At 37.3% G+C, this 240895-nt stretch overlaps 9 protein-coding genes across 43 annotated transcripts; 4 read left to right on the plus strand and 5 right to left on the minus strand.

The window, feature by feature from the left end:
• Positions 1-779: 779 nt before the first annotated feature.
• Positions 780-3373, minus strand: surf2 (surfeit 2). Its single transcript, XM_005803752.3, has 6 exons — positions 3237-3373; positions 2947-3098; positions 2728-2831; positions 2137-2319; positions 1401-1537; positions 780-1151 (listed from the first exon to the last, which is right to left on the minus strand). The coding sequence occupies exons 1-6, from the start codon at positions 3309-3311 to the stop codon at positions 1062-1064; spliced, it is 741 nt and encodes a 246-aa protein (XP_005803809.1). The 5' UTR covers positions 3312-3373; the 3' UTR covers positions 780-1061.
• A 1005-nt stretch (positions 3374-4378) lies between these two features.
• c8h9orf16 (chromosome 8 C9orf16 homolog) lies at positions 4379-5691 on the plus strand. Its single transcript, XM_005803753.3, has 2 exons — positions 4379-4711; positions 5070-5691. Exons 1-2 carry the CDS (start codon positions 4633-4635, stop codon positions 5300-5302), a joined length of 312 nt encoding a protein of 103 aa, XP_005803810.1. The 5' UTR covers positions 4379-4632; the 3' UTR covers positions 5303-5691.
• Positions 5692-6035: 344 nt separating this feature from the next.
• On the minus strand, positions 6036-13778 carry ciz1 (CDKN1A interacting zinc finger protein 1). Of its 3 annotated transcripts, none has more exons than XM_023338557.1 (15): positions 13653-13778; positions 12991-13147; positions 12056-12183; positions 11688-11890; positions 10915-11041; positions 10722-10803; positions 9936-10027; positions 9766-9842; positions 9307-9507; positions 9079-9209; positions 8887-8980; positions 8687-8791; positions 8470-8589; positions 8188-8388; positions 6036-8024 (listed from the first exon to the last, which is right to left on the minus strand). In XM_023338557.1, the coding sequence occupies exons 2-15, from the start codon at positions 13143-13145 to the stop codon at positions 7554-7556; spliced, it is 2187 nt and encodes a 728-aa protein (XP_023194325.1). In that variant the 5' UTR covers positions 13146-13147; positions 13653-13778; the 3' UTR covers positions 6036-7553. The 3 variants fall into 3 exon arrangements, with proteins under 3 accessions (XP_023194325.1, XP_023194326.1, XP_023194324.1); XM_023338558.1 differs by having other exon boundaries at positions 10915-11038; positions 12991-13235; XM_023338556.1 differs by having other exon boundaries at positions 12991-13235.
• Positions 13779-14201: 423 nt separating this feature from the next.
• Positions 14202-72235, plus strand: dnm1 (dynamin 1). 8 transcript variants are annotated; one of them, XM_023337672.1, is made up of 23 exons: positions 14202-14604; positions 22647-22720; positions 22871-23020; positions 23168-23371; positions 23694-23792; positions 24628-24788; positions 24875-25017; positions 25097-25232; positions 37138-37205; positions 39181-39319; positions 44067-44153; positions 46029-46099; positions 46189-46240; positions 48239-48250; positions 50897-50926; positions 51207-51320; positions 64777-64886; positions 65586-65697; positions 65952-65966; positions 66735-66905; positions 67007-67248; positions 67588-67791; positions 69821-72235. In XM_023337672.1, exons 1-23 carry the CDS (start codon positions 14444-14446, stop codon positions 69849-69851), a joined length of 2586 nt encoding a protein of 861 aa, XP_023193440.1. In that variant the 5' UTR covers positions 14202-14443; the 3' UTR covers positions 69852-72235. The 8 variants fall into 8 exon arrangements, with proteins under 8 accessions (XP_023193440.1, XP_023193444.1, XP_023193441.1 ...); XM_023337676.1 differs by lacking the exon at positions 50897-50926 and adding an exon at positions 68503-68540; XM_023337673.1 differs by lacking the exon at positions 39181-39319 and adding an exon at positions 40539-40677.
• On the minus strand, positions 27592-36932 carry LOC111609402. Of its 7 annotated transcripts, XM_023337669.1 has the most exons (6): positions 31944-35406; positions 31599-31715; positions 30696-31515; positions 30424-30579; positions 29682-29774; positions 27592-28993 (listed from the first exon to the last, which is right to left on the minus strand). In XM_023337669.1, exons 2-6 carry the CDS (start codon positions 31634-31636, stop codon positions 28670-28672), a joined length of 1431 nt encoding a protein of 476 aa, XP_023193437.1. In that variant the 5' UTR covers positions 31637-31715; positions 31944-35406; the 3' UTR covers positions 27592-28669. The 7 variants fall into 7 exon arrangements, 5 of the variants coding, with proteins under 5 accessions (XP_023193437.1, XP_023193436.1, XP_023193435.1 ...); XM_023337668.1 differs by lacking the exon at positions 31944-35406 and adding an exon at positions 35424-36932 and having other exon boundaries at positions 30696-31715; XM_023337667.1 differs by having other exon boundaries at positions 30696-31715; positions 31944-35409.
• A 409-nt stretch (positions 72236-72644) lies between the features above and the next one.
• On the minus strand, positions 72645-89687 carry golga2 (golgin A2). Of its 6 annotated transcripts, none has more exons than XM_023338477.1 (28): positions 89612-89687; positions 88053-88175; positions 86877-86945; positions 85974-86126; positions 85664-85710; positions 84961-85024; positions 84312-84365; positions 83868-83948; positions 83283-83321; positions 83099-83161; positions 82598-82691; positions 82375-82481; positions 82127-82185; positions 81814-81955; positions 81573-81662; positions 80626-80733; positions 80452-80539; positions 80198-80340; positions 79845-80063; positions 79508-79621; positions 78914-79138; positions 78089-78188; positions 77274-77362; positions 76934-77159; positions 76598-76756; positions 76405-76511; positions 76010-76199; positions 72645-75546 (listed from the first exon to the last, which is right to left on the minus strand). In XM_023338477.1, exons 1-28 carry the CDS (start codon positions 89657-89659, stop codon positions 75272-75274), a joined length of 3276 nt encoding a protein of 1091 aa, XP_023194245.1. In that variant the 5' UTR covers positions 89660-89687; the 3' UTR covers positions 72645-75271. The 6 variants fall into 6 exon arrangements, with proteins under 6 accessions (XP_023194245.1, XP_023194244.1, XP_023194246.1 ...); XM_023338476.1 differs by having other exon boundaries at positions 76598-76759; XM_023338478.1 differs by lacking the exon at positions 86877-86945 and having other exon boundaries at positions 76598-76759.
• A 2345-nt stretch (positions 89688-92032) lies between these two features.
• On the plus strand, positions 92033-95701 carry hspa5 (heat shock protein family A (Hsp70) member 5). The gene is made up of 9 exons (XM_005803756.3): positions 92033-92170; positions 92639-92793; positions 92907-93138; positions 93242-93379; positions 93469-93581; positions 93669-94059; positions 94152-94389; positions 94475-94642; positions 94741-95701. Exons 2-9 carry the CDS (start codon positions 92678-92680, stop codon positions 95301-95303), a joined length of 1959 nt encoding a protein of 652 aa, XP_005803813.1. The 5' UTR covers positions 92033-92170; positions 92639-92677; the 3' UTR covers positions 95304-95701.
• rabepk (Rab9 effector protein with kelch motifs) lies at positions 95255-99077 on the minus strand. Of its 5 annotated transcripts, none has more exons than XM_005803781.2 (8): positions 98937-99077; positions 98445-98547; positions 98190-98344; positions 97867-98022; positions 97620-97784; positions 96625-96774; positions 96399-96548; positions 95255-96314 (listed from the first exon to the last, which is right to left on the minus strand). In XM_005803781.2, the coding sequence occupies exons 2-8, from the start codon at positions 98495-98497 to the stop codon at positions 96091-96093; spliced, it is 1053 nt and encodes a 350-aa protein (XP_005803838.1). In that variant the 5' UTR covers positions 98498-98547; positions 98937-99077; the 3' UTR covers positions 95255-96090. The 5 variants fall into 5 exon arrangements, with proteins under 5 accessions (XP_005803838.1, XP_023194197.1, XP_023194195.1 ...); XM_023338429.1 differs by having other exon boundaries at positions 98445-98550; XM_023338427.1 differs by having other exon boundaries at positions 98445-98580.
• Positions 99078-103719: 4642 nt separating this feature from the next.
• On the plus strand, positions 103720-237058 carry rgs3 (regulator of G protein signaling 3). Of its 11 annotated transcripts, XM_023338425.1 has the most exons (23): positions 103720-103889; positions 110578-110628; positions 112020-112078; positions 112160-112254; positions 112806-112874; positions 117159-117219; positions 120805-120895; positions 137748-137815; positions 147822-147903; positions 148988-149093; positions 149452-149884; positions 151580-151619; positions 151799-152142; positions 154092-154169; positions 157429-157540; positions 162638-162681; positions 175594-175728; positions 203631-204596; positions 223690-223760; positions 232710-232811; positions 233834-233895; positions 234739-234905; positions 234996-237058. In XM_023338425.1, the coding sequence occupies exons 1-23, from the start codon at positions 103811-103813 to the stop codon at positions 235194-235196; spliced, it is 3516 nt and encodes a 1171-aa protein (XP_023194193.1). In that variant the 5' UTR covers positions 103720-103810; the 3' UTR covers positions 235197-237058. The 11 variants fall into 11 exon arrangements, with proteins under 11 accessions (XP_023194193.1, XP_023194185.1, XP_023194184.1 ...); XM_023338417.1 differs by lacking the exons at positions 103720-103889; positions 110578-110628; positions 112020-112078; ... (2 more) ...; positions 117159-117219; positions 120805-120895 and adding an exon at positions 122668-122888; XM_023338416.1 differs by lacking the exons at positions 103720-103889; positions 110578-110628; positions 112020-112078; ... (3 more) ...; positions 120805-120895; positions 137748-137815 and adding an exon at positions 144321-145031.
• The last annotated feature ends 3837 nt before the right edge of the window (positions 237059-240895 follow it).

A 240895-nucleotide genomic window follows, 5' to 3' on the forward strand; every position in this document is an offset into this window, starting at 1 on the left:
GTAGTTGTGCAGCAGATAATCACACACATTCCTCAAGGAAGAAACTGTCAGTTGATGGATTACTTTATGCGAGTTTGTTAAAAAGTTAAGTGAAAGGAAAAAGTGTAGTAGAAAAAAGGTCAGTAAGTTATACATGTATTAACTGCATATACTGTGCAGTACACTTATGAACATACCTTTCAAAAGACTGACATTTCTGTATTAAAATTATTTTACTGGTCATATGTTATTTTTGAGTGAACCCTGAAGTTTGGTTTTCATCAACTTCAAGGTATAATCATCAAAACAGAAAAAAATGAAATATTGTATGTAATGCATCTTTATATGAATTTCACTTTTAATTTGAATTATTAAATGACATTCACAAATTTGAGATCCATCTGAGGGTAAGAAACATATTGTTATTGAGCTTTACTTTTTAAGTCAGTTGTCTTCATCACCACAGACCAGTAGTAGCTTTAGCATCTCCTATCCTACAATCCCTCATTAAGACAACAATTTACTTAAACTTAGGAATCAAGCTGAACAGTGCTGTGTTAGTGATCCCTTCATTTAAATTAGGAGTGTGACATTAGGGAAACATGGAGGGCAGTTTGTCATGGGGATGAAAGTTTGAAACCACTGCGTTTGCATAATGCAAAGTCAGAAAGAAATCATTATTTCTAGGAAATAAGTCTATAAAAGTGCTTAATTTGAATGTGTTACATTCACAAAGCATGTTGCATGAATTTAGGTAGCCGCAACAACAGGAAAAAACATACAAAACAAATAAAACATGGCACAGTCTAAATGATGCTGTATTTATTTACAAGTGCATTAGATAAGAAATCACAAAGAACTCCAACTGACCCAGAGAAAAATCATTTTATGTCATAAAAACCAGCTTTGCCGACATCATGACTTCAGAAACATAAAGCATTTCCCAAAAGTCACTTGCATCCTTATAAATGGATGTACAGAAGTCAGGCTGGTTTAAATACATATTCTAACTGGATGTCAGTGTTGTCTCCTGACAGTTGCCCAGCTATAAAAAAGATACTGTATGTTGGTGCTTTCACAAGTTACTTTCCATTTTGGGCTTTTTTGTGTTTCTTGTTTCTAGATTTCCACCGGTTATTTCTGAATTTCTTCTGGAAACCACCACCTTGGACCTACAACATGTACAAATGAAAAAATTAACATCTGGTAAGCTGAACAACTAAACCACATTTGGCACTTTAACAGTTTGTTTACTACAATTGTGCTTAAAGTTCTTAAAGCATCTCTCTTGTGATTTTGTGTCTGTCCTTTGGTTTTTACCCTCTCTGACAGACCTTGTGTTACACCTGGATCTATGAAAAGGTTCTTAATAATGAAGCTTGACTTACTGATACAAAATGTCAAGAGATATATTTACAAACCTTTTTGCGCTTCTGCACCACCTGTGTGTCGACTTCCATTTCCTCGTCTTCATCTGTTTGAAAGTCATGCTCCTCTTCCTCATTTTCTCCACCTGCTGTGGTTTCTACCTCTGGATTTTTTAAAGAGAACATGGAAGCTGTAGGAACACAAGAGCAAATTAAACTGTTTGGCAATAAAAAATTTTGAGCTTAAGCAAAACATAATACCAACTTTTATTGCAAATATATATTTAAACAAAATTTGGGTGCAGAAATTATTCTTCTTGATCCATTTTTTTCTGTTACCCAGGGGATTGAACATTACTTTAATCCATGGCCCACTGAGCTGGATGAAGAGGAGGACTTATTTTCCCACTAAGCCCAGTAGGGCGACATCAAGGGAAGTAAAAGAAATTTCCAAAATATATTATTTAAGAACTACAACAAAGAGTGTTGTAGTTCCAAAAAAGGCACAGTTGAATTACCAGGAGATTTAAATGAAACATTTCATGAACTTTACTAAAAGGAAACAAAATGAACTGCAACAGGCCAAGATCAAGAGCTCAAAAAAGAAAGGTATCCAAGGATGCCAATAATTTCTGCCACTACTTTTTTGATCAATTATTTCTCAGCATTAGATTTTTCCATCAATAGATAAATATTCTTAAAGTGTTGATATTCAGGGAGCAATTATGCTGCTGCTGCAACAAAAGACCAGCATGTGCCAATAAATGCAACTGAGACAGTATGCACTGACATGGATAGAGGTCGCTCATGCTGTCTTCTGAGTCGCTGTGTTCTTCCCCGCTGGATGAAGGTTCCCACACGCCGTTAGGTCGTCTTTTTGAGGACTGACTCATTTCTTCTCCTGTGTTTTTGGGCTTCTTCTGTTTCAGTCTGGCTGGAACAAACTCGATTCCTTGCCGCGTACACTCCTCATCTGTAAACAAACGAAAAAAAAATCGTCATTTACCATTCTATTGCTCATTTTCTCATTCGAATGCGAACACATGTGCCAGTCTGTCTTGCTCTGTTTTTGTTTTTATAATTTGCTCACAAGTAGTCTTGGTTTTTTTAGGAGATATAAGGAAGCAACACATACAAATGTCCTAATAAAGGTTTGATTTTCATCCACACCAATGGGCCAAAACATATTTTAGAAAGAGCAGAGTAAGAATGATAGATTTCAGCAAATACCACATCCTCCTCACCATCATCAGATAATTTAACGTTCCTTCCTGAATGATTCAAAATGTAACTTTTTATCTTGCATCCAATGAAGTGCAGACACTCGTTAAACCACCAACTCTTACAAAGCACCAATCATGTAAATAAGTGATGCACTGACATTGAGAAAGGGCTTTCTTGAAACGTTTCCCACTGACGTGTCTTAGGACATGATCTGACTGCCGGTTGAGATGTCTCAGGGTCAGTTTGCAGAAGAGCCGATTGCTAGAAAAAAAAAAAAGACAGATCAGAAAATGTGGATCAAGTGCAGTTTATACCGAATAAGCACTGCGTAAGTGCCACAACATAGTAAAGTAACACAAACAAGAGGAAATCTTACGGTTGCTTCGTGCTTGATACAATGTGTGGCTCATACTGGCTGTAGTTGAACTCTGCTTCTGCATTCAGTTTCTTATATTTCTTTCCTTGGATAAAGGAGCGCAGCTCCGCCAGACTGCAGGGCAACTCGTGTCCATTTAGGGTGCATTTGATCTGCAAACAAATGTTAACTAACATTAGAAATCGATCAAACAGCTGCATTTGACTAAACAGGTAAGTTAGCATGCTGCGACATGACGTTGCACAAGTACACGTGTATTTTGAGTGATATTTAGCGGATTTCTTGTAAACCTTTTTGCCATCTGTGAGCTGGAAAAAGGGGTGATCAGTTAGAAATGTTCTGATATCCGCAGGCAATTCATCCATCTTTGAAAAACACTGTCAAACAAATCCCAGCGTGTTGTGAGGAAGCCACCTCCCAAACAGGAAGCTAACGACACGTGGTTTGATGTTAGTCTGTTTCGTGTCAGCGCCCTCTACTGACCAAAGTCAGAAAGGACAACCTTGTACTCCATTTATTTAATTTAGGAGCACATATTTAAATACATATTCCATTAGATGTTTATTACAGTTTTTAAAAACGTCATTATGTCTTTGTTTCTAAATATTTAATTGTCATAATATCAGCATTATGAATTTATTTGACCAATACTGCTCTAGTTTTTGGTTTTGCTGGTTTGAAGTGTTACACTGGTTAACCAATGAGATGTCAGAGGTCCATTAGTAGCAAAGTTATTTCATAATTATTTCCATGCTCAGATATTTTGAATATTGTAGAAGTTTCGGCTGTTAATGAGAACAAATTACTTTATTTATTTATTTTTGTTTTTACTGAGAACAAAGTATTCCATTTATCAGTTTGCACTTCAGCATCGGAACCTTAAGATAATTCAAAACTGTGAAATAACTAGATTTTTATTTTACTATTTGATTGTATCGAATTTTTATGAATGATTTGTGCATTTCATTAATCTAATTATAGTCTGACGTCTAATAACTTAACAAATTTGAATAATTATAAACTACATGCATTTATATCTATAACATATAATAAATAATTACTCACTAAATCATTTATAACACGTTTGCATGTTTAAAACCTGACATTAAGAGGCTTTTCACAGAGCTTCACGTCAGCTGACCTGACGGCTCAGCTTCAGAGAGAAGTAGAAGTAAGAGTGTTCACTTCGTACATCTTTTCCGAAAATACATGAACGGTATTGTAAAAAAAACAAACAAAAAAACGTGTCTTGGTTTTAACAGAATGAATCACTTCCATAAATGTAAATTAATTCAAGTAATTTTTGAGTTTTCTAAATCTTTTTTGGGAAACTATTAAGTATATGTTTGATTAACTCTAGAGTAGAAAATTCCTACAGAGTGAGCCCTCTTGTTTCGCTCTGAAATGCTTCCCATTATTTTCCCACAATTCATTGGGCAGGTACACACATATTAGACGGCTGGTGGATCGGATACACGGGGCTTGTTTTTACTTTTTTCTTGTAGAACACCGATATAATCCGCAGACAACCTTGGATTACACATCAAAAATCAAATTCCTTGTTAACTCAGATAAATTTAACCCAATCTACTCCGAATAGCAGCGTCTTCACTGATGACAGTTCTTCCAGCTGAAGGTTAGCAGCAATAGTTTTGCTTTAAGCTAACAAGGGAAGGACTTTAAAACATGTCTGGACCAAATGGAGACCCAAACATCTCCAGTGAGGATGGCATCATCAACGACGACGACGACTTTGGCGAAGAAGGTAACGCTCGCTGATTATTACACAATACAGCGGACAATGAGCCTCAATTTAATGTTTTAACACATTACTTTGTCTCTTACTTTGCGCTACTTATGCTACATTCTGCTTTAAAACATTTAGAGAAAAATGTGAAAACTGGAACTTTACAAGAGGTTATGAAACATCCTTAAGGTGGACCGCTAATAGACTAGTGTTCAAGCTATTTGAACATTATCCTGAATATGCCACACTCACACAGTGAAGCTTCATTTATGCTCTACTTTGTTTCGTCTTTCACACAAACTCCCATAAAATGGACTAAAGTTGTGGTTGCATCATAAAGTTGAAGTAAATAGTGTTTGTTCTGTTTTATCTGCAGAATACGCCTCGATCAACAACATGCTAGATCAAATCAACTCCTATCTCGATGACCTGGAGGAGCGCAATGACGCCCTTAATGGAAAACTGCACGAACTGCTGGAGTCAAATCGGCAAGCCCGTCTGGACTTCAGGGCGCAGCTAACTGGCTCTCCAACCCAAGACGAGAATCATGCCGTGGAGCAGGAATCTACTTTACCGAGCGAGCAAAACCAACATGAAGACAATCAGTGACAAGATCAAATAAATGTGAAGGCAAGGACAAAGACGATCAAAGTGGATTACAGTTGCTCTAAATTCTGATTTTCCTTGACAAACTTGGAAAAATCCAATCAAATTTGTTGCTGCTCTAAAAAAAGCTGCATCTATCTTAGTAGCAAACCAAGATTCGTCTAGATATCAGCTCAAGTTAGATCCTGTTGAATATTAATCATGCTTCAGGCTTGTGTGTGCATACATACATATATATGGAAATAATTGTGTGAAATTGTCTATTTTGTTCCAAGATTTAGTCTAGATATTTCATTTCTCTTCAGCACCCTCAATCTATGATAAAGTGTTACTGTCCCTTAACTCATTTAATATGTGTAAGTTTAAGGAATTAAAATTACATACACACATTGTGGGAATTGTCAGACATTTTAATATAAATTAAGATTACTCTGAAACAGAAAACAAACATCCAAAAATACAATAAACTTCCAGCAGTTAAAAAACTTCCCCTGGTTGTTTATCTCAATTTGTCAGTAGCTGAATAAAAATACCATAGGAAACATACAGCTTTATTCAAAACTACTATCTATGCATTTCTCTCTCTCTTCCCTGAACTATTCAGGTTTGACGTGTTAAGAGTAAAGTTCAGCACACATCGTTATTCCTTCAGAAATAAAGAAAAACCCAACATGTGACAATCATCAGACTTGTCGCCATGACTACAAAAGCTGCTACACATGTCAGTTTTTTTTTGTTTTTTTTTTTTGCCTGTGTGGTTTTAGATATCCTAAAGTAGTATGGAAGATGAAATGTTTCCAGAACAGAAAACCAGTTAAAGAGGGAAGTGACATATCCTCTATTTCCACATTTGTAGTTACACACTTGTACACCCAACAGTATGTAACTAGTACTTCAAAAATGGAGAGGACAGTTTGTAGCAACTTCTTGTTACACAAACATTTCATGAAAAAGAAAATTCAAATGCATTTCTATGAAAGGAAAATGGAACGAGGGGAAACTTGAGTCAACTACTGCAAACTATATTGTGCTGCGGATGCTCATAGTTGCCTTCAAGGAACTTCATAAGGAGTAAATGTGACACCAACTGGGATTCTGAATAAAATCCCTCTCTGGGGCTAGGGTAGTTAAAATGTGGATTATTAACATCAATGGAAACATTTCGGTATGAAATGTCAAGATCTAAATTCAGATTCAGACTGGTGTGTGAAGCCTTTGATGTGCTGTTGCTGATCTTTTTTACTGCGTTAAAGTAGCCCTGGTTCGGTCAAGGTTTTTCAGGCGTCCACAACAACACAACTATTTTAAAAAGCAACAGATGTGGCCTACGTTTGTTCCCCAAAATGTTAACAAAAAGGAACACGAATGTGCTGAATCTAACTATGGAGCTGATCCATCTGTCTCAATCCAAAGTGCAACTTTAACACTTTCAAAATGACTTCAACTTGTTGAACTGTTCAGACAGACCACATTCCAGCTTACTAAAACCTACTTTGAGGTGAAAAATGTTTTCACTTCACCATCAGTATGGACTTTGACAATCATGTGACAATCAGGGTGAAGGTATGCACTCCCTGGTCTCCTGACCTGAGGACAGCAGGGAGGACCAGCGTACATCTTCTATTGCAGTTGACATCATACAGTTTTTATGGCCTGAGAAAATTGTTACACTTCACCTGAAATTTAAGTGAATTTTACCTCTGGAATTTGAAGTCAAACTACAAGCCCTACGTCTGCACAACCTCTACTTGCTTTAACTTGCAATGTGTAGTTAATACAGCGAGTACCAATGCTTTTTAAAATTTGACTTCAGAATAATACAATTCAGTTTCACACTGCACAACAATATTGTTTTCCCTACAGGGAGTCTGCATAAAACCCTTGGTGCAATGTGTATGACTAAATGCCCAAAAATGCCTGTTATGATGTACTATAGCTCCATCTACTGGTTAACTACCACGAGGTTCTTCATTGTAGTTCATTTTAGATTGTAGTGACATTAGGGTATGGCTTACAAATAAAATTCAAATTATTACTTTATAGCCAAAATAGCCTAAATCACAACTGATAGCAAAAGCCTCCATTTAGGAACTGTTACTTTCCCACTCTGAGGAGGGATCTTCTACTGTTTTCAGTAGCCAGTCTTCCTGGTTTTTGGTGTGATTCCCTTACACTTCCCAGTTAGGAGGGCTGAGACTACAGTCCCATAGTTACAAAACATTACATGGTTTCATTCCTACATGGTGTATCGGACTCAGCGTCTGTTTGCGGCCCTCCCTGACCGTCGTTTACCTACGCTTCTTCCCTTTCCTCCACAGTTCTTTTTCCCAGGGTCAGCAGGAGCTTCCTCCTCCTCTTCCTCCTCTCCGTTTGAATCCCCAGCAGCTGCAGGCACTGATTCTGCCTCCTTTCTACTGACAGCAGCCAGAGCAACTGGACTCTCCTCGTGGTCAGGACTGAGCTGTTGGTTGAAGTCCAGCGAGATCGAGGCGGCCTCTGATTCTTTCTCTTTCAGACGATCTTCTTCCTGTGTTTTCAGTTTGGTCAGTGAAACCAATTTCGTAGACCAATTTAGGCCATCGGTTTCACTCGTGTCAGTAGTGAGCAAATTTTCTTGTGAACAGTCTGACGCTTCTGTGACGGGTCTGAGGCCGTCTGCTGCTGCGATGGATTTTGTTGAGGCCTGAGCGTCTTCACCTTTTTCTCCAACCATCGCTTTGTAGCTCTGTGAAGCAGAAGAGAGAAGAACATTCATCAATAATCCAAAAATCAAAAAATTCTGCTTGGATTCAGGTCACATCTGGTGCTCAACATTCACAGCTTGTTCATTTCTGATGATGACTGCAACGCATTTCTTAAACATCTGGTAAATAAGGTAATGGGAGCACCTTAAGGTTCTCAAAGTGCTGCAGTGATTTGCAGTGGCTGTGCAGAGCAGAAGATTCGAAGAGGTAAAACTTGTTGCAAAGCCTGCAGAGGAAGCCTGCCACTGGATCTAAGAAACTGGATCCGTAGATGGTGTCGGGGTCATACTGCTCATCGCTGGTCATGTCATTTAGGGTCACCTTTTTGGCGGAGGGCCAGCCATCCTGTCAAAGCGAAAGGTTCATCTTACTAAAGTAAGACTGAGCTAAAATCTCTGCTGATTTTGAAATTATTGTGAATCTCACCTCACTGCTTCCTTGGGCTCCTTCATCCTTTTCCAATTCCTGTGCTTCCAGCTCACATGAAAAACCATCTGTGCCCATGTTGGTGAGCTTAGCCAAAGTCTCACAGCCTTTTTCCTTGATCTGGTAAACATCAACAAAAACAAAAGTGTTTGCAACAATGTAGCATGGCAACAGCTTAGATTTTATTCCTAAAAAACGATTAAACGATTGATCTTACCTTCTGCTTGTGCTCCTGAGAGTGCAGGTGCTCTATAAAGTTCTGCGAGGTTTTGAAGCGCTTCTGACAGACGGCGCAGAAGGACAGGTCGGTTTTACTAGCAAGCTGCGGAGATAAAAAAAAAAAAAGAAGCAGCAGATTCTTGTTAGACCAACAGTTTTCTAACGTCCACGGTGTGAATTTACTTGCCTGAAATTTACCTTGTGTTCCTCTGAGCGCTGGTGGTCCGAGATGCTACTGGTGAAGTGGGTGTGGCAAGTAGCACACCACTGCTTCAGCTCTGCTTTTTTCTCTCTGCCGTGAGCAAAAAAAACATCACATGAAGACAATAGGTAACAATGACATGAAGGAAAAATAAAAGGCTAAAAGGTTTTTCTGTATTCAAAACTGACCCATCTTTGCTGGCGCCCTGTAGAGACTCCTGCACTCGGGGGAGCAGAGTAACCAGGCAGGCGTTGCTCATGTGTTGGATTTCCATCATCCTCTGCTGGTGGGAAATGCTGTTCATGTGACTCCTGAAGTTCTACAGAAAGAACAGATCGGACTTAAAAGACAGCTCCACAGAGTGTTTCTTCCTTGGCAAAAATCTCAATCTAGTGTTGTGTGTGCATTCCACCTACTTGCTGGTTGAAGCAGGTGATGCTGCAGAGGTAGCAGTAGAACTTGTTTGAACCCTCGGATGCTTCTTCTTCATCCTGGCTATCTGGAAAACCTGGTGAGGCGTCTTTGTCCTGCACGGCCTCCTCTGTTGGTTCAATCACCTGCTCAGTATCTTCAGTCGGCCCGGCAGACGGTGACGGGGCTGACAAGCCTCCGCAGGCCTTCGGCAATACAGAGAAAATTATACTAGCTGATAACATTTAGGATGTTTCAGCATAATAAAGCATCACAATATTTTCTGTCTAACAGGAATACGAGTCTTGTGAAGCAAAGTGGAGCTAAAGTTGGTGTTGAAATTATATTGTTTTCCAGCTACATAGCAACTCAGTTCTCCCTGTGTGGGATCAACTGCAATTTCAACACGCTACCATAAATTAATTTCATTACATTGTCTTCATCTTGTGTTGAGCTTTTCTTACATTATCAGCTTTGTTCTCCTCTATTACCACGTCATCCGGCCCCCCGCTGAAGCATTCATCCTCCTGACTGACGCAGTCTAGGAAAAGCCCAGAAGACAGAAATATATAAATACTGAGCTGATAACATTATATCAAGATTGCATTAAGAAACTATTTTTATTTGGTGTTACCTTCTGACTCTCTGTCCACTGTGTTGCTGTTGCTCTCCGATCGAGCTGTTGTGACCGACTCGGCCACATGTTGCTCTTTAGGTTCCTCTGACCTGAGAAAAAAACAAAAACAAAATATGAAACTTTAAATGTTGAGATCTTATGATGAGTCAGATCCTGCACTTTATATTTTACAATAGGTACAATAGGTCCAATTCATTTTTCATCAATGCAGGAGAAAAATGGCTGCATGCAGTACAGCACTCCCTTTGTCATAATTGTTTAAGCTGCAGCAATCAAACTGTTTTAGTGTCTAAAAATTCTTATTTGGTGTGAGCACCAAAGGCCTAAAGATCAAATTAAATCAGTCAAATATATTAATGGGATGCAGGGTGAATGAAGGGTACTTGAACCACAATAGTTCACCAAATATTGTATCCAAGCAGTTATTTATGATTGCAGTATTAAACACATGGGTATCAAGATGATGGTTGTGATTTGGTTCAATGTTAGGCTCATTTAACTGGCAGAGATACTTCTTTTTTGCTACTATAATTTGGGTAGATACTTGATTTTGGACTATAATACACAAACTTCTGTCTAACCCAAAATAGCCATAAAATCGACTGTGAAAAACAAAATCCACAGCAATATTATTCAGTTTTAGGGCCTTCATCCACCTTTTAGCTTGCAGTAACAACTTCACCTGCCTGCTGTATTCAATATTTGCAGAGGTAATGAAATTTTTACATATAGTGTAATGAATAAGTAACATTTCTAGGAGTGAGATAAAAAATGTTTGCATACCCTTCTGTTTTCTGCCGCTTTGTCACTGGTTCTTCAAGCTGCTCCTCAGAGGTCTGGCTATTTTCTCCTCCCACAGCACCATCTGTCAGGGAGAAATTTAAAGACAAATACATCCTTACCACTTAAGCATGGGCTCTGCAACATTTTACTGTACATGCCATATTAAGCTGCCACCATGGCAGCATGAACGTACCTGTTGCAGTCTCCTCAGTAGCTTCATTTGCACTGCTAGCTGCCGTTGTTGGTGGGTTGTCGGTGCTTCCTGCAGACATTTGCTCACTGTCTCTCTTCCTGTCTGCCTGGCGAGCTGCAGCGTCCTGCTCATAGAGACAGGACAACAGTTTGCTATTAAAGCTTTCTTCAACAAATAAAGATATTCTAAAGAGAAATACAAACAAGTGAAATGTCAAGGTAAGGCACACGTAGATTTAAATTCTGATTTATGAACAATATTAATTTATTAACTCAAAAAAGGAGCTACAAATCTGCTTAATATAATTTAAGTTCTGATTCACTTTACAATTTAAAACAAAACATTAATAGTAATTCTGGGTAAGGAATCATTTAATAAATAAAGTGCTTATTTTGTAAAAGTATTAAAGCATCTTTAAAATAACAGACAATAATTAGAGCCTTCCCATTAATCTCAGATGTATTTAAAGATTTTTTTATAGATTGCCAATTTCACAAAAACTATGTTGCTTAAATAAAAACAAAAATATTAAGTTCTGAAATTTTGTAAATTGTTTTTATATATGCACTTGCAGCATAGTTATTTGAAATTATTGAACCGCCATTACATTATGAGGCATTATGCTAAGCTTATTTTGCCTGCACTTTGTCAAAATAAGCTTAGCGTTTTTTATTGTGCAAGATATTAAAATGCCAACCCTGCTGCTCTCTACATTCATAGATCAAGAGTTTCGCCGACACAGAAAAATTCCTAAATGATTCTTTTGTTATTACTGTAGCAGAGATGGAGGAAGAGGAGGAAGCGGTGGCGTTGAAGAAGCGAGTGTGTGGGTGGAAGGCCCGTGCAGCAGGGAAACCCATGATGGGGGATTTGATGGCCATTCCCATGGGGACTGGGCCGAGAAGTGATGACCTGGCCCCCGTGGTAAAGAACTGCCGGAACTGCTGCCCACCCATCCCAAAGCCCCGCATGTTGCCTGGATGAAAGCACAGCATGAGGGCAGACAAATGGATGTACACTGTTAGTAATGTATTGCTTTAAACCTCGACAGAAAAAGCAACCTGTAAATTGTTGTACTTTAAATAGCCGACACTTTCTTTATTTCAAGACACCGAATTACAAAGATTAATCCAAGCTGCACCTTGCATCTGCTGCATCAGGATAGCACTCTGCAGCATTGGATTGGGGGCAATCAGGGTTGTTTGGGTTGTCTGGCACAAGTTGACCATTCTGGGCGGAGGAGCCGTCTGAGCAGGAACAGAAATGGCGCTGCAAAAAAAAAAAAAAAAAGTAGTAAATATTCAACAATATGCATTTCCTCTTCTTGTCAGCTTTCTCAAACTTTTAATTTGACATAAAACATCTTGGTTGGAATCAGCTAAAAACAAAAAATTGAGTGGAAGAAAAAGTTACATTATAACTTAACACATGGAGAATGCAAATGCAAAACCAAGATCCTCCACAACTCATTTCACATCAGAGTTTTTTTGGGCAAAAAATACTTAGGTTTTCTGATTTGAAGACAATTTACAACAATTTTGAGAAACATGACAAAAAAAAAATTCAAGGTAACTCACGTTCAAAAAACAAGATGCTAGACTTCACAATAATAAAAATGTAAAACTAAATTGCAATTGCACTGAGTCCAATACTTTGTAGATCCCCCTTCTTCTTGTCCAGTCTACTTTCCAAATAGCTCAAATTCAGTTAAATTTGATGAAAAGGACTTGCAGCAACTTTTCAATTGAATGTGGGTTTAAACTTTAACTATGCCATTCTTGAACGTAAATGTTTTCATCTAAAACATTCCATTGTATCTCTGACAATAGGTTTGTTGAAAATGCATCAAAATTTGTGGCTTAAGGGGATATGATATAAAAAGCCTGAAAAGATTGGATCACTACTGCAACCAAATGATTTTAATCACTACGGATGAGATTACAAAGCAATGTAAATTGAGGTTTTGGAGGTACTATTGTGGCTATTGTTGGTAGTTATGGCTAAGCCGCCAGCGGTTAGCACATTTCTCACACCGAAGGCCCCGCATAATCCCCGGGGTCGAGTTAACGGTCTTACCGTGAAGTCTGGTGGTGATGACCGACATGGTGAGCGGGAGGCGGCTGCGCTGGAGGAGGAGGCGGAGGCTGCTGCTGGAAAAGTTGCTGCAGCTGTCGCAGGTGTTGGTGAAGCTGCTGCTGCTGCTGCTGCTGATGGATGTGTGGGTTGAACATCACTGCAGAAATAACAATATCCTCCGCTGGCTCACAGTGAAATGTCAGACACAGGAAGAGTGATGGAAACGTCCCTACCGCATGGGAACCCTGATGCAGAGGAAGAAAGACTAGTTTTCATGCGTCCTTGAGTCCGCTGCGTATTGTCAAACACACTTTTTAACTCTGCGCACAGACTCAGATTTCACGCTACTCTCATATTTCAGGGCTACGTGCTAACGCTAGCTTAGATAATTTACGTTAACTTTATACTAATTTACCACCTTAAAACACCCCAGAAAGAAAATATGTTGTGAACTAACATATTTTTCAATAGACTATAGCGTCATTATATAGAAGCAAGGTATTAATAGTTAGTTAATAATAATTGCACCTGTTTTAACGTGAGCGAAGCTAATGTTACGTTAGCCATCACCTACACTGAAAACAACAGGTTAGCTTAGCATAGCTTTCACCTAGCCAGTTATTACAGTGATATGGCCGTCTAAAATAACTTTTGCATTTTACCTCAGGCCTCCTTTAATTCTGACGCAAAGAACAAAATGGGAAGGCTGGTTTAATATCCAGCAAAAGTCATAATGTAGAGTTAACTACTCGCTGCAAACATCCTCTCCTGAAATCCAAACCAGACTCAAAAAATAAAAGAAAGTGGAGGATCATATCGCCCCTTAGCGGTTGACCCAGAAATCAAAACAGAATTGCAAAATTATTATTTGTATTGTTTTTTTTTAAAGGAAAAAAAAATCGAATTAGGGGCGTTGCTCTGAATTTGAATTATTTTATTTACATTTAATAAACTTAATAATTTGTCATTTGTGATTAATAAAGAACACTGATTCTGATTGTTGTTTTGACACCAAATTCTGACTTCAATTTTTTTTATTTTGATACAAATGTTATCAATGTATGCGAGTACAACAATTAAGCACGATTTAATGATGCAAAAATAACACTGAAATGGTATTTATGAAACTCAGCAAAAATGTTTTGATAAAACACGCCACCAGGTGGTTCATTGTATGTACTGCAGGGATCCACCTATGGAAGAGATCATCCTCCTCCTCCTCCTCCCCGCGGTGCTTGTAGAGGAGTATCGTGGAAAGAGTCCTATCTCTCTGAGGTGATCCGACACGCCAAGGAAGACCCATAAATGAGGGAGCAAAGCAAGAAGTAAAATAAAAACAAAAACATAAAGCTCCCTCTGAAAGACAGGGTGGCCTGCGGGCACGAAGAGGATAGATAAATAAACCCGCTCCTGCGCTGACAAGGAGGATAGACTATCCTCTAGCACCGCAAAGATGGGGAACCGGGGAATGGAGGATCTGATTCCTCTGGTGAACCGCATGCAGGATGCCTTCTCGGCCATCGGGCAGAACGCGAACCTGGACCTGCCGCAGATCGCCGTGGTGGGCGGCCAGAGCGCGGGGAAGAGCTCGGTTCTGGAGAACTTCGTCGGGAGGTAAGTAGCTTTATTCAGGGCAGCGAGGGATGTGCACTCCCGCAGGCGGCCCAGTTTACATCTCCATTACGGGACAGGTTGTCAGAGGACACATTGACCAAAGAGTTAGATTGACCAAACTGGCGCATGATCATCTGAGTTATTCGGGTTTTATTCCCACTTTCTGTCACCGGCAGCGCGCTGGCAATCAGATTATTTTTGAGGCCTATAAATCCCCGGTGAAGTTTATCTGTTTACTCCCGCATGATGCATTCACGGACCAGTATTCCCTGTTAGGCAATATAGTAAAAAAAAGAAGCACGTTTCGTATAAAACCGTATTTTATTATTTCAATTAAAATCATAAATCCCCCTGGGATCCTGAGAAAGTCAAATAAGTGCGGCTGCTGACTTTCTGGCAACGGAGACAGTTTCTGTTTGCTTGTGTTGCTTTTAGTGATTCCCTCTCCAGGCTGTTTTAATTCTGCGCAGAACAGTCTGCAGAACTGATGCTGCGAGGCTTTCAGACCGTGTCCAGTTTGTTTTCCTGTCTGTCAGAGCTGCAGTTTCTGCTGAAAGAGACGAAACGAAGCAAAGTGGAGCAAATCTGATCTGTTGTGCGGCAGTCGCTGCATGGTGACCTTGCAGTGAGGGGATATGAGTCCACCTGAGCTTTGAGCCCGTTCAGCTCAGCTCAAACCATCTGTCTCGCAGTGTTTATAATGCTGGAAGTAAAGCTTACTGCACACAGAGTAGCATTGGTGAAACCAAAAAAAAAATCTGCCTGCTTGTTTTTTGATGTTTTCATGGACGATACAGTCGATGTGATTCAGCATTATGTCTTAAAGTGAACAAGATAAAGTCACATTTGGAAAAAAAAAAGAAGTATCATAGCAATAATTGACCTCTCTGGAACAAAACATATGTCCAAACCCGGCTTGTGAGTTAGTCCAAAGATTTGTAACAGATCTGTTATTCTTAGGTTCACTCATAGTTCACCTGGTGGCAGCTCACCTCCATCCTGACTGAGAGTAGGTGAGCCACGTTTTCTGTTTACATGTCTGCATAATCTACACATGATGCTCTCATGTGCCTCAAAGGGGAATTATAATAAACACTTAGATTCCAATGAACAAATTTACTACACAGGTGCAAAACACAGCAGTGAACAAAACTCAAGGAAGAAGTCAAACAACACTGAAATAAATTCAAATAAAATGGCGTTATGGAAATTTCATTTATTAAAGAATGAGAATCTTTTTCAATAATAAGAGAACGATTAATCTTTGTCTTTAAGTTTCTTTATTCAAAGGCAAAGCGTTCAAAGACCCGTCTCGCTGAACACAGTCAGGAGAACTGAACACAGTTACATCACATCGTTAGAGTTACAGCAAGGAAAACACCTTCCCAATGTCTGACCTTATCTCTATTGCCAGATGGACCACAAACACAATCCTTACCACCACCTCATGAACTATCCCTCACCTCTTGGAGGGGATGTTGGCAGGACAGAGAGCAGATAAGGATTTCAGGAGAAACTTCTAATTCTTCTTTGAGATGCAGGGCCAAACAATGGTACAAACTGCATTCCACACATGACAGTCCTTTAAGACAATTGCCAGTTTAAGCATTTTACCCAAGATGTCTTCAGGTTTCTTATACTATCACAGCTGCGGAAACATCTTAACATTATCTGGAAACTTCCCTCATGGAAAAACACATCTTGCAGAAACACAAAAACGCAGCAGATATAATCAGTAAATAAATGGTAAAAAATATCATCAGTTCCATCAAAAATGAAATAAGGCAAAAATGTAAAGTGCAAAGAAAAAAGTCACAAAGCATTTTGTGTAATGGAAGAAAATTACTGTCACCAAAAAAAAAAAAAAATAACAAAAAGAACAAGACAGGGAATATTAGAGTTACACAGTATATTGAAACCCAATCATAACTTAAATGATGATATAAATTATGGTTGGATGCAACTTTTGATAGGATATTATTTTTAAAATCACCCATATTCACACTTTATTTTTCCAGTTGATTGGACCTGTCCCCTAAAATAGCTTTACTTTTTTGGTTTTCTCTTGAGATTTAGATTTTTATAAATTGCAAATAGCATGTTCTCTTCATTCATTCAGTTCTACAATTTCCATGAATATTTTTTTCAGTTTTTTTATGGGTGCTTCTGGTATTTTCCCCTATTTTTTTCACTTCTAAGCACATTTTCTTCATTTATCAGATTTTGTCTGAATGTTTTGCCACAATCACACAGTTTCTTAGATTCCTATTCCTGTTTAATAGTATGAAGTTGTTGTAAAAGCATTTTTTTTTTTGCTTCATGTAATTTTTGCACCTCTTTAGAAAGACCCTGATTCAATAACACTTTGCTTTTTTCAAGTGATTAAAGCTCTCTTCACACTCATTTTGACAAATGCTACTCTGAACTCGCACGGCTGTTGTCATAGTAACAGTTTCTAGCTCATAATGTGTCTCTTTACCTTGGAGACTTGGTAGCAAGTTGAAAACCTCTACCTCTAGAAATTCAAATCTTTCCAGCAGATGTTTTAGTTGCTGGATATGCAGTTCTTTTTCTCTTATTTTTTTTAAAATGTAAAACACAAACAATTTTGTTTTTATCTGTCAAGTTCAGCTGCTCAGATGCTTCTCCACCTCCACCACTTAATTATTCTGCCTCTTTTATCTATTCAAACCAATAAAAACATACAGTTTGTGTTCACACATCTTTGTTTCTCCCATTTCTAACTTCCTCTTTCTGCCATTCTTTGTTCGAAATCCAACCTGCTAGTGTCGTTCATATATATTTAAATAATATACATAAAATAACAATAAGGCAGATATCTGAAATGTCAGTCATTTCCTTACTTAAAAACGTCTTCTCACACATCCCACTAATACCACAGGTTTGGTTGTAAATAATATTGTCTTTCTTTAATAAAGAGATGAGCAAAGGCACTGTCTTCCTTTTATGACTGTCATCCAGTTAGTATTTTAAACTCACCAGAGTCTAATTATCTTAGACAAAGCGGGTCTCTTGTGCCAAACACATGCAGCTGCAACTGAGCAGCAATTAGGACCCAGAGTTGAAAGTCATTTTTGTTTAGTTTGAGAAGTGATTCATTATTCCAAAGTGAAATAAAAAAACTGTTAAAAAGCTAATATTAAAATGTCAATTCTGAAATGAGAGCCTATAGTCATGCAAAAGCTACATTTAGCTTGCATTGTGGGTAAAAATGAAGATATCTTCTGATACTAGGATTCTGAGTGAAACACTGATGCATTTAATAATGGGACATATTTCTCACTTGGCTCCAGAATGGATTAAATTTAGTCAGCTGAACCTTTCATCCATCCCAGTCATTACTCCATACATTTCAAAGTTACTTTCAGAACCACGGACAGCTCTCTCTCTCTCTCTCGCCGTCTTTCTCTCTCTCTCTATTAATTCCTAAACCCAACAAAAATTGCGTACTATTGCAGCTTCCAGTTATTTCGTCATTTTACAGAAATAATGTTAAGTAGTTTTAGTTTCTTTAACTCAATTCAAAATGTTCATTCACAACAACACTTTTTCTAATTCCTATTGGAAGGAATGATGAGCTACAGCAGAAACTGATAGTATGGCAAAAATTGAGGTTTAAAAAAACAACCAGGTTTTACACAGATAAATGTTTTCCTGGGATGCAGACAGTTGAGGAGGATGATGTTGCAGCGTTTTTTACGGCTTATCCAACCTGCTGACTTGCAGAACCTAATACCTCGCTGCAAAACTACAGCCTGTGATTCCTCGCTCCCAGCTGCCATCACCGTTCCCACCCCCACATTAAGCTGATGATATGAAGATGGTGTTGTGTTACATAACGCTGAGGCAGAGGCCTGGAAGTGAGGAGCAGGACAGTGAACTGCAGCTGCATGAAACACTTTATTGTGTCTAATATTAGGAGCAGGGATGCCGTCTTTATTAATGCAGAAAGAAGGACATGGTGTCGGATCCCTGTTTGAAAAGAAAACGGATATTCAGCCTATTCTGTTTTCTAAGAATTGTTGTTCGAGTTAAATGCTGCGTTACTAAATCATTAAATTTGGAAATTTGAAGAAAAAATAAGCTCACTCTTGTAGGAAACCTTTATTTCAATTTTGAAATATAAAATTCTGTTCTGCAAATCATGTCACATTATCCTCCTCAAAGAGTCGTTGTAGATGTTGATGGCTGTGGATAGGAGCAATCTCCTGCAGTGGTTTGTATTACAGCGGTTCTCTTGAAGCCTCTGACTGAAGACACTCTGTTGTTGTGAAGCAGTTTAATGAAGAGGATGCTCAGGGTTGCCAGTAATTTTCTGAGCCTTTTTAAGTCATTGGCTCTGATGCCCCAACAAAGGAAATTTGAAGGGAAGATGTTTTCTAAAATTATTTTGTATAAGTACATTTGTATAGGTAGGATTGTGAAAGTAAAAATCATAAGTTACAAATTTGCATTTTTTCATAGAGACCTCTGAGAAAGTTCATGGATGTTGTAAAATGTGGCTTTAACAGTGGGAAACGGTTGAAACAGAATTGAATATAGATAGGATGAGACAGCATTCACTGAGAGACAGTGGGGGAGAGGACATCATTTATTGAGGCACTGCTACAGGGGATTAGCACTAATCTCTGCTTGCCTTCAATACATTCTCCCATTGGATGTGACCTAAGCCTCAATTCCCACCACAGAGCCGGCAGGAAAGCAGCTGGCTTTACCACCAACCTTTATCCTGTATGTATATGTGCATTATTTATTCATCACTTTAGAAGCATCCTCTAATTTTAGAGCACGTGGGGGAAAACACACACACATTGTTGTGCTGCTTCATTGTCAGGACTTGTAATACTCCATGCATTAAAGGAGGATTAGACGAGGCTCAGTGTCCGACCGTGTCTGGAATCGGAAGTGAGGTGATGTACATAACACAACCAGCAAAGGAGGGCTAGGTTCAGGTCATTAGACGTAAAAATATGTCTCACATAAAACAGTAGAAAGAAGATGTAAAGGACACGCATAAACCCACCAGTTCTTCAACTATATTTGTAAAACTGAGTAAAATAATAATAAAAAAAACAATGCTTTAAAAATCATGTTAAATCATGACAAAAAACTGACCATTCTACATGAAAACACAGTCTGCTGTGCATCACTTTAGTTAATTGATAACTAAAGAAAACAATAAGTTACTGGCTTTTACTAGACATTTGTCCATAGTTACAAATAAAGTGCTACTTTAGACCATTTGCTCCCATATATGCAGGGTATCTTGTTTTTTTTAATCACACTTCAATGTTTCAGAGCTTCAAACTGATTTGAAATAACTCAGAAAAAGATATCAGTTCTAAATTCAACATACAGTTTTGAAATGATTATCTGATTCATAGAATTTGTTCTCCAAACAAACTCCAAAAGAGTCTAGCCCTATGTGAAAAAATACCTGCTTCCTTTGTTAAATCAGGGATTGACTGCAAATAAGTGCATTTTTGGACAGCTGCGTTGAATTTCACTGTTCACATTTCTGCCAGATCTGCAGAAACAAGAAATGTACAAAACAGAACCTGTTTCTGAAACTCCTCATGACCTGCCAACGATTAGGTGCTGATTTTGCACTTCCACCCCAGAGATAAGATACTTTTTTTTTCTAAAGAAAAACTCTACAGACACAGACAAATTTTGGCACCACATGTAAGAATTTCTCAAAAGCCTAGAAGGAAAGTAATTGCAGCAGCATAATCACAAATCTGCAAAACTGAAGGCGATTTGAGTCTCTATAGGAGCGGTTATGGTAAATGGAGACATCAGAGACTCTGTTAGGACTGAAAGAGGACTGAGACAGGTATTGACTAATGGTTGTACAACAGCTAAGTGCTGTCCAAAAAGTAGGTTGATGCAACTATGAAAAAAAAGAAAAAATCTGTCTTATATTATTTAGTTGCTTAGTTTTATAATTTTTAGTCCCCTCGTCTCCTTGATGAAAGGATTGCGTGGGTGTTTCTGTTTCATTTTCCACATCTCTGCGGGAGATTTAACAATAGAGGACATTGATGGGGGCGGAAGCTTTCCTGAAGGAATTAGTGAAATGGTCAGGGATTTATGTAACGCTAGAGAGTGACAAATGTATTATTCTGTGGGCAAACAGATAGATGTAAAAATCCTGTTTGTGGCTTTGCTCATTATTTGGAGGACGGCTGCCAGTTTAAGAGGAATAAATGTGTAAGAGGAAGACCTGCAGTTAAGACCATCTGTCTTCTGTGAAACGTGTCCAACTAGGAGGAAAGGGGGGGAAGCATCACTCAGAAAAATTTGCTGGCAGGTAGACCAGATGGGACACAGAAATGCTACCAGAGAGAAGGATTCCCTTTACTGTGGTAAAGCAGAATAACATACGTATATTCTGCTTTAAGAATTAAACGAATTCTTACATCATATAATTTTCCTTCCTTTTTTATGCCCTTGTTGCATAATGTCTTTAACAAAATGTATAAAAAATAAGGACATTTGAAATAAACAATAGATATTTCGGGAAAGGTTACTTTAATTATATGTCACTTTAATTTGTAAGTAGTTTTACTAATAAAATTACACAGATGGAGCTGTTTTGTTTCTTTTCACATCAGAACATATTGTGGTGTGAAGTCATTTAGCTAAACATTTCTGACCAAATTATGTGTAGAACAATACTTTGTTTGAGTGTATTTCTCATACTAATAAAGTGATGTTTGCAAGAACCTGAATCATGACCTCTATCTATTTAAAAATGTTTTTGTTGCTCCACTGTAATACTCTAATTTTCATCAGAATTAACAGAAATAAAAGCTTGAAAGCAAATGTCTGTGTGACATATAATATATTTCACTTTGTGAATTCAGGTTCTGAAATAAATAAACTTTTCAATACTATACATTTGTTTCTAAATGTGGCTGACTATGAACTGTATTATGTAATATAAAGTAATTTTTTTTTATACAGTACATGTAAAACAGCTTCTTTTCATACACAAGCATGCATATTTTTGTATGCCATTGGATATGTTTATTTCAGAGTTTCCTGTGTTTGGTGGCAGATTGTTTTGCACAGCTTGGCTTTGTGATGTAATAGAGTGTTTAAAACATGTATGTATTTAAATATGCACATACATAGTCAATGTGAAAAGAACACACCAACAATATTCTTAGAAAACTGAAGTAAATGTGTGTTCAGCAGTGCCTTAATTACGCATCAGGGAATGACGAGAGGCTTGCCAGCTGGCTGAAGTGTCTACAGGGCTATAGGCGAGTTGACACAAAGGTTGCATAAATAGCAAAAGAAAACAGTGTACTTCACACAAGACGGCATCTAAATGTCCTGATTGTTATAAGGGTGGAAACAACCTCTTATACTGTCATAATCACATGCTTCTCCCACACTTATGATAATCCAGACCAGGCTCGACTTGAAGTCTGTAAAAAATTATTATTTATATTTTCTATCAGATAACTTCTATATTTCAAGTGACAAGACAAGGAATTTTTTATCTTTATTTTAAGTTTTTTTTATATATATATATTTCATTTTGTAGCATGTCAGTTTCTTTTTAAATTGTTGAAGTCCAGCTGCTGTGATTCAAATGTAATTTTCATAACTTGACAAGGATTTTTTAAAAGCAAAATTTTATTTGTATTAATTTATGTTACAAATTCATTTTATTTTTCATTAGTAAAATAAAATTATTAATAACTTTGTTTTACTTATTTACTTATTTATTTTATTTATTAATATTTTTTATTTTCATTAGTAAAATAAAATTATTAATAATTTTGTAAGTTGATTGTTAGTCAACAATCACAGGTGTTTGATTTTGTAAATATAAATAAATAAAATGGGGAAGAAAAACACATTTTATTCTTCCAAGTCAGGCAATGTTAGCATTGGTAGTTATTTAAAAATAAAATAAATAAAAAAAAGATATTTAATTTTAGTCTTTCTGCCTTTTATGTTACGTTAATCATTAAACATGTTCTTTGTCTGTTTTTGTGTTACAGGGATTTCCTTCCTCGTGGTTCTGGCATCGTGACCCGTCGACCTTTGGTTCTTCAGCTGATGAACTGCCCTACAGGTGAAATACATGAACCTTAGAAACATAATTCAAATGAAAAAGATTTACTCACATAGCCAAAAACAAGATAAGAGGTAACAGAAAGCAGGGAGAGCTTTATCCACTTCCATTACTGACTAATGTGACTTTTTTTTATATATTCCAACTCAGAACATGCAGAGTTCCTCCACTGCAAGGGCAAAAAATTCACAGATTTTGATGAGGTGCGACAAGAGATTGAGGCGGAGACTGACCGCATCACTGGAGCCAATAAGGGCATCTCTCCCGTGCCCATCAACCTGCGCGTTTACTCTCCTCATGGTAAGCCTGATATCTGCATCACACAAAGATTTGATTATGTTTTATGAGGCTCTGTATGATAAATTCTACCTTATCAAGATCTAATTTCTTAGCAGTCCATTTTGTTTTGATTGATCTCAGCTCTTCTGTTCCCTTTCCTTCTCGCAGTGCTGAACCTGACGCTGGTGGACCTGCCGGGAATGACCAAGGTGCCGGTCGGAGACCAGCCTGCAGACATCGAGGCTCAGATCAGAGACATGTTACTGCAGTTTGTGACCAAGGAGAACTGCCTCATGTTGGCCGTTTCCCCGGCCAACTCTGATCTGGCCAACTCTGACGCTTTAAAAATTGCCAAAGAGGTCGACCCTCAGGGTGAGGACATGCATGCCAGCAAACCCAGACATTAACGCAACAGAGAAAAATAAAATGCTTTTACTAAAAGGAAATGCAAATTTCACAAATTTAACCACAAAGTATTTTATTGTTTTTAATAGTCATTATTGTCAGGAATCCTAAACATGTTTACAGTACTGGACATGATTTAAATCTGGAAATATACATATCTTCCACACTTTGTACATAGAAACCCAATATTTTGGTCTAACCCCTTTTTCACACACTTAATTGAGAGCATTCATGTGATCATGTTGCGTTTATTAAATGTATTTCTGATCAATCTGTTTACAAACTGTAGGTATGAGGACCATAGGGGTGATCACCAAGCTGGACTTGATGGACGAAGGGACAGACGCTAAAGACATCCTGGAGAACAAGCTGCTTCCCCTGCGCAGGGGTGAGAGCCCACAAATAAACACTCTTCTTTTCCCCACCTCAGGGCAGCGCAGTAACACATTGTTTCCCTCTTGTGGTAGAAAGGCAGGCATATTCAAAGCCAGGTCAAGAAGAAAAGGGGGAAAAAAACTTAAGACTGCTGGGGTGAGAGAATGAGAGGAGAGACAGAAATAAATCCGATCTGAGTAAAAAAAAAAAAAAAAATCAAGTCATGAAGTTGGAGCAGAGAGAGTTTTTAAAAAATTTTATTTAAGAAAAGGGGAAAATCTCCTTGTGGAAAAGATCTTGTGTCTATCTTGTGGGTTTTTGTTGTTGCTGATTCAGTCTTTTCTTTTCCACTGACACTTGGTCAGACCCCAGGCATGTGTTTTTGAATATTTTCATGTTCCTTGTTTTTCCAGCCTGCTCTCCGTCTAATGTCGCGGATGTTCTGATTTACAAGGCTGCTGGCTCGGATTTGCATTGGTTATAGAGCATGAAACGACTTTTACCAGAGTGAAGGATCAGGAAACTAAATTGGAGATGAAATGGGATCCTTTTCCCCTGAACTCTCCCAGCCATTTTCTTTTTCATTTCTTCTCCTGCTTGTCCTCAAAACATGGCGTAGGACGAATGTAAATCTTTTAGTTTGTAATAACATTTTTGTGTCTCACTCAGGCTTACATCATGAAACACATCTGAATCAGTTTGATCCACTTGTTGGCTAAAGAATAATCCAAAATTCTCCTTCTTATTTTGTCTTGTCTCGAATTTAAGGAAGTCCTAAAATTACCTGGGTCAGTTCCTCCTGTTGTAAATCTCAACCTTTTAGACTCAGGCCGATATTTTGCATCCAGGTTACATCGGTGTGGTTAACAGAAGCCAGAAGGACATCGATGGAAAGAAGGATATTAATGCTGCTATTGCTGCTGAGAGGAAGTTCTTCCTCACCCACCCTGCTTACAGACACCTGGCTGAACGCATGGGCACGCCCTACCTCCAGAAAGTCCTTAATCAGGTGGGGGAAAGTGTGTTGCTCTATGCTCTTTCTCATTTTACCCCACATCCCTAAAATTGATAGTGGTGACCTTTTAACTTGCACAGCAACTGACCAACCACATCCGGGACACCCTGCCGGGTCTGCGGGCAAAGCTGCAGAGTCAGCTCCTCTCCATAGAGAAGGAGGTGGAGGAGTACAAGAACTTCAGACCTGATGATCCGTCCCGCAAAACAAAGGCTCTCCTTCAGTAAGCAGACGAACAGATTTAATGTTGAACTTGAGGTAGGTGGATGCTTGCTGATGCTTGTGTCCATGTCTTCTTGCAGAATGGTGCAGCAGTTTTCAGTGGACTTTGAGAAGTGCATAGAGGGCTCCGGAGACCAGATCGACACGGCCGAGCTGTCGGGTGGCGCGAGGATCAATCGCATCTTTCACGAGCGCTTCCCCTTCGAACTGGTCAAGGTGGGTACTCTACAAAGAGCGTGCATGCAACAATATGGACCAATAATGCTTTCCCTGCTTTCAGAATAAATAACTTCCACTTATTTCTTTTTATTTTAAGATAACAAAAGGAGGTGAATTTATGCCAGGATGTTTGGCGCTCCATTTTTATGATGCAAAAATAAATAAATAAATAAATAAAAAATTATGACATCAAGTTCCAGGATGTAAAATGGAAACTAATCTGCAACATTTGTTTAATATTGTTGTAAAACTACATTGTAAATAATTGTATACAAATCTGTTAAAGCTGGATTTTTATGGTCTCATTTTCCAGACTCATATTTATTCCCATCTGTTTTTTTTCCCCTTTTATTCCAAATCACATAAATACATTTTTTTGTACAACAGATTTTTTTAAAATCACATAATTACAGCCTTATTTTATGGGGTACATTGATGATTAAAATAATATAATGCGTTCAGTTATTGCACTGAATCATTGCAATAACAGATTTGTGTTTCTTTTGTGATGTTTTTATTTCCCTTTTTTAAAAGTTGGGGAGCAAACTCATATCTCAGCTCACACATTTTGTTTTTACCCAAAGAAACAAATCGTCACTCTCTGAAGCCTGACAAAGTCTCTGTTAATTATAATTTTTCAGTTTTTAGCTTGTATGCAAAACGTAAATATTAGAATTCATTTCTAAATTTTAGTTCCATCCTCCTCTACCTCAGAGTTGGTTCAATCTTTCTCAGTTCATAACAGTTTTTTGTTCACTGTGATCTCTTAGTAGATTACAGCAAAATAGTGAAGAAAAGTGAAGCACAAAAGCAAAACAAAATGTAATCTCAACCAACTTTTTAGGTGCTACATTAGTGCTGCATCTCCCTCACACGTCTTAGAGAACTTTTCACACATTTGAGGGTTTTTGATGCTCCTCACAACAGCTTTCCAAGGATTGCTTTCTGAGTAAACTTTGCTATAAACTTTCAAAATGGCTTATTCATCAGCACATGACCAACAAAGCAAAAATGAATGAATAAATAAATGTACGGAGGTTCAAACTTAGGAAGGAATCTGTCAGTCCTGTACATTCTATACCTTGCAAGGGAAATTTTAATATCTTGCCATTGTGATTACATGATTTCTTGAGACCTGTGGTTTATATCAGGGGGTTGTATGAGACAGAATACTTTCTTCCTTTTATATGGCGTGACTTTTTGTCTTTTCGGGTGCTGGAGGGCTAACGAAGGTGGTGGAAGTGTCTTGGGAATGGGAAGTTTGATGCAGTTTAGTTATATGGCAGTTTAAGAGCAGATGCTGCTTTTGTATTTATACATTTCCCAAGAGAGCTGTTTATTATTGTTGTAACTCCCCTGTAACCTGCTTGACTTTTTCATGAGGTGTGCTCATGAAAATAAGCAGTGATAGTTGCAAAGAAACATGCACAGGACACAAAAACCTAAAGTTGGATGTAGCCAGAGACTCAGATACTGAAATTTAAAAATTTGTTATAGAAATTTCGTATTAGATTGAACCAACTTGACAAAATGATACTTGCTCCTATGAATCTTTCTTTCCTAGCTTGTACATGTCTGTTGCCAAAAGGTCAAGACTAGTTTGTCTGTGCTAGGATTTTTAAATACCCTTTTATTGACCTGTCTGGGAATGTTTTTGGACCCGGTGGCCTAAAAAAAATAACCAAAAAACAAAAAAAACATCTGTTACATCAGGTAAACTCTGAATGTTCACAGCAGGAAAAACAAGTGTGGAAATAATAACATCAATGACTGCTCAGTTCCCTTTAGTGTGTCAGTAAATCATGGCAAAGACCACGCAGGCACAAGAGCAGGAGTTTCCCCACCATTTGAGCAATGCCAATCTAAATAAACCTGTGGATTTCCTGCTATGAGACGTTAAATCATCCATCTGACGAATGATGGTACACTCTAAAAAGAAAATAGTTGATCCAACTTAATTGAATTGCTTCAATTGGTAACAAGTAATTCAATTAATTTTATCCAACCTAATTTATTAAGTTTGGTTAACTTGACAAATTTAAGTCAGTCTTAATCAATTCATTTACTTTATTCCAAATAAAAAATTTAAATCCATCTTACTTAATTTTATAGAAAGTCAACTCAAAATTTTAAGTTGTTCCAACTTAAAAAACTAAACTACCCCAAATTAAATTATCACTCACATTTTACTTAAAATATAGCTTGCATTTAAATCATTTTAAAAGTTTTTTTTAGCATGTTATTTTAGTTTTTAAAATAGGAGTAAAATACCTTCATGCTACTCAGAAATTCCACTCAGTTAAAATAATAAATCTACACAAATGGAACATTTTAAATTTTATTGTGAAAACATCACAAACTTACAGGTTTTTCACAAAATATTATGCATTAAACATGCTACACAAATCTTTTGAAACTTCATAAGGGATATTACATTTCAGCGACCTGCTAGATCAGAGGTGCCCAAGTCCAGTTCTGGAGAGCCATCATCTTGCAACTTTCAGATGCATCCCATCTCCAATACATCTGAATCAAATGAACTGCTCATTACAACGCCTCTGCTGAGCTGAATGTCTGCTGGTGTGTAAATTCAGAAATTAGCTTCAGGTGGTATTGAAATAGGGTCCATCTGAAAGTTGCACAATGGTAGCTCTCCTGGACAAGACTTGGACACCCCTGTGTGAGGTTGTAGAATACACAAGTATTCCTCAGGAAAAATTTTTTGCTTTTTTAGATTTAACACAAGTCCTCCTAAAAAAGAAAATCCACACTCTTAAACCGTAACATTTGCTGAGAACATGTTTTTGACATAAAATATGATGACACTAGTGACTATTTTTACACTGAAAACAAGAGCAATACCCAAAAAATATTTAGGCAAGTTTTCAAACAAAGATGTGGTGTAATAGCTGCCTAGTTTAAACCAAGTCCGTTAATTTAACTGACACCAGAAAAGAACAGAATAGTAAACATTATGATCTAGATCCATTCAACCTCCTTCAAAAAACACTGAACAAATCTGTTGATTCAAATTTTAAAAAAAAATGCAAAAAGAAAATTCTGTGAAAATGTCCACAAACTGCAGCAGCCTACTACTTTCCTACTTTAATTTTTCCCCCTTAACTTGTATTTTTTCCCCACACAAAACCAAAGAGATGAACCATGTAACTTTATGAAATGTCAAAAACAAAAAAGACCTACTCCCAAAATGATAATGTTCATCACAACCTCATCAGTAAACATCCTCCAGAAATACCGGTCAATTGTTATCCAGTAAACTCTGTATTACTTGTGGCTTTAATATGAACAATGTCCCAAAAGAAGTTCACAAAGTGCAGTTCCTTGAGGTGTTAAGCTTCCAAAACATGGCGTTCTTCTGTCCAAACAAAGAAGACTGAAGATCTTCTGTCCTGTTGCACAACATGCCAGTGTCTTTACTGTGAGGTCTGAAGTCTTCCAAACAAATTTTGAACTTTGGGAGACATCTTGTGCTGCTCAAGCTGCATGAAGATTTTTTGGAACACTTCAAATGTGAAGCGCAGAGCCTTTGGATAAGCCAAGTTAAGGGAATATATCAAACCCAGAAGCAGGGCACATGCTGAGGCAACTGAAGTCAGGTCCTGCAACACCTCCACTCCCTCAATGACGATGCCAATGTCTTCTGGGGGTTCTTTCAATCCCTCTCCCTCCTTCCGAATCACAAACACTGCCATGGTGAGTTGTTTGAGTTCCATCTGGGCATCATCTCCGCTGCTGCCCTGTAGTGAGTTAAAATTTGAACACTGTAATTAATCTCTCACTACAGAATTTGGAAAATAAAAGCCTTGTAAATGTAAGCACCAAGTATAAGATGTACAGCTTGTGAATTGAAGAGTGGTTTACGGCATTTGAAATATCCTTGATAAATTTTCCAAGTTCAAAGTTGCTTTACAAATTGAATAACTCAAAGGGTGATTTTTAATGTTTTTGAAAAGATAATACATGTATATAGCTTTATATATGTTCCATCATATTACAGGCTTTAGCTTAAAAACCAATTTCTTAGATTTTATATCAAAGCAGAATACTGATCCAGCCAATGGTCATCTTAGGGTGGAACTCAATACAAAATGCATATTTGTGTTGCTTGTCAGATATTTTGGAGCTGGTATCAAAATACCATGACTCTAAAACATATTCTTATTAACTTGTTTGGCATATTGGTAAACAAGAAATGAAGTTGATGTGCTCTGCTGAACAGCAAATTCACCATTTCTGGATTTAAGCAGGATACAGCCATGTTAAATTTACATTTCTGACACCAAATCTGCCCCATTTTTTCAAACAGATGTTCACATTTAGAAAAGCCAGTCCATAAATCATTTAAGAAGGTAAAAACAACTGACATTGAATTTGTCCATTTGCTTGAATGGGATGAGATGCAACTTTAAACCTTTAAAAACTTACACAGTATTCCTTAATAAGGTCTTTTGCATCCTCTCCAAGAAAGGTGACGAGCCCTTTCAGAACACATTCCCTTCGAATCCCAATGTCTTCAACCTGGAGAAAAGTTATCGTTATCAATATTTCATATCTGAAGAGATTCATGACATAACTAATATATTTGGGCTGTTCACAATAGCAAAGACCTATCAGATGCCATAATGTACAGCCCACAAGTCCACTGTGTTTTAATGCTGCACTTCAAAATTATTCATAGTCCACCTCTGCCACATTTTATCCTTCACATCTCAATTTGTGAAACTAGACTGTATTGTTAAGGTTAAGGCTTTTTCTTAGCACAATCTACCAGAGCTAGTGAATATCATTTTCCATTAAAGAGATCTCTTACAGCATAGAATTGATACAAGTTTAACATTTAAAAATGTTAAAATTTAAAAGCAATAGATGCTCAAAAATTTGGCTAAATTGCACCGGTTTCTGGCAAGTTGGATAGAAAGGTGTATTTTATTGAATTCATGAATAAACCAGAATACAAACTTACTATAACAACTAAATGCAGCAGAAATACATGACAGGCAAACTTGCTTTTCTTCAAATGATATCAACTTTGCACAGAAAGTGTATCAAGTATTATAATTAAAACAAAGTCTGAAAGTAACTAATCACTTTAAGTTCTTTGTTTTAAATGGAAAAAGGTAAATGGCCATAGCTTATTTCACTGTGTCCATATTGATGATATGCATACCTCATCATAAGTTCTCATGATGCCAGCCATTTTTGCACGTGTTGCTCCTCCTTTGGCCTGGATGACTTTAATCAGCTGACTTGAGTGCCTGTCCAACTGGGCCAAGAACGTCTGCTCAAGGGGAAGAGCCATGAGCCTCTGGAACTCCGCATTAATCTGTGAAACAAAAAAAAAATTACTATGTTAAAAAAAATTACTTAAAGTAAATACTCAATCATTCCCAAAGTCTAAGTTCAAAAACCTTGACATTTAATTTCAATCTGCATTACTACCTCTTTCTGTTGGAACAGAGCAGGCCATCTGTCCTTGAAATCCTCTATACCAGGTTCTTCATTCACCACCTCCTGACGCCTGTAGGCAAAGGTACGAGCCATTTTCTCCGCAATGACCCTGTCATTGTTCCTCCTTTTGAGTGCTGCCAAGAGTTCAATTCTCTCTTTTTCCATGCTTTCTTGTGTTTCTCCCAATGGAAAGGATGGATAAAAGTTGGCTTCAGCTCGTCTTGGCTTCTTTATTTTTGCAGCAGGAGAAACAGAAATACTAGCTTTGGATTTAAGAGAGTTTACAGACAACTCTGGACATCCTTGTGATTTGAGTAGAGTCCTGTAGTTTCCCATTTTGTACTTCAGCCTTTGCTTCCAACCGTAGCAACCATTGAATGAACCGGGCTCTTTTAAACACGGATGTTTTTTAACCAAGGCCTCTGCAACTACACAGAACTGTGCATCCTCTGGGTAGGCTCTGTATCTGTAGATCTCTTCTACTAATCTATTTAGGATGTCAGTCTTCATTCGGGAGGTGACTGTCAACATTTTGTTGTTTGCTTGATACTCAGAATTCCCCTTCTCTAGCTGACGTTCAGTGTCATATGAAAATATGGGAATGGGAAAGTTGGCTGGCCATTGTTGTGTTCGCGATGACAAGGGTTCAGGGGAGGAGAGGATTATAGTGTCATTTGAGGCTAAAGAACTGCTGTCGTCAGAGTGAACTGTAGAACAAGATGGAGCTGTTTCAATGACATCAACAAAAGTTTGAATGGCTTTTTCTTGAATCACCTTGACTGTTCCCAAGTCCTCCAGGTCAGAAGTTGAGCTGAGGTTGAAGAAGTCATTACCAAAGTCTTTGTCCATATATTGCAATCTGACATTGGTCTTTAAACCAAAGGTATCCTTCACCTTGCTGAGAAGCTCATCCAGAGAGTCTGGTATGCCATCTGGAAGAGTCAGTTTTTCAGTGTTGCTCTCTCCTAGAATCACCTTCAGTCTTGCAGGTTTTGAACTTGCCATGACAATCTGAGAAAAGGGTACATACAGAGTTAAGCAATGCTGGTCGCTATTTAAAGTCATTACAAAATATTTTATATACATTATTAGTCAAATGTTTGGACATTTGCTTGTAGAGGGCCAAAAAAATATTAAGGTAGTTATTAAAATATTACTGTATTTTAAGTTCAGCCATACAAACACAAAAGTCTTTTGTACCACGCATTTAATTTTTTGTACAATCTTGTATTACCTCACCCTTAAACGTGAATATATCTTTTCACAGTAACAAGACGTATTCCTCTAATTCTGTAGTCTTCCAGCGGGTATACATCTGTTAGGTCTTGTAGCTCAACCAGTTTCAGTTCTTTGTCTGATGTTTTCAGCTCATAAGATCTGTAATGCTCAACATACCACCCCTCAAGTTTTCTGACCAGAAAGAATAACTGGTTTGCCAGGATCACCATTTGGATTATTTCAATGAACTCTGGTAATCCTCCTAATGAGCCATGGATCAAGATCATCCCGCATCTGTACTTCAGTCCATTAAATGTTGCACTTTTAGTCATGCACACTGTGGCCAGATTTGAAAACTTCTGTTTTAGAGCATTTACTATTCCCTTGTCGAGAACATCAGTTGTTACTGTGGAAACATTTGTAACTTCCAAAAGAGGTTTAGGAAAACCAGATAAATGCAAATGATGTGCCATCTGATACTGGTGTCTCTCTGCAAGGGAACAGAGGACATTTTTAAAGCACTTGATATTTCGTGCAACTCTTTTAAAAAAGCTATGCTTAGCTTCAAAGCGCATGGACCATAAGGCTACTAAAGGACCAAATTGGCGAATCAAGTGCGGGTAATGTTCCAAGAAATGGTGTTTTGGTTTAAGGTCACAATTAGGAAAAACCTCCTGGAATTGTGTTCTGTGCTCTGAGATCTTAAAGTCAAGGTAAGCAATAGAGTCCTCTGTGTGAATAGGACAGACCACAAGATCAACAATGTCCCTTAAGTCTGTTAAGATCTGCCAAGCTGGCTCTTCATGTTGCACTCTGTGTCCAATCAACAAAGGTAAAAATCTGATCAAACTCCAATTCTCATGTGCATTACCCCCAACACTTTTTTTGGCTTCAAAATTGAGAGCAATTGGATGAGGTCGATTAGTTTTATCAGTCCCCTTAAAATTGAAAGATGCTATTGCGTCATTCAGTGATACCAATGTGAAATATTTTTTCTTAATCAAAACACCCAGACACAAAGCTAATTCAAAAGGAACAACTCCTTCAAAAAGGTCATGCACAATGTCTGGAGGAAGACCTGTGGTAATGTCAAAATACAATAAATGTGATAAAATGGAAGTTGATTTGACACCCTGATAACTTGGAAATTCACGTTCCTGAAGAATTTTTAAGTGATCTGCATGAATGCTTTTCGTTCTCAGGGTAAATGCACCACTTCTAACCTCTGTAGTTTGAATGTCTGTTTTAACTGCCAAACAAAACCTACATATGTATGACCCTGTGAAGTTCTCTACAAAGCCACCAAGACTGTGGGCAGCAAGATTATCTGCAACCACGCACTGAACTGTGCCTTTTACAGCTCTACCCAACTTTGACACAAAGACCCCTTCTTGTTCCAAAATCACAAGCTCATTAAGTAAAGGTTCTAAAACCTTCTCGTAACCATAGCACTTCAAATCATTAGTTTTGATTAAAGCAGCCAGGTAAATGGAAGACAAGTTAGAATTACACCCCTGTGGCAAATTACCAAGAATCCAGTATAAGCCACAAATTTTATGCTTCCGTTTAGATGTACCGAGAGGGTTGCATATTTCAAAATCATCAATATACAATATCAATGAAATGCTCTCCTCCTTACACAAAAGCTCATTTTCACTAAAAAATGACCCGTCATAGAAAGACCTATATGTATGAACACTACTTCTTTGTAGTAGTTTATTCACACAATTTAAATTATCAGTCTGATCCAAGATAACCTCACAGTCAAGAACTTGCTGCAAAGACTTTAGGATTGATACATACTGGAATGACTTATTATTTTTTTTATCAAGAATATATTCTTCAGGTTCTACCACTTTAAAATGTCTTTTATAGAATTGTTTTCGTCTCCAAGCACTAGAAAGGGAGCCTTTATCTCCTATTGCTTTGTTTACAGGGTTTGTTTCACAGAGGGCCCTGGCAAGTTTTTCAATAACTGACTGGTCAAACTGGCAAAGGTGATCATGTAGTATTTGGGTTACAGTTCTGCATGTAACTGGCAGGGACAAAGAACCAATTAAATAGTTTAACTCCTGCAATAGTTCATCAATAGCTGCATTTGACACAAGAAAACTGCTTTCTAACTTTAGAAGAACTGATGCAAGTTTAAGTTCAATATCTCTCTGTAAGTTTTCAGAATCAGTCTCATTAAATGTGTGATCTTGATTAGCTTGTGCAGTACTGTCTTGATCAAAAATATCAGTACCAGAACTAACACACAATTCTTCACCACAGTCTAATTGTTTTTTTTCAGTAATCCCAGTCTTAAATGTATTGCTAATGTCAGAATGTTTTCTGTATTTATGACTTTTGTAGTTCTCGTAAATATTTGTTTGATAAACACAGTCCTGAAACACACACGTGACAGTTTCCTTGTTCTTGAGATGTTGAAATATATGTTGAAAAAAATCTCTCTCAGTGGAAAGTTGATTAAAATCACAAATGGGGCATTTGAATCTGGTTAAGTCTTTGGTAACTGTTTGTTTGACTGGATGATTTCTTGATAAATGGCTCAGTAAAGCATTCCAGGTCTTGAATCTACATGCACAACTTAAATATGAGCATGGATACGAATAACCCCGTCCATAATGCCTGTGGTCTAGTTTGTAGTGCTTGAGCAATTCAGATCTTCTGGAAAACACCCTCTTGCAGTCTTTGCATCTCCACATTAAGTGCAACACTAGAAGGACAAGAGAGGAACTTTGTTACCTATATGTTGCCAAATCTGAAGGCAAGGAAGATGAAACAAATATGGAGGCAAGAGTCAATTTTGAATACTGTGACAACCCTAGCCCCATGCAATACTTTAGATGATTGTTTTACTGCTTGGTAAAATATAGATTCAGAATGGATTTGTTACCATAACTATTTCACTGTTTTTAATACCATACTGAAAACACTCTATATTAATCAATGTCATATTGTTAGTATTGCAAGGAATTTTTTTAATGCACAAATACACATTTCTTAAATTGCCCTTCTCAGTTGCATATTCCTTAGGATGGGAGTAAGCTTTTTTTAATGACTCCACAGTATTTTTAGGTTGTAATTTTAAATTTTTTGTGTGCATATATATCCACAAATATATATGCATGTCTGTTTGTGTGAATAAATTGCCTGTCACTTTCTGCTGTTGCACTGGAAATTTCCCACTGAAGGACAATAAATGTCATTTCTATTCTTATTTTATATCTGTCCACTATTTAGTGTTAAAAATTACAGTAACTTTAGATATTGGTGGGAAAAAATGCTTATTTGACTATAATCAGTTCTCCACTGCAAGGGCAGCTTCCCTCTCCCCAGCCACCTCCCCACTTGTGTGAATCCTGAAGACTTTGCATTTTAGAGCACACATATTTCATATTATCAAAATAGCATATTCATTTTGCATTTAACTTTTTTTTCTAAAATTAGAAGCTTGATGATATTACATGAATCCTTTATGAAGAAAATATGGCTCACCTTATGTGGTTTGATGATTCTTGGTTCTAGGCCTGGAAAGAGAAGTGGGTAAAAGAAGTTAATACAACAGGGTTCTAGCCAGAAATGCTAATGCCTGAAATTTTCATTTGATCTTAATTTTTCTTCTTTCTTTTCCTCGCGTTCATGCCGGTTGTCATTTCGATTTCTGTAGCCGGTGAAATCAAGGGCGCGGACGACCATAGGGAGATCAAACATGCACATTGTGAACTGTCCGTGCGCTGTGGTAGATTGCAAATTGCAGAGAAATAATACAGGGCAAGAAGCGATCTAGCCGGGGCGGAGTCTGTGGGGCAGGCTACTAAATGCAGAGCTCCGAAAGTGAAGCTGTGAAATCCTCAGCCCAGCCCGAGGGCGTCTCAGCCCGGCCCAGTGCCTGGGGATCAACGGCTAGCTAGAACACTGCGCAATGTTCCTACAGACACAATTTGCTTTTTTAAGAGAAATGACACCTGATGGATTCTTAGCGCTGTCAGGATATTATGCGTTTTATATTATGTCGCCAGTAAGCAGCATGAGAAAACTGGAAAAAATGGCTTCACCGGCTGCAGCTAACAGTGATTAGCACAGTGGAGTTGCATCACATTAAATTAGTTTTGCACAGAACACCCCCACCTCTGTAATTTCAAGTTAGGTTTTTTAGCGTAAAAGTACACATACAAAATAAACATTCAGTCTGACTCAGAGTAGTTATGTTAAAACATGTTGAGATTTGAACCGCCGAACAGCGCGGCTAATTACAATTAGCAAATGTGTTAAGAGCAAATAACTGATGACACTTCGACGTTAAACACAGTTCAATGTTTCAAATTTAAGTTAGAAAAAGTTTTAAATATTTTTACACCGTTTATTTAATGTTTGGTTATGGTGGGGCAGCATACTTACTGTTTTATCTGAATCTCGTCGACAGTCAATGCTCAGAAGAAATGGCGGTCGGTACCAGAGATGCAGGATTTGCCCCGGGCGGAGCTTACGTAATGACGTCAGACGTAAAGCTGCATTAAACTTAATTGTTTCACTTCGACTCAAATTAAAAAGTTCGTTTGAGATAAAATGCGTGATTGTTAAGTTAATTGAACTCATGAAAGCAAGTTGTCATAACTAAAGTAAAAGAATTAAGTCAGGTTAATGTAAATAAGTCCATAACATGAACTACAGCCCAAATACACTTTTTAGAGTGTAGTAAGTCAAATATCCCCTCTACGTACCTGTCCCTCACTTCCTTTCTTTTACATAGCCAGATCGTTTCCTCCTCGCCTTTTCCTCCCGGTTTTCCAGCTCTCTCTTGCATCCTCTCTCAACCTCCCTCTGCGCATATAAAACTCACTGTAGTCGACTGAGGCAACATAAAACGTCCCAATGGGTTTCCCACCGAGGACAGAGCAGGTTGCTTCCTAACCAGAGGGTGGACTGAAAATCCAGGAAGCCTCGAATGATTCATCATCATGTTTTATGTGTTTATTGAGAGTGTTTCCGAAGAAAACGTTTAGCTTCAGGAATGCAGGTAATAAATGTGGCGTTGCACTAAATAAAGAAGAAATATTTGGTCAAATATATTAAAAACAGATGCTTGAAGGTTAATAGATGAACTCCCGTGATGTCTGCCCCCTGTTTGCCAGAATCTACTCTGTGTGTGTGTGTGTGTGTGTGTGTGTGTGTGTGTGTATGTTTAATTTCCTCGCCGCCTGTTTTTCAGATGGAGTTTGATGAGAAAGAACTCCGCAAGGAAATCAGCTACGCAATCAAGAACATTCATGGAATCAGGCACGTCCGCCTTTCAACTTATTCCTCTGTCCTTCCTCACTTAACCTCCCTCGATCTCTCTCTGTCAATTAGTACGCCTGTTTTAAAAACTGCTGCACTTTGAGCCAAGACCTCTTAAAACAAATTGCTCTGCCTCCAGCTGATTTCAAAATACACTCAAATATGGGAGTTTGGAAATCGGATAGTGATTAAAAGACACCTTCAAGTTTGGAGATTTCATGTGCTCACAGATTCATGCTGGTGTCTGCCTGGTTGGTAAAACCCAGCAGGATTTGATCAGTATATGTCATGTGCATCATCATGGTAAATATGGAGCCAACCAGCTGCCACATTCTTTAAAAAACTAAATTTAGAAGGTGCCAGTTATTGAAATACACAAAACAGACACACAAAAAAGAGAGGTTTCAAAATGTTTTTCGTCAGTTCAGGAAGGCATGTTTCTCAGATTTTCTCACTGAAAGCCTTCCTGTTGAAGGCACCAGATTACTGAATAAGATCAGAGAACGGGAAATCAATTCTCAGCCCCTTCAACAAAATTAAAAACCATTCAATAGCAAAAAGATGACAATATCCAACATCCTAATTCTAATCAATGTTCAAGTGCCCAGAAACTTTCTCTCAAATTATGTGTATCTAGATGTACAGTATTGTTGACTTTTTATAAGACATAAACATCAGACTAATCTCATGTTGCAATGTGTAGCTGGTCCTTTGGTTCAATTTTTGCTTCTACTTCTGCACTTCAGACTATTAATATTAATTAAATTAATTCAAACATCTACTTTTATGTTTTCTCACTCCTTGAGGTAGTGATTTTCAGCAAATGTTAGCTAATGTTACGTTGATTTAAGTTCAGACTAAGAGAATTTAGTGTGTTGATGAATGTAACATAATAACACAGAGTAATAGAAACCATTAGAGATGTAGTGAGATTTGAGCTTATCTTAAAGAACTATGCATCACAATATCGTATTATGTATTCCTGACTGGAGCATCAATGAATTATTTATGTGAAAGGCAGAGGTGACGTCACACTGCCTGTGTAACAAGAGTCACAGTGAAACAAGATTTTATCAATATTCTTACACAAAAACAAGGATTATGACACTAACATTTTCAGCCTGTTCCATGTGATTTAAAACTCAAATGATGAAAAGGAGCTGTGATTTTGATGTCTTTCCTGTTATCTGTTGAAGTTTCACCCCTTGGTTTAGAAGAAGCAGACTTCGCAGATACTGGTACAAGCTAATTCTTAGCATTCATATTCATATCTTTCAGAAATAACACTGTAAAAAGTGTTGCTGCTGCCACAGTCTGTTAGCATTTAGTTGTGGGGTGTTCACTGACCAGAAAAAAGATTGTATGTTTGAGTTTCTAACCAGCTGGTTTTAGTTTAGGGCAGGTCAGGTGATTTCTCAAGGCTTTTCTTTTTTCTTATAAAACCCCCCCTCAAAGGATAAAAAATTGTTGGTATTGTACAACAGTTTATTTTATCTTGTTTGCCATAACCAGTCACAATCTGGTTTACTAAATATTGGCAATGTGCTGCCAAATGGCTGCAAGAATCTAACTGGATTATATTTAACTTATATTTTCTCACCATTTTTGTTGTGTCTTATATTTTTCATGTTGTACAAAGACCAAAAAGGAAATGTGAAAATTTCCACTTATTGTAATATTCCAACGCTAATATTGTAATAAGTTGCTAAATCTCTAGAAATATCCACTTAGTGAGATTGCACCAATCAATCTTCAATAAGCCAGTACTAGTATAAGAAGTTAAAAGATATTTTTCTTTTGCTTAATTTCTCTTCTTCTCTTCTAAAGTTGTGTGACTGAAACGGAGAGTAAATCTTGAAAATTAACATTATTTTCTCCACCCAACCCTCCTTGTGTCTTCCTTTCTCTCTTATTTTCAACACCTTTCTGTCATTTTTGTGGCTCTCCTGTGGCTTGTTCTCTCCGTGTTGGACAGAACTGGCCTCTTCACCCCGGACATGGCCTTTGAGACCATTGTGAAAAGGCAAATTGGGAAGATTAAAGAGCCTTGCACCAAATGTGTGGACATGGTCATTTCTGAGCTAGTCAATACAGTTAGGCAGTGTACCAAGAAGGTAAAAATACCCAAAACAAACAGTGGTTAGCACATGTTTCAGTCTTGCTTTCAACCCTCATCCCTCAGTCGTTCACTCCCTGTGGCTGTAACCACCTAGCTACCTCCAGCCCTTGTCGTTTGTTGGACAGTGAGGGGGGTGCTTGGAGCAGCAGGGTGGGCTGCTGTTTACCTGCCTGCCTGTTGTACTGCTTCAGACGGGTTTGGCTGGACAGGCTGCCTATGGTTGATGGTTGTGCTGTGAAAAGAAATCCAGTGTGGAAGCTGAAAGTCATCAGAATATGATTGTTGACAAGGCAAAACTACGTAATCTCAAGACGAATTTCTGTCAGGTGTTCCTTTTTGTTAATTTTCAGTTTTATTAATTGGCCTTGCTTACATTTTAACACATTTTGAAGGATGTAAGTTGTCCCGCAACCATCTCGGATGACGTCAGCTTCCAAGCTTTCACGTGTGTGGGACTGCAGCCGTGCACCTGCAGCCATGAAAAGTTATGGCCTAGCGGCTCTTCAGCGTGCCTCGGGGATGCATGTTTCAGAGCTGGGCCAAGAGCAATGAGCAAAAGTCTTTATCCAAATGGATCCACCGTGACCAAATGATTTCAACAGGCCTGCAACCACTTGGAGAACTTTGGAAATATATGTTAGGATTTGGCTCCAGCTGAAAGCTGAAGGACACGGAGGATGGGAAGAGAAAGGGTCAGCGCTTCGGGTGGAAGGGTGGTTGGGTGGGGGGACGTCTTGGCTGAACGTCCAGGTGCACATCTGCAGTCTTGCTGTGTGTTGCTTTGAGTTTTGGCTGGCGGAGTTGTTCAAGCTGGGGGATCTCTCTATTTCTAACTTTTTCTCTGGTCTTTTTCTTTCTGTTTCCTCTTTTATCGTAGAGAGAGACTCCAGCACTGTCCTGTTTTAGAATGGCTTCAGGGAAAACCAAATGTCTCACTTGCAGTTTCTTCCTTCTGTGCTGTTTGTCCTTCCAACACCCCCAACTTCTTTCTTGTCTTTTCCCATCTCCAATCTCTTGTGTCTTCTCTATCTTCATTTTATTGTGTCTCTTTTTTTACGTTCTCCCCTTTCATTTTTTATTTTTCTATCATTCAACCTTTAATTGTCTCCTGTCCCAACCCTTTATTTGATGCCTTCACTTGCTCTTTTCTCTTGGTCTCTTTTGGTTTTCGTCCCGTTTTCTCCCTCTCTCGTGCTGCCTGCTTATCCCAACAGGACGGGGTTATTCACCCCTGACCTGGCCTTTGAGGCCATAGTGAAAAAGCAGATCCAAAAGCTGAAGGAGCCCACACTGAAGTGTATAGATATGGTAGTGAGCGAACTCACCTCCACCATTCGGAAGTGTAGTCACAAGGTAAAATGGCAAAGTCAATAGAAGACACTTTGAGTATCTCTGTTAAGCTAACAGGTATGGGTAGACTGATGGCTGGAGATGTTTTAGCTAATGTTACGTTGATTTAAAATGCATCATTAGAGGCTTTATATTTAGTAAAGCATAAAGTATAAGTTGCCAAATCAAGCATTTCCACAAAACAATTATAATGTAAAAATTTGAATTGTGTCAATGCTTAGTTGTAAGACAAAAATAAATGGATGTTGAATATTTTTAGGAATAGAGCTATAATGGAGCTGGTTTATAATTTGCGTGTTCATAATTCCTTGAGAAAATGTCATTTTAACTTGCACCAAAATTTTCTTATTTACTAAAGTAATAATAATAAAGTATCACATTTGGCGATAAATTACATAATAGCAAAGTGTTTTAAAAACATGAACTTTCCTTAAAGACCATTAATATCACCCATATACTGACGCTAGTGTGAGTCCATAAGAAGACGAAAAGCAATAGGTTTTTTTACTTAATCAATACCTAATCATAGAATCTTTAGGATGGGGAGTTTATAACTCAGTGGATGACATAGGAGTTCACTATGTCTAGGGCTTATGTATTTAAATTAAATCCTTTACATAAATTAGCTTGGTAAAAGTAATGAAAAGAAGAAATAATAAAAATTTGATTGACATTTAAGGGGAAGCAGATTTAAGATTTGCCCAGCAAATATCAGTCTATCCTTACACCGTTTAATTGGGATTTTAAGTATATTTTTGTTGTCATTTGTCTCCAACTCTCTAAGTTATTGACCCTATTTTCTCAGCTTATTAAATGCATGTAATAGATAGTTATATTTATTATTTCATCTATTAATGTCTAGAAACCTTTTAATTTATTTTGGTTATAGTCATTTAACCTTGTTTCCAAAAAAGCTAAAATACTAACCTAAATGTAATTAAATATAACAGTTCAGATGTGGTAGCTGTATTAGCCTAAAGTTTGAAATAAAAATATAGACATTCATTGCATTCCGAAATTAAGCTGCTTAAACACAATATTTAGATATTTTATGACATAGTGAATCTGGTAAGTTGTATAGATGAAAATATGGCAGAAAATGTGTTCTCTCTCAAAAGTGCAAATATTAGTGATGACTTCAAAATAGTTAAGTAGATGGTTTGGAGGCAATGCTGAAGCACAGCAGAGACAGAGTTCAGATTATTCAAATAATTTGAGAGGAACTTCATCAGTGCAAACAGAGTGTCTGCATAGTGTGGCATAACATTAATAATTGTTATTATTGGGTTATTGCTGTAGCATTTAAGTCGCACTTGCATACATTCTAAAGCAGCGGAGGAAAATATGTGTGGCTTACATTGCATCTCTAAGTTGTAATGTTTGGACTGCAGAATTTTAAGTCCAAAAATCAGTGACTGCCTGATTCAGCTAGAGATCAGATTGTTTACACAAATGTGTCAAGTACATTTAAAGATGATGCTCTAACATGATTAAGTTAAATTTGTTTATCTGCATTCACTTTTGAAACAGTTGGATAGAGACTGGCTATAATTCTCCAATAATCTCTTAGGTCAAATGATTTTTGTTCAGATTATGAAGTTATTTTTTAATAACTTTAGCTCAGCTTTGCAGATCTCCTGTGTTTTGGAGATTACAAACTTTAGCTTTTTCTTGTTACCCTGGCAGAGTTTTGGAATAAATATATGTAATATATTTTTGCGTGACAACTTTTTTGGAAACAGGTTTGTGTTTTTCTGTCTTCGTACATTTGGTTAAATACACTGAACCGTTTTTTTTTTTTTGATCACTCGCTGACTAACTGGCACGCTCTGAGCGTCTATTTATTTCTCTTTTCTTTATTCTCCATTTCATCCTCTTTATCCTCCATATTTATAAAACCTGCTGCTTCCTATAAGCGTGACCTCTTTCGGATTTCTCTGCTTTGTCAGATGTTTATCTTGATTGTCTTTTCTGAGACATGGAGTACGTATTGATTCTATGTTTAAATACACAATGTTTAGAGAAATCCGCAAAGGAACCAGTTTAAGAACTTCCTCCCTGTCTCGTCCCTTCTGTCCCTGGACTCCTTGCATTGCATGCCAATCTTACAGTATGCCTATATTTTTACAGAAAAAAATTGCCCAATTTATGTCTGTGATGTGTTTCTGATGCAGTTTTTTAAGACAGCAGACACATTTAGTTTCTAAAATCCTGTATCTGACTTCAAGCTGCAGTGCATCACGTTTCCCTTTAATTTGGGTGAGTCAGAGTCTTCTGCTGGCTTTGCATTTTTAAAGGCTTTAAAGTTTTCTCCTTATGTTGTGATTGTGAAAGCTTCAAAAACCATAAAATCCTTCGCATCAGATACATTTCCATTCGTGATGGAACAATGAGGACATTTTTAACTCACAGCTGCCCTCTGAATAAATTACATCTCGTATCCTTAAGCCTCCAATTTGGACAAGGGAAATCTCCCTCAAATAAAAATGGAGTGATTAGAAATTCAGAAAACCTCAAATATTCATGCAGAGCAAGTTCCAGTTATCTTTCGGTGCTAGACAGAAGAGTAATTTTATTAATGCCAGCCCTAACGTCTTACAGGCAGCTGTAACATGTAGACAGGACATCCGTGACAAACTGGCCTTAAAGAAATGGTCTCTCATCATCTGTTTCAAACTCTTACAAGGTCATAGTTTAACCTTTAATGCCACCATAGTTTGAAAATTTCAAACCCATTTTTTCCCCAACTTGTGGTCTCATCATCCACGATGTAATTGGACACAGGAAGCAGTAATTCAGCCTGTGGACCAAAAAGTGGTCCACTGACACACCCCTTCATCCATCAAAGCATCAGACAGACATTAAAAGACGCATTGCAACTTGAACAGAAACAGTGATCCTTCTTTTCTTTTCTTTTGCACCATGATTACTTTAATTCTTTTTTTTTTTGATTCTTCTTCTTTCCTCACACTTCGGCAAATGTGTTCGTGTCACATTGGAGACCCACCAGCGTCTGTGTTTGTGGGTTTGCAATGAGCTCATGGAAAAAGACCCGCGGTGTGCTGGGAAGAGGAAGCTTTTCTGCCAGGAACATTGTTTATTCTGTCTTTTGTGTGGTAATATCGCAGATTCTGCTCTTATCCGTTTTCCCCATATTGGCGACAAAATAGATATTCAGGAGTTGAAATTCAATCTAGCAAATTTCCACAGAGCATGTTGGGATAAGAGCAGAGTGTGTGGCAAACCCCAGAACCCTCAGAACACACTAGATTTTTAAGGTGTCGTTTCAGTGAAGCTGAATGTGTAATTATGTGTCTTAGTTCGGGCTTGTATGTCGACGTCTGACTGTGTGCGTTTATTTGCTGCCTACCTGTTGGTTTCGTTGCTCACAGCTGGCCCAGTATCCCATGCTGAGAGAAGAGATGGAGAGAATCGTCACTCAGCACATCAGAGACAGAGAAAACCGCACCAAGGGTCAGGTAAGGCTCAAAAAAGCAAACCAAACATAATGCTTTACTGCCTATTTACATGTGTGATAAGAATAATTACTGACATATTCACCTTTTTAATACATTTATATCAAGCTTAATGTGATATTTGATGAGACAAAAGATAATCATGGTCTTCTATGCCCCTATGCGAGGGGCGAAGCACTGATGCAATCAGGCACAGGTTAACGCAGGGGGGGGGGGGGAATTTATTATAGAAACAAACCTGGCTGGACTACAAAAAACAACAAGTTTATAGGCCCATAAAAGAGGGCAAAGTAACCAAACTCTACTCAAAGAACTGGCAACTAAACAACACCAGCTCGAACAAACTGACCTTCCAAATCGAGACAGAGAGAAACTTAAATGTCGACTGATCAAAAGGGGTAAACACATAAAAACCCAACCTGAAATTAATGTAAGCCAATCTCATTTCCCTCCACAAGTTTTTGTTTGAGTTTATTTGCAGGTCTCCATGTTGGCTTGCTCCACTCCTTTTCCACCTCTTAGTTCATCAGCCAAGGGACTGGATCAGCTGCCACTAAGGAAACTCGCAAAGAAAAAATTAAGTTTTAAAGTCATAACAGTGTAAAGTAACACTCGCCCACTTATTTTCAAATAATGGGTAATGTGATTATGGAAATAAATTATTTCTAAACCAAAACCAATTCTTTGTTGCTCTGTGAATTAATGACTACACTTAAAGAAAGCAAAATATAAGCATAGTAGAGTGAATAATCCTGTACTTTACCAGTGTGATGTTTGGTAAATATTACTGTATTTTGTGTGGCTGACACTGCAGCCATCACAGCCTATTTTTCAATGGGAAGTTTAAACTTTTTCTTTTAAAGTTAGGAAAAGCTTAGTAAATTTGAATTAGACTTAATCTAAATTGTGCCTGTACAGACAGATTGTAAATCTAGAGAATGTGCGAGTTTTGTTTTCACAACTGGAAATACTCCAAAGCTGCAACTGGGAAGAATGCAGAGAATGCAAAGTTTTAATCAAAACATATCCTTTGTTAACAGTGAAATTTAATTGTGATTTAATTTTTTTTTTCACTTAAGATATCTAGTTTCCACTTGAATATCGTGCTAATTTTGGTATAGTTTGTGCCTTTGTCCGCTGTGAGTTTGCAATGAAGTTTTTAATCAGCTTATTCATGTAGCACAAATTCACAACAAGTTATCAGCAAATTACATAAAGTTATTTACTTTCCAGCAATTCCATGCTCAGCATGCTGAGAAAGCGTGTAGCAACAGTGGAACGTAGCAACTTCCTCTTAACAGGAATGAAAACCTCCATCACTGTGACATCACTGTACATTTATGCAGAAATGTACTTCAACATGATGATCATTTTTATCAAGGAAAAACATCATTGTCATAAGAATTAAATATACAACTGATATGTTTGCAAACCCAAAAACTGAAAACATGTTAATTTGACTATTTGATTTTTTTTTTTCTTATGTTGGGTTCATACAGTTCTCAATAAGTGCTGCTTTTACAATTTAAACATTACTAAATGCAATGTGTTATGAGCAATAGAATTGAACTCCTTAATGTTCTTGGTGTCTTGAAGGAGCCTATTTGACCTTAAATCTATATTTATTCTTCTCTGATAGAGAAGTGATAGTGATAGATAGCAGTAGCAATGCTTTCTATTTTCATCACAAATGTAACAAAAATATTGTGACAAAGCTTTAATTCATTGTTGTCTGTATGTTAACGTGGAACTTATTTAACTAATACATCAAAATATCATCAGAAATCCGTGTTTCTTATGGTAAACCTGGAAAATGTCTTCACTAGATACCAGAGTAAGCATCATTTGTGACAGTTTCCTGTCCGCCTCTCTATGCAGGTGCTGTTGCTGATTGATATTGAATTGTCCTACATGAATACAAACCATGAAGACTTCATTGGATTTGCAAAGTGAGTTTATTTTTTATTTTGCTGAGACGTCTTGCCTCAAGTCATGGGATTGTTTACTGGGCTTATTCTAGCTTCGCTTTGTTTTGCAGCGCTCAGCAGAGGATCAATCAAATGAACAAGAAGAAGACGGCTGGAAATCAGGTGCCACGATCAGAAATGCCCACTTTTATATCCCCCAATCAATATTCATTGACTGGAAATATTGGTTTCCAAGTAAAAGTTAGACGTTTGAGCTTCATGATAACCATAACATAGGACTGAATTCAATGAAATGTGTTTGATCTGTTGGACGGCAACCAGAGGACTAAATGCAGTTTCCCTTCAGGCTTCCTTCTGTCAGCACTCAGCTCAATGTCTCTTCTCATGTTAAATGTTGCACAGCTAAATAGTATTTTGTTACCATGGGCAACTTTCCGATTCCTCCGCAAAGCAGCAGTCGTCTGTATTTTATATTGGATGGTAATGTACAACAGTTGTAGGAGCGTCAAACTTTCTTGGCTCTTTGGTGAAAGCCAAAGCTGTCAGCACATGAGAACTTTGATGGGAAATATAAGACGCATAATTGTTTCGGGCTGCACAGTGGAGCAGTTGTCAGCTTTGTTGCCCCACGGCAAGAAGGTTGTGGGTTCAAACCCTGGTCAGGGCACCTTGTATTTTTAAGTGCCTTCTTAAAAATAAATTTTTACATCTGTCCTTTGACGTCAGTGATTTAATTTGCTTGCCAATTTTACTTTTGTCTCACTTAAAAGTTATAAATCATCAAACAACATTTTTTTTTACAGACCCCGTTAACCCTGGGTACACACTAAAGGTAGTTTTCAAGTGATTGGTTTAATTTTTATTGGAGAATAAAACCTCCCCCAAAATATTCTGTCCCAATGTGAAAAGTTGCAACCTCCCAGTAAAATTCTGAATTAGCTGTGAGTAATCTCGGTTGGAAAACCAAGCTTAGTCACATTAACCACACCCAGGTCACTGCCAGATCACTACCAGACTTTTACAATCAAGAAACCATTCAAACAAAACCTGCACGACCAGATGAAGTTCACTTAAAGATCTCAAAGAGAAAAAAAAGCATGACTAAAGTAATTCACAAACAGAGAAGAGGCCATTCCTAAGGCTCCAGAGAGACAAAGTGAGATATATTAATAACAGAAAGGTAAAATATGGCACAGTGGAAAATCTCCCCAGAAGTGAAGCACCAAAATGACTTCAAGACTGCATTGCTGATTCATCCAGAAGGTCACAAAAGAAACAAGAACAGCATCTGAAACACTGCAGACATCTTACTTAAATTAAGGTCACTGTTTAAGGTTCAACAATAAATAGAGCTCCATGACGTAAACCAGTGCTAACCAAAAAAGAACATCAAGCCCCTCTCCATTTGCCAAAAAGCATCTTGATGAACCCAAAAACCTACGTGAAAATATTCTGTGGTCTGAGAGAAAAAAATGGTTTTTGAAAGGTGAACATCTGTTTACAACCTTCCAGAAAAGAAATTCACAAAAACAGTCAAACTTGGTGGTATTTTGATGGTCCTGGGTCGAATTTACTGCTAAAAGACCTGGACGACTTGCAGTACTATTCATGAACCTTGAATTCTGCTGTCTGTGTGAAAATCCTGAAGTAAAATATCTGACCAGCGGTTTATAAATCTGAAGCTCAAAGGCATTTGGCTAGTGCTGGCTCAAACACAAGGACAGTATGAATGTTTTAGGGTAGTCTAGTCAATGTCTGAACTTAAAGTCAATTGAGATGTGTTGGCATGATATTAAACAAACCCTTGTTCAGAAACGTGAGGAATCAGTGATGAATTACAACAATTCTGAAAATAAAAGTGGATGAAAATATTAATGGCACGTTTCTCATCAAAAACACTTGATAGGAGTTTTTTCTACAGCATCTTATTAGGTTTTTGGTAACAATAACTTTTCCACATTGGGCCACATTGGTTTGTTTATGTTTATCCCCTTTTCTAAATATATTTTATTTATCTTTGTCCAAATAATAAAATTGTTTGTTGACTTAAAACTTGGACAAAAAACAAAGCAAAAGCGCTTTATGATTCTTCTAATTGTTTTTTTCTTTGTTTGCTCTTTGTTTTCCCCCTTTGTTGTCCTCTCTGGGGTTTTACTGCAGGATGAAATCATGGTGAGTTTTGAGTTTGCACTTTTGCAGTATGCATGTATGTCTGCAAGTAGCCTTCATTATGTTTGAGCTTGAGGTAAATTATTTCTGTATATGTCTAAGCTTTTTCTCTTTAAAAGCACAGATGACAGCAAACCCTGGATGTTGTGTGGGATATATTAGGGTTTTTTTTGTAATTTAAATGCTTGTAGATGGCAGATGCTTAGCTGCTTCCCTCTCCACCCTTTTTTTTTTTTGTCTTTTGTCGAACACAACAGTAGAGTTAGGATATTAAACAGCAAATGTGTCATGCGTGATATTTTACAACAATCTGCTTGCGAAAAACTAATATTGCTTTTGCATCTTTAATATTGATGTGGTGTTACATGTCAAAAAAGAAAAGTTAAATTCTGGAGGGGTTCTCCACATATTCTCACCAGCTGGAGCTTTAACTGGAAAAAAAAAAAGCTGATAATAAAAGAAAATAAAAAACAGTAAACATCCCGAAAGAGGATTTCTCTATCCTTTTTCCATTCACACAAAGTTACAAAAGAACAGACAAGTTACAAGGCCTGCAGTGTGAGACACATATGGCGCCCCTGTTGTTTTCAGTTGTCATAACACGCACCATGATTGGGGTCAGAGGTCAGGGGCACACTGTAAACAAAGCGGTGAACTTCACTTCCTGTTTAGCGCTGGGTGTTCTTTACTGTTTAAGACCCCACAGCTCCTGCTACATTTGCACCTTAACACCGGGGAAGGCAAAGCACAACTCAGGAGTGAGTTTGTAAGGGGAGAAAATGCTCAAAAGTAAATTTTTTGCTTGATTAGTGTGTGTTGTGCACACTAAAGCATTACGCTATTTGCAGTGAAGATCCCCAATTTTCTTATACACTACACTGCAACTTCCAAAATAATCAGCTGTCTTGAAAAGTCTAATGCCTAAAAATTAAACGTAGCTTTTTGTCCAGTAGAATCATATTTCAAATACATAATGTTGTTTAACAATGAGCACAACCGCCCTTATTCTCCAGGAAAACTGGAAGTCTTTTCTCAACATTTTGATATGCAGTTAGATTTTTTTTTTTAGCAGAAGTCAAGGGTGTCAGTAAACATAATACTGCATATTCTTTTCAGAATGTAGTTTGAACCACATGTTCATGAGTATTCACATTCTGCAGGTGAAAATGTGAAACATTCAGTTATTGTGGTGAGAGTAAATGTTGAGAAGCGCGTCAGTTCTGGCATGGAGGAACCACATACCATTTTTTCCATCCCCTAATTAATAAAATGTTGGAAATCAGTTACATTATTGGGCAGCACAAAGTGCAATGGAATCCCACAAAAAGTATGTAACCACAACCAACTCGCTATTGATTGCACCAGCATAAAAAATGAGACGTATCCGTAGCACTAAATTAACAAAAAATATGAAAAAAATTTGATCTTTTGCTAAATAAATTTTATTGACATCTTAAAGAGTGCTATATAGGTTTTGTCTTGCCACATATGGTATGTTGGGGGATTCAATTAAACCACCCCACTGTAATGCATTTAATAGTAGCTGTGAAAAATACTTATAGAAGACACTTAGAAGTTGACTGGGATGTTTTTTTTTCATTCTTTTTAATGTGATATCTTTACTGTATTTATTTTAAGCGAAAAGAAATGTCAAGGAATAGTTTGGCAATAAATCGTTTCTTTGGTTTTTATTTTGTTTTTCTGTTCATATTTGTCAGAAACATGTCTAAGTTTGGTCAAAATAATGTTTTCTGTTTTTTGGCAGAAAACACTGCAAAAACATAAAATCCTTGTGTATAGTTTTATCTAGTTTCTAGTCCAAATATCTGTAAACACTTGAAACAAGCACTTTTTTTGTCAATATTAAGGAGCTATTAAAACAATCTCAATCTCTTGATGGAAAAATTACTTGTTAGTTTTGTCATATTTCAAGTGCACTAAGACATTTGCAAAAGAAACTAAACCAAATATACTTGGTAATATTTTGTTTTGGCAGTGATGTCATTGTAATGGAGCAGCAGTAGACAATTTTAAAACAATGTATTTGTTAATTTTCTTACTGAAAAGAAGTTCCAAAAACTGAAATGTTTTCCTAAAATAAAAAAAAACAACAAATTTTTATTCCCATTAGGTATTATTTCCCACCATATAATAAGGACTGCAGTGAAGTTCCAGTTTGCAGTAATTAATTTGAAATAAGTCAGATTGGAGAAATTGCAAGTATTCGAATGTTGTTCATTACATTTATAGAAGGTTTAAGAGAAATCTGGAATACTGTCATTTCTTATATTTCAAAGAGAGCTAGGTCACTGTAACATTATGGTAAAGTATTTAGAAAGAGTTTTCTACAGATTGAATATGTAACCTAATGCCTGAAACCTTCTCGCTTTAAAAAGCTACTGTGTCAATCTGTATTGCAAATGCCGTAGGCTGTGCAGCAGTAAAGCCTTTGCACCATAGTGCATGACCAATGAAACAATATTTTCCAGTCATTTAGCATCCTTTCTTCCTCCTCCCCACCTTGCTTGCTGCCCCCCAGCTGCAGTAATGGCAGCTACAACCACTCTGTGTATTTGGCCTTCTCGAAATGCCCCCCTCCCCCCTATGTTGGCAATAGCTTTGTAACATTCTCTCCACATTCTCACTCAGCCGGAGAGAGGAGTAAACGATCGGTACAAGGTAAATAATTCATGCAATTTAAGAAAATAAAACATGGATGTTGTCTGTAATGAGGAGAGAACAAGGTCCAGAGAGTGAGGTAGAAAAGGAAGTGTCTAAAAAACAAAAATCAATGTAGGGGAAAGTTTGTGTGAAAGATGTTTTCTATCTTCCTTAGAAGCACTTTCAGAAATTACGTTTCTGAAATTATTTGTCAGTGAAAAGGTCTATGATTTTAAACACGTTCTTCTGAATTTCTAAACATTTCTGTGTTGAGGTGTGACTCTGGTTATTTTTTTAGGTGATCAGGAAGGGCTGGCTGACCATCAACAACATTGGCATCATGAAGGGAGGAGCCAAAGAGTACTGGTTCGTCCTCACCGCAGAGTCCCTGTCCTGGTACAAAGATGATGAGGCGAGTTCTTTCAGACAACCCCTATAAAAACACACAGACACAGGGAAGATCTCACTGCTACTAAGGCTCTGGGCTTGCCCACTTGAGTTGCCAGTGAAAAATTTATGTTGGTATATAAGGCACAGTGCCCCTCCCACACCTATTACTGCACACTATTCCATCAGCTACAAACAAATGTAGCTCTTTGGGCATATACTTGGTTGTGAGAAACACAAACAGCCATGATGTTTAAAACTAAAGCAGAATCACCTTTTACTTATTAATCTTGCAAAATAAAATCACAGTTTGAGAGCTAGAAGGGGCATGTAAAGCGGCCCACAGCATGCCTAACTAATCTCTCTAGTTAGATTCCCTTTGTCACTGTTTTCAGAAGAGCAAAAAGCTCAGTAAGCATGTTTCTTTGAAACTTACTGTTGAATGTAACTGGTATTTATTTAGTGTTCTTGCTTTAGTATATGTATAAACCTTTAAATTACCATAAATAAATTAATTGGATAACATTACAAATATTACAGTGATAAATTTTTTCAATATTCTATGTTTTTTTCCCCCTTTTAGCAATAGGATTAAATTTTGCTTTCTCATTTTTAGGTTATTATTACACTGGGAAAATTGCATACAGGCCCAGATCTATCTTTATGTTATATAATTATTAAAAACACAGTAAGGGTAAAAAATTAGAATACCATATGACAGCTTATGTATAAAATATTTGGCCATTTAGAAGTTCAATAACACTTTGTCCAACACAAAAATTAAATTAATGTTAAACAATAGAACTGGAAAAAAAATCATTTCCATCAAACTTAGTTAAAAATGCAGTTTTCCATGAGGAATTAATAAAAAAACTGTGCAATTACTCCCTCATAAAATAACCAAAAATTTAATGAAGTCTTGAAAAAAATATAATCAGCCAATCTACTGTATAGAAAATAGTCTAGAAGTGGGGGGCATTCAAAACCACTTCTGTGTGTGTGTGTGTTTTAACTTAAACTGATGCAAATTGGCAAATGCAGAACGCCGACATTTTCAACTGTCCAATAAAAAATGCAAGTCATCTCTTTCCCCTTATAACTATCCATCAGGTTTGATGATTGTCTTTAAAAAAGATTTGATCTGCTTTGCTAGATAGCTAGCTGGTGATAGGGGTGTCCAGTGATGCACTGCAGAAGTTCATTACTCTCACCACAGTCTTGCCGTCTCCAGGCCTTAGCCACAGCCACTCCACTCACTGATATCAGAGCTGCGTGTGTGTGGGTGTGTATGGGGTGTATTTGAAGACCCCTGCTTCTAGAGTGCAGACCCCCCAACATGTCAGACACTGAAGCTGGCACACACATGTGCATACCAGAGCCCCCTATACCTTTTACACACACACAAACACGCCCGCACGCACTCGCGCACACACTCGTGCACACACCCCGTCACTCTCAAGCTGCTTCTAATAAACATTTCAAAGAGGGGGCACTGGACTGCAGCAGAGGAGAGGGCTGCAGCCAGGAGTGGCTCTTGTTAGCTGAATGTTAGCAGGAGAAACAAGGACCGCATGGAAGGAGGGAAAGTGTTTCTGGAAAGGAGTTTGCACCGACTGCAGTGGAGGAAAAGAGCTGGTGCTTTAAAATCTTTGGTTTTGTACTCGACATTTCCTGATTTTGTTTTACAACCAGAAACTTTTATGAGTTTGATATTGATTTTGTTTTAGAGACAGAAAGACAGCAGTACATTGTTACGAGATGGTAGGAAAAAAATTGATGTGACATCATTTTGCATTCAGCCTCCCTGAGCCAATACTACGCAGAATCATATTTTATTGCAGCGACAGCTGCATGTCTTTTAGGGATTGTCTGTACAAGAATTGCACAACCAGAGAATATTTTTGCTCATTCGTCTTTGCATTATAGCTCAATCTCAGTAAGATTACATCAAGAAGACCTCCAAATATCAATTTTAAAGTCTTGCTGCAGATTCTCAATCAGGTTTAGATCTAGACTTTGACTGAACCATTCTAACACATATATCTGCTTTGATCTGACTTCAACAACAGGTTTCTTGTTCCCACTCTTCCGCTGAGGCAAGTGACGAGAGGCTAAACTGAGCACAAATGCACGCCACACTTTGCAGATATTTATTTGTAAAAATAAAAGTACATTTAAGTGTGTTTTTGTAATGTGGAAAAATTGAAAAATGCTTGGGTGTGAATGCTTTTTTCATTACTCCTTTGTTTCGTCTACTTTCTCCATCCTGTCCTCGCTTCTTCCTTTTACTGTATATTTATTCAAACATGGCCTCCGAGGGTGCATGGAGACTAAAGACCAACACTCAGCATTTGGTGTTGCAGCTCAGCAGTGAACCTGGAGGGCACTGCAAAGCTGTGCATGTTTTCAATCCAAGCTTAACATTTTACATGCTGGCCTCTCGGTCACACTCACACTAAAGGCTGGACTTGTCCTGAGGGTTCATAGTACAAACCTGGCTGGAGACATTGCCAAAATAAACATGGTTGATGAATTTTTTTAATGTTTCACAGAAAAAGAAAATAAAAATGTATCATTTAAGCAGATTTTTAGCAGGGACATATGTTCTTCGCCGCTGTTTCATTGGCTGCATCTTGACTTGGGGAAAACCCTCACTAAGGGAGAAAGAAAACCATATGCACACACACACACGCAGACACACACATCACTCTTTGACACTAATAATAACTTTGAACCCAACTCACTGATGCCAGGATGTTTTGGTTAGTGCTCGTACACGCGCATGTGTGCGCTTTTAGGAACCTTCTGGTCTGTATTACCGCAGCGAGTGCCAGTTCCTCGAATCATGACGATCTCTTTGGCTGAAAAGTTTTCCAAAGCAGAAACAGAGCAGAGTAGAGTGAACCGAGGCAGATAAAAAAAAATGGTTAATGAGGAAACAATAAGGGCATATAAGCATTTTCCTATTAGATTGTTCACACGATTTGTGGCTGTAGGGTATATTTTCTTTGGGCTAGCCTGGGCTTCCCTTCTCCTGCCGTAAAGCTGCCAGAAGGCCAAAACTCGGATTGGTGGATCCCAGCTGTAAATATCCTTGGGGGTGGGGGAGTAGAGGATTGTTCTTTTATGTGTGTTTGCATGCACTCTCTTTGTGCTGCAACTCATGCATGCTATTAAAAAAAAAACTTGGGCTCACGGTGGCGGGGCTCTAAATGGAAACAGGTTGGTTTGTGGTTCGCATTCTTGCACATGATGCACTGTGATGGGACACCGTGTGAATGTTTCTGCCCTCTTTTGCTTTTGTGCTTTTGAAGATTGTACTGTGTGGGTTTGCTTTATCAAACACAGGCGAGGCTGGAAGGCAAACTTTTGTGGGGCGGGTGTTCGGGGGAGGGGGGGAGGGGGGGCTCCCAGAAAGGAGGCGGAAAAAAACCCCATTGGGATAAAAAGCCAGCACTAAGCTTTTTATTTCGCTTATGACGTTATTTGCAAGCATTAAAGTCGTAAACTCTAATTTTTTTTTATTTTTTATTACTTTTTTTTTAGACTGAACTCTAGAAAGACTTGTAAAAACGTTGACTAGAGAATAACAGAGTGGAGCTTTTTTCCCCCCCCCGCTGTTTCTCCCGGGTGGCTTACCGTGTTGCTTCTCCTCACATGGTCATTTGAGGTAACGGAGCCACAAACTGACAGGGGAAAACAGACGCATAATTGCACATTTCCATCATGGGTGCAGCTTACCGTTGGGGGTTTTACTCTGTGCTTTAGTTATCGTTTCGGGTTAGCATTCTTTTTTCATTTTTTTTCTTTGGGGCTGTAGAAAAATAAACAATATGGTGACATCGTCAGGCAACCCTTACTTAGATCTGTGAGAGTGGGACATTTCTATCAAATCTGGGGAAAGTATTTGAGGAGAAAGCAAAAAAAAAAAAAAAAATAGCAGAGACAATATCATTGAGAAGAATCTTTATTATAACTATTTTAACTAAAACCAGTTCATAGGAGTTGCGTTCATGAATTTCAGGACTTTTTCAACTTAATTAATTAATCCTTGGTGAGCTTTAGGCCTTTCTGATGGCGCCAAGGCTTGGTCAGATGAATTAAATTGGGTGCTCCATGGGTTCCGTAACTTGGATCCTCCTCAAAGCCAATTGCTCTCTTTTCCAACACCGGGGTTATCCGTGTGTGTTTCCCAGGCCAGCCTAACCAATGTGCAGACTACTGTACAACCACTACTTCCTGAACAGGTAGTCTGAACACTGGGCAGGCGGGCTAGGCAGCTCGGCGATGCTCTGGAGAACCTTCAGACGGATACTTACTGCAAATCCAGATGGAGTTTTGTTCCCATTTCTCCGCCTGCAAAGGGGTGAATGAGTCTCATAGGGAGGCAAGAGGAAGAGGAGGAAGAAGGGGTTAAATAGAGGTGATGGCCACTGACGGGCAAATTTAGTGACATTCTCTCCCGTCTCCCGCTGTGAGGAGAAGCATTCCACGTCGGGCTCTCAGGAGGAAAGACAAGCTGCAGAAAGACCGTATAGTATAAACGCATCAGTTGTTCGAAACAAAGCAGAATTAATACAGCCGATGTACATACAGCAAAAAAAAAAAGAAAAAAAGTAGATCATTTATATTTGGATATAATTCCTCAAAATTAGAGTTTTTAAACTAAAAAAAACTATTTTTTCTTAGGAGACATTTAGAAAAATAAGTATTTTTCTTATATTTCCTGGTTGGTGAATAATTCACTGTAGGCCCAAATTTGTGAGCCCTTATCCACTCAGCTCCAGGCCAGGATAAAAAAAAACAAACAAAAAAACACAGTAAGGGATAAGTAAAAAAAAAACAAAAAACACTTAAATGTTTTCAGACTCTCATTCTCGCTTGGATAAGAATTTTTGTGGTCAGCTGAGATCCCGCTCAGCTTCCTCCTGCAGATCCCACTGAAACACTGGAATAACTGCACTCTTGTCTCCTAGCATGCCGAAACTATTGGAAAAAAAGTCTCTTGAAGATGGAATACCTGCAACGTCTTGATCTTCTTCCTCTTCTTTGGGTCTTCATCTTGTTTGTTTTCCCATCTCCTCCGGTTGAGCCACCCTTTGTCAGTCAGCTTCCCTGTCCTCACGTTCAACGCCAGAGCGCTGCCTAAAACGCATCTGTCCAACATGAGAAAAGGGGAGGAAAAAGGAAAAGCGAAGGTTTCTCCTTCGGCGGGGAAGTTGGACCGGCTGGAGGTTCGACGTGGCAGAGGGACTGGCCGCCGAGTTCCTGCTTCCAGAGGCAGAAGGAGAAAAGAAGTGAGGGAGAGAGGAGATATGGAGGAGAAAAGAGGTGGAGCTTCCCGGCCCCCCATTTTTCCCTTTTCCTCCATCGTTCTTTCTGTCTCCCCTCCCGTCTGTAACCCCCTCACCACCTCCTCACCTCTCTCTTTCTCTTTTTTTTATTTTTTTCTTTCTTCGCTGGTTTATGGGGAGAAAGTGGCGGGTCAAAGGTGAACAGGAAGTGAGATGCTTTCATTTGGCGTGCGCGTTGTAAAGTTTGGGAAGGGAGTGCAGGATTTGCGGCAGAAGGGAGGGAACTTTATAGAGTGGGCAGGATGACTCCTCTCTGAGACCTACATATGTGTTTCTTCTCAGTCCCGTGCTTATTGTACATTGAAGCATATACGTGTTTGGTTTTATTTTTGACGTTTGATTGATGGATATGTGTAGAGTCGTGGGGCTGAATGAGAGCGGAGGCTCCGCGGTCTTTGTAGTGAGGGCAGGAATGTCGGCGTTTTCTTGGCAAGCAGGAGGGAGCCTTGTAATAACTCCAGATGTGCAGCCCTGTGGTCTCCATCTCACTCTTGCTCCCTCTGTTTTTACTTCTAAAGCTGATTTCCTCTCCCTGTCCGACTGGAATAAAGAGCCCTTTATGCGGCTCTCCAGCCGGACTGGTGGCGGCGGGAGGGTGGGGTGAGAGGGGTACTGGTTTCAGGGGTTGACATCCTACTAGTAAATCAGAACCAGAGGAAGAGATGCTGAGGAAGAGAGCACCAAAAGTTTGCCTCCTTCACCTTCTTTGTTTCACACACTTTATTCTGCAGTCTTACTTCCACCTTGGACTTTCTGAACTTTTCAGAAGGAGAAGAGGAAATAAAAGAGGAATGCAGACAAAATGATTCCCAGCGAGCACTGGTAGCAATAGAGTGGGTGTGAATGACAGAAATCAGGCCTCGCCGAGTTCAGGGTTTGGGGACTGGAAAGAGTGAATTTACTGGGAAGAAGGGAGGAGTTCTGTGGTCGCAGCAGCATTGTTTCCACTGTTTGGATGACCAGGCAAAGCAGATTCCTTCTCAAAGTCTTTGTCAACATCGGCAAGAAGAAGTTTTAAAAATTAATCAGTGGGTTCTGTGAAAACCTCTCAAGCTTTGAATATCCCATGGAGCCATCATCAGAAAAATGGAAGAACCAAGACATGGCTACAAGCCCAAACTGAGTGGCAGCCATGAGGTCCAGGGCAACTCGCCTTCAACATATCTGGCCCTAACAGGACAGAAATAACAAAAAGTCTCAGAAAGGTCCCCATTTTGGTTTCCTACAAGCCATGTAAGGCATACATGTATACATGTTTTCTACATGTATAAGATGGTGAAATCATGCTGCGCACAGCATCTGTACAGTGAGACATAGTGGTGGCCACATCATGCTGTGGGTATGCTTTTCTTCAGAAGGGACAGAGAAGATGGTCAGAGTTGATGGAAGGATAGATGGAGCTAAATACAGGGCATGAGTCAATTTCTCTAAATAGCATTAGGACTTTAAGAGGACCTGGCACAAAAAATACAATATGGACATGGAAAAAAAAGCACCTCATGTCTAAGTATGATGGGGGACTTGTGATGATCTGTTTGAATTTCAAAAAGACACAGGGAAACTTGCTACAGTAGCGTCATGAGTTATTTTAAGTACAAAAAATATTTAATTTGAAAATCTGGTAGTTTTATGACAACTGAGAAATCATTCATGTTTTTTTTTCTCAGCAGGAGAACAGTCTAAAACATTTGGAAAAATCAACAGACATGTTTCACAGGAAATAAGCCAAGGACATTTCCTGTGAAATATCCATGGCACAAACATGAGTTTTCCCACATTTTTGTAGGTGTGAAGTCATTCTACCACATTAAGGAATGAAATAGATATGGAAAAAATGTTTAAAATATTTTGATAGATGATAAGAAATTTAAGCAATTTGATGGAATAATAGTGCTATTTCTATACGGAATGAATTATAGCATTTCACTAAGCACTTGTTGAAGTGTTTAAAGATTAAACAAAAGAGGCAAAATAAGTGATGATTCCAGCAGGGACTGAGGAAAGGAGCTGATTTAGGGAAAATTTAGTGTTAAATGAAAGAAAGAAAAACAAGAGCGTGGAACAGTTGAATAAAAAGCTTCTTGGGGTGAAAAAAGCCTAGTAACTTGATTATTCTGTTGCTGATTGAGATCTCACTCAAATATTTTTGAATCAAATAAATCTTAAGTTGGAGGTTAGAGAAACTTGATTTTCGTTAGTGTTATGTGAAGCTTCAACATATAACTTTTCTTTCCTTTGCTATTTTTTTTTATTCCATTTATTAATTCAAGCTTACATAATATATGAAATTTTACACCTCGTTTCAGTTACTGACTTTTCCATGATTTTGAGAATGACGTGCTGTTGGATCCTAACAGTTTGACATAAGTGAGACATTTTTCTGCTCATAAACGAAGTTTTACAACCCTGGATTTGCTGTAAATGCATAAGGTCAAGAAGAAGAAAAATTCCCAATCCTCATTTGAAACTGTCGTTAGCTAAACTACAAATGAAATAAGCCAAATCTATAATCCCACTGTCATTTAACTAAAAAAAAATAACGAAACCCTAAAAGGTCTTGCTCTTTGTGACTTCTTTTGCTCCATCTTTTTATACTTTAACCGTTATTCCTGCACATTAGAAAGGCATGCAAGAACTCTAATAAGAAGCAAGTTAAGCAAAAACCTTTTCAAAAATGGTGCACCATGAAAACCATGTGTGCCTTCAAAGTTTGTTTGCATTTTAGGCTCAGGTTAGCTTACACATGTGGATGTTTTACTTCAGTACGTTCTGACTTTTGTTTATTTCAGATCAAAATTGCACTTTTTCGATTTCCACCGCTGCATGCTTTCGTACTTTTCAACCAATTTTGCAAATGTGGTTTTCATGAAGAAACCCTAGGAAATTTAAAAGTCTAAGAAGAAGTAGTTTTTTTTCCCTCTTTTTTTCCGTTTTTAAAAAGAAAGGGGGAAGGGGGAGAATCTGAGACAAACAGCAAAACATTTTTTTTCAAATCACAGTAAAAGTAAACTATTTAACATAAAAATGTGACATTTAACAAATCTAATTATTTAGGAAAAAACTATTATTTTTCAGTATGCTTAAATAAAAAACACATGTGAGAGGGAAATGATAAAAAGATACCAGAACAATAAACAAAAGCAAAGTAAAAGAACAAAAAACACATTGTTGCGAAAGTTGGGTTCTTTTTTTCTGCAGTTTTACATTTTATCACTATTGTTTTGTTTTATACTGTGCAACAGACACTTCACATTTGTTCTTGTGTATAAACCAGGAGACTCTCCACATTTGCCATTCATCATTTTGACAGAGTAATACAAATACAGGAACCTCTGATGCTGTGATTACGTGACTTTCTGAAAGGCGACTATAAATATTTCTCAGATTTCATGCCGTCATAGAACAGCGAACGTCTTAGTGTGAGCTTTAGCCATCAGTGAAACCAGTAAGCCAGAAATACTAATTGAACACTTGGTCTTCATCAAACACACATGTGGCGAGCATCGAGATGGCGGAGGTGTTGCCATGGCAGGGGTTTCAGGTTTTTATTTGTTGCTTAGGGTTTGGATGGTCAGATATGAATAATCACACATGTTGATCGGCCCGGAAAAGTCTGGAATTTGATAAAAGTGTTTTACTGAACTGGAAGAGCAAGGAAAAACAAACATATATTTTTCTATTTTCCTTCCTTCCTTCCTTCTTTCCTTAAAGTCCTTAAATAAAGTCCAAACTGTATAAAGACTAATTAAGTTTTCCTCAGATGTTCCCTCTGCTCTTCCTTCCTTCCTTCCTTCCTTCCTTCCTTCCTTCCTTCCTTCCTTCCTTCCTTCCTTCCTTCCTTCCTTCCTTCCTTCCATCCTTCCTTCCTTCCTTCCTTCCTTCCTCTGTATGTAAATCCTGTACAGTATCTCCTCCAAATTCATGGAGTGAGTCACTAAACAGGAAGAATGACCTGTTGGGTTCTGCCAGCTGTTGCACATCAGGCTTCCTGTCTTAATGTAGGAGTTTGCTCTTTGTTGCGCTCGGTTTCGCAGGAAGAGTAGAGAAACACGGCGAGGAGAGACCGAGACAGTCAGAGCATGCAGCCGAAACTCAATCAATCATGTGTGGGATTTCAATGTTGTTGCTTTCGGGAATCTGGACGCGGCAGCTTGCAGACCAGTGGGGAGGATTCTTGCCGTGTTATCAGGTAACACTTTACTATAATTGATGGACTATTAGAGAGTGTGTGGACACTGGTCTGGTGCCCAAGGTGATTTGTTAGGAGGATTATTGAACAAACCTTGCAGACTGATGAGTCATAAACAGCTGCAAGTTTTTACACTTGAACCTGAAATAGCTCCACTTTAATAGTTTCCCATTGGACTTCTCTCCGCTAAGGTTTTCTGTTCCTGATTTAAATGCTGTAAACATGTGGTCTCACTTTAAATAAAGTCCAAACTGTATAAAGACTAATTAAGTTTTCCTCAGATGTTCCCTCTGCTCTTTCTCACAGGTCTGTTGTCGTTTTTAATTTTTTAGTGTCTAGTCTTTATCACATTTGCAAAGTCTTCTAGAGGTAAAAAATGACTTCTTTTTTTTTTTCCACCAGTTCACCAGCTGAAGCGGGTTCATTATCCTCGCTAACTAACTCTCCTCCTGCATCCACATCATGTCGGAACAACAGAACTACCCTTTGTGTTAAACTTTTTTTTTTTTAAAGACACAACTCAAAGGGGGAATGGCAGAAGAATGGAGGGAAAGAAAAAACGGAGGGAGGTGAGGAGGAGGGTTGTGAAAATTGCCGTTGGCTGCCACCCAGGGCCCGGTCTTTGTGGTAATGAAGGGTTAGAGGCAGCGTTATTGCTCCCAGATGCCGTGCGGCTCCTCCACATCGCTTTGATGAACGGCCCAAGTCACCAGGACTTTTCTATCAAACTCCCATCGACGCGCACGTTACCGCACACACACAAACACACACCGAGCGTGCAGACCCTTAAAACAACGTGAAGGCATTAAACAAGCATCTTCTCGTTTTTTTGTTGTTTTTTTTTACCAACCAATCAACTCCGATTTGTTAATTGGCTCCGGGATGTGTAAGGTCACCGTGTACACATGCGTGTTCTGTGGGGTGTTAAGTTTCCACGTGTGATTATGTGTGATTAACATTCAGAAACGGTGCCTGAGCTGTTCAGATTTTCAGATGTTTTTTGGGGTTTTTTTGTTGGTTTTTCTTGAATGGTGAGCATGAGGGCGAAATGCATGTATGAATGCAGGAGGGAACTTCCTCTGGCTTTAATGAATGAGCTTTTACTCACTCACACAACAGATCCATGCAAAATACACTTTATTCACGCAACAACTACAATATGCGCTGACTGGGGTGTACTTATGGATGAAGGAACACTGAAAAGAAAAATTGAAATAGGAAGAGTCCACTCCAAAAACCAGATTAGTGGTTTAGTCAACACAGACTTCCAAGTCAGTATAGACCCAAAGTTTGGGTATCAGATAACCACGGGGTTGCGTTTCAGTGGTATTTTCTGTGATAGACCAACACAAAGTTGTGCATAACAGTAAATTGAAATAAAATTTAAAGCAGGTTTTAATGGTTCTTGCAAATAAACATGAATTCAGTTATTTTTAATCTTCCTAAATTAAATCCAGTGCAACCACCTTCCCTGAGCACTCTCCTTACTGGTAAGTGGAGTCCATTTGTGCATAATTTATTCTCATTGGAGATACATCTGTTCTTTGAAGCCCTCAGAGGTTGAAATGTTGAAAAGGAAGTCATAAAATGATTCAAACTGCTTGACTTAAAAATTTACCAAGGTTCTCCTTTTCCATGATGCCATCATAGGGCCTTTATGCAAAGATTTTTTGTGTGATAGGAAAAAAACAAAACAAAATGCTGGCCCAACACACCATCACATACATGCAACAGAGTGGTGGCATCATCATGCTGCGAGGGTCAGCATCAGCAGATTTAATGGGAAGATGGGGGAAGACGAATGTAAAGCAGTCCCAGAAGAAAATCTATCAAAATCTGCAAAAACAACACTGAATATAAAGCCTTAGCTGTAATCGAATGGTTTAGATTAAGGCTCAATTGTGTATTAGAATGGCCCAGTCAAAGTTCAGAACTGAATCAGACTGACTTTGAGCTATTTGGTAAGGAAGAAAAGGCAAATATTTAGTCTCTCAATACGCAGAGCTGGTAGAGACGTACCCCAAAAGACCTGCAGCTGCAATTGCATTAACACTATGTTCTGCAAAGTTTTGACTCGGGAGAAATTGAATACAAATGCATGTCACACTTTATTAGAATTTAATAGAAAACCACATATCATTTTTCTTCCATTTTACAAGTAGGCTCCACTTTGTGTCTCATATAATTCCAACAAAATGCAGAAAAGCGTTTGGTTGCGCAGTTATAAAATTTGGAAAAGTTCAAGTAGTCTGAGAACTTTTTCAAGGCCTTAAAGTATTTTATAAGTCAGCCTATAGCGCCCCTTTGCATCTGTCTGCTTGAATCAGTCCCAAAGTGTAGACTACATTCTACAGACTAAGGTCAAATAAAGTGCTTGCGTGCTTTTGTTTGTTTTCCCATGTGTCCATGTGAGTGTGCTTAACGTCTGAAATCTGTATCATTGCCCACTCACGCTGACTTTCAGTTTACGGGAGCATGTGAGAAAGCACTCAGTCTACATCCCTGAACACACGCTAGCAAAAGAAATCCTTAACAATTGACCGGTTGTCAGAAAGAAAGCAATAGTCTGATATGATGCTGCCATGTTGCCACGCCGTTTATACCTGCTGAATCAAACATCAAATCTAGCAAAACATCCCAGCAGTTGTAGTTCTTTATGTCTGCTTTTGTTCATTTTACTTTCCCCTCAACATCTAGACATCCAGTAGTCCTCTGCACTCCTCCTCCATCTTTTCCAGTTCTCCTGACTGGATTTACTGGCCAGAGGAAAGGAAAATGTATGAATCAGTCCAAGGCTGCTCACTCCCCGGGAGTAAAAACCCTAACCCTAGCCAGAGAGTGAGGGGAACAAGGGAACTGAAAAGAAAATAAAAGAACGAGGAAGGCCAAGAAGGAGAAATGCTGAACCAAAAGAAATAAAAGAGAAAAGGGGGGGGTGGAGAGAATGGGAGTGGGATACTCACCAGTGCTATAAATGATGATGTCAGCATTGAGCAGTATAGGCGATTGCTTGATTTTTGCTTTTTTTTTCTTTCTTATATGTGTGTGAGTGTGTGTAGTAGACACCAAGAAGTGCTGGCACTGCCAAACGTGTGTTTATGTGTTTCTTTGTGTGTCTGTGGAGATTTGACATGGATTCAGGGGATATGACCGTTTGGCTGCTCAGGTCATAAATCCTTTGATGAAGGAGTTTGGTCTCACGTGAAATCCCTTGCGTCTATTCCTTCTTAACTCTGACACACACACACACACACATACACACATGGTTGGGCAGGGCACGCCTGCGGTTAGCCTTCCAGATGGTTTTAAGGTTAGTTAGAGACTACTATAAGAAGAGCAGCGTATGTGTGTGCGTTGAATGCATGTTTTTAGAAACTGTCACCCTGGCTTATTTTTAGCATGCAATTTTGTTAATTCTTACTTTACTGTGTGTAGTAAAAAAATACAAACTTTCCAACAATAGATTCTGAGGAGTTCAACCACAACATTTGTGTGAATTAGAGAGAGCCGGCATGTCTCCGACTGAGGTGACTAACTTTGAGGTTCCCTCCCTGATACATCAGCAGTCGGGCGTTTGTATACCTCATAGTTGTGTGCAGATTTACAAGTACAAGACATTTCGAGTCTCTGCTGTGTTTGTATATATGTGTGTGAGTTGAATACGCAAAGTTGTAATCAAAACCAGAGGCTCCTTTGTCTTGGTCCCAGTTCATCAGCCTGGGAACTTAGCACAAAGTCTCTTGAGTTTTTTACTCGATTTTTTTCCCTCTTCTTTATGTTTCAAAAACATTTAAACCGTCCCTAACACTGCAGTCATCACTGGGTTCACATTGCCAAAGCAGCAGCATAGCCTTTAAGCACCATTTGTGCTGCTATACTCCTCTGTACATGTTGCATCCATTGTTGTCATCAAAGTGTTCCTTTTTCGCCCCCTGCAGGAGAAGGAGAAGAAGTACATGCTTCCAGTGGACAACCTGAAGCTGCGGGATGTGGAGAAGGGCTTCATGTCCAGCAAGCACATCTTTGCTCTCTTCAACACCGAGCAGAGGTGCCGTTACCCAAAAACACACTGACTACACACAAATAAAGTGATGTGAGAAAATCCACCAGGCAACATTCAGAGTTCTGACATAAGGAAGCAGCTGGCAGAAGCATCTGTTTAGGATAGAAAAGAAATTCCTTTATTGTCCCACATTGGAGAGATTGAAAAGAGAATATAAAAACTGTACATTAAGTTGCAACATAAGTATTGTGCAGTTATTAAAAATAGCTATTCTGGTCCAAAGGAATGTGCTACGGGGTTCCAAAAGTAGATGTGTATTTGAGAATTAAAATATAGAGTATTTACAATAAAACTGCAGACTTTTGTTACCTGCACAGCAGAATTGTGAAGATATCTGTAGTGATGTTATTTAAAATGAGTAAAAATTGTGCAAATACTTGTGCAAATACCACCAAGTATGTAAATACTTATTGAGCACTTATTAGACAAACTAAGTTGCACCTTAGTTCTATAAGCACAATTCGTTATTGGCTAATAACTCAAAAATAGTAATATTTGTGTCTAGGTTTACAAATCGTAGCATGCGAACAACTGGAAAAATATATCTGATGCAGTAAAAAAAATGCAGCTTTCAAAATAAAAGTGTGCTGTCTACAAGGTAGTCATTATATTAGTTATATTTTCAGTTGAAATGTGTGAAGTTGCTCAGGTTGCATCCTTTGCCCCACGGTTTTGCATCCACAGAAACGTGTACAAGGACTACCGTCAGCTGGAGCTGGCCTGTGAGAGCCAGGAAGATGTTGATGCCTGGAAGGCCTCCTTCCTCAGAGCTGGAGTTTATCCTGAACGCGTCACCGTAAGCCTAATGTCTTTACTGACCACAATGACGTGAATATAATCATGAGTATTAAAAAGAATGTCTGCATTTCCTTTAAAACATGCAACGTTTGTACGAATAGAATCCTTCCAATTTTTTTCACATTTGAAAATTTTCAGACCGCACACGTGGAGAAAATGTTCATCGATTGCATCGTCGGTTTCATTGTTGTCATGCCTGACATGTTGTGTGTCCTTCTTAATGTCTTTGCACTGCTGTTGTGCTCCTCGTAGGAGAAGGAAGGAAAGGTACAGTATCCTTCCCACCTGTTTCTTTTTTTTTTTATCATTCACACACATTTTTATGAGCTTTTTTGAACGTTGTTTTTCATTTAGTTTCATAAACTGACAGTAATCAGTAAAGGTAGTCCACAATTTCAACTACTGTAGGTATTTCAAAAATAATGAGGATATTTAATATGAATAAGAATACATCATAAATTCAGGAAACATAATTATGTTTGCTCAGGGTAGAGAAAAATGTTTTGGTTTTTTTGTCAAAGTAATTAATGCATAATTACTGCGCTTTCAAATGTTCTTTCAAAAATGAAAGATTGTAATCCTGTTGCAGAACTCAAATAAATCTAATAAACACATTTATTGCAGTCTAAAGAAATATATGAACACACTTACAACATTGTTGTTAGAAGTGTGTACCTCCTTCTAAGCTTGTGCTTCTATTTGATTTAGCTTTAGATACTCCTACATGCAGGGATTTTCAGCATGCAAGTAAATTATTTAAGTGCTATTGTTGTCAATTATAGCTATGGTCAAAACACCAGTAAAATTCACTGCAATGCTGGACCAAAACAAACTATTACAGCAGACTCATTTGGAAGCAGAATGACCTTTTGCTCGCATTGTTTGCATTTGAGATTCAGTGTGAAGAAACGATACGTTTTCAAGCTGCAAGTTGATAAAACATCCATAGAAAACCACTGTCCTCCACTCCGCATGCCTGACTTATGGTTTTGGTTGTCCTGCTTCCTGTGAATCATCTCTAATTTATCTCCGCAGAGTGAAGGCAGCGATGAAAACGGCTCAGACAACTTCATGCACAGCATGGACCCTCAGCTGGAGCGGCAGGTGGAGACGATCCGCAACCTGGTTGACTCCTACATGGCGATTGTCAACAAGACCGTGCGCGACCTGATCCCAAAGACGGTGATGCATCTCATGATTAACAACGTGAGTCGTCAGCGAGACTTCTGCGAACGTAACAAAAGCTTTTAAGATTAAAAGTGGAAAAAAAAGGTCATTTTAAATCTTTGCTCTATTTTTTTTTAAAGACAAAAGAGTTCATTAACGCTGAGCTGCTGGCCCAGCTCTACTCATGCGGTGACCAGAACACTCTGATGGAGGAGTCTCAGGAGCAGGCGCAGCATCGCGATGAGATGCTCAGGATGTACCACGCCCTGCGGGAGGCGCTAAGCATCATCGGCGACATCAGCACAACCACAGTAAGCACATCCATGCCGCCTCCAGTGGATGACTCCTGGCTGCAGGTCCAACGCGGTGGATCCGGAGGAAGGTATGTCAGACATAAACGTGAGATAGTTTGAATCTTTTCTTAAATGGCAAATTCTGCCATCTGTGCAAATTAACTTTTTACAGGTGGGTCAACTTCAAAACATAAAGAAAGCGCCAGCTAATCAACTTTTCAGAAAAAACTAAGAAACAAGCATCATATCCAACCTCCAAAGATAGGCCTAGCTCAAATAAATAAACTAGCTAACCTCATCTTAGCATTTTAAGGCTTTTGTGCAGTCAAGATATAATTCGAGCCTCTCTGGAAAATCTGAATCTACAGGTCGGCTTGATCGGTACTTTTCTAAAAACTCTTTATTTCCCGTCTCCATTTCTTCTCCAGGTCTCCAGCAACCAGTCCAACTCCAAATCGCAGGGCTCCACCGGGCCCACCAGCTCGCCCAGGCTCCCGTGGACCCCCTCCGGGGCCTCCTCCTGCTGGGGGCCCCCCTGTACCGTCTCGCCCTGGAGCATCTCCAGATCCTCACGGCGGGCCACCTCCTACCGTGCCCTCCCGGCCTAACCGCGCGCCCCCCAGTGTGCCAAGGTGAGTAGAAAGACGAGAAGCCTTTTAAACCCAGGAGCCCGAAATGGAAACATGTTGCAAAAAGTTGGACATTCAACCCATATTTATGATATTCTATGTCAGGGGAATGTGACGATGCCTGGATGAGGGAATAAATGAGGTAAATGAACCTAGAGAGTACTGGCTTTGTGATAGAGGATAGTAGATGAAGTAGGCAGATGGTTAGAAGTAGATACATTTTAAGTGATACCGACTACATTTTTTCCTTTTATTTTGTCATTAAGTGAACTTTAAACACAATAATGCTTCATCGGCTACAAATTACAAACAACTTATTATTTGCACCCATGCTTACATCACATCAGATAATTGTTTTCACTTGGTGTCCATGGCCTCTATGTTTCCCTTGTGCTTTCCTGTGTTTGTGATTTATTAATGATTTTACAGCTAATTGTCTTAAAGCCGCTTGCCTCTTGTTTCTACTGTAGAATCTAGAGTCTCTGTGCGAAGCTCTGTTTGGGAAAAATAACAAACATAAACTAAAGATTTCTGTATGGGTCTTGAACACGGATTTATTCTTGAAGAGAGCTGCGCACATGCATCGCTGGCCTGCCCCCTTCACTGTAACTCTTTGCACTTTTTCTGTCTCCCTGCTCCTTCCTGTCCTTCTCTCTCACACACACACACACACACACACCTCTGTCACACACGTAACTACGTTTCCTCCTGCAGAATCACTATCACCGACCGATGAAGACTAACGTTTCTCGGTATGTTGGTTGCTGTGTGTCGCCCTAATGCTCATCGTGTTCACAAAACTCCTCGGGTTTCATCTTTTTGCTGCATGGCTTTTTTTTTTTTCTCTCTTTCTCACACTTTTCTTTTCTCAGAGCAATGCATGAATCCTTAGGAGTTATTCATCTGAACCAGGTCACAGGAAACAGAAAAGTGTGGGTTATTTTTAGTGCCCAGGTGCACAGCTTTTGTGTTTCTTCTTGAATTTTGGTTGTAAACACCATGACATCCCACCTGTCCTTTGATGCACCTCTGTTGGTTGGAGAAAATGCACAACAGAGCCACATGCAGGCTAACCCCAGCTGGCTGTGCAGTCACAGCATCTTCATTCGTTCTCCCTCTCAGGCCTATGTTACGCTCTTTGTTTCCCCATCCCAGAGAACTGAGAACTCTGTAATGTTGGTGGTACTTTTGTGAGTTATCCATGCGCGACCCTACAAAGATACAGTTCTGTGCAAAGGAATTCATAACCCTTGAAGCTTTTTTACATTTAGTCAGAAACTTAAACGTGTTTTATGGAGATTTGATGTTATTGAACAGAATCTAATGCGTAGCTACGTAGAAGGAAAATTATACTTGCATTTTAGATTAAAATTTTTAAAGTGTTATGTATTTGTATTTAGCTCTCCCTTTCAGAAATGCTTTGGGTTTTATCTCTACCACATTTGCACAAATGAAGACAAAAATATTTTTCAAATTCTTCTTTGAAAAATACCTTAAACACCGTCAGACTGAATGGACATTTCATGTCAGTCCAGTGACGTTTTCAATTTTTTTAGCAGTTGTCTCTGGATCAACTGTAAACTCATATTAGATTACACAAAGTTGGGCTCTATCTACCACTTACTTGGTTGCTTTACTTAAAATTGGCTTAGTACAAATCCACCACGCAATTTTCAGGTTTTATCTGCGAAGCATTTTGAAAAGTCAATTTTCTCCAACTTGACAATAATGCTCGACTTTGTCTTGGTCTGTCACCTAAAATCCCACCAAAATTTGAAGAAGTTATGGTTCTAACCACACAAAATGTGACCTTCTTCAAGGGTGTGGATACTTTTGCAAAGCACTGCAAATAACTGTGCGGGTCTGTGAAGTCTTTTCGTGCACCTGTATGAATAATCCATGGAGAACCTAACGCCTTATTCCAGGGTGTACGTGAAGAAAGCAAAAGAGCAAGAAAAAGTCCACTTTATGAAGAACAATCTGACTTCTTTTCTTTTCTTTATGTCTTTCCCTCTCTGTTTGTCCGTGCCAGTCGGAGACCCCCACCTTCTCCAACACACTAGACCTCAGAGCTCCTTCCTCCCTCCTTCATTTCCCCTGTCTGGACGAGAGAGAGGCGCTTCGGACAACAGCGCCACCTTCCTCTCATCTACCGCCTGGTCTGACCCTCCTGTTCCCACCTCTCTGCCCCCCATCCCCATTCGCCCCTCTGCTTTCACGCAGAGAAGCAGAATACTTGAAAGCATGACTTACATACAACTTTGTTCCTCACAGTTTAATCGCAGAGACCATGAAATGACTATATTACACAACTGAGTCAACATATTGTATATCCACGCAAGTTCAAAGCAGAATGCTTCCCCGCTTCTTATATCAAGAGGGGTAAACATTTGCAAGTTTAGCATGAATCTATGCCTGAGCTTTTCGAAAGCGTCGTCTCAGTTTTAACATTTGTTTCATTTACTTTTATCAGGATTTGTTTGCTCACCTTTATTTTGAGGAACAGAATGATGTAAACCAGAACCTTTATTCAGGGTGGGCCATTTCATACAACACCCCCAAATACCATTTTTCTTTCTCTCTCTCTCTTTTTTAAGCTAATCCATGCTTTCCCACCGTCCAAATCCATAAAACAGCAGCACCGCTCAGGTGAGGCAGACGTGGATGACATCTGTATTCTTCGATTTGAAAAACCTGAATGGACAAAAGTCTCCTTCGTTTTTCCCTTTTATCCTCTCCATCACCCTCCTCTGCTGTAAAGCAGAAGTCAGAATCACGTAGCGGATCGTCTTATTTTGCCAGTCGCAGACTTTAGAAAGTCTCACTGTTGCTGTTCTTACAAAGCTTTGTCGCATCCTCTTCTTAAACTGCTGCGCTCTCAAACAACCTATGCAAAAGAGAAAAGTGGTTTCTCAGTCTTCTCATGGCGAAAAGATGCATCTAATGTAGTTTATTCCCCCTTTTTGTTCCTCTGCTTATCAAGACGTTATTACTACTTTCAAAAATAATGAGGATATTTAATATGATTAAGAATACATCATAAATTCAGGAAACATAATTATGTTTCATTTGTTGGGGCAATGTTGGGTTTTTTTTTGTCAAAGTAATTAATGCATAATTACTGCGCTTTCAAATGTTCTTTCAAAAATGAAAGATTGTAATCCTGTTACAGAACTCAAATAAATCTAATAAACACATTTATTGCAGTCTAAAGAAATATATGCTTAATTTTGTAGAGGAACTTTTTCAACTTTCTTTTAACACTCTTCCACAAAGGGCAGATTTGCAAAGTTTATTGCAGGGTAAGAAATTTAATTAAGGAGTATAAAACTGAAGTGGGCCACATTCCAATTTTTCAAAACCATTTTTCCTTTCCACTGGTGAATCATGTATTTTTTATTCACTCAAGCAAACTGAAGGTTGGGATTGTATTGCAGCAACATGTGAGAAAGGTTCAAGAGGTCTGAATACTTTTGCAGCAGCACCGCTCCTAAAACTGAACATAATGAAACCAGAGAAGGAGACTTTGTGACCTGAGTTGTTTCTTTAGACTGTTAACTCTTCATGTAGAGTGTAATACAAGATGATGGTCTAGTAACTCAGGTTAGTCAGGTTTGAGCAATGTTAAATTAAGCAGGTAAAAAAAAAATTATATATATATATATACTGTATGTATGTATATATATATATATATAAATTGCATTTTAAGTTGCTGATCTGCCATTTCTTCTTTTTCTCTTTTCTCCTGCTCCATTTTCTCTCAGTGGTCACGGGGGTGAGTGAGAACATGAACAGTCCCAGTCTATGCATAAAGTACCACTGCTTGTGTTCAGTTGTCACATTACTGAGCAGAAACCACCTTTTAATCCCTTTGTTTTTTGCCACTGAGCTCTGCTGTCAGTGTTATGTGTTGTATTTTGACCCCAAACCCAAACAGCCCACTAGCCTTACCTTACACACATCTTTACCCTGTGATCATTACGAGGAAAAATCACCTACTTGTGCATCTCTGATCTCAACATCTGCAAAGCAAACATGAAGTCATATCTGATTTAACAGTAATTAGTTTATTAATGTGTTATGTATTCGTGTGGTGCATTTTACTAGACATGTTCTGTCTTCTGCTTAGATAATTTAGTCCACATTGTATGCAACATCAGAATATTTAAACCATGAGTAAATGAGCATAACAGAATACTTGAAAAATAATAATAAAAAAAACTGTGCTGTAAATGGATGCTGGCAGGTTGTTTGATACTTTTGCTTGCATCAGGGAGGGTGTATTTGTGTTTTCTCTGAATTTATAAAAAGTGAAACAGAAGGACGGTGTGTGTAAACTGGCTGATGACAAGTCCTGCTGCTTGTATCAGCTGATGTAAAAGAAACTGTAAGATTATCCTGGAGGACTGCTGTACTCTCAACTACATATTAAAAGACCTCTATGTGCTTTAGTGTCTGTTTTCATTGTTTTTCTCTAACATTTGGCACTTTTCATGAATACTGATCACAAAGTTTTCCATAGTAAAAGCAGAAAATGGAACTAAAATTGGTAATAGAGTAAAAATAAAGAGGAACTAAAAGATTTACTTTATATAGCATACTGTAGTTTCTATAATTTAGTTTTATTAGAAAACTTGCTGATTGATGAGTCTAACCTATTTTTAATCATTTTCTGTGGACAATACTTGTGTTGGAATTACATTGGTCATATAAACAATATGAACTCTTTGAGAGTTGTTCTTGAAGAGGTATTCAAGTTGTCAAAATAGATGTAAAATTGTTGATGTATTTATTGGAAAAATGTTTATAATAGCAAACAATTTGGTGAATCCCAACAAAAAGCAAGTCCAGACAGCTTGAGTTGCTCAATCAGTTTTATTCAGGAGGAAAGTATTACTCAAGAGAGGAGAAAAAAAAAATTAGCTTGGGTTGAAGCAGCACTCAAAAATCAGGTTGCTCTGTGATCCTTCATCCTAAACTCACTTCAAGTTTATATTAAAACTGATTAGATTAGATACTAACTTACTCCAAATAAATATATTTTTTTCCTTTTGTTGATGTTTGTAATAAACCACAGTCAGTCAGTAACGGCCAACATCCCAACTTTGCACTAACAGACATACACACAACCCATACAGCCAGTTAATGTGGCAAAGCAGCTTCTCCCAGAATCCCCCTCCACACATCAGGCATTATGAATATACAATATATTACACAGTTACAGTATATACAACACCTCTTTTACAATAAAGACAGTTAATGTTTTTCTTGGTGTCAATCACACGTGACATCTTTAAGCAGTGAAGTAGGAAATCATTTCATCCACATTGTTGATTTCACACGACTTGGGGGAAGGGGGGGGAAATGCAGATAGTATCGTGCATTTGTCTGTTGGTCGGACCACCCAAAAAAAAAAAAAAAAAAAAGCGTCCAAATAAAATTATATATATTAAAACTAAATCTGAAGATAGAAAATGTAGGGGTACTTAAAACAGTAATGTTGTGTTTTACTATTGGTGCTTTTTGCAACTCCTGTAACTGTACGCATAATCTTTTTTTTTTTATATAATTTACTGGTTTGCTTTGAGAAGTGAGCAAAAACTACCACATTCTGCACAACTACTTTGATACTTTTACTGATACTGATACTTTTGGCAATAAACATTTTGTGTGCAATTTCAAAGCTTAATAAATGAGAGCCAGTATAAATGGGTTTCAAATTAGAAATGCTCCAATTTTGTTTAGTCAAAGTTATAGGAAGGCGATCTGCTTTGAAAAAAAAAAAAGTATCTATTGCTAGTCTCTGAACACAAGCCAGAGTTGCATTATAATGTTGGGATTCTCTCTAATTCCTCGCTTTTAATGCCCAAAAGAGGTATACTCACAAGTGTTATTTCCCAAGACCTACTGCTGAATGGAGATGACAAATGTAACATTTATTTCATGAGTTTAATACTTTTTCTTTACCCAATTGGTCCCTCAACTATGGAAAAAACTTTTTAAAGTTTAAGTTGTCCTATTTAAATCCCATGCCCATATTCTGAGTGCGACAGAGCGCACACCAGCAATTAAATTCAGGGGAATCCTCAGCATGAAGCTTCATAGGACATCCCGTCCCCTTTCACTGAAACCCATGCTATTCCAAACGGTCAGACAGCACAGGGTGAGCTGTGTGAGAAAGCCATGTACAGATTTAGTGCAATCATATTTGTAAAACCTAACAAATTTTTACAAAAGCAAAGTAGAAGAGATGCACTTTTGGCTAAGAGAAAATCTGGATTCCAAGCAAAAAATTCACTTACAGTCTCACGCATTCCAGTTGTCAAAGATGTGTATTGAATCCTTTGATATGTAAAACTACACATGAGCGTAACAGAACGCAACAAGCTCTGAAGAATAGTGTCACAAACGTAATACCCGATGAAAATAATTTTTTAGCTGAGACGCTCTGTTGAGGAAGAGAGGAAAGTGGCTGGAATGTGAAATATGTCTGTGGTGAAACCAGCAAAATGCCTCATAACACATGTTGTAATATAATATCTACCATAATAAAGATAAATTTAAAGAAATAAGTTGGGAAGAAACCTTTAGCACAGCAACTCAAGCTTTTAGAACAGAGGTGTGTTGTGCCTTCAACATATTTAATCATTGTTAAACTTCAAGGGGTCTTGTAAATTGCATCCATGCCCATATTTCACCTGATCAACCACCAGTTTGTAACGGTGTTGACGTCTCAGTCTAAGCACGTTTAAAACACATCGACACAAAATAGATTTCACAAGTACTAACATTATGTAATGTACAAACATAAGAGTTATTTTCAGTGTTTGAAGTGGGAAACAAAGGAGACGAATGTAGTTTTAGAAATGGTACCAATCAGCAACACCCTTTTCAACTTCCTGAACTTGATAGTGTAACTTAGCAACCCGGTGACTTCAAAACTGAACGGCACAAAGTTTCATGCGCACCTGCTGACTTAACTTTGTCCTACAGCCCTCTGCATTTAATGTTAGTCCAACCAACCTGATGTCTGCTCTCTGCACCCATCTCCTCGGATTTCACATACATTTAAATACTTGGGTTTATTACATTCAAATCTGACGCTTTTGGCATGAGTACAGTGAATTGAAACTGATTTTTGCACAAGAACAGCTCGTTTTTAGCAGCTCTTTGAGTGCTGTACCAGCAAAGGGGGCAGAATATATGGCCCCAATATTGCACATGTATGAGATAAGTGACAAAAGGAGGATAGGGTTTAAAAATTGCAATAAGGAGATTAATCAAGTTTTGATTTAGAATACTAATCATCTCCCATCTGTAAAAAAAGACAAAGCAAAACAAGGGGGAACAAACTGAACAAATAGGGGCCATTTCAGTGTAACTGGGTGAGACGGTTGTTAAAGTGTCAAACTTCTTGAGATGTGTAAATATGTTCATCAAGCTACAAATCATTCAACCACAGAACCTCAGTCACACTCTGGCCTCACACCACCAGGATCTTTACTTCATCCTGTTTGTCGGGCCGGTAAAAGAAGGGGATGCAGGGATTTTCGCCCAGGAATGGCGGTGACCGTGGAGCTCCCTGGGGGTTCTGGATCTCCTGGAGAAGCTGCATGATTTGTTGGGCGGTGCCGTCCTCTCTGGGCACCAGAGGTTTGGACTCAGTCTGAACAGAACTAGATGGTAATGTTTGGGATGAGGCAGCTTCTAGACCTTGTAGTCGGGAGGGCTCCGAGAATGGGCTGACCTCTATGGCTTCTGTAGAGAACACAACAAATGAAGTTTCAGGATGATAAAGTCGATTAGAAAACACATCAAATACACTAGAGATGCACTTAGAGGTTGCCTGGTGACTGGAATATGTTGATTTTAACCTGACCAGTGTTTTTCAACTTAGTAAATGAACCTCATTAAAAAAAAAAAACATGCTACCAAGTTAAATGACAACAATGAGAGTAATTACAACAAACTCAGTTATGCATTAGCGCAAAAAAAATGCTGGGATTTTTTAATTTTATTGAATTTCCACAATTGCAAAACTGTGAAAAACTGGAAGGTCTGATTGATGCAATTTAGGGACTGCAGTCTAGGGAGCCACATAAAAAGTAAAGGTGGGGCGAATTGGCCCATGAGTCTGCTTAGTATTACTGGTCTTTAATCCTGTGACCTCCACTGGATATGAAATTGCAAAGTTTTCTGATTTGGTCCATCTTGCTCTTACCTTCTCCATCGACAGCATTAAGCTCATGCTTATGTGTTTGCTGCTGTAAGTGAGAGTGCTCCTCCCCAACAGGAAGCAGGTCGGGGTTTGCTGTTCCCATGCCGGCTGCAGCTCCAGTGTAACGATTGTACCAGTCGTTCCTCTCGGCCACAAGCCTCAGGACAAGATCCTGCAGCTCTGCCAGTTTGGACTGATGGCAAAATGAAACAAATCATTACTACTAGTGGTGCAAAAATAATTTATACGTGAAACAGAGAAGAGAAACTGATTTTAAAGTGATCTGAAGGACTTTTATGCTGATGAAGAGTTTACAGAGTAATGAGAAAACACAGAAAAATGTCAGTTTCAGAAAACATTTAAATGTGCCTCTCCATCAGAACTCATCAGTACAGAACCTTCATCTCCTCTTTATCCTGGGCCAGCATGTTGATATACTGCTCTTTCTCCTGGTGCTTCTGCTTCATTATGGCCCGCTGATTTTGGTACAGGGCGATGTACTCCCCTTAAAATAACAATGAGTAAAAACAAAAATAAAATTTAATTCATAAACTATAACCGTAACATTTTTAAAAAGCAAGAAGTTCATACCTATAGTGTCAGTCTCTCCACTCAGCTGGATGCAGCGGTGCTCCAGCTCCTCCACCCGCTCCTTCAGGTCGGCTTTCTCCTGCATGAGGGAGGTGAAGCGCTGCTGGAGCTTCTCCATGGCGGCTTTCAGCGCCTGATGAACTTCAACTGGGACTCCTTCTGCTGAGGTAGCATAGCGGATACTGAGAGTTTACATAGTGACCAACCTATCATAGCTATAAACAAAACAGTGTGAGAGCCAGCAGGTGAAACTAATTTACTCTACAGAGCGGTGCAACATGGCACTTTAACATAAAAATATAGACACTGAAAAGCAAATTGTTCCATTTTTCTGACCTGAATGCTCATGGCTGTGCTCAGTGTGACTATGTTCATGACAATCATCATGCTCATGACCATCTTCATGAACAGGTGTGTAGTTGTGGTGTTGCTGCTCCAGTCTAAGGGCCAAAGCCACCTGTTGCCGGGCTGCCATATGGAGCCTGTGCTCCTCCTCCAGCTGCCTTCTGGCTTCGTCCCTCTCCTCTTCCACCTGAGCCAAAGCCCCACGGATAAAATCCTCCTGTTGGAAGAATGAAAAAGTGTGATAAAGGAGACCTAACATGGGAAACAGAAAATTATTATCAAATTATATAAATCAGGTCAGCCACAAAGTGACTTCCATCTCTGTACCTACCATCTCTTTCTGGCTCTCAAAGTCTTCTGGGATAACAATAGAAGACTTTGTAGGACTCTCCTCTGCTGATTGGCTTTCCACTCCATCTCCTAAAATACATGAAAATATTTGATGGATATAAAGTTACCCATTTTGCAAATAAGAATAAGTCAGTATTTGTAGTGAGTCCTGAGTGGTTCCAGCTATCTACTTATTGCTCGGATAAAGTGTCAGTCAGGTAGTCCGTTTCACTAAAATTACACAAGCTACTTCACAATTGGTCAGATGCTTCACATCATGTTTCACATGAAATCATTCAACTTCCACCACAAATTAACTTGCAGCTGTTTGCAACAAATCAACCAAGTACAATTTAAATAGTTCAACACAACTAATAATAAAAGTAGGTAACTACTAGACTCAAAATAGTCTTTTTAGTCCTTGGTGAAGCACCTTTTAGATGTTTTAAAGTGATTCTTAGGCAGACAACAACTTCTGGGAGCGTTCACAAGGGCGGACGACTCCGGTTCAGAAATATAGTTGAAGTTTGAACATTCCAAGATGTTTCAAAAAATTCAAGTCAGACAAGTTCGAGATGAATTAATCAAATGTTCTGAATACCAAATGATGGTGAACTCTGAAACATTCTTGGGATTATTGACCCTTTAAAAGGTCCATTATTTCAACTTAAATAACTTTCATAAAACAATGTTAAAACCGGATATTTCTGCTCATGTAAGGGTTTCAGGACTGTAACAAACACTACTAAAGTAAAGAGGAATACCAGCACAAAAAGAAAAACACTAGCAAGGCACGAATACAGAACAACCCCTTACCCTGGTCTCTGGATGTCGCCACAAGAGCTGAACTGTTGAGCAGCTCTTTTAGCTCAGCCTTCAGCTGCTCGTTGTCTCTGACCAACTGCTCCAAATGCTTCTACAAGAGGAAACCGAGGGTATCTTTTAAAACAATACTAAAAGTACTCATGAATGTTCGAGTATCAGGTAACGATACAACACAAAGGGTCAATAATTAAGCATAAAATAACGAACACCTGACATCAAGTAAATGAGTTTATGTAAATGTTTAAACACTAAATGTGCTAGGAGTAAGCATTTTGAAGTGACAGTTCAGCCTCACAATTTTATGCAATTATTCTGAATCTCATCTGCACAATTTTTGCAACACCTTAAAATGCCTGGCTCAAACAAAATCTTGTGTCATATACAGCGTTGGTACCGTAAAGGTGACCTACTATGCTTCCTTGAAAGAGTTAGTATAGCTCTATGAGTTATACAAAACATGTTCATTACATATTTTGCACATAATCATCATTAGATAAAGAGATTTTTGTCTGGTCATACTTCCTATTCTGAGCTCCTTTCAGAATGGATTAAGGGCTTTTTGTCACTTCAAATCCAAATAAGCTGCTGAAGGTCACACACTCCAACTCAACATTTGCACTCGCATGTGAAAATGGCTGCAAACAGATGCACAATTTTGCAACCATACAACTTTGGAAAGCAGAAGTAGAAGCTTTTAGAAGCAGTTGAATATACAAAAACGTGCAAAAAGTGAATTTTGCAAAATAGGTCCCTTTTAGGCAGCTGAGGTATTTAAAAACCTTGGTCATAATTTTACGATTCAGGGTCCGTACACACCTCTGCTTGTTGGAGCTGATTCTGGCTGACATCCAGCTGTGCACGGCCGTGACTTTCATCATGCTGCAGTCGGTCCATGAGCTGGGCCTGCTGCAGAAACTGTTGGTGGAGCTGTTCCCTGTCTGCAGCCAGGGCCTGGTAGGCAGCGCAGTACTGCTGCAGATGGGCCACCACCTGGTCTCTCTGCTCTAGAACGCCCCGCGTCTCCTGACATTTTAGCTCCAGCTGGAGGCAACAAAAGAAAAAATGTACATTAAAACCAAAAAGCAGCAGATTATTTCTCAGATGCTCAAAAACTTCAGTTAATTAAATTCCAGACGTCATTATCATTTCCAATTATTTAAAAATGGAAAGAAAAAAAACTGTGTAGAGTTGATGTAGGTATTGGTGTCCATACAAAAACTTTACTGTTTTGAAGTATTGAGAGTAAGTTTTAACACTTATTGAGAATAAACTGGAAGGTAATTCTCAGTTTTAATACTTGTATCCTCAATATATATATATATATATATATATATATATATATATATATATATATATATATATATATATAAAAGAAACTGCAAGACTTTACAGCAGATGTGGGTATGTTACCTGCTCCTTGACGTTGTGCAGTTCCTCTTGTAATTCCCCCATCCTGCGTGCCAACTCCTTTTTCACATGTTGCTCTGACTGGATTGCAGTGGTCAGCTCCATATTCTCATTAGTCTGTCATAATGATGGAGTAACAGGAAACTTGGATTTAAAACAAGCTCTCAGTCACTTATATGAAGCACTAAAGTAATGGATGGGCTTCATTAATTTTCAATTTTAGAAAGCAACAGTAGAAAAACACTAGAAATGGAAACACAGGAGCATAAATTCAATGCAAAAGGAGACAAATTAAGAAGATAAGATGATCAGAGTAGCGGGAGTAAATTTTTGGACTCACCAGTTTGACAAAGCCATTTTGTAGCTCGGCCAGCTGGTCTTTCAGTGTGCGGTTCTGGGTAAGAGCTCGGCTAATCGTGGCCTTGTCTGACTGAACGTCCTCCAACATGCGTCTGCGGTCCTCTTCCTCCTGAGACTGGCTCTCCACCTGCCGCTCCAACTCTCCCAGGCGTGTCTCTTGTTCCGCACACAAGCGACTTAGCTGCTCGTTATCTCGGAGCTGGGGGAACACCAAATATATAAATAAGTATATTTGGTCTCATTTTGAAATATCGGGGACAATTGAGCCATGTGATATAGGATATGCTATTATTTATCCATCCACATGTATAAATAAAACAACTGAATGCACACCTGAGCCTGGTATTGTGCAGTAATGGCATCTTTCTCCTGTTGTAAACTACTGAGGGACTCCTGCAGAGCCACCTCTGCCTCTGATGGTCCTGAAGGTTGAGGCTCAGCATTTTCCTGGGCTTCCTTCTCCACAGACAATAATGCTGTAAAGGAAAGAATAACACTTAACAAGCACGCCAATGTTATGGTTTGATTTTATTTAACTGTGGTGTGGAGCTGTTTTTTCCCAATAAAACTGAGAAAACAAGTCTCACCCGCAGTGTTTTTCAGCTCTACAATGCTGGCCTCCAGCTCTTGGACTCGGTTGATGTTTCTGTCTCTCTCCTCTGCTACCAAAGAGACCTTCACACAGAAATTAAAATAAATCATTACAAACAGTTACGTTTTCAGCGGTACTGCCAAACATAGTATATATTTTATCATTATACTTGTGCAAGCAGCTGCTCGGTTTTGTCCTTCCATACACGCCCCTCTTCCTGGATTCGTTCCACATAACGGTCTCGCTCCGTCTTGAGCTGGGCTATAGACTCCAGAAGCTACAACAACAAAGATATACAACAATCTTAGTCGACGTGAATTGAAGTTAACCTTTATGTTTTTAAATAATCAAGTTTGGAATGATACAAATGAGCTGAACATTTCTGATTATTGCATAAGGATTCTTGTGTCACTGATAATATTGTGAGCTGTAACAAGAACTACCTTCAGAACAATTTAAATCTAACAACCTCTAATAAAGGTTAAAATGACCACTTTAGCATAAAGCTACAATTCACAAGTACCAAAACAGTCACCTGTGTTGTAGTTGGTGGAGATCTCCACCAACTTAAAAACAGTAAAATCTAGTTACTTTGCTTAATTGAAGCTGACTTAAACCAAAACTATTCAGTATCCAGAGTGTTGTCCCTGCCTTTTATTGTAGCTGGTGTGCTAATGTCAAATTAGAAATACCAGGTCAAGAAACCAAAATCTTCAGTGGGCCTTTTCAAATTTAACCAAGTTCCATGTCTTTGCATGTTTACACAAACATTGTTGTATTACTTCATTTCCCACTCTACTTTATAAATAAAAGAAATACTTTAAAAATTAAATCTAGGAGCAAACTTTTGTATTTTCTCATGTTAAGTTGAAAATCTGACGGTGAATTTGTAAGCTACCCGGTATTTAGTCATATTCCTCAGAGCACAACAGATGACCTAATTATATTGAGGAGGGGAATTGTGGATGATATTAATGAAGGACAAATTCTGTTGCTGGAGATAAAAGTTTATGCAAAATGAAAACAGGCTGGAGGTCTGCATGTAGGTTTGTAACTCCTATCCTATTTTTACCTTAAGGTTTCATAATGTACATGTAAGAGGGAGATGCCTCAGACCTGGTGATTACGTGACTCCAGCTGCTGCTTTTCTTCCAGCAGCATCTCGACTTTTTGGTTGAAACCGGGGTAATCTGACTGACTGGAGTACTGGAGATAAATAAAAACACATTGTAACACACATGTAAAATCTGAATGAACAATGAAAAAGAAATATCTGTTTGTATTATAAATGATCAATATAATTTAAACAGTAACAATCAGAGCCAGATGTGATGTTCATGAATAATGAAGCATGCACCTGTTGTAGCATGAGGTCCGCCATCTCCAGCCTCTTGTGAAGATCGTTTACCTCCAGCCTCATTGCAGCATTATCTTGTGTAATTTGTCTCAGTTGTTCAGACAGCTCTGAGCTCTGCTGCTTTGACTCCTCACTTAAATTGCTGTCAACACACAAACATAAATTATATTCCACTTGCCTGATACTTTCAGGAATTGCATTGCCTGAACCGCACTTGTTTGCATTAAACAAGACTAAGTTGGTAGTTCCAAATTACAGCAGTATAATATAAAAATGTATTCCTATAATATGCTCACTAATAAAAAAAACTTACTTGAGTCTCAGCACTTCTAGCCTTAAGTTGTCTCTTTCTTTTTCAAGCTCCTTGTTTTGCTGAAGATAAAATGAAAAAAAAACAAACAAACATGCATTGCTTATACTTAACATGACAGCAATATTTCAAATACATTCAACTAAGCTGATTTCTGTTTGACATGCATAAGTCAAATGAAAATTAATTTCATTTTTAGAAGTTACAACCTTATTCATTTGTTTTATAACAAATTCATTAAAATATGTTACCCTCTCAAACTGCTTCTGCTGCGTGGAGACAGTAGAGAGAGTTCGCTCCAGCTCTGAAACTCTCTGCTTCATTGTCTGCAGACGGTTATTGAGATCCTCTGCTTCAGCTACGAACACACATGGAGTCAGAGCACATCATTGCAAGTGTGCAAACACAGTTACTTGACCAACCGATTGTGCAAACCTAAAATCTTCCAAAAGTCATTTTAATTCTCACACACACCTGTTTTTTGTCGTGCAGCCTGTTGTGTGTATTGTAGTGCTGTTTGTAGCTCAGATTTCTCTGATACCAGAATCCCAATGGTTTGGATATGAACCTTACAGGAAACAAATGAAAAAATATTTAAGATTCCAAGTGTGGATTTTACTTGTTTATATCGCAAAATTTATTTTAAAAATAACACAAAAGCATTGCATGAAACAAAAACATGTAAAAATATAATCTTCAATGTATTAAAGAAGCAAATATTTCAAACGCTTCATTATCAAAGGAACCAGCAGTTTCTGCACATTTCAGGTTTTCAGAGTTTGTTCCAGTGCAGAGAAATAAAATACACTGAAACCTTAGCATGTATCACTCTGAGCGCTGAGCAGAGGGAGGGAGAGTTTTGGATCACATTACCATCTATTTATGGAAAAGGGACACCATGCAATTGTAATTTTTTTTTGCTAGTATATTTCCACAGAAATGCTTAAAAAATCTAATTATTTCTAAGGGATTTACCTGCAACTGCTCCCGCATTGCTCCTTGCTCCTTTGAAAATTTCTGTTCAAATTCCTTTCGCTCCTGAAGGCAGAAAATTACAAAATGCATGACTGGCCATGACAAAGCTCAAAGGCATTGATCATAACAGATGGAATTGAGTAAAACATGTTGTAAAGGTAAGAAAATGAGAAAAACTTCCAACCTTCTGCAGCTGATCTGTGAGCTCCTGAGTTTGATGTACCTGCCAAGACAACATGGTATAAAATTAGGATTATGGAAAAAAAAAACAACTAAAAAATAAGTCATCCAATAATTAGTACACTATTCTATCTTAGAAAACATAATAAAAAATTCTGCAGACGAGATCTTTTACATGCCAGCCACACTTTTTGTGCAAAGAACAAAAATAAAAGACATGTTTGGTAAATCCTAATGTGTTATATTATTTAATGTTTGCTTTACTGTTATTGAGGATAGTCCACTAAACTGGCTCAAAAAGCCTTGAACATCATGCAACTACAAGCAAAGTGTTAAGATGCCTGATTAAAATGTGCACCCAACGGGGTGCTTATGCTATATTTAGAGTTCCAGAATGCACCCTAATCCACCTGAGCAACAGATAAAAATGAGAGAGAGATAAAAGATGAGTGTGATGGCCTGGTGGTTATGATAGCATGCAAAATGCATTACAATCCAAAGCGTAATGCAAATAAATAACTGAAAGGGAGGTTAGGGTAACAATGCAAAAAGCAAGGGCACACAGGTATGCATACACACAGCTTCTTACCAGCTGGTCTAGCTTGGTATTGAGCTGAGAGTTTGTTAGCTTGCTAGATTCCAGGGCGGCTGCCAGCTCCTGGTTCCGACTCTATCACGTGCACACATGCATCCGGGAAACAAAAAAAAAAAAAAAGGAAAATAATAAATATAAAGACACGGATAAGGTGAAGGAACAAAAGTCAAACAGAGAACACAGGGGAGTAAGATAAATATTTAAATGTGAAATATTAACATGGAGGCAAATAATATTACTGTTACAAGTGGTGGGTGCTTTCAATGATGGAAAATGCCACATGATTAAAATAAAACAAGGCTAGTTTTAAAATACTTTGAAGGCAATTGGACCAAGCTTGGAGAAAGTAAATCCTATTCTGAATGGTGTAGGAGTAGCCCTGGAGTAAAAATATACTAAACAAATCCAAAGTGGAAAAAAAAAAGTTTTCCGTCTTACCTCCAGTTCTCCAGAAGGTGCAGCTTCCCCATTCACATATGGAGCAGATGTTGACTGGAATGATAATGAAATCATAATTTATGAGCTTTGCAACAGAACTGATGACACACTTTACATATTTGTGATCTAAAGGACAGTGTGAGGACAACATCTCCCCATACAGTCTATCTCTGCAGGCATATTAATGAATAAAATGATTAATACAAAAACTATTACACCCTCAAATGTTGCATAGCAAACAAGGACAATTAATTTAATCACATTTGTTTTCTCATATTTTGGATAGCAACATTATCTTTATAACAGTGAGATGATTACACAATTAATCTTCCTCAGAACTGAGCAAAGTTAACATAAAACACACTGTGATATTAACTGTTGTGTACTGTTTTCCAGTGCCAAACAAAGTTCAGGGAGGATACTGTAAATCTGATAAGAACACCAGGTGACGGAGTCAGTATGAGGACTGGCAGAGCTGAAAATGCTTCCAGTGCATTCTTGCAAACAATAGATGCAACACACACACTGGTTGGAAATGTAGACGGGCAGGGTGTTTTGTTAAAAGCCTAACACAGCATGACAAAGTGTGATGTAGAAAGAGTGAGAGATAGAAAGGCATGGGATGACAGTGATGTCTGTAACGCCCTACCTCAGAGACCAGACCATTTAGTTGTTGTGAGAGTTGCCGCAGGCTCTCTGTGGAAGACAATGGTCTGCAAAATAGACATGCCAGATGAATGCAAATTATAAACCTTCCCGTTTTATGCTGCAAGCAGCAACATGGGTGCACTCAAAATAACAGTGGAAAACAGATAGCATTGCTTTTACAGAGTGTCTGACAAATTCAAATAAGTTATGAATGTTGATAGGCAATTTTGCACAGAGATTATGAAGTATCGCTGCTGGAAAAAGAAAGAACGGCCAATAATTATTGACATGGAGCTAAACTGAGCCCAGGCACAGCAGTGTGTTTGAGTAATAGATCAGCATTCAGTTATTACAAAGGTAAAGTACAACCACTCACATCAAACACAAAAATAAAACAATCTTCACCTCTCTAACTTTACTTTGCAAAAGCATTGAAAGTTGAAACAAGGACCAAATAGTCCAGAAGAAGCCATATTAAAAGTACCAGACATGCTAGTTTTTCACATATTGCAGGAAAAAATAAGCTAAGGTAATGCTCCCAGCAAAAAGACTAAATAAGTCAAAACATAAAAACAAATCCTTAAAAGACATAGATTGCAACAAATATCAAATAAAGGTACACTTACTAAAGTAAAAACAAATAATATGTGTGAGATGACTGAATGAAACAAGTTAAATTACATCACTGAAAAGTAAAAACCCACCTAGTTTCCTCCTTTAAACTACGGTTACTGTTGGTATCTGGGAAATCCTGTACAGAGAGAAAAATTAGAAGCAGAGGAAAGTCAGCAAACACACGGGGGAATTTGTGTGCTACGACAGCACTTTAAAATATCACAAAAAAAAAGACTTTTTGGTATTTTCTATAACCATGCCAAAAATCCTACTTATCCTAACTTCAGACAAGTTCACAAATTCTTAGGCTGAAAGTGTTGTATGTTAACAAGACCTATTAAGGCAGCTTAGGTGCATTTTAAACAATAAAACAAACACGCAGACAGAAAAAAGACACACCTGCAACTCAGTGTTGTGACTGACAAACTCAGAGTTAGTAGCAGCGTTAGCACTAGCAGAGTTAGACATAGGTGAGTCTCTGCCGGACTCGCTGTGCTGCTCCTCCTGCAGCTGAGGAACAGGGGACCCCATGGCCTCCATGTCAGCAAAGGTCTGAGGTAACATACACAAAAATGCCAACTCACTTTTAATGTAAGACGACAAGTGTTTACAAGTAATGGCACACAAAAAAAACCTGTCATGTTAATGCAGTTTACATCTAAATATTAACAAAATAAACATGAGAACAAAAAGTGCAATCCTCAAACATATAGTGTTAAATGGTTTAGTAACCAACTCTTGCCATTATCTGTTACTGTAAACTGCATTGTGAACACACTGCGGTCTTATTAGCATTTTAATGTTAATGTGTAATGTGTTTGAGGTGATGAAAATTAGCATATTTCAAAGCAGGTACACTCGACGTCAAAGAAAAAAGAAACAAGCTGAAAAGTGAGCGGCGTTCTTGTTTACCTAGATATTCATCTGCATTGAACATTTAGCAACAGGAATCATAGCTATGTTTAGCTTAAGAATGTGCAAATGCCAACCAATAACACTAGAAAACATAAGATCAACATTTCTTAAAAAAAAAACAATGTACTGACATGCAATGAACAATGAATGCTGCACACTCCACCTGTTGAAATCCTTTATAAAGTTTCTTGACATGAACTTACAAAAACAAAACAGAGTCAAGACTTGGGCTTTAATTGATTGTGTGTTTTGGTCAATGTGAAAAAACGTGAACAGCAGACAAGGCACAATCTTGTACACCAAAAATGAGGAACACCTATTTACAGAAAGAAGTGCAGAGAGGGGAGAGGACAAGGGTAAAGCAGAAAGAGAGGGACAAAGGCTCACCTGACAGTTGCCATTAGGTGGGACGACTACTCCATTGCTTTGACTAAGAGCTTTCAGAAAACTGTCAAACTACAGTAGAAAGAAACAGCAGCAGACAGAAAGAGAGAAGTGACATGGCAGAAAACAACTCAAAGTCACAGAGAGATAAATGACAGAAGCAGCTACCACAAGGAAGAGCTGCAAAGGTTAGTGTGTGACAAGAAAAAAGTGACCACAAGATATGTTCCCATCATTTGTATAAGCTCTTTTTCCTCTCCATTTACAGTCATAATTAGGTCTAAATTAAACTGGATTTGAACTACCAGTAAGCTTCTTAAACTTTTCAATATGAATTATATGCAAGAAACTGAAATGAAATTTACAATTTACACTTATAAGTTTAGGCTTTCCAATCATACCAACAAAGAGTTGTTAAAATTAATAACTGATATGTTGTGAGAGAGGAGAATTAAAGAAAGAGAAGAAAGGTGAAAAGATCCTGATATTTGAAAGACAATGCAAAGGTAGAGATTCTTACTTTACAAATGGCATTTTTAAGTTAATGGTCATGTTTGTGACTGCTGCAGAATGAAGTCACTGTTATTGTAACAGTGAGAAGAACATCGACAGCTGTCTAAAGAACAGCTGTAAACGCAGGTCAAATGTCATGAGGCAGAGCCAAGTTATGTGCATGTGCTGTCTGAAAGTAGCACCGCACACAAGTCGTCATTAGCCTTCTTAATATGATCACAGACTGTTGGAATTGGAACCAAAGCAAGAGGCAATGCCTGATATCAATATGCTACTTCAATGACACTTTTGTCGAAAAACAAAATGCGTGTTTATAATAACTGGTATAGTAACCAACATTATTATAACTGCTGTTTAAAATCGAATACACATTTCCTTTCTTATGACTGAATGATCCCAGAGCTTTCCTATACCATCTGACATTCTCTATTTCTGAGGATATTTAAGAGAATATCAAACAGAACTGATTTGCTAGCAATCTATGTCAAGAAATTTAAATTGATGAAATTAGTAACATAGTTTTGAAACTAGCAGCATAATTAGTGTACAAAATACAAAGGACTAAATAGAAGGGTAAAATGCACATGTAGCATTAGGAGGCAATCTCATCCAACAACCAAAACAAGAAAAAAGACTAAATTAACAGAAAGTTAAAGAAAAACTCACATTGTCTGGGGAGTCTCTGTCTTCCTTCACCTTTCGCTTCTTCTTGGATCCTGTTCCACTTCCTCCTCCTCCCCTTTCTCCTCCCACAGAAGCAGGAGAGCTCTTCTGTTGAAACTCCTTCAGCTGAGCAACATAACACAAAAAAAACAGGATGCAGAAAGAGCCTTTGACATTCTCTGTTTATGTCTTTCTTTAGACAAGTATTATGTTTTATACAAGATGTAAAATATAAAGAGGGCTAGTAGGACATTAAAAAAGCTCTCACACCTTACAGCAAAATTAACTATGTTAAAGTAAATAATTGCTTTCAAATCCTTACTTTCTAGCTATTGTTCCAAACACTGTTCACCATATGTACATATATATATAACGCTAAACATATTCATTTAAATGATGAATATACATGTGCATAATTTTAGATCTAACATTAGGCCTCTTTGCAGCTGCTCCCCAAAAGTCAACAATTGATATTAAGCAGGTTTCTCAAGTTGAATTTTGTCTGGCATGAAGCAACATCCAAGCAAACTCTACTAATGCACCTATAATCCACTTATTCTAAAAAAAAAAAAAAAAAAAAAAAATATGCCACTCAACAGATGTTGTTTAAAACAAACACAAAAATACAGCTTCAATCTTGGATAAAAAAGGAAACAAACCACAAAAAAACACAGAGAAGATGTTTTAAAATACGTGAGTTGAAAAATAACATTTTTAGCGCAGGGCCTTGAAAAGTAACAGGAGGGATAACAAGGAAATCAAGTGACTAATCAATTTTGAAATGGTGTTTCAAATTTATGATCACCTGTTTACAAAATATATAAGTCAAAGATTAAATATTGAGGAGTACAGTCGTCGAAATGCATTCATCTTTCTACAAAACTCCAAAACAGCTCCTCTTCTGTCCGAGAAGAGGGGTGTCAGCTGTCAAAACAGTCCCCTTGATTCAATCCAGTTCACTGTGCTAGCAAGCTAATTTTCTGGAGTTCAGTTTTATATTTTCTGAAAACGACTGTTTGTAGCCCAATTTCTAATGTTAATATTTTTTTTGCAAACGAGTCAAAAGGTTGTCACGCTTCTGTGTTGTGGTATTTCCACTCATCTGTAGCAATGTATTCGTTAGCTTTTGAGCTTGTTTGCTAATGTTAACTTGCCTTAGCACGTTAAGATTTCGCCAATGACTACATTTGCGGTTGTCTTGAAAGACGGGTAAACCTTTGGCCCACAGTTGAGTTACTCGTTGTGGCGCTAAGATGAATAGGATGTCGTGAGTACAACTTCCAACTAAGAACAGACGAAGGTTAAGGCTATCAGTAGATTAATGCTATCAGTGGAGGCCAGGAGACAGGCACCGGTCTTTCCTGCTCATTGAAGCCGCAAGATGAGTGCGAGAGGAGGGACGTGCGACAGCGCAGAGGTCGGACGACGTGTAATGACAACACCCGTGCTCAGACATGGAGTTTATAATACAAGTAGAAACACGGTTGAATTAAACTTGCAGGCTAAATAAATGATGAGTACATAATGTGAAATTAAGGAAAGTCATTATTAATACACTTTACCTTTTTCTTAGCTGCAGCGAGTTTTGTTTGCCTACTCTGGTCGGCCATCCTGCTGCTCTGGTGGTCAAGCGACCGAACCACGTCATCAGTAAGGTGCTAATAGATCATTCTATCGGTAGGGGGCGCAAAGTCCCCGTTTTCAGGAGGCGCAACCAGTTTTAGATAAACGTCGACTTGTGATATAAAGTCGGGAAAAATGTGACTGTAGATCCCATTATTATTACACTATAAGTTCTTTCTCTTCTGTGTTTATAAGCACTTTAAAAGCAATTTTTAAGACGTTATTTGCAACTAAAATTGTTTATAGAAAAGGGTCAGACCATGGTGTGATGATTACCCTAATACAATGTCAATGTCAATTTTATTTATAAAGCACTTTAAAAACAGATATTAACTGCAACAAAGTGCTGTGCAGTATTCATAAAACACATAAGAATAAAACACACATTAAAACAGACAGGGCAAATAAATCAATGTCAGGCCTTATGTATGATAAAACATACAAAACCTTTTCACGAGGTTTAACAATGAAATAAAGTAATATTAATTAATTTCTACACAATTTTGATAGGTCATATTGGAGCTCAAGTAAAATTAAATAGATAAACCTTAATTGTGTGATATTTTACTTGGATAGATTCGATTTGTCACTTTCACAGCAAAATTAAAGACAATCAAACTGTTCATTTTTGCAACAATCCTAAAGCTTGGGATATGGGACTGGTTTTTAGAACAGAATGCTACACATGTGAAGAGTTCATTGTTTGTGTAATAGATAAAGTAACTTGATGCCCCTTAAACAACTACACCTTTTGGGTTCAAGTAATTAAATACAACAAAAATATTTGTAATTTATTAAATATGATGAATATAGCATTGATTTCCAAAATAAAAGTGTTCTGTTCTTCATAGCTGTAAATTTAAAATATGTAAATGTTTAGAATTAACACAAAGTCTGAAAATGAGAGTGGTCTTTGGTCCAACTACAAGAAACTGAAAAAGCAGAGCAAATCTTACAACCAGTTTCACTTCCTGGTTATATTGTTAGATTTGCATAACATAGCTCTCTCTCGCTCCTTATAGCTGTAGAAGGAAAAGGAGGAAATGAGTGACACTTAAAGAAATAGATTTACCTTCTACTAGAGAGCTAAATATTTGTGCACCAACTCTGGGATCTGGTTTTTATAAAGCATATTAAGCTTTTTGTTTTCTTTTTGCTTACTTTTTTATGTTTGGATTTTTTTATGTATTCCTTTATATGTTGCCCTCTAACATTCATAATGTGTGGAACTCTGATTTAGTTTTAATTAGAAATATTTTACCAGCTGAGGACATCTGCCTACATCTCAAAGTACTTAAGAACACTGGAATTTTGGGTAAATAAAATTGAAATATGGAGAGTTGTTTTTCTTAAATCCAGGGGCTAGATTAACTAAAAACAAACAAACAAACAAAACAAACAATGTCTCGCCTATTAGTTAAAGAGAAACAACAAATCATAGTTTATAATTAATTTCTAGAAATGTCCACCAGGTCAATCCAAAATATCTGATGAAAAATATGTTTATAGATACTTATACAAATACCATAAAATAAATTAAATTCGTTATGTCAAGTTCAATCTAGTTTGATACTGCAGTGACTGACCTTTTGCATAGATTTACAGATTGGTCTTTGTTTTATCAATCTTTTACATTTTCATATTGTTTCTAGAAAATGTTTGAGGTATCCGCTGCTCTTCTATACTCATGAACACTATTTTGTTTATGATGTAGAAATCAGTGTGCTTTAAATCAAGAAGAAAGAGAGCCATCACTTACTGAATATTTTAATTTAATTTCCAAATTGTATATTAGAAATGATGGAATGGCTAAACAGCATTTATGTTGAAGTGAACAATAATATTTGCAGGCCTCATATCAAAACAGACAAAGCTATGAATGAATCATCCGGACAGCCAGCTCATCTAATGAAACATGCTGTTTATTTTAAGTCATAATGGTATATTACTCATCAAGAGAGCGATCATTACAATGCATGATACTAGAGTAGTATCCACAGAATTACTTGCATTCATATTGCAGCTTATTTGTAGGGTACTACAACTCATAAGAATGTTCTAGAAAAGCAAATGCTACCCAAACTTCAAAATGTATGAAATGTGACGATGCAACGCCTTTTCGCCGGTATGTAGAGTGGCGTGTCATTGCACCAACTGCATTCATCGGCGATGCTGACTGACAGCCAATCGGCGTCGGCGGAGTGGTGGACAAGGCGATGACGTTGCCTCAAACTGATGTGTGCAAATCAGCGCCGGACAGCGTGCTGAATGAAACCAATCAGCGCCTTCCAGCGAACAGCTGCTCAGCCAATAGCAGACCTCCACGACAGGAAAGCAACAACGGCTTATATATGGAGAAAGCACACTTCTCTCAGCATCATTCTGAACAGGCAAGATCATAGAGGATACATAAGAAGATACGCAACTCATTCGGAGGGAACTTGACTGGATTGATTCATTGTCGAGGCCTTTAAATCGTTGATAACGCTGTAGTAACGGTATGTACATAAACCTATTATTTTAGAATATTGTGACATTTCGTGTCCCACTTAGCATAAGTGTTTTCCAAATCGTGTCATGTAACCAATGTAAAACGCTAGCAAAGCATTGACAACAATACAGTCTCGTTTTAATACTGCAGTTGCCATTTTAAAAAAAAACGTAGTTTGAATGCAGGGTGACTAGATGTTACATTTTTATTCGGTCTTCGTTCTTCCATGACATTAACTTATACACTACCCAAGAACTGACATTAATACTATTAATACTGTTTGAGATTAATACTATTTATCCTGCTATTCCAGCTTGTAATTTTACTTAATGTTTTTTCCCATGCATTTGGTTGTAATGGTTGTTTCCTGTCTCTAAATGGTGGGCAAAGACCACAAACTTCTATTGATCGGTTAAGGAAGGAGACCTCGTGGTGCATTCTGGATACTTAAAAAGTCTTGTTTTGTCTTTTGTAGGTTTTTCTCATTTCTGCGTCCAGAAAAAGAGAAGCAAAGATGAAGCTGTTGTGGCTTGTAGTGCTTGTGGTCGGCACCGTGCGCGCTGATGACGACGAAAAGAAGGACAGTGTGGGCACTGTCATAGGAATTGACCTGGGAACAACCTACTCATGGTATTAAGGAATTAAGTCACATTCAAAATTTCAGATGCCTTTTGAAATTTTTATTTTTTTTCTTCACTGATACCAAGAAGAGTACTCAAAACTAACCTCTCTTTAATTTTCAGTGTTGGAGTCTTCAAGAATGGACGTGTGGAGATTATTGCCAATGACCAGGGTAACCGCATCACCCCCTCATATGTGGCCTTCACCAGTGAAGGTGAGCGTCTCATTGGTGATGCTGCTAAGAATCAGCTGACCTCTAACCCGGAGAACACAGTCTTTGATGCCAAGAGGCTGATCGGTCGCACATGGGGCGACTCCTCTGTGCAGCAGGACATCAAATACCTGCCTTTCAAGGTGAGCTACAACTCTTAGCTGTTGCAGTAGTGGTCATAATTGAAGGGTTTTTATTTTATGTTCTCCAGATTCTTTTTTTTTTAACATTCATGTCCTATTTTAGGTTATTGAGAAGAAGAGCAAGCCCCACATCCAGGTTGACATTGGTGGTGGCCAGATCAAAACCTTTGCCCCAGAGGAGATCTCTGCTATGGTCCTGACCAAGATGAAGGAGACTGCTGAGGCTTACCTTGGCAAGAAGGTAAGAGATGTTTCCACAAATCACTTGATTTAGTTCTAGTTTCTAATAAATTAGTGAAACTTACAAAAATTGTTTCCTTTTGTGCTCAGGTCACGCATGCTGTGGTCACTGTCCCTGCCTACTTCAATGATGCTCAGCGCCAGGCCACTAAGGATGCTGGCACCATTGCTGGTTTGAATGTCATGAGAATCATCAATGAGCCGTAAGTATTTAAACAAGATACTGAAATTATAGGAATATTTTCATTTCTGCTGTATAATATTAACTTCTGGTTTTTACTTGCATTTAGTACTGCTGCTGCTATTGCTTATGGCCTGGATAAGAGAGATGGCGAGAAGAACATCCTTGTGTTCGATCTGGGCGGTGGTACCTTTGATGTCTCCCTTCTGACCATTGACAACGGTGTGTTTGAAGTGGTAGCCACCAACGGTGACACCCACCTGGGAGGTGAGGACTTTGACCAGCGTGTCATGGAGCACTTCATCAAGCTTTACAAGAAGAAGACTGGCAAGGATGTGCGCAAAGACAACCGCGCTGTGCAGAAGCTCCGTCGTGAGGTTGAGAAGGCAAAGAGGGCTCTGTCTGCCCAGCACCAGGCTCGTATTGAGATCGAGTCCTTTTTTGAGGGAGAAGATTTCTCTGAGACCTTGACCCGTGCCAAGTTTGAAGAGCTGAACATGGTAAGTTCAGTCTTCTTAAAAAGCTGCACAACAGTAATGTAACAAGGTTTCTCTAAAGTGGCTTACAACTTTCACTTCTTTTCACAATCCAGGACCTGTTCCGTGCTACAATGAAACCTGTACAGAAAGTCCTGGAAGACTCAGACCTGAAGAAGCCTGACATTGACGAGATCGTGCTTGTTGGAGGCTCCACTCGTATCCCTAAAATCCAGCAGCTGGTGAAGGAGTTCTTCAATGGCAAAGAGCCATCCAGGGGCATCAATCCTGATGAGGCTGTGGCATATGGAGCTGCTGTCCAGGCTGGAGTGCTCTCTGGAGAAGAAGATACTGGTAAGTCTTCTTTGCTTAGTTGAAATTGTTAAACATGATTAAAATAGCAAGTGTTTGCTTATCAAAAATTTGTCTGTCCTTGCAGGAGAAGTGGTCCTTCTGGATGTGTGCCCCCTCACCCTTGGTATTGAGACTGTTGGAGGAGTCATGACCAAACTGATCCCCAGGAACACTGTGGTGCCAACAAAGAAATCTCAGATCTTCTCTACAGCCTCTGATAACCAGCCTACTGTCACAATTAAAGTTTATGAAGGTAAGAATTGGACAGCACTCCAAATGCTTAATATAAAATTGATCATGATTGTAAAATGTTATAAAAGCCTAATCATTTACTTTTTTTTTTTTTTTTAGGTGAGCGTCCTCTGACAAAAGACAACCATCTGCTGGGCACCTTTGACCTGACTGGCATCCCCCCGGCCCCTCGTGGAGTTCCACAGATTGAAGTCACCTTTGAAATTGATGTCAATGGCATTCTGCGTGTCACCGCGGAAGACAAGGGAACAGGCAACAAGAACAAGATCACCATCACAAATGACCAGAACCGCCTGACCCCTGAAGATATCGAGAGGATGGTGAACGACGCAGAGCGCTTTGCTGACGAAGACAAGAAGCTGAAGGAGAGGATTGACGCCCGCAATGAACTGGAAAGCTACGCCTACTCTCTGAAGAACCAAATTGGCGACAAGGAGAAGCTTGGTGGCAAACTGTCAGATGAGGACAAGGAGGCCATTGAGAAGGCTGTTGAGGAGAAGATTGAGTGGATGGAGTCCCACCAAGATGCTGATCTGGAAGACTTCCAGGCTAAGAAGAAGGAGCTGGAGGAAGTTGTTCAGCCTATTATCAGCAAGCTCTATGGTAGTGCAGGTGGACCTCCACCAGAGGGTGCCGAGGAGCAAGAAAAAGATGAGTTGTAGGCAGGCTTGAAGTCTTTGGTTGCCCTTTTCCCTTTAAGTGGCATTAACATGAATTTGAACTGATGGGACTCAATTGTGAGAGGAGTGGCGGGGAAGGGGTGAAGATAACAAGCAACCATACTGAATTTTCTAAAAGACTTGAAAACAAACTTCAGTGTGAGAAATGTCCTTCGCTGCAAGGCGGAGATTTGTCAGCCCAGATGAGGCTTGTTGCTGCTGTTCTCAGGCAGTCCTAATGGGGGTTTTGTGAAGGGGAGGGGCTTATTTGGGTGGGCAAGTTATTAGTGGGTACACTTAGGATGGTGTCTGTGGGATCAATTTTTCTGTTCACAGGCAATGCTCAAAGTTATTTATTGTATTTCTGGAAAGACACTGAAATAAATGTTTCATACAAACTATTAGCTGGTGGTCTCATTAATTTGATATTTGCTGGATAGGATTTGCTTCAACACAAAACTCAGGGTTGGCACACAGTGTTAATTTATGGCTATAATCTCGTGTGCCCAAATTTTACATAATGGGATCAAAGTGATTAAAACTGACATTTGCAACAGAATACAATTGTACTTGAAACTGTCATCCTGCAGAAAATAAGAATTTTAATAGTGAGAATAGTTTAAAAGGCTTCTATTAACTCTGAAAATTGAACATTGAAATTTGAAACCTACATGTAAAAGTTGTCACTCTGTAATAAGCTGTCAGAGTTAAACATACAGGCAGCTCTAAAAATCAGTCTGACTTCTGGAATTTGCAGAAACTGACATGAACCTTGAATTGCAATAAAGGTTCACTTGACAACAGTCACAATGCAGTCATTATAAATAACGCCATGTGTGTCCATTCCTGCAAATGCAAAAGCCAGATTGATCGTCTCAAAGTCTGGACCATTGTTCTTCGTCCCATCTGCATTCCTCTCCCTACACAGCTGCCATGGCAATAAACACATGGAGTGGTCCAGGCGGTTTGGTGGCAACTCTCCTTCAAATTTCATTAGGGTCCATCTGCTCTTCTCTGCAAACACAGGAAACAGCATGACATGTCTGGTCTTAAGAAACATGGGCTCAAGAAAATGAAAACCAGGAAAAGGCAGCGTACCAGTATTAAATCTGTACATTGAGCTGATGGCACCATCTACAGTCAACCCTCCAAATATATAGATGTTTGCACCCTGTACCACAGCCGAATGGGCTGCAATGCCTGGTGGGATATCTCCTTTTGACTGCACTTTCTCCCACTTCATGATCCCTTTAAATATGGATTCCAATATTAGATTAGCCAGAATTTTCACAGTTAATATGTTTCACCTTAGTAAGAGGCTTACCTGAGTCAAGGGAATACATATCATTGAAGAACTTATCTCCAGCCATGCCTCCATGAATATAAATCTTCGAGCCAACAGCAGCTATGACGTGTCCGTGTCTGGATGCTGGTTGCCTACCTTGTGTTTCTGGCTGAAACCAAGTGGAAGAAACTGGAAAACATTCACACGCAATGCATTAAATTAGCATGAATCTTTTCTTGAATTTGTTACCATTGAAACAATGTTTTTTCAGGAACTGTCTTTGTCTCTCGTACTGTACATTTACACACACTGGTGAGATCAAGTTGTAGAGCTTTTACAGAGAGCTCCACAGTCACTGCAGCAATGTCTGTTGAAACTAAAATTATATCTTAACTCAAAGCGGACTGATTTTATGGTATTCTCTCCCGTCAATCTTAAAACAGTCGATTCCTCAATTGTCATACTAGATAGTTTAGAAGACAGTGCCATATAAATACTTAAACTGGCTTAATGAACAATTAGCCTGTATTTTTAATTTAATTTTTAAAAGTAGCTATTATGAAACCTATCCAATGTCACTTTCTCTTTGTAATGGATAACAGCAATGCTATTTATATGAATGCACCTTCCTCTTTTTTGAAAAGACTAGATGAGGCAAGGTGGTTATTAGAGGGAGTTGAGCAGCATTATGTACCTTGGACACTTACTCAACTTCGTACAAAGTTTAAGGAGGTGTCACTCTCCTTTATAGCCGAAAACTGCATGCCTAACCTTCTTTCATTCCATACTAGTATTATGATAATTAGATCCACTTTATCCACTTATAATCAGAATTTGTCAAAACCTTATTCTTTACATGGACCCTCCCTCAACTCCTCCAAAAGAAGTTAGCAATTATTTATTTATTTATTTTTTTTACAAAGTTTGTGATTTTTATTGGATTCAGTTAGCATTATTTCATATATTCCTCAGCATTCATTGCAAAATACTGTTTATTATGATTATCTTACAAAGCAGGTTCTTTGCTCTCTAACCTGTATCAAACACATGAAGTTTGGTGTCTGAGACGGGTGTAGCGCCTGCTTCCCCACCAGAAAACACATACAGTTTGTCCCCTAAGCAGGCTGAGCTGGTGTGGTATGTCCTGGGACTGGGAAGCTCCCCTTTTGCTTCTACATTTTTCCACTGAGGGTTCTTGTCTGGAAACAAAATAGACTTTACCGTTTTTATAGGAATTATAAACAACTGCTGATTAGAAGAAAATCTTAAGACAAGATTTACCAGAAAGTTGTAGTTTCTGGATACATTTGCGATTCCCCGTTTGCTGTGCCCCACCAAACACCCACAGGCACTGTGGACAGCTTTCGGACACAAAACTGCAGTGTTCATATCGGGCTTCTAAACCTTTCCAGTCAGATGTGATCCATTCATGATTATCTGGTAAAGAAGAACAAACATACAAATCCAGACTCATATATTTTAACTTGAAGGAGTCATTAGTCAAGTACATAACTAATGTTTCACTTACAAAGTCTAAGTGCCTAATGCTTTATCATATGCTTATGCAGAGATACACATTAAAAACTGTTCATGGATATTTTTACCTAGATTTATAGCATATGACTCTGAGAAACTGCCACTGGGATTAGCTCCCCCAACAATAGCGATTCTTCCTTTTCCTCCATCTTCAGAGGGAACAAATGTGCAGGTATTACCCACACTAACCCCTGGAGTGCTTCCACTTGGTATCAATGAATACCTGTTGACAGCAAAAAGGGTTTCAGGAAAAAAACCCAAAACAAGAGATCATTTCTATTCCTACATAAATGGTACAAATGATAAATTTTTACTATACATACCAGATTCCTTCTTTAGGTCTATCAAACGGGTCGAGCACTGGGAGAAACTCCATGGCACCCAATGGTGAAGTTAAGTCAATTTGGCGTTATTTATTCTTCATGTCTGCTTTGATTAGGACAATAATGGCAACATTTCCTTTGTAGAACGTTGGAGGAAACATTCAGTTTGCTCTTACGTAAAAACTTAGCACAAAACAAAAAGCGAAAACAATGACTGGCTTTTAAATGTTTTTTTTTCTTTTTAAAACAAGAATTATACATCAACTTTAAAACACTGTTGAAATTAACTTCGTTTAGCTAGAAAGCTCCAGGTGAAGACAGGAATAACAGCTTTACCAAGCTTAGCATGTGAAGCACTTCCTCCACACCTAGCTGCGGAGTGCGGAATAAAATGAGAACAAACTAGTAATCAAGATCATTTAACAGTTCTCTGACACTGTTCATTACGTGATGCTGTTTACATAGTTCAGTGAAGTTAAGACGTTTACTCACCAGCGTAAATATTCTAATTCAAATCAGGCATGAGCTTTAGGAAACAAATTATGCGTAGGTTTTTGCGTTAGCTACGCTATTTGGTCTGATTCAGACGTATTTGTCATGGTTTCGTGGCGCGCATGCTCTGTTAATTGCTTCGCTCTTTTTCTTCTTCTTCTTCTTCTTATTTTTCCCCTCTTCTTCTTCTTCTTCCTCTTCTTCTTCTTCCTCTTTTATGGCGGTTGGAAAGCAAAGTATTGATGTGCATTACTGCCATCTACTGGAGTGGAGTGTGGACCGGGACGCCACATGTATATTATCCCACACAAAACAAAACAAATTCTCTATATCCTTTCTATTAATTTTGTCGTCTTTTCAGTAGAGAACAAAAATATTCAGAAGTGGAAAGCTTTTTCAATAGATCTTGTATATTTAACTGTAATTTATTGTCTTGTAATTTGCATACTAATTCCCTTCTCTCAGCAGAATATTTGGAACAGAACAACAAAACGTGTTTTATTGTAACTTCTTGAAAACAAAATTATATTTTGTTGGATTTTTTCCTATTTTAAAGTAAAGTACTATTTAACCCTGCATGACCAAACCGTCATCTTTTCTATTTCGTCCTGTTCTCATTACACCAACTTTTCTTTGAATACTGTAAAGCCACCTGCCAGTTCTTTCTTCTTCCCACTGTTTCTGCCATCTTTCCGTAAACTTTTGTTTAATAATTGATTTGATTTCTCTTTAACTGTTTCGCTCTACCCAATGCAACACATTAATCCCGTATACCTCGGGAAATACGTTTTATGCTGCGTAAAACGTCAAAGAAGTAGAGCCGTTTTGCGTTTGCACCTGTCAGCCACCGTAGTTTGCAGATCGTTTCGCATATGATGAATGCGGTTTCGCCCAGTGTCGCTTGCTACGCGTTTGCACCTATTGGTTTTATTACTTTGACTAAACGAGGTAGGAACTTTTTTTTTTTGTCTTTTTTGCTAAGTCACGACTTTCCACAACTTACAATTCCGCTTGATGCTGAACGTAGACTTGTTTTCTTGTATGCACAGTGTTGACAAAGTGTAACATTCCTTCCCTATAAAATTTAATGTAAGTGTTAGAAGTCTATATTCCGGAAGACAGCTTTAAGAAAGTTTAAATATTTGGTTCACGATACTGGAATACAATGCGTTCACTGGGTATTTGTTGGCTTTATTGTTGGCTGTATATGTACGTAATGAAGTCGCTTCTTTAATTGAATATATGTTTCAGCTGTTAAAGTTGCAATCCTTACCTTTTGTGATTTCTAGTGAGTCCAAGTTACATTGAATGTTGAATGATTCACAGTCATCTTACCATGGAAAAACGGCAGTTCACATAAATCAAATGAAATTTAAAAATATGTACATTAAATGCATGAGAAAGAACCTGGTCAGTCAAGTACAATAGCTGTAACACAATGGTGAATTCCTACCGTTTTAGTTTTTTCAGTGTAGTAATTGTTTATTTTTTTCCCACTTGTTTTTGTTCATTGTATCATATTTATTCTGCCAGTTTTGTTAATGATTGAGTCACAGTTTGTGCAAATCAACATTGATGCTGTAACACTAATTGCAATTCACACTGAATCCACGAGGCTGTGCAGTTGTACAGTAAACCAAATTTCAGAAGTACAGATTTCATGAGCAATATTATTAACCCATCTACAGTAGGTGGGACTTTGCTTTACTGGCCAACATATTTACCTGATTTCATTTTAGTGTAATTCTGTTAACTTGCCTTCTGCTCTACTACATCTTAATTGTCACTCTTGCCTTTGTTTTTTTCCTCCTATTTTTTCAGGTACTGTTCTTTCATAATATGTGTACAATGTTAGGATTGTAATTTGCAGCACACATTTTTTTTTTAAAACATAGATTGAGTTTTATACGGCAACTATGGTTTCAGGTGAAGGTCTCTAGCTCTTGTTACTAACGACTCAAGAGCTAAAACATCTGTATGCTTGTCCTTTTTCACTCATTGTCATTTATTTTTGACTCGGAGGTTTGTTAGAAAACAAATAGCATCATGAAGACCAGGAAGCATAAGATAGAGCAGGGATTGAGTTGCAAATCCGTTGGAAGTTGCTACAGGTAATATAACGGCATCCTGAGCTTTGAACATCTTGTAGAGATCCGTTCAATCCATCATCTTAGAGTATGAGTGAATGCAAGCCTACCGAAACATGGCTAGCCACCTAAGCCAACAGGCTGGGAAAGGAGAGAGTTAGACAGAAACACAGACCAGAAGCACATGATAACCAGGGAGTAGCTGCAGAAACCTACAACTTCTGACAACTAATGTTTCCACAAATCTTGGGTTTATGAAAAAATTGGCAAGAAAATTGTTATTGAAGGAAAGTCATAAGAAATTCAATTTGCAGTTTGCTATAAGCCATTATTTTGGAAGAGAGAGTTTTGGTCAGGTGACACCTGGTGATGCCTGAGCTATTTCTAAAAGAAACATGAAGAGGAAATCTTGCCTAAAATTTGGCAGACATATCCCAAGTGACATGCAGCAGTAATTTTATAGGCGATCCTATAAATATTCACAAAGTATTAACAGTACTGAGGGAAGTTTTTTTTTTTCTTGAACACGTAAAATGTTTCAAACCTCCTGAGGTAGTAATAGTTTTGCAAGGTACTACATGTCAGCTGAAATGCAGAACATTTGTTATCAAATAAGTTTGTCTTCGTAAATGACTGACATGTGGAAGTCCTGTTCTGCTTCCCGTTTGGGAAAGCTGTGTAGGAGTTTCAGAGAACTCCTTTGTTTTCTTTTCCTTTGAGCTGATAAAGACCTATTGAATCAGGGATTTTTTTTTCCTGGCAGATCAGAATGAGGGGACAAAGGTGAATGATCAGGACTCCTGAGAAACAGACAAGAGACAGGATAAAGAGATAACTGGACAAAGGATTTTCGTCAGCCTAAAATAGTCTAATTGAGGATGCGTTATCATTGTGAGCATTGTGCTGACATAGACTGTATTGGCCAAGCAGCAGTGTCACTTTCTGCCAGATCTGTGCATCTCTTTTAACTACGGCTTTGATTTTGGTGCTTTCTTGGTAATCTGGTCAACTGGTAATCAGGATTAATATTGAAAGTTCATCCTTGGGTTACTAGTACACTGCTGCTCAGCAACATGTCCACACAGTGTGATGCAGATATTGCTGTTGTGTCACATTTCACCTTGAGGTGTTTTAAATCATGATGTACTATAATCTGGATTATTGCTGCATTAACACGATGCTGTATTGTTTGAGTTTTCTCTGGTATTAAACACATTTACAGATTATTTAACCTGGGTATTAACTGTTGGATTGTTGTCGTTGCAGCTTCCTCTGAAGTCGAGGTCTGTTGATGTTTTTAATCTCTTGCAAATTTGAATTAATATGAATTTGAATTATATTCTTTATCCTTTAAAATAAATACTTCAAAATGTCCTTGAACATAATCCTGAAAGAGTTTCATTGTTTAATTAAAATATGTCTAGCTTTTGAAGAAAACTTGAAAGCTCTTATTTGCCTATGAGAGCCATTAAAGGAAAAATCTGTGAACAAAGTGTGCTTTGGTTTAAACCAACTTTTGCTTTCACGAATAATGGTTTTTAATGACTATTGCAGTTGTTAACACCATAAATGTCTCCTGGAGATGTACTAAATACTTATGTTTTCTTTACAGTATATAGGGTAGTTTTTTACATTATTGGAACAAATTAACAAGTATAGCAAATATGTAAATAGGACTTGGTCTTTTGGTACAGATTAATTGCGTTCATCAGAATTTGCTAAAGCATAACATACTAAGGCAAAGGAGCAGAAAACTGAGATAAGAAATGAGGGGAAATCTAGCCTGCAATTGTAAAAGGTCATTTAATCCATAGAAAATCTGATTTGCGGTATGAAATACTATCCAGTGCTGACCCATACAAGGTCTGATGGGCTCTTGACAATCCTCCTCCCCCTTGCAGCCCCTGAGACTGTGTAACACATTCAGATTCATAAGACACAATCATGGTGACTGTCCATTCTTTCAAATTTGTTGACAGAGCTGATTTCCAGTGTTTTAAAAATAATCCTGGAAGCTGTAACTAAACCAACCATCTTAACAAAAAGTATTCTTTTGGGCACATTTACGATTTGGGATCTGCATAACAAACATATAGCAGGAGTCGGAGAGATTATTGAGCCTTTCTACTACTTTAGCCCAAAACAGATTAACAGATTTGTAGTCCCATAAACAATGTTGTACGGTTCCTAGTTGTGATTTCCATTTCCATCAGATATAATCTTTTTTCAGTTTTATTCTGTGTAATCTCACAGCAGTATAATATCTGTGTATGACTCTCGCCTTGTGCCTTCTACATATTTCCACAATCTTCCAAAATCCTCAGCCACTGTTCTTGTCCTGTGTTTGTTTCCAGATCTTTTTAAAACTTATGCATATATTGCTAATTGAGAGTGTTATTTTTCTCAATTTTTTTTTCTGATTCACAAGTATTGAAAAGTTGCTTTTCCCCCCAAAAATATAATAATTTAAACTAATGCTGACTAAATTTCAAATGCAAACACATCAGCGATCCTACGGATATTAAATTTTAATTATAAACACTAGTAGAAATAATCACAAACATATTTTTACTTTGGTAAAACCAAGTAACATACTTTTACTTTGGCTTCCAAAATAAAAGTATGTTTGTGATTATATTTATTTCCACAACTGTGGCTGCATCTTGTAAGTATATGCTGTATGTTTGCACACTCAGGCATGCACAAACAGGCATCGTGTTTCTTCCCTGTCCTGTTTATTGAGGCTGAAATCAACCCGTCTACACAAGCACACAGGCTCTGTCCAAGATGACTTGTCTTACAGTTTACCTCCGGAAGTCACCTGATAACTCTCCTGAGACATCTTCTTTGGTCATCAACTCATATGGTAAGAATAATTTTCTTTTCTTTGTTTTTTTTTAATGTAAATTATGCTGTCAAAATTGTGTGATTGTTGTGTGAACTTCGCAGCATATTTGTGCGAATCCAAAAAATGCAAGACTCTTCATGCACATTTCAGTAAAATATGTATTTTGTTTCTCCATCATTGAGCGTAAAGCCATGTTCTCAATGTTAAGTAAGCTCTTGTGTCATGAAGATCTGATGCTGACGACACTCAATCCTGCAGTGTCTATTAGGATCAGAATCCTATCCCACACAACAACTAGTAGAGTTGAGTGGAGTAACATCTTCCCTGGTCTGGTAATGAGGCCTCTCCTCTTTATCTGGTGTTGCATTGAATTATTTATTGAGGGTATTATCCAAACCAGGGAAGGGTGCACCTTCACTGTTTACTGACACTGAAGCCTCATTCATAATCTAGTATTTATCAGGAGGGATAAATGAATATAAATAAGGTATTATAGAGGTGTGGCCACATTACAGAGGTTAATTTGGGTATTTTATGCATGGGATGTTTGTGTGAATGTGTGAGGAAGAGGTCATGAGTGTTCTGGTTTACTACTTTATTTACTATGACAATATTACAATGAAACAACTCATATTTTTAAATCAACAAATAGCATTTATTTCTATATCTGTTTATTAAGAAAGATGAATCATAATGCAGATTAGGTCTTTTTCATGTTTTGGCATTTCTTCAGAATGACCCAGTGAAGGAACTCTATGGCTGTCCAAGCTTCAGGGTTTATAGAAATTAGAAATAATTTGTCTTTTATTTCTTGTTTCAACACTACTGATAATGAAAGTCTCTTGAAGAAATCTGTGATTGGAAATCAACCTCAAGATATCGACAGAACCAAAAGCCTTTTACATATTTTGGCCACCATACTACTCATTTTGAACGCAAACACAGGATGCGTACCTGTCATTTTTTAAATTCCCATTTAGAAGATTTAACAAAAGGCTTACTTAAATAGGAACTAGTTCCTACCTTTTATTTGTTTTAGCACATCTGGTACATACTGTGCTATTAAGCTGTTCATGTTCAGTCCGAAAGTCTTCTTGGAAGCTTCCCCTCACCTAAATGTGGGACTTACTGTTATCTTTAATAGTTTGTGCAAATTGGATAAACAAGTGAACACCAGCATTTATCAAAAACAAATCCTAACCATAATAATGTAAATTATTATGTTACAGCTAACATCAATTTTACTGCCTAAAATGTTAAAGCTTGTAAAATTTCTGACGCTGTTACGAAATGCTTGCTCTTTCTACTTCAGTCCTTATTTTAGTCCAATTTGACATGTGGCCTTTAAAAACTGGGTCAAGTTTTTCTATGAGCATTCAGAAAGCTTTTGTTTGGTACAGTGTGCCTGTCGACCCCTAAGAGCATTTCCTTTTGCTGCCAAGGAGTAATTTAGAGCCTTAAACTGAGTGAAGACCTAATGTTCTCTCCTCCTCTGGGGATTTGTGGATTCTCTGTTGTGTATTTTCTCTGATCTAGAGTGAATCCCTAGTCAAAAGTATGTTAAAGTATTTGTTTATCTGACAAACATACCAACCCAGCAGCTGTACAGATAAGAACACAGAAAAGATTATAGTAGTTATTGCATAAGTATTATTTTTTTCTGCTGCACAGTGCTTGCACCATCTGTCAGATTCTCCTTATCTATACAGGGGCATCTCAATCTTTTAGAATATTATTTAAAATTTTATCTATCCCAAGTTGCTTTTGTAGCAGTGTTTAGTTTGTCTGTATTGTTGTGACTTCATTTTGTCCTTCCTTTTTTTTATTTTCCACAGTCTTTCTATTGGATTCAGATCAGGCAAGTTTGCTTGTCAAACAGGCATAAAAGAACCGGCATTGGCTCTTTTGATAGTGTGCACTAGGTCCTGCTGGGAAATTAAATAAGCATCACCATGAAGCTTGTCAGCAAAAGTAAAACACAATGTACTCTAAACTTTTCTGGCAGATGGCTCCAAGGACTAGAATGAACCAACACAGATCGCAGGCTCCCTAAATCATCACTGACTGTGGAGATGTCACACTGGACCTCCAGCGACACGTCCTTCAGACTCTGGGACTTAATTTCTGAAATCTGGTTTGGTCTAAAAAGAAAACCTTAGAGCTCTGAGCAAAAGTGCAGTAGCTCAGGTTGGCCGATTCTGCTATAACTCTGGATCAGAAGCACCTTAACAGAAGAAATCCAATAGTTGTAGCATTTGTCCTGGATATGTCTGTGTGGCAGCTCTTACAGTGCAGCTAAAAGCTCTTAAAGTGCAGCTGCAATCCATATCATTTCATTTTCTTTTGTAACTTACTTCCTCATTGAGGGTTATTTTGACTGTCTACTGAACAACAGTCAAAGTTTGTAGTATTTTTTGTACTGTGTGGGAAACATGACATTTTTAAAAAACTTAAAACAATATTTAACAATTCTTTTTAAAATAAACAGAGGTTTTGGTTTACACTTGCTGTCAGTGGCTGCACTTATGCAAAGTGGTTATCCTGTTGTATCACAGTTTTCCACTAAATTAGTGTTTCTTTTGCCGCCACAATGTCAAGCATTTGTCGTCTTCACCTTTCTTTCTATGAATTGCCTGCAAGTCCTTATGGATAATGGGGCAATGCCTGTGTTGCCATGATTAAAGTGCATAGGTATTGATAAAACCCACGGTATTGTTAAACACGCCAAGTTCATCTATCAAAGGCAGCTGTGCAGCTTGATAGATACAGCTGCTGTAAGGGACACAAATTATCCTCTGCTCTTTCTGTTAAACATACTGGCATCTGACATACAAGTGTCTGGCTTCATGGATTAAATGGAGATAATAAATTTGATCCACTGCCCTGATTAAATAAACCTATAAGAATTGCGTTCCACTGGTTTTGGACACCTGCATGGAAGAGGATGAGTTTTTTTGGACGTTATATGAAAAGCTTGTTAAAAGAAATTCAATGAAGAGAAGCGAGGACACCTTGTGTGCCTCTCATCAAATCTCCTCTTTGTTCCACCCTGGATCAAATGGGATGAATTGGCACTCGCCCCAGATGAGAACTTTTAAATCCTACACACAGCAGTTTCCCAACTTTTCAAACAGCCTCCTGTTCTTGGAGAAAAGGATTCAGAACAGGGATTAACTCTTTTTTTTTTCTTCCTGGGTCCTCTTTGATAATGGCTGGGTAAACTGTCACATAATGACTGTCAGTGTCCCCTGGACTGGCTTTACCGGATCCTTTTGGGGTAAATATTTTTTTCAAATGTAAATGTAGCAAATCAGTATGAAAGACAGAAGACAGAATTAGGGCAATGTGTAAGAGAGACATACTTGCGCAGCATAATTCCCACCATAAGATTTCTCCCGTTCCTAACCATCTGATTGGTGATTATAGTTCTAGTTAAATTATGTTTAATTTATTCAAAATATGTCATTTATTGTATTCTACTTAAGTTATTAAGCAAAAACAAAAAAAAAACACCCAGAGATATCTCTGCTTACTGAAGCATTATAATAACAGTCTACAATGTTCATCTATACATCTTCACTTCTTCCTTGTTGTAGGACCGCATAAAATCTTCAGTCACTGAGTACCATTCTCCTTCCCCTTGGGCATCTGTAATGTGGTTGACTGTGAAGCTTAAACCTGTGTACTGAGAGAAACTCTGTGATAGATATTGTTTTGTGGAATTGTTTAATTTTCTGTTTTAAATGGGAACTTTGGTAAGAATTGGAATAGGAATTCTTATTTTCTTGTTTTCTGCTGTTTTGTGGCCATACAGGGAGCCTAGGTATTGTACCTTTTATTTTTTTAGATACAGATTTTTATTTTCAATCAGAAGGGGGGGGATTTGTGTTTACTGACATGGCCTTAGAGACCCTGAAGTTTATTGCTCTCATTCTTTTTGTCAAGTCATGTGTGAAACCCTGAACTTGTGAAAATCAATCACTTTTATGCTGAGCTGAGTTTTGTTAAAGTTTTTTACATTGTTTGTTGCTAGATTTATTTTATACATTTTGTACTTCAACCATTAAAAGAACCATTAAAAGGTTATTTCATAAGATAAGTTTGACTGCCTTCAAAGACCAAAACAAAAATTGAGATGCACAATGTGTAAGAGTTCTGAAATATAAATGTATTCAACTAAAACGTATGTGTTTCTAATATGAATTGTGCAATCAGAAATTAGCAGAAGTAGGCATTAGTATATCTGTGGAGGAAACAAAGATGCTTAAAGAAGATTAAAAAAAAAAATGAGGACCTTACCAGATTATCAGGTTTCCCATATGAGTAATCAGTGTTGCATGTAAAAGGTAAATGCCCAGCCTAACCACAAGGAACCTGCAGGGGTTGGAACAGCCTGTTTTCATGCACATCATGACTGATGCCGCTGTCTTATCTGATATCGCTCAGATGGTGTATCTCATCCTTCCAAAACATCAGGACCTGCTCTTACAGATCACATTCATTCTAAAACCAAAGCTTATTTTTCTTCTGATGTCTGGTTCTGGTAGGAAATATTCTAGTTAACTCCTCAGATGGCTCATATTTATATGTCAGGAGTAGGATTCATCTGCAGTTGTATGTGCTCAGATTGAGGTCAATCTATGGAGATTGTTGTTTCCTGTCCCATGATATCAAATGATCCTATTGTGGCAGTAGCTCTTGTCTCTATTTCTTACCTTTGAATTCACATCTGAGGGGAAAAAATATTTCAAAGAATTTAAAGGGGAATGAATTGTAAAAGTACTGGCATTCAGTGTTATTACTGATCTTCTTGACATAGTTTTTAAAGAAATGCTAAAGCAACAAAAAAATCTAAATATTTTTGTTGCCCAAAGTAATTAATCTTCAAAGGCTTTGCTCTGTCATATTCAAAACTTCAGTCAATATTTACCACTTGAAGGACTTTAAACATTTTGCCTCCTGCTAGTCTTTTGCCAGTCTCCTTTGGCCATTTTCTGTTGACTATATGACAAACAAGTTAGGTCAGATACATTTGAGACTGCTTCATGACATCATTTGTGCGAGGCATGTCAAGACCAGGAAAATCTTTCCAACAGTGTTTTCTCTTCTCACAAAGTTCCTTCACTACTTTCAAATCCATGCCAAGTTCAGTGTGGGAACGACAAACATCCCTCGTACCCAAGCTCTGAAGTGCCAGCAGCAATATCACACAGCAGGTCTCCTTTATTTTAGCCGTAGACTGTGCTCTGATAATGAACAGGATTCATTTAGAGCAGCACAAAGCCAGTGTTAGCTGTGGCCATGTCAACATGGTTAATAAGTCTCCTACAGTTGTCAGCAGGACGGGGAGGGATAGAGGAAAGACGAGCAGACTTAAGAAAGTGAGATAGAGGTGAAGAAAGAGGCACTTTAACAGACAGTGGACACAGACTGACATGCATGCAGTACTCCTATGTTTCCAAGGATTACGATTAACATTTTAACTTTTACCACAGTCTATTGTTCAATTGTGTTCTCAGAACTGATGATTCAACTGAATCACACAAGATGTAGACCAGAAGATTGCTCAGCAAGGAGGTGATTGCACGTTCCATAAGCCGGTCTTGCATTAGCTGCAACAAAATGGTCAAAGCATTATTGATCTCCATTTTTCTCTGGCCTTATCCAAACAAATTGGTACACCGATAACTCCAGGCATTTTAAGTCTAGTACTCCAAAACACCATTTCAAAAGGCAATAGTCTTTCCAAAATTGTCTAGTAGTGAATCTCTGTGCATACTATCACTGAATGATGAGGCATTTTTAGGGAAAATGCTGCATGAAAGACTCAGTACAATAAAATGGTGGGTATAAATGTAGTAACAGTATTGCTTTGAATAATCACAGTGGCTCAGTTTATCCCATTGGTTTTTCTAAAGTTGCTTGTCAAGAGTTTAGACTAATGTTGCATTGCTCAACAAGACACATCAAGCAATCCACCTTTTTAAAAGGAGCCTGAAAAGCACACTTTGTTCATCTATCACCTGGCATTTATATAGCACCAAACAGGAAATTGTGGTCAGCACAATACTTATTAAATTGATTTACTCCTCCTTATGCAGTAAGTATAAACTTATCTTATTTGGAAAGTTACAGTTTGACTTCCAAAATGGCTGCAATTCATATAAATTGTCAAATTTGAGTGTTTTGTTTAAGCAGGTAACACACAAAGTAGTATGTAAGCTCTACTTCTGTTTGTGGGCATGGATAAAATGAAATATGTTATTGCTAAAAATGTTAAGTTGCATTGCAATGAATAGATATCACCATAAGTACAGTCATTGGTGGAAAATTTGAGAGCATTCTCCTAATGTGAGAAGAGAAATAAATGCCAATTAATGAGACATAAGATATGATAAAGGGTCAGATAGATCTGTTATCCTTTTATGTCTTGTGGTCACCTCCCATTGACCTTTCTGTTGGGTCAGTTGAGATATAAGAGCATAAATTTAATTCAATGCCTCAATGATCTTCAGCAAAAGGTGTTCACTGCTTTATAAGAATGCAGTGTAAAACAAATGAGTTATTTTACTTTTGTCAGTATGTAATTTACAAAATTAAGTACGTTTTAATAAAGCTGAAATTAGACTTGGAGTCTGGTTTAGAAGGAAATGTAATGTATAACACCTGTCAGGCTGTCTTAAAGCTTTTTCTTTTGTTTTTATAGGTGAGCTCAAACTGTCAGTCTTCAAAGAGCGTGAAATACTCGTTGTCAGCGGTGAGTCATCTTAAAGGCTGCCCATATGGAGAGATCCTGCTTTTGTGCATCACTTTAAAAGCTGTGCACTACATGCTCCCTCTTCATACTTTGTTTGTGAACATTTTCAGTATTAAAAATATTGTAGAAAATAGACTACAGTCTGCAAACATAATTTGCTGAATGTAAATATTAAATAACCTACTTCAGATAACTGTTCAAAGCACAACAGGAGGCCATTAATGATAAAAAGCTTGGGTGGTGGTACATTGATTCAACAAAACTGTTTATTTTGGTTTCCCAGCAACCAACCCGGACACCCTTGTCTTTTTGTGTGGGATTCTCTATCTAACCACTCTGCATCCTTTTTCTTTTTCTCCTCCTCTGATTTTTCTGCTTCTATTTCATTTCTCAGTGCTAATCATTTGAGTAAAACAGAGAAACTGTATTACATATCAACTCTTGAAAATAATCAACATATAATATACATGCTACAAAAATATAGGTAAAACTTGTGCGTAACTATTAATGCAAACATTTTCATACGTAAATAATGAAAAAAAAACAGATGTTATTTGTCCTCATTTTTCAGAAATGACCAAAATGCCAAATCATTAGCTAACACAAAATCTAACATTTTGTAGGAATTCTAACTTTCATTGTACAGGTTTTTATGTACAAAAGCTGGAGAAACAAGGAGGAGCTTACCTCGCACAAAACACACCTCTTTGCTACTTTATGCACGTATCCTGTCATAATAAAGCCACAGAGTAGAGTATTAAATCACTTTGCTGGTGTTGGAATACAATTAAAATTATTTACATTATTTATTTTTTTTACATTATTTAATGATGCAAAGAGCATTTGAACTTATATTTTACAAAGCAAAAAAGAAATGTCTTATGTTTTTATTTCTGTCCTACAAAATGAATCTGCCAAATAAACATCCTCCAAGACTACTTATTCCCTCTTTTTATTGAAGGTCACTAATACCAGTATTGAATGTTTAAGGAGAAACATAGCATGGGACAAAATTAATATATATAAACCTTCAGAGCAGCATAAAGACTGTCACAGAGTAGGCTTCTGTCACCTGAAAAACATTTCCAGGATTAAAGGACTAATGTCTCAGCAAGACCTAGAGAAACTCATTCTTGCATTTATCTTTAGTTGTATAGCTTGCTGCCACAGTCTTCATAGGTCTGCCTAAAAGATCAGAAAGCTGCAGCTGATTCAGAACGCCACTGCATTCTCACTAAAACCAAATTGTTGACTGTATGGTGTGTTGTTTTTTTGTATAACTTTGTATTTTTATGATGTAAAGCATTTTTAACTGCCTTGTTTCTGAAAAGTTCTATACAAATAAACTTGATTGATTAATAAATATTTGTAATGTTGTGCTTTTCCTACAGTTTTGGAGGCAAGAGACATGCGGAGTGACTGCCAAGAGTCCTGTAACTCCTATGTTAAGGTATGTTTAGCTTTTCATGATAATACAGAAATCAAGTTTTACATAACCTGTATGATAAATGTTTGTACTTTTGTTTTTCAGGTTGGCAAGTTTCCTGACAGTGATCCAAAGGGAAGGCAGAAGACTCCGATGGTTCCTCAATGTAGGAATCCCATCTTTTTGCAGACTTTTTACTTGTAAGCATTCAATTAGTTTGTTGAGCAATTTCTTTTCCAAACACAACATCATTAAATGATATTTTCGGTGCTGTGCTATGAAAAGATTAGTTGTTTTCACCAACACACACATAGTATTTATTACATTTTACCCACTCAAATTTCTATTTGTCTCCTATGTAAAAACATGATGAATGTCATAAATGGGAAGAGTTTTGCATGAAATTATATATTCATTTTATTTTATTTCTAGTTTAAGACTTTTATAGTCTCATTGTTCCTGACAAATGCATTTGAAAAATTATGTGAACAGCTCATTATTTTAATGACAACATAATTTGAACCAATGGAAAAGTTCCATAAACTTCTATTTTGATTCAAATTCTCAGATAGTGTTTCACCTAATTTTAAGCAATGTTCAATAGCTGCCACCAGAAACTGATACCAACAGGGACATTTTGTCCATTTCTGCTCAAAGTCTGATAATTCACAATTCTTAAATGTAGCTGTCTTGTGCTTCAAACTCACTAAGCAAATTCTTGCATTTTGCATGTGTTATTCTATATTTGCAGTACAGTCAAGGAGGAGGACCTTCACAAGAGACTTCTCTTTACAGTTTGGAGCACCGACTCTACATCAAGGTACCTGCAGGAAAAATTTTAACATCTTGTGAATAACACAATTTAAGCAAGTGATAACAAACGGTGAAAATAACATAGATATATGTTTGGAAATTTATTGGCATAAATCTTTTTACCAGAGCAGTAAAATATACAGTTTTAATGTTTAAATTGCATGCAGGTTGTTTCTCACAGTGTTCATCTGTGACTAGTAATTGTCTTACTTTTGCTTTCCTCACTAAAGAGACTGACATTGACAAAGGTTTATTGGGTCTTTGTTTCAGTGAGTCAGATATTTTCCTGTGTATGTTGTATTAAGGATGCAGGCACAATGCCTTAATGTGTTCTGAAAGCACTGAACAAAACCATTCGGAGCATGTCTCATGTTGTCAAGAAAACTTACATAAAATGTTACGTACAGCTTGTAAATAAAGTGAAGAGACACAAATCTTATAGCAGTGACTTTAAGATTGTGGAATTATTTTAAAGATTAGGATTGGGAGAGTTTCTGGGACACAGATTAAGTGTGATTAGTTTAGTTCAGTCATTTTATCAAGTTGATGAAATTCCAAGATCATGCTCTCCAGGAACTTGATTTACTAAGTCGTGGAGATTTGTATACCCTATAGCATTTTGTGTGCGTTCAGTTTAAATTTTTATGCACAGCCAAAGAGAACTGCTGTTATTACAGAAATATTTTATAGATTAAGCTATTTATCACTTAGAGTATTCTTACACTAAAACATTTTCCTGCTTTGGCTTCTTCAGGCCGTATGTGTCTTGTACAATTAACCAAAGCAGAATCTGTTCAAGGCAATCTTACTTTTTCAGCTACAGAGAAGTCACATGACTGACATTATTCACAGTTGTTTCTGAAAATGAAAATCAAATTGCTTAGTCCACTGATATATGTGCAAGGACTTAATTTATATATAGTTTTCAAAGCTTGCTCCATGTTGTGAGAAATCTATGGACCTTCTGGTAAAAAGAGAATCATGTACTGTATACATTTAGAATTTCATTGTCTGCAATCATGGCTGTAAAGTTAGTCAGCAAACCTACACAATATTTACCAAGAATCATAACTGATTTCTGCAAGACTGACCTTCAACCCTGAAGCACCTGTGCTCATCACGGAAACAATAACAAGATCTAGTTGAAATATGCTTGTTCAACATGATCTGTCTTTATGCTGCTGAAGTCAGAAGTTGTGGGAAGCGATGCCTCCTCAGCAAATCCTCTGAAATACTCCTGAGCGTTTGCCAAAATGCTGCACCAGTCAAACTGAACTAATTCATTTCCTTTCTGTGATTTATTAGCAACATAACATTGAACAGATCTTGGAAATCATTTATTGTTTCAATCCGAGTCTCTGAAATCCATGAGAATCTTATATATGAAGATTTTATTTTTGTCATGGTTTTTCCAAAGACAAACATCATTCTTGTTGACATAGGAAAACTTGAGAAATAAATATCCATACACATGTACTCTTATAATCATAAATAAGTATTGACTAAAGGTAATGTTGCCATGGTTGCCACGGCTTCCCAAACCCCAAACCACGAAGAGACCAGACAACTTAGAGATGGAAATGTATTTACTTTATTTCAAAAAGATTACAAATTTGTCAGCAAATGCAATAAACCTACACTTTAAAGAAATAGTCCCCAACAATACCCTGGCCAGCAGTTTTCTTCACAAGCTATGCAAAGAAAACATTGATCATGTGGAAGAAGGTGCTCTTTTCAGATAACACGCAGATGTAACTTTTTGGCCTAGATGCAAAATGTTAATAAAAACAAACTCTGCAAATTACCCCACTATGAAACGTCATGCTGTGTGGACGCTTGTCCTCAGCACAATAAAGAAACTCGGTCGGTTCCTTTATTGTGCAGAAAACCTGTTAGAGGCTGCAAAATATTTATGACTGGGGTTGAGGGTTACTTTACTACAGAACAAACCTAAGCATGCAGCCAGAGCTTGAATAGAATGGCTTAGGTAATATCTTATTCATGTTAGAAAGTGCAGACCCATTTACAACTAAAAAGAGATTAAAAAACCCATAAACCCCCTTATAAACTAGAGATTTCTGTGTCTAGATATAAATGTTAGTTAGAAATATGTCCACAAAGATTTGTAGTTGCTGGCGAAGATAATTCTGATTCAGGGAGGGTACATGTTTCTGAAGGTTAATTGAACCTTCACACAAATAATGTCAAACTAATAATTCAATTAAAATATAATAGTAAGTATATAGTATTTAATTTTTGTTTGCTAGTGTTGGGTTAAATGAGTTAGAATTAAATAATGCATTAATTCCAGTGTTTATATATTATAGATGTTTTCATGAGAATACGTCAATACAGCTGTCCTCATTTCACAAACTGTCCAGAAAAACTGCTGGTGTAGTGTTAAAGTAACCTCCATACATACATGTATTGATCATAGCTGGGTGAAATGAATCCTGTTTAGTGTAGTAAACAAATATGTTAATGGATAAATATCCCTACTTCTATGTCTCATGACTCAATGCAATTTATGGGAAGAGGCCAGCTCTCAAAAATTAATCCATTTTGAAAGCGACCTTTCAGGCAATAAAAAAGCTATCCTATAACACGTTGCCACAATATTCAGACTATTACGATCTACTACACGATAGTGAAATGCAGTGGTAAGTATACACTCTCCAGGTTATATTATTTCAAAGTAGCATTCTGTATGAGTGAGCTGGTTTGTGTTATTAATGCATATGATAGTATACATTTATTGATGACCCTACAGTTCTTATGTTGCTGGTCAGTTCAGCCCTTAAACTGAGGTATCTCCAAGTAAAGGAATCAATAACCAATATACACTGAAAGAATGTTTGTTAGTCAGACCAAACATTAATTCCCTATAAATTAGGCAAAAGGCTTTCAGTGAAAATAATAGAGTCTCACCATTGTTAATTTCCCAACATTATACTTTTGGCAGCTACTACATCATTTTACTCCTTGCAAATGTAGTGTAGTGTTCATTTATCACAACTAGTTTGCCATCATAACAGCGTCAGCAGCTGCACTACACGCTTCCAGCTGTGAGCTTGTCGAGAACTATTTTTCTCATGTTTTTTCTCCCTATACATACACAGTTGCACAGACCACCCAAACTAAATATAGCAAAATTTGCTCCACACTAGCTTCTGATTCAATTACATTCAAAAATACCTTATTGATCCAAAATGAAGATTAAATGTTGTTGTTCATATTAATTTAAGGTTCTTCAAAAAGTTATAGGTGATGATGGCTGTGGGAAGGAAGAATCTGCTGTAGCAGTCGGTAATGCACTGAATTTGAAATGGGATTTGATCTAACCTAGTTTTTTTCTTAAATCAACAATCATCTACTTTGTTTTGTTTCCATTGAAGATGAGATAATTGTTTACACACTTTCCCACAAAGCAGTAAACCAGATCTTTGTATTCGGCTTCTTTACCATCATACACCCGACGACTGCAGAGTCATCTGAGTATTTCAGTGGATGACAGGAATCAGACTTGTGTTGAAAGTTTGCGATGTACAGACAGAAAAGGAGTTGTGAGAGTACAGTCCCCTGTGGTGCTCCTGTGCTGCTCACCATCTGGTTAAACGCATGACCCTTCAATGCAAAACTGTGATCTATTTGTCAGGTAATCATTAATCCATGTGATACTTGAGGCCTCCATCTGTGCCTTCTGAAGTTTTTGACAAAACAAATTGGGCTGAATTATGTTAAATGTTCTGGAGAAATCGAAGAACGTGTTTCTCGCATTGCTGCCTGGTTTGTCCAGACAGTGGGTTTCTTGAAGCAGGTGTATGATGGCATCTTTAACTCCAACTCAATGGCGATGAGCAAACTGCCGGGGGTCCAGATACAGGCTTGTTTGCTTGCTCAGATGGACCAACAGGAGTTTCATAATTTGGGATGTCAGGACAACATGAATGGTTGTAATTAAATATTTTCAAATTACATTTGTCCTCTACTTTAAATTTTATTTTTGTTTTTCACCAGGCTTTTATTACTCTGACAACATCACAAAAATGTTATGAATGAGTTTAATGCAAAAGATCTGGATAGCAGACATAAAAAAGGACCACTTAAATTATTAAAAATATAAATCTGACAGGTTTGATTTTTTTTTTTGTTTGCTTCATTTCTAGCTCGTGGTGGATTGAAAATGAATTTGAAGCGTCTGACCTGAGTTTGTTGAGCCCCTCAGCTCAGGGGTATTAATTGATTTTCATTCTGCTGATTTATTCTCTCTGATGTCTCTCAACATCAACAGAGTGAGTGTTCTGCTTGGTTGCATGAGTTTTGGCCTGCGCTCCCTTATGGATGCAGACAAGGTAAGTTTGAACAGAGATTTCAGCTCTAAAGCCGTTTTGTGCTGTTTTTCAGCTCTGTCCAAGTGTCTCCATCTGTTGTGTGTCTCATCCATCAGACCATGAATTTAAGAGTTTAATTCAGTGCGAATGAATTCCAGTGACCTCAATAGTTTGGAGGAAACACTTTTGGGTTAACAGTGTCACAGCACTGCACTGTTGCCTCTAGATACTGGAATGGGAACACAGTTTGACTCACTGAGCTTTCCTGCTTCAAGGTCAAAGTTCACACACTTTATATGCACACATTATTTTAATGTTTCAGGGTATATTGTATATAATTACATGAATTGGTGTTCATAACTAGCACCTATTTTTCTTTGGACACCAAAGACACATCAGCGTAAAGAAAACTTTGTGTTTTGCATATTCACAAAATGACACTACGAAATCAAAAATGCAAGTTTTCACATCTTATTTCCATTTGTTTCAGAAAACAATCTCTGCCACATTTTACTTAGTTTTCACAGAAGTTTAATAAACTATTTGTCTTTTCTAGAAGGACTGGTTTTCACCAGAGACATCAAGCGTTTTGGCGATTCATTTGTTAAGTTCAACAGAGCTCTACCACTAACTAAAATAAGTTAAAATTGAAAAGAAATGTTATATTGGTATAAACCACTTAAAATTTACTAACAGAAATTTACTAAATTCTGTCCAAACACTGAAAGTCAAATCACCCAAAAATTATTGCAAGAATTCAAGTAAATGCAATTCAGTTTACTTATGTAGTGACGATTCACAAATTGATTCAACAAATATCATTTTAAAGTACCTAACATGATGAACAGACCTAATTTAAATATGGGAATACATTGTCAGTTCAGTCCAGTCATAAAGACAGCTTCAGAGCTAATTACTTATTTTCCAGTTTGAGCCGATATATTAAGCAATGCAGTCAATTTCAGTTTAGTATTACAGCTAGTAAACCCTTTTCTGTCTAAGGAAACTCAACCATACGTGAGTATAATATACTTATTTTGTTTATTTGGATTTTCTGTTCCCTTACAACAAAAGTGTTTCTGTTTTAAATCTCAATTTTGCAGGGATTATTTAATCACACAATCCAAAAACATTATGATAATTAATGACTTAAATACTTACTTTATATAAGTGTGGGTAATTGTGTGTTTCATTTTTCTTTGTGCTGACTCTGAGATGACCTGAAAACCTCTTCAGGATGCACTCGACCTCTCGCCTGATAACTAAAACTGACTCCAGTCAGTGTGCAAACTAAATGCCCCAAAGCTGCTCATAATAAGGAAATGTTGCCTCCGATCCACTGACTAAACTTCGATTTTTGTCAGACTTGGATAAATCTCTTCTTTTTAAAGATTTGGTAATTTATTTGACCTTTTCATGCTGATTTAAACATTTACAATATGTCTTTGTAACCCTCCTGTCATGATTGTCCATCAGTTATTAGTATTGGAAGCAGAGACGATGCCACACTGAGGGATTGAGAGAACATGCATTGTGATGCACAACACTATTTTTCTTTTAAAACATAAAAAGACTGATTACTGCATGGACATTTGTAAGTTGTATTTACATTTACGGTTAGCACAGTTAGCGTGGTTAACATTATTAATTTAAAACATCCATCCCTCTCTGTATTTCCCAGAGAAAATTACTCTTACCTTTGGGAAAAGGCTGCCCTTTTCACAAAGAATAAAACAGAGCAATCTTTGCTGTAACGCCATCTCTCTTCCTTATATGAAATGGCATCGGATTAATTTGCCATTTTCCAATATAAGAAAATGTTCACAAGAGCATGTCATGTGGCAGACACCTCTGTTTAATGCCTCAAAAAGTAATATAAAAATGACTAAAAGTATGAAATAGTGGAGAAGCAAAATAAGCAACACCAGAATTGTTCTCTTTTACAGCACCTAGAAGGTGTCTGGAAAAACTATATTTTACCTCATTACTTTTGTACTTCCTCTTTATTTTTAAATACTTCACTGATAATTAAAGCAGCTTTAAGCCTTCATCCCATGATAATGGTTTCCTCGTATGAGTGTTGTAGTTGGTGCAATCTAGTAGTAGTAAGGCTTGGTGTGTTCACTGATTGGAAAAAGGTTATTTTGAATTTAAGGCCAATTCTCTTTGCCATTATTTTTGTTCCCATGCTTTGCAAATCCCTAATTAAGTTGTGTCTATATGTATGTATGTATGTATGTATGTATGTATGTGTGTGTGTATATATATATGTATGTATGTATGTATGTATGTATGTATGTATGTATGTATGTATGTATGTATGTATGTATGTATGTATGTGTGTGTATATATATATATATATACATATATATATATATATATATATATATATATATATATATATATATATATATATATATATATATATATTCATTTCAAAGCAATAAAATTAATTGGATATTATCAATGCACATTTTTGTCACAGTTATTTGCCATTACAACACAAAGTTATTTTAGCATTTAGATTTACACAGGAAATCACAGATAAATACATTAAAATCTTGCTAATGCTTACTGCTGGCTCCTCTTAGCATTTATCTCACTGAATATTTTATCAACTTAATATGCAAATCCGTTAGTTTCACCTTTGAGTCATGGGGAGTATTGTCTTCTCATTCTCTCCACTACATTCATTACTCTCCTCTGCTGTTGTGTTTCATTCATTCTTTCAAGCCAGTCCCCTTCTGTCTCCTCCACCTACTTGTTTGATTTTCAGAATCATTTTGGGCTTAAGAGAATGGGCTGATATTTTGGCAATTTCTTATCCTGACTGTCAAATCTTGTGACTTGTTTTCACCCTTCTCATATGTTGTGGTTTTTGGTTCTGTCATCTTCAGCTTTTTCTTTTTGTCCCCCTCCTTTGTGTCCTTCTGGGCCATTTTTTCTGCTATCTTTCATCATGTGTGTAGGATAATATTGAATGATTGAATAAATCCCTCCCAGTTTTTTAAGGCTTATGCCCTCTCCTCCCCTCCCCCTTCTTCTAAATAAGTTCCCTGCCTATCCTCCCCCTTGTCCTACAGCCTGCAGAAATCTGTCCACTCTGAGAAGATGCTTTTAAAATGAAGATTATTGTCGCAGTCTGTGGCACCACATTTATTGAGCACAAAAAAGAAATCAGCTAGTGTAGCAAATGTGTGTTAGATTAAACAGAACAAATGTATGACAGTAAAATGATAACAGAATTGAATCGACTTGTTATGCCATTGTTTGTCAGTCTGTGTCCATCAGGATTACAAATCAGGCCCAATCTGTCAGCGTGAATAGTCTCATTAAATCACAATAGATAGCACAAAATACTCTCTCTCTCCTCTATAATTTCATACACCATCTGGTTTAAAGACTAGAAGTGTACAGATGTAGAAGCATCAGCTGCTGGAAAAAAGCAAAAGTAGCAAACAAACGTCCGAGTGTTTAGGGGTTTCTGTCTGACTTCACATTTTGGCCATGATATGTTGAACTCCTGTCAGCTTTCATGTATTTATGTGCATAATAGATACAATATCCATGTGTGTGCAGTCAGTTATATGTGTGTTTGCCCTCTAGGAAATTCAAGGATGGTACTATCTGCTTGGGGAAGAACTGGGGAAATGGAAGCATCTTAAAGTGCCAGCTAAACTCAATCACCACACCACTGGTAAGTTAATAGAGCAAAAATGAAATATCTTTAAACTAAATAAGTTTTTTGAAAGCAATGACAAATGTGTATTGTATTGGTCATGTAGAATAGGTTAATCATTTGAATATCACACAAACCAATAGAAAACATATTGCTGGGCACATACGGTAGACAAACGTACACCAGACGTTGGAAAAACATCAGAACAAAAGCAAATGAGGGTAAAACCATATTTTAAAAATGACTCCAGAACATACTTCATTTACCACTAAATGTACTTGCATAAGAACTAATATTTGAAAACTGGTCAGAGAACTGGGCATATATAGTGGTGTTTATTAGGGCAGCACAATATACACCTCTAGAAAGAATTAAGAGACCTCTGCACTGAACCCCATACATCAGTATTATTGGTTCTAAATGAATATGAACTCAAATAATGCAAATGAGAATTGGTCATTTTGACCATTTCTCATTTTCTGCAATTAAGTACTAAATTTTTACTTGAAATTTCAGAGACATGTCACCAGAAGTTCATAGAATAAAAGAACAATGTTAATTTTACTCAAAAATATACCTAGAAAAAAGTAAAAGAGAAATTGATCATTTAAATTGATCTAAAAAACTACAACTTTGGTGTTTCAATCATCTTTAAAAACATTATTTTTTTTTATTAAGATCCTGTCGATATGGAAATACTTTTTTGTTGTTCTTACTAGCTGAGTATACTGTTCATTATCTGGGGTCTATATTTGTTATGAAAACAGAAAGAGTGTAACAGTTTTATTATTTGTTTATCACAAGTTATCGGAACATCCGTCAGCATTGCCAAATATGGTAATGTTGTGCAGTGTTTTCCTAATAGAAAGCCATGTTGTTGTCATCTTGTTGCCAATATCTTTCTCACAAGATTTTATTTGCTGTGCTTTTTTGTGGAGCCAGTTCAGAGCTATGTGGTCTTTTAAATCTTCTGCTATTTCTTCATTATATCATTCACAAGAAACTAAATTTAGATCCAAGGTTGATTCTAATTGTTTAGCACCAGGGAAGAATATCAAGATGAGTGAAACTAATTGTAGTTGCTTGTGCTTACATGCAAAAATAGTCTGAATAGTGTGGTTTATTTTAAGGGTGAGATAAGTGGAAATAAAATGTACCATCTCTCTCTATGAAATGAAGAAATCAGTCTAATCCCTCCTTGAGTTAAGAAAAAAAAATTAAATCAGTTTTTCCCCTTAATTATATTTTCATAATGTTTAGAGCTATTAGACATCTCTGTTAGCTTTACATAAAATTTTAATCCGTCATTTCAGCAGCGTACATCTGTTTATATTAATAAAACATATTCATTGAAGTACAATGTGGTATTTTTCTGTGTGCATTAAAATTTAACCTGATGAAACCAGTCAAGCCGAAAACACAAACTAACATGCATAGTACACACAATAATAAAATTTAAGTTGGAAATAATCCAATGTTCAACAATGCCTGAAAGTAAACCATGAACAGCCAATGGTCTTTCTTATGTTATGTGCCTGGCCACTGGAAATAAGTTTTTATCTGCCTTCAGACCAGGAGGCGGGCCGACCAGGGAAGCGAGGGATTAAGAGAGAGAAGGAAAAAGGGATTAGGACAGCGAATGAGGGGGAAACGGAGAGAGTAGAGTGGAGAACACGGGAGAGGAGGGAGGGGTCTGGATGAAGCTCTAACGCGTCACAGTTGCCAGAGAGCGAGATTGAGACACAGCTCTCCAATACCATTCACTGCTGAAGCAGATCTACCCCTACACTCAGACACACACCCACTCAACTCACACTCACTCACCCACACACATTCACCACACACTGACACAGTGGACTGGACAACTATTTGTTTCTTCTCAACATCTCTGAGTGCTCCCTCTTTTTTTCTGCCTATGTTTCTTCCACTCGTAGTTGATGGCTGTGCTGGTTTGTGTGTTTGTGTTGGAGTCATGCTTCTCTGTGCCAGCCATAAGGGCAGCCTAGACTAGGTGAGTACCACGTTTATATTGTTCTACTTGACAGTACTCACTTCACATGGTTTGAAAGTTGTATGATCAGCTGCACAGCTGTGAATTTGCAACTTGGACGGGCACATTTATTATTGAGGGCACTATAAAAATTTGAATCTTATAAATTTTTAGTTCTCCTGCTTTTTCAGAAGTAGTCTCCATTTATTTTGTGTCTTTTTTCATGTGGCTAATATTATATAAGTATATTTTTGCAGCGCTGGGGGCGTGTTGCTTTTCTGTCACTCCTCATTTAATTTTTACTTGGTAGGCTAAATTGGTCACAATTATTTTCCACAATATACCCCTGAAGGGGTTAGCCTACCCATCGACTGGCTTATTGATTGCCTAGCATCAGTGTGACCCTTTGACACAGATATGTGCTCCTATTTCACCCCTCACAGCTCGAAGGCTCTTCTTTCTAAGATACTTTCCTGTCCTTTTATTTTTTTAACATAGCGCAAGTTTGGATTGCTGATATCATGGATATCATAAGATGTTCACAAACTCATCCCAATTTACACTGCTTGGCTGAACAAGGCTAATCTGCCTCATGAAACTTTAAAATGAGTTTTATGCTTCTGTGGATGGAACTAGGACAGAAGTATCAGATTGGACAAGACCCAGCCAGGAGGAAATAATTGCAAAGCTTGCATGTGGAGAAACTGACTTTTACTTGGGGACATTACAAAGGCAAGTTGTCCTTTTAGCTGTTAGATCTGATCATTTGAAAAGCTGTGCAGATATTTTTTGCTGATAAGGGGAATGTGGGAAATTGCTAGATTGTTACTTTTAGAACGTGGCTAAAAAGTGAAAGCCAAATGATTTATTGTATTATTAAATGTGTTGTCTTTTCATCTTTTGCTTTGACAGTACTGCCCTACTACTGTCTCATCTGGCCTCTGCGTATGTGTGTCAGTGGAGGATGCATACTCATGCATGCTCGTGTTCATTGCCAGCTGGCAGAATATAGGCCATGGAGGCGCTGCTGCAGGATGACATGTATTAACGTGGAAAACTCCAAAATCAATTACATTACAATGGCATTCAATAATCTATCTTAGTGTTTCTTCCTCTTGCTTTTCCTCTTGCTTTCTGACCATTCATATTTCATCTGTCACAGTGAATATTGATATCTTTAGAATGCTCTCGAGTGTTTGCTTGTCTTGTTCATTTCACGCTTCTTGCTGATGTGTATTTTTTGTTTACTTGTTTTTTTGTTTCCTCTTTTATCTAGACTGACTCCTTTGTCACATTCCCTTTCTTCTCTTTGTGTCACTGTCTGTTCTCTGAGGCTCTGACAAAATAAACTTTTTTTTTTTTACTAAACTAACAATGTGACAATTCAATAGCAGCCAAATGCTTGTGGATGTTCTGATTCAAACAGTCTGCCAATAACCTAAAGGGCGGAATTTCAGTGTCCAGCACTACTGTGACATCAGTTTACTACTGCTTGGTGTTTCTTACTTTGCTGTGAGTGCTCCTGTGATTGGTGGCGTATTAGTGAGAAGGCACTACTAATGTAATACAGCTTTTACATTTGGCCATTATTATAGTTCTTCTTACTGGATAAATCAGATTTACACACATCAGAGATTATACTTGTATTTTCATTGAAATCCTTGTTTTTTTTTCTCTTTATACTGGCAACACCTTATATCTTACAAAAGGCCAGGGTCTTATAGGCATCAAGTGCTAAATCTTAACCTTATCTTAAGATTGCTTTCCACATTTAATATTTAAATGAGCAAAAAGAAGATGCTACGATTTTGCTAAAAAAAGGAAAAGGGAGTCTTTATACTTAAGAATTTGTAACCAGAATAAGAACCAGATTTTATTTTTTGTTTCTCAAAGTTTACAAGGATGTCATTACAAAATTTGCTCTGCGTATATAATTCTCTGCCTTTTTTAAGCAACATTTGCAATTCTGAGGTTCATCTGGGTCCTGCCACCAAGAGACCCACACAGGTTTTTGGATGATTGTTTTCCTTCTCTAACAAAACAAAATTAGTAAAGAGCTAGGCCTTGAAGTTGACAGCCTGTTAAAATGGCACTTGCAATATGAATGAGGTAGAACCAGCTCAGTTTGAAATTCCTTGAACTGTAGATGAACCTTGTTTTATTCAGGTTAACTGCTTCAGTGTAGGAAATTCAAAGGCCCTTAGATTAATCTCAAAGCAGAAGCTGCCATATGTTCAGGACCTTATAGTCCTGTGTGTTTATTTTAATGAGCCTTCCCTCTAAGGTTATGTTTGGTTGTTGTGTGCACTACTTATTGTATTTATGTTAAAATGGAATCTATTAAAAATCTAGTATTGTTTTATATGGTGTGTTTATGTAATTCAGTAGATAACTTGCTTTTATAGGGCATTTTAACTCTCAACAAAATTCATTTTTACAGTCTGAACTAAAATCTCACAGCACATAGATCTGAAAGTAGTGATATTTCTATTCAAGTTGATAAACTTGAACATGGACACTATAGGTGCGCTGTTTATGGGAGTCTGGTTAATCCCTCTCTGAGATGTGTGCCAGGTCAGAGCGTTGTCAGTGTCGGGTCAAACCTCTAGAGACAGAATTATCTTTGTGAACAAACCTGCCAGCATACCTGCACTTTATGTCGCAACAACCTGAATGAGCAGGGAACACATGTAGTTGGCTTAGGGTGAATTGCTTTAAAATACAGTTGGTTCCTTCTTCTGATACCAAACTCATTCAGATCACGCAGGAGATCAACAGAAAACAACTTAGAGTTTCCTGTGTTGTTTCTTAACTGGACCATAAAAGAAAATCCCCTCAGCACTTATCACTTTCCTCCTTTGCTTTTGTTTTTCTAGACAGAGCTTTTGTTCTACAGACTCCATCAGATCCCATCAGATTGACATCTGGGTAGTTTGGAAGCACTATGAAAATCCCAGACTCTGTCATAGTCTTCAAGTCTTTTATAAGTAGTTTTCATGGGCCCCAGGGCTGTCTGACTTACCCCCTGCATGTGGGGGTTGTTGCCATGTGAGAAGAGTGATTGGTCTTCAAAAATGTTTAGGCATAGATATCAAAGTATAACATCCATGGGAAAGCCAGGACCCAGATTTTCCCAGCAAAAACATTGTATCAAGAGGCACCTAACTCTAAAACTATGTATTAACTATAGTCTTTGGCACCAATGTTGATACATACTAAATAAAAATGACAAGAGTTTTCTGCTGAAGGTAAGAAATCAATTGCTGATAACTTCTTAACAGAACCTCTCTTCATAAATCCTAAGCTCTCCTTTTGAAGCTGGACACATCATTTATATATAGATTTTGTGATATTCATTAAATCACTGGAAAATACAAAAACAAAGAATAGGTTGATTAAGCTAAATGTAGCTTACAGTGGTAGAATAAGAATTTTCAAACACTTAGTCTTTAATTCAGTACTGAACAATTTCTTAGAAAGTGATACTTAATAAGAAATGTCTCCATATTTAAAAAGATTAATCGTTTGGCAGTCAAAATGTTATTAGTCATGCTTCTCTTTGCTTTCTTGCGCTATTGTTGCTCAGATTGTCCTTGTGTTTGGTTCAGGCTTTCTTTTGCAACAACAAAACCTAGCTGCTGAGTGTTGACAGCTAATTACACTGTAGGGCTGTAATAAAAAGGCTGCCATGTTAACTTTGCTAAACAGGACTGGAGAGACTGAAATAGGAAGGCTGAGTATGAGTGGCAGCTAAACAGAAAGGGAAGACAAGGCAATTGGTCCCAATCTTCAACCAACCTTTATGACAATAAATCAAACCTCTTTATGCCCTTGTAGAGTATTAAATGCTAACAAAGTATCAAAGTTTTACTTTTCATAGTATCACTATACATATTATCCAATCCTGGAAGTACAAATATAAATTGTTGTACCTTTATGGGCACAAAAAATATGCTTTAGTTTATTGACATAGAATAACTAAACACACATATATATTTTAATATTTTTATAAGTAGCACTATTTACATTATTATAAATTCATGCATTTCCAATAATTCCACATATTTTTGGAAATTTTCAAAGTACCAGTTTTAGCACTTCAAGTCTCCTTTTTTATTACAAAAACACAAAAAGTAGACTTATCATTTATGGATATTGGGGTTTATTATCTCAGATTGGTGGTGTCAAAAATGGGGATTTATTTTCTCATCTACTGTATGCAAGTTGTTAGATTTTAAAGTATATAAAAATTGCATTTACAGTGGGAGATGCTGTCAAAAAGTCCAAAAGCACACAGATGGCTCCCCTTATTTTAAAGAAAGACATAAACAATAAAAATATTTAAAGCCACCCCACACCATCTGTAAGAATGTTATTTAGTTTGGATAAACGTAGCATGCATAAAATAATAATAAAAAAAACACACACACAAAAAGGTCATTGGATTATGGAAGGAAAAATATTTTACATAACAGTAACGATTATCATTTACCTTAATTTTAAATCCACGTGTTCCAGTTCTTTAAAATTAGAACAATATATTGGTTTAGGTATTTAATAGATTTTTAGGTGAAACACAGTTTGTTTGACCATGTGCGATTGACAAAAAGTTTTTTTTTTGGCTTGCCTCCATTGTGCCAGTGGAGACAAGTGACCTGTAGTGGCATGTACGTGTGTGTGTTTTTGGCCATGGCTAATACATTTCCCTCCAATAGGCTTAGGATGGGGGTCTGCATATGTGTAAAACCAAGAATAGCAGAACACCCACTGGGGGTTGTGCAGATAAAACTGTGTCATCTGCATTTTTGCACACATTTGTTGCACATCTTTCAAACCCATTCACACTCTGCAGCCATCCATAGACACTGCCAAGCTTTTCCAGATGGCACGCTGGGCCTTTAAATCAGAAGATTATATTGAACACCATGTGATTAACTTGAATCAGGGAGATTTTACATTGACATTGGGGGAGGGGTTAGTGTATTTATCTTCTCATTTGCACTGGTTAACTCTTGCTATGCTTTTGTGTGCGTTTTTGGGTATGTGACAACGCTAGATAATTGGTTTGTGGGTTCATGAAGGTCTGACATGTCTTGCATCTGATGCTTGAACTGAAGGGTAACACTGACTCCAGGCTCACATCCACTTGATGTGAAGCGAAGCATTTGACCCAGTGGTGCTCCCTGAGCTCCATGCTGCTATGTGACACATTCCTCTCTTCTGAAACAGCTCATATAAAACGCATAAAAACAAAATGAACTTAAACCAACTTGAAGCCATTTATTTAAAACTAAAATATACACTGTGATACATTTTAAATGTTGTTCTAGCTGCTTTGTGCATCGCCATTCCGTAGCAACACAACTACATTAGGCTTAGTGAGTATTTAGTGTCTTTGAGACTAATCTGTGATGGCAAATCATTCACTTATTTATCTCTGGTTGGAAAACGCTCCAATCAGCTTGCATTCAGACAAATGATTTTTGAGGTTATTAATAAGGTCTGAATTATACCTTGACATTTGTGCCAGTTCAGCACATTTTCTTTCACAGTATGATAGCAGACCTATACAGTTGAACAATGAAGACTTATGATGTTTCTGTAGTTCTCTTGTTTTAATGAGTTGTCTAAATTCTATATAGATTGTAATTGATTATATTCAGAGGGCCTAAAAGGAAAAAAAAATCTGTGCTGTCAGATATCACTTAAAAATTACTCTCCAACAACCGGAGGAAGACAAATAGACTTTCAATATAACAAAAGAGTAGATCTGCACTTGGTGCCGCATTTAAAATGCAATCCTCATGACAAAGAGTGTAACATTACAAACATAAAGCTTTTACATGTCATTTGTTTCTCACTAATTATAGGAGTGATCTAACAACTTAAATTTCAAACTACTCTCAACTTATACCATAAGTCAGATGTAGATGAAAATATGTATTACCAGCTACAAACAAAACCTTTGTGGTTGTTGCACCTAGAAGCCAAGTTATTTTGAAAATAATGAGTCTGATCTTGAGTAAAAGGTACTTGCTGGACTTTTACTTGCTCTTGGTTTATTTATTTTAGTCCTGCCAGGTTTTCTCTTTAGCGTTGACACAAGATCTGCTGTTCAACAACCATTTACCTGGGTGACTGAAAGGCTGTCCTACCATCAGTTCACATCTCTTTCAAGTTAATAAATCCCCCACTAAAGTCAGCCTTTGATTGAGAGCTTTCAATTGCCAATTAAATAAATAAAATAGCTCTTTATGCTGCTGCCATATCAAAAACTTTGAGAAAGCTTGACAGGAACTGCAACATCTGCTCGCTAACATTAGTTAGCAAAACTGTATCTTGAGCCAAATGCTAGGGAGATTAAGAATGATCCTCAGGGACTTTAGGTGGTTTAATTGAGAAGCTCTGAAGAGAAAACCTGAAAGTGGTCGAACTTGAACAATTATTCATGTATTTGCTTCAGATCAGCTAAAATATTATTTTTTCAAAAACATCTACAGTTTCCAACAAGAGCACACTCAAAATCCACATAAGTCTTTTGGCTCATGTATAAGAAATTATTTTTACATGAAAATGATTAAAATTTGATGATGCTTACACAAGGTTTTATTTTTTTATTTAATTTATGTTCTCCGAGAGCCAGTCCAAAATGAAAACTTACCAGCTTACTCCGCTTGAAGAGCTGCATTAGAAACCTATATGTGTGCTCTCTACAGTGTTTTTTTATTTCAATATTTTTTACACATGCAATCTGTTTTGTATGTTTTGGTCTTCAAACAGGAAGTTTTATTACACTTATGTGTCACTCTTGCACAGGCCCAAAGCTTGACCAATCAGGTAATTTGCTCAGAAGATGAATGCTTATTATTTTCAGTCATTTCTGCACCCTTTTAACAAACATATTAACATTTATCGTTAATATTCCACATAGGTTCTAATTTCTTAATTCCCTCTTTTCATCTGAATTAGTTTTTTTTTTATCATGAGGCATAAGTTAAGAAACACAAATTGCTATAAAAAAATAACCTGAAATCTGTGCAAAAGCAATTAAAACAAATCAGTGGGGTAAACTGCAAGGATCCTGTGGTGCCACTGGAAGCTCTGTGCAAATGCACAGGGACATAAAGTCTGTGTTTGTGCAAGTGTTCCACAGCTAAATTAGTCTCCTAAATAATTTCTTCAGGCTGTGCTCTGACAAAAATTGTACAATGTTTGACACGAATTGCAAACTGGTTTTACCTAAGTTCAGTACAAACTTCTCTGGGTTTCAACAGCTCTATTTTGACTTCCACTCTTTTTGTTATTTAATATTTGTAAGTACGTTTAAAGTGTGGAAAAGACTACATTTTTGCCGTCTTCTGCTATATGAGCATCAATTATTACTGCTTAGGAGCTGTTTAAGAAGTTTTGAGGATTCAGACCAAGGCTCTTAAATGTCCTTATTTTGACATCGTTTCAGAGCTTTAATAGTTTTTTAAAACTTCACTGAGCTGGCTGGGGTCTTAAGCAACACAAGACAAAAACAAAACTCTTATGTTAGCACAGAAAGTTGTCTACTTTGCTGTATAATAATTCTATCTTCTTTCCTAATAACTGGAAGTGACAAAGATATTGAGAAGAATTTGGACAAGCCATTTGAAACTTTTCACCTTCCTGTAGTTATTTTATGCATAATTTTCTCAGGATTTACTTATTTCCTCATTTTCTACAATTATTGTCTGTAGACAATATTCATCCATAAAGTTATGCCCACCGAAAGGTGAACCTGAATAATAGTTTTTATTAATTTTGTAATTCAGTCATCTTTTTTTTTTTTTTACACCTGACTTTTTGGGATATAAAATTAAGTGTTTCATACTCACTGTGTGTCAGTTTCTTACCCATCAGAGGACATTTTTGACCCTGGCTGTCTCATCCCTCATCAGTGTCTGACCTCACAATTGCACTTCTAGTAAAGAATTTTCTTAAACACTCCATAAACCTTGTAAAAACCCTTTCTGGAAGAGTTGAAGCTGCAAATGGAGGGATGACATCATAATAAACGCTATCGATCAGGAATGTGATATCACCAAAGTTAATATGTGTGTGAAAGCAAATGAGCAAATAATTTTGGCATTATATTGTAAATACCAGCTAGAGGTTTTAAGCATTTACTAGTTTGTTCAGGAGTCTGTTAGTCAACTGGCTGAAATTCAGAACAACAGCCAATTAAATCACGTAAATCACAAATTGACCCTCAGTTTTTTTTGTCCTTGCATTTTTTTGCTGAGAAAACTGGCATCCCAGCACCTATAGGTTCCCAAGACGCACACACACACACGCACGCACACACACACACACACACACACACACACACACACACGCACACACACACACACACCTACACACACACGCACACACACACACACCTACACACACACACACACACACACACGCACACACACACACACACACACACACACACACACACACACACACACACACACACACACACACACACACACACACACACACACACACACACACACACACGCCAACACATGGGAAAACCTCTGTGCAGACCAGAGAGTTGATTCTCTGGTCTGCAGAATCAACTGCCACTTCTCAGCAGGATGTCAGTAAGATCATCTAAAGTTGCTAAGGGGATTGCTTAACAAAGCAAAAAAATGTCTGAGATGCTCAAATTCCATAGATAGACAGGAGGTCTATTCTTACAAACTAGGTATCAGACAAAACGGCACACCATCTCAAGTTCTTAGCCATGCCTTTTCTGATCAGAGCTCTTTTAATATTTAAAGCGTATTAAATAGTGTGTGATTATATATTTCTTTTATGGTACATTTGATTCATAATCCTTTTTGGATCATCCTTTTTAGTTTAACTGAAATATTTTATCGTGTAACACTTTGACTGAGTGCCCAGCTGATATTATCCATGTTCTCTTTTGGCAGGAAGGGAAATGTGTTATCTCCACTGTATGAATGACCAGCATGAAGTGACTTGCATCCTGAAATTAAGAGTTTGAATTACTAAAGAGAGGCAAAAACAGAACACAAATAATTTTGGTTTGTTTGGATGTAACTGGTGTTCTTTGGGACAGACTCCTGCTTATTTATCTGACCTGCAACTTTCAAATCACTTAGATCTAAGGATCACTTGCTTTTAGCAGTACAAAGGTCTAGGCAGGTCTACAGGCGTCATTTGGAGTTGCAGCCCCTAAAATGTGAGGTCAAACAGGCTCCAACGTGTCAGTGTAGTGGCTTTAAATACACTATAGAAGTTGTTTTAGTGTTCTATTTTCTCTTTTTATTGTCTACTTTGCTCTATCTTTTAGGATCTGTTACATAATTAAAAAAAAAATCACAATAACAAATAAATAATACATTGGAACTCAAACTTTTCTTTCAAGAATATTATGTATATGTGTTGGTGAGGTTAATATAACTCAACTAAAAGCAATGCATATGACTCCAGGACAAATCAAAAATCAAACTCTCCATTAAAGAATCTGAATTCAGAATTAGAATTCCTTTTTATTGTCATCGTGCACGACAATAGAAAGTCTCCAAGGCAAGTCGTATAACTAAATAAAAACAATAATAAATATGTTATAATAAATATGTATGTTCAACTTTTAAAACGAGAACAGTTTGCATATTTGGGAAACTATGCTTGAAATGAACTGAATTATAACTTTTTCATGACTTCGTTCGTTCATTTTCAGTTTGATAATTTTTTTGTGTTCATTTATATTACCATGTTTTTTGTTGTTTTTTTCCGAGGTTTTCATACAACTCTATTGTGGAAAATATATATAAAAATGATGACGGGTATTTTTGGCATGAAGTTTAATTTTTTACTTCTGCGTAGCAATACAATATCAATCAATACAACATTGATTATTGAGTAAATCAGGACAGTCCCAGTGTTTGTTTTTTTTGTGAAACAACGAAGACAAATATTATAGCTTGCTGAAAGGGTTTGTTTTTTTCTTTTGAATATCTTTTCATAGAATGCAGAATTTAAAATGCTTTATGGTTACATTAAGAGGAAATTAAGAAATATAAGATGTAGTCAGTTTCATAGCAGTTTTGAATCACCTTAAATACACATATTATGGAAAATTTTTGTAGTGCAATTTAATGATTTAGAAAATGCCAAAAGACCACAGTACTGTATTAGAACAGTGATGCAAATCTTAACCTCAACATAAATTAATTTTGTCCAGTCTAAACAATATTTTGATAAAAAAAAAGAAAACCTCAAGACGTCTTATGGTCTCAGTTAAAAATAAATGTAAAGATTATTTTAGATATGGTTCACTTCATAATATTAGCCAAAGGTCTCATTGTCATTAAAGGTTTGAAATGTTGAGTTAGCAAAAAGAAAAAAATCAGCAGGGAATCTCTGTGAAGTATGAAGTTCAAAGAGGACATCATTATTGAAAGAGAGGCCCAAAGAGACCAATGGTAGAAAAAAGAAAGTCTCATAGGTATACCAGTCTTTTAAGGATATAATGCTTGCACAGAGGGATGCCAAATAAGTCCTATTTTGAAATGCAAAGCATTAGTGAGGTACTAGAAAAGGAGTAAGAACAATCGCCATATTGCTGTTGTGTGTTACAAAGCAAATTACACCAAACCTTTTTTTTCCCTGGCTGACCCTACTCACCCCAAATCCTCAACCTACCTTGGGGTGTTTGAGTTGTGTGTTTACACTGCAGTGCTGTTTATGTGAATTCTGTTTGCTGTTGCTGAGGGAATCACTCTTTCCTCTTTTGTAGCCCAATGTGCTGGAAATGGATAAGGTTTCTCAGCAAAAACGATAACCACTGATTGTCACAGCTTTTACCGTTTAACTTATGCAAAGCCGTGCGAAAATGTAACGTGACATGTTTTAAGTCTACTTCCACCTTCACCACATTTATCAGAAATTAAATAAACAGACACTCCTTTCTGGGTTGTAATTCAATGTTGTAAAAGCAGAGCATTTACAACGTTGTAAATGCTCTGCAGTTTCACTCTAAAAAGTGTCACTTTAAAAAGTTCTTTAAGTTTAGAGGAAGCTTATAATTTTAACAGCCTTTCCATTAAAATATGCCGGTGTGTCCCAAAGTTAGCTGCTTTTTTCCTTATTAACATTTCTGGAATTGCATTATTACTGCAATGTGCATATTGCATTTAACTGCTTGGATTGTAATTCATGTTGGGTAATATTTCGGTACCATGCACGTTTGTTGTTCAATGCAAAAACAAAACAGTTAAAGATACATTAGTCATTTTTGTTGCCAAAATAGCAATAAACCAAACCAGAAGCAACTTTTTGAGTAAAACCTTGTGACTGAGATGAAAATAATACATTTAATTTGTTTTCCCAGAAGCTGGATAAACTACTTATCATCTGGGGTTTATTTTTAGTTTTTTTATTTTAGTGCAGAATAATATGTATCAAGACAAGAAATTGTGGATATTTTTTTTCATCATTTAGATATTTTTTTCAGTAACCTCAACCATTTCAAATAACTACTTCATTCCGACTATTGATTTGTGGTTTCAAGGCAAAATTCGTTCAGCTTCTTTTTCGATGGAACTATGAATGAACTATGAATTCAGGGTAGCTGAATGACTCATTTTCAAAATAAAAATTATTGGAAAAACACAGACAGAAAATAATATATTGGATTTAAACAAAGGCTTGACATTGTAAACAACACAAGTTCATCATTTTTATCCCCCAACACTGACAGTCCATAATTTTGTGTATTTCTATAAAGTGCACCAATCTTTTATTAGGACCTTCTTTGGATCTTGTTGTTTCCTTATCCCACTGCCAGGTCTTGTGTTTGCGTCTTGGCTTCAAAATAATTGTAAAAATAAAAAATATTCAACTGTATGTTTAGTTTGTATAAGTGTACTGTATGGAATATTAATCTTAGCATTGGGTAAACTTTTAAAAGTCTAAAGAAAGGCAAAATATGCTGTTTGACAGCTTAAAGTCAAACTCTTTCATTGTATAATATAAGGAAATAGGTAGTAGACAATAGAACATCCCACTAGGGAAATCTACATGGCTATTTACAGTTTGGCTTAAAGGTTTTGTTAGCAAAACCTTAAGCCGTGAGATAATTGAAAGTTACGTTGTCCCGTTTGACTTTCGTCTCTTTTCATTGAGTGTTTATTTATTGATTTGTTGGCAACATCAGGTGTAAGTAGGGGCTTGGAGTCAAATGATTGGGCAGTACAACAAGAGACCCAAGCAAAGTTAAGGCCTTCTCTTTTGTTCTGGCAGATCCAAGAGTAACTGGCTTAACATCAATAGAGTGTGGAAACCTTTTGACTTATTCCGAAATCTATTTCCCTGCGTTTTTGTAGTGTCTGTCGTTTCAAAACATCTGCTACATTTATCTTTCTTGAACTTGTCTAGTGTATACTTTTCCCACTGTCCACTGTTTCTGTCTGGTATTATTCCTCTCTCCTTCCCCCTTTTTAATGTCAGTCATGCTCTGTCCTCATTGCAAGCTGCTCCACATCTTCACCCTACTGCTTGTTTCTTTGTCAGACAAAAGGCCTCTGATCTGGGCTCGACGCCAACCAGGTTAGCTTTTCTCTTTTGGTGCATCCCCAGGCGGTTTGAGATTAACGTGTGACTTAATCTCTCTTTCATGGGCTTTATAGACGAGTTCAACAATGGGCTGTCAGGAGTGTCTGGAGAGGAGGTCAATGACTGTTTTTTGGTGTGAACTGTCAGTCCAGTTGTTTTTGCTCTACAAAAGTTGACACTGAGATGCTGTTTAACAAAGTAAATGAATGCTGTAAAATGTGATTTTAACTATAGTTTTTCAGTTCATAAAGTGAAGGCGTCAAGAAAAACTAACACAATATGGTGTGTTACAAGTAACAGGCGTGTAGGGGTGTGTGTATATATATACAGTATATCTACATGGCTATTTACAGTTTGGCTTAAAGGTTATATAACCCTTAAAACACCCTTCAGGTTTTTTTTCAAGCTTTATTCTTTTAATTTATTAAGTAATTTGGATTCTCATTAGTTTAGTCATCAGTTACAAATGTTCTGGTTGTGTGTTGAAGACAAAAGTAACATTTTGCGCTTAACAATTTCTTATGTGTGCACAAACAAGAATTTGTAAGATACCAGCTGGAATTCAGTATGTCCAGATATGTTTAGTGTGAACATGAAACCTTTAAAAAAATTATGGTACAAATTAGAGTATTTAAGTGTCTTCAAGTGCCATATTTATCTGGTACATGTATTTTAAAAAGTTGTAAACACAAAATAAGACTTAAGATCCTGTTTAAACCATAGATGATCTAATGGGGAAAGAAAGCAAGAATGACGCCTTTTGCTATCATGGGCATAAAAATAACCTGTTTCATTTCAATAGATAATTTTGATACTTATAGAAAACTAAATTTGGCTGAAGGAAGGAAACAGGAAACAAATATCATCTCCTATAACACTGTTTGGTTGTTATCTTTCCTCCCAATTGACATGAGGCATAGTTCCCAAGTCTGCTAACCCAGGATGTCACTGAAAGTCAAAACATTTTCTATTTTTTATTTTTGCAGGAAGTAGGATACACTTATGTCAGTGGTAGATGAGAAACGTAGACACTTATTCCGACTAACTTTAAGAAGTAAAGAACATTACATTTCTTTATAACTAGTTCATATTTCTTTTTATTTGTGGAGGAGTACGTAAATAAAAAACATTCAGCTCAATCCAAATTCCCACCTATTTGTTTTTGCCTACAAGCTCAGTTTACCACTGCAGCACAGCTAGCTAATATAGGAAGCTAGAAAAGCGTCGGGTAAAAACTCAACTGGTTGAAAGCTGTGTTTTATTTAATCAGTTTAACTTTTTTTGTCACAATAAGTAGCCTCTGCTGACAATAATTCATATGTTGTGGCCGTGTGTTCAATAAGGCTGTCAAAAGCTAAAGGAGTTTGTAAATTGCATATCTTTAGAGAGGTGTAGTTTTTTTTCAAGGAAACTTTCTTCAAAAGGCAAAGTATAGCACTGGCTGCTGAAACAGGCATGTTTACAACACAGATTCACACATTTAACTGATCGACACCCTGTCAGGAATTATTTGAACTGAGTCGACATAATTTGAAGCATTTCACAGCTTGAGGGAAGATTGACATAACAGTTTGAAGGAACTGTATAGACGACACAAGGTCAGACATTTCAAACGGAGAGATTGTGGTGGCTGTAGAGAGATAAAAGATGGATTGGTGTCTGAGAAGCGGGAGAGACAGAGGGAAAGTGGATCCTCCAAAGAAAAGGTGAGAGAGATACACAGATGGAAACAGAAGATTGAAATAAATTAAAAAAGCGAGACAGGCAGATCTGTATTGTGGCCCAACACTGAATGGTGCCTTTCTGAGCAATAGCTAGAAGGACACTGAGGCGTGAGTCCCTGTAACCACAGCAACTTCACAGGAGCTCTGTGACAGACGGATAATAGAGTGAGAGAGGAGTTCCTTTTCTCTTCTTTACCCCTCCCTCGCTTCTTCCCTCCCTCCTACTTGTTCTCACTCCCATTCCTTCCTTTGGCAAGTTGCTGGATTCTCACATCTTTGCGCAATTTTCTTTCATGCAGCTGGCCTGGTGTGTGTGTTTGTTTTTGTTTTGTTTTCTTTTCTTAATTTTAGACGTAAAGTTTGAGGAGCAGCCTCATGGATGCTGCTTCCAGCAGCTGAAGAAATAACTCTGAGCTCTTATCTCTCTAGTCACTTTTATGGACGCTTGCAATTGTTTGAAGATAACATTTTTCGGGAAGCTGTTTTACATTGGAGCAAGGGGAAATGTGCTCTAAAGGTACTGTCTCAGCCCGTGATTCTTTTGTCTACATTTCAGAGGCTGTGCTGTCAAGCCATGGTGCTGCCCCTGAGACTGATCAGCCTGAGAATATGCAATGCTTAACAGTAAGTGCTAGTTAGCATTTTTCTTTTTATTCTATGTCCTTGTGTGTATCCAGATTCAGCGATTCTCCTCTCTGTGACTGCATGTGAATGTTCTCAATATGGATTGTCAAATGTGCATGAGCATAATTAATAGTGCTGTTGCTGTGTTTTTTTAAAACTGCAATATTTCTCTTCAGAGATTTTTAACTTTTTAATTTTAGATTACTGAATAAGTGCTTTGTCTTTTTATTTATTGTACATTTATGTGTGTTCACATGAATGGATAGGCCTATTTAAAACAAAATAGTTGACCCGTGACTTAGCATTGTGCCAAACAAAGTGATCACACAGAAGCATGCCTTCAGTAAGATAGTTGCTGCACAAATTCCACGTTGCACGTCCTTTGCAGCCGTAGCAACTAATTAAATTACGTATCTGAGCTTTCAGCAGAGAATAGAGGATGAAGTATTCCTTTTCGAGATGAGGTTTGTCAAAAATGCTTGCTTGCATGTGAATTGCATGTGGAGAAGAAAATTGAAATAGTGCTGTTAGATAGAAGTTACTATCTCTTGATTAGTTTTTTTTTTCATGCACTCTCTTCTTTATATTTTCTGTTTAAAATATTTCAAGGCATGAGATCATTAGAGACTGCTTGCACATCAGTGCCATAGGTGATGCGCTGCATTAATTTAGTGAATAGTAGACGGACAATAGAGACAGCTCAAATCAAATGAGCCATTAAAGCAAAGGAATACTTACAATAGCATGAAAAGAAATATATGCACAGACCTTAGTGCATAGTGAAAGAAGAGGTTTTTTACATCCATGGGCGCAGTTTTTCATATCGTGCTTTGAAAAAGTGTTTTTAACTTCTGTTGTTTGTGTCAGCTGAATGAATAAAAACATGTTTAGTAGACAAGAACAGCTTGAATAAAAACAGAAAGAAATTTTGAGATGATTATTTAATTTTTAATACATAGAAAGCAAATCTGACTCTTGTTAAATTATTAAATAATTGAGAATAACCACATTTATTGGATATCTAAGTTCAGTTTCACAAGATCATTCAAGCCTGTAGAATAAAGTAATAAAAATCAATCAACCAATTAATCAAGTTCTCTCTATATATAGATAAATATATAGGACCTGGCAACATGAAGTAGGCTGAAAGAGCGCAAAAGCAAAGCTTTCATGCCCAGATCTAAAGAAACTTGTGTTTTTTCACAATTTGTGAGCCAAGTCAGAGCCATGGGACTTCACATTTATCATTTGTTTATTGTTCAATCATCCCCCTGTTTTATTCTGATGAAAACAACTCTGCAAAGAACAGTGACATAAAACTGATGACAAGTTTCAGCTCAGTAGCTCCACCTACATTTAACCAGTTTTATATTGTACTTAACTAGGCTTCCAATTACATAAATACGTAAATATTTTTTGTGTATTGGTTTGCTATGGGTTATTTATGGTACATTGTGTTTGTATTATTAGTTTTTTTTTGGGATCCCATAATTCAGGTGTGTAAAGGTAATACTTTCTGGATGCAACTACAACTATTTCTATAAAGCCTGACCATAAACTTGAGTCAGAAAGTCAGGAAATAGCACAGGCAGTTCAGCTTCAGTAGCTGCTTAATAAAAGATGCTGGGGGACCCTTTCACCTTGCTTTGGTTAAAAAAGAAAAAGTGGGTCATAGAGACAGCTGTACCCTACGTTATGTTTATTGCTGTGGTTTGGTGACCCGTACTTTAACTCTGACTAAGCACCCCTGTGAACGGTCAGTCTGTCATAAGACCAGTTGACTTCTCCCATTACCCTTGTCAGGGAGGATTGTGTCACTTCGACAAGTACCATTTGGAGAGAATAATTCAAACCATAAAGAATGTTTTGAAGAAATTTTCAACAATTAACTTCAGAAAAATGGTTGAATTAACAACTTATTCTCTGATAGAGTCAAGAGTCAAATTTGAATTATTTGCTGGTGTTACTTCAGCTGAATATATAAACAAAGGCTCACCACAGACTCGGCTGGTGCTGGTACCAATTTTGGAATAACCTTAATATTGTTTAATTTAAATGATATTAAAGTTTTAGCAATTGTAAAACCATGGCTCAAGTAAGAGTTTCTTTAAAATTTACTAGTGCAGTCAAATGGCAAAAATCCTTGTGAATCAAATTAAGTGGTTCTCATCCATTTAAGCTGTTTTAATTTCAGATCACTGGAGTATTAATTAATTTATTAAAGGGAGTATTAGGTAAAATAAACTTTACTTAGCTTTACATCATGCTATAATGTTGTTCCCTCATCAAAACCATACCTGGAGTGCTGCCTTGATTTTTTCAAGGCAGCACTCCTGGCATTAAAAATGCACTCCATGTCTGAGAAATCCTTTAATCTCCACTGGCAACCTTGCAGGATCCTAAATGCTTTCTGTCACCAAGCACCACCTTTTCTATGCAGTTCCTTCCCGGAGCTGCGGTCACCAAATCAAGCATCCGCCTCACAGAGCATGCTTATCCCATGACTCTCGTAAAATGAGCTCAGCTGAGACGCAGTTCCACCAGGTGTTTGCTAATTGCTGCTGGCTAGTCTGAAGGTGCTGAGTGAGGGAGTTGTAGGGGAGAGGTGCTCTGTGAGGTGGAAGCTCTGAAGCTTCGAAAATACAAGTCCGAGGAGCAGCTGTGCCTTGAAGGTGGTGCTCGGTCCACCCAGGCGTTTTGCATAGATGAATAGTTGCTATGGGAGAACAAAGGATTTCTCAAATGTCCATAAAAGAATCAAGGCAGCACTGCAGGTATGTTTATTATAAGGGGATAATATTAGAACATGATTTAAAGCTCAAAAAGTTGATTTTACATAATATTATCCCTTTAAAGAGACAGAGGCCAAATTTCAAGGGCCTCTGTCAATTGCAAAGTCAAAATAATTTTCAGTCATGTGATTTTAAACAGTTCAGCTTCTAATGAAATCTTCTAGAGGCATGGTAACTAACCACGTTTGGATTAAACCAGGAAATTGTCTAAAAAATGCCAGATACTGGAATACTAACTTTGGAGACCAATGTGGATGTTGTAGGTAACTTAGGAGGAAACGCACTCAATTCTCACATGGAAATTTTCACATTTGTATTTGTGAATGGTAGTTTCCTTTCTCTGTATCCTCCCTCCTTCTCCCACTATCTGGAGTCGGAGTAACATATGATTAAGCAGTTTGTGAAGCACATTCTCAGGGGAGATTTAAATCAGACAGGGGAGAGCACATTCACAGACTAAATTAGGGGCGAATGGAAAACCTTTCAGTCTTTCTCCTCTTTTCACTTCAAGTTTTTTGTTGCAGTATTCTTGTTTCTTTCCAGACCACTGAATGTTTTTCTCTCTCACTGTGCGGTGCGCTCCTTCACCTCGTTGTCCTCTTTTCTCTCTCTCTGTTCCATGTCATTTCTGTTTCTGTCCCCCCATGGTCATAACCCTGACAAGACAAAGATCTCCATGGTACCATCTGCTACCCACTACTTACTAACTCAGACATTTTTCAGTGTTTGTTGGCCTTACACTGCTTTGCAGATCTGCATTTTATTTAAGCTGCAGTGTGTATTTATTTATTTGTTGCAAGTTAAACTATGCTTGAGAGGTGAATTATGACCTTTAGAGTTTGTACCGTTCAAAAGTAATGTTGGAAATGATATCTCCATCTAGAAAACCCGATGACCCTGACACGCTGCTCATCCATTTTTTTATTTCCCATATAAGCATTGAAATAAATGTACATGCAAAGGAGAAAATAGCAGTTTTCTAATGTAATGGACAGGAAGTTACATGTTTGTGATTGTTAGCAATAGCTCCACCTTGGGTATGTTGTCTCCCAGCATCACTTTGCTTGTCAACCAGCATTAGCTCCTTAACAGTCCCTGTGGAAATGGACTTGACAAGTCTCTCCATTAGGGAAAAGATGAAAAGGATTGGTGAAGGGTACAGGAAGAGAATAGAAAGTTTATTATTTTTAACTTTGTAAAAATTTGTAATATGGTGTTTACTTGAATGTTCTTTGTCAGTATTTGGGCCTGCTGGATCTTAAAGTTCTGTCTTCTGTTAAAGATGCAGAGGAAATTTTTATTTTGCTCCTTCATTTGATATGAAAGAATTTTAATAGAAGCTGAAAGCAGCACATACATGTTCTGAGAGACAGTTAAAATTCAGATGGAAGGATGAGTATTTTATTACCATCACTGTATGCATAAATCAGTTATAGTTCATCCTAATCAGTTTGAGATCTGCTCTAGAGATAGATGGCAGTGTTGGCCTCTCAATAAGTCTGCTCACAAATTCAGCTCAGATTTAAATAGTTCTTAGTATATTAGTATATCACTTAAAAGTAATATTGTACTTTTAACTGATATATATAGTAATATATATTTGTTCTTTTCTTTCAATAGCATAATTAATCTGGAATGTTACATTTCTTGCTGAAATTATTATGAGCCACTTGTTAAATGAACTTAACTTGGCCTGTTTAGAAATCTTAATCTATCATGACATATAATTAATTTTATGTATTGGGTGGGCTCTTGTCAGTTACTAACATCCAAAATGAAAATGGGAAAAATTCAGCTTTTACTCTTAAAAACATGCTTGAAGTTGTATCTAATATTGGATATGCAGCAGTCAGGCTTTTTATGGACTATGCCAATTTTAGTGTTTGATGGAGGAGTTTTACAGTTTTATTTTTCCAAATGATTATGCCAAGTAGGAGATGGTCACATTGACTCCATCAGAGAAAGGCGTTCATCAGAACCACTCCCCCTTAACTCTAAATGCACCAAAGTACAAAGTACATCCTGTTGATTGGTGTGTTTATAGATAGAAGATAGTTTGCATTGTATTCTATTAAGCAGTTTTTTAATTCACAACTTTTATGTTTCTCCTACAAATACGTTTGCACAATAAAATCATCAATTCTTATTTATTTATTTCAGTTTTTGTTTTGATTTGAGAAACAAAGTTAAATTACTTTTGAGGGGTATTTGAAGTAGTTTTAGGGTTGAATTTGAGGAATTGCTCTGGTCCAAGAAGTTTATTTTAATTTTGCCTTTCAAATAAAAATAAATCATTCTACCTTGTGTTGTGTAATTATGACTGTGTAATCAGTCTATTACTGTTCAAATTCCAATTGCAGTGAGCTGTGAGTCTGAACTTGGCCTTAGACCCATCTTGTGTGTTCACTGGCTTGGAAGAGACGTCCTCCTTTGATAGCTGTTTATTCAGGTCAGAAAGAGTGAGATGGGGAGACACAAAGTAAGACAGAGATCCCACACTGCTGAAAACCAGATTGGCCTCGCCTGGCTCCTCGACAAGCTTTTCAAAACTCTTCTTTCAGTCCTCTGCCCGAGACGTGTTTTCTTCTCTCCCTCTAATCCGTCCGTCTGCCCATTTAGAGGTGAACAGCGCAGTGTGAAAGAGAGAGAAAGTGTTTTTGTGAGTTTGATGGCTAACCCTCGCCCTTTGAAAAGGCAAACAGGCACAGGCTACCATTACCACTGGCATAAAGAGACCCTAAAACAATGGTGTTTTCTGCCACTTTATTAACGTTGTAGAGACAAGTGCAGCATTGCTCCTCTGTCACTTCTCTGTCCATGTTTCATCCCACGAGCCAGGCATCCAAGCAATTAAAGGAGAAAGAGGCATGCTGGGAAATAATGGGGCTGCTAAGGGTGAGACAGGCCACTGCAGTATTGGTAATTAAAGAGGCCTTTTCCCCTGCTCTCCTTTTAATGTGTTTATTATTTGCTAAAGTCCATACGGATTTTTAAAAAACAGTTATGTTTGGATAACTGGAAGAAGAGGGAGGCGGGGGCAGGGGACTTTTTAAGAGTTTGCAGGCCTGTGAATTTCCGTACGTAGTGGTTTGAGGTGAGAGGGAACAGCTGAAAGGAAAAGCAGAGGAAATATGGAAGTTGAAAGCATAACAAACAACCATAATGTCTGGACGTAGACTGGGGAGTGTGGGAACTGGAAAGAGTATGATGTGTGAAGTGTGTGTGAGAGTAAAGTATGTCCCTGAGCAAATCTGGTGTCATTGTGTTTTTGTTGGGAAACAAGGCCATTAACATCTCTTAGACACAAATGTTGTAAGCAATCTAAAACGTTTTGCATTAATAACCAATAACCATAATATTTGGAGTTTGACACAACTGTTATATAGCTCCTTGATACTCCTTTTTTAATATACTTTTTATTGCTACTATTTTGTTTGAATGTGTCTCTGCCATGCCACCTACGTTAGAACTGTAGCACCTCTCGCAACCTCATAGTGAGGACTCAGGAAGCAAACTGGCCTTATCGGAGGCAGACACACAAAGCCGCTCGGCCTGTAGGATGGCGAGGTATGCATAAGTGCATGTGTGTTGGTGTGTATGTGTGTGTTTTTTGGTGGGGGGGTGTTGTTGAGGTGGGAGGCACTTCCTCCTATTCTTCTACTGTTGAAGAGTTCCCATGAGCACCCCTGCCAGGAGCTACAGTGTGGCCTCAGCAGGCTGAGCCAGCGCCAGTCTCGCCTGCGTGACGCCACTACACACACTCACACAGCTGATCTCAGTAGCTTCTGCTGCTACTGTTGTTCTGGACACTCTGGGCACGGAGCAGACAAGACAAATGTAAGTTGGAAGAAGAGAAGAAACTCGAGAGTGGAGATTTTACCAAAGTTGATGGACAGTAAGTGAAACATTTGGAAGCTGCGGTTGTGAAGAAAGTGATGGAAACCTTGCATACATGAATGTGGATTGACGTGCTTGAAAGGAAGACAGTGCAACTGGAGGTCAGTGGTTAAAAAGAAGAAAAAAAAAACTGAATTGAGAGTCAATTTACCCAAAGTTAATGCAGAGAAGATTCAAGTGTGGTTGAAGATTCCTTTTGGGGCCACCTTAACTGAACTGACAACTGGGAAATCCAACATTAAGGTCACCATATCCACCTTTTGGAAACTATCATGATGATACACAACACGCTGAAGTCCACTCAGCCTTCGGAAACCAGCCACAGGAGAACAAACTCTGCCGCTCAAAGAAAGCTGTGGCGATACTCCGGCTGCAGAGGGGGAAACCAAGTGGAAAGCCACCGTCGTAGTGTGTGTGTGTTGACTGCTGACCTAAATGGTGGAGATGGTGGCGGGAGAGGAGGCGGTGGTGTAATGCACACTATCCACGGGTTGTGTCACCTTTGCATTGGATGCAGGCTGCCTCAGGTGTGTAAAAAATAAATAACAGGAAGAGGTAGTAAAAGGATGGAGCGGGGTTGTTGTTAAAAGATGCATTAGCTGTTTGGTATCATTCTGTGTCACACCACTTTAAACACTAGCACATCTTTTTTTATTACGGAAGAGTCAAATGCACTTTTTATGGTCTTCCCATAAGTAAATGCAGGTGATCTCCAGATGTATTTCTTTTAAAATAGGTGCACAAGCTTTCTGTTTTTAAATTATTTATCCCTCACATTGTGAGAGAAAGATCTGATGGAGAAAAAAGCAGAAATGGACATGTTACCGAAAGGATACAAATTATTAAAAGCTGCAAGGAATGAAAACCCGAGGGGGAAGAGTCGAGTTAATTGTTCCCAATCTAAAATGCTGTTGCAGCTTGAGAATAAGATTGAGATTACATGACAGAAATAAAACAGAACATGTCATTAGAAATAGCAACTGAAAATATCTAGCCAGATAACATTGTCTAATCATGTACATATATCATGACAGGCCTGGTAAAATTCATTTAGTCTGTGTTAAACTGTCAGCAGTTAATGTTTACCCTTTCCTGCGCTGCTGGAAAGTAGATAAGACATGTCCTGCAATCATCGGATGGAGACTGGAGACTGACCTGCTCCTCCCTTCATACAGTCGGGTCCAAAAATCATGGCTTGACATTGTGGTGTGGGAGTCAAAGGGACATAGTCAGCTGCAATAAATCCAAACCTGAAGAGGAGGTTTGGATTAATTTGCTTCTTATCGCACCCTAATTTGAGAAGCAATAAATAAATATAACTGGATTTTTAAAACATCCAGTTAATCTTGCTAATTTTTTATATTTTGTTTTTTCAAACAAATACTAGTTAAATAGCAATAAACTGACCAGCCAGTTTTCACTCAAAAGGTTCTAATCAGCAGGTCAAATTTTAAAAGTTTAATCAGAAATTGTTTTGTTGGTTCATTTTCATCAACACTTTTAGCTCCTGCTTTTTGATGCACTTTGTTTTGAGATCATTCCCGCTTATGCTTTGATGCATAAGCGGGAATGATCTCATCACTATAGTTTTCAGTTGGATTCAGGACTACTAGTTTTACCAAGAACCTGTAACAGTTCTTTTTGACTGATATTTGTGACGTTAAATTGTTGCATGACAAAAGTTGGCAATGGAACCATTAACAGAACAAGTAAAATCCAAAATTGGTTATTCTCCTCTTATCCCTATTTGTGAAACTTTTTATTTATCTGAGCCAGTCATTTGTGTACCAGTATCTGCCTTTTTTTTTCTTCCTTAGATGAGAAAGATTGCACTGAGATGTTTTGTTTTTCCAAGTACACAAGAAATGGTTGTTCTTATGGTAAGGCTTTGATTAGTCTAGGGTGATCTTAGCTGTTCAGGGAGGAAAGTCCAGGACTAAAACGACAAATTAAACACACACTGGTGACTGAGTGTGTACACAATAACAGGTGATGACCAGAAGTAAATTTTTATTGCAGGCAAATGAGTCATCCAATTGTATCCGTAGCCCTATAATTGTTTTTTCAAACTGGTTAAGTATAGCGACAGTATAAAACAGAGCCTTATTCAACAGACTAAAGCTTGCTGTAAGATGTCAAAAAAAAAACCAGTATTCAGGGCAGATAAAATCAGTGGGCTATGAAAACCTACAATTTTACCCGACATTTTAGGGTCATCTTGAGCTTTGGGCTTCAGAATAATCACCAAACTTCTCCAAGCTGCTGCATCCAGCTCATGGGCAGATTGAGCATGCACATGCCAGCTTACTATAGAAAAAGAAAGCAAAGAAAAAATGTGAACGTCTGTGTGAGTTTCATGTCCATGGCTTTCATCGGATGGAAAGTGAAATGTTTTGGATGGAATTGTGTTTACTTTGATTCAGACATATGAGTTGTTTGACAATGCAGGGGAAAGAGAGATAATGGGTTAGAGTCATTCGAGCTGTCGTTTTGTATCCGGTGCTCTGGATACAATAAATGTGAGATTTTGAGTTAGGAGGGGTTATTTGTATTTTTAAAGAACATTGAGATTGGTTTAATTATGCCACTACATCCTCCTCTGTCAGTAGAACCTGCTTTCTAACTTTCAAAGGCAGATTAAAGCTGTTGAGGTACACATTTTAGAAAAATGTAATCATTTTCAAACAAATAAGGAATTTAGAAGTGACTATAAAAACTCAGACAACCTCATTAGGCAGTAAAAATTGTTCTGCCTAATGAACAGCAATATGACTCTAAATCATATTGCTGTTCTAGCAGATTAAATATTCATTACCTTAATTGGAGCAGCATATGCAGAAAAACTAAGAGCTATATGCACTCTTTACATTAAGAAAGAACAATTTGGCTATGTGTTGATATAAATACAATTATGCAGCTTCTTTAAATATTTTAACGTCTGGAATTTCCCAGAATAAACTTTTATTTTTGTTTTCTCCTTTTTAAACCCTAAGTTCAGAACATTAATAAAAACTACTTTACATCAACCATTTTGTTTTTCTTTCCTTTCCAACTGTTGGATAAAGAGCGATTTTCTTTCTACTCTGGAACTGTTTTCCTTTCACACTCGGCTAATTGTGTTCACTAGGAATCTGCTGTCAGGACAGTTTTAATAGAAAGTAGTAGCAGAAAACAAATCTACTTAGTCATCCTGTAGGAAGGAAGCTGATTATTATTTTTTTGAATCCTTGAGGAATGGGGGTGATAAAGAGAGTCATTCACTGTACCACAAAATGACTAACTTGGTGTGTGGGCGTGTGTTTGTGTGTGTTTTGCAGGTGACCATCCTTCGAGGGAAGGATGGATATGGATTCACCATCTGCTCAGATTCCCCTGTGAGGGTGCAGGCTGTTGATCCAGGCAAGTTTTATGTGCTCATGTCAGTGTTTATAAAAGACAGCAGTCAATCTCCAGTCCAGTCTATAAAATGTTTATATTTCCGAAAATTTCTTGTTGCTTCTGTCAGTTTTCAGAATAGTTATATTTTATTGATTAAGCCAAATATTGAAAATCAGATTTTTTTTCTCAGATTTTTTTTTTTATGTTACTTGTGAGATTAACTATGACATATGCGGTAGGATGAAAGTTCCTCTTGCTTCACACTAACCTCAGATTGGTGTCTCTTTTTTTGGAGTCATGCTTTCGAGGCAGAAATAGGGTTGAAAATGGTCTCTTGACTTTATACATTTTTCTCCTGACTGTGGCATAAACCTTTTATAGTGGCACAGGAAGAGTCCACACTTGAATCTAATCAAGAATCCTTGAAGGGACCAAAGGTTAGGGTGATGGCAAAGTGTCCTTTCTTTCTCAAAGATGTGGAGCTCATTATAAGTAAAAAAAATATATATATAAATAAATTTTCTGTAATGCCAATGAAGACTTTTTTAAAAACAAATGTAAATATAAACAGATATTTGTTTTTCTTTTCTTAATTGATCCTCCTTTTACATGGTTTTATTATATTTTGAAAGATAGCAGTTTGGTTTCCTTTCTTATATCTTGATTGAGTTAAAATAATATTTTATCTAAATCTGCATGTCATATGAATAATTTGGGGCTTGATTGTAGCATGTTAATCTCTGACAGGACAGGAGGATCATGAGAAAACTAGCCAGCTGTATTGACAGTTTCGGCCATCCTGTCAAGCCAGAATTTACTGTCGCATAGTTATAAAATATAAAAATAATATATTATTCTGATTGCACTGTGTTGGATGCAACTTATCAGACCCCTCCAGATGGCATCTGCCCTCCTTTGTGATTTATTTCTTAATATGACAGGCAAGCAACAGGAGATAACTTTTTCTGTACACATTCAAAACATAAATGTTGTGTCTAAGCAATCCATAATTCCTTCTCTATCAGAGAAACTATAATAGTAAAAGAGATACAGGCTCATGTAGTATCAGTGTTTCATGATTTCAACTCTCCTTCCCCTCTTACAGGGGGTCCAGCGGACCAGGCTGGTCTGCAGCAGCTGGACACACTCCTGCAGTTAAATGGTCAGCCAGTGGAACAGTGGAAATGTGTGGACTTGGCCCATGCAATAAGGTAACCAGAACATAGGAGACCAGTTCACACACTTTATTTACTGGGCCTTTTTAGATCCATATCCAATGCTTCTACCAACACTAGTTTGGAAGTCTTCCAGTTACATTTACTCTTTTAACAAGCTGAAATAAATGTGTGATACAATACTGGTTTTTGACCAGTTTAACTTGGAGACCATAATAAGTAGCTGGTGGCTGTCATTGCTTATTGAGTGGACTAATTTTAAGCCAAAATATTTTTTTTTGTGTGATTTTAATTTACTTCTTTACTTCTCTGTCTCCATTTAAGCAACATTTTACTCTATTCTTTCACACAAAGATGGATATGATTTCCTGTATTTTTTTTCTGTATGTTGTAGAAACAGTGCCAATGAAATTACAGTGGTGGTATGGCGCACCGGTCCCTCGGCTAAACCTAGTTTTGAAGGCCTCATCCACCGGCCTTCTTACAAACCCTCAACCTCAAACTACGACGCTCCCTCTCCACCTACCCGCAGGCGCGCACCAGATGTTGGCCCAAGCAAAGCTCCACCAGCTGTGCCGCCTCTCCCAGCGCACCACCGTCCTACTACAGCCCGCAGGCTGCTGGTGAACGGCTCTGAAACTGGAAACAGTGTCGGTGGGAGCAGAGGGACGCTGGCATGGGGAGCCCACATGGGATCGGCTGAAGAACTGGATGGTAAACCCCGTCTCCTCCATCATCCTCCAACCGCCACATTAAAGGGAACCAGGGTGAAGGCATCCAATGGGGACAATTACATCATCCTGGCACCCATCAACCCTGGAAGCCAGGTACCACAGACTGGTGGAGGGCTGCATCTTTATCATCTTCTTCGTCCTCCTCATCCTCATTATGGTCATTTGGTGGCACAACCTAGATATGTTTCCTTACCTTACATCCCTGGCGCTGATAGATAGATTGATTGTCTGTTCAGTGTGTCCGTGTCCTGTGGATTAATGCTGTTTCAGTGATTTATGCATGTTTTCAACACATTTCATGTTGCACATATAAATCATTTTCTTAGTGACTTATAAAGATAGATTTTTAATAACACAGTATAATCAAGTTTTTGTGTTATTTGTTTTGTTACATTTCTACCAACCAGTAATTATTTTCATTTTCGAAAATAATGCTTTTGTGCATAATTTATCTACAGATATCACCCAGATACATTATCTTTGTGTCATTAATTACATATACATACCTTTAATTTTAATTTAGAAAATCCTCAAAAATATTTCTTTGAGGTATATATAATGAAATCAGTTACATACTTTCTGTAACATGTACATTCACAACATGACATGTCAGTTATATTTTATACAGAACATACTCCTTTGTATTCGAAGTAAAGTTTCAATCATAAAAAAATGAAATAAAGCGAATCAAATGAATCAAAAAGGCTGATCTGAATTCCTCAGCTAACACATTACTAACAAACATGTTGAATCAAAATATTCAGGATCTGTTTAAAATACTTCTGCAGTTCCTGTTTAAATAAAATTTGCATCTCCGCTCGTATAATGCTGTTTTCATTAAGCAAATCTCTGAAAAGAGCTTAAATTATATATAATCTGTCTAACTAACTCATCCTTCTCTTTTGTTCTTACTTTTATGTCTGTCATTTGAAACTGTCTGTATGTTGTGCTAAAAGTATTCCTCTTGCAGTTTTCTGTATCTGTGCTTTCCAGCTTAAGATTCATTAGGACAAAAATGAGTGTTACCGTCTGAGTCATAAGAACAGTTAGATGTTAGGAGATAAAGCAGATAGACTCACAGAAATAACAGACTAGTTTATTGAAAAAAAAAGTATAGCCTGAGGAAAAAGAGCAACATGCTATCATTCTGAGTAAACCCTTCTCTTCAGACAGCTTAAAAATCAGTCTGTGCACAAAAGGGAAGCAGAGCTTTGTTGGGTTTAGACAGGCTAAAAATAATAAAGGCCCTGTAGAAATGGGTCATGTTTGTGGCATCTCAAATGAACAAAGTATTGTAGTTCACAAAAATGCTTTGAAAGCGCACACCAACTCTTCTGTTGCATTGTACTTTTACAGTAAAGAAATATCTTAAAATGTTGCGATGCTTCCCAAATGTTACTTTAACTTCCACATAAATCTGATTAGTATGTCTGGTACTGACTTCCTCTACTGCATACTGTGTAACAATGAGACCAGCAATACCTGACGGGGTTTACAGACTGATTAGGTGGATGATCTTTGCTGCACATTATGTTTCCCACCAAACAGCAGATAATTGTGTAAATGCATAACTCAGCAACCTGAGTCAACAGCATCAATAGTTGCTAGAAGAAATTATAAACTTTTACAGCCAATTAGTGTTAAAATGTTTTGCTAATTACAATTAGCATACTCTGTGGCATACATTAGCTTAGACTTTTTGAAAAGATCTTTTAATTTTATTGATTGTAACTCATAGATTTGCTGATACAAACAATCTCAGTGTTATTTCATCCTGCTTGCTTTCAGATACTGAGGCCTGTGTATACCGACAACCAGGGTACATTAGGTAGGACATGCACTCTAAGTTATGTTTTCATCATTACTTTGAATTGAAACCTTCACACTTTATTGTTTTTCCAAATCTCTTAAACTTGCAATGTTCTTTGACTTGACTGTTTTCTTGCATTGGTTTAGTAGAAAATCCAATTTTTTTCTATGACTTTATGCTTTTGATGTGTTTCTTAGCTTCAGGTTACAACAGATTGTACTCCACACGGCAGACTACTGGTCCACAGCCTCAGAGCAGTGCTGGCGGTAGTAATGCTTTTTCTGGGGGTGTTACCGGTGGTGGTGGCAATGGTGGTGGAGGCTTCTCCAGCCGTACTGGCTTCCTGCGACGATCTAACAACTCCAAGGTGTCAAAAGGGTCGTCCACCTCCCCCACTGTCGGCCTAGCTAACTATCAACAACAGAATGCCAATTTTGCTAACTACCAGAACTGTACGATTGTCCGCTCACATACTCCACATGCCAATTATGGATATGTCAAAGTCGCACCGAAGATCCTCATCTTCCCCATATTTGTTCAGGTTAGTCAGTCTTATATTCTTTAATGTTTTAGTTGTGAGTTTTGACACAGCTTGTCTTAAATTTACATATTTTGCTACACTGATGAATTGAATTTTACCATGGTAGTATTTTACATCTGATCCGTGTTCCTTGTCGGGCTTTTAACATCTGTTGGTTTAAAAAACATATTGTTTTTTAAACCAACAGCTGTAACCCTGTTTTCCACTGTTTCACATTCAGTCAGACTAAATGTTTTATTTTCAAATCACTTAATTTTGCTGAGTTTATTTTTGTTTGCTAATATTGAGTGAGCAAATCTTTTAGAGATTAAAAAAAAAATTCTTCAAATTTGGAAGAAACATTTTAATAATGTTTGTGAGCAATGTCTTCAAACAATATGACCAAACAATGTGGATATCCTTCTACAAGGTTCTTATAGTAGTTTGCTTTCATTTTGGCCAAGTCCTCATGATAAAACTACTTGTAACTAATTAAAGATCTGGTGCTGCAATGCTTGCATACACCTTTTCAGCTCTGCCCATCCATTTTACACTAATATGAGTGGACAGAGTTGAATTTGTTTTCCTAAACCCCTTTTAACTTATTCAACTGTATACTCACAGTCATTGTTCATTTGGATAAAACCTTTTTTGCCCAAGCTCATTTCCTGATTGATGTCTTGAAATGCTTTAGTAGTTCCACATAATGTCCCTTCCTCATTTTGCTATCTAGTTTTTTTTAAGTGCATCTGTCTCTTCTTTCTGCAGCAAAACACACCCACAGCATGTAGCTGCAACTCCTATGCTTTAGTGTTGAGATGGTGTTTTCATCTTTCAGCCGTCTCTCTCTCTCTTTTTTTTTTAAATGTATCAATGGTCTTTATGGAGACCAGCACACATGATGACAAGACTCCAAAAACTAACTCTTAAAAATCTACAAAATTCTGTGAGCTTTTCTGTGTTCACTAGAAAACGGTATAAATGTAACATGTGCAGGCTTTTCCGTGAGTGAATTTGGCCCAGAGGAAGTATATTTAAAGTTTGTGTCTAAAATATATTTTTGGCCTTTTTAATTTAACTACACTTTTTGAGTCAGGAGTTTGCTATTTTCATACGGCATTATGCAAGAGATGATTTTAAATACAATTTTAGTCTTAAGGCTACAGCAGTTGTATAAAGAGACTGGAGATCATTGTTCCCCAGGATAATAAACTTACAGTTGCCAAAGAAATAAGTATTATTACGGTCTATGTTAGAGTTGGCTTTGGATTTTTTCAACATTTCACTTGAATCACTGCGGATAAAAAATGTTCTACTGAACTTTACAGCAAGACTGAAAACTCTAAAGTCAAAAAGTAGGAAGCAGATGGAACTTTAGTGAAGTCATTTTTTGTTACTAAATAATTAGTTCTGCATATAAAACACACACTGCTCTGAATATCAACGAGAAAATTTTGAAATATGGCCACAATGTCAGAAAACAGTTTCTACTATAATTGTTTTTTCTATCAAGAATCGCTCTGAAATTTATATCTTTGAAAATGTACACAGACATTGAAACGGGCCCTTTTCACACTCTGGACTTCAGAGGAAGTCCCCCTCCTCCCACGTTGTGGCACTTGTGCATTTTTTGTGTCGGTTTTTTGTCACCACACATTTTGCTTCTGTGTCATGACTCATTTTGATTCTCAGTAGAGTAACTTTCAGTTGTGCAGTTGTTAGTCACAAAAAATAATACAAGCTCTTTGAGATTGACCATATCAGTTGGATTAAGGAATCATAATGGACTTGGTATTGTAAATTTTTTATTATCCATTACATGCAATTATACTTGTTTCTTAGCAAATCCCTTATATGCTCACGAGTGTAGCAGTGATGACGGTTTAATGTTTCATGGGATTTGATAATTGCTTTGCATATTACTAATATACTAAAGAATTTTTGCTAATATGATTTTCCCCTGCAACCAGCCTCTGGATCTGTGCAGCCGAACACTCATCATATCCGAAGAGATGATTCTACATGAGAGCAAACACCACTCTTTAAAGGTGAGTCACATTGAATAACACGTTGCATTAAAAATGGATTCTGGAATGAGTGCACGTTTGTCTGGGTTAAATGTAAATATATGCAAGAATAGTTGTCGCAATCCTTTTTAGCAATGTAAAAATGAGTCATGTTTTGAAGCGGTTTACATGGAAAGCTATCTAAACCTCAAAGTAGGATACATCACTTGGCCGAGAACCGTACTCACTTATTTTGGTGCTTCCCTGTTGCATGCAAAAAATACATCAGGACGTAATACTATTTCTGACTTTGGCTATCAAGGAAATTGTTTTACCACATGTTTCTCAATCACTCATGTTTTACTGGAAGTAACCTGGTGCTTTGAAGGTGCTTATTTCATTTCCAGAAAATTAAATTAGATTTTGTGGCACTTATTAAATGTTTCTGTATAGGACTGAACCAAATGGGAGGAAAATGTGCAAACATTTTGTGTATTTTTCTTATTATTTTTTATTTTGCATTGCATTAACCATGGTACACATAGAGAATGTACAGAGAAAAGAACAGATTCTTTTTATTTGACCAAAAGTCTTTTTTCTATTCCACTAAAATACATTTTTTAGAATATTAGAGTGGTTTTGCATGCATTTTTGCATCCACAAAAAAATGTGGAGCATTTGCATAAGAGGTCGGTAGGCAGTAGAGAGCTCCCTTTATACTTTTATTTTGATCAAATGTATGCTGAACTAGCACATCCTTGAGTCCAACAGATATCTACAGATATGATCCAGAAGAATTTATTTAGCGAAGCAAACAAAGCATTTTTTAGAATAACCTGCATTCATCTGTATGAAAAATAGGACAATCATTTCTGCCCCATAAATGTAAAATACTCTTTATGCATCAATTGCTTGAAGTTTATAAACATCATTCTGTACTATTCTGTTTTTTCATGTCAGTGTGCAATAAAACTAATACATTTTGGCCAGTGGACTGTGGGTAATCGGGCAGAAAAACCTGTGACCCATGTTCTGTAGTCAAAGCTTTAATTGTGACCACAGTACCCACATAACGTCTTTCTGCTTACAAAACCTCTAATGAAAAAATGCTTGATTGCCTCAACTTTTACTATTTAAAATGTACAGGTAAAGTAAGGTCAATGTAGGCTGGTCTGCAAAAGGTGTCTTTTTTTAAAAATTAAAATAAATATTTTGGGTGCCAGATAGTTCAGTGGTAGGAGGTATACCATATGCAGAGGCTACAGTCCTCAGTACAGTTGTCTCCAGATCGATTCTCTGCCATGAGCCTTTTACTGCATGTCTTTGTGCCCTTCTTCCTGTCCAGCTGCTGATAAATAAAGGCCACAATAACTTAAAAAACTGAATCATTCACTTTTTTGTAAAGCACATGTGATCTCTGGTATGCAGTACAGTAGATTCTCGTTGGGGTTATAAAACAAATATTTTGCTGCCAATGTTTGTCATGAGGGAGTTTCTCTCCACTCTGCTTCTTTAAACAAGCTGTTTTGTGCTCTGTGTCTGTTGTTGCAGCTTTATGAGAGTTGAGTGAGTTTGTGTGTATGGGGGACAACTGTTCACACAAATTGTTGGCTATGCAAGGTTTTTTGTGTATGGCATTGGAGAAGAGAATTAGCTAGTATGTATGTATTTTTTTATTATCGAGAGTATGTATGAAACAGAAAAATGCAAGAATAAAACTGCAATAATTATGCTGTCAATTACATATTTGATCAAAAAAATCTATAACAAAAAGTACTAACTTTTTAAACTTGTCATTGTTTGCTTGACAAGGACATTGGTGTTCCGTATGTTTATTTGTATGTATAATGTGTTCTTCAATTTTATTTAAATCTTTCAGAATATTTGTTTGCTAAGATTCACCATTATGCAGATTAGTCTGTACTTTAAGCAAATGGCTCAACTTTGACGGCCCTGCTGAGAAGCTTGTAATTCCATTTAAAGTTGTTTTTTCAAATTTAATAAAATCAAATACAAGATATCTTTAATTAATAACTTCCATATCGCAGATAATGTTGTGAATTTACTTTTCCCCTCTACGGGCGTGACGTTACCCCCTCTCCATCCAGTTCCGATGGAACTTGCATGATGAGACAACAACTGCTTTCTCTCCTCCAGGCAAACGGCCAGCGAAAATCGTACATGTAAAATTTGGAGCTTATACACGTAGACGTGCACATGCGGACTAACGACACGACACATTAAAGTTGGAAAATGTTCAACCTCATTTGGCTGCTGCATGCTATTGTGTGTTGGAATCACCCCTAGTGGCAGAAAACTTTTGCCATTTGCTGTTTGTGTACCAAGCGATGGAATAACTTTCAGAATATGGTAAAAACTGTCTCACGTATCTAAGAGTACAAACTTTTACTTGCCGATTTTATTTTGCACAGGCATTTTGCTCTTTATTTTCAATTTTCACTTTTGACTTCTCAAATGACTTTTATTATTAATAAATAAATAAATTGGAATCCAAAGAAAGCATAAAATGGAAACTCACACAACCAACGCCAAAACTTCAGAGATCATTTAGAAACTATATATGTATTTTATTTGTGTCTGTTACATCAGGTGCAATGTCAAAGTGTTCATTTCACAGTGTGAAAACAGTTAGATCGCTCTTGCATTATCTTCCACCCACTCAAATTTTTACACTTTCAGACTGAAATGATCTCTGTCTCTCACACCCACCCCCCCACATGTTGTGAAAAGTAAATTCACAACATTATCTGCGATATGGAAGTTATTAATTAAAGATATCTTGGATTTGATGTGTGTGGGGGGGTGGGTGTGAGATACATAGGCAACAACTAAAATGCCCTGCCTGCTTTCTCGCACCCTTAAGTGCAAGAAAGCAACAATTGCAAAAGCATTTAGTTAAAATTTTGAACATTTAAACTGATCACTTTCTACTGTATATATTTGCTTCACGTTTCAAAAAACTACTAATGAATTTTAGACTTTTTAGTATCACGTTAACCAAATTGGTCAAAATGTTTTTGTTTTTGTTCATCTTAATACATCTACAAACTTTACTTAAATAAGTCTATGTTTGGACATAATGCAAGATCTGTCAGTAAGGCATCTACTGGTTCACAGGTTTGTAAGGTGTAAGCCACAGCAGCTACAAAATAATGCACAAGTATCATCACCTTTTCTTCTACCACTGCCACTCATCTATCTCCTGGCTTCATTTACTTCCTTTCAATTTCCTGTTTCTCTCTTTGTAATTGTTTTTCCCTCCACCCCTGTTTTCTTGTAGGTCACAGTGTTTGTCTATAATGATCTGTTGCTCATAACGAGAGAAAATGAACCTGGAAGATGTAATGTCCTACAGAGTCCCCTGTACCTCAGACACCTCCGTCTACAGGATGGTAAGTTTGCCTCAATACACCTGTAAGATTCAGAGATTTTGTGATCACATGCAAAATTTTAAAAAATGGAACAAAACTGAAATACTCCATATCCCCCAAGAGTTGAATCTTGTTTTACCTTCCACAATTCAACACTGAATAAGAAGAGGAACCAAAACTACACAAACAGAAATAAACATACGGTACTGTGGTTGTCGAGATATTTTCAGTTGAGTATTTCTGAAGTATATTTGAACAAGTGCCAAATTTCCTGTTGCTTTGTCTTCTTATTTCACTTCGACGTAAACAACTGACTTCTCAGGCCTAATGCAGGCAATATCAAGCCCATCAGGGTCACACAGTAACTGAGCAAATAAAATAAATAAGGCATGCTGTAAACATCTGTGTTTTTGAGTATTGTGCGGAAACAGAGGGCAGGGTCCAGAGGCATGAAAGGCCCAGAGTCAAGACGGAACGGGCACACTTGGACAGAGAAACCTGAAATCTGATCACTGCATTGTTCAGAAACTTGCTACAGCCACCGTCAAGTTCAGATAATAAGTAGGCACAGCCGGATATTAATCATTACACAACAACTTTAGCATTGTTTCAATTCTGTGATTCATAAATGTGAGTGGGGTTGTACTGAGTGGAGAGTCTTAGCAAATCAGTATGGGGTGGGTGAAGTGTAGAAAAGACACTTTCTGCAAAAACAAACTGTGGCTTTGAAATCATTTACATGGAAAAATCAGTGATGGTTGTGGTGAACAAAAGCTATTAGAAGGTACCAACGGAGAGTTTCACCTCAGTTTTTAAGAGATAACTCAACAGCATCTGCAAAAATGCAGATTTCATTTGCTTTTTGCCTTTATTTAATCTCACTTGAATGTTTCAGATAATCAAATAAACGTTACTATCAGCCATAGATACAATATAAAGATTAAACAACTGATTTCAACTAGTGATTTATTTTAGTAAGGGAGAAAAGCATCAAAGCCAAAAAAGTAATCACCCTTAAAACCTATTAACTGGTTAGGCCACAGTTGGCAGCAACAATTGACAACTCAGCATTTGATTTAAGTTGCAATGACTCTTAAATTTATAGATAAGGTAATAGCATGCACTGCTTCCAAAAACTTTTTTTTTAATCAGTTCACAATCTTTTCATAAAGTCTTGGGAGTCATCAACATGTTTTTGGGCAAGCAGTAATTTTGCTCTTGGGGCTGTCCCTTAGATGCAAGATTTTCTCTGTCTTTTTTGATTGTTGAATCAATTACACATACCTTAATTTGCATTACCAACAATTTTGTCCACGTAACTCTGGCAAGTGAGACCTCCAGTGATTTAGATTACGAACTGTGCTCTTGTGTACCCTCCTAAATGAGTTGCCAATGTGAATCCTGGGAGAGTTCCTACCTTTTCCATGTTTTCTCCATTTGTTAGCCACCTGTGGTTCCCTGAGTCCCAAAGCCTTAGGAAAAACTGAGCAGCTCTTTCCAGACTAATAGACATCGTTCAATCTGTTTCTCACCTCTTATTGTATTTTCTTTTACAATGAGGCAGAATATGTTGGTTTTTGAGATTGTTTAGGCTTCCTCCTGTTTTCAGACAGGTTCTGTTTACATTCTTGATTTAGCAGGTGTGGTGGCATTCAGGTCTGTGGGTAAGATAGTGAAATTGAACCCAGTTTTCTAAAAAGGATGTGGTCAAGCTCTCTGTGAGGCCTTAAATGCATTATTGAGAAGTTACATTTCAAGAGACATGAAATTAATACATTTTTACTTATGAAATGATTGCCTGTTCTGATAATTTTGGTGAAGCTGCATTGTTTGCAACTAATATGATACTTAGAAACTTGTTGAGCGAGAATTGAGCAGGTGTGTAACCAGGTTTGTAATTGAGTACTAAGGATGATCATCAGAAACCTCAAAACACTGACTTGGTTCTCATTTGCAGAACTAGATTAGCATGCTCAATGGAGAATGGAGTACTTTTTATATTCATAATATAAACCATAAATGCAGATGTGAGTTGCTTTGTCCTTTCTGGACACTGCTGATCTCCTCTGGGCCACTTCTGACCTCCCTGCAGTACCCTATCAATCAAAAGTCACCAGACTAAGGATTCAAAAGGGTCTGTGTGTATGCTTTGTGAGGGGATACACACACAGTTACAGATATTCACCTCCACCCTGCAGCCTGTCATTGTTATTTCACTTCGGCAGCGTCACTCAGGAAGGAGGCGCCGGGGGATTGTGTTTGTTTCAGTGAGGGCGTGTTGGACGTGTCTGTGTATGTGCATGTAATGACACAGGACGAGTTCAATACAGGGGCTTTCCTGTGTTCCCATTACCCCAATACTAGCCTGAGGAGCGTGGGAAACAACAAAAGTAGTATGAAAGACAAAAGCAAAGAAGAAAATGTTGTAGTCCAAGCATTGTCTTTACAATCTAGCACAATATTTTCCTCCTTTAGTCTTCAATCCTGTGCTAAAGTATGCACCCAGTCATCATTTTATGAATGATCCAGTAGTCAGAAGCAACCTTCTAAAAAATAATAAAGCCTTCCTTATGAAGAAAAAAAGTAAACAGAAAAAGAGAGAAAGACATTCAAAACTCTTACTAATCAGAATAAGTTAAATAGACTGCACAGAACTATAAAAAGTTAACAAGCTTCAGAAACCTACTGCTGTAAAATGTTTGTTTCTAGACCATACTTTAATTTTCCAAGTTGTTAAAACATTATGATCCTTGGTAGTGAACCAGTAAAATATCACTGCCATAGAACTGTATAAAAATGTTTTCAAATATTAAAGAATTATTTTTGTAACTTTATAACAAAGGGGTAGAATGTTAAATAAAACCACTATTGATTGTATGCAGGTTTAAAGACAATATTTAATCATTTGGTGCTTTTATTTTGGCAAGACTGCTGGTTTTTAGGAATCAGATAATTATCCAACAGCGACCTCTGCTGTTAGGTATGACAAATTAGGAACGGAAACTTGACTTTACGTAAGTTGTTACTGTTACTTGCAGAAAATGTCAGTGTTGAATTGATACTCTGTATATCTTGTCCTTGTGTTATTTTCTTTTATCTTGTAACAAAATTCAGGATGTTCAAAAAGTTCATAAATGTGTATTTGTTCTAAATAATGAATATAAAACATTAGTTGGTGATCTTTTGAACTAATGAATGAACAAAATGCTAATTTAAATTAACTTTAAGTAGTATGTAATGACAAAATAATAATTAGAATAAAAATAAGGTTCAGTTAAATAATATCAAATTGTCCCAAGTAATTGATTAACTGCTACTCACTTTTGAAGGTTTATTGGTTCTAGTGACCTTTATTTGAGAGTGGTCAGACAGGAAAGTGGGTAATGAGAGAGGGGGAAGACATGCAGTGGGTCTTCTGGCCAGGAATTGTACCTGTGATGGTCGCGCCGAGGACTATGACTTACATGGGTTGTGCTTTTCCCCCTGTGCCACCACAGCACCCCATCACTGCTATTCATTCTTGAGGCCACATTTTCCCCTTAAAAACCGCCACAAATGGGTACATTCATAGTAACGACAACCACTTTTTATTCTAGAGGTTTCAGCACATTGATAAATGTATCTTGGGTGCTCAAAAGTATTGGCATCTTTAGCCATTTTTATTTGTTTTTACAAAAAACAGACTAGAGCTTCCACAGTCTTATTATCATCTGAACAAAGATAAAACCAAAATGGAAAACCCTGTGCAAAAAAGATAAGTACGCCCTGTGCTCCAGCAACATATAGAATCACCTTCAGGATTACTAAGTTGAGAAAATTGTTTTTTTATGATCTTATCAGTCTCACAATGATGTGGAGGAAGTTTAGCCCATCCTTACTAACAACATTGCTTGAATTTGTTTACAATAGCAGATCTTTGTTTGTGCAAAGCACTGTTTAAGTTCAGTCACAGCCATTCTACTATTTTGAAATCAAGTAAATTTTTGAAATCAATTGTTTCAAAGTTTTTCTCCCAGGTATTATGTCGTATATTTGCTACTATTCCATGACTCAGTTTGGGCTAAGCTTCAGCTGTCACAGAAATGGTCTCACATTTAACTGTATCATAACATTTAACGTTAGAGTATGAGTAGAGCTGTTGGGTTTTTCCAGATTTTTCCTTTTCAATTTTAGGTTTCCTTTTGTTCAATAAATAATCACAGTGGCATTTGTTTTACGGTTTTGTACAGTTGAAAACGATTTTAAGAAATTCTGGAAGCTGGCAAAGACCAGATGAGTTTTACTATGTCGAGATATTTCAAACACTACAATTGAAAGAGCGTATCCTTTCTTTTTTATTTTTACAATGACTGGATGTGAAAGTGAATGTTGCATTGTCAGCTTCTTGAATAGAAAGCTGCAAAAATGTTTATCCTAATGCAGCAGTTTTAATAGCGTAAGCTACAGAATAGAGCAGGAAAAAACCATATAAGCTGTCTGAGTAACTCTAATGATGTTTGGATGCACTTTTAAAGAACATTAAAAATTAAACTAAGACAGATCAAATTAAGCCTGTGTGCACTTAGTTAGCATTCACATTCTGTATTTTTGTATTCTTTATATCTATTAAAGTATGAATTTGACTGTGATTAAATTGTTTGTTTGTAGGGACAGTGAAAAACTAGAACAGATTAGGCAGGTATTGAAAAAAATTACCATGAAGTGTGAATAAAATATTCCACTTGTTTTTATGTTTTTGTATTTGTTTCTGTGTTTAACGTGATGTAAATTATGGATAAGTGCTCTTATATGTGCACAGAAGTAAACATCACCGCTGCATATTGTGGGTCTAAGTGTGGATGGTCACTCGATTAAAACCATTTATCTTACCTCCAGAGCCACAGGCCTGTCTCCCACAGCGCTTCTTCTGTGAATTATGGAAGGATGCCTATATGGCTGACCCACAGTAAAAGCTTTCCATCAATAAAACGATTTTGTCAGAATTGAAAATCAACAGTGCTGCTTTATGTACAAGATGGAGGAAAGTGTGTGAAAAGGGAACCGGAGAAAAGCTGGCTGTTAAGGAAATACATTCCTTAAGAAAATGTAACATAACCTTATTCCTATGTTGTTTTACAGATTATACTGATGGGATGAGATTCTACCTGATTCACATGACTGAGGTAAGAGAAGGATTACATGTGTTTTCTGAAACAAAAGAAGAAGAGAAAAATGCGGGATTTAATGTTAACAGCCTGTTTTGTCTGTGAGCCAGAGGGGCAATAGACTGTGGTCAAAATCACATTACAGGGAAGACTCTGAGGATTAGCAGAAAGCACTAATGAAAATGTCTTCTCTGTCTTTCACAGAGCTTCTTCTTACAAACGTGCAACAAAGATTTTTCACATTTATTCCACAACTGCAATAGTGAAATAAGCCCATATGTTCAGGTGACTGTTTTCAGTCAAGCAAATAAGATTTGGAAAAAGCAAAAATCCAGAAATGTAGCACATTTTAACATATATGCAAATGTGATTAATCTGTTTGTTTATACTGGGATTTGTTAAGCTGTTCAGATGATTAAAGTTGTTATGAAAATAACCAGATTTTCTTCCATCTGCTGTTAGAGCTCTCATGCTGGCCTTCTGAGATGAAAGAGAAAGGAGAAAATGACTCTTGAGTGGTTAAGATTTTTTCAGATTTAATGCCATATAAAAACTACAGGGCTGTGTTAAAGTCCTGAACTGATGGACATTCTGTTAGAGCTGCTTTATATCTTGCTCAAGTATCTGGATTTCTTCCATTTTCAAAGTAGTGGTGTGCAATCATTGTCTCATGTTGTCATGTTGTGAGAAAATGTGCAAAAGGTCTATGAAAATATGTACATAACAATTTACAAAACTAGGTCATTCCATCCATCCGTCCATCTGTCTGTTCGTCCGTCCATCCATCCAGACACTCTTTATCCCAATACACATTCACTATACAAAAAAATCTAACTACATTAAACACTTCATAGGTGTTTGAAGGAGTTGAATTTCTCAAAATGTGCCATTTTCTTCATGTTTACTCTTTTAAGATGTAGTTTTACATGGGAAGATACAAACAGTGTGGCCACAGCTTTAAGTGGCTTAAAAATCTTCAAAGCTTTAGCCCCAAAATAAGACCAAAAATGTGAGGAAACAAAGAAACTTGTCCATAAACAAATAATAAGAAAATTATTAAAAAGTCATATTGAAAGACTATAAGCTGTCAGGTGTCTTGCCTTCTGGTTACTTCTCTCACAGAGCAGATTTTCACTAAACCCAAACTTCATTTACCATGGACAGAAACACACATTGTCACACTATTTTATCATTTGAAATGTGCTGTACAACCTCATTAGGAGCTTATGAATCTTTTAAAGGAGCCTTTTTCCCCTCCCTGAACTTCCAGACAGAATGAGCACGGCGGTCTGCTATCGGTCCCTTAGGCGGAAAAATGAAGAAGAAAAAGTTTCCAATATTATGCAGGCTATCCAATTAGGTGACATATATAAATAGAAATGGAAGTGAGAAACTCTTTGAGTATGAGTAAGTCTCTAAGAGTGGTTGCATCAGCTCTTGGGTTGAGGAGTGAAACAGTTTCAGAATTACATTTTACTCTTGTACTGCTTCTGTTTGTAGATTTTGTCTTTGGCTTGCACATTGGAGTTGTTTGTTCCTTTAAATATCCTGTGGAAACTGCAATAAAAAGTCAAACCTATATTTTTAGATCACGGTAACAGCAATGTGACAGAGTTTGACACTATACGTTTGACAAAACCTCTTGATGTTCCTGCAAAACAGTGAGCTGAGGAAACCTCACCAGCACTCCTCCAACCCCCCATCATGGCAAACTAATGCAGCGTGCTGTATGACAGATGTCAGACAGAAAGACAGACGGAGAAGTGGCAGCAACTTTCTTTGTCCTATTTTAGATTTATTTGTCCTGCGTTCCTGGGAGATGCCACCAACAGAATCACACACAAACACACACATAAAATCCGAAGTCATCTGTTATCGTTGACACAGCCGTCAGCAGTTTATTTCATACCTCAGGGAGTAAACAGTAGTCACAGTAAATAGCACACAACTCATACTCTTATTGCTCACAGCCACTGTTGGAAGTACTGCGGGAATGATTTAGTGTATCATTACTATTTAACATTTACCATTTAAACTACTGTATTTGTATCACGTTGTTTAAGGAAGGAATTTATCAAATAATCTATAAAGGCACTCTTTCATCTCTTTTATTATTCAGGTAGTGTGGTGTGCAGTGCCTTTTAAAAGCATTCATACCTCTTGAGCTTTTTCACAATTTATCATGGTGCAATCAATTACAAACGGCTGAACTCCTGTTTTCTTCTTCTGTGAACTCTGAAGGCATCTGGTTGCAATTAACTTTAGTTAGACATATCAACATAAAGAAGACTGAATCCAAATGCACATTACATTTTTTGGTTGTAAGAAGTTTTGAAAATAATACATCCTTTTCTTTCCACTTCAAAATTACACACTACTTTGTGGTGCTCTGTTGGATAAAATCCTAGAACAAATACACTGTGGTTTGGGAGTGTAACAGGACAAAAATGTTCAAGGGATATAAGAACTTGCTCACATTTGCCCTTTTTTTTTGTTAAATTTGTTTGTGTGTTTGAAGAAATGCACAAGTAAATGGCAGAATAGAAGAGGCAAAAATGAAAGACTGTACTGTTGAGCACTTCTGATCACAGATGAAGGTAAACACACAAAGCAACCCTCCATGTCATCTTTGCTGCATCTGACAGCATGTGGGTGTTTGTGTTTACTCAAATGAGAAATGTGCGTAAAGTGATGGTCTCTAATTACATTGCTCTTTGTGGCTTGTCTGTGCAAAGATCACAGATGTGTGCACTCCACCAAAAGCAGCAAGTAAGAAAGCTGTATGTGACACATACTTCTTATTACTTGATTTCTCATTAAGCACTATAAGAAAGACTCTTCTGTTCTGTTAATAGACGTCTTGTTACTAATTCTGTTACTAGTATAACAGAAACGAAAAACAGCCATGGTGGAAACTGGGTCCACCTACCGTCGTCACTTAAAATACCTGATAATGTGTTGGTTCAAATGTAGCATATTTATTTTTCAAAATCTTTGAAAAATAACAAAAATAAAAAATAATTAAAATATGAAATTAATAAATAAATTGATGCAGATCAATGCAGATTTTTATTAGTAGGCAAGAATTCACTTTCTGATTACATATTGAGTGGGTGCAATATTTTTTTCTGTGTTGCTCAGGGATGCCAATAATACAGAGAAAGAGATCTTGGACTATATGTGGTTTGGATCAGTGTCTGAATCTTTAAGTCCAAGTTATTCCTACACAAATGAACAGGATACCTTTTACACCTACTGCTGCCATTGCCTGGTTTGCTGAAAACACAGAAAAGTACAAACAGAAAGTAAGAAAACTTGCATATCATATTAATAAATGGATGAATTTAATGTCTAATTCAGAGAATTTTTACTTCATAATTCTGGAGTTGTTTATATTCTACACATCTGAATTTTCCGTACTACATATTCACATCTGTTGAGTCTACTGAATCCAATTCAAATAGCTGCATCAGTCAAAAGTATCAAAGATGTTTAAAAACTAAAATTTTTCTCTTCTTCACATGTTGATAGAAACATGACTGCATGCCTGCACTAATTATTTTAATACTTTTTCTTTTACCACACCTGTGTTCTTCAAAAATAAGAAATAACTTGTCCTAAAGGTATAAACAGCTCCCACCCTCTCCTCATAAGCTCTGTTTTACTGACTGCTTCTGAGTCGACTCTCCTTTCCTTTGTCTACTCCTGTCCTTCTCCTCCATAGCTGGAGGTCATCCTATTTTAGCACTTGCTCAGAACGGCACTGATCTAACCCAGATTTACGAAGAACAGAAGAACTCTGTGTGTGCGTGTATTTGAGGGGCGGGAGGTGCAATTATGTGTCCGGAAAGTCCAGTGTCTGTTAGGTGTCTAAGTGTGTCAGTGACGCATGGAGAGTGAAAGAAAGGGAGACTTGTGAAGGTAAACGGAAAAGCATATAGGGAAAGGAGACAGCGTAGGAGAATTATTGACTAGTGAAGTCCATCTGGGTCATCGCAGAGTGATCATGGGAAACTTGGCTGACCGAGTTGGGCCTAAGAGACGGTTCGTCAGGGAAGCAAGCTCTCTGCAGCGGCACCTGCTCTCTGACAGTGGAGATGTAAGTCACAGAATACAGTTAAAATGGTTTAAAGGCAGAAGATTTTCTGTTCTACCTGTGTACCGTAAATGTATGAAACAAATTTAGCCAAGAGAGAAAAATATTAATTTGTGTTAATCTAGATTTATAAATAACCTTAAGGTGAAATTGGTGAAAATAAAGCTTTTTCATTTTGGTTGTATAAGATGAGATTTTGGGTTTTCCTAAGATGCCGCTCTATGTGTTTTAATAGTTTAATGGACTTTACGTAATTTGAATGATAAGGATTTTTCTGAAATTCACAGGGCGTCTATTAGTGGATGACAATATATTTATTCTGCTTGTGAAAATTGAGAATTCAAGTAATTGTGCAATCTGTCATTTTCTGCAATTTCCGAGAAGTCTCCATTAGTATCCAGCTGCTCCAATCCAGCCCTCACTAACGACAACAAAATTATGAATAATCTTCACTTACTAAAGACCATCAGTACCATTATACCAATTTACTCAGCCCACATCAAGTCTACTTACATTTACACTGCAAATCAAATTTTCTTTGTCTCATGAAGCTGTCATGTAACTCATATTCAGTAAGATGTTATTGGCTTAGAAATACTAATCATCCTCTGTCCACTTGTGGTATTCAGATATAATGATTGAGTGGAGATTAGATAAGCAGCTGCTGTGCCAAAATAGGTGAAATCACTGTGTGACGGCTTGCATACAATCTGTAAAACTCCAAGTATATTGTAATACACTGTTTTTCAGACAGACAGTATAATATCTCAGTGACTTGTTCTGCTTTGCTTCCACCTCTGAGCCAAAATCAACTCAGCAAAAGGAAAAATTGTTCAGGTGTCCCAATTTATTTGTCACCAAATTTTACATTTTTTATTGCATCTTCAGAAATCTTTTAAAAAGTTTTCTTTTTGTTTGAATTGAATTGAAATTGTGTATTCATAGGTCCAGTTATGTTAGAAGTCATGCTGGCTGTTACTTCTGTTATTTCTAGAAATAAATATACTTTTGGTGCTTGTTTTCCAATATTTACATTTCAATAATCTTTTATCCTTTTTTCTTTATTTTTTTTGCAACTTTGCTTTTGTTTGAATCTTTCTTTGCTTTTAGCTGAATCATTGGGTCCATGACATACAAGCTGCCACATGTAGTCAGGGCATGGTGTGAATGATAGCCTCCCAGAGGCTTTTGTCAGCAAAATATCTACTTTATAATAGCCATTTATAACAGGACCAGGGCAGGCATGGCCCGTTATGGCTTTAACTGAACCAAGATGCACCATCATCCCTCGGACTTAGCCACAACTTAAAGGCCTTTACAGTCAGTATGTCAGCATGCTGTGGCAGCAGTGTGTAGCCGTATATCTAAATCTAATCACTTAGAAGTCATCTTAGTAAAATTATTGCTTTAAGATCTATGACGGGGTCAAAGTGTCGTCAAAAACTGCTTTGAGTAGTTTATATCAATATTCCACTGGGATAAGGACAAGCGGTGTTAACTATGTAAAGTATTTATGCACCTAAGTGGAGAGAAAAAAATCTAAAAGTAATTGCAGAATTATTCATGTATTTGCCATTTATATGGAATGACAGTATGTGTGCTGCAAATTGAAAATAACATTTAGTTTGGTGTCTGTTTACTAAATCAAACACACACAGACTGATGTTTTTAAGAAATTGTTAATGTTAATTATCTTGATTATCCACTTACAGCTAATGAAAATACAACATTTACGAATTTAAATATTACATCCGACCTTTGATACCTGCTTAAGCGTTGATATTTTCAAAGGCACTTTTAATCTGACACACAGGCCTCATCAGAGTATTTTAATTTATTGAGTACCATAGCATCAGGAGATTTTACCACTTAATGTTGTTCAGGACTACACAGCTAGAAGGTTAATCTTTATCTTTTTGATCTTTATATCTGTGCATGTAGAGCTGACCAGATTTAATTTCATGGAAGAGCATAATACTTAATAAAAAATAATCAATGCAGTTTCGTACTGCAGAAGCTGATGAAACAAATTGTGCCTGAGAAAACTGAGAGGAAAAAAGTAGAAACATCACTTAACTTGTCATGTGCTTATCATTCTCCCTGGTGGCCATAGGAAGGGCGATATGCCAAGAACTCTAGTTTACATGCTCCATTCATGTCAGTTTTAGATCTCACACCAGGCAAACAAGATAGAAATAGACCAAAGAGTGTGGGAAAGCAACTGAGTCTGGAGGAAATTGCTTTCTGTGTGCAATATTAAAGTAATGCTCGCTTGCCTGTGAAAGTTTTGGCCAATAATTGTTTAATTTCAACATGATATTAAATTGGATGCTAGTAATTAGATTTTTTATGGGCTTCAAGACAGACTGTCGTAAGACATGAGGAAGGTATCATGACTTACATTTAATATATGCATTTCCTATATATAATGCATTAAGAAAGATATTTTAAAAAATTGGTATGCATGAGTGGTATACATACCTTGAGTCAGTATTTTGTGGACAATAAATGCTGCAAGTCTTTTGGGGAACTTGGGGTCTTTACCAACTTTGCATGTCTGCAAGCTGAAATGTTTTGGCAATTTTTAGCTCAACATGATTCAGATTGGGGCTGCACAGTGGCACAGTTGGTAGAGCTGTTGCCTTACAGCAAGAAGGTCCTGGGTTCGATTCCTGTCCCTGGGTCTTTCTGCATGGAGTTTGCATGTTCTTCCTGTGCATGCGCGGGTTCTCTCCGGGCACTCCAGCTTCCTCCCACAATCCAAAAACATAACTGTTAGGTTAATTGGTCAATTCTCCCTAGGTGTGAGTGTGTGTGTGCATGGTTGTTTGTCCTGTCTGTCTCTGTGTTGTCCTGCGACAGACTGGCAACCTGTCCAGGGTGAACCCTGCCTCTCACCTGGAACGTTAGCTGGAGATAGGCACCAGCACCACTCCCAACCCCTCTAAGGGACAAGGGTGTACAGCAGATAGTTGGATGATTCAGATTGGAAAGAGAGTGTTTGTAAGATCAATTTTTCCATCTTTCCACAAATTGTCAATTAGATTTAGGTCAGGGCTTTGACTGGAATATGCTTTGATTGAAATCCTTCCATTGAGACTAATTGTTCTCTAGTATTTGTATGCAGTGTGTATTCAGGGTTATTCTCCCACTGGAAGGAAAACCTCTGCCCCTGGTTCATTATCTGCTTACCTGGTCTTCCTGAGGAAAATTATCACCACAGCATGATTAGTCAATACTATTGTTTTGCAACAATCCAAAAAGTAAACTTTTGGTCATGTTTGCTCAAACCCTGATTATATGTGTAAAAAGGTTTTTATTCTTTTATGTACCAATCATGCTCTACTACTTGTTGGTTCATAAAATCTTAGGGTATTAATACTTTGGCAGGGCACTGTATCCCATCTTGCAAAATCTACAGATTGGTAAAGTCAAGGTGGATAATTATGTGTGAATTATAAACATCGCAGGAAATTGGCACTTAATAGACAATTTAGTTTGGAACAGTTATCTGAATCATCATGTCGGTGGACTGTGGCTATAAAGGGAGTGGCAATTTAAAAAAAAATAATGGAGGGAAACAATGTGGAAGACAGGAAGGTCTAAACAGTTTCACTGACATTAGTAGGAATATTATGTTGCAAGATTTAGCCAGCTGCTTCAGCTCTTGTCACTTATGTGGCAGCCATAAAACCCATTAAATGCAGCAGTCATAAAGTCATCATTTAAAAGGATAAACAGATTATAGTGAGAGGAGAGGAGTAGAGAGTTGGACAGAAGAGTTTAGACGCGGAAGCTTAGAACAATTTTTGTTATAATAGTCCATCATAAATGTGAGTCATGTTCCCATGCTTACCACCAGTTAAAATACTATGACTAACAGAATATGATGTTGTTTGTAGTGATGGTGGGTGTGAACTTTCATTATAATTTCTGATAAATATGGTTCTGATGCAGCTTTTTGTAAAACTTTAACATTCTAACATTCTGTGTTTCTAGAACCCATTTGGGGGCCTTGTTTTCCTGACATTTCCAAAAAAAACCCTAGAATTTCCTACTGCGTTTTTACCCATCATTAACTGCTGGGATTGTGTGCTCACTCAACTCCATTTTATTACCATAATAGAGGCTGTGGTTATCATATTAAACATGGTCTTACTAATAATAGTGCTGTAAACGTCGGTGGTGGTCAGATTCATTTGAGAGGACTTCTTCTGGAATTAAAAGAAATAAAATAAAAAAATAGCCGTCTGCTTTTATTTATTTATCTTTTCTTGAGCACACAACTGAATAATAAGCGGTTTAGATGAATGCCAAAGATTTGTTTCAAATCACACAATGCAGTGAGTAACAGGCTTAGACAGAGCAGTAGGTGGAAAAAAAAACCTTGAGCATTTAGGGACCTAATGATATTTAAAAAAATAATAATTAATCCCTTGATACTTTTATTTTTTGCCAAATTAATGTTTTAGTTTTGGGAATTTGTACTTTAACTGAATAAGATTAATTGTTCTCTAGTATTTGTATGCAGAAATAATTAGGCATTGAGCCTGAAACAAGGACAGAGATTCCCCTGTGAGGTTCTGGCACAAGAACGCTGTCAGTTTTCTTATCTCAGTGCAATGCAAAACACTTGGCATGTTTCCAGAGCTGTCGAACTCTGCTTGAATCTCTGATAACAAACATATGATGGCTGCCACATTGCAGCGGAACATCTCAGCTGGCTCATTATCACCAGGCGTTGTGAGGCAAAGAAAGATCCCACTGATGCCATGCTAACGTGTACCTAGGCAGTTTAGGTGAGCTGTGTTGACAGCGAACATGTTGAAAACTCATCTGCCAGATGGCTCAGGGGGAGGGCTTCAACCAAGGAGCACTTTAATCAATCTGATTACGGGGAAATGCTGTCTGTATTTTTAGCTACTCCATGGCAGACCAGTGGCCATTCATTGAATTTGGTTTCATTAGGTTTTATGTGCATCTCGTGGAGGGGTGGATTTATAAACAGGGGTGAACTAATGTAGGAGACAGAATAGGGGGGCGGATGAGCTATTTTAGCTAATGTGCCTTTTTAGGCCATCCTTTTCTAACACAGACACTCACTCTATTATTGAATTAAGGAGGGATTCATTTGTGACCTGACTCAGCCACTAAAAGTTACAAATTATATATCTCCCAAAAAAAGGTGCCAAGGCCGAGCAACTGCATCCTGTTTTAATACTAAGAAGCTGCATCAGTATAAACATCCCTAATAAATCTGAAAATAATTCATAAGTTTGGAATCAAAATATCATATAGCCTATTTCCAAAGGTTTTTCAAACACTAGCCTTTTTTGTTTGAGTTTTCTTTTTGTCGTGTGAGTGAAACATCAGCAGATATTAGCTGTAATATTCGAATTTATGGTTTTCTACCGAGCTCTACAGTATTTTGTTGTCTAAATTACAAAGAATCTGGATCAATGTTTGTTTTTAATATGTGTGTGTAGGACATTCCATTACAAAGCAATGCACAAGAAGGGCAACTTGGGTCATTAAAGCAAACCCTTATTTATGTCAGTATGATTTCTAACTTATGGAAACATTTCCTTTCTTTGGCAGATGAGAGGTGCAAGCCTTTCTGTGTCTCTGGGACTGTTGTTAGACTGTGAATCACTGTCCAAGTTTGTTGTCTTCATATTTTTTATCTTTTGAATCACAGAGCCAGATTATACTGTAGAATTCAATCTGGTGCTGTGCAGAGAAAGTAACTTTGGTTGGTGTGTTTGTCTGTGCCTTTCCAAGTACTGCTCTGTTTTTAGCACTTCTGATCTGTTAGCATATGATGAGTTTTGTTTACTTCAGAACAATGGGGTTTTATATAACAAGCTAAACCTTTGAGACAAATTAATGCTAGTAATTTTAAGGGATGTAGCCATTTTGTGTCATTGGTTGTTTATATATTTTTTAAACAAGAATAAAATGATTTTTAATGATCATTCATGTAGATAAAAAGAAAGAGCTGCATCAGGTTTGTGGTTCTACATTCTAACGTCCTTAAAATGTCTTGCTCTTCGGGAAGCAGTGGGTACAGGATTATTTCCATCATGATAGCTGGGCTTTTTTCACTCCACCCCGTGGCTTTTTGAGGAGCTTTTTGCGAACCGCTTATGACCGTTCACAACATGTAGTGTGCAACTCTGTGTATGGGAGAACGAAAACAGTCTTAGATGGAAATATAAGATTTTCATCCAGAGCAACATGGAACTAGTTTACCCAGAGGATGCTTGTTTGTGTGTGTTTGACTATCACAGGCTTTGTCGTACCCTTATAAACTCCAATTCAGTCTAAATGATGGATATCAAAGCACATCCACATTGATTTCTGCCTGGTCTGAAAAAGCACGTATTTCATCATCTTGCGCTGCAATTGAACAGTCAGGTTCAATAAATGCTTTTGCTTCTGTATCTGAGCTGATTCTCTTTCTAAGTTTTGTCTCTTTATTTCTCTTTCTATCCCTTTGTCCTTTTTTTATCCAAATGCTCTACTTTAGATCAATACACTCCCAGCCTTCTTCAGGGTTTAACTTCTCTTTTCCTTGCATCAGCAACAATGACACAGATTTAACTGCAGAGCCCCCCCAACAGCAGTATCCTAATGTTTGACAGCACTCAAAGGACGCATGGAAAGACTCTGTAGTGTTACAAACAGAGTCAGGCATGAAAAGACCTCATTGCCTGAAAAACAGGCAAATGTACTCCCCAAATGACTCACCACTGACCAGGGCATTAAGCGTCGAGACAGGCCTAGAGGACTTCAGTCAATCTCTGAAGACTTGAACAAAATGGGTAAAATTCTATTCATAGCCCGACTTGTGCCCAAAAATGTCAGGACGAATGTTTCTCCCTGGTACTGCCTGAAACAGAGCAACTGACGTAGATAAGAATTGTTATGTAGGACAGTGGAGACAAATGAAAAGAAATATGTGATGAATTGGTTTCATTTTCATTACACAAACCAAAGATAAAAGAGTAATGGTGAGCATGGTCTCTAATGCTGTGGCTCAATGATTTATCAGGAAGCATTCATTAAACATCAAAGTAGCAAATTAACAATCTTTTGAAAGCAGACAGATTGTTCCTATACTATAACTAAAAACATTTAAAATAGGCCTGGGAGATTTTGAAAATTCTAATACAATGAATTGCTTTTCTGTGTTGATATATAAAAGTCCCAAGCTGCAACTTTTTGTATTGCATTCCTGATACGACCATAAATCTGATTCACAAGCGGCATCCTAAAACAACATACAAAATCTATTTGATTCTATTTCTAGGCCTCCTGGTGGCTTAGAATTCTAAAAATAATTTTTATAAGGACGTTAGATAAATGATGATGAAACACTTGATTGGTGAAACTCTGCATTGTTTTTAGCAGCCCACAATGTAAAGTTGACATGTGAAACTGCTGAATAACCTAAATACCAGTATAAAAATTACACACACGCTTGTTATTGAGCCCATGTCTACTTATTCAGTAATTTAGAAGCAAAACTGGTTTTTGAATTGATTAATTAATTACAGATCTTGCAATTGGCTTGATTAAAAATTGTAATCAAATTCCAACATTTGTTTGAAATAAAAAATTAGACACAGTTGCTGTAGACAACAAAATGGCAAAAACACAATATTAATATGGGTAAATTAATATATGAAAACAGTTATCTTTAAAGCAATTGTTATTTTCAGTATTGTGGGAAAGAATAATAATCTTCATCAATCAAATCTAATTTGTTTAACAATACAGTGAATTGTGAAATGTTATGACATATTAGGTGGATGTCCAGGAATAACTTTGTCCCTGATTTCTTCATTAAGTTGTTTATTAACTAATGCTCACTACAAACCTTCAATGCAATGACAGAACATCATTTATACTGAGATTAAATTACACACAAGTGGACTCTAATCATTAGGTGACTGAATTTTATTTAGGGGTATCAGGATAAAGTGAGCTGAATACATATGGACTAACTTTTCAGTTGCTTTGTCTTTTCATTCATAACCCGTTCTCCTTTTTTGTTGGTATATTAAATGAAATGAATATGATTGCGGTTCTAATTTAGCAAAATATAAACAAAACTCAAGGGTTATGAATACATTTTAAAGGCAATATAAACCTAATCATCTCAGAAGTGCACAAAATAAAAATAAAAATGAACATGCACACATCACATTATTTATTTCATTGCACACGAGTGAGTCAAAGTTTGAGGACATTGTGATAATTACAAAGAGGTATTTTTCTCCTCTTGTGCAAAAAGCACCTAAACCAGCAGGCTCTGCCGACTCCTAACCAGTTTAGCATTGGTTGTCAGATGTTCTTCCTCTTGTACTTCCAAGCGACGTATTGATTTGTTCACTTTCAGTGAGTGCCATCTAGAGTCTGGTTACGCAATCGTTCCGTCAGCATATCAAATTCTGCTTGAAGTAGAAGCGGACCATTATTCAATTTCACTAAAGCGAGCATTTCAGTGTTCAAGGCGGAAGAAAACAAAGTTTGAATAACATCTGAATGTGAAGGCATTATAAAATGTTGTAAAGAAATATAGAGCTACAGGAACAAGCCTGTAAAATATTTTTTAATATCACTAATACTTTAATAAATATTCTGTCTTGTTTTAAAAAGGCTTAAAATCTCAACTTTTTCCTTTTGTATGCTGTCAAAGCAACAGGAAACCTACAGTAGTTTTCTCTTTATGTCTCTGACACTAATAGCTAACTGCCTGCTATTTTCCCCCCCCAACCCTCTTTTTTTTTTTTTTTTTTGCTCCTCTCTCTCCCCCCGTCTGTCTCTAGAAGTGTGACTGCCTGCTCAGCCTGGAAGCCTATTCAGCGGACCAGAAGCGCCGCGTGTGTCAGTGCCTGAAGGACAACATTGACAAGCAACTCCAGCTTCACAGGAGGGAGCCCTCCGTTCCGCATTTTGAACAGGTAGGACGCACGGACACGCTTGCACATCCAGGAGCGTTTGCAATTTCCAAAGATGAATCAGGAAATAGATGAACACATGGGAATGCATATATTTGCTCATGCCGCCCCTACTATCACAGATGCCTTGTGAACATCACATGCTTCCAAGTATATACAGTCTGAAGCATTGCACACTTGGAAACAGTTTTTGCTGTTATAAATAGCTGCCCGTATATTTCTTCAGCACTTTTCTTTTATTTGGCTTGACTGAAATAGTATCTCCGCTTTATTTTTGAACCGTGTGTAACTGCGATCAGGTGCTGAAATGAGATCATTTGGAGCTGTGCTTCATGCTGTTTAATTTAAAAATTAGCATTGCAATTTGTTTGTCAGGTTTTGGTTTTCCATCTGAGTAGTAGTGTGGACCATAATAGTCTATCAAGAAAATTAATTTACATCCACAATACTCTATATTCTGTAGATTTTAAGTGAGACTTCTCCCATTTAAAGCTTTTATTGACTCTTGTTTTCAAAGTTTCCATCTCACAGTACTCGGAGTTCTTTGATTATGGAAACCAATTTTACTTAAAATCAATGCATTAGGATAAGAATATGCCAGCTAAGCTAATTCAGATAACTTTTTCCCCCCTTTCATATCAGCCCATATTTAGGCAAAAGGTCATTGCTTATTTTTAAAAATTTGCTGAAGCTAATTATGGTTTGTTTCTAAAGTATTAAGTTAAAGGCTTTAATATTCCTCCAGTATATTGAAAAATACTCAACTTCAATGAATCACATTTCACTCTGCCATGCATGTCTACTATAAACATTCTGAGTGAATTTTGCCTTTTCAGACTTGTTGCAATTTTTTAAATGAAGCACAGAGAATAAAACAACCTTTCATCTGAGCTGAATCTTCTCCCAGTTGTGACTGTGACCAGTGCATAAGTCGTACATTTTAGAGCAAGTTTTCTTTGAAACTAGATGGTAAGAGAGCTTCCTCCTAAGATCTGTTTTGAAAGTAAGATTGCAGAGTGAAATCCAAAGAAAAGGAGGTGTAAAGCTGCAAACAGAGAGAGTGTTTTAAAACTCCAGTCGAAATTAGTTAAGCTTCTCCAGGATGGAGAGGCCCTTTGATCTAGGTAGCCTTGATTTGAAGATAATTTTAGTTTTTTTAAATTTAATCTGAGAGTATTTAAAACACAGTCGGTGGTCCTAGATATCAAACATCAAGAGCACCTTTGAATTTGCACTGTGATTTAAAAGTGCTACTTGGCGTTGTCTACTGTGATTTAGGTGAGACTGTGAATCTCACCTAAATCACATCTTCAAGTTATTCATCTTAAACTCCACCATGGGAAATATACACAAAATGATGTTTTGTTGTTTTTCTTTCATGATCTTTTATGTCTGATAGTCAGTCATAATACAGACAGTTCTTATTTAGTGTGTTTGAATTATTTATTGAATTTTGCACTGAATTTTGTATTTATTCCAGTAATATGAATTTGTTTTGAATTTATCTGACTAGATTAGCTCTACATCATTTATTTTAACAGCATTCCCATTTCTTGTTAATTTAAATGCTAATGCCTTTTCTGTTTCTCCAAATCTTCACTTCTTTTATATTTAATGAGCGAGATAGACATGCCATTCTGTTCCCAGCTCATTTGAGTTCAGCTGAAAGGTGAATAAAAGAGATAAATAACCTTGTGCAGAAGGCCCACCTGTTGTACATTAGGACTTCATTTCATCAGCGTATTAAAGAGAGGAGGAAACAAGGAAAGAAAGGCCAACAGTCTTTCATTCCTTTTTCATTGCTATTTTTTGTGTATTATTTCCTCTCTGTTTCAATATACAGTATATTTGTGATGCATGTGTGTTTCTGCACTTTAAATCCTTCTGCACTCAAGAGATTTATCCAAATACCCTGCTGTTTTCAAACCACTTTGAGATGTACTTCTTGAGCCTTGCTCAGGAATTCATCTGATGTTGCCCTTAGACAGTTTTTTTAAATATAAGTTTTACAAATGCAGTTTTTGTCTTAAAAATGTGTTCGAATGTTCTCTATTAAATTCCATAGAAATGCCAAAGCATATGTTGCAGTTTTCTGTATACTCATATGGTATCAGATCTGAAACAAATGAAAACCAAACACAGGCAACAGTATTGAACATAATCAATGATCAAAGAATGTGGCAAGCATGCCGAGTCACATATATCAATGCCACTTAAGAGGTATTTACCAAACTCCATGGACAACCTCCTTTCTGTCTCGGGTCAGACATGTTATAGAAACGTCCTTACTTCACCATATTTCCTGTTTTTAATATGTTCAGGATGCTCTATAATTTATTTTATTGTTTCAATCTGAGTTTAAACAGGCAGACATAGCTTCAAACCTTTAATATCTTTAAGAAATAACAGAAATAAAATTTTTGTTCTCATGATTAAATGATTTACACTCCTTCAGGGCACATTGGGAGTTCTGCGATGCGTCACTGCAATTAATGTGCATCAATTTGCTCCTTTAACACAAGGACGTGTCATGATGGGATGTTCAGGGAAAGAACAGATTATTGGACGTCAGTGTTGAAGCTTTTGAATAGAACATATTTGAAAAGGATTGCTAGACACAATGGCTTGGCACATAGGCCACCTATCGGACATCACATTATGTGTTGAATTTTACCAACCCAAAAAGACGGTAACAACAATAATTTTAATCAATCGTCTTTTAGCGTGAATAACTCCACAAATAGGGTTCCATGTGGGTAGAGGTGCATACACTTCCAGATTGTGCGTACGGGTTATTTGCTAGGAGAACATGGGATGTTCTGAGATTATCTGTTGGTCAGCGTCTCATATTTCTCATTTTTAAATTATATGAACTGCTTTTTTGCCTGTAAATAATACTAGTTTACAATAGATGCAACATAGCTCATAAAAAACATCAAAATTGACACCCTAACAATCTGTTACGTCCACAAAGGGCACAACATATTTGAGGACACGAAGACAAAAATGAGGATTCCAAAGTAATTTTTATTTTCAATTCTCTCGACCTTTTCTTTAAGATGAGCTTCTTTTGATTTTTCTGTGAAGAAAAAGAGAATTAAATCCTCGGTTCCCCGTGTCCCCCCCCAAAAAAAGAAAACAAAAATCCCAAAGTATAAACAGAAAGTTAGACCTGATGAGCCGATCAAAAAGAACAAAACGATGCAGCAGGGGGCCAACCCTATACAGGGCCGTCGAAGCCCCTGCTAGTACCGGACTACAAGAAAAAAGAAACTACTGCTAAAGAAAAATCGAAAACAGGACAACCGGTCCCACCAGGTCAAAAATTACAACAAAAAAAACATCAACCAAACAAACAGCTAACAAAAACTACCGTGTGGCAGGCTGGAGACGTGCGCACCGCGTCAGAACGCATCCTGGGTGTTGGTTGGGAGTGGGCGTCGCCCTTTACCTGGCGCAACCCAGCCTATTTATAGGCGGTCCAACAGCGTCACAAATTAACGGACCAAATTACAAGAAAGAATTATCAAAACTCCAAAGTATATTAAACAACAACAACAAAAATCATATAACTAACTTCTATACAAAATAATCCAAGTGAAAAAAATAGACAGAAATAAATACAATGTGCCGGAGCACATAACACAATCTCTAACTTGAAAATAAACCAGCTAATATTAACTTACTCTTCAAGTTAGTCTTATTACAGATTCTTTAATGTCTATTTTTAAAGTTCAAATAGTTTCGAGATCGCCACATGATGAAAACATACCAAAACATTAGAAAAAATTAGCAAAGAGCCTTTTTTTTAGTAATTTGTCTTTCATCTGGCTTGTTTTCATGGTCTTTGTGCAGCTCTATGGATCTTTTTCTTGTAGTCGCTTATTGCTGTAAATGAAAATGTTAACTCTTTCCTGAAGGCAATGAAATGCATGCTTAATCATAGTATTTTACTTCTTGACAAATTAGTTCACTTTTGATTGCATTTCTCCAGAGTACCTTAGAGGCAAATAGTTTGTGTTCAGTCACCTTCAACTATGTTTAATTATATGCAAATCAGTTTTGTCAAGTATGAAAGATGTGAAGATAAAGTCCTTGTGTGTCCTATGTGTTCCTTTGGGGGGGTCTTCATTTCTGCATTGGAAAGGAGGACACACTCCCATAGATAGATGTGAGCATACATGTGGGTCACATCCTACTACTTTACATAAGCAAAAAAAAAATCATAATACTAAAAGTGTATCGTCTTGCTAAGTAAGAATTTGAGATAATTTATTCCTCTGTTGAGTGTAAAACTGTGCTTTGGGATTTAGTCCACAACCATCACTGCTTTGAACTTTAACAGTTCTTCCTTCATCAGAGGTGAACTTATTTAATTCCTTCTTCATTGTTACTATTGTGTCAACACCAAAAGAAATTTTTAAATCTGAATCAACTACACATTTCATGTACTAGGCATTTTCATGCCTGTATTCAAGAAGTGCTGCAAAAGAGCTTTATAAAATTACCCTCTGATTCTCACATTTCCCTTGTGTCAGATCCCTTATTTCTCCCCTTCACACACAAAGCCGAGCAAATTCACACTTAGCTGAAGTGCGCACCTCTCTCAAGAGTTATTTTCTAGTGTGCAGGGAAACCAGAATACTTTTTTTTAGGGAAACGCACACAGAATCCAAATCCATTCCGACTCCGTTGCTCGTTCATGTCTTTTTTGGCAAATAGGCTTATTTCTTCACAGTGTTGATGTCAGCAGCTGCCCTACTTTCTTCAGTCCCTGAACATTGTTGATATATCTTTAAAGAAAAATTAGACTTTTTCAGTGGGATGGTCAATAATCTTCTTGTGACTGTAAAAGTTGGGTTTTACAGTATTATTTGATATTCTTAGACCTACTCTGTGTCAGAGAAAAAAATTGGAGCAATTTTATTATCTCTTCTGATCTCACTGACTTTTTGCAGACTGATTTTAAAAAATTATAACAAAAAAAAAAAGTGAGGTAAGATTGCATGGAGCCCAGATGAGTGTTGTTCAAGACTATTGGATTGATATTGTGATATCGAAAGTTTTCAAGAAATTATAAAATTTTAGTTCAAAGGCTTTGATTCATTCTTTATTGCTTTATTTACCAGATGACTCTGTGTCCTTTGAGTGTAAATCTGCATTGTCAAACCAAATATTATTACAAGATAAAACAATTCGACATATTCCATTCTGTACCATCACTTACTGTTTTAAATGGATGATGTGCAATGAATATATTTTAAGTAGTGTGGTTTTGATTGTATATACATTTGAATAATTTTGATCTTAGGAAACCCAATCCTTGTAAATGCAGCAACATACCTCAAATATGTATTTAAAATCTTGCATTTGCTTTTATTTTTATAAAAGAAAACTAAAAAACATTTAGCCTTGTGGAGAAATATCCTAAAGCCATCAAATGTCTCCAAACTCTTCCACTGGAAAGCTGTCGGTACATATTCGTCTGAATAGCATCAACCACTAAGATGTGGGAAAAATAAATGTGCACAGCTGTGCGCACAGGCACACACACACACACACACACACACAAAACACACACAGTAAAAAGGGAACAGGACCGTCTGTATTGAAAATTACATCCACGTTCACACTGTTAGCATTTGATGTGTAATGCTGGCACTCCTTCTCTGAGTCAGAAGAGCAAAGCAAAATATCTGGGGTTGAAAAGTTGTATAATTTTCTACTTGAGTACAATCAGTACATTCACATAAAAAGTGAGGAAAGATGACTGCTTCTGCTAATGAACAGTTCGGCTGTCCTCTCATTTCACATTTATGAGAATCTGCTTTAGCTACAGACATGGTTACATTCAAGTACTTATGTTGGAGGAAACTTTGACGACTGACAAGGGGGCCTTTCTTGTTCTCTTTCTTTGGTACCCTTTGAGTGTGATGATGAATTGTATTCTCTTCCACTCTAATTCATCACATCCCCCATACATCTCAAGCAGGCACATAAGCATTCAGTTAGGGATATGAGAAGTTCACTGACTGAGAAGAAGTGCTTAGGAATGTGCAACTTTTGATAAGCAGATCTTTCCTCCTCACAACACTATGTTTTAACAAGCAGGACCAGAAAACAACTTCAAAATAAGTTGTTTGCTTTCATTTAGTTGGACTTGTGAATGAATGAATGAATGAATGAATGAATGAATGAATGAATGAAGAAGTTTTGTCTTCTATTTCAGTCTTATTTTATCACATTCCCTCCTTTAATTAGCCCATACCAGAGATTTTCCCCCCCTTATTTTAGTGTGTAAAAAGCATACAATGGAATAAACATCAAACAATTTTTGTCTGTGGCAGAAATTTGTGGTTAAAAATTCAGTACATGGTGTTTTTCTGTAACGATAGTTACATCGGTTTATTTTCCCAGTTGCAGCGAGAATACAATCTTCATTTTGATGTTTCATATTAATTTTGGTTGATTTGGAAGATTTCTTTTAATTTGGAAGATTTCTTGCTAGGGACCCAGTTTTGTTTAAAAATTTCCATAAAGTTTCAACAAAATTTATATATGCTTGGTGTTAGTCTATTTTAACTATTCCAAAAGCAGCTGTGATTAGTGTCTGGGATTATTCCTTGTCAAAATACACAACTTCATCCACTTCAGATAAAGTTGAAGAGTTTAAAAGTAGTTCTTCTCTCTTTTACTCCCATAACATTCGTGCATACACTGGCATTATGCAGTGGTGCTATGTGAGAAACCTTTTCTTTCTTAATTATCAAAATCTTTTTCAGCAAGCATTTGGTGTCCTAACTTAGACTAAGTTGTATATTTTAGTACAGCCGTAATGTACATATTGTTTTGTCAAAATTCTTAATAGTTATTAATGGGTTCAAAAGCTGGATTATGACTCATTAAGCAATAAATGGGGATTGTAGAAGACTTATAAGAAAATAAAGTTTATAATTACTGCTGAAAGCATAATTTTACTCTTATTGATACGTTTGTATGTTTCAAGAAGTGAGATGGTCAACCTCAAAAGACTTTGTCAGTGGTGTTTTGTGGTTCAGTAGCTAAAACCATTTTTCTGTGGATCAACAAAAAAGTCTGCACCATGCTGCTGCGGTAACCTTTGACCTCATTCAGATGAGTAGGAGTGTTTGTCTTCTTTTCTTATGTAGTTCCATTGTGCTGCCTTTTAGCATCGTAACCATTGAGTGATTCACTATGATGTGTCACAAAATGATTGTTCAGATTTGTCACATTTCAGCTGTATCTAATTTATAATTTACTAAATTAATTTTGGTGTTTGTTTCTTATTATAAAATCCTTATGAAAATAATTGTTTTCAAATATTAGATTTTCTGCATTACCTTCGATGCATCTGTGATTGTTGTGTACACGATTTTAAATGTTGGCAGGTTAGATCCAACAAAATCAACAACCATAATAATATTATGATTGAAATTATAAAAAGATTATTTGCAGACTCTCATTGACTAAAATCATTCGGCTGTGAGATTGAACTTACACAGCTGTACATATTACTGCTTCATCTGGATTTACAATCAAGCTCCAACAGAGCGCCAATTGACATTAGGTCTGCAGGGCAATGTTACAGAAATATTAGTCAGGGTACAGTTCTGATTTCTCTTCATCCATTTAAAGTTGTTCGAAAAACGAGATTAAAGAAGAGATCAAATATGAGGAGTGACACATAAGCATATAAAACTTTAAGTTTTTCTTCTTCTACTCAATCGCCACCCATAGTCTTGAATTTACAGCATCTAAACGTAATTTTAACTACGGTAAACATCTGAAGCTGCACATATCGTGTAATTAACGTGTCTTCTGCTCTTGTTGGTTCACTGCGCTGAAGCAGTTTCCCCTTCGGTGTCTCTAATTAGATATGGATGAATTCTATTTGTCTTCCCTTTGCTCATCACCTCCGTTCACACATCCATGCTCAGACACACATCACTCACACTGCATGCTATTTTTGGGGCATGTTGTCTTGACATCCAGATTTAGAACTCACTCATTTGAATATGGCAGATGTGAGTTACTTTTCTGAAATATTTGATAGATTACGGGCAATTCATAATTTACAAATGTGCTAGTTTGCTAAAATAGCATATTTATTGTGGCAGAGTACAATATCCAAGATTGGGAATACACAAAAGGCATGAAAACTACTGAAAAGGACTAGCAAAGGCCAGCATGACTGAGACTGGTATAGGTTGAAAGGAATCTTTTGTTTACTTTTGCACACAGATGGTGTTATTTGACTGTATATTTGTTTGATTTTTACTTTCTTCTACTTTTTTCTCTGTGGTTGAAAATTTAAAGTAACAGAGCAATCCTTTTTTTCTTTTTCCTTGTCTTGGTTTTATTGTTGCTGCTTTTTCTTTTAGATCTTTATGTTTTCTTATGTTAATAAATGAAACATTACAAGTCTTTTTCTATAGTCTAAGTTGGAAAAATAAAAAAAATAACACCCAATTTTTTTAGTATCTATTATTGGTGCTTTGAATTTAAAGCATATTTAAAGTTCTGGGAATTAATGGTTAATTAACTCCCACAACTTAATTTGCACCTCTAGTAATTTGTGATTGAATAAAGCATTACTATCTATGCTTGTGAATATGCTTCTTAAGTGTTGGAACCTTTAATTAGAGAAAAATGAACTGGTATCGTCTTGTATTGCTAGTAGTAGTTATCCTCACAGTTAGCAGTTCCCAGAGGCTTAGCTTAGAGGTGACGTCAATCCCAAATCCGAGTTGCAACTTGACACTGAATGCAGGAAAAGCACAGATTCTTTCTTCCACTTTCATTCCATTGCACTCTGTGAGTACCACTACATTTTGTCTCTTTTTCTATCACCCGGCACCTTCTCCTCTCTGATGTTCACGGACACATTCATGCAAAAACAAACATAAACGAGGCTGAACAGTGTTAATCATTGCGATGTGCCATGCTGAATTAATTTCCCTGACTTTCTGAAGGAATTAATGATTTTCCCATGATGGAATGTTGCTTAGCTTGATTTTAACTTACCTATTAACTATTCATAACTGGATTACATAATGGAAATGCATCCCCACAGAAGGTGCTGTAGATAAGAGCTGTGCAGACTTAGTCCTAAGAAGGGAATGCAGAGCATGAAGTCCATCCCTCTCAGGTTCAATTATGCACATTCCTCACTGTGAAAAATGATGCCTGCTCCACCAAGCATGTAATGGAACTGGGATAAGAGTTTAATTCCTACATTAATAGGCTCACTTTGATCCAAAGACCCTTTTTGATTAAAACAAGCATTTATACAGCTGTGACATTTAGAATTGTAAACAATTTGCCAGCCAATAAAAAAAGAGTAATCAGGGAAAAAGGGAAACAATAAAGTCTAGCTTCCCTTAAGTTGATCTTTTACCTTTTAAATGTCACTCATTACTTTATGCCTCATCTGGGTATGTTCTTCCATACCTTTGGCTTCATAGGAATAGCAGGACAGCAATCCAATCAGTATAGCCAACGGGGTTTGAAATAGCTGTTTAGGCAGCTCTTTCTATATTAGCACATGATATGATTAGGTAAAGCCTGATGAATAGCTCGCATGACTTCCTTTAGGTGCAAAGCAGACACACGGTCAGTGAAAGAAAGCAGGTTAGTTTGTGTGTGTGTGTCTCATTAGAAGCAAAAGACACGGCCCTAACCATTCTGCTCCTTTACAGGTTTTAAATTGAGGCTTTGATTCACGGCCGAGCAAGTTCTAAAAATAGCGAGTTGGGGAAGAAAGGGGGAAGCGATAGAAAGGGAGAAAGAGGGAGGGAGGGAATGAAGGACACAGGCTGCTTTGGTCTCAGCAGAGTTAGTTGTATTTGATCTTTTTTCCATCAGCCCCCCTCCACCCCCCCACCCCACCCTCTTCTAAAGGTTTTTAATACATCACATTTTCACAACTCCTCCTTTTCATGCTCACAATTCCGTCTCTCCCTCTGATTCCATCTGTCTTTCTTTTTTTTTTCCCAAATCCCTCTTTTAGCCCCCCTCCTTCCGCCCACCTTTTTCCTTCTTGCTGTCTTTTGCACACACGTTGGCATGCACGTTATCACTGAGCTGGGGCAGAAGCCGGGACTGCAGCAACAACACAGACAAGAAACAAGAAGCAAGGAGGAGAAAAGCAGCGCTGAACTGTTTTGAGGAACACACAAAAATATAGAAAAAAAATCTCAGGATAAGTAGTCTGCATCTACTTGTGCGGCTGCTGACAGTGTTTGTGGATGAACACTGCCGTCGCACACGCGGACACACAGCAACAACACACTTTATACACTCATTCAGACGAGCAACAGCGCTGCCTGTCCAGATGCCAGTGTCTAAGGTAACGTATACAAACCTCTTTGGGATTCTCACTCGGAGCTCATTCAGAGATTTTTGGTGCTTTGACGTGGTGATTAGATTTTAGGCATGTGGTTCATTTGGGCTTGTTTCATTTTCATTGTAAAAGCGGGGATAACCAGTTGGTAGAGATTTCTGTTTCTGTTCTCCTGTTGTTCAGTTTTTGACTGATTCGAGTTCTTGATGTTCCACAGTCAGAAAGGCTTTTAATCTTCTATTAGTGCATGAAGTGCACTGTTGTGATTTTAAAGAAATGTGTACTTGTGTTCCTTTGTCTTGCTTTGTCATTGGACTGTAGTCCATGTTAAAGCTTTTTGATTTCCTCAGTGATTGACAGCGTCTGACCAGGGCAGTGTGTGAGTGTATGAATCTGTATGTGTGTATTCTACTCTTCCATGTCAATCTCTGTTATTGTTTATTAAGATAACAGTTTCAGGGTTTGGAGAATGAATAAAAGAATAAATGCCATGAGCTAGAGTTGACCGCTCAAGTTAGGTTTTTTGAAGAATGAATCACCAATTTCTGTCAGGCTTATTTTGAATTTATTTGCCTTTGAAACTATTGTTGTTGATACTGAATGCACTGTTAAGCTGAGAATTGTTCATACTCCTACCAGATTTAGATTCAAAATGCCATTTAAAATTATTGTTTTATCATAAACAAAGTTTATGATTGGAAATGAGACAGACATTTCTTAAAGTATATTAAGGATAACAATGTGAAAGGGGTATCAATTTATTAGTTTGTTAAAAATGAATGTTTCAGTGCCTTTTTCAGTAATTAATGGGCACAATCTCTCTGGAATTAAATGAATCAAATATATCTTAAATTGATGACCAGATCTGAGTTTTTATGACGGTCTTTGAGACTGAATGTCAACTTGACATTACACTTATCTTTATCCCATTTCACAGATTCTGCAGATTCTCTCTGTGCCACCCCAAAAAGATTAACGTTGCTTTGAGGTAGAAGACGCTGTACCAACATTTTTTATTATGTCTAATATAAAGTAGAAAATCACTTTTGAAGCTGGAAATCAGTGACATTTCATTGTAGATGTTTTGCTTATCACCATTTTCTTAAATATATACTTTTTATTTTTTTTAAATTTTAAACTTTTTATAACTTTGGCTTAGAAACAAATATTTAGCTCAAGAACTGAAAGCAGAGTCAATGATAGTTTAGCAGAACCCATAAAAGCAGTTCAAATTTTTGGGACCCTGACTATCAGTTCAGTATGTGAACAGTTATAAGTTCAGGACGTACAAAGAGCTACTAGCATATTGCATTTATATTTGAGTGTTGTTTTTTTATGTCTTGGAAGATTGATAGCATTAATATACTTGTAAAAATGTATTTGTTTATTAATTGACTTTGGTTTCCTCAAGACTCCATGCTTATTAAATTGTGACCCCCATGGGGTCCCTACCTCCACTTTGAAATCCAGTGTAATATGCATTTCCAATGTTACAAACATAATTTTACATGTGAAAGAAGAACAAATCCACCATATTAATCACTAAAAGTCTTAGCTTTTCTGGCATGATTCTGCATTTTTTGGAATTAAGAAAAGAAATAAACTAATACTAACTTTAATGTATATCCCTGCTGTTGTTGGCCAGTTTTCAATATAATCAAAACAGCATAAAGAATCATCACAAGAGGTTATAACTGTCAGATTTTTATGGCATTGCATACAAGCCTGTCTGCTTTAGTTGAGTACCTAAAAATCCTTCAGTCTGCATGATAATGAGACTGTTGCAGACAGAAACAAATGTGCAGCCATAAATTACACATTTCAACCAACCTCCATAAAATCCTTCCAGTCCTCTTCTATATTGAGACTGTTCATTTACAGAAGTTCCATTCATGTCATCCAATTCTGGAAATTTGGCAGGCTTTTACTCTGAGCACTCACAGAGCACAAACATATCTATATTTATAAAGCCTTAGAGTTCATATTAGGAAACAAATATGATTATTGAGAAACAAAAGATTATCAGCAACAACTAATGCTTTAGTGACATTTGTATTGTGAGAAAAAAAATGCTAAATCAAATATGTAAAACTGAGCATGTTTTCACCATACAAGTTAGACATTTGATTTTGATCACATGCAGATTTCAGATGCTGCTGTATGTCGGGGTTGTTCTACAATGTCATTTTGCTCAAATCACAACAAAGCCATATTTAGATTTATAAAATGCTCTAAAGTACCAGCAATTTATACAGAAAGAGAGTTTAAGAATGTGTAGCCAACCATGTTGTTTGCATTTGCAGCCAACCTTATAATAAACTGCCTTTTAGAGCTGCGAGCTCAACAGCTGCTGCACAGAAATTGAATGTTTCCCCTCCAGATGCAAACTCTTTAAAATATGACATCAGTCCAGCTTTATCCATGGTGATACTTTAACAGTAGCTGCATTATGTGCACTCAGTTGATGTATGTGTTTTTCTCCCTGTATGTGCTTTTGTGTGTTTACAGCAGTTATGTGTCCATTGTGTTCTTTGTGCATCCTGTGGGACCATACTGTAGTGCCTTAATGTCTTTGCAAAGAAAACTGAGGGCGGGAGTGGTATAGAGACACAAATGGACGCAATATGGGCACACACATGCTGAACAATATTTGCAGATACACACGTGCAATCACAGAGGGCATCACAGAGCAGTCACTCTGTTCTGTGGACAGTCATATTTCTCTCTTTCTCCATTCGTTAGCCTCTTCTCATTATCTCTGTCTCCTCCCCACTCTACAGCTTCTCCTTTCCTTCCCACTTGTTTGTGCAGCTTGGGAGCCTACCTACTTTGTCTCTTGGGCATTTTCTCTCTCTCTCCTCTCTCTCTCCGTCTCTCTCAGACTCTGTAGATTTGCACAGTTCAGTTGGCCTAGCCCACACTGACAGAATCACACACCAGCTCAGCTGGTCAGCCACAGACACAGTCACACACCAGTTTGACAGCAGAAGTAGGCCACTTTAATGGGGATGTGTGGAGAGCCTCTATCTGTCTTTAGTGGATTGTAACCTAGAACTGCTTCGTCTTGCCAGGTAGGGTTTCGGTACTCTTTCTTTATTTTTCCTCTGTTCTCATGACATCATTTATGTTCTGTGAGGAGCAATTTCATGTAAATGATTAGTCAGCAATTTATACTATTATTTTTGACAGCTTGACATTGTTGTAAAGCTGGAAAACAAGTACAGGGTTTCACTATGGAGAGAAGACCATGAGATGAGAGAAAAGATAGCAAAAAGTCATAAACGTCAAATTATCATGACACAAACTTATGACCATCCCAGATGAAGAGTATATATTGCTGAATTGTCCACTTTGTATTCATTCAACCTTCTCTTACCCACCTTTTAACCTTTATTTTCTCTCCTTTTTCCTCCAATTCTTCTGTTCTGTAGCTTTATTGTCTCTCTTTAATTTGATTGTCCTTTTGACACAACCTCACGGTGCATGAACAAGAGTTTTTCCACCCTCAGTTCTCTGTTTAGTCCTTTAATTTCAGTTCAACTTGTTGGCTTTGTCCCAGTAATACAAGTTAATTTGTCATGTAGCTGGGAAGTCATAGTGTGAAAAGAAGATTTTAGAAGACGGCCATTAAAAGGACATACTCTAAACCATGTTAGAGTCAGGCTGAAAGTGATACAAACAAGAGGAGGGAGCAAAGTGGGGGACCACAGGGGAAAAACAACAGGAAGCACACTGAGAAAATTGCTTTTTGCTTCTCCTCATTAGGAGAATTGTTGGGTAATTCTCTTCTCACAATGGATAAAAAAAAACAAGTTGAGGAGAATTAAATGCAAGATGTGTAATGTGACTGTTAATATGCAGCAGTATAATCAGTAAGATAATTTTTTGTGTTGGAGGGTGTTAAATCTAGAACATCATGGCTGGATGTAACCACAAGAGTCCTACAGTTATTCATAATCACCAGTAAACATCTGTCTATCCCAGGATGCTGCGTACACATGCAGACAAACATGATTGGGAATTATCAGCTGGCTCTGCAGTCTCAGCTTGAACAAATGAGATGTTTGTTATAACCCAGGAAACAGAGTCACACACATAACAAGGCCTTGTTTGTCACTCAGACAAACACTCACAATGAACAGGAGAAACAATAGAACATATATGCACATACCCACAGTACGCAAAACATCACGCCAGGAGCATCATTTATTTTCCAGATATTTACCTTTATATCACCAAAATCGTAGCCTTTGCTTTGAAATTTATTATGTTACGCTTCTTACCACCACATTTGAAAAAAGGTGACTGTTCAAACTCATTTATGCTCTCATATCTTTTTCTGTTAAGGCCTTTTCCCGTCTTCCTCAGTGGTCATACTGTCTTCAGCTGTTTACCGTCATGGGGCAAGTTACGTCAATGACATTTTCTCTTTGAACTCGCAGCTTACACCAATAATGGCTTGGCAAACTAGACTCATTCTACTGCCCTCCCTGCTTATTATGGACAGTGCTTTGCTTCTTCTTAGAAGCCCTCCCTGTTCTTTAGCACATACATTTGCAGAACAGAGACTAGAAATGAGCTACACTATTCCACTCAATAAAGTTAGCTTGAAATATCAGTGTGTTAACGATCATTATAACTTTGTTGTGTGGATAAGAGATGTTGAGTTGAATTAAAGTTCCAAGTACCTGGTACAACATCATAATTTATGACTGACCCAAGAGTTAACCAAACCTTGAATTACTCAAAGAGTTTGCTGCAGGTAAATGTCATTGTGGGAAAGCAGAGTTGTTGCCACAGTTTTCTTTTATTATTATTTTGCCACTTAATGTTGGCATATCTTAAAATGCAGTTTTTGAGTAAATGTGAGGCATATTTTGCTAAACAACAAGTATTTTTATGTCTCTAAAGCATGTATTCAATATGTGAAGGCAAGTGATTCTTCAGCAGTGCAGACAGAGCGTCACCATAATAAAGTGTAAGATTAAGCAAGATTGGAATTGCACAATGAAATAAAATTGAAGTACTTCCTTTTGAGAAACTTCCAAGTGTTACTAACTACATTTGAGTACCATTTATGTGAGACTCATAACAGTGGCCCTTTTATGGTATGTTGGTAGCAATGCTTATGCTATGAATGGTTTCAGCATTTAAAAAGTAATTTGAAACCCACAATAGATCTTATTGCTTATGACGGTAAGAGTATAAAGACAATATCTGAGCATTGTTTACGTACGCATACGTATCTTACACATATTTGTATGCCATTAAAACTTTTTATTAGGACATTTTTATTTTTTAAGGTGTATGTAAGAAGAAAACCCCTATTGTGAGTCTTAGCAACAGTTGCTGTCAGATTGCGCTACTCAAATTTACTGGATTAACTGATCACCAGTGAGTCCTAGCACCACTATTAACAATCAAACACAAAGTGAAATGGGGGATGTGTGCTCATTTAAAGCAAAAGGATATGGGCAGGACACCTAGCATTCATTGAGTTAACAATGAACTATTTTGAGGTAAATGTATGTTACTCTGTCTAATAACTGAAGCTTGGACATATTTTAGTCCTACTATAAAACAATGACCTAAAGGAAATGAGCTTGTAGGCTCATTGCAGCAATGTGAGAAACATCTGACCTCATATGAAACACGGCTGCTTAAGGTTATTGTTGTTAAAATTAGTTTTTAAAAGCTGTGAAAGCATGACATTTGTTTTAAGGGTTTTTCCACACTGCTTTGCACACCATTCCATTTTACTTCTAACAACATAGCGTAGTATGCCACACGTTGTGGTTTATGAACAGAACTATACTATATAGATACTTGAATATTATTATTAAACTCAAATAAAAGCAGAACAATAGAAACATTAAATAGTGAAGAACAGAAACTAATAAAACCAGGTAGGTAAATAGAACATTTATCCTTATCTGCATATTTTTAATAAACCACAATAAATGAAATATGTAATGATGATACAAGAGACACACTATTTGTGGCGGTATGGTTATTTTTTTTAAAATTATTTTATGCCTCTTGCATTGTCTGCTCAGGAACCATCCATCACAATTAAAAACACAATTTTTCTATTGTACAGAAAAGTGTGATGCATTCAAAACAGGGATTCAAGCGCTTTGAAAATATTAATTATATTGTCAGTATTCTTGTCTGCAGACATGTATAAATGTTATCTGTGAATAAATAAATAACTTGAGACAAAAATAGCAAAACTGCCTTTAAGACAAAGTCAATTTGTTTTAGAGTTATTATTTAATAATGCCTACGTTTTCTTCAGATACAAACAAAAACAGCAAAAAGAAATTCACCAAAAATGAACAGTTAGGAATGGAGTTGAAACCAAATTTTGCATTTACTGAAGAAAAGAAAAGAAAAAAAAAAAAAAAATACCTTTATATTTTATCAGACTAAAAGTTTTCTATTTTAGGCCAGTTAGAATAATCAGTTTTAGAACATTGTGAAAGATTTATTTGGATAATTTTTACTAGTTTCTTTGAATTCATAGGATTACGTACATTTTACAACATTTGAATATTTGGTGGGATTTCTTTTTAACTGTATGACTTGGGTGACAGTATTTTGCTGAGATTTAGTCTCATTCATCCATACAGAACTGGTTGGTACTAAGTCTGACTTAATTGCCTTTTTAGGCAGCTGACCAAATTTCTATAAGATTGAGATGCTGCGATGGCTTCTCCAAAACATAAACTGGCTTTATTGTTCAAATCTCACTTGGCAACAAATTTGTTTGTATCTTTAGGTTCTTTGTCCATTTGGTAGACCCATGTGTGCAAATGCTTTAACTTGTGTCTTAAGATGTTGCTTCAAATTTTCCACAAAATCACATTGCCTATGATGTGAAGCACAGCAGTTCCTCCTTCAGCAAATATACACACAACACATTGCGCCCACCATACTTTCACATTTGGGGTGGTGTTTTAGTTTTGCAAGCCTCCCACTTTTTTTTCCTAAGTGACTGAAGACTTGAATTTTTGTTTCATTACACCATTGGATGTGCCTATAAGATTGAGGGTCCTTATATTCATCTGCAAAATGTAATCTGACTTTTTCTTTTGCTTTTAGATTAACTGGTTTTTCCTGTACACATAAAATACTAGCTTAAGCATTACAATGTCAACAACGAGGTTCAGAAGCTCAAGAAGAACAGATGTTAAGGTAAAATCTTCTGAGACATAGAAGGACACTGCATATGAAATCAAATCATATTTTAAATAATTTAATTTGGTGCTGTCTTACTCTAGTTTTTAATTTAGCTTTCTGTTTGTCTGAATATTGAATTGAACTGTGTATTAGTTAATTGAATAACTTGTCAGTTCCTTTATAAACAGTGAATGGATACTAATGTTAAAAAGGTGAGTAAAAGGAAATCTGTACTTGGTTTATGAAGTAGATTCATTTTCAATCAATCCAGCCCCAAACTTCCACTTCACTATTTAGTCTAAGAAAAACAAAGATAAGCCAATGTTCTGCTTTTTAGGTTTCATGAACATGCGAGATTTATGAGCGTACACTTCCCAATAATTAACCAACATCTCCAAATCTGAAGTCACTCTAAAGTATTTCTGTTAAATATTTGGTTTCACTGCAACACAACAAAGCTGGAAACTATGGAGTAAAATGCAAGAGATTAATTTTTTTTGAACATTTAACAAGATGCACCTAAAATATGTGTTCAGAATTTCACTGTTCGGACAAAAATGTTTTTTACTTTGCTGCTTCACGAAGTTAAAAATTAATGGGGCAATTTACAACTACTGATTGTAAAAAGAATAAAAAAGATTAAATAGGTCAGTAATCTTTTACATGCATTAGTAGTATATAGTGCTTTTATGATTCAATGTTCCCTTTTATGATTTACAACACCTTTTACACACTCACCCTTCCTTCCTTGCTCCTTGTTCTCCTTTTTCATGTTTTTTTTCTTCCTCTCTTTTGGTCTGATCACAATGGTAAATAAATAACCATCACTACCTCAGCCGTCTCCACTCGATGAAATCATCGACAAAAGAGTATGGCACATTGCAGTGCATATTATAAGGCTATATATAGATTGATCATCCATTTGTTCAAAGGATTTAAAAGGCCTTTGGCAATAGCGGCAAGCGGTTGTGACTCCTATACCTTCAGATTGGGAATTGTTCTGGGTAGCACATGTGACAACATTTTTAATATATATTTGGACGACACAGACCTAAAGGCAGAGAAACATAATGTCTTGCAGATAGCAGCGCGCATCTAGAATAATATCTTGTTAGATATTACAAGATTCAGTGTACAGAACTGCTCCATGTTAAGCTGAACGTGTGATTGGAGGAATGCACAAAATGGATTGTGAGCATCTGAGACTGCGTGTTTATGCAACAACCTGTGTTGTAGATTGGAACATGTGATATCACTTAAGGCAAATAAACAACTTGTGTGCGTGACTATATTTGGTGGAAAATAAAGCTCACAAACAAGTTTTGCTATCACTCTTGAGGAAAGAAAACAGCAGCTTTGCATCCCTGAAGGAGTCCCTAACAACACTTTTCCATGAGATGTAGCTTCCAAGTGCTGACTGATATCTGTTTGAATATTTTTTGCTTTTGCATTGTGGGCCTTCAGTGGCTATGTGTTTCATCCGAACAGGTACGCTGTGCTGAGTCATTTATCATCTGAATCCTTCCTCTAACAGAATATTTTTGGTGGCTTTCTATATTAGATTTCCCCTCATTATAAAATAACTTTGTTTGATTTTAACCTTGTTTTTAAATTTGATATATTTTGGTTGAAAAATTAAATCCATGTGATATAGACTTAATTGTAATATTTTTCAAGGAGGAAGCCAGAAAGTGACCTTGAATGGGTTTGTAATCAGGGTCTTATTTTGCCTTTGCAATGCATTGAACAGAAAATATGAAATGATGTGGTCCTTCCAGATTGTAAGCCATTTTGGATACTTACTTTTCTTAATAGGGGACTTTGAGTTGCTCATTTACAGCATGCTATTTAATAAATCTTGTGCAGTGGAAAGTTAGATGGAGAAGAAGCTAAATTTAAGTTCAGCCGAGGACAATCAGAGTTAAAATAGTGCTTCACTTGCAGTGGAGTTACATCATCAACTTGCAATATACACCAAACCTGATGCAGATATTTCTTAGGTGAGAGATCAGTGCTTAGAAAGTTGGAAAATAGTCTCATAACTAATAGATTACAGCAAGCTTGGGATTTGGGAATTGGAAAACAAGATGGACACTTAGTGGAGGAATACTTCCTTTTAATGTGTTTTTAAAATGTTTGAAATCCCCTATGATTATTTGTAAATGTGACAGGAAACAGTTTTCCCACAGGGGTGATATGATTTAGTAAAAGATAGACCCAGGTTTTACTGAAACATGGGTGCAATAAGACCAAACCAGTGGTATCATGAATTGTCTCTCATCTTTCAAGATTTTGTTGAGAAAAAGCCAACCTTTCTCTTATTCGTATAAAGGTTGGTTTATAAGTCTGGTTCTTTATTTATATGGGGTTGACCTATTTTTAAAAATACATTCTTTCAGGCAGAAATGTAGGAAAACACTTTTAGGCGTTGCTCTGTTTTTCTCGATGCCTGAAAAATGATGTCTATGACAAAATATTTACATGGAGGTCTGTTCTCATATTCAACATTTTTTCTCTCTCTGTTTTCCAAGCATCCACTATTAATCTGGTTTAGCCAGAGTAAACGTATAATGAAAACAGATAAATGACAACAATCAGAAAATAAGGCAAAAATTTAATATTCTCTATTTCCTATATACATTCTTTCACAGATGCAGTCATGATGATTCACTAAGTTTTTGAAACAAGATAAAACAGTGGAAAAAAAAATTGAACCTGTTCTTGCTCTTTTTTTGTATTGACATGTTTGTTTTAAGTTTGCCCTCTGGGCTATGTAAACAGGATGTGTTCTCCAAATTTGTCTAACCTTACACATCCTTTAAAGAAATCAATGAGATCACTCAGTGAGTAAAGGAAGGTATTGAACAGGGTAAAGGCGAGTCAAACGTTGCATCACTCAGACATTCAGCCAAACTGCTGTTATAGAGATTCAGAGTCCGTGAGTGGAAGAGAGAGGATATATTGACAGGAAGGAGCAAGGAGGAGAAGGAGAATTTATGTGCTTTTGTATGCTAGTGCTCAAGATTTCTGACAGCTTGTCTAATTGAAATGTGTTGGTCTTAATGCGGTGAATGGGAAAGGTGAATTTAGCATTATGTTTAATTCATTAAACCATCAGTTGCTACGGATGGGCAAAGTAGACTTATGCAAGGGTTCTTGTCAGTTTAATTGCTTTCTTAAAAACAGAAATGATGCAGCAAACTGAAGTAAAGTAGGAAAGATAAAGATGGCACCTTGTTTCTGGTGAGCGTGAAGGGTTTAGGGGTAAGATATAATGACCTGGGAAGTTATACAAGACCTACCTTTAGCTTTTGGAAAATGCACGGTGCAGCTGCTCCCCTTGGGATGGGTTTCTTGTTGCCATGGTAACTATGGGACACACGAGGTCACATGATTATCCCTGGGTGATAGACTGCAGGAAATAGGGCTATTTTTCCTCTGCAACACATTTGACTTTCAAAATATTATTGTTTGTCACAAAGTGGAACAGTGCCGATCTACATATAAATGCAGATCAGATAAATTCAAAGTTTGTTTGTGTTCGTTTTTTCCCCTCTGATCTATTTATCTCTTAAACTCGAGATCTAAGCCTAATTGAGGAAACAAAATTGAACCCGGCTATTTGTTCAGTGTATAAAAATATGGCTAAAAAGCTGCTGCTGAAGGGTATAGGGGTCACTCTAAAAATGTGTGAGGGCGGTGTTAGTAGAGAGGCTAACTTGTTTTCTTTCTTCAGAGATTTTTTTAATGACACGTGGGAGTTAGAAATGTCTGGGTAAATGTGGGAAATGCTATTTTTATTTTGCTTTATATTTAGGAGAAACATTTTAATTTTCAAAATACATAAATATTCTCCTTTTGGCCAACAGGAATAGAGTGTGCTAAAAGCTTTGGTTAATATCCTAAATATATTAAAAAATGTTAATGATTTGTGAACATTTGTTAGATCCTCTGTGTTTTCATTCAGTTTTTGCTGTGCCCATTGTTCATCCCTTAGTTCACTGCCTTAGATTTCCCCCCAGCTTCTCTGCATTCTGCTGATTGTACTTACCTGGTTTCTATATTTCTTGCCATTCCTTCTCAGCACGTAAGCTCCTTGATTTCTTATTGGATTGCTGGATTCTACTGTTGTTCTCTTCATGGTTTCTGTGTCCTGAGATTCCTTTAGTTTGAGTTTAACAAGTTCACTCTCCATCATGTTCTTCCTCTGTTTTGTTCCATTTGGATCCACATCAACAACCTTGAAACATAACATTTGGCTAAAATTTTTGGATTGGCTGGCTTTAGGTAAATTTGTTCATAATGTATAAACTCACTGTGAGGAGGCTTTATAACTCACATGAGCCAAATCTGAGAACCCAGCATGGCTGCCTTCTACCACTAAATGGAAGCAATGATACCATTTCTAATGTGATACATCAATGTCACATATAATGGAAAAGAAAGTCACCAAGCTAAATGTTTTTTTGTTTTTTTTCTGGCGTTACTGATGAAGTAGCGTGGCTTTAATTAGAATTTAGTCACTGAACCTCTCCACCCCAAACGTCTCCCTTCCTCTTCCACTTACTCATCTCATTTCTGTGTCATTGCCATTCACTGACTTCCCTCCTCCCTTCTGCTTGTCTTATCCACTTTGTCACCTTCATCTATTCGGGCTTTCACTCCGCATCTCGTTCTCCCTGCTTGTTTAGTTAAGGTTTTGTTTGCTTGCCTAATTGAGTCAGTGAGAGAGGCATTTCTCTGTTGAATCACTGCTGACTTTGCGATGCATTCGAGAACATGTGTATTGTGCATATGCACGTGCACAATACACATGTGCTTGCGTGAATTGAGGCTCAAAAGCAAAGAGCTGATACACCCCAGATGGCTGTTTCCACATTAGCTTGCTCGTTTTCTTTTGTATTTATTGGGAACCCAATGAGAGACATGGCTTAAAAGAAAATAGCCAAAAACTTAACTTTTTTTAAGAAAAACATTTTAAATTGTGTTAGTTTGGTATTGTTTTATATATTTGGATAAGGAATAATTGTGAGTTTGAACAATGAAGCTCATGTGGCTTTTTCCTTTGTTTGTTTCTGTTTACGTACGTGTTTTGTGCAAGGAATGCGAAAAGAATTGTGTATCCGGCAAGACAGGTGACTCAGTTGTGTCTTAGACCATAACCTTAATAGAGAAGAGTTGTTGTGTGAGACTGATTAAGTAAGATGGGCTAACCAAGCTCCAGAAAGAACCAGAAGCTGCAGCTGCTTTAGGCAAAATTCCACATGATCTCACGATAACAATGTCCCATGATACTTCAAAATTAGGAATGGTTGCAAAGCAACATACTGAAAATATAATGATCTTCAGGAGGTAATCAATAGCACTGACTCTCCATAAAATATAGACATGATGTATATATGAAAAAAGGACAAGAGAGAATAGAAAAAAATGGGGGAAACACAGTGGCTTTACTATAATTTATTTCCTTCCCTGCTTTCACAGAAAGTGCATTTCTTTCTAAAAATACCTCCCAAGTACCCAGAGGAAAACCGAGAAGTCTTAATGTCCTGCTTGTAACAGTACTATGAACCATTAAAAGGGGATCACAGAAAGGTTAAGGACACTCAGAAGTAGAAAATGAGAAGCCTGTATCCCCTGCAGGCAGCTACATGAGCCTCCCAAACAAAGAGGAGAAAGTCTGAGCTTGTGTCTTTCACAATCTCAGCTTCCAACCTCAGGCGTTACATTCCACCATTTTTAAAAACACTCTTTGGATTCTCAAATAATGAGGAAACAAACTGTGAACTTTTCCTCAACTCAAGTTTACAAAGTTAGTTTGTAGTCTAAACTTTTGCTGCTTTAAGCTAGACAGTGAAATAGCAAAACAGAAAAATCTAGCTGCTCACAAAGAACAAAAACTGAATTTTCCAGGCACTAAAGCACCATTCAAAGGCTTGACTCTTTTCTAGTTTAGTTTGAAGATATTCTTATGCTTATTAAAGTTACGCTGAACATACCATATTTTTAAGTTTTCTTTGCCTATTTTGAACAGGATTTCTATGAAATATTGAAAAATTCAGGAAAATTTTCCAATTTAAATCCACCTACTGATAAAATTATTGAGTTCTCTGTCTTGTTTTCTGGACTTCATAATTTAGAATATAAAAGTCATAATTTCAGAAACAAAAAAGGACTTTTTACATTTCATAGATTTAATTTAGATCATTTTGTCTTTATCTAGTCTGACTGTCCTGAACACACAATCATTCAAACATGTATAAGATAATCTTATAGCTTGTTTGGCTTGTAAATTAAATTCAAGTGAGTGTAACGTAGATACCAACAAGAACATAAGCATTGAAATTTCTTTTTTATCATTTGTGAAGACAAATGTGAGAATCCAAAACCATAAAAGTTGTACTTAGTTCAATGCTAATATCAAACTCTTTTCCTTAAAGGCTGATTCTGTATGTTTTAAATGTGTACATCCTCCAACACAGCTACTTTAAATTGCAAAATTATGTCCTCAATTTCCCCTGCCATCAACTTTTGTAGGAGTCTACTGATGACTCATTTATTTGTTTGAAAGACCTTCAGAATCATGCAAAAATGATGACCAAAATCACTTTGTTTGACTTGCAAAGCAAAGTAGAAAAAAAGGAAACAAGAATCATACAGTTCTTCCCATCCTACTTTCACCCTTCTCCATTTTCATGTCTCTCACTTTCCATGCATTCATATCCCTTCACAGTCATATAAGCAGTTTATACCTATATTCATATGAAGAAATTACATGAGATGAAGTTAGTTCAAGAAGATTCACAGTACACCCCGGTTGATTAATTCCAGAGAAGATGGAAAATCTATGAAGGAGTCCCAGGTTTTTCCAAAGGCTGCCTTTCTTTCACGTTATACTAAATCATACTAAATCTTTTCAGGCTTGCAGTAAGAACCTTTTTTTTTATCGCAAAACACTTTGATAGAATATCAAAAAGAATAGAAAGGAGGTCAAACAAAAAAAAAAGAACAGTGTTAACTGGATCACAGACCTCAGTCTGATTCTGGTTCCATTACCAGCAGAGAATTACACCGTACCCCTGAGATACGCCTGTAAGGGTGTGAGATGGAGCAATTCTTTTATCAGCGAGTGAAACCCTCTTTGATCTTAACACAGTATCGTATTACCAGTATCCTCAGTGGCCAGATTAATCAGATGTCGCATGTAGCTTTCAGTTTGTAACCATTGAGAGCATAACAAATGCAAAATATGTCTATAATAAATAATTCTGGGGGCTGGTCTCCTCAATGCACCCAGATTTTGATTACACCACATACCTGAATAACAAGTCAGCCAGCATTTTTTTTACTTCACACCGCTCCAAAATATTCTAGTTTATGCTACCCCGTCATCAAGCAGCAACCCAGATACTCTAATCCCGCTTAACTGCATCCATGAAGGTCACAGTCAGATGAAGCGAGAAAGAACCCTTGAGGATCAAAGTACCCACTTATTCAAAGCTGTAGTTAGTCAGTGTAGGTTTCTTAAACCTCTCGGTGTTCAAATTGACATAAAGGGATTAAATCTTGTGGTTGGCTGATTAGGCAAATCCTTTCAGTCTTAGGTATCCGACAATAGACACATGCACAACTAATATTATATAATATCTGTGTTGTCTGAATATAAACAAATATGTTGTCAAGAGTTTTTAAATTGACCGAGAACACCTTTTACTCACAAGTATTATGCAATTCTACTGTTATTTTTTGTACAACTAAATAGAAGAAACAGAATTTTAGTTTTAATGATTTTTATGTCAAACTTTTATACAGTGCTGTGAGAAATTAGATATTAGTTTAAAGTCATTTTTTCATTGATTCTTAATGAACCTTTTAGAATATCTACATATCTTTTTTTTTAAAGGTTTTGTTGGGTTTAGTGGCCTTTATTTGATAGTTAATTGACAGGAAAGTGGGTAATGAGAGAAGGGAAAGACAAAGGTCTCCAGGGTGGGAATTGAACCTGCAACGGCCGCGTCGAGGACTAAGGCCTCCATATATGGGTTGTGCTTAACCCCTGCGAAACCACAGCACACCCCAGAATATCTACATATCTGAGAGAAGACAACATAATTTCTGGTTAAAACATAACAGTATCTTGTGACTGCAGATCGACATCATGGGTTTAGTCATCCAGCACAATGAAGCCCTTCACAATATTGAGAGCTGACCTCAATAAACAGAATTGATTTGACATACTTGACTGAAGAGTTTAAAATCATACAGGGGTTTGCAATCTATTTCATTACAGTCCTGTTATATGTGAAAAATAATCCTGTTTTGATCCACAAACAATGTCGGTAAATGTCTACTCTGGGTTGATGGCTAATGTTTTCATACAGTTTTAAGCCTTTTTATGCAATTCAATGCCTAAAGCTCCAACCAGAAGTTTACTTTCAGACATTGCTGGCTTGATTATCATTCTGTTTGGTGTTTTGTTCCAGGATGGATTTGATTATGTGACGTAAACTTGCAGTGAAACCCAATAAAGATTAAGCTCCACGAGCTTGCATTTGTTGTGGATTTTCTTCTGTCCACTTCTGACTCGAAAGTACATGCATGCCCACTAATACTTGGAAAAATGCCCTTAAGCAAGATGCACTTGGTTTGTTCTGTTGGTAGCTATCAATATAGTTCTAGTAGAGTTCTCGCTGGATATGTGACCACTCTGGTCAGCAGAATTGGTTTAGTTCATTTTAGAGGTTTGTTTCCCAGCATGGACTCAGCTTTTAAGCACAGTCAATAAATTTTTAATAGGGCAAATGTTTGGACTTCAAAGAGCTCGTTCCAGGACCTTAATCTTCGTCTGCTTTCTCCATTTCTACACCAGTTCTGTGTCTTGGGGTTGCTGTGGTTTAATAGTCAGAGCGGTCCTCTGGCAAATGGAAGGCTGTGACTTTGATTACAGCTTTGATTTGTGGACAAAAACAATAACATTTAAGAAGCCTTTCAGGTTGCAGTATAACTGTGTTAATAATGTAAGAATGTGTGTGTAGATGGATGTATGATCAATATGAATTACAATAACTTTAAAGTGAAAGTACTTTGGGTGGTTGATATGGTTTAAAAAATATATCATTTCAGTCCATTTATTAGTTTCTGCTTGGACAAACCAGGTGTGTCTTATTTTTAACCAGATGACCAAAACAGTCACCCAATAACCACCAAGGTTTTAGTGTAAAATGATATTCACTCACATATGTATTTTTAAATTTCTAAACAGAACTGTAAGAGGTCGCAATACTGTTTCAATGGTGATGTCCATTTAAAAAACTTCAACAATGTGTGCTAAATGATGTCAAAAGCTATGCTTGTTTAGCCAAATAAAGAAAGGGCAACTGTGCTGTTATCACTTTCCAAAAACATTCAAAGGCCAGAAGTTTCTTAATCTTTAATCCACAGTGAACGATTAAACTAAAACCCAAATTGTGACTTATAATTTCCAAAATCAGTGTGACTTGTTTAAACCTTTTGCAACCTTTTGTCATATTTGCAAGCAAATTCTGTGGTTCTGATGTGGTGCTGGCCCACTCAAAATGAATTTGTAATGATCCACCCACAGGGCTCAGTGAGCTTGAATGTGGAAGCTGGAGGAGGTTAAAGATGCATTTTAAACCAGCAGATTTTGAGAAGGAGGTGAAACAGAAAGCAGAAAATATAACTTTCCATGCTAAACTGGGGAAAGGAAGTATTTTATATGGACAAATATTATTCAGCAAAGAAACCATTGAGGGAAAAGATGAGGCAGTGTAGGAAGAAGCTTCTTCTTTTCTATCAATAGGGATCCGGAAAACCTTATTAGCAGCTTAGTTTGAATTAACCACTGCAAAGTCTCTTGAAGTTCATAGCAGCAGTGAAGAGAAGACCAGTATGACAATATGAAGTTCCTGTCTGTATTAATGAAAAGATGTGTCAGGCATTTTTTACCCAAACTGGTTTTTATCCAAACTATGGTTTTAAGACACCTTGGAAGCTTGACTGCGAAGGCTGCCAGATTTGATCAGTTTTCCTTTTATCCTCCCACTGATTCTGTGGTTGTATTTGGGATCTGTTTCTCTGTCCCTTCCAGTCAAAACACAGAGGTCAACGGCAGGACTATCATAGCTAAAACTGACACGTTGACCTTTTCAAAAGATATTATTATTGCATACTGTTCCCTCAATGTTGCGGCTCATAGCAGATGGGGGTCAACACAAAAATGTAATGCTGAAGAATGAACCAGTTATAAAAGGCAATTTCCAGTTTGTGTTCTGCTGCTCTATTAAGCAAATTCTAACCATCTTTCCTCTTCCTGTGTTTTTTTCTTCTTTGTCTTTTGTAGATGTTGGAGCCTAATGTGGATGCCTCTTCTTGTGAGCTGGGTGGTGTAGAAGGAGACAGGGAAAGTGTGGGCCTCCACATGCCGACGCACAGCCCTGAAGGTGAGGACAGCAGCCTGTATCCCTCCAGCCCCTCAGAGCCTGCGACGCTTGGAAGTCCTCATCCCTCAGAGCCACTCACACCTTTGGATGAAGTGTACACACCCCTCGGAGGTCTGTTGGGATCGGGTGACCGACATAAGGTGCCTCCCACACCACCTCCTTCCACAGAAGGCGAAGACTCAAAGAGCATAGACGGGCACGAGATGGACATATGGAAAGAGAGTAAAGATGTGGAGGAGAAGGCAGTGGAAGAAGAGGAGGAGGGGAACAGCAAAAGGAGTGAGGAAGGGGAGAAAGATGGAGATGCAGAGGAAGAAGATAGATATGAAGAAGAGGCCAACTTAAACCTCATGGTGTCAAACACAGATGAAGACAATGTCTCCGAGCCTCCTGACACTAATGCCCCCCCTTCCTCCTCATCCTCCTCATTTGTCATCCCCGAGCTGCGTCTTGATCGCTCCTTCAGTGCCGACGCCCTCTCCTCCCCCAACACAGACGAAGAAGAATACGACGAGGATGAAGAGGAAGAGTCAGAGGATGATGAAGATGACAGCGATGACGCTTACTTACAGCGAACTGACAGCAAGCGCCGTAGCATGGTAGAGGGCGCCACGTGTGAGAAGCACGGCGGAGGGCGGCTCAGCGTGCAAAATTCCCTGCGGCGGCGCACGCACAGTGAAGGCAGCCTCCTGCAGGAACCCCGCACGCCTTGCTTCACCTCTGACAATGCCATCAACTGTCTGGAGGCTGGGGGTGTGCACCCAAAGGGTGGCTGGACACTTCCTTCACCCAAAACCCTGAAGAAGGAGCTGATGAAGAACGGGGGCTCCATGCACCAGCTGTGCATGCTTTTCTCCGGTAGGAAGGTAAGCAAGTTGAGTCTGAATGAGATAACTACAAAACAAATATAAAACCCAGCAACACATGCATATACACTGGCTGGTTAATATTATTTTTTGGGATTTTATGATTGTATATGATTTTTATTTGTTTTATTAAAAGTGTTACTTTCCCTTTGCTACGTTTCCTTGACACTGCTGTCTGTGTAAAAAGGATGACATCAAGTGGTGAACATGAGAAAGCACACAAGAGGAATCAAATGATGCTTTCAAATTTCTACCAAACATATTGACAGTGTAGCACAATTTTCAGTGCTATGGGAAAGCATTCATACCCAATCACAAACTTGCATACTTTTGGAGAGTCTGGTGTGATAGGTGATAGACCAACACAAAGGAGTGCATTGATGTGAAGTGGGGAGATTTAGTGTGTAGCTTTCAGCATTTTCTTTTTATCAATAATAATCTTTAAGGTCAGAAAGAGTTGTCAGTTTTCTCATAAACTCTGACTAGCTTCCGTGTCCCTACAGAAGAAGAGCAACTCAACACCATCATGATGCCACTACAATATTTCATTATAGAAATTGTCTGTTTAGAGCCATGTGCAGTGCTAATTTTCTACCACACATGGGCTAAAAAATGTGTGCAGATCAACTACTTCTATGTGTTTGCTGTGTCCCCTAAGTTGGGGAGGAATACAAATGCAACATCTTATAGATTTCTCTCAACATTGGTTTTGGTCAGACCACATTTCACTAAAAATGCACGAGTGTAATAGGTTTTCAACGAGTCAACCAGAGCTACCATGGATCTCTCCTTGCCCAGATTGTCAAATTATGGGAACTCTTTTCATCTCTGCCACTCCTCCCTCACCCATGTCTTGGTAGCTTTGCTGAAGGTGCCATCTTCTTTCCATTTCGGATACGAGATTGAACAGAGACCCATGAGATTTGTAAAACTTGGGATTTGAACTGTACCCCTGACCTGTCTGCTGTTTCTTGTCTTTGTGCGGTTTGTTCACCAATGTTTTCTAACAGACCTCTGAGGCATCCACAAAACAGCTGAGCTGAAATAACTTCTATTCATAATTTTGTGCCAATTTGTGTTGATCTATTTCATAAAATTTCAAGAAAATAACAGAGGTTTGTGGTTGTAATGTGACAAAATTAAGAATGTGACCAGTTGAGTTGCAGTCAGTTTGGCCATCATTGAAGCAGCTGTCAACCATTGTATTAATGATACAATGTAAACACACATTTACATTGTATCATTTTCCTATATTCAATTAAAGTTAAATCTACTTTTCTTATCCAAAACAAGTGCGTAAAGTTTTAAGCTCAATATTTATACCCGCTTTTTACCATTAGGCTTTATTTTCAATATTCTCTGACACAATAACACACATAACACATTAAAGACTGTATTTTAATAAAATACATAACTTATAGAAAAACAATAGACTATATCAAGCAATTCTATCTGATGAAAAGTTGTGTTTGCACACATATATAACCACAATTATGGTAATAATTAGTAATATAATCAATGATTACAGCAGGAATAGGAAGCCACAACTAAAGAGCACTCATGTATTGAGAAATTTAATTTTGATTCTCTTGCTGGTAGCAGTTCCTAAAGCTGACCAGCAGAGGGGAGCATCACATCCCTATCGACCCGCAGTGCTGTACTCTTTTCATCAGTTGTGTAGAAATTAAACTGAAACATCCTTCTTCCCATGGGTCACTTGTTAGCTGAAAAGTGTTTTGACACACACTTTTACATTTATCTCGCATTTACTGTAATGCACACAAATCATCTGCTCTGCTCCACAGCAGACAGAGAGAACTTACACACACGAAGAGAGTTGACAAATGAAGAGCGAATGGAAGTAAGATCAGGAGGACAATCACATCAAGATTCTGTTCACATTCACTGGACTTAATGACAAACTTGTTACAGAGGTAATCAGGAGCACATTTAATCGTCAAACAAAATCACAAGTGCTGCTCCTCTTTATCTGCTTCTCCTTCCATCAGTCTGTCAGCACACTCGACAGCCTTAAATGGCTGTGAGTGCACTCTGCAGCAGAGGAATGCAGCAGACAGAGCTGGAGCCTGTTTGTCTTGGCAGATTCAAGGGTAATTTTACTACCTATTGGCGTCATGAACACATTTCATTTGAGGGGTTTGTTTCCACTATTCAAAAGGATCCTTAAACCCTCCACCAACACTTTTAATTTAGTAAATATTGCAACATTTTGAGAAGCAGGAAAGGTTATGGATTTCTGTTCATCCCCAGAGGATGAGAAGTTTATTATTTCACCTTTGGACTGATTTGTTCAGAAATTAAATTTATGCGTCAAGACGGACTTTAATCCTGTTGGCTTTAAGTATTACACTGTTTCAAAAGACTTAAAGACAAATACCTTTAAAATAAAATATTTGCAACATATTGTACTAATAATGTAACTATTCTGATGATTATGGCCAGATGCGTGTACATAATCTAATCTCCAATAAAAATCTGTTGTTTTTAAAGGTTCTTTGGAATGAGTTTCAATATTTATTTAGTTTTTTATAGCTTGTCACTTTCATCTTTTCTTTTTACCATTCAAATGACTTTGTTTGACTTTAGTTTCAGATACAGTGCAGTTTCTTTCATCACAAAATAATCAAAATTGTTTCATTGATTTACTCTGTGTTCAACCTGACGCATTTGGCTCATAGCTATAATATGGGGAATTATGGCTATTCTGAGAGTTGCAGAGGAACCTGCGAGAATTGCTTTGGTGTGCCACCACTTCACTATCTGAAGTTCTTTGTGCCACCTCTGTTTTCTCCTGCCGGGCAGTGTTTACTTGGCCTTTAATTGGCACCAGCTCTGCTCCTGTCTTTCTTTCTGCTCTGCACTTTTTCCTCTCACTGGATTTTTTCCCCTTATGGGCTATCAACAATGCAAGTAGGGCCAACAACGACATTCAAGGAGACACTGAGGAATAAGTTGTCTCCTTAGCCAACTCAGAATATTTGTTAGATAACATTTAAAGGTGCTGCTGTCAGGGAAAGGACAAATTAGGTCAGAATTTTCTAAACTCAGTGGAAGCTCAAAATATGTCTTCCAAATCTATAGACTCAAGTTTTTCCTCATTTTTCTTTGCAAAAAGGTCAAGCTCCATCTGGCTGGGTGTAGAGTGGTTTTTTTGGGAATTTTTTTAGGTCATATGCACATCACACTTTTCAGATTTTTGTTCGTAAATTAGTTTGGAAACCATTTGTAATTTTTCTTCCATTTCACAATTATTTACTACTTCCTGTTGGTCTGTCACATATATTAAAATTTGGGGTTATAAGTTGAATAATGTGGCAAAGTTCAACGAGTATGGATACTTTTGCAAGCTACTCTAAACTACCACCTTGAGTTCATTTCCATTTTAAATTCACTCTAAAAAGTCATGCTTTATATCAATTGATGAGAAAACATAGTGCTTGTTTGGTCTATTTAGTGTTTTCTTCACAAGCTAAATATTTTGTTCATGAGGTCATAATGCTTGTTTGAAAATGGAGTAAATATCAGCTCTCTTTGCAGTGGTTTGCGGGAAACGATTTTAATATGTTTGCGGATGCTTGGATTCTCTGGATGTGCCGATAATAAGCTGAGTCAGGCAGGGCAAGATGGAAATTGGTTGTAAAATGTTCAAAAACAGGGTTTGCTAAAAGTGTTGACAGACTCAGTTGCTTAAAACTGAATTAATATAAGGTTCAACCTTTGTCCTTGCACAATAAACTGAGTGAATAGCTCCCAATTGTAAGATTTGTCTCTTGGGAATTTCACAAATGCTTGACTTTTTGGATTGTAAAAGCAACATTTATTGCTGTGTTTTATTTTTGTTGCAGGAATCCCTTCTCCCTTTTGTTCATAATTTAGTGATTTCAATTTATTTTACATAATAAAAGGGAACTTTTTTGTGCATCAACAACTTAAAGAGCCTGTGCACATATTTTGTTTTGAAATGAGAGAGACTACTAGCCAATACAAAGCTATAGCTAAAGAGTAAAATGAAAACTACATCAGTAGTTAGTTCATGAAGAATTTGGGAAAATTGAGGAAAGGTTATATTTATGCAAATTTTAAGTGACCTAGTTTTCAATTAGTAGTTAAATGTGCCTAAAAAAGCATGATTTGGTTATAGGTAGTTTGACTCACTACTGATATCAACCTTCTCACACATAGTAGAGGCAAGAGTTGGGTAGTGCCAAAGCATTAAAAAAGGTCAGTCAGTTGCACCCAACAAATTTTCTGTGACTTATCTGTCAATTCAATATTTCAAGTGGAAGCTGACGGCACCCTCTGTAACTGCTGATTGATAAAGCTACAAATTTCATCTGTTCCATTTCTTTAGAATCTGCTTAAATTCAAGTTTTAAGTTTTTCAATAGAATCTGGACTGCATTATTATTCATTCTCAAGATCAACTTCGTCCCACAATGGAGAAAATGCATTTAAGTAGGAAGGAAAAGAAACAGAACAATGCACGCTCTTGCAAATAGTAGTTTTATTGGTATTTTGTTTGGGCTCAGGTGAATGATTAATTTTTGTACTAACTTGTTTGGCTTTTGCGCAGTAGTCAAATACTAATAAAAAAGGTCTGAGCAACGTCTGGATCCTGCATCACTTCTACATATTTTAGAACACAAACATAGTACAAGCCAAGTACACGGAAATGAGCTCAGAACATCATGTTTGGAATAATGTACTTTCAGAGAAGAGGTTGCCTTCTGTCACTATGACCTCTGCTAAACACCAAATTGTGATAAGCAGAATAAACCTGCCTGATTCCAAAAATCTTTACGTTGGTTCTATCACGTCATCTGTTGGTGCCTGTGCTTCTCGCTGAGCAGACCCTTCCAGGACAAACTTATTAATGAGCTCTCTCCATTCCCCAAGCTCCAATACTCATAATTGTCTAATTTTAGCTAAATGGTTGCAGTACACACTTGTGGCAGAACTTGTTGATATCAGTTTAGAAACTCGTACCTCACGTTGGCCTGGGCATGTGATCAAATCTAAAAATAGTTTGTATTTTTACTGACTGAACTAGGCGAGAGATTCAAGGCATATCAAATGAAACACCACTGAGTTGTTTTGAAGTGTTTTGCAGCCGTTTGAGACTAATAGATCCCACAAATAGTTGGACCTTTCTGAATTGACATGAATTAGTTGATATTATTGTGGGTAAATATGTTGAGTGTGTGTTAATTAACTTGGTTGGGACAAAAGGTCTTGAGAGGTCAGATTTTTGCAGAAGGCAGCCAGATTGGATACGTCCAGAGAAAATGCTAACTGACTAGCGAGTAAATATTTACCGTAGGGGCCCGACAAATGTTCAGAGCAGGAAATGTAACATCTACTCACCAAAAGAGCTATTGACAAAAATGTCCCTGACTGTACTAAATGTAATGTTTTTGGTTTACATTTAAATCACTGTTTTTAGTGATTCACATGCAAAAATGTTGGCACATTTTTGGAGGGCAGTAGTCAGGCAGAGCTTCACCATTTAGGCAGGAATGTGTATCAAAATGCATATTTTGATACACATTCCTTGATACACATTCCTGAATAAATGGCAGATTATAAATCTGTAAATGAACTGTTTATAAGCAGAACATTTCTGGACGGATTTCTATTGCTTTTGAGCCGCATACTCTTTTTTTGTTTTTATCTGGATGCTGAAAAAGAAGGAGGAATATTGTTATATATTGTTATAGCTTTACCTATATGCATTTACACTTTACATACATTATATTGAATGACAATTAATTGTTAAAATGCATGACAAAGTTATTTCACCCTTTGCAGCTGTCACACGTAATGCTGTTTTGGTTTTCTTTTTCCAATCTTTGCTTGAGCTCTGTCATATTTCATCATAACACACAAATACAGAAGCTATGAATTGTTTCCCTTTTTATATTGCTTGTATCAGCCATGTCTAAAGTTGACTTTTGATTTACATAGTAAGATTTTAAGATATCTACACTTCATACATACAAGGCATGTCACTTAATGGCTGGTTTCCTAGTTGCTTCCACTTTCTTAAAATACCACTGAGAGTTGAACAAAGGAAATCTTACTAATGAACTTTCTACACAGGTGTCACACTTCCACATTACCATGCCTGAATTTGCACCTGAGATGGATTCAGTGTTTCTTAAATCTTCAAAGAAGCAACCTACAGGCCTAGATGCTCGGTTGTGTAAACCAGTGACCATGGAAATAAAGAATGTACTTGAATTCAACAATTTGGAGAGGTCTATTTTTATTTTTTATAATACAGCATATAACTGTAGAATCTAAAGCAAGAAGCAAGTGCTAGTCACTATTGTGATCTACATTTACAATGTGCCAAAAAATTTAGTTACTCCCTCTTTTCCACCCTTAACTTGGATACAAAGCACAACTTCACACAGCCAAGTTTACATTTTACATCCTCCTATTGTTCCACCCATGTTTCTGTTCCAGCTCCTGCTTCAGCTGCATCAACATATCTTGAGAATATACAGCCAAAAGAATATGCCAATTGTTTTTTTTTAATATCTATTATTCCTTGTCTTAATTCAAATCTCTGACTCTTGCTGAGCATTTACTCACAGAATATAAACTTATAATCTCATAAAGATAAGATTTTAAAATGCATCTTCTGCTCTACATGTTTTTAGGAGAAGGTTAGATGATTCACTATCACCAAAATAAAGTTTGCATGAGAAAAACATCTAAAGCTCCATGTACAGAGACACCAACACTATCCAGTGCTTAATGTTTGTATTCTGAGTATTAGAATAAAAACGCTATTCAGTTAGATAGCAAAACTGTTGCTTTTTGAATATACTTTGGACAATTTATTTAAATAGAAAAATATTTGCAAAGAATCATGGAGGATCAGTTTTCTGACCTATTTTCTTTAATGCTTGCAGCTGGACATGTTGCTTTTATTTTTTCTTCATCAAAATTACCTCTAGCTTTTCCTAGCTTTCAGCTGTCTGGCACAGCATGTGTAACACAAACAGTTTTGATTTTGGAAAATGTGAAATTATTTTCCCTGGCTCTGATTTATATAAACATGCATCTATATGTGCATAGGGCAGTTTTAAATGCGTAATCCTTCATTTAAACATGGCCAACCTGCGTCAGCACAGAAAGACGTTTATAATTTTTTTATGAATGATTTTTTTGGATTAGCTTTACAAACTGTGTTTTAGAATTAGATGCATGTGCAGACTCTGGTTTACAGACATTTATCACAGACAAATAGCTTTGCACATCTACGTGCAGCATGTGAGCTCACTTTCTCTAACAAATCTCCTCCACAATCTGCAGCTTGTGCTTTAATTACTATCATTTATCTGATGTAATTGCTCAGTCGTTTGTGATTAATTTGCTGTTATTGGCTAGTTACGTTTGTAAGCTGGATTTGAGGAGGTGTGGGAATGTACTGCACTTTTCCCATTTACTGTATCCTATTTTGCTGCAGCACAATGTCAATTAGCAATATTACTTTACTTTGACATCCATCCAAGAATAAAATGTGATCCAGGTTGTGTCGTAATTGAAAAGAGAAGCACAGCAGTCAAATCTCGGACTGAACATTCAAATGTTCTTGGCTCAGGCACTGTAACAATACCCAAACTATTATGGAAAACTTGACATTTTCTAACAGTACTGACATTTACAAAATTGGCAGTCGAACAGCAGCTGGATTTTTATTCTTCTTGCATGAATAGTAGAATAGAGTAGAAATACTGAAAAAGGACAACCTTGGCAATTATTAAGGACAAAGGTTTAATAGTGAAAAATAATACAGCCAGGAATTATACACATAAGTCATTTCAGGAGTTCAGTCAATCAATCAGTTTTATACCCCCCTCCCAAATATGGGTCTTGAAACAATTAAAAACATCAACATATGCTCTGCGGCCCTCAGCTGCTCTTTCAGACTGTTCCACAGACGGGGGCCATAATACTGGAAAGAAGGCTCTCTCTGTCATAAGTGTGTGTTCTGACTCTTAGAACTGTTAATAGTCCAGTACCAAAGGACCTTTGGGTCCGCAGGGGTTCGTAAGTTAATAGCAGCTCTGCAAGATGAGATGGCGCAAGACCATTAAGACATTTAAAAACTCACTAACGGAATCTTAAAATCAATCCTGAGACGTACAGGGAGCCACTGCAACAATTTTAAAACAGGTGTAATATGAGCCCCCCACTTAGTCTTGGTTAGCAAATGAGCAGCAGAGTTTTGTAACAGTTGAAGGCTGGACAGATTTTTCGCAGGTAGACCAAAAAGCAGGGCATTACAGTAGTCTAAACGACTAGAAATAAAAGCATAAAAGCTTTAAACTCTCAGTATTTGAAGAGGGTGAACTCTGGCTATCTGTTTTAGATGATAAAATCCTGTTTTGATTTAATGTTGGAAATGTGGAATAAAAGTAAGCTAAGAGTCAAGAAGAACATCTACTATACAGTAGTAGTAGTACTTCCAGTAGTTTCTGTTTCCTCAGTTTCATTTGTATTGTATGTGCTGAAGTCCTTAGGCGAAGGACTGTCGATGGTGCCACTGGCACAAAACAGTGCTTTCTTGACGTGCAGCAAATCCGAGAAATGATGCAGATGTGTTTTCAGCGCTTGTTGCCATAGCGGTGTTGTTGACTGACTCAGCAAATGGTAACATAAATGTTGATGCAGTAGATGGTTCTTTACATATACATATGCACACTAAGACTAAATGTTTAAAGATGTATGATGCACTAGTCGCAGTAAACACACGTTTTAGCAACTGCACATGACATATCTTAGTGCGCAAGAAAATACCATCACAACACAATTTTGTGTTTTGCAGATGCAGGAGTGTCTAGAAAATGACGCAGTTAAAACAGTTTCTGAATTTATGTTGCTAGTAATTTCTGCAAGAAAAATCAACTGATTACAGTTATAAAATACAAAGTTCACATATCACATATGATTGATCATGATTTCATTCAAAAAGATCCGACAACCAAATAATCTGTGACTTTTTATTAGTTTCTGATTTTTTTTAAAGCTCTGAGATGCCGATATGCTTTCTGCATAAAATAAACAAACCCTATATTAAATTTTAATTTAGGAAAATACTATGGCTTTTATGTTAGATTTTTAAATAATTCATTAAATTTTAAGAAGCTTTAAGAAACATCTCTCCCATGATTAAACATTTCGTATGTACTTAAAATTTCACTATAATTTCAATAAGACCTGAATTTGAGTTACAATTAGCAGAGTTAGTATTGCTACTTGTGCCAATTATAACTGTTTATAGAATTTTAATAATAGGCCTGCATCAGCACATAACTCTACATGTGTGAAGTATAGACACATGTAAGTATTTGGCAGCACGCACAGAAACTGGACACAGAAATGCACTCTCACTTACACACCCCAGGAGGCCAGAGTTGGAGCAAACAGCGTCTGTGGGTTGATGGGAGCACACATTCTGTCCTCTCAAGATGGGATCAAACAATCCTGAAGGTAGAGACATGCAAATAAAAATTATACCTTGGTGCTATTAAAAAATCCTTTTGACGAGTCGGAACAGCCCTTTTCTGCCTCCATCCCAGGAAATCAGAACAGACTGTTGCTCATGTAATCGCACACTGTTATGAATCTAACATCAAAGCATATCCCTTTTGTCTTAAGATGTTTTTGTAGTATATTTTAAAGCCTGATGTTTTTCTTCGCTGAAGTTGCTCATAAAGGTCAACGACTTGTTTCTACTCTATCAGATTTGTTCTATAGCAGTTATGCAACTTAAGCTGAAGTGACACTGTTAAAACAACTTACGACTATAAAGCTTTCAAGGTTGTTTGGTATTACATAACCAGCTTGATCGGAACTGAAACTTGTTCTAACGTCATCTGTCACAGCATTTATTAGACCCAGCTGTTAAGACTTTAATGTTATGTTTTGGTATTTGAAAGGTAACGCTAACCCTTTATCTGCTCTCAAATTGGGATGCTTTCCAACCACTGCAGTTTCCACATCCTTAAGAGTGCAGGATGTGCAATACCAATCTGATACTATGCCAAAAATATGTATATAATCAGTATCTGTTCAAAATATTCATTGTTGTTAGGTAAGCAAAACTTGTATGTACGTCGCTCCTCCTGATTAAAGTATTAGCTGTGCTGTTGCCATGGCAGGGTAGATGCAGACCTCAGGATTAGCTGTTTGCAAAATTTGTTTAAGGTGGAACTGATCCTGGAATCCCAGGAATCTGAGGACTCTTTCATGTCTGACTGCAGTTCACTTGTGCACACATATATCATGATTCTTATGTCCAGAATAGAGGTGTTTAGATGACATCTGTTTAAAAAGATCGCTCAGGAAACATTTTTATTGTGCTTATGGATAAAGAAATTTGTTTAAAGTTTGACATCTTTGTGTAATTTTTGCTTTTGCCTCAACCTAAGCCTCATCTGTGAGAGTCTTAGGTTGAAAAAAAAGCAATAAATGTAAGTAATCAATTGTGAAAAAAGCCAAATGCTCCTATTTGATTTGAATCCGTATTCATTTTGGTTATACTGTATCTATGAAACAAACCTTACTACTTGAACTCTGTTCAACATGTCATCAATATTTGCTTTCTTCTGTGTTCTTGCATCACCTTACAGAAGTACATTAACCAATGGAAAGTGAGCTACAGTGCCAGTTTTCTAAGACACAAAGCATGTAGGCTAAAAGGTTCTCCTTTAATCTCTTCGGACTACAGTCCTATATGTTTGCCCTCTCTCCCAAATGATTTGTGGTAAACTTTGTGAACGTTGTATGGCCTTTTTCAATCATAATTTTTCCTTGCCTTTTGCTGATTTGTGGAGTGACTAGTCAGAAAACATAATAAAATTTATTTAGTTCTGTGGTTGTAATATTAAATAATTGCTAATAAAATACTTTATTCAGTAATTATGAATCATAGCCTCCTAATGCTAACACGTGCTGAAGGAAGAAGCTATTATAGTTGGGAAAGTTTGAGTTTTTATGCCCAATATTTATTCTTTTGGTGCGCTGCTGCAGATTTGGAAACGACTACAAGGCTTCACCTATAAAAAACCCTGAGCAGAAAGGTTGTCTGCTGGGCAGTAGATAACATTTTAATGAGTTCCATTAGTTCTAGGGCTGAATCACCTGACACCTTTTTCTGGAGCAGTTTAGAGAAGTGACGTTGAACCTGCATTGTTCATGAACATCCTGCAACATGGGAAATACTCTGGGAGGAAACGGCTATCTCCTTGTAGCTGATGAATGACCAGAGAACAATTTATCGCAAAATACAGACTGTGCTATGTCTCTGTTTTTTTCTTTTGTTTTAAAATTACATCCTAACCCTCACACACTAACATAAAAACAATGCAACTTCTGGTTCCAGTAACATTATGTAGTTGGAGCAGATGTCAATCAGAATCGCCTCTGAAAGTTATTTTTTTTTATATTACAAACTATTATAGTTACACCTGTTAAAAGTGAGGGTGTATGGGGTTTGATGGCATTTGCTATGAATTATGAATTAATGCATGTGTTAACATTTTCAAGGACATACTCCCAGGCACAGTTACAAAACAATCATCCATGGACAGCTAAAAGTTTATTTTTCCCTGAAATTTCCTTGTATTTGTAAAGGAAGTTGAACAAAAATATTTCCTGAAACCTTTGAAACAATGGGGGAAGAAAAAGTAACATGGCACTAGGGCAATTATGTAATCGTGTATCAAAGAAAATATTGAGGCAAAATACTTCAGGAATGTTTTCTTGAGGCTTTTGATATCAAAGATCTGTGGGAAAAATGTCAGGGACAATAAAAACGCTCAAAGGCTCATCTTTAGGAATGCATTTCGCAAATCCATGTGAAAGATTTCAGGATAATTTAATATTTGTCTTTTGAATTGCTGTGCGGTTTTCCTTAGGTCTTTGTATTTATTAAATGTTCTTCTATATTTTTTGTTGTATTATCCGGCTGGGATGAGTTGTCCATTTTTTTTTCATTGCTCAGCAGACTCTCTCAAGGACAAGAACAGGTCGAAAAGAAAAACTTTTTTTATTTGCTGTTACAAAAACACATATAAATGGGAAGTAATCATATTTCAAACCAGCCCAAACTGTTATATTATTGAACAAATGTTAAAATTAGGCTGGTCTTTTGACTGGTTGTACATATTTCCACAGTACCTACCTAGTGGAGCCATGTATTTTCTTACATTTACCAAAGTTCTGTTACTTCAGGGTAGTTGAAACTAAAAATATCTATTTTTCGCTGGATGGAAGTAGGATTTACTTTGGATTTGATTTGTTATTCTCATTTTGAACAGGATAAGAGAATTCAAAACAAAAAAATATTTTTCCTCACTACCTTAATTTTACTCAGCTAGTTTAACGTCATTACAAATGTTCTTTGGCTGTGTTTAGTGCTTATAACTGACTGCATGGAAAGATGATTAATTCATTTCAGTTGAAGAACAAGAAAAAAAGCATTTCTGAAACAATGCTTCTGATTGGCAGGGTCAATTCTTACAAAATTGGAAGGAAACTTTACCTAATTTAAACCATATATTGATTGATTACACAAAATAAATTACTCCAATTTTTTCCTATTTTTATAAAAGATCAATCAAATTTTACATTCCAGATAACAGTAAAAAGGATTTAAACTTATTTTCTGTACTTTATGCTTTATATTAATATGAATTTAACATGTTAAATGCTGTTTGCTAATAGGCTGTTAACATACTGTATGTCTCACTCTTAAAATCAACACTGTGTTAACAGACTGTGACCATGACTCATGTCTTATGCGGTTCCCTGTGTGGTCCAAGGCCTGAAAGTTGTCAAAATCACTGCTCACAGCATCATAGGTTTAAAAAATGGACACAAAGATTGTACTATGCATTATTTGTTTTTATCATTTTGAGCTCATGTCGAGTTTTTTTATATTTTGACTATCTAGATCATCCCCACATTTACTGGTTCTCCTGGTAAAGATGTGTAAAATTGAAAAAAATGATTTTATTTATTTTTTACAGTATCATAAACAGATTGATTTTTCTTATCTGAATTAGTCAAGCACTTTTACATCATATGTTACTTCTTTGAATACATCAGTGGTGATTATATTTCCCTCACTGGACCCAGAGGGACATTTCTCTTAGTAACTCATCAAAATGGGAGAACAAGAAAACATACTGGATGAGTTTTGATCCTCATAGCTCATACAATCACTCCAAGTCAATAGCTGCTTATCTAAACAGACCCACACTCTATTATAATAATGAAGCATTATTTAAAAGCTCTAGCAGTGACAGACGTAGCAGAACAAGGACCAAGGGTTAGAGTTTAGTTATTCTGTGAGGGAAGTGATTTATAAGTCAGAATTCTAGTTTTAGCTTCTATTGTGTTCTAACATAAAAATAACATTAGTTAGCACAACTTCAAATTGCATGAACCCTCTGCAAGATGACACTGGAACCTGTGGAGACTAAGACGTCCAGAGTTAATAGTTGATATTTCAGCATTGTCCAGTAACTCAACAATTGACCTTATTTTTTGCTCATGGGTAAATCACCTGTTAAACAGATGTCATTACATCAATGTGAGCATGGTGTAGCCCACCAACGCACACATCACACATGGCAGAGCCACACAATGACAGGAAGCAAGCTCTAACATGTAGCACCGATCCATGGCCTCGCTAAAGGGGGAAGTAGATTGTCTGAGTTCCCGAAAACATTGTTCAGGCACCAGCTTGTAAAAAACAACAAAGGAGCTGGGAAATGAAAGGAAAGAATGAAGCAACCTGAGAGAGCGGGTCGAGTTTAAACGCACACAGACGAGGTTAATTAATGAAATTCTGAGGATTTAAGCTTCTGAAGGATTTTGGAGTTTGACTGTAAAAGCTGTTTTTGGCTAAAATAGACAAAAACACATTCTTCTGAGATTTCTAGCATTATTAGAAATGTATGCATATAATCATTATCAAGTTTCTGTAAGCAGAAATACACCAATAGGTTCCAGTGACACCTGTGCATGGAGCCAGTCACAGTGTTATCTGCAAAACTATCCAGCAACCCGTAACACTGTGTCAACATCTGCACATCTAGTCTCGGGGGGCACATCACCCTGTGGTCTTTGGCAAATTATCTGCTCTCTAGCTGTCTTCATTCAGGCATGTAAAACACACACACACATACACGCTTACCCCCACATACCAAAGTTATTTTTAGGATAGCCGCTGTGTGGAAAGTCTCTTTTGTCTATTTGGGGCCAGAATAGGATCAGACTGAGAGATCACATGGAAAGCTTGAAACTTTATAATTCATGTGTAAGCATGACAGTTTTGAAACTTTTGTTTTTAAATGAAAGACTTCAACATTGCTACATTCCACCTTCAGTAAGCTATGGTGCTGGAAGGTTTGCTCACTATTCAAAGGTTTTTTGCACTGCTGCATAGGTGTAACACAAAATATATATTTAAGACATAAAAAACCAGATAAAGATCTCAAAAAGAAAAAGAAATAATAATTATGCTGCTAATTGTTTTATAAGTGAAACAATTCAGTCAACTGGAAAAAAAGATGACCCCCAACTTTTTAATTTATTGGCACCACATAACTTACCAACTATAGTTTTGAACCAATAACAATGATTGATGGTGTTTCTATAATAAACATACCATGACTGAATTATTTCTAAATGGCCAATTTTTTCTGTCATTATATGCAAGAGAAGGTTATAGTAGTCTTTTTTTTCAGCCATCTGACCTACAGATGGATTACTCTTTGCTCTATAAATCTCAAGAAAACTTCAACCAGGTACTTTCTCTGGTGTCTTGTTTAAAGACATTTTCTTTTTTTAAAAACTGATTTAAAAGTATACTATTAACTTGGTCATGCCTAGCAACTTGTTATAGAAATATTTCAGCCACCTGTTGAATGTAAAGATGATCACCATATTAGCAATCCTACTTAGCTGATATTACATATTTCTTCATTTAAGAATCACTACATTAATACATTTATAATATATATTTATTTTAGTCCTCATTAGTGCTGCGACTTTAATGCACTGACACAATAAAAACAACAAAAGTTGAAACAATACTGTAAAACATTATGCATTTATCAGCACTGTGGAATGAAAAACCAAATATGCTCTCTGAATTACAGTGTTTACATGAGTAAACATCAGAATGTTTGAGTTCAAAAGCGGTGCAGGTTGATCTACGAGTTACTTGGCCTTCCCACTCCTTTGTGTGTTTAGCTGTGAAGTTAGGAACCGTGAAGTGGTGAGAGCAGCATGTAAGTGAAGTGAAGTGGAGGGAGAACTGAAGATGGAGCCACCTGTGGCCCAGTGTACGTCAGACGGCCTTTCTAAAAATATCAGATTTACGTAGCCGTTCCCTTGTGTCGTGATTCTATTTCCTGCTAAAAGCTGATACTCATGTAAAGTAGGCAAGTCATATTTTTTGTAGCCTGTAATGATCCCTCTAAGGTATAATGAAATTGATGTGCAGTATATTGCACCTCCACTTCCATAAATAGGTATTAAAAGAAGATGGATGTGTACTTTGTTCTGTATGAAGTTATAGCGTCTCACTGATATGGTACATTCATGTTTCCTGCACGTGTAGACGAGGTAAAGTTTTGTCAGAAAGTTAGGAGGAGAATTTTTTATGCATTTGTTGTTCAGGTGTCGTAACCTAGATTTCGTAGATTAAATTGCAGCACTAAACATGTGATGAAAAAAGGGTTTTCATAAAAATCTTGAAGTAAAATTCATATGTACTTTTTAGAAGATGTTTATATCTTTCATAGATTAAATTAGTGCAAAAGTAGGTTCTACATTACTAATGGACCAAAACCAGATTTTTAGTTGACTTTTCAAATTAAAGATCCCACATATGCAAAATAAGAAATTCAGTCCTCCATATGGAGGATTAATGCTTCTTATTTCTACTTAAACTGGCTTGAAGTGCCTAAACAATTCATCAGGTTGATAATTTAGACCTCTAAAGTAAAATTTACAGATACTCCTTAGAATAAAAATTTTATAGATATTTACCAATAGAATTAAACCTCTGTGGAAAAAAAATGGTTTTCACTGTTATTATGGATTTATTACCACAAAATTGGGTTGTAAATTCATTGTCAACCTAGACCTGTATTGAAAAAAGGTGTCACGGTGTTTCAAAATGAGGTTCACAGATGATCTTCAAAATTAAAGTCCTGGGTCAGATTATATAGAAAGTTGCTTCAAAAACCACTGATGTCTTGAAGGAACACCAACCACTACTAAGTCATTGCTGGATAGTTTTTGGTTCTATGTATCTTATCTTTATTTATTTTTTTTTTAAAAACAGCTAAACAAGAAATCTAGAATTGTGTTCAATGATACACACATTCTTCAAAATTCTAAATTACTTTAGCAATATATTCGTTGTTTTTCTTTGCCAATTGGTTTGTCCCAGCTTGGAAGCCATCGCTGACAGCTGTTCAGCACCTCTCCAAATGTGCTCAGCAGGTTCCAGACTTGTGTGTGAAATGTCTGTGACCGGATCAGACTACTGTTTATATGGCCTTGCAGATTTCATTTAGCTCAGAGCTAGATATTTTGTTAAGCACTAACTGACCTGACACGATGACAGATGTCTCCAAAAGGGGCAAAGTCTTTGCCTCTTTTTCGAAAAGGTTTGTGTTTGTGTTTCAGGAAGATGTCAGTCAGACTACCAGCCTTTCCTGTGAGCTTTATTCCTCTGAAGTGAAGAGTTGGATGTCACTCAGTGAATTTTTGCAGGAAAAAAAGTAAATCATAACCGTTATTTGAAGTGGTTGCAGGTTTTAAAACACTTATTTATTTGTTATGCTAATTGTTTAACAAATGAAGATAGGCATTTATCTCCACCTTTAAAATGAAAACAGGTGGTTCAATTGTGAGAACCACTCTAACACACTGCTACATAGGCTTAATAGGCTTTTACTGCTTTTTCATTGCACTTTTGTCTGCGTTGGTAAGACTTTTTTTTTTTATAAATGTGTAGAGATATACTGATTAAAGACTCACACATATTTTATAGTTCTGACCTGCTATTAAAAGAATAAAATACCACAAAATATTTCTTCCTCCTTTGTGGACATTTGTAGGAGACAAAGAGGGAGGGGTCAGAGTTACACAGCTCTGTAGTTAAACTTACATTCAGATCCAATCACAGACACAATAAAAGACTTGATCAATTCAAATGCTTCTTTCAACGTACTTCCCTTAATATTCAATCAGGGCTAAGTAACTGCTCTGCTATAGGTAGTTTCAGTTTTGTTCTGTTTCAGAAACTGGTCAAAACATTAAGATAAACTAAATAATAATTGTACTTTTTAGTGCATGTACTTTGTAGGGAATCAGTCATCAGTAAAGGCTATAAGTAGCCGTTAACTTTAGCATCTTAATTTCTTAAGATGCTTAATTTATTCTTAACATCTTAACAAATTAAGATGCTAAAGGTTCATCAAAACCCTTAATCATTTTCAGGTTTACAATGAGAGCTGAAACAAGGACAGAGCTATGAAAGGAATGGTTTTTCATGTGTGTTAGTTTTTGTTACTTCAGATATCCTGAAGTCCTGCAGTTCACCCCAACATTGTGAAGCTGATTTATGAAGAGTGATTGATGGGTGAATGTGAAGTTATGAGGCTCAGCATTATTTTTCAAATGCATTACACCATAATACAATGAGCCCATTCTGACAGTATGCCAACCCTACTAGGTTTACTATCCCACACATGCATTCACAATCAAATGCTAGTAACGGATTACTTGTGCTGTAGTACATGGTTGCCTCTAAAATTAGAATAATAGACAAATTCCATCTTTTGTTGTGGTTTAGTTTTAACTGTGATGCGTTTAAAAGCAATTTTTTAAATCAAACTTTAGAAGATGGACATGTCATCTTACAAGAATGAGTCACATTTTCATGATCATTTCATTTTAGGTAAATTAGTATTCTTTTGCAACTCTTTGGGCATCAGTGACTTGTGGGAAACAATTGACTGTAAAATTTTCTAGACTATAAGAGGACTTGAACATGACATGGTTTCCAGAAATTACTGAAAGCAGCAGCAGGAAACATTTTAAGTTAGGAATTTAGTAGGAATATCTCAAATAATTAAGAGGGTATTACATTTGTAGTAATCTTTGGTAATAACAAATATCTGTATATGTCTTGTATTTTTAAGTAAAGTTGCGATTTAAAAAAAAACCTCTGCTCTAACTTCAAACTTTTCAGTTAGTTTTAAGACCAAAAGTTAGACAAAACAGCTTGAATTACTGAAGGCCTGCCAACATGCTCTCACTGTCCCTCAAGGTTGGAACACAAATTGGTTCCCATAGAGGTAGAAAATACCAACTATGTGTTAGCAGCCATAGCCAGTATCTAGCTCAGATTCAACTGCATGGTCCAGTAATACAATGGCTCATTATTTAGAGTCTCTTGCACACAGAAACACGACACACACGCACACCCCCACAATGGGGCAGTTTCAGGCCATCAGATTAGTGAGGACTGACCCTTTCCCCACCCTGAAACGACTTCCCTTTTCTTCTTGACCAATCAAAACACTGGCCTGACAGAAACTGTAATGTGAAACCAGGGGTCCCAGTTCAACACTTTAAACCTTGGCCACAGCTGGAGGGCCACCAGAAACAACAGCTGTGGTCCTTCACACTCTCTCAATTTCCTTCCTTTGCTATATACTGTTTATAACCGCGAGCCCCTGGCTTCTCGAATAGTTTAATTGAGCAAGATACAGCTGTGCACCTCTACCGAGCTTTGTGGAATTTACAATGTGGACTACTGCTGTAGGTTAGCCATTTTTGTCGGCTGGGGTGTACGTGTGTCACACTTTGTCTATCTCAACTATACACGCTGTGGATTTACAACCTTAAAAGCTAACTAGGTTGCATGTCGGAGCTTGTCAAAATATCCTGCAGGAGCCTACCAAGGGCCCCCCATTTCAAGTGTGGACGGTGGATGACGGAGTGTCTTCTCTTTCCTCTCCTCTTAGCTGAGCGCCGGATCCCCCTGCAGCTGTGAGGTCAGCCCTAACGGCACAAAAAAGAAGAAGTCCAAGAACCTGTAAGTCCTCTTTTTACAATCCCTGAAATCAACTTTTATAAAAGTGTCTCAATACATATGAGGACGAGACTGGCTATAGCAGTGTGGACGTAGCTCATAGTTAAGGAATTTGTCTTTAATGCTAATGTAAACAATGATCAGTTTCACACACTGAGGAAATTTGAGGTGAGTTTCTGTAGTTGAAACATCAGTAAGGTCTCCAGCATTGTATTAGTTTGGGTGAGAAGAGTTCATTGTACTGTCCCTGTGAGAATATTTTAAGCTTAAACTGAATTAAAGACTATTTTGGACTCTTGTAGAAACATTCACAAACTCTAATAACCTCTTATCAGGTAAATCTACTCAGTGGATTGGTAAATGCAGGATGTGATGCCATGTTCGTGTCCGACATTGTCAGAGGTGTGAAAAATGTTTGTGTATTTTCTGGTGTGTCAACACTTCTGGGATTCATCAGCTGTCCTCCATAAGATCAGAGCACATTATTTAGACTTATAGACTATAAAGCAGAGGCTGTCCGCAGGCCTGCTAGCTGCCTTTTTGTTCTTCCTGTCAGGCTGTTTTTGTACTGTTTAGTTAAACAGCAGATTAAGCGATTAAAATTCCAGTGCTTTATTTTACACCGGTAGTCTAGACTGTTTTTAAACCAACAGTTTGCAATGTTATAACTTAGTTTAAAAATTGGTTTCAGGGATAAATAAATGACATGTAAAATGTGAGATTTGTTTTTAAAGTATTTCATAATGAGTTATGATTTTGTTAATGTAAATGACAGGGTTGAAGTATAGTAAGATGGTTTTAATCATAATATAAGAAAATGAATTATGCCAAGTAGGAAAAGAGCATAGTGTTTGATTTTTGATTGTGGGAATATGATGGAAAGTAAGTGAGGTATTAAAGCCTGTCACCATCAGACACAGACAAAGACAAGCAGCAGATAAAGATTCATCTTCAAGTTGGCTTCATTGAGAAAAACTATAGTCAAATCAAAATCCACAACTCTTGAGCAGTGTTTCAAAAATGATTCTATGGATAGATTACTTTGTTTCAAGGTTTTTAGATATGAGATGGATCAAACAGTGCCTTGCACTTTTCATACACATTTGACTTTGTGTTTACATTTTGTCCTATTCACTCACAGCCAACAGCCATAGACAATACTTATATTTTCACTTACATTTGCAAAACTTTGCAAATGTGCAGCCCAAAATTTTGTCAATTGTTTTTTGCAAGGTAGCTCTAGTTTGGTCAGGCTGAATTGAAAGGATGTGTAAATATCCATTTTTAAGCCTTGCCATAGATTCTCGACTAGATTTAGGTCTGGTCTGGACTGTGATTGTGATGTTATTAAGTTACAAGTTGGCTCTATTTAATAATAGGGTGATTTGTGAAGGCAACTGTTCATACTAAGTTTTATTTGGGGTATCACAAAATTGGCTTGATGCAAATATACATCTCACAATTGTGTATTACTTTTGTTGGTCTATCACATAAAATCCCCCCAAAACACATTTAGCTTTGTATCTGTAACACAAAATTCATAAACTTGCATAAAGACCTTTCTGAGACTTTGTAGATCTAAACTCAGGAGCTGTAAACATTTATTGACAGAAAATGTCAGCCAACTTCATGGATCAACAGGAGTGTTGGACTATGTACACATTCTTATCACGGAGCAGTCTATACTTCCTTCCTTGCTATAGTTCTATATGCTGAATGGTGTGTTTGTTTTTTTTACAAATGTCTGATGAGTTATCCAGGTGCAACATTAGCTTTAAGCCTTCACCTCTACAATGTTTGACAAGAGACATCTGTTCTGCACAGTTGCAACTTCAATGACAGCTGCATAAAGGAGAATAGTTTATCTTTTGTTGATGAAAAGTAAATCTGTCATAATGCTGCTCTCTTCTGTCATCGTGAATCAATAAACTGAGTTATAAAGCTTCTCATCCATAGTGGACTTTGTATGTTAGTTCAACTGTCTTTGTGCCCATTGAACTGACAATGTCTTAATAGATATGTAATTTTTAAGTTGTATCAAAATATGTCTTTTACATATTTATGAAAATTGTCATAATGTCAAGACAGAATAAAATGAAACGGTTCCTCTGCCTCCTCCCTGTGGTCCTACAGCATTTTACAGAAATACACAGCTCCCAGTCAGAAGCAACTATTCAGAGCCACAAGGAAATTCTTAGCGCAGTCAATCATGCTTGTGTATGCATTGCTCAATAGTTGGGAAACAAGTTACCGTTACAGGAAAACTGTTTATCCTCTATCTTCAATGGCCATGATAACAAGCATCCACAATAAACTCTGGTGTCTAGAACTAGCTATAGCCTAGCAGAGAGCAAGGTGGAGGGCGTGAGCAATGAGGAAGGTCTTAGCAGCGTCAGTCACGCTTGTCAGGAAAGAGTGAGAATTTTAACAAATATGTAAGAATCATAGTTGTTTAAAAGTTACATACTGCAGCTTTAAACTGTTTCCTGACATTTTTCATCTGGCTTGTCTGAAAGCCACCAGTTTTATCTGCTCATTCACAGGAAAGTCACACAAATAAACATGCTCTGGACACAATATCTTTCAGTGTGACTCAGAGGAATACAAATTCAATATCTTGCTTCTATAGATTGAAATCTTAGGCTTCCCAGCTACGCATGAAGGAAATGAAATTATTTCCTCCAGATGTTGAAGGCTGATAGGTAACATACAGAAAGAGCTACGGGAGCCAAGAGATGTACGTCAGTGTGTTGAAGAAATATAAATGCAGCTGCAAAATCTGTTGAGGCTATTTATAAGTTTAGACTGTGCTCTCTAACCTCTGGCCAAAATCATTTTTGCACTATCTCTATCCACTAAAGATTTCTTATCTCATTTTCACTAATAATTTGCAGCTTGTGGTTTTTGTGCAGGCTTCAGATCCAGTTCACATTGAAAGATGGCAGCTTAGAATCAGTTTCCAATGCTGTGAGTATGTAAAAAAAAAAAACTTTCAGAAAGAAGCAAAATGATCCCTTGGATAATAAAAATAGTCTCAGTCGGCTGGTATGGGACAATTTTAAAATTCATTAAGCCATGGTGAGAACATACCAACTATGACGCAAAGGGAAAAAATGTTTGGCGATGTGCTGGAAGACATCTGATTCAGAGTAGCTCCAAGTCACAACTTACTGGCCTGTAAGGATCTGCTGCTAACATCAAGGTGTTAGATACCACAAGGCATCTACAGAGATCTTGAAGGATACAAGTCTTGGTCAGTCAGTGCTGTTTTCACAACCTGTGAAGGACTAACAGCATGTTAGGAAGGAGTAGTCAATATGTTTTTTGCTCATCTGTGGAAAAATACAAGTGCTCCAACTACTTTAAATGGCTACTTTTATTTGAAATTTCGTAAGAAAAAACAGCTGTGTTTATTCAGTTTTTCAAATCAGCTTTTCTCAAAATAACCAATTAATTCAAGATTAACATCTGTTTAGAAGTTAAACTATGTCTACATGAAGGACATTGACATTTTTCATACAATTGAATCTGTATTTGTACCAAGTAAAGACTCTTAAGACAAAGGTATTTTCTAGATGTTATCTGCTTGTGACTACAACTGCACTATATATAGAATCCCAATCACCACTGCAGCATCAATATGTGCAAAATTGCAATTAAGGCAAGTGGATAGAATTTCTGAGCATTAGTTTCAATTTTCCAATGGAGTTTTTACAAAGCAAAATACTAAAACTCCCAGAAAATGATGGGAAAGAGTAAAGAATGTAGTTTATTCACACTCTATGCCATTATACATTCACCAATGATATTGCATTTTTTTTGTTTTACTAACTCTGTTTAGAACTCCAAAATTCTGAACTATCCCTTTAAGATGTTTTTGAGAGATTTTTTATTATTATTTGGGGTATCAAGAATCATACTAGACTGATTTCACTTATTTTACAGTCCTAAGCAAGCTCACTACCACAACATACTCGCCAACATCAAAATACACTGCTCAAAAAAATAAAGGGAACACTCAAATAACACATCCTAGATCTGAATGAAAGAAATATTCTCATTGAATACTTTGTTCTGTACAAAGTTCCATTTGCACAACAGCAGGTGAAATTGATTGTCAATCAGTGTTGCTTCCTAAGTGGACAGTTTGATTTCACAGAAGTTTGATGTACTTGGAGTTATATTGTGTTGTTTAAGTGTTCCCTTTATTTTTTTGAGCAGTATATTTGCCTACTATAAAAGAGATGATATATGTTAAGAGTCAGCAGGCTTAAATGGGCTCTACCACTGTTTGCTGTACTGGTCAGTGAAACAGATCATTACATTAGTCAAGCTTTGTTGGAGGGACAAACTTTATCTAAGCTTAAAAAAAAAAAAAACAACTCTTCAGACCCCAAGCAGAAGGAATCTGTCTCCTGAGTGCTGCCTGTGGATTGGGTGAGCCTAGGGTCCGCCTTCTCCAGACCCCCTGTACTATATAAAGCTCCAGCAGAGCCTCTCGGGGGTGAGAGGAATGTGATTGCCAAACAAATCCCTAGGTCCTGACCGCTGCCACTCCTGACATATGCTTACATGCAGCTGCGTTCATGCCAGAGCCAATGTTTCACACCATGGTCGACTTCTCAGAGAAATACCTGGAAAGGTAAGAGCAGGACTGTGGATTTTTCGCTCCAGATTGATTGAAGAAGGATTTACTTGATGTCCTGCTGGACTGGCCACATTTAGGGTGGTTTGCAGGCTACTTGACCTCTACTTGGATTTCATTTGACAGTCTCAGTGAGGAAGATGGAGCCCCCTTGAGAGTGAGGTGCTGGAACTATTTTGGAGGAAGCGGCTTTAACTTTAACTCGAGGCTGTCCCTTTTTCCTCTTATAGTCAACCTGGATTTCAGGGAGAGGATTGCTCATGTGGTCTTTGAGGCAGAACAGTGGCTTTGCTCAGAAGTAGAGTTATTTTTAGGGTCTTGATTGACGGAAATTGTCAATGTAGCAGTGCTATATTTAAGGAGTAAATTTGGGACAGTTTCCTTTTTTCATTTTCTTTCTAGGAATATGGCAAAGTGATTCTCTTGGCTACAAAGCACTGTGTATGCTTTTCTTTTTGTTGGGTGTTGTGCTTTGAAATTGTGTATTTTGTGGTAATTTCAGAGCTGTTTGTTGCTAGATCTTTTAAATAGAGACTAACTTGTGTATTTATTGCATAAAGTTCGAGACTTTGTAACACTAAACTTGACCCATCGTACTCCAACATACACAAACACACAAATAGGCCCACACTCAGTATTGTTTGTGTGTCATGTCCTGTATTCAGTTCACAAGCACACAGCCTTTGGTCAACAAACCTGAAGTAGGACTGACGGCGTGCTGGGATAATGCTCACCATTTGCTTTGCTATATCATCTAAACTATATTACCCATTACCGACAAAGTGGCATGCGGTGATTAGGCATGGGAAATGAAAAGGAAGGTTGCAGATTTGCTTCCTGCACGCATGTGGTGCACTGGGATCTGCATTATGTCTGTCTGCAGCTCTCCCCACGTGCCACCGGAGCCTTTCCCTGTGAGTGCGGCCTACTTTCCGCAGTACCAGGAATAGCCAGAGGGTTGCTATTAGTGCATCTAATGTGAGCCAAGCAAAGAGGGAATACAGAGCTTTGGATAATTGCAGAGCAAAAGACCTCTTGCTTCTTTGCTCAAGCGTAAGAGCTCTCATAGATGGACATGAGCGGGCAGCGAGGTGGACGTGCTGCTAAGAGCTTGTTGAGCAGCGGAGCAGAAATGTCTGGCTGGTTATTGCAGATCAAAGATCATCTTAATTTGATAATTTTTGACAGGACAAAGCATGTGTCAGCCTCTCAGCGGATCAAGTTAAGTACAAGAGGTTAGTGGGTGTATTAAATCAAATGGAGGGTGATACATGGCTAATAGTGTTAGGACCAGACTGGAGTGGGGTGTGTGCAGGGAGGTGGGGGGAAAAAAGCAACTTAACATGGAGAGGTACTCAAAACTAATAGCACGAAAGGAGGAACAGAGAACACTTGAGAAATCAAATTAAAATTACTGACCCAGAGAAAACGGCACGTTGTTGTGCTTTTAGATGTCAAAAATAGCTGCTCCTGCATGTGACTCTATATCAGATTCCCGTTTTTTTTTTAACTCTGTTAAGCCTTGAGCTATTTTTGAAGCTTTTAGAGAAAAAAATCCAAATACCATCAGTAACAGCTCCACACATTTGAGAGGTCAAGCTGAAGTGGCTCAATGGATTAGAGACACTTGGGGAAAATTCTGAAAAGTAGCAAGTCTACTTATCCTGATCCCCAGGCCTGTGGGGTCATAGTTTTTGGTTATTTGAAAAGAAAGAAATTAAATGAAATTATTTTTATTATATTACCGTTGCTCCATTGATTTAAGATTTTGTTACTGCTGGCCAATGGATCCATCTGTTAAGATGGATAGCCACGCAGTTGCAGACCAAGCACCTTTTTGAAAACACTGATTGATGCGAAAGACTGATGGATAAAATAAACTCCTAATGCTGGATCACAAGATTAAACTTAATGGAATACATTAAATTCTTCATTTATTTGGTTTGATTTTGAAATATAATAAATACAATGTTTGATTAAGTATTTCTACATTTACTCGTTGAATTTCATATTTAATAAACATTCAATGAACTGAATTATTGTAATACTGTTGGATATTAGTTCTTTGGGGAGGGGGTTCAGTATCCAGTGATATCCACATGGTGGCAGAAGAGAAACACAGATTTCCCTTTAAGTGTCTGTTGTTTTGACATTACTGTCACATCACTCTCACATGAGCTCAGCCTGTTTAAATCCAGACATAAATAATAAGGCATCTTTTGTCAGGCTGAGAGCCAACTTTCCAGTGCTTTTAAAATATAAATTTCTTTTTTGCTCACATGCTTTGGCAAGACAGAGATTTCTTTTTATTTTAAAACAGCTGTCATCCTAATTGCCTCAAGTCAAAACCCCAAAATAGAATTATCTAATAAGTTCTACTCTTGTATCATGAGGTTTTTTTTTTACAGGATGAGAGATGTTATAACAGTTATAACATAACCTTCAGGCTTTCAGGACTGTGCTATTTTCAGGTATACAGCATGGCAAGGAAGACTTGTTGTTTTTCTATAGCCGAAAGCTCTGCATTCGTGCTCAGCAGTTGAGCATCTGGATTTGAGACTGCTTCAAGCAGGGCACTTGTGTTATTTCAGTCAATGGATGACTCATCCGGCTGCGTGGGGAGGCAAATTTTCTCTTTTACCTGGCCTTGGAGATTGTAAAATAAAATAATAAAATACCTCCTAAAAGGTTCATTTCAAAAGGTTGAAATGAACCTTTTCATTACGTATATATATGGTGTGTGTATATATATATATATATATATATACACTGCTCAAAAAAATAAAGGGAACATTTAAACAGGTGTTTAACACTTAAAGTGTTCCCTTTATTTTTTTGAGCAGTGTATATATATATATATATATATATTTATATATATATATATATATATGTGTGTGTGTGCTTAGGCCTGGTCAGTTTTGAAAAAGCTGACTATTAGACCTCCTTACATATTTAAACACACACAAATCAATCTCCATACAACATCCCACTCATGTGGATATATCAGGAGCTCTTCAGCTGCTCCTTGTTACAGCTCATCTATTCATTTGTTCAGGCATGTTTTGACTTCCCCTGTCCCGCAGTACTAAGAAAATGAATCTCCATAGCTGGTTGTGCTCTCTGTCTTCTGTGAAACCACCTCACTTTCCAGCGTGCATAAACAACCTCTTCTCTATCGCCTTTGTACATCAGCAGAAATTTTCAACACCTGTTTCTGCCATGATAGCATCAATTAGGCAGGTACGAATTTGCACTGTTGGAAAGGGTCTCTTGGAACTGGTTGGAGAGGAGTTCTCTCATCAGGATTCATGTGTATTTATGTACAGTATTTGTACTACTCTGTAGTTCTATCTCAGTTCATGCTAGCTTGAATGAGAAGTGTCTATAACAGGAAGTGCTGCTTCTTAATTTGGGGGGATACATGCTCTCTTGAGGCCTGTGGTTTGGGACAGCTCGCCGTGATTAGGCCTGGGCAGCACACGAGGCTGCTCTGCATTATTAGCAGGCCAGTCAATCCACAGTGGAAATCAAAAGCAGGGACTCAGGAAATGGGTGTTGAGTGAGGTCACATCCCAATGAGGCAGCACGTGCTCCAGGTCGGGAGAAGACAGGACACGTACCATGGGATTATGGGAATGTGCAGAATCCTATTGAACCACATGGGTACCAGGAGCTGGGTTTCTACTGCAGTAGAGTCTTAATGTGCTCATTTGCGTGAGATGGTTGGAAGAAAGGTGATCCGGAGGATTTTAGATTCGAAGTCTGGAGGGAGTGGAGATGTTACTGTGGCCTATTGCCCCTACCTTGGTTCAACTTCTGCTCTGCAACCTCTGTGGACACATGGAGGACGGTGTGAGGAAACAGATGATTGAGGACTGACTCTCTCCTCCTCTGCCTCATTTGCTTAGTCCCTGTCGAGCAACCTGCCAGGGACACTCTACCAAAAGGACCGAGTGAGATATTAGATTGACAAAAAGACACCGACGAGAAGTGGGGAAGAGGCGATTTGCCTTTCGCAAAGCTGTTCCACCAACATACCTCAGCTGAAGGCTACAATGTACATTTCCTTTTATGTTTTATGGTGTTTACTCGTTTGGTTTTATGTGGACTGGCTTTGAGGCTCAGCTGATGATTCCATACTTTGGATTGTTTCCATTGTGGATTACGGGCTTGGAAACTTATCTGGCTTTCTTTCTGTGTTTTCTCTTTCTTCTCCATTTTCAACCTTACTCCCCCACCCCCACTATCCTCCTGCTTTTACCTACCTTTCTCCCGTTTTTCCCCTCCACCGTATTCCTTTCTCTCAGGGCCAAAGACATGAAGAATCGGTTGGCTTTCCTGCGGAGGAGGAATGAGTCCCCAGGAAGCAACCCAGCCGGGAAGTTAGACAAATCTATGAAGTCAGTCAAGTAAGTGGCCACTTCCTGACAGCGTGTGCATGTGGGCGTGAATGTGAGGCAGGTTTGTGGATCCGACCCTGTGTTGGAAAGCAGACATGTGGGCAGCAGGAGAGACAGGAGCGTCCCTGTAGTGTGGCATTCAAGAAATGAATGAGAAAAATCAAGGCTACAGTACAGTTTGCAAGTTTTCCAAAAACTGTATTGCATGTATTAGTAATTTCATAAATCTTTTTAGTTACTAGTTGCACACAGTGCAGCATACGGTGATCTCTGTTTTTATAGTTTGTCTACAAAACTGTATAAACATGTAATCCTTTTGCATAGTTTCATAAAATATTTTTGAAATAAGTGGTAAATATGATTTTGTTTTCTACTTTTTGCACCTCAGAGAATAATCTGAGGTCTAAAATTTGCTCTCATAAGCATACAAGGTTTGTGCTTATAATTTGTCATGGACAAAATGCCAAAAACAGACTAAGAGTGAAATGTTCAGTATTTGAAGTGTTTAAAATCATAAAATACTCAGATGTTCACACTGATTTATATGTCGGTTCGATTGCCTAATAACAAAACATTTGTCCACAATTTCCAAACTAAAGTGGCTCAATTTGGGGCCTAAAATGTGGATTCCATGAGGGGAAAATGTTAGAATGCATTCATTGTAAGCATGAGAGGCACCAGAGGGCAGACACACTCTGTCAGTGGTGGGAGGGCTCTAAAACCCAGAACACCTCCTGATTGGCTGTCTGAAACTCCCTCCCTCTTTCTTCAAACTGGCATTGCGAGGAATTATAAAAGCCGACCCCCACCACAGAGAGGCAGACAGACTCATGGCTAAACGTACTGCAACTTCTCACCAGCTAGAGCTGAATGTGTCAGACTAAACCGGAGCAAAACATCAGACAGGAGCCATCTGCTCACACGTTCCCACTCATCTGCGCAGCGTAGCCTTAAATCCTGCGGATGGGTCACACAATGAGAAATCTGGCTGAAATGGGCTTGTTAAAGAACCGCTCTGCTTTCATCTGCAGGCCCACCCCAGAGGAAGCACTCAAATGGGGGGATTCGCTTGACAAGCTGCTGGGGCACAAATGTAAGTTTCTTTTTCTTTTTTTTTATTCCTTCTTTCTTATTTACTCACTTTGCAAATTAAGTGTTCAGCTCACTATGCATGTCTTAGAGGGTTGGGAACTAAAGATGCATATGGATTACATGCTCATACTGCTGATCTAAGTGGGCAATCTGCTGCATAATTCCTTAATCCCAACATACAAAGTCCACAGTTTACAAGACAATGTGGATTCCAGTGAGGGGAAAATGTTAGAATGCAAATGTTAGATCTTAAAACATTTAGTTTGCCCTGATTATGGCGTTTCTTTTGTAATTGACAAAAATCCAGCTCTACATCTGTTCCTCATTCGGTGCTCCTGGCCCCTTTATTCCCCCTCTTCTCATTTCCTCTCCTCAACCTCTTACCTCACTGCTACTCACCAGAGTGAGGTAAGAGATGATGGCCTGCTCCCGCTCTGCTTATCAGCATGTGTGATTCATGGGAACGGAAAAGGTGCAGAGAGGAGCTGTGGGTGGACTCGGTTCCTGCCATTCTTTCCCCTGGATGCCCTCTTCCTCAAATCATTAACTGGGCAGAAACTTAAAAGGACCGAACTGCTGTAGTTAATTTGTTTCCCCTTGAACTCAAAACCATCAAATTCCTTGTTTGCTGCCAGGGCTGATATGATAAATATTAAGAAGTGACAGGATGTTATGGTCGTTGATAATTTCTGCCATGTTGAGCGTGTTTTTTTTTCACCTCTCACTTTATTAAAACCACATGGCTTGAACTATTTTAGGAGCTGAAACTCCAAGGAGGGCTTAAATGGGGAGGTTACCATGGCACTTTAGTCAACTCTTCTCTGTTTATTTTCCTCCCTCTCAGATGGTCTGGCAGCCTTCAGAGCTTTCCTGCGCACAGAGTTCAGTGAGGAGAATCTGGAATTTTGGCTAGCATGCGAGGAATACAAGAAAATAAAATCGCAGTCCAAGATGGCCTCAAAAGCCAAGAAAATCTTTGCTGAATACATCGCTATACAGTCATGTAAAGAGGTAAGTTGGTCAAATGGATGTTGTTGCTTTGAAACAGCCTCATTCTTGCATATTTTCTCTTACAATTTTCTCACTCACTATCCTTTGCAGGTCAACCTGGATTCATACACTAGAGATCACACTAAGGACAACCTACAGAATGTGACACGCTCCTGCTTTGACTTAGCACAAAGGCGGATATACGGGTTGATGGAAAAGGACTCATACCCCCGCTTCCTGCGCTCGGAACTCTACTTGGACTTAATTAACCAAAAAAAGCCCAGCGCCACATCGACCTCATCCTCCTCATAAGAGACGAGGAAGGACATAAGGAGAAATGAAAAATGACGACAGACACAAATGGGCAGACTTGGAAAAAGAATCCCCAACAGTGGTTGGGGTGTGAGCTTCATTGTTTGCCTTTTTGATTTTGTTTTTACGTGTGTGTATGTACGTCATCCTGTTCACTATGATTTCTGTGATGTGTGAGAGGAGATGAGCAAAGTTTTGGCACTGCAAAGGAATGTAGTTTACACAGTTACCAGATAGATGGATGGATGAATGGGTGGATATTACGAAATTTACACACGCCCAAAAAGCAAGGGCTGGAACAGAAATTTAACGCCTGTCTGATCACTGTTTCTGATATGTTTTTTTATGCTAAGGTCAAAAAAAGATGCATTTGTTTGTGTTTTTGTCCAATCGTACTGGAGAAAAGGAGGGGGTTGAACCAAAAACCCTGCAGACATGAAGACAGTCCGGTACTGTTTTTGTCAATTTTTCCCTTTAACTCTGAGTTTAAACACTCTTCTTGCCCCACCACATTCTCCTTTGTAAAGGAACTTCACCGCTGTTGGTACGATTAAAAGGTCATTTCTTTCTTTTTGCCCTTTCATCAGAGCTTTGGTAATGGAGGTCGCAAAGGTGTTTGAATTATAATTACCTTTCTGTTCAAATTTCCATTCACTCAAAGCTTCTATGAATGGCCTTTTGCTTTTTCAGTTCAAGACTGGACACGTCAGCGGAGACAGATAAGCAAAGAAGATGAGCGGATGAACCGGAGTTGCATTCAAACACCAATGTGAGAACTACTCCCTTCCCAAGCACATTAAAAGCTTGAAGCCTGAGTTGGACAAAAAAAAAAAAAAATGACGACTTGCTTCCTGCCTCCAAAGACTCTCTACTTAAAGGAACTGAAAATCCAAAACTGAACATCTCCTTTAACATTGTAGCTCATTCTGGACTAATCAGGAAGCATTCTCAGGACATTGCTATTACAGCTTGGTTTATCTTCTTCGCTGTTACTGGTTTTCTACACACGCTTGTTGCTTTTTTTCCCACTACACTTTAGGGATCCAATCTGCACTCCCTTATCCTTCTGCGCTACGCACAAAAGTTGCTCATTTCCTAGCAAAACGAAATGATTCATGTGTACAAAGGTTTGCCTATTTATTTAGATTAACTTGCTGGATGCTTCTAAAGACAAACCTTCATGTCTTCTCAAGCACTCGCCCTAAAGCTTTTTACTTTCCTCTTAACCACCAAACAGGTCCAATGTTGTCCTGATCTTTATAAGTGCAATATTTTTTTATTTTATTTTTTATTTTATTTTATTATCATGTTTGGTTTGTTCATTTATCTAGATAAATTTGGATTTTTAATGGGGAAGACAGCTTGAGCTCTGCATTACCTTTTATTTGTTAAGAGAAACATAGTTCGAGCTATAAGGTTGACTTAATGTAAACTTCAAGATGCATAAGTAGTTTATTGTGTTTAAAGCAACTGATTCTGTGTTAACACCCTAGCAGCAGGCAGCTGGGGAAGTAATGGTTGTAAATATAATTCTTTAAGAAAACTATGTGATAACACATTAAAAAAATGAACAAAAAAACAACAGGTCTCTTCTGGTATGAGTAAGGGACGCAATTGTATCTATGTAAATACAAGAGACTCAAAACTATAAGATAACATATTGTTAAAAATAGGTTAGAGCAGGTACCATCTGCTCTTTTTTCCCTGGTCATACACTGCTTGTAAGGAGTTTTATGAAATGCATTTAATCATTTTCACTGTTTACAATTCAAAATGCATCTCCTATGATAGCAAGTGAAAACAGTAGAGTACATTTGGTGTCATTGCTAATGATAAATAAACCAACCATCTGATAAAGTAAACTGTCTAGTGTCAAGTTTTTTTTAAATCATGATGAGTATGCACATGGATGAGGTTCATAAATGTTTCAAAAGATCACACTTTTTAAATAAAAGGCAGATGTACAGTGACTGTCATGAAGCAACAGATTTTAATGGTTCATCATAATATGGGTCAGAAGTTTATTCATCCATTGCATTAAAAGATGCAAATAAAGCCATTAAATCATACTACCAAAATTATTTATTTTAATTACTGACGAAATGAGAAGAGGGAAAATTTTTGATCATAGTTCCTTGAGTCAGATATTTAGTTAAAATAAAATTACAATCACTTCAAGCACAGATAATGATGTCATGGCTTTGCAAGATCCAAGTAATTTAATAAAATTTGATTTAAAGTGAAATGTGGATATATTTAAGGTGCACCCCAAACACCACACACTGCTTTCTTATTTGATGCCATGAAAAAAATCAAAATGCACCTTCACTATTATGGATAAAGGATGTCTACCTGTAACGGGCATTCTTACATTTGAAGGGAATAGAAAGTGAAACCTGAGAATAATATTCCAACTGTGAAGTATAGGAGTGGCAACATCATGTTGCGTTGGGTAAAATAGATAGCATCACAAGAAAATGTCATCATGTGGAAATATTAAAGAAACATCAGCAGACAATATCAGCCAGGACGTTACTGCTTGGGTGCTGTTGGGTCTTCCAAAGCACCATAACCACACCACCAAATTATTTACAAAGTTTCCAACAAAGTCAATGTTTAATGTACAGTGGCCATTACAAGGCCCTCAAAAATATGTGTGAGCAAAGTGGTTTACACCAACACTTAAAAAATCTGTCTTGTTAAAAACAGACCAATATTATTTTACAATAGATTTCATTAACTTTAACTGATCATTCAATTTGTTCACTAAAAGTATTATAATTTATGAATTTGAGTTAAAGCTTTAGATCTTTTCACTGAGCTTCTTTGCCATCACACAGTTAAATTCAAGTTAATGGCCAATTAAATTGCATGATGAATGAGGATCAACTTCCACTGAAAAATGCTGTGTATCTCAATGGCACAGCCCTTCAGACTCCAGTTGATCAGGACGAGCATGTGAATGTAACACCCGGTCGAGTGTTGGCAGGGTTATTGGAGAACGGTGGGAGGAAACGGCAGGAAGTCTCTGAGGGTTGTGTGGATTAGTGTGTGTTTGGGGGTTGGTCAGTCTGATTTGGAGCTGGATAGTGTAGTAACTGCACCTAATCTTCTTTACCAGCTGCCATCTGTTTTGACAAACATGGTTTCTTTCTCCACAAGTGTTTCTTGCTCCACACTGTGACTGTTTCTGGAAAACCCATGCTCGGGAGATTTAGTTTTTCCACTCATTTTGTTATACCTCACAATAGTCCCACTTTGAAGCCAAGTTTCTTTGCCATATTCTTTTGTTCAGACTTCCTTCCTCTCTGTCATATGTGGAAACCATATCGAAGTGTCTGCCATTGTTTTTCAGCTCAGCTTTAATATGTTCAAGCTTATGTTTCCTCCTGTGATCTCTTATGTCCGGCAGCTTCAGATGTGGCTGTCTGCCTTCACAGTTAAGAAAAATCTATAAATAAAGACCATGACTCTTGGTGTCAGACAACATCTTAATTATATTGGCTTATTTGGTGGCTTACCTGCACGAGCCATTCATTTAAAAAGAGCCTGAAACAGAGAGGCATTTCACTTCCTCTAGCTGAGTGAACGGTTTTCTGCCTCACTGCATATTCAGCTAATTTCTGTTGTATGTTTGTATTGACAAAACAGTAAGACATTGTCAGTTATACACATGTAGTAACAATTGTCATGTGGATAGCTGGGATAGCTGACACATAGATAGGATTAGACTTAGAGTAAGGAAAAACGCTAGTTTTTAGCAGCAAGAAAAAAGCAGGTACACATCAGAAGACCAACAGTATGACTTCATTCTAGATTCAACGGAGCATTGAAAGGGCTTAAAATCTTCATTAATCATTAAGTCTCAGATCAGCCTACTCTTTCAACTTTTGGCAAAAAGAAACATCATAACTTCCCAGCTGTCCCTGCTGACTCAGTCAACTCATGCGGAGGGACTTTTTAAAAATAATTATTTGTCGTTCACTAAACTGCCTGTGTCACTTGTTTTTATGACTCAGTTGCACAGTTTAGAAACAATAAATATAGTTCATTTTAAATTGATCTTGATCTGCTCTGTGAGGCCTTTAAATGCATGTTCACAGCTACGTGGTCAACATCAATTCAACTCGCAATTAGCTTTCCTCACGGCTGTTCTTGGACTGGCAAAACTCTGAAAAAAATCATGAATTGTAGTCAGAAAAATGTGGTTCCACAAGCTGTTGTGCTTAGTGATTCCCTTGAGATTATAAGTATAACAAAAGTTTGGGTTTAGGTATCAAACAAGAAAACGCAAATGTGACAGATGTGCTTTGCAGTTCAATAGAAAGGTGTTCACACTATATACTTTTTACACATACAATATGTTTTGTTGTGTTGTTCTTCTGATATGCTAGTCTACAAATACAACAACAAATCATCCTCTTGCAGCAGAATCAACTCCCTTTTTATTGTTTGCTGTTTCTGTTGCCTTGAAAGGTCAGAATTTTCTTCCAAGAGGATAACACACTCCAAGAGGTTTCACATAATAACAAAGCATGATCCTTTGAGGATATTTTGTCCATTAAAATAGCTGTGTGTACAGTAAACAAAAAGAAAAGCATAAGGATCGGGAAGAGATAGTTTTTCTCGGTGCACTTAAGTTCATGCACCCGCTTTGATCCATCATATTTATAACTGATGTTTCCACTTTCGCATTTCCTTTCATCAAATGGGGTTTAGCGAAGCAGCTTGTCTTTATGTGCTCATGTTTTTCTTGCACTGTATCTTAATCCTGCCTGTAATTTAGGGATTTGGGGATTTTCAGTTCAGGACTTTAACCAAAATAAGCTACATTTCAATGATCTTCAAATTAAATGTCGAGTAGTACTAACTGAATCTCCACATTTACTTGTATTGTTTATTTTAACAAAGTATCAGTTCCAAGATTGCTGTATCCCATTTCCCAAGTTCTTTGTCTCACTGAACTGTTTTGACATGAACCCGGTTAAATGTTCCAGGAGGGCTAATATGAGGAAAAGCAGTGATGACACAGAGCTAACCAGACAACAGAACAGATTTTAAGTGAAGTCCCTCAGGCACAGACAAGCGTAGAGATAACACAGGTGTTCCATGGCAAAACACTTTAAATGACGAATGCTTGAAAAAACTCTAAGCTTCCATAATGCACCTCACTAATAGGATTGCAATGAAAAAATATCTACTGACATCATCGTATTACAGCCTAATATACTCCAACAGATACTCAAATCTGCCACTGTGTGGAGTTTTTGTGTTCTGGTTGACTTTGTTACCTCAGTCATTTTTGCATTGACCATCTGTCCCTCTATTTTACATAGCATTTTTCAGTATGTAGAAATTTAAATTTTAATAGATCAGTTCCAAACCATTCATAATAAATTACTATTTGTGTCTGATCTCAACCTTGTGGTTTTTCTAACATTTTCCTTCAGTGCCCCCGTCCTCGCTCCAATGTTATGAGCAATGGGGACTTTTGCAGAGACCCCTTAACAATGTTTTTTTTTTTTTTTAAAGAAAAGTTATTTGTTATTTTGTTATTTTCATCACCTTGGATTTTTACTGAGTGCAGAAGGATGCTGGTCATGTCTTATAGAAGTATGTTGTCCTCAGACTAAACTCCGAGGTTGGGTTTTGTTGAGTTTTGAGTCAGAGAATCTAATAGAATCCGGCTAAAGTCAAAA

The sequence above is a fragment of the Xiphophorus maculatus genome, chromosome 8 (genome assembly GCF_002775205.1).
Source record: "Xiphophorus maculatus strain JP 163 A chromosome 8, X_maculatus-5.0-male, whole genome shotgun sequence".
NCBI lineage: Eukaryota > Metazoa > Chordata > Actinopteri > Cyprinodontiformes > Poeciliidae > Xiphophorus > Xiphophorus maculatus.

Coding starts and splice junctions, on each gene's coding strand:
- surf2 (XM_005803752.3), bottom strand. CDS start 3,311: ATGGATGAATTGCCTGCGGATATCAGAACATTTCTAACTGATCACCCC. Junction 2,320..2,727: donor CAAGAAAGCCCTTTCTCAAT/GTCAGTGCATCA, acceptor GTTTGTTTACAG/ATGAGGAGTGTACGCGGCAA. Junction 1,152..1,400: donor TGGTGCAGAAGCGCAAAAAG/GTTTGTAAATAT, acceptor TACATGTTGTAG/GTCCAAGGTGGTGGTTTCCA.
- c8h9orf16 (XM_005803753.3), top strand. CDS start 4,633: ATGTCTGGACCAAATGGAGACCCAAACATCTCCAGTGAGGATGGCATC. Junction 4,712..5,069: donor CGACGACTTTGGCGAAGAAG/GTAACGCTCGCT, acceptor TTTTATCTGCAG/AATACGCCTCGATCAACAAC.
- ciz1 (XM_023338557.1), bottom strand. CDS start 13,145: ATGTTCAACCCACACATCCATCAGCAGCAGCAGCAGCAGCAGCTTCAC. Junction 12,184..12,990: donor CATCACCACCAGACTTCACG/GTAAGACCGTTA, acceptor TTTTTTTTGCAG/CGCCATTTCTGTTCCTGCTC. Junction 9,843..9,935: donor AGTGGACAGAGAGTCAGAAG/GTAACACCAAAT, acceptor GGCTTTTCCTAG/ACTGCGTCAGTCAGGAGGAT.
- dnm1 (XM_023337672.1), top strand. CDS start 14,444: ATGGGGAACCGGGGAATGGAGGATCTGATTCCTCTGGTGAACCGCATG. Junction 23,021..23,167: donor GCGCGTTTACTCTCCTCATG/GTAAGCCTGATA, acceptor TCCTTCTCGCAG/TGCTGAACCTGACGCTGGTG. Junction 64,887..65,585: donor CTCTTCAACACCGAGCAGAG/GTGCCGTTACCC, acceptor TTGCATCCACAG/AAACGTGTACAAGGACTACC.
- LOC111609402 (XM_023337666.1), bottom strand. CDS start 31,790: ATGTATATAAAATATTTTGTAATGACTTTAAATAGCGACCAGCATTGC. Junction 30,580..30,695: donor CTCTGTTCCAACAGAAAGAG/GTAGTAATGCAG, acceptor TTTGTTTCACAG/ATTAATGCGGAGTTCCAGAG. Junction 28,994..29,681: donor ACCTTATTAAGGAATACTGT/GTAAGTTTTTAA, acceptor AACTCACTACAG/GGCAGCAGCGGAGATGATGC.
- golga2 (XM_023338476.1), bottom strand. CDS start 89,659: ATGGCCGACCAGAGTAGGCAAACAAAACTCGCTGCAGCTAAGAAAAAG. Junction 83,949..84,311: donor CACCTTCTGGAGAACTGGAG/GTAAGACGGAAA, acceptor TGCACGTGATAG/AGTCGGAACCAGGAGCTGGC. Junction 82,692..83,098: donor CAATGCGGGAGCAGTTGCAG/GTAAATCCCTTA, acceptor GTTTCCTGTAAG/GTTCATATCCAAACCATTGG.
- hspa5 (XM_005803756.3), top strand. CDS start 92,678: ATGAAGCTGTTGTGGCTTGTAGTGCTTGTGGTCGGCACCGTGCGCGCT. Junction 94,060..94,151: donor AGTTTGAAGAGCTGAACATG/GTAAGTTCAGTC, acceptor TTCACAATCCAG/GACCTGTTCCGTGCTACAAT. Junction 94,643..94,740: donor CACAATTAAAGTTTATGAAG/GTAAGAATTGGA, acceptor TTTTTTTTTTAG/GTGAGCGTCCTCTGACAAAA.
- rabepk (XM_005803781.2), bottom strand. CDS start 98,497: ATGGAGTTTCTCCCAGTGCTCGACCCGTTTGATAGACCTAAAGAAGGA. Junction 98,345..98,444: donor AGACCTAAAGAAGGAATCTG/GTATGTATAGTA, acceptor TGCTGTCAACAG/GTATTCATTGATACCAAGTG. Junction 96,775..97,619: donor ACTTCATGTGTTTGATACAG/GTTAGAGAGCAA, acceptor AATGTTTTCCAG/TTTCTTCCACTTGGTTTCAG.
- rgs3 (XM_023338425.1), top strand. CDS start 103,811: ATGACTTGTCTTACAGTTTACCTCCGGAAGTCACCTGATAACTCTCCT. Junction 151,620..151,798: donor CGACAACCAGGGTACATTAG/GTAGGACATGCA, acceptor TGTGTTTCTTAG/CTTCAGGTTACAACAGATTG. Junction 234,906..234,995: donor CTATACAGTCATGTAAAGAG/GTAAGTTGGTCA, acceptor TATCCTTTGCAG/GTCAACCTGGATTCATACAC.